The sequence below is a fragment of the Pinus tabuliformis genome, chromosome 3_1 (genome assembly GCF_031772625.1).
Source record: "Pinus tabuliformis cultivar Carrire ecotype Pingquan chromosome 3_1, CPIR1, whole genome shotgun sequence".
NCBI lineage: Eukaryota > Viridiplantae > Streptophyta > Pinopsida > Pinales > Pinaceae > Pinus > Pinus tabuliformis.
This window is the reverse complement of record NC_142301.1, coordinates 187312642-187600999: the sequence shown is the minus strand read 5'-3', so window position 1 is coordinate 187600999 and position 288358 is coordinate 187312642. Positions and strand designations below refer to the sequence as shown.

The 288358-nt window shown below is 37.6% G+C and overlaps 1 protein-coding gene across 1 annotated transcript; it reads right to left on the bottom strand.

The window, feature by feature from the left end:
- Positions 1 to 119459: 119459 nt before the first annotated feature.
- On the bottom strand, positions 119460 to 122070 carry LOC149186429 (putative receptor protein kinase ZmPK1). The gene has a single exon (XM_089412612.1). The coding sequence runs from the start codon at positions 121875 to 121877 to the stop codon at positions 119475 to 119477; it is 2403 nt and encodes an 800-aa protein (XP_089268738.1). The 5' UTR covers positions 121878 to 122070; the 3' UTR covers positions 119460 to 119474.
- Positions 122071 to 288358: the final 166288 nt, after the last annotated feature.

Below are 288358 nucleotides of genomic sequence, written 5' to 3'. Positions count from 1 at the left end.
TTTTCTCATAGATGGTCACTGATGTGGTGACCCGTTTCACACACATGCATGTTTTCCCGTTTTTTGAATCTTTCATTCGTTGTTTTCATGCATCATCATTCACTCTTTATTACACTCATTTTCTCCATGCATTCAGATCTTCATGTGTTTTCAGTTGCCCGTTGGCGGGTCTGGGCAACATTGACCCAGGCCTTGCCTTACCCGGACAACATTGCACATTTATGAGAGGGAAGGCTCTTCCTTCCTCCCAAAAAATGTGAAAATCTAGCCAGACATTGTCTTCCACGCTTGGTTTGTGAAAATCTGAGAGGCAGTTCTTTGTTGGCCCAAAAAATTGCGCAATGCAATCCCTGGGTCTCCATGCCTTGTTAACAAAAATTGCCCATTGCATAATCTCAACACCCAGCAGGTCAACTTGGATTGCAAATTTCGTAATTCTAGAAGTCAACCAAACTCCTGAAAGTCTCGACTACCTTTTGTGCAATTCCGATAGTTAGTCTCCCAGCCTCCTGGTGAAAATTGTGCAATCCTTGTCATAAGTTTCTGGGGTATGTTATAGGCCAGTCCTTAAGTTTTCTTTGGTTTCCAACTGACATATTTCTTTCCATTCATGTCACCATGTCTCTAGGTATATGAGGTGTTCATCTATCTCTCAACAGTTTAGGTTCAATGGCCTCCAAGAGATCAGGGTCAAAGGACATCAACAAAAGCACGACTGGAGATGTAGTTGATCAAGTGTCTATGATTTTATCGATTTAAGAAGACACCAAACTGATCATAGAAAAAAATCAAGCTGAAGTGGCAATACATCAGTGATACATTCTCAGGCACATTTGGGGAAGATCTTGAAGACTGTAGGGTCTATGTGAATATCCACAATTTTGGCTTGTCCCAGATTGCACGTAGGTATCACATGTTTCCATGCGTGGATATGATACATTGGATCATCTCACACACTAATCCTGAGATGATGGTGTTAAGAAGTGTCAGCGGAATAGAGATTGCTACCTTTAGGGCACATGACTATCAGTATGTGTACCACTTTCCGCAATCGACAAGCATAATGGAAACACCCTTCAGTAGACCTAGTAGCAATGCAAACTCCAGGGATATCTTGAAGAGATGAGTGAAGGAGCCAACCAAGTTCAAGATGACACCCAACCAGATTTACAAGACGAAGATACTACGGAAAGCATATTAGTACTTGATTATTGTTGCATACTGCTTATACGACCAAGAGAGTGTGGAGAGCTTCCTGCAGATTTGGGTGATCGCGTTGGACCAACTAGCCAGTGAAGGTAAACCATGCAACTGGTACGACGTGTTGGCTCACAAGCTGAAGGAACAAGTAACAAGAACTCAACAGCCGCCCAAAGTTCAACAAGAAGCAATATACATGTCCACATACATATTGGATGCAATCTGTGCCCGTCAAAAGTTCCCAAGCTTGAAGTGGCCATCGACATCAACCAAAACCTGTATACACACTTATTGCAAATTGTTTTCTGAATGCAGTTTCTATAGACTCATCACACAGTTGTCAGAACATTTTTTCACCCCGGTGTACAAGATGATATTTGAGCAGGATCCACTTTGCATGTCAAAGGTAGCAATGGAGGCACTAATCGACATAGCAGATTGGTATGACTCACCTTTTGGCACCTTTATATGGATGTACAACGTAGAGAATCCTCCACATTTTTTACCAAATTTCAGCATGGACAAGATCGTCATACAAGAAGTTTTGTACTACATCTCGGCAAGACTGTCAGTTAGACTACATCGGAAGAATAAGGCACCCTGGCCCACTCTTCCATTGTAGATCGGGTTGTACGAGATACAAAATCTCAAGCATGTTGATGCCAAGACAAAAGAGTTCAAAAGATTTACTTTCGGCACCAGAAGCTTCAATCCGTACGACCTGCATTGCTTTGTAAAGGATCACTGTGCGAGAGTGAAATTTCCTTGGATCCATGGGGCGTGTCATTGGGCTGAGGAAGATCCATGGAGATATTGTCATAGCTTCTCAAGGCTTAATGAAATGGTCAGCATAGCTTTGGAACGGTTAGCAAAGGAGCATATAGAAGAGCACCAACATCAGCAGCAGTAAAGGGAAACATACCTTTGCGTGACAAAGGCAAGAGAAAGATTATTAACATTGCAGAGGGAAATCAAAGCTACAAGTTCAAAGCAGACCCACTTTTATAGAAAGCATCTTTGGAGATAGAGGCAAAGAGGTGATAGCGCGACAAGAGGAATTCACAAAGGTAGAGAGATAAACAGAGGATGGAGAAAATAGTGAAGGATTTGCAAGAGTTGAAGCAACAACTCCGAGAAGAACAGGAGCTGTGCAGACAGGAGAAGGAAGAATAGTAGGGATAGACACAACAAGAGGCACAGTATGCACAGATTGATGAAACTGCACCCATATAGGTGGTAGACTCATCCGAGCACCTGGCACAAAGCGGACAAGGTGAGGAGTCACAGGAGAAGGACTTTGCTCAAGATATTGAATAGATACTTGAGCAGATGGATATGAAGATGGAAAAACCATAGGTTGAATAGGACATCGACCTCATGCCTTACAACCAAGAGGTGGACCCACCGGCTTCACCAGATTCGGAAGCAAAGCAAGTCCTGAGTGACCAAGGAGATACTGAGATCCTTGGAGACAACCAGAAGAAGATATGCACAGCATATCATTCAATGAGTCACAACATAGAGTTGTCCAATCACATAGAGTGGTTACTCCAGTTGTCCACACATCTCCTACATAGCTTGAAGAACGAGTGATCATATCTAATGTGTGCAAGCATCAAACAGCATTGGTCGATGCTACTAGAGCATATGCCGAAGACAATAGCTTGAGTTTTCACTTCTCGATAGCAGAGAACACGTGAATGGATAAGGAGTTATAGAAGACCAAGCAGGGAGGAGAATAGGTTACAACATCTGCCAGAGAAGAGTTGAAGAAGGTGATAGTGGATTAAGTATCACCCCTTAAGTCAGTCATGTGATGTTGTATTCCAGATTTGGAACCGTGCATAAGGTAATTGTCCATCTCAACAGTTGGTAGTAGTGATGTGCTAGGAGAGCACGTAACTTGTCAAATCTACATACTATTGTTAACTTCATGCAAACATGAACAATGAGATACAAGGGGGCCCCGTTACACTTGCCCAAGTTGATGAAGCCCAAGGAGGTTGAGTTGAAGGCACGCATCTGGAGTCAGATCAAGAACTATGAGGAACTCCCACATCTCATTACCAGTTTGCAAGCTTTTCATGTATGGGTGTTCACAAGCATGGATGTTGTTGTCCACATGCATGTGATCCCATCTATTAGGACACTCACCATGGAAAAGATAAAGAACAAAGTCTGACTACAACTAGACATGTACTTTGACAAGTTGATGCACATAGCCACCAGTGCGGACTTGGCAATTAGCACAGAAACTATGCATCAGTATGTCGCTAATCCAGCTACACTCAAGGCAATGATGCACATGCTATTAGATGAGTTGGACAGAGGAGCCAAATTAATGTACCCAGATGCAACAGAGGGAAGAGTTCATTTCCAGAAAGATGTCACCATAGAGTACACGTACACCATCACGGACTACCAATCTTGGCATCAGTTCACCACCATCGACAATCATGAGGATGTCAAAGAGTTGGTCTTCCGATAGCTGTTCGAGTCTTAGTGATGTCTTGCATGGCTTGCTCAAGCCTATTTTGTCTCACATGGGTACATGTGCAGATTGTATGTAACAACTTGTAAAGTGAAAGTCCAAGTGTCGATAGTGGAATGTCATAGTCATAGAGTAGTTGAAGAGTCATCAGGGTAGGTGAATGGTCACAAAGGGGAATGTCAAGGGTCACCCCACCATTTTCTATTTATAGAACCTCATAACTCATTGTAGATACTTTTGGGTAGCCAAGCTTCCGATAGGAGTATCTTAGAGAAAGCTTGGAGAGTATTGTAATGATCCTTGACTTCTCCACAGTGCAAAGCTAGTACATCTATTTGGAGGAACAAGCGACAATGACTGTAATGTTCATTATCAGGACTAGTGGTTGGTCATGGTTGTACTATATGATTGGAGCTTTCACTTCTTAATATAACAGAGGCAACACATTTCATGCATATGTTGCTATTGTATTTCATTTATCTTGGTTACTCTAATGATATATGTATCTATTTGCTTACTCATGTAGATATAGACTCTTTCTGTATATGTATATATGAATCTTACTGAAATGTGCTATTGGTTTAACCATCACTTTGGATTTTTGGTTCGTTTTCCTTCCATTTTGAGATGCATATTTGCTCGTGTGTCCCCTTCTAGGGGTGCACTCAATCGACCTTCCGTGTGTTAGAACCATTCATGCACCTTCCTTGGATTGTTGTGTATGTCACACCCTTGCTACCAACAAGGACATCTTACTTACCTCTGCACGCAATTACGGTCAAGGCGATACCATACGACCCACTGTTGGGACTCCTACACCAAATGGTCTGAGGTCTAGTTGGGACTTCTTACCAGGGAGATCCCCCAACATGTTGGCTAGTCTAGCACCGTCAATAGGTTCATGAAAGGGAAAGTTTTCTAGGACGTTAACATTCCAAGTTCCTCTACCACCTTGAAGAGATAACATGTGGGAAATTATGGTGTGTGGGAGGGATAAGAAGTTCCCTCTCGGCCACACCCAAGACACATATCGTCAATGATAAATAGGTGTAAAAATCTAGACAAGGGGTTAGATTTTGGATTTCTGGAGAATTTTTGTGGAAGATCCATTGCTTGGAATACCTCATGGAGAGCATTGAACCTACGTTGGACTGATACTATGCAATGATTAGTTTTCATGTGGTGTTTTTAGATTGGGAATGGAGGGATATTAAATTATAACTGTTTTTTTCTTGTCGAGACTGAGAAACCACTAGTGGTTGCTTCGGCTAAAAGGCCAATTATATCTGATTGATAAAGAACCTATACTGTAAAATAAGGTGCTTTCATCTAGCTAAGAAACCACTAGTGCTTGATACATATAAGAAACCACCATTTCTTTCTAGACTCTTGATAAAGCACCTCCAAGTGACATCACTCCCTTAGCTAAACCAGTGTATTTCCAAATGAATTTTAACTCTCAGAATTTGGACCTAGCATAAGGGTGCCGAGTTATAATACAAAACAGCATAATTGACCTATGTTTGGGAGGAAAACATGAAGCCCTTTTCGATACACAAGAAAAATTTAAGTCAAACAAATAAGTGACTTGGTTTGAGCACTGGTTGTGAATGTTGAGTTCATTTGGATATATTTCTTTGTGAAATTTCCTAGATTGTAAACTTTCTCTCTCTATGTTAATTAGATTAACTAATACAGGTTTTTATAGTATATTGATGCAAATAGATTGAATATTCAAGTTCACACATATATTTTATAATGTTTTATAGTCCTTAGTTACATCTTCCAAATTTGTGCATGATTTAAAAGTTATATGTTGAATGGATACCAAGTCGTGCTATGTATATTTCATATTTCTAGAAATTACATGCATATATATCTATATGCCATTGGATAGAGGATTATTTCACAAATCCAATGTGATCAAATCCCCCACTTAAGGATAATTTCTTCCCTAAATTTGATAGGGTACAAAATGGGGTTACAGATAAATCTATAGAAGAGGTGCTGAAATTGCAATTTTTAGGACTTCAAGAGCTTAATCGAATGTTTTAAACATTTGATCAAGCACTTAAATTCAAAATTAAAATTTCTCATTCAAGCGTTAAAGAAATCCTCAATTGAGCAACATCCGTGGTTAACCAACAACTCGATCGAGCAACTTAAGAACCAACCCGCTAGTGGCATTGCCAATTGTTTTGAATGGTATTGATGGTAGATCATATGGCTCAAGGACTCGATCGAGCCTCTGGCTCGATTGAACCTCTCATGTCAATAAATATTTTATTTTGTAAATTTCGCTGTGCAAAAAAAAACAGGAAACATTCTTTCATAAAGAAATGACAAAGCGTGGAAATTACACAAAGATTCACAACAAACATGGGAAATTAGAGATTTGGATCTAGAAAAGGAAAGAAATTGCCATAGACAGAAGAAATATGAGAGAAATCTAGAGAAATGATGAGAAAACGATGTCAAACTTTTAGAGAACAAGAAGTTCATACAAATACACATAATTCAAATAGTCTCACTTCTCATATTACTTGCTCCATATTGTATGCATTAAGAAATATGATTGAAAACCAAAAACAAATGGAGAATGAAACAATAAAATTAAGATAAAATAAGCATTTAAATTAATTTACCATGTAGTTAAAAAATCAAATGTAACAATAACTAAAGAAAACCACTTGAAACATTGCAAATTATTGAAAATCACTTGAAACAATGCAAATTATTGAAAACTACTTGAAACCAGGGTTTATTGGAATTTTTTGAAACCACTTGAATTCATGCAAATTATGAGTCATATTTGAATTATAACGGTTGAATATAACCCACAAAATCTAATTATGTGATTTAACCAAATAAAACCATTGGAACATAATTTCCATGTGTTATTTACATGAATTACAATTCATGTAAATTTATTTACAAGAGGGATTAGAAAAAGCGGTTGTCAAATAGGTGCTCCAAAACCAATAAACATTATTTTGATATATTTTTGATATCCAAAGTAGGATTTAAAAGAGATAAACTGTGGCAAGATCTACAAGGAGTAAGAATATTCCTACTTCCAATGTGCATGAACTGAGCAGACTTTCTTTGTTAAACATATGTTTAACAACATTAAACTTTCATAACATGCACCATTATATATAAAATTTAATGGTTATTTGAATCCTAAATGATGATCCCTACCTTTGAAAACATCACAAGTTTCTTCTTTCAATTCCCACATGAAGGTTATGAGAATTTTTTAAAAAGAACAAGTTTTTTAAAGACATACAAAGTGTAGTGCAGATTTGTGCTTGCACAGAAAGGAGTGTATTATTACATATAATTATAATCCTCCATGGAATACTCAAGTGATTAATCAAAATTAAATTTATAAATAATAAATACAAAATAAATAAATTATCTTGAATGTATTGATGATATGCTAGAAATGTTTACAATGTTAATCTTTTTAGACGTGGCAATCTAATGTCGATTAAGTTCATCTAGTTTTTTCTCAACATATGTAATCATGAAATATATTGCAAAATATGGTTCAAAAGTTAAAAAAAAATTATTTATTTTAAACTTTTTCAATATTTGATGAAAATGATTGAAAACATAAAAGACATTTGATATCCATTTTTCCACGTGCATAAAAACGATTCCTTGTAGAAACATATAGTCTTTTAAATCATCTTGCCCCTCCTTGTGCCCTCCTTGATTGTTGTGCTAAACTTTCCATGTACATTGTCCCAAAAAAAAGTCAATTCATTTGTGCCCCTCTTCACCACAAAGGATAAAAATGTACATTCATTGTTGATAAGACCTTGAAGCATCTTCCTTGTTCTCTAAATCCACTAAAACCTCTATCTCTTGATTTATTTTTGTGTTCTTATCAACAATTTCATTGCCCTTTTCATCTCACATTTCTTCCACTTTTTATTTGGAATTTTTAAATTCTCTATAGTTACATGATAATTTATTCCTTTAAGAAAGATATTCTTACTATTGTTTTATGGTAATTTTAGTTACACATTTTAAAATGTTAATGATATGGTGCTTCAAAAGAAGAAATTTTTTTCCCACCAATTTGATTTTGTATAGTAGGCTTTCAAATATTAACATACTTAAAAATTAGTTGAATAGGTTACTTATTGTATCATGGAGTGTGTATTTATGCATTGTATGGTTTTTTAGTCACAATTTATCTTATAGTTGATTATATTTGTATGAATTTATAGATATAGAATTTTTTTTATCTCATGAAATAAATTTGGTTGTACAATTTGGTAATCACTAGCTTGATTATTCAAGAATCTCTCATTCTCTTAAATTCAAAATATTTGCCACATCATTAAGTTCTTTAAGTAATAATTCCCTCTAAAATATGTACATTTAGAAGTTTCCTATATAGGAATTTTGAACTTAAATTCTATTAGTAGATTTAGTTCAACAACCTTGCAAATCATTATAAACATGAATAGATTTAAATAATTGAAATTGGACTTAAATAATTGAAATTTAGGGTACATATGATATATATGAACAAAAATATAATAGTTTCTTTGTTACAGTAGGGATCACTTTTAGTATGTGACTTATATCTAGTCTTTTGAAGAAATAAAAAATTATGGCTAAGAATAAGTAAATTTTAAAAAGGTCTTGCAATGATTCACTTTGTTTTAGAACTCAATTTTAGTTTAGGATTTATATAATCTCTTGAAGAAACAAAACATTATTGCTAAGAAGTAATTTTGAAAAAGGTCAAATGCTTCACTTAGTAAATGGAGACAGTATTCTTATGATCTATCAGATTAATTTTTTTAAAATGACAATATTGTATTTATTAACCACTTATAGAAATATATTTAACCACACATTATAACTATATAATACATATATTTCACACATACCTCAAATTCAAACACTTTATGTGTGCACTAGATTCACCTTGCACACGCCATCAGTACTAACCAATTTTCTATACTAACCATTACAAGTAGAGTAATTGAGACATATTATTTTACTTTGGAATTTTGCACACAAACATATGCTCACATAGTATAATTAGGAAATAAGTAAGTGGCCCATCATCCACACATCATTTCTTTTCTTGCAAGGAACAAACATCACATAGTGTAATTAGGGGAATTGTATTAAAGGATCATGAGCCACATATCCACATGCTTTTAATTCAAACAATTTGTATGTGCACTAGATTCACCTTGCACACACCATCACTATTAACCGATTTGGTTTACTAACCATTACAAGTAGAGTAATTTCTTATATTTTACTTTGAAATTTCACACACAAACATATTCTCACATAGTATAATTAGGAAAGAAATAAGTGGTCCATCATCCTCACATCATTTATTTTCTTGCAAGGAATAAACATCACATAATTTAATTAAGGGAATTGTAAAGGATCACTTCATATCCACTTCAATTCACACTTTGTACGCTCACAATTTCACTTGCACACATATTCACCACACACATTAAGCTCACCTAAACTTTGTATAAAGGGTATCCTCTTTCCAGAATATTTCTACTTAATTTATTTGAGCTTATATTTTCTTGCACACCCTAAGTGAAGAAAAGCCTTTCTAAAAACAATTTTAACCTTAACACACTAAATTCCCCATACGACACAAGATACTTTATAGTTAAGATAGGACCATGGTGATAGGCAGCACATAAGTTTTCATGGTTATTTTTCATATTGAAACATAGAAAAATTTCTTTTAGGGAGCTTAAAATCCTACATTATCCAGTGACAAATCTAATACATAGAGTGAAACTTGTGAAGGGGGTAAGCGCTAGGTGGTGGATTGTCACAAACCTTCATGTTGTCTCTCGACATGTGGTAGGGGTTCTTGGTCCTCGAAAACCAAAATATACTATTCATGCATTGCCACTAGACACAAGTAACATAATGGCCAAATATTAGGGCATCTTTCCCTATAGGTTGAGCTGTGGGAGATCTTAGACCTCAGGTGATCTTGGTCTAGCTACTAGAATTTGCATCGCCGGCTCTTTCAGGATGTAGCCCTAGTATCTTTTTCCACTATAACCCTCTCCATACCTTGGTTGGTTTTTTGGCTACACAAAGCATCGCTAGTGACATTCATGACATGGCTCGAGTAACCTATTCTAAAATATTCACAAGGCCTAGTCACTACTTGAGCGGAAGGATGTTAGGTATTTTTATGAATTTTTACCATATGCAAAACCTCAGATAAAGATTTTTTGTTGATATTTTCACACATTCTAATTAAAGGGAAAGTTAACCATTTATTTTTTACTTTGTCTTATGTATGAGATTCATTTGGTTTTCCTAAAGAAAATGTATGTGTTCAGGTGTGCTTACAAATGCAATAGTCTCAGACGTTGTTGATTTATTTCCTTTCTTGCCAATTAATTTATTTATAATAATAGAATGTTTTTCATTTGTTACATGTTTCATAGGGATTATATCATCTTCAGGTGCCTCCTCAACACAGTTCACATTATCATGAAAGTTCTTTTACCTTTCATACATGTTGAAGCTTTTACCTTTCATGATAATCTAAATCACCCTTTCGTTTGACACAATGACCGATACTTTTACTGACTTGATCTCTTCTTCGACCCATCTTTCCCTGAGCTCAAAACCCTTTTTCCTTTCATGTTTCAACTTATAACCCTTGGTCCACGTCAATTTCCGCTACCTAGTTTCTAATTGTGAACTTGTTTTTCATTTAACTTTTCCCTAGGGATTGTGACTAGAACCCTAGAGTTTCCAAATTGAATTTTATGGATTAATGATGAATGATTTTATCCTACATCATATTTTGCATCACCATTTTTGTTGACACGGGGACCAATACCTTTACTGGTGCTCTCTTCTTCGACCCATATTTCCCTAAGCTCAAAACCCTTTTATTTCCATGTTTCAACTTATAACCCTTGGTCCATGTCAATTTCTGCTACCTAGTTGACAACCATCAACTTGTTTTTCATTTAACTTTTCCCTAAGGTTTCGAAATTTATTTTCGTTGAGTGAGGAGGAATGCTTTTACCTTTCATCATATTCTAAACCATGTTTCTTGGTGACATAGGGACCGACACTTTTACTGGTGCACTCTTCTTCGACCCATATTTCCCTGAGCTTGAAACCCTTTTCTTTTCACGTTTCAATTTATAACCCTTGGTCCATAACAGTGTTTTCTACCTAGTTTCCAAATATCAACCTTTTTTTCATTTAAATTTTCCCTAGGGTTTGTGACTATAACCCTAAGGTTCCCAAATTGTTTTTTTTTAAGTGAGGAGGAATGATTTTACCTTTCATCATATTTTGAATCAACACTTTTGTTGACATAGGGACATATATATTTACTAGTGTTCTTTTCTTTTACCCATCTTTCCATGAGATCAAAACCATTTTATTTTCATGTTTCGACTTATAACCATTGGTCCATGTAAACTGTTGCTACCTAGTTGCCTTCCATGAAATCATATCATGACCTTCCACCTATGTGTTACAGGTCAATTTGGGCACATCAACCCCAGCTTCCAGATTTGTATTATTAGGGTCCATCAATCATTAATTCAGTTGTTTTCATTCCCTAATGAGGTCAACCTACATCATGCTTACCTCCGAAGAGTTTCCATGTCACCTTTCATCCAAAAAATGGCCCTAAGGAGATCATCATAGATGGCCCTTTATCAGGCTGCATTTCAATGCAAGAATTGCACTGTATGGGTGCATTGCAGCGCAGTTGGTCTTTGTTTCACCTGTGCTAAGTGAGATTCATCAAATTTTTGAAATGAATCCATTGGATTCCTCATCCAATGGATGCTTCTGGAAGTTTCCAGATGGATTGAGCTCGCTTTTGGATGAGGAAGAGGATGAATGAACCTTAATCCATTATCCCTTCCTCCATGGAACCACTTCCCAATTTTGGCAAAGCATTCATGAGGGCCATTAATGGCTTAACCTCCTCCATTCAGCTATAAATTGACCAAGCATTCAAAGGCTGGTCTAGGTTGGAATTTCTTGAGCTAAGGAAATGCTATTTGAATGAGATTAGTAAGAGTATTGTAATGATGTCGAATTGTTGCTTCATGAGGAGAGAAGGGTTTGAAGCTGGAAGGATGACACTGAATTGAGCATGAATCTTCATGGGTTGTAATCTTTCCTTCTATTAATAAAGAATTCTAAGCTTTTTCCATTCATGTGTTTATATGATGTATATCATTTTCTGGATTCTATGATTTTATTAGTTAACAGATCGTTATTGTATGCTTTGATGGGTTTCTGTCTTGGCTTGTGTGAAAGTACTTTCCAAGCAAGTTAAGTATGGAAAGGAGCAGCGAAATCGGTCAAAGGAGAGAGAGATCGAGTGAAAGTTACAGGTTGGTTTCTTTTTTTCCTTATCTTATCTGTTAATTATAGGAAAAGAAATGAATTACTTTGTCTGTTGTTTCTAGACTAGCTACTAGGTCTAGAGGGTTAGGTGTTTGTAGAAACACTAAATTTTCCCAAAACAAAATGGTGACTCTGTTGGGGAGTGATCCTATCCCTTATAGTAGCTTATTAATATCTTAAAACACTTTGACATACTGTACCTTCTGTCATTTATTGAATTCAAGTCCAATTCACTAAAAATTGAGTCAATTTTGAGCATAAAATTGTCTTACTGTAATCAGCACACCTCTGTGACTGACACAGTGTGTTGTAGTGCACCTTCTGCATAGACTTAGTGTGATTCAGCACATTATCTCTAACTGTGGCCTGCATTGATCCCTTTAGGGTTAGCTTTCCCATCTAGGAACTGAAAACTTTTGTCAATTTTTAGTAGTTTGAATTGCTTGTTGGATGTAGATGAGGTCTTGTCTCTGAAAACAATACTTGTTTCCTTATTTCGACCCGATTTAGACTGGATTGTTGGATGTTTTTTATGTATTTGTTTTATCATTTGCAGTCCATTGTCGAAAAGTAGTTTTGATCGATTGTTTTGTCAAAAACGAAGTGTCGTAAAGTCTTCCTTCATAAATAATCGATTGATCTACTTGTGCATTTGATTCATATTTCCATTTAAAGTGTCGAAAATATTTGTTTCTTTAAATTTGAAAGTGTCGTTTAGTCTTCCTTTCCCTTTAAGAGAAATTGTCATAAATCGACATTTTTTGTGAAAAGAGTTTTTGAATAGTTTGTGCATTAATTTTTCTTATTGCGTCATTCACATTAAGAGGAACTTAAAAGAAAAAGAAATACACGCAATTGCATTTTAGAGTTTGAGTTTGTGTGATCAAAAGGAATGGTTTAGGGAATTGCATTAGTTTGTGCTCTTTGTTGTTTGTTCAAAAAGTACTTGTATGCTTTATCCCTCATAGCTAGGATTTTCATTGATGAAAACAAATGGAAAGAGTGCTTCTCATTCTAGTTTCATTCTTAGGAATTACGAAAAAGATCTCATGGTGAACCCTCAAAGGAAAATTTTAAGCAAGATCAACCTAAAATTCACATCAATTAATCTAATAATGCATTGGAACTTAACGAAAACATCTAGAGGTCTAGGCTAGAGACCTGTTCCGGCGTCTTAAAACCTAGTGGCTATCGTTTTCATTGGGGTTGGGTGATTCCTTCTCTCTAATTCGATAAGTACTAGTACGGACTTGTGCTCCCTGTACCGTCGAGTATATAGTGGGAGACTCCAATAGGTTGAAATCCTTTATCCCTAGGAAGCCGAGTCTGCTGCCTTACCAATCACAATGCACCAAACACAACATTCGGGAACACTGACTACTATATGGTAAATCCTTGGTAATTTCTCTTTCATTTACCACCAAGGTGTATATTGTAATTTTGTGATTAGTTTGGTAAACCCTCTTGTCTATAATCTCCAGAGTAGTCACTTTCATTCCTTTTTGACTCCTTAAAAGAAAAGGTTCATCTGAGCACTTGTCCTTTCAGGCTCATTAAACATCAAAAGCGACTAGAGTCATCTTTTGTTTTTTCTTGACCCTTAAAAAATGAAAAAGCAAGGTTATGTTAGAGTGTCGTGAAAGTTAATTGACCATGAATAACATCCTTATTCCTTAGTTGAGTTTAGGTTGATAAGAACAATCAACAATTCTGGAGGAAGATCAACCTCCACTCCGTCGTTTGAGGAGAGTTACGAGCAAACCACCCTTGCCACCAGAAGCGACACCCATCCAGTCAAGGCAGACTCATCAAACTGAGTCTGGTACTTCAAGAGTTTCTGGTACTTCATCTGAATTACCAGAGCTGCCTATCATGGCTAGTACTGAGCCTCAAGTTACTCCAACTATTTCTAGTACATCTGTTACACAAGAAGAAGTTACTCAACTACCTGAGGCCACTATAATGGAAACAAGTGAAAAAGTAACTGAAGTTGATCCACAACTTGAAGTTAATCAACCAGAAATTACTTCAGAACTTGAACCTGTTCAATTGGAATTTGATCCAGAACCTATAGAAGTTGAAACTGAAGACATTCTTGAACCTGAAATTGTTCACAAACCTTCCCTTGAAACTAAAGTTCTTTTACCAGAACATTTGGACTTTGACCTTGAACATTCTGAAGTTGTTACTGAAATACCTCAGTCATTTGTAGTTCCTAAAACTCCATCTTTAACACCAGAAGTCTTTTTTGAACCTGACGGTGAAATCCTTCCACCTGGATTAATTGTTGTAGAGGAAGAAGCTGAGGAAGATTCTACCCCCGGGACTCCACATCATTTTGGACCTGGTTTGTATCTTTATTCTCAATCTCTTCCTTGTTCTGCTGCTGCCTCTGAGATACCACTTGATTCATTAGGTCAACTTTTGGGTCAGTTAACCATGGTAGAACAACCGCAAACATCCTAGATTGCTTCATCTGATGTAGCTGCAACAGAATCCTTTGCTGCTACTTCTTCGATGTTTACTACCACACCTGAGTCACATTTATATGGACAGCCGTCCATCCCGGCTGGTTACCAGTCTATGTCTAGAATCCACTCAGGGGTTTCTTCTTTGCCATGGTCATCACCCATGTCGTCATCAGGAATTTTACCTGGTTCTTCTTATCAAGTACAACAGTTTGATCGTGCTTACCAATACCAAACTGGGCAATTCAATGAACAAAGACCCAGATATCCTCTTAACACTGGACTGCCACCATATGGTTAGCAATATGCCTATTCACTGCATCCTCCCAATCAAGGAGGAAAAACCAATGGTTATGTCCTGCCATATTCAAGTCAACCTAAAATGAGAGTCTGTCAGTGGCAGCCAACTATGCCACAACAACCAAGGCTTGTGTATCCAACACAACCTATGCAAACTGAGTCGATTATTTCAACCCAACCTGTTGTAACTATGGAACAATAGTTACAAGCTCAACCTACTGTATCCTAACCTGTGCAAGTTAGTTCTTCTACCTCGCAACCATAAGTTTCGAGTCAGCAAACCCAAACTTCTCAGTCTGTTATGCAACAACTACTTGTTTCTGGGGTACAATTACCTCAGCTTAGTGTGCCATTATCTAGAGTGACTCAAGTTGCTACAGGTTTAGCTTATCATGAGCCTAGTCAAATTGGCGTTGGGGGGCAATATCAAACTTCACAACCGATACCCCAACAACCTTGGTAGCCATAGTATCAGCAGCCTCCCTTTCAGAATGTCCAACCTCAGTATGAGCCTGCTTTCCAAGCTCAACTTGGACAAGGACAATGTCAAGCGTATCAGGGTCCTATGTATCAAGCCCAACCCGGTTACGGACAAATGCAAGGTCAACCTAGTTTTAATCCCTATACCAGATATGTCCCACTGCCCTATCAAGGATATTTGCCTTATGTGGGTATGGAAAGGCCTATGGCACAGGCAATTCCATATTATCCCAGATATGCTCAACCTGATTTGAATCGGCAGTTGCCATTTGTGGCAACTCTAGAATTACCCAATTTAAACTGGCTTACTAATGATCCAATTTTGTATGCACCATGGTGGCCGATAATTCCTCATAAGTTGCCTTCTGATATTCAAAAGTTTAATGGAAATCCTGGAGAAGACCCATCAAATCACATCATGACTTATCATTTATGGTGTTCTTCAAATTCCTTGAATGATGATTCGGTAAGACTCCATCTTTTCCAAAGAACTCTCACGAGTTCGGCTGCTAAGTGGTATATTGAATTGTCGAGAGCCTCTTTTAATAATTTCACCCATTTAGCCACTACCTTCTTGACCCACTTCCAGTTACCAATCAGATATGAAACTGGAACGGAACTTTTGAAACAAACAACTTCTACTCACAAATAAGATCATATTCATGAGTGGCGTCACTGTCACCGAATGGTTAAAACTTATGTTCCTGATCAGCGTTTAGCTGAATGGTTCATTAAGTCCTTATTACCATCTATCACCAAGGATGTGGCTAAAAGTGGAGTTGTTACAGAAGAGCAAGTGATTGCTCGTGCCCAATACTTGGATTTAATTTACACATAATCCAGCAAGCTCTATGACAAAATTCCACATGCTCTGCACCTAAATCAATCCATTCCACCTCCATCATTGAATAGGGATTCTCATGCGGGAGACAGTGTGATCGGTTCCTTGACCACGAAAACGGCAAGTAAACCATCTGGTCAATCACTTGCCATAAATCAAACTGTAAATGCATCTGAGGTTCCTGCTTTCAAGATTAATGTAGTGTCATCTGACAAAGATAAGAATCAAAAGTAACCAGGAAGCAAGAAGAAAGGGAAAAATAAGAAGAAAACTGAAAACCCTCCTCAAGAGAAATCATCTGATTCCTCTAATCCGGGAAAGAAACATCGTTATCCATGTCTGATATGTAATGACGAGAACTTTACAAGAGTCTATCCTCACCGCTCAGAAATTTCTAAGCTGTTAAAAACTTCTACTGCATCCGCAGTGTTGACAGATCTGTTTCCGAACCTGGATACCAATATGGTTGCAACTGAAAATGCTTCCACATCCCAAGTATTAATGCTATCTATCGTGAAACCTAAAGATGAGATTTTGGTTCAGACACGTAGTAAATATTATGGTAATCTTCCATCGTTGTCAAATAATCAGGCCACTGATCAACCTGGTTCTTTGACTTCGACCACATCAGAAAACATTCCACTACCCATTGCACCAGAGTTAACAATAAATCCACCTAAGGGAGTTGTGCATAAATCAATGTTTAACCCTCGAGCTCGAGCTGCTCAAAATTATAACATAGTAGAAGATCTTACTCAGTCTCCTTCTGCTATGTTGACACTTGAGGTATTACAAAATTGGGCCTCCCAGAAGTAGGATTTACTGTCGGCAATAGGTGGAGTAGATCCAATAGATTCTAATCTTGTGTTTTTTAATCACTCAGGATATACACCACAATTACCAGCGCAATTAGCTTTTCTAATTTAGGTTAAATCTCTCAACAAAAATATTCATCGAACTATCATAGATGAGGGAGCTTCTACCTGTATTATGTCAATGAGCTACTGGAAAACATTGCATCACCTATGTTGTCAAGATCACCAACCACATTGAAGGCCTTTGATGGAAGAACTTATACTTCATGTGGGATTTTGAATAATTTGTAAGTAGAACTAGGGGGAAAAATGGTAACTGTTGAGATTGAGGTGGTTGACGGATCCCTTGACTACAACATTTTACTTGGATGACCATGGGTTTATGCTATGGCTGCTGTTGTTTCCACGTACTTTCATACGATTGCATTTCCTCATAAAGGTGGAATAACAATTATCGACCAAACCTCATTTTTTGCCTCTATTTCTCAAGTTATGGGAAGCATTCCATTTGTTAACGGACCCCTGATTTCACTTCAATCTGTTGGTGTAGGTTTTTTTTCAAAGATCCCTCACTAATGGGTACTTTTACACTTCCCCCACCATCTGGAATGTCAGAAGTTGCGAGAGTCGAGACATGTAATATGTTATCCTCTACTTCATCTGATTTAAAGAGGATCACCAGTAGTATTGAAGAAAAGATTTTTACTAAGGTTATGCTGCTAAGTCCCATTGAACTCGCATAGAAATCAATTTTTCTTTCTTGTGCGGCATTTCCAGATCCACATTCGCCGATTTTATGGGTAGATCGTTCACTTGAATACGATACTTCTTCTGATCCTTTTGCTTGTATATATTCTACAGACGAGGAAATCATCCAATCAATGATGATAGGAGAAGAACCATGGGAAGATAATCATCATCGTTCCCATCTTTCGAATTCTAGGGAAGATTATTTAGATGAACTAGTACACCCTTCAATGGTAGATTTCTTTTCGAATTCTGTTAGAATAGATTCGATAGATTCTGAGCGTAATTTGTCTAACATAAAAGAAACCATTTCTATAGAGATTTTGAGCAAGCCTAACATTGTAGAAAACATTCATGTCGGCAAACCTTGTTCTCCTTTGGAACTCGATATTTACCATGCTTTGTTTCTTGAATTTAGGGATGTATTTGCATGGTCTTATGAGGAGATGCCAGGCATTGATTCAAGCATTGTTGAACATCAAATAAAATGTACCCTGATGTCAAACCAGTACGACAACGGCTTCAACCTGTACATCCAAAGAAAGCTATTGCCATTAAGATAGAGGTTGAAAAACTTTTGCGTGCCGGCTTCATTTACCCTGTACCTCTTACCGATTGGGTATCAAATATTGTTTCAGTGATGAAAAAACAAGGAACAATCTGAGTGTGTGTTGATTACAGGGATGTAAATAAAGCATGTCCAAAAGACAATTATCCTACACCCTTCATAGACTAGATTATTGGCGAATGTGCCAAATGAAAAATCATTTCATTCATGGATGGATTTTTCGACTACAATCAAATCAATATCCGCCCAGAGGATCAGTTAAAAACTGCATTTATTTGTCCTTGGGGCACATTCGCGTATAGAAAGTTACCTTTTGGTTTGAAGAATGCGGGGGCTACATTTCAGAGGGAAATAAACTATGCCTTCCATGACATTAAGAACATTGTGCAACCATATCTTGATGATTTTCCTACTCCTTTGCGAAAGCGGACGGATCACCCACAACATATTAGAGCAATATTCTTATGGTGCCGACACTACAAAATAAGACTCAATCTACACAAGTGTGTGTTTTATGTTGGCTTTTGTCGATTGCTTGGATTCGTAGTCTCAAAAGATAGAATTCGACTCGATCCAACTAAGGTTTAGGAAATTCTTGACTTGCCTCCACCGTCGAATTTATTAGAGTTACAGAAACTTCAAGGGAAGGCAAACTTTCTGAGGAGGTTCATTCCAAACTATGCTGAAATGGCCAAACATTTTACTTGTCTGTTGAAGAAAGAGGTGCCCTTTCATTGGGATCAGGTTGCGCAAGCTTCCTTTAGTGCTCTTAAAGATTCCCTTATTAGAGCATCATTAATGTATGCCCCAAACTATCAACAAGACTATTACCTGTATCTTGCCGTTGCAGATACAACCATCGGAATGGTTTTAGTCCAAGAAGAGGATGGAATAGAACATCCTATATATTATTTGAGCCGTAATCTCAATGATACAAAAAGAAAATATTCGTATGTGGAAAATTTAGCTTTGGCAGCCATTCAAGCTGTGTAGAGGTTTCGTCACTATATTCTCCTGCGTAAAACTACAATTATCTCCAATTGCAACCCTATGACATAAATTTTGTCACATCAATTACTAGGGGGAAAGTATTCGAAGTGGATAGTTATATTGCAAGAATTTTATTTGGAATTCATTAAGTCTAAGTCAAATAAATCTCTTGTATTTGCCAAACTACTTTCCGATCTTCCCTCATCCTCCAACGATTCAACATCAGAAACATCAATCATGGATGAGTCTCTGTTTCTCATTTCGTCAAGTGATCCATGGTATGGAGATATACTGATCTATCTCCAGACCCAAGCTTTCTGGCCCAATACCTCTCGCTCTCAACAACAACGTATATGATATCAAGCCAAAAATTATCTGATCATTGGTGACATGCTTTATCGCCGTGGTATCGATACAATTTTATGTAGGTGCCTCACTCATGAGGAGGCCAAGAAGCTTTGAATGAATGTCATTCAGGTGCTTGTGGTGGACATTTTTCCGGATATGCAACAGCACAGAGAATTCTTCGTGTTGGTTACTTTTGGCCAACAATATTCAAAGATTGTATAATTGTCATTAGAAGTTGTCATGCATGTCAAATATTTGATCGGAAAGCTAGACTACCACCTGCACCTTTGCATCCAGTAGTTGTTGTTGGACCATTCACAAAATGGGGCATTGATTTCATGACATGTAACCCCACCTCAACCGGGGGGCATGGGTATATTATAGTCATTGTTGACTATTTTACCAAATGGGCCGAGGCGATGCCTACATTAAACAACAACGGCGAAACGGCTGCATTGTTTTTCTTCAACCACATGGTTGCCAGGTTTGATGTACCACAGGCCATAGTTACAGATCATGGGTCACATTTTCGCAATCACATGATGGTTGAGTTAGCTGTCAAATTAGGATTGTCACATGATAGTTCTACTCCATATTATTTGCAAGCTAATGGAAAACTTGAGGCTATAAACAAGGTCCTTAAGTGCATGTTACAATGAATGATTGGAGTTCACAAAATAAATTGGCATTTAATCCTGTACTCGGCTTTGTGGGAATATCGGACCTCGGTGAGAAATGCTACCAGATTCACACCCTTTTAGTTGGTGTATGGTTTGGAAGCAGTTTTGGCAATTCAATGTGAAATTTTGTCACTCAAACTTGCAATTGACCTGCTACCTGACACTTCTGAGGAAGAAGCACGTTTCTTGGAATTAATCCATCTGGATGAAACCCGTCGTGATGCCGCATTGGCTAACGAAGCACACAAGAAATGGGTAAAGGCGCAATATGATCAAAATGTCAAGCCTCGAGTCTTCTCAGAAGGTGACCTGGTCTTGCTTTACGATCAGGAGTTTGATAAAATTGGAGCAGGAAAATTCGAACCACTTTGGATGGGCCCTTATATTGTTAAGCGTGTTTTGACGAAAGGTGCCTATGAGTTAGTAGATTATGATGGAATTCCATTGTCTAAGCCTAGAAATGGGTTGTATTTAAAACGTTACTATGCTTAGTTAAGTATGGTAAAACTCATGTAAATATGCTTGGATTGCATGTGTGAGTGTGTTTCTTTTAGGGTTTTTATTTGGTTAAGTAATCCACTTTGCATTTGTTGCAGATGTCGAACTTTTCAGAACCATTTGTTGGTTATGCCGATGGTGCTAGTCGTAGTACGCAGAACCTATCTTCTACAGCATGGGCTATTTTCGCTCCAAGCGGCGAGTTAATGAGTTTTAGAGGGATTTGTATTGGTCGATCGACAAACAATATTGCTGAGTATAGTGCGTTGATTGAACTTCTCTCTGATTCCATTTCACTTGGCATTCGCCGAATCATCATTAGGCTAGACTCACAGCTCGTTGTGCTACAAGTTACTAGCATTTATGCTGTCTGAAACCTAGCAATTCATCGTATGTTCCTTAGAGTTTGTATTTTGGAAAGGCATTTCGAGTTTATTCAATATCAACATATTTCCATAAGTCTAAACACATTAACTGACTCTCTAGCAAATTATGTGTTAAATAGACATTTGCAACATATGTAAAGTAAATATTTTCAATTAGCATCATCAGTTGAATAGGATTTCATCACTCAACCATAATAAAACCCTGAAAGTAAATTGTAAATTTTTTTTACAAATAGTTTGTGTCCAAGACAAAAATTGGTCATCTGACCCAAAAACTAAAATGTATGCAGAAAAGGTATCTTAGTAAACTAGTGGTGCTCATGATAGCAGGTCACTGCCTATGCTATCATGCACAAGAGTCTCATCCAATGACCCGACACACCAATGGTGTGGCGTTGTAGTCACATAGGTAGCTCCTCAATCCGGATATCCAGAATGCCCAGGGTTAATCCCTCTATGTGATCTTGCAATTCAGCCAGAGTCTCGGCCAAATCCAAGTCTCGGAGAACTGCTCTCCCTACAGGTCTTTGTGCTGGTCCAACTACATCTCGTGGGTCTCCCACAGGTTGAACAGGTCTGATATCTGTATACATAAAAAAAAAATTGATTTTGTTTAGTCTTGGAGTTAATAAAAAAAAAAATGCAAAAACTTTAAAAATTCAAAAACACTTGGTTAAACAATTTACCAATAGCACCCCACATTGCTCGAGCTGGTAGTGGTAAATATGGATCGCCACGGAAATCCATTCCTAAATATGGATATTCTGTGAAAGTCATATCCTATCGATTGAACCATTCAAAGAATGTAGGGGTAAATACAATTGAAGAATGGGCACCATGCCTAGCCATAAGATCTGTCCACCTCTACATCCATGGGTCTCTTGGTCCAGATACACCCAGTGAAATAAGCTATGGCTGCAAGAGAGGTATTCTCTCCAAGGAAAAAGAAATCATGATTGATCCATAGCCGAAATTCTTGATCTTTCCTCTTTTCACCTTGGTCAGTTGCTCTTTCACAGATGAAAAGACAACCCCGCACCAGTTGAACACTTTTGGCTCTAAACATTCTAAAGCATACTGCATGTATGATTTGTTGGCCAAATGAAGCGTGGAACTGCCAGCCAATCTGGAAATGGTAAAAAGGATCATCCTTAGTGGTAAATCACTAACATCATTGATAAGTATCTTTCTATCCCTAGTAGGTTGGGCACCCAGCCTACAGAACTATCACACATAATCTTTCACCAGTCTACCTCCGTGGGCAAGACCTGTTAGGGAAATGGGGGCACCCTGCCTCGACAGTCTAGTTAGGAAGTGTATATCATCGATGGTTAAAGGGACCACTTTATCCTGAATGTGAAAATACTGATCGGTCGGATCCCATGATTGAACAAGGAACCGTAGAAGATCCATCTGCTGCCACATGTTGGATAACTAGAAATACTTGAGTAACCCACAATTTCTTAGGGCCTCGACTGTTCCCTAATTACTCAAGGCTATGATATCTTGTTCTTCATGCTCTTGTTCTCTCCATATGATTACCATTTTAAATTCCTGAATTGGAAAAAGAAACCCTAGGGACCTCAAAACCCTAAAATATTCTTGACTAAAATAGGAGATAGATAGAATAAAATGAAAGAGAACAGAGTTATTTCCTACCTGGTCCAAAGAACACAAGGAATGATCCCTTCAATCCTCTGCAATCAATTGGTGAACTTCGGGAAAAAATTGCTCCAAAGATCAGAAGGTAAAAACAAGATGGTGAAAATGAATGGTAAGAACAAGTTTTTATGTTTATTTCTTGCACATTAATTGAGTAAACATTGGTTTTCATTTATTTTATCCATGAACATGTATTGTTTAATCTTTTGGTGGTATCTTGAGTAGGATTAACAACTGGTAAGTAGTTATGACATGCTTACGTGTAAATTGAACATCTTTGACCACAAAGCAAACTTTTATCGCTTTTTCGAGCTTTGTTAAAAACGAAAAAGGAACCCCCTTGGAGTCCTCTTTAAGCTCTTTTCAGACTCTCTAAACATGAAAATATTTCTGAGCATTTGTTGTTTCTAGCTCGTTAATGGATTAGAATCGATATCTACTTAGTATAGTTTACCCCTTCTTCGGGCTGAGATAGATTAACTATGAAAAAGGTACTCGTTGGTCAAACATGATCAATAGGTTCTCTCTTGTATTGTTTTATGCTTTTTCAGGTCTGAGAGACAAATGTATGAAAAATGACTTGTGGAGTTTTCTTTTAGTCCCTTTTCAGACTCTCTAAAAGTGAAAAGGACCGAGTTATATTTATCATTAAACTCGTTAAAAAACATTAATAGCAACAAACTTGTCCATCTAAACAAGACTGAGTTTCACCTTCGCTAGACTCGTTAAAACATCAAATAGCAATGGATTCACCCAAAGGGTGGAATTATACAACAAGCATACGTTATCCACCTCAAACTTGATAAAAATAAAGAGGTACTGGTCAGAAATGATTGGGGAAAATGGGAAAAAGCCAAGAAAACTTTATGGTAGCAGGTCACTCTTGAACATGACACTTTCACCTCATCACCGTGCTAATGTGGGTTGGGTCATTTAGCTTGATGGTTATCACATCATTGGTCTATAATACCATCCATTGCTTCGTTTTGTGTCAATGCTACCAATTCACTTCAGTGTCGTCGATATGTTCAAGAGAAGCCATTCAGCTCAAAACTTCATCCTTTACAATACAGTAAACCTTCATTTTCATGCCCGCCATTCCTGAACCTTGTGTCGTCAGTCGATGTTTCATCTCCAAAATCATTTACCTCGTTTCATGTCCTTGATGTGGGATACATCAAGGCCCTCCTATGACAAGTCACTTCTTGTCGACATCAGCACATCATCCAAGAAGTCAACCTAGAAACACCCCTTCAATACCTTGGAGCTTGCATACATCAATGGCAGGTTTCTCACTTCCGGCGATAGGTTTACATCACTGGCCTTCGACCGAAAGAATTCGTATGGTGTTCGACATCAAATCATTTATTCACACCTTACGAAATGTACTGCAGTACCTTGAGGGTCATTATCATTATCAGTGATTCCTCTCGCATCTATTAATGGTTTGCATCATTGGCTGGTAATCTAACGATGTCTCTCCATGTTCGACCTCAGATCATCTATTCACATGGTTAGACTTGTACTTGAGCAAAAGATTGGACGAGATTGAAGACCCCGGATCTAGTTTCATCCATCCAAGCTGCAATATGTTTTTCAGGAGAACTATATCAAATGTACAAAATGGCCTTACATTCATGGTCATCCGTTCATGGGTCTATATCTGTAAACGACTATATTTGTACATGTAATGAAAGTTTATAAGCTAAGCATGTGTATGCCTTCCCTCAGCTAGTTCATGAGAAAAATCAAAGTATCATGATATATGTATTGTAACTGATGCAGGTCTCCTTCCGTTTCAAAACCTTCTCTCCAAGTGGTAAAGCATCTCACTTGACATGCTTATTTTCGACTTCATGCTTTAGGGGGCAACTTTTATAGGTCAATTTGGGCACATCAACCCTAGCTTCCAGATATGTATTATTAGGGTCCATCAATCCCTAATTCAGTTGTTTTCATTCCCTAATGAGGTCAACCTACATCATGCTTGCCTCCCAAGAGTTTCCATGTCACCATTCATCCCAAAAATGGCCCTAAGGAGATCAACACAGGTGGCCCTTTATCACGCTGCATTGCAATGAAGGAATTGCACTGTATGGGTGCACTGCAGTGCAGTTGGTCTTTTTTTCACTTGCGCTGAGCGAGATTCATCGAATTTTTGAAATGAATCCATTGGATTCCTCATCCAATGGATTCTTCTGGAAGTTTCCAGATGGATTGAGATCGCTTTTGGATGAGGAAGAGGATGAATGAACCTTAATCCATTATCCCTTCCTCCATGGAACCACTTCCTAATTTTGGCAAAGCATTCATGACGGCCATTAATGGCTTAACCTCCTCCATTCAGCTATAAATTGACCAAGCATTCAAAGGCTGGTCTAGGTTGGAATTTCTTGAGCTAAGGAAATGATGCTTGAATGAGATTAGTAAGAGTATTGTAATGCTGTCGAATTGTTGCTTCATGAGGAGAGAAGGGTTTGAAGCTGGAAGGATGACACTGAATCGAGCATGAATCTTCATGGGTTGTAATCTTTCCTTCTATTAATAAAGAATTCTAAGATTTTTCCATTCATGTTTTTATATGATGTATATCGTTTTCTGGATTCTATGATATGCTTAGTTAACGTATCGTTATTGTATGCTTTGATGGGTTTCTGTCTCGGCTTCTGTGCAGGTACTTTCCAAGTGAGTTAAGTACAGAAAGGAGCGACGAAATCGGTCAAAGTAGAGAGGGATTGAGTGAAAGTTACAGGTTGGTTTCTTTTCTTCCTTATCTTATCTGTTAATTATAGGAAAAGCAACGAATTACTTTTTCTGTTGTTTCTAAACTAGCTACTAGGTCTAGAGGGTTAGTCGTTTGTAGAAACACTAAATTTCCCTAAAACACTATGGTGATTTCTTAAATAAACATGGGTATATTTACTATTCACTTGTCTTATGATGATGATTCACTTTACTTACAAGTATATTTTCTATTCCAATATGTAGGGATGGAAATTGAAGAACCACATGAGGGATACGATGTGTCCCATCAACTTATTCAACCAGATGATGATCAAGATGTGCCATATGGACCTAATCAACCACTAGAGAAACATGTTCCCTATAAATATAATCAATTGTCACTAGGGGAACAACATTTTCCATGTGTTCTAGCAGCTACAACCACCCTCCAAAATTTTCCCTTAGCTTCATCTTGGAACCTCCCTACCAACCATCCTTAGCAACATGTCTTTCACTATAAAGTAAAAAAGTTTCATTGGTTTTTCAACAACTTTCCAGCCTGTGCATAATAGCTTTCTTCACTCCCCTCAAAGGCTGCTACTTCGGACTTGGTCTAGCTACTGGCTGAGAAGCTCTCTCAAGAAATTGCACAATTATGGAGGGGAACCAGTCTTCCCTCCAAAACTTATGCAAATATAACTAGAAACCTACAAGACTCAAAAACTGCGCAATCCTATCTGATAGTTTTCCGAGTGGAAACTGTGCAATCTGGCCAAGCAGGACAACTCAGCCCAGAAATTGTGTAATTCTGGGCAGCAGTTAGTTGCTCCTCTGAGAAATTGTGTAATCCCTCTGGACAACCAACCCAGCTTCCTCCCAGAAATTGCACAAAAATCTCCCTTAGTCAAGGTTAAATATATGTAATATGTGCTCCTCTTTTATGTATTCCATTTCATCCTACTTCCATATTTTTGCTAAAGTTTAAGACAAGATATTTTGCTCCAAGTAGCATGTTGTTTAAATCTTTCTTACAAAATATTTCACTCCCTATACTGCAACTTAAAGTCACATTCACCATCAAAAGGCCACTTTGCAAGAGTGTTTTTACCAAGAAATATTTAAATGCATTATCTGCAAAAGAAATATTTATGGGGTTTTGAAAAATTGTACAAAAAATTGATAATTTCACAGCCTTGAATAATGTCTTTAACAATAGCCTCTCCTCAACCATAGGTTGTATTCCAAGGTACAATAGGCTCCATGGTGAAAATGGCCATGTATCGTATGTCATAATTCACCAATGTCTTGACTTGGCACGTTCTTTACTTTCATGCTCAAAGAAGCACAGTTTTCTACATCCAATTTGTAGAGGTTCTTTATTCGAACCTCGATCCGCTTCACTTGTATTGTTTTTATGTGGTGAAGAAAATCCTTTCCTTTTCTAAATATCACATCATATCCATGGTCTTCCAACATAGCAATTGATACTAATTTATTCTTTAGACCTAGAACATACACGACATCTTTTAATATGATAGGAAAATGAGACTCCCTTTGAAAAGTAACAATACCGATACTGGTTGCACTATACCTTCCATGATATCCCATCTCGATGGGCATCTAGAGGTCCTTCTCCTCCATGTCACTGAAACATTCTTTGTTTCCTGTCATATTGAATGAGGCTCCACTATCCAGATACCACAAAATACCCATCACTGATGTCACCATGCATGCTATGAGGGTGAAATCCAGCCCGAATTGTGAAGCTAGAGCTTCACCTTCCACTCATCGTGAGGGATTCTTACCAACCTTCTTATGCAAACACTTTGTGTCATAGTGTGCTAGCTCATGATAGTAAAAACATTTAATCTTCAATAAGTCCTTCTTGCTACACTGACTGGAACCCCCTTTGGATTGGGATTTCTTCCTTTTCCCTTTCTATTCCTTTCCAACCAAGGCATAGTTATTCTCATCATCATGCAAGGATGAGTTTCCATCTCTCATGTTCCACCATATGTCTTCTTGCACCAAGTCAGACCATAACCGCTCCCACTTTGGTAGATACTCCCTCCCATTTACGGGATCCTGGTAGTTGTGCCAGCTCTTTGGAAGCATTAGAAGTGTTAGGATGTCTAGATCATCTTCAACAACTATAAATCCAATGCTACCAACCTCATCCCGACATTGGGTCAACCTTCTTAAGTACTGTGGTATTCTGTCGCCCTTCTCCATCTTGATATTTTGATGCTTATCCTTCAGTGCCAACTACCTGTGGTCACAGTTGTTCCAAAACAGCTCTATCTAGGCTCACCACATTTCATATGGTGTATCCTTCCCATGGAATTTCGAGAAAATATTATCTCGAACTCCTTCTAGTATGATCCTCCTCTCCTTTACAACATATTTCTTCCATTCTGCCATATCTTGATCATCTATTTTTGGAGGCTTAGGAATATCATTGTATATGAATTCCTTCAACTTGTTGTCTTCCAACATTGCCTCGATCTCGTCCTTCCAAGCAATGTAATTCTATCTACCCTCAAGGGCATACTCGAGTCTCAATCCATATAACAACATTTTGCTAGCTCTGAAGAATGATCCTGCAAATTTTATTTTACCTCCAAAGAAAAACTTGTATTCTTCTCTTTTATTGTGATTTAATATCTGATACCATGTATAAATTCCTTCTAGATTCAAATTGCTAATTGTAATATGATAAGACAAAAGACTTGAATCTACTCTACTCATCAACGGAAACAATTAATCGATCGAGAAATCACGAAGCATATAAGAGAAAGAATTAAATCAACACATTACACAATTATTTCATGGGGAAAGCCACAACTAAAAACCCCTTCTATCTATATATTGCAATAGTAAAAAAATATGAGAATATTACAATGCTTTTCTCAAGCCTGAGCAACCTCTGCACTATCTATATCAGTCTCACAACTTCCTAGATAAGCCTTGGCCAATACTTAACAAATTTCTACTTGCCCAAGTCCCTATTTCTTTGTGTTGTTTCCTTGGGAATATTTAAGCCCTATTAATTAGGGAAATTCATCAATTGGAATTACACAATCCATCATAGGCCTTCCTCTAACTCCATGCACCACCTACACAATTTAGATGATTATACAATTAATAGTACATTGCCTTTGAACTCCAATCTCAACTAGGTAACTCTCAGATCACACATGCATGAGTTATTTATGGCTAAATTATCAGTTAACTAGTTGAACACATGAAACAACACCCCACTATTAGACCTCCTACTAGTTCCTCCACCAGGGCTCCTGTAAAGTAGGATACACTCTACATGACTCAATTTATATCCTTAAATCGAATTAACTGAACCAACTATGTCAAATTAACTTATTTAACTCATACACGTTGTCTTGTGGTGGAATTACATTTTTTCTCCTAATTTAATTCAAGGGAAAATTAAATCAAGGATTCTTGTTTCATTTTCAACAAAAACCCCTTCAAAATAAGCTTGGAAATGTGATGCATATGACCAATATGCAATTTATGATTATCTTCATGATCGGGACATTAAGAAAATTATGGATCTCAAGACTTCAAAGTATATCTAGGAGAGGCTACACAGATTATATGGAATAAAAATCAGTACCAATGATGGAGAAAAGAAAGGGTGAACAGAAGATCAAGCCAAGCTTAGCTCAATGTTGGAAAACATATAAAATATCTCTTTAGAAAACAAAGATATGAAAAAGTTTCTTCAAATACTTGAATAAAGAGAGAAAAATTTTAAGAAAGAAATTTCTGATTTGAAAAGCCAACGTCAAGAGGAAAGGAGAATTGAAGAGGAAGTGAGAAATTAGATGAACAACATTAAGGAAATATGTGAGGAACTACGATATGAAGTAGATTCTGCTAGATAAGAATTAAAAAGGAGTAGATTTAGCAAAAAATCATGCATGGGAAATTCACGAAATAAAAATAGCAATGTGAAAAAGGAGAACCGTTAGCAAAAACAACAACCAAGAAAGGGGCAAAAGAATGTTCCAAAGACAAATTATTCTTCAAAAAGATCATTTCACCCTTGGAAGACATTAGATGTTTTAATTGTTAAAACTAAGACATATTGCAGTAGATTGTAGAGGGAAAGAAATAAAGTCCTCTCAACAAAAGGAATAGCAAAGGGAGAAGCATCCTCAAGCAAGAATCCAAGGATTATTTCCCTCATCACGAAGACCATCAATAGTCATATATAATAGTCATTTTTATGGCTATTGTTTCTCATGCAATGATTTTGGTCATAAGGTTATTAACTATGGGTCCTATGTGAAGGAGAGGATATTCGAGTCTTATCCTTTATTTCTTGATCACATAAGGTGTTATGTGTTTTACGATAGTGGGCATAAGACCAAAGATTGAAAAATGGCCATGTGTTACAGAAAATTCAATCAAAGAGAGAAGATCATGCAAGGCCATCCACATAATAATAAGAAGGGTGATCCACATGTCAAAGTTCAACCCATCAAAGTTTTGAGGATAAAGGAATGGCAAGACACTCCCACCAAAATCTGAGGTCTACATGGTCTTAGGAAGAGCATATGGCCACATCTTGAGTTGCATGTAGACCATTGAAGGTGCAGCCATATTAGAGAGATTGTATGAAGAAAAATATGCATGTTAGGAATGAGATGCATGAGCTCAAGGGGAGCTACATGAGGTTTGAAGTATTTTTTATTTATTTTAGATTTTATCCTTATTTCAATTTGTCATCAGTTGGATTAGCCACATATATTTGTTGGTAGCTTTGGAGTAGTTGCATGTTGATTCTTATGATATTGAGGACATGAAAACCATGTATTTGACCTTATGAGTATGGTCAAGGAGATGATTTAGTACAAGTGTGATGTGCCTACATGTGTTTTTTTGAAGGCAATTTATATTTCATATTTTTATTGTTTGATATATCCAGTGAGAGCTTCTGACTAGATTGTTGGAGAATGTTTTCATTTCATGTTTTATAGCAGTTTGGATTGGTGAATAAAATTCCTTTTGTTTTTGATTATATGCTACAATGATTTATGCTACTAATGGTGAATCTACTCAGAGTTTTGTGATTTGGATTTAGAGCATGAACTCTTCAAAGAGAAGGATGCAAAGGAGTGAAGGAAGGCACATGTTGAGGGGGAGCACTTTTGCTTCCAATGGACCAACATATTGTTGGCATTGTGTTCATTGTGGAGGAGCTTGTTATGCATCTATTTGACATTGGTTTATTGTAGGAAGATGTTAAAAAACGTTTTGTTGTGGCTGCCTCATGAATATTTAAATTTGCTAGTATTCTTTGTTGGCATATGTTTCTAGTGCTCACATCGCTAGATTACAAATTGTCATGTATTATCATTCTTGTGTGGATGCTATTGAGATAAATCGATGGTATATTGAACTTGGCACATCCAAAGTGCACACACTATTATTTATGCCTTATATATCTAGATGTATGATGTATATTTCTTTTTATGCATGGAGCAAGAATGATATTGATGAGTCTCATGAGAGTATGTATGTTTCCTATGATGTTTTGGTTCTAGAGATTGACATGCTTCTACTATTAGGGATTTTGATATCATTGTACAAGGAGAGAAAGTGTTGACCTTGATAGCATGAGGTCAAGGAGATGATGAGTTTATGAGTTATTGATGGTGCTATATTGAAATATATTATGTTGTTGTTATTGTTGTTGCATAGATCAATTCTTTGTTATTTCTTCTTTGATGCACTATTTTCTTGGATACTTACAAATTATGTTGGAGAGATTGTTGTTATATTGTCTTATTTTCTACTAGTTATTCTTTTGTTGCTTACTAATTTGTTGCAAAAGGCTATATTTGGTGCTATAGGAGTATGCTTCTATAATCTTGACCTTAATATATGATATACTTTTTTACTGATGAGGAGGATATATATGTTATTGTCACTATGTCAAGCTATTTGTGTTGCTACTATCAGATCATTATGTTGTAGATGTCTATGAAAAGTATGGTGGTTGCTTGTATTTTTACCATCATTTTGCTACAGAGAGTTCATTGTTTGTGTTGTTTGTTATTTGATATTTTGTTGATCAGTCATATTTTTCTTATATACTTAATGTTTTGTGAGGATCTTAGATACTGCAAGAGGTCTTCATTGAGATTGCATTTATATTTTATTAAAATCTCCACATATGTTGTTGTTGAAATCCTTGTTTATGGCTGTGGTGTTGAGAGTAGCCATGTGCTATCATATTCCATGTATTTTACTTCTATTGTTGTTTCTACACAAAGCACCTATCATTACACATGGATACGATTTATTTTCGCATATCATTGTATTGATCATGCATAGAGGAGAGCACACTTGTGTGTTGTAAAATCCATGTATGATTATTGTGTCATCATTTGGTGAATTGGTCATGTAGAGACACATGGTTTCTAGCATGTACTATAAAAGTTGTCAAATCCAGCTATGTATGGGCTATTGGGCGTCAAAGTATTTTGTTTTCATATCATTGACATAACCCTTGTTGTATTGGAAAAATTGATTGAATGATGTAAGTTTCATCCATAGATTCATTGGTCAGTGATATGAAAACATGAATATAAAACATCTAAGAGACCCAAACCTAATTAAATTTGTTGGGTGTGGAGCTTGATTATCTTCCTGATTCAAAGGTTTTATTTTAGCTATGGTTGGATCCCAATCCCTGATGAGGGAGTGTGGGAGGGCTTTCCCACCCACTATTGTTGTCGCGGGTGGAAGTGCCAGCCCTTTAGTGTCCCCTCCCCTCCCTCCCTTGGTAGGGTTGAAGGGTAGTGCCCCTAAAATAAAATTTTAGATAAAAAATTTCTTGTAAAGTATTGTAATTTCGTAGTCAATTTGGACCATTCATTAGGAAAAATACATTAGAAATTATGTTAATTTATGGTTTTTCACCCAAGAAGGAAACCCTCAGTTTATATGAGGGAATTGTATTATCGTTGTGTATTATTTTTTGTAATAAAACTGGAGGAGACTGTGTGAGAGAAAAGAAGAGGCTACAACGAATTTTTCGTCGGTTGTATCCCTTTAGTTTTATAGATAATATAAAAGGAAGGACTAATTATTTCTCTATTATTTAATTTCTAACAACATTCAGATTCAAGTATGAATGTATTGAACACAGTATATGATTTGTAAAAATATATTTGATATTTCTATATCTAACCACTAAATAAATATGTTTTCTAATTAAACTAATAAATAGACCCATTTCATAAAAATCTAGATCTACCCTCAGCTTATGAACACTAAAGAAACTACATAAAAACTCTCAAAATCAAATAGAAAATGTCTATTTCACCAATCAAACAAGAAAATTATATTAGTGTTTTGTATAGCATATGAATGGCTAGTGGGTGTAGTCATGTCGAGTAAATATCAACCTTTAAGCTTCAAACTTTAAGCTTAAGTGTGTACATTGTAGAATTGAAAGATGTGAGGTTAGAGGATGGACACGAGTTTTTTTCTAACAAGTCAAATTATGAAGTGAGTTGATGTTTATCTTGGAGTCTCAAACACTATGGGAACATTTTGTGTGTATCTTAGAGTCTCAACTAGCAAGATTTTTATTTTATTTTCTAGAATCATATTTGAAATTGCTTATATATATATATATATATATATATATATATATATATATATATATATATATATATATATATGGCATTATGGTGTGCATGGATCCAGCTAGCTGATGTTGGCATTAGGATGATTGTGTTGGCATTGATTTCAACAGCATGATGCCACTCATGATGTTAGATGACGACATTCATTTGATTGTTGATGTCACTACAGGTGATTGATGTAGATCTACATGATATGGAGATGATGGTTGGCACACTAGTTGAGTTTGGAACTAGGTCTTCATCTAGGACTTCATGTTTATGCTCATGGAGATGACTTGTTGCAGTGATAGTTTGGATTCATGATGATGATGATGTTCCAAAGGTGCTACAAAGTTCTATCGAAGGCTTTCCATATTGTACAGATGGTTGTTGGAGAGTTGACTCATCAACACTCTTTCCAACCTTGTTTATTGGCCTTTTAGGTCAATTTGGGAGTGAAAATTGGGAGACTTGTTTGATCCACCTGTATATTTTTTAGAGGCTATGACAAAGGTTTGGAGGCTTGTACAGATGTTGGAGAAGGTGATCCAACAAGTAGCAGACGTTCTAAGTTGAGGGCTCGTGGTTTTTCATTATTCTTTGTACGAGTCACTCCCACAAAGGCCTATCCATGAAACTGAAAGGTTCTAGTCGCCAGGAGACAAGATTGTGCAAGCAGCTGAGAGTTCCAGTCGGGTTTAGCCAGTGTTGTGCATGTGACTTGGGGTTTTTCACGAAAATTTCTTTGCATTCCTCATGCAAATAAGATGGAAATTGATAGGGAATTACCAGAGGCTTCTAGAATAAATTGTAAAGTCTAGGAAAGGTTTGAAAAGGTCCTCTAATGATGTGAACACCTTTAGTGCACAAGTAGTGATGTTAGTGGACTGATTTGGTACAATGTTTGCACCTTTGATCCTATACCAAAGGCCAATTTCTCCCTTCATGTTTTATATACTTGATTTTGTAGTTGAGTGATGGTTGATGGTGAGCCATAGTGAGTTAGAGAACACTGCATTTTGTTAGTATGCTTTAGATCCATAATGAGCATGATTGCTTTAGTGTGTGAGCTCTAATGGCAGTAATATGAGCAAATCTATTTCCTGAAGCATAGTATTGGTAAAACATTCCATATTTTAGATTAGAGATGCAGAGTGTTGTAGTAGAGTGTGGTATTGATGGAGAGCTTGGAATAGGTCCAAGTTTATGACTCTCACATTTGTTTTTGTGGGAGTTGCTAGTGCATTTGGCACATAGCCATTATGTTGTATGTTGCTAATTGTAGTATGTAGAAATTATATTTTGGTGTGAGGGTTTGATATTATTGTTGAATATGAGTTTTATTTCAGCTGTTGGTGATAGTATTTCATATTTGATGTGGCCACTATTTGGCTAGAGTGGAGATCATATATTTGTCGTGTTTTTTATTTATTTGATGATGGTGTCTTGTTGCTAGAGGTCATATTGCAGAGATGAATCAAGTTGATTAGAAAGACTTGGGATATATTTTGAAAATAGATGAAAGGGGGTCTACATAGAGTAGAGGAGTAGTGACTTCATCGATGTGGAGCAGTGATTCTAAAGTTTTAACAAAAGGAACACTTTCACAATCAAATGGTAGTTAGATAGTCCAATCGGAGTTGGGTGAGGATCGATTGATCCTGGTGGCTTTCAGTGGATGCTAGTATGTAGATATATGGAGAAAAATTTCTTTCAAGCTTATCAATAGAATCGAGTCTGTAGACTAATCAGAATTAGCTTATTGTACATGAGGTCAAGTTTCCTCACTGATGGGAGCCATTCATCTATGTAAAAGACACATTTTGCTTGATAGAAGATTCAAAGCAGCACAATAGTAGAAAGGGTGCCTTTTTTCCCGGTGAAGGGTTTTCCACCAAATATATTGTGTCTCTTTTGTGGATGTGTTTTGATGTGATGTTTATTGTTGCTCTCAATGTTAGCTTGTTTTAGGTACTTATATGGTTTATTTCATGATATAATCTATTGTGTTGTTGGTGAATATATGTGTGATTCAATTAAAGTTTGAATTGGTAAAATTATTAACAAGATCACACTATTGATTCACCCCCCATCGTAGTAATGCTCAAAGGTATCCAACAATATATATAAACTTATTAAATTCATAATTTTAAAAATTAAGTAAATATTATTAGATTATAAATTTTAAAATGGTTAATGTTTAACAAGTACATAAAAAATATAGCACAACCATTTAAATTAAATGGGTCGTGAATGTTCATAGCAATAAACAATATTTCAAACTACAATGTAGAAACAAGATTTACTTCACCATAAACATGGTATTGCCAAGAAAATAAAACAACTAAAATGTAACGTAAAAGAATTGAATTATTTTATTTCAATAATATTGTGGAAAAAATTATTTGAAATTACAATTTAAAATAAAGATGAAACTAAAAAGGACTTAAATATTAAAAAAAATATTATCCAAAAATATAATTACTCCTTAAATATTATAAATATAAATAAATGAAATACTTTTTTAACTACATTTTATTATTATATATTAAAAAACACCATCAAATAAACACATCACATAAAACTACAACCTATTTTAAATAGTACACCAAATAAACATAATTAACTTATATCATCCACTAAATAATACACCAAAGAAAACCCCACACACAATTAGCTTATATGAACTTCCTCTAAAATAGTAGACCACCAAAACTACAAAAATAGGTTATATGAACTTCCAATTCTCTCTCCCAATTCAAAGTGGCCAATGTGGTGCTACCCATGATCTTTCCGTTGACTCCCACTTCAAAGTGGCCAACGTGGAGCTACCCATGAGTTAGACACATGTTATGCATAAACAATTTCAAAGACATATATTTTTTAAAGTTTTTTTTGTGGGTTTTGAACTTTCTCAAATTTTTTCTTCTTAAGGACCAAAAATATCTGTGCCAGAATGACAGATGCTAAGAATAATAAAAGACCTTTAACATGTAATGGATCTTGAAGTACTATCTCTGCATCTCTTTGACCAAATCCACCCAAATTAGGGTTATTCGTTAATGGCTGATCGACCTTGATCAATTCGCCTTCTGAAATAAGAAGCTCCGGTCCTGGAGGTACAATGTTAACCACTTGCCCACCGTCTGTTGTATTATCGATAGTTATCTCATATCCACCCTTTTCTTTACGTAAAATTTTGCTCACTCTTCCTGTTGCTGAAGCACTATAGACCGTATTGTTGCTCTTACTCCCGTCGGGATAAATTTGTCCTCTTCCTCTATTACCACCCACATATATGGGATATTTCAGGAAGTGAGCTTCTTTATTAGTAGAAGGATCTGGTGAAAGGATGGGGAACACAAGTTCACTATATTTTTGACCGGGAACAGGACCTATTACAATAATGTATTTTTTATTGGGACGATAGTTCTGAAAATAAAGATTACCTGTCTTTTGTCTAATCTCAGGGGAAATACAATCCGGAGGGGCTAATTCAAAGCCCTCGAGTAAAATTAGAACAACTCCTACATTTAAAGCCCCTTTCTTGCCATTAGCAAGAACTTGTTTCATCTGCATATCATAGGGGATCTTAACAACTGCTTCAAATACGGTATTGGGAAGCACGGATCGTGGAACCTCAATATCCACAGGATTTTTTGCCAAGTGACAATTGGCACATACAATACGTCCAGTGGCTTCTCGGGGATTTTCATAACCCTGCTGTGCAAAAATGGGATATGCATTCGAAATGGATGTCCGAGTTATGATATGTATCATGACCAGGACGGAAATTAACTGAGTCATCTTTTTCGCCCATTGATAAGTATTTCTATTTTGCATGGTTCAATTATTGGTTCCAAATCATTTTTGGGGTGAGAGTAGGTAGCTATCATAGTTACCTGTCAAAAATTCTGCTACTATTACCAACAAATTTTTTTTAGTTTAGTTTTAAATTCTTATCATTAAGATTATGGGAAGTTAAGAGATTAAATACCACACAAACCAAGTCCTCTACACCTCAATATAACTAAATTATTATCAATTTTTAGATTCCATATGTAATAGTTGTCATATTCCAAAGCACATGCACAACAAACCAATAAAAGACGTCAAATCAGCAGGGAAAATTTTAAGAACCCCCTAAAATTTATATGTATAATAAATGGGTGAATCCCCATGATACATAAGAAAAATGGAAGGCAATTTTATCAATAATATAATATGTATATATAATTTTTTTGGAAAATATCTTACCAGATTATATTATCTTGTAAAATCACGACGAATCTTTCACTGAAACCATATATGATAATAGGAAAACATATTCATTAAATTGTAATATACTAACTTACATGTTTGGAAAAAAGAAACATAATTTTCTCTTCCCATAAACAATGTTGCAAGATTCAGTGGGTGTGTTTTTAAATGTTCTTATTGTACACTCTTGCATATCCCTCTATTAGTTTTGATAATATTCCACCACAAAGTTCTTGTATGTGTTGATATTGGCTGCCACTTTTGTCAAGGCAACAACGATTAATCTTTTTGCTACCACTTCTCTCAAGTTGTGAGAGATTAATGTTTGCACAAATCATGGCATAAAAACACATATTGAGTTTAAATATTTTGTTTACTAACAAGACATAGAGACTTTCTATTGCTGAGAACTTTAGATCACAGATTCATTAATTTTTTTAATCCAAAAATACAACAATTTTGGAAGCCAAAATAGAGATGTCTACCAAGATATTCAAGAAATATGAAAATATTAAACATTTAAACACCATTTATAATTATAATTTAAATATATATTTAAAGTTAGGGATGCTTCTAGTAATGGTGATAATTTGATGATCAATGAACATAGTTGTACAGGAACTGCTCTTCTTTTTGGTAAGTTTGTGATCCAGGTGGATGTTGGTGGCCACCCACCTATCCTACTTGGACCCCCACAACTGTCTTTTTAAGTTTTTCAGTTTCCTTGATTGTAGCACAATTTACTATTTTTGGCAGTTTTTCGGGTCCTAAACTTTTGGAGCCGTTTTGAGGCCCTAAACGAAGTTTTTTTGGGAAAACCAGGAGCAACATGGGTCATCAACTGATGTTGCACTTCCCAAAATTATAGTCCTCGAATAGATATTTCTAATGAGCTGTTATGCATGTCAAATGGAGATCGTATGCCAAAGTTACAACCGCAAGAAGTTGATGTACCAATTTACCCAAACGGGGCCCACAGTTTGGCGCTTCATCTCCTAGGGTTAGGTTTTTGGATGTTTATGGTTTTCCATTGTTTCTCAATAATAAATAGGCCTTCGAACCTCATTGTAACACAGTTCAGAGGCATGTATCTGCCACATCTCTTCTCAAAGATAAGCTACCATTGCCCTAGCTAGTTTATTTCCATTTCTGTTTGTAAGCATATTTCAGTATTTTACAGTAATGAAATGAAGTATTATTTCCACTGCATCTCTGTATTTATGGTTATTTCTATAATTTGTTGCATTCTTGATTAAATCCGGATCAGTTTGGAACATGAAGGAAGCATCCCTTTGTTTGGAACATTATAGGGACTTTGGAAACTTTGTGAGAGATTCTTAGAGAAATACTTGAAAATAAGTTTATAGTATAAAGAATTTAAATTAACATTGTATTTTGGATATTAAGAAGTATTAATTTTCAATACTATTAAATTAAAATGTAACGATTTTTATTTAATTATTATAAAACTTAATTTATTACAAATTAATTTATTATATTTTAAAATATTATTATAAAATAAAATTAAGGTATATATAAATATTATTTAAAAATGTTTTAAATAAAAAAAACTTAATGATATTCATTTTCTAGTTCTAGATATGAATAAGTTTTAATGATATAGATATGTTTTAATGTATGTATGTCTACTTTTATATAAATATATCATTAGTTTTTATTATATTTTCATATTCAAAAAGTAATCTTATTTAGTTTATGTAACTTTTTTCTAATAGAAACAAAATAATGATTCAAAGATTCAAATTTATACAAATATTTAAATTTTATACAAAATTATATATATATATATATATATACAAATTTCTAGTTTATATATTTAATAAAGATTAATATATTATAATACAAATACTATGTAGCAATTATAATATGAAATATAACTAAATAACATTTAAAATATATTATTATTTTTGTTTATTGTAATCTAAAATAATTTGTTATATTTTTAATATTTAATATAATAAATTTATTATTCTTTTTATATTTGTATATTATGTACAAATACTATATAGAAATTACAATATGAAATATAGCTAAATAAAATTTAAATGCATTATTATCTTTATTATATTTGTCCATGATAATTTAAGATAATTTGTTAACTTTTTAAATATTTAATATCATATATATATAAACATCTTTCCCATGTTAATAATCTATTTATTATAGAAGTTAAAGTTTATATATATATATAGATATATAGATGTTCATGATTTTGATCAGAAATTTGTATTTAACATATATTTGTTGTACTTAGAAAATGTTACCAAAGCGCTAATATTGTTGTACTTGTTATTCAAATCAATATGAAGTTGTTTTTTTGGGAAATCAACACGTGAAAAAACTTTTTGATAGGGCCATGACCATTGTAGTGACATTTGTTTAAATGACCAATTTATTATCTTATAACATGTTTTGTACTATGTTTTATTAAAATGGAAACTTCAACTTGAATTTAAGTTTGTTGAAACAAATCAATTGAATTTTCTATTTATAAAAATATATTACATATATATTTGTATACTTAATTTTATAGTATTTTTATTTATAGATTTTGGAGTAAGATTTAAAATTGTTTTTGGTTGGTTATGAATTTGTTTTCTTTATATATCTAGTTGGCCATTTTGTATAGCTTAATTTTTCTTGAATGATGATGATAAATCAACTCATATTCACGCATAAGAGTTAGTGATCGTTGTCCTCAACGGTGGTTCACAACTGATTTATTATAATTTTTCCACCTTAAAAAAAGTAATATTTTTGCATACACAAAATTACTAAAGAAAACACATATCTAGGACTGCCAAGTTTCCCTAATTATTTCTAAGCCTCTAATGATATAAATCATGTTGGGTCATTTTTGGGGGGATCTTCAGTGCATAAAATCCCAATACTCACAAGTTCAATAACAAGCCCTGCTTTTATTGATAGTTCATTTGTGTCATGACTAGGTTTTCTCAATAGACTCTTGTATACAAATTCCATTTTATTTGGAAAATTAATGGTTATCCATTTTGGAATATTCAATCCCTCCACAAATATGTTGTTGTTTGGTTTCTTCTTTGTTAAAATCTCCAACAATACTATGTTATAACTATATACATCTATTTTTGTTGAAACACTTTCACCCAATCCATATTGGGAAAAATAATTCAAACCATTTTAACAAAAAAAAAATCAAGTAAGAAATCTATAAATATGACAAAAAGTAAGACAAAAATGCATATAACTAACCGAAAAGTCATACCTAGGGCAATATAACCAATGGATCCTTTACGTTTATGCGAAAAAGTCATTGAATCTATAGTGTTTGCAAAAATTACTCTTGCCCAAAGTCTGCTATATAAATTTTCATGTCATCTCCTAAAATCACATTACTAGGTTTTAAATCACAATGTACCACTTGCACAAAACATTGGTGGTGCAGGGATGCGAAACCTTGAGCTATGTCTATAGTGATGCGTAGTCTTTGATTGAATCTCAATTGACATACATCTTCATTAGGGTATAGCCAATTTTCTAATCCACCATTTTGCAAATAAGGAAATACTAAAGCTTTAAAATCAAGGTTTGAACAACAGGTAATGATTCTGATCAAATTCTGGTGTCTAACTTTTCCCAACTCATTACATTCACTGATATAAATTCAGTGAGCCTCTTCATTTTGTAAATTGAGGACCTTGATTGCAACCAATGTGCCATCAATCAAGACTCCTTTATAGATTGATCCGAAACTACCAACTCCTAACAAGTTCGCACCACTGAGTCGATTAGTTTCAGAATTAAGTTCCTCCTGTATAATTCTTGGGGGTCCTGAATTCCACGAAATAACTTCTGTAATCTCGAGCAAAGCTCTCCTCGAACTTGTCCCTTGCCATGTTTCCAAATTAAGAATCTAATGAATAAGATGCATATTACAACAACACAAATGCCAAAAGGAATTATTAACCTTTTCACATGCGAATGATCATTGTGAATAGTGACAATAGGAGATGGACATGGTGACAACTATACCCATTTTATGCTCAGACCGAGATATCCCATGAATGCTCCGCTCCTATGTCTTCAGAAAATCCCACCTTTGGGAACTTCCCCTGTCAAATTATTGAAAGAGAAGTTCATATGGTGATGCATTTTAAGGTTTTCTAAGGACATTGGTAGTGTTCTTGATAAATTGTTGCCAAATAAATCCAAGTCCTCCTAAAATCCCATTTTCCCAAGTGAATCGGGAATTGGGACATCAAATGAGTTCAACGACAGATTAAGATATTTTAATTTTGTGCATCATTCAATTTGGCTTGGAATAGAACCCATTAACTGATTGAAAGCAACATTTATTTCCTTAACCATGGTCATTTTTCTAATTTCCAAAGGTAGGGGACCTTCTAATAAATTGTTGGATAAGTTGAAGAAGAATTGAAAACTTGTAAGACCTGCAACTGTTCATGGTATATTTCCGTGAAACCTATTGTGAGCCAGGCCCAACACCTCCAATCTTAAGCAATCTCCTATGTTGGGGGATATGTTTCCAGATAATTTGTTTTGATCAAGGTATAGGTCTCTCAATTACTTCAGTTGACCCAAAGAGTGAGGAATTTGTTCATAGAACTTGTTTTGGCTCAAAGATAAGAGTCCTAATGCTTGTATCTTGACAATTTCCATTGGGATATTTCCTTGTAACTTGTTTTTTCCCATATACAATCTTTCCAACTTTTTAAGTCTGCTAAGTGTTGAAGAAATGGATCCATTGAATATATTCCACTCTAAATTAAGGTATGTCAGATTAGCCAGTTTTCCAATCTCTGGTGGTGTTTTTCCACCTATTTCATTGTGGCTCAAATTGAACATAGACAATCGGGAAATTTGTTCAATGGAAAAAGGTAGAGTGTCAGTAAGATGATTTTCACCTAAGTGTATCTGTTCAAGTAAGGAGAAATTAGTTAGAGAAGTAAGAATAGGTAATGTTGTGTTGCTACCACTTACGAGCTTATTTCCTCCTAAAAAGAGGCATTCTAATCTGAATAGTTGACTTGACTGCACGGGAAGTTCTAGGATATACATAAAAGAAAGGAAGGCAAATAATGAATGGAGGCAAAAATTCTCAAGTAAGGTTAGCCAATTTTCGCAATATGCATTCGTTGAGCTAAGGCCGAAAAATAATATTTGTAAAGATTTTTAATTCATTCAGTGCTTCTATCTGTATTCATGCAGATGGATACAAACCTACAGAATTCCAAATGAATGCATTAATAATTGATAAATGATGTTCTTGCAATGTGCTCACCTTCAAGGTCAAACATTTCAACAGAAGTGTCAAAAGAATTAATCGATGTTGGAGTGATTCAGGCCTTGTCCTGTACACTTGAGAATCTAGATTTAGATCATCCTGAGTGTGTTAAGATTGCAAATGGCATAGTGAAGGCCTTAGATCCCTTAACTATAGAAATAGTATAAGGCCATGAAGATGCTCAACACAAAAATATCAATCCTCGAGCTTCAGGCTCCATTGTGTAACAACACTAGAATGAAAGAGAGAATGAAGAAGCATCATCAGCAGAGGCAATTGTCCATTCTCAAAAATAGAGTCTAACCAAATGGACTTATCCCATGATGCAATGGCATTTACTGTTGAAATATTTGAGAATAAATTCTGAAGGGGAGTTTAAATTTTGTGAATGAGGGTGTTAAGTAAGATGTTGGTGCAATTGCAAGCTTTAACATTGAACATGGTGGGCAATATAGTTTAGTAGATGAGGTTGAAGAAGTGGAGATGAGTGGGGATGGTGGAGAAGAAGCTACAGAAGATGAGGATGAATAGGAAGAGTACAAGGAATTACATGAGGATGATGTTCATCACTTGTCACATTTAGATGTTGACCATGTTGACCACAAATTTAATGATCTTGGGGAGGATTCAGAGGATTTAAAATATTCTATTGATAGCATTGGAAAGGGTCATATCTATCCACAAATTATCTCTAAGCAAAATTTGTTGGAAACAGAAAAATTCTTCCCTCTAATCAAGGGGAGGTACACTATACATAACATACCTCTGGTCCAATTAGGAAACTGGGTAAAGTGGTCAAAGAGATGGTGGAAATTCCATTTGGAAAAATTGCAAATTGTCGATGTTAAACAGACTAAGAATTTGTCCATAGAACTTGTTTGGGCCCAGAGATAAGAATCCTAATGTTTGTATCTTGCCAATTTCCATTGGGATATTTCCTTGTAACTTGTTGTTTTCCCAGATACAATCTTTCCAGCTTTTTAAGTCTTCCAAGTGTTGAAGGAATGGACCCATTGCATATATTCCACTCTAAATTAAGGTATGTCAAATTAGCTAGTTTTCCAATCTCTAGTGGTATTTTCCCACCTATTTCATTGTGGCTCAAATTGAACACAGACAGTCAAAAAGTTGTTCAATGGAAAAAGGTAGAGTTTCAATAAGATGATTTTCACCTGGGTTTATCTTTTCAAGGGAGGAGAAATTAGTTAGAGCAGTAAGAATAGGTAATGTTGTGTTGCTACCACTTACGAGCTAATTTACTCCTTAAAAAAGGCATTCCAATCTAAATAGCTGACCCAACTGCATAGGAAGTTTTAGGATGCACATAAAAGCAAGGAAGGCAGATAATGAATGGAGGCAAAAATTCTCAAGTATGGTTAGCCAGTATTTGCGATATGCATTCGTTGAGCTACGACCAAAAAATGATATTTGTAAATATTTTTAATTCACTCAATGCTTCTATATGTATTCAAGCAGATGGCTACAAACCTACAGAATTCCAATGAATGCATTAATAAATGATAAATGATGTTCTTGCAATGCGCTCACCCTCAAGGTCAAACATTTCAATACAAGTGTCAAAAGTATTAATCGATGTTGGAGTGATTCAAGCCTTTTTTGGTACACTTGAGAATCTAGATTTAGATCATCTTGAGTGTGTTAAGATTCCAAATGGCATAGTGAAGGCCTTAGAGCCCTTAACTATATAATTAGTATAAGGCCATGAAGATGCTCAACATGAAAATAGCAATCCTAGAGCTTCAGGTTCCATTTTGCAACAACACTAGAATGAAAGAGAGAATGAAGAAGCATCATCAACAGATGAAATTTCTCATTCTAAAAAATAGAGTCTAACCAAATCGTATTATCCCATGATGCAATGGCATCTAGTGTTGAAATATTTGAGAATAGATTCTGAAGAGGAGTTTAAACTTTATGAATGTGGGTGTTGAGTAAGATGTTCATGTAGTGGCAAGCTTTAGCATTCAACATGGTGGGAAAAATATTTTAGTAGATGAGGATGAAGAAATGGATATGAGTGGGGATGGTGGAGAGGAAGCTACAAAAGATGAGGATGAAGAGGAAGAGTAGAAAGAATTACATGAGGATGATGTTCATCATTTGTCACATTTAGATGTCGACCATGTTGACCATGATGTTAATGAGCTTGGTGAGGATTCAGAGGATTTAAAATATTCTATTGATAACATTGTCAAGGGTCCTGTCTATCCACGAATTCTCTCTGAGAAAAATTTGCTGGGAACAAAAAAGTTATTCCCTCTAATCAAGGGGAGGTATACTATACAAAACATACCTCTAGTCCAATTAGGAAATTGGGTAAAGTGGTAAAATATATAGTGGAAATGTCATCTGGAAGAAATTCAAATTTTCAATGTTAAACAGACTAACAAACTAAGTCAAACTTCTCATGATCTAGAGATGTTGAAGTAGACACACCTACTGAAAACAAGTTGATCCCCCACATTTTCTCTTTGGAGACAAGCATGGAATTAAAGTCCCAAAATGGAGAGAGGCTACCGATATTTACTTGTCATAAGGATGACCTTGGTTTGCAAAACATGTAGGAAACACTCAAACACAATGCTAGAAGGAGCACCATGATTATAGGGAAATGATAGATCTAAAGCTAAAAATCCAAATTTAGAGTAAATGTATAGCTAGGTTACTTCCAAGGAAACGGGTTCCATATTCCATATAAATGTTGTGCATATCTTTTAAAGCAATAAATACAAATTCAGAGTATATGCGTAGGTTAGTTCCAAGAAACATGTACCATATGACATGGTATTATCGTGCATATCTTTAAAAGGATGCATGTTACTATAAACCTAACAAAAAACTAATAATGAACAGTAAGGATCAACATATTTGTAATTAACTTGAGTCAAAAATAATTACTTGAGATGCAAATGTACTTCAATGATTTGATTTAAACGCATTTAGAGTTTCCACTAGCTGAAGACTCAGTAACAAGCTGGTTGAACTTCCTTTTCTCAAGCTTCTCATCCTGGTAATTTTTTTAAAGACATGAACTATTGCAACGCAACAACTTTAGTCCAATAAGTCCATTTCATATTTGTGTTTGGCATGGATACTACAAGAGGAAGAACACATTTATCATTTATTTCAATTTTTTTAGTATAAACATCAATTCAAATTAACTTGGTTTGATTCAATAAGGCCACTACAATCTATGTTAAGAATGCATATTATTTCTTATATCATCTACATCATTTTTAAGAGTATCTAATTCAAGTTGAAGTTGTGTGCTGAACGATGTTAACATGGAATCCCAAGCACAATCCAAGGCCATACAGTGAGATTAATCAATTATTTTACACATCAATCAAGATTTTGTGGTCTTCACAACTTATTATAAATCGTTTTGACCAAATTATTATTCAATGGAATTTTAGGGAAAAACTAGTTATACCAAAATTTTAAAGAAGATCCAAGCACTGATTTTTGTGGCCAATGATATTGTCACCAAGAAGTTTTCCTATAGTGAAATTATGGGCAAGAGCCATCGAGGATTTTAGTTGATAAATAAATTGAAAAATATGTGACCTATGACAGGTAAGACAGCAAAGTGCGCACTAAACCTGTTAAGAGGAACTCGAGATGACATTTGAAGTCTATTTCACAAAATGATGAGTTGCAGTAGAAGTAGCCCTTCACCCAAAAGAATGGCTCTTCTAGTAATATTATACCCACCTTCCTACCTGAAAAGCTATAACAGATAAGAAACTCCCCAAACACAGTTCTATCTTCTCCACAAAGAAATCCTTTTCCAAACACACAATCACAATCACTATTTTTAATTCCATAGTCTTCGATAGTCCTGAGAAGCAATGATTGAATATGATGGACATGCTAATGCAAGGGAAAACCACATAGATGGAACCAAAAATATTACAAAGGTTAGTGGGCCTCATTGCAATGGTGTAGTCTAGGAGTGTTGAGCCATCCACTGAGGTTCTATTATTGATGTGTTATACCCACCAAATGACATGTCTCGATAAAGAGACAAGGTCAGGTCCAACTCCAACAATTTCGATAGAAAAATTGGTGAGCACCAGTATTGCAGCAAGAATGATGCAACTCCTGAGTGGCTTTTGAGATGTGAAATGCATCATGAGGTGAATATGATAGGCATACAACCTGGAGAATCTACCTTCACAAGTGAAGAACCTCATGAAATTTTTCATTAAAGGGGCATATTTCTCCAATAAATATCTAAAAGGCAAGAGGTGAGTATGTGTATCTCTGTATGGCGTCTTTAAGAAATGCTTGTAGTTTTCAAGATCTAGGTTCATCCCTTTGAGCCAATATTCACAATTGTCCGGTAACCCAGTTGCTATTGAGATGGAGGCCACTGAGAAACTAAACTCAATACCAGCAATGCTAGCAGTCTCTCCTTTCAGGTGTGTTGCTACCCAATCTGTTACTTGCTCATGAAATCCTGTCTCGCTCACCCTTTTGCAAAATTCCAAATAGTGGACATCCTCAAATCATTGTTTAATCAAAGGATAGGAGTTGATTGTGTTGCCGTCTAATGGTTCATGTATAAGGGTCCTCCCTCGTTTTTGTTGTCTCTTTCTTTTTGGTGAAGATTCTACCTCCAAGATGACACAAAGCCCTAACAGCAAGAAATGAAAATAAGATGTGAGGTGTGAATGGAAATGAAGTGATATGTAGGTAATTTTGACAAAATGATGGAAGGGGTCTTGGGAAAGGTGAAATGACTTTGAGAGATGATGAAAATGAGTGGAGAAATAGTGGAAATATGCTTTGCTTGTAGGTGGAAACAAGAGGGTTTATGATGAAATTTGCCAAAAAACCTCTAGGAATGAGCTAGGGTTTTGCTTTTTGAGTGTTTAAACTTTGTTTTGAAGTGGGTAAAATGGTCAAAATGGCTCATTAAACATGTATGCAGGTGTAGGATATCATTTTACATGTTTTGGAAATAAAAAATTATGATGGCCATTTTTACCCTAACATTTCCCATGCAAAATTTGCTACAAACCCTAACTTGAAGAATTATTGACATGAAATGAAATTGGGAAAGAAAATGATGGAGGATGATGATGTACTTACTTGTTCCTTAGCTTAGAAGTTCGTAAAACTAAGCTTGCAAGTGAAAAATTAAAGTTTGGGAGAGTTTTGATGAATTTCGGGGTAGTCTGTCCTGCGCGCAGCATAGTCTTCCTACGCGCAGCGCCAAAGTGCAGCGCAGTGCTTCTACGCACAATGCCTATCTCCTAAGCACAACACAGTGCTTCTACGCACAATGCCTTCAAATGTTTTCTAATTTCTCTAAGGAAGACAAGTTTTTTCTTTTTTGGGTGAGAGAGCTTGATGATGAAGAGTGAATAGGATATGAATGAAGGGGTTATGGGGCTTTTTGAGTTTATATAGGGAAAATTTCCTCACTTTTTCAAAAAGAAATGGGACCCACCCTCCTTTATAAACTTATTTTCACTTTATGAAGACATATTTTACCTTTACCATTGCAAACTTGAGATGTACTTGGCTTTCCTGAGTGCTGGAGCTTATTTTTGTAGAACCTTTGATATCATGAGAGTATGAGGAGTGTGTGAAAAATCAAGATCAATTCTCCAAAAGTTTCTTTGTCATGTTTTACTCACTGCTGGTTTTATTCATGGAAATGATGGACCTTGGAAACCCTAGTGACCTAATGGGTGAGCTGAGACCTAATGGAATGATGATGATGACTGACCCATTTTCATTGTGAAACCTTCATAGAGTGTGATAGGTGACTAGCATGAGTGAATTTTTAGACAATGGCTTCATCTTTAGACTTACCATACAATGACCAAATTTGCTGTGTAAACCTAGTAACAAAAAAAAATTGATTTTGAAAGCCTGGAAAAACATAGTAAAAGCATTTTTTATCCAGGTGACAATCTAACAAGACTGACACTAACATTGGCTCCAACTGGGGATGGTATCTCCTTGGAGGTTTCAAGGACACCGTAAACCAAGTAGCGTTATTCATTGGGCAATGGAATCAATATGCATAAAAACTGACTTTTGACTTAAGACTGACTAACCTTTTGAAGTGACAGAAAAACTAAATGAGAAGAATAAAAGCAGTATTGATTTAAAGAGCCTTAGGGCCTTCACTTCGGCCTTCAAACTCTTATGACAATTATCTAACATGCTAGAAGTAAAATACACACCGGTATGTACAATGCTGATGACCTTTTAGGATTTTAGACATAGTAGTGCTTGAGAAGCCTACCATTGGTCGCCCCTCCTGAATAATCTCTTCCATCCATTTCTTCCAACAAGAAATCATTCTTTCCTCTGAAGGCAGAAATTTTGTAGGGTACCCTTTCATAAGTTTTCAAACTTACCATTTTTTACTTTGTCTTCATTTATAGCATCCCACTGAAGGACTACATCTCCCAGATTGAAATTGTCTTCCTTGGTTTTGCAGTCATAAATCTTTTTAATCTTTTCTTGGAGATTGGATGTGTTGTGAAAAACTTCTTCTCTTGTCTGTTGTAAATGAATCATCTGATTTATTCTCCTTTGTATGTCATTAGTTTCACTATCCAATTCCTGTAATATTTTCATTACTAGGACAACAAGAGATGAAGGAAATACTGTATCAACTCCATATACCAGCTGAAAAGGAGACACACCTATTGATTTTTTGGTGCTGACCCTGTCCACCCATAAGGCATTGATGAGTTTTTTATGCCAATTCTTTTTGTTTACCTCCAAGAAATTTTTGATGATGTTAACCAAAGATTTCTTGGAAGATTCAACTAGGCCATTCCCTTGCGGATGATAAGTAGTAGAATGTCCTAGCACAATATGATATTTAGCACAGAAATCCACCATTCTTTTTTATTTGAAAGCAACAGTGTTTTCTATTATTATTTTCTATGGGCAGCCAAATCTAGACAAAATATTAGACTCCAGGAATTGAATGATGACAGTATCAGTAGCTTGCTTGGTTGGGATAGCTTCAATCCATTTTGTAAAATAGTCAGTGGCTTTTAATATCCATTTATGTTGTGTTGAAGATGAAGGATGGATTTCACCAATGAATTCAAGACCCCACTGCTGGAAAGGAGCTGAAATCAAAATTGGTTGTAGTGGTAATGGCAGAAGTTTCCTCTTTCCTTGAAAAATTTGACATTTATGGTAGCTCATGACTGTTTTATATGCATCGGAAAAGAGGGTAGGCCAATAAAATCCAGCTCGTAAGATCTTGTTTGCTGTAGTTTTCCAAAAATGATGACCACCAAAATGTCCTTTATGAAAACCCCTAATTATATCTGTAGCTTCATTTTCTACTAAACAATTCAGCAACACACCTCTAGGATCTTTCCAAAATAAAACACCATCCAGAATACAATATTCTGAAGTTTGAGTTTCAGTGATCTAGCTTTACCTTTGGGGACTTCCAGAGGAGGATTCAAGTGCTGCAAGACATAGACAATGTCGGTGTACCAAGGTGAGGACATGAACATGTTGGACACCTGTAGGAAAGGGTCATCTTCTTCTGTTTCTTCTAATAGTGCAGCAATCAAATTTATATCCAGTGCATGTAGATTTTATTCCGCCATAAGTTTGGCTAACCCTTATCCTTTGATGAGCTTTGTAGGTTTTATCTCCAAGTCATACTCCAACATGGCTGCAATCCACTTTCCTCTTTTGCCTTCAGGATCTGTTTGCACAAGAATTTCTTTTACTACTACAGTAGGGACATAAGCAGTGGTATGTGAATGTAGAATATAAACTCGGAAATCTTTGAGGGCTTTTACCAACGCCAATGCTTGTTTCTCAATGATATTGTATCTCAATGCTGCATCCCTTATAGCGCGACTGAAGAATTCTATAGGATGCTCATTTTTCTGATCTTTTTTATGCATTAGGACTGCTGCTAACGTATGCTCAAAAGCAAAAGAAAAGATGATGAAATCTGAAGTATAATCTGGGCTAATAAAAACAGGAGCAGTAGATAATGCAATATTTACTACATGAAATGATTTCTTAGCCTCCAAAGACCACTTTACCTCGTTGTCTTTCTTCAACATATTTGTCATTTTTTTCAATTACTTAGTTAGATTAGGAATAAATCTCCTCAAAAAATTCATTTTCCCACTGAACGACTGAATCTCTTTCTTGTTCCTAGGGAAGTCTAGTTGCTGAATGGCCTCCACTCTAGCAGGATCAATGCGGATGCCATCTTTAGAGATGATGTATCCTATTAGCTTACCTTCTTCCATGGCAAACAAACTCTTCTTTGGGTTAAGTGAGATGCCAAATTTTCTACATTTCTGAAAAACAATCCTTAAGTGATGCAAGTGATCTTCATCGGATTTTGAAAATACTGTTACATCATCTAGATAGATAACCAGAAATACATATTTTTCATTTGCAAATGTTATGTCCATAGCCCATTGAAAGGTAGCTCCTGCATTCTTCAGCCCAAAAGGCATCTTGGCATACGCGAATGTACCCCATGGCGTTGTGAAGGTTGTCTTGAGCTGATCATCCTTGTGTACCAAGATTTGATTGTATCCAGAGTATCCATCTAGTAGTGACATCCTAGAGGATCTGACCGCCCTCTGTAGTATGTGATCCATCTTAGGCAGGGGATAGTTTTCTTTCAAGGACACCTTACTGAGATTTCTGAAATCAATACAGAGACGAATTTCCTTGGTCTTCTTTCTCATAGGTACTAGATTAGACATCCATTCAAAAAACTGAATGGAAACTATTATTCCAGACTTATAAAGTCTATTTACCTCTTTTTCAATTGATGGCAACAACTTGGGATTGATTCTTCTCAATTTCTAGTGAAATGGCTTCTGAATGGGCTTAATAGGAATGGTGTGCTGAATAATACTTTTGTCATAAACTTTCGGATCTGAGTAATCCCAAGAAAATGCATCGGAAAATTCCTTCATTAAAGACATATACTTACCCTCTGTTTCAGGAGATAAAGACTTTGATAACTTGACCAATTTAGGATTTTCAGTTGTGCCAATGTTTACATCTTCAAATCCCTTTTCTGTAGGAACCATGGTGGGATTTTTGGCAATATCATCTGTGTCAAATAACTTTTCCAAAGGCACCAGGCCTCTTAAAATGTTGTTATCCTTGAGCTGTAATACTTTAGTGTCCGCTGAATGGATGTTTGGATCATGAAAGTTGTATGCATCATCAATGTGAGAGTTATGAAATTCTCCCTCTAATTGCAGAAAACTGTTTATTTTCTTATCATCACCAAACACTTGCCAAAACCTCATATTTCTGGGAAAACTGGGCAATGTTTAACATGGATGGAGTACTTATGATTAGGATGAATAGGTATCTTCACCATACTTGCTGCAATGGTGACTGAATCAGCTATGACATTCTGAGTTCTAGGAATAAGAGATAAAGTATATTCTAAAAACATTTTGAGAATATCAAGTACAGCATTGTGATAAGCTCTCATTCTTGGGTGTTTGGCTTGGTATTCCCCTTTGACTTGCTTGATCACTAATTTGGAGACGCAATAAACAAAAATCTTTTTTGCTCCCAACTTTTTCATAATTTTGAGGCCAGCAACCAATGCCTCATACTCAGTGTTATTGCTTGAACATTCAAAAGCCAACTTGTAAGAGCTCATTCTCACATTTCAAGGGATTTTGTTTGACTGATGTAATGGACCATGTATCCAAACACCAATTCCTGCTCCTCTTCTCGATGCACCATCGAACTCCATGGTCCAAAGACCATTTTATTCATCCGAAAAAAGGATTTCTGAAGACTAAATTTTTTTATTTTTAGGATTTTAAACAACTATCTCAAAACTTTTTGTTTTATGCACTCTTCTTTGAATCTCCTCAATAGGATTTGCAGGATGCCTACATTCCTCACCAACCTCTTTACCTTCTATTGTAATAGTTTCATGTATGCTTCCCATTAGGTTGGGAACTTCTAAAATTTCCACTAAATGACTTTCATCATCAACATAATTCTTATCACTGAACAGAATGAAAGAGTCAAGATCAATATGAACAACATGTATAGGATGATTGACTGGCCTCTCCTTACTGTTGATCATAAATTTCATCTTCTTTTCTCTATAAAGTTTCTGAAGCTATCCAAAAACAGGGATAGTGGTGTATGAAAAGTCAAGCTGCAGAGTGACCTTTAATTTTGCTCCCCAAGACCTTGAAAGCACATGCCAAACCTAGGAGGAATATTGGCAACTATGACATCCATAAGTACATTTTTGGTCAGGATTTGGTCTAAGGACACTACCAAGTCTTTAATGAGGTCAAGGCATTTCACTCTTCCAGAATCAAAAGAATAAATATCATGGTAAGGTCAGGTGATGCTCAATCCTAGTTTATCCATGATGGCTTTAGGCATCAGATTATGGGAGGCGCCAGAATCTAGCATAACATTATGAAGGATAAAATCATGAAGTTTAAGACTCAGATAAAAAGGAGGAATTTCACTATCTTCGGGAGCTCCTTCTAAGGCTAGACCAAAAAGGATTGTTGGTTCATCATCGGCTACATTAACTGTATCAGAGATCTGATCAACCTTAAGCATCTTTGCAATCTGAAATTTATATTTGTCATTCCTTACCAATTCGGTGATGGGAATGGCTATTTTCAATTTAGAAATTTCATTCTCCAAGCTAAAAATATTAGATTGCTTTTCTACCTCTTTTGAAGTGATGTCTTTCCTTTCTATTTGGCCTTTAGCTTGAGGTTCCTTCCTTTGACTTTCAATCTGCAGTTCTTTATATTTCCTCACATTTCTAGTGGAGGCTTCATTTGTTCTATCCCAATTCAGTATGACAATGTCTTTGTCTTTTCTCTGGCCTGCAGGAGTGGTTTCTTTGCTTGGTGTGTCCTTTTGTATATTTTGTATTTTCTGAGTTAGAGTAACAGGTACATATTTATTCCTTAAATTGGACTGCTTTCAAAGATGACTGATGGAATTCTGATACCCTCTTTGGTATTCTTCAGTCCTATCAGCCCACAGATCTTCACTTGCGAACACAAATTGTTGATCATTTGGTATGAGAGAGTCTTCAGAAAACTGATCTTCCTCTGTTAGGAAAGTAGGCAGTTCATCTTCTTGAAAGAAGTGATTTGCTTCTACAATTTCTTCTTCATCTTCTTCCTGACCTTCAGTGTAATTTTGTTGGAATGGAGCTCTTACTTGACCTTGAGGATCTTGGTTTCGCTACACTTTTTGTCGATTTCTGAACTACTATTGTTGTTATCCATGAAAGTTAGGATTCCTCACTGAAGGTTTAGCTTGTCGATCAGTTATGGATATTCTATCCATCATCCTCTCCATAGTTTTTATCATATTGTCAGGCTTTGCATCAGAAGATGATGCAGGCTCTTTTTTCTAGACAACTTTCTTCTCTGCCCTTTCTGGCTTTGATTTTGACTTCTTAATGAGCAAATTGGCTTCAACACTAATTGCTTTCCACTACATCTCTTCAAGAGTAGTGGGGTCTCTTTCTCTAAGCTGGTAGGCCATATCTGGATCGAAAGCATTATGATAATGAAGAAGAGCCAAACTAGGAGGAGGCTTCATATCATCAAGTATAGAATTGTACACTGTATTAGATCTTGATGTGAATTCTTGAACTGTTTCATATGGGTTTCTTTTCATTGAACTATACTCGGCCAATATCTATAATGGATTTTTCTTCTCTTGCCAATGAGCTAAGTATAATTCAATCAATCTTTGAGAACTGTTAATAGAATTAGCAGGCATACTTCGAAACCATTTCTTAACATCTCCTGAGAAAATATGAGCTATAATCCTCATTTTGGCATTCTCCTCATCAATTTCTTCTAAATCAATGAAGTCTATTAACTTGTCACATGATGCTAAGCTATAATTTCTGCACTTCCATCAAACAAAGGGAGTCTTTGACCATAGTTCTGAGGCAAAGCAGCAACCTGAGCAGGCAATAGAAGAGGCACAAATCCTTCCATGACTATTGGAGATAGTGAAAGTGTTACAACAAATTGTGTAAGTAAGGGTGGAGATGCTAATGAGGATGATGGAACTACTAAAATGGGTTGTGGAGGCAAAGTTGGAATGAATGGGGGAGGTAGGAAGGATGATGAAACTGAAACTTTGGGAGATGTGGTAGATGTGCTTGGAGGTGAAACGGAGGATGAAGTTGTGGCTACATATTCAAGTTGATATTGAACAAAAGCTTTTTTAGTATTGATCTGGGGTTGGTTAGCAAGGCTTTGAAGCTTATCAAAATTTAACCACAGTTCATGATTAGTGTTAGCAGATAAAGATTCCAAAGAAATAGAGTGAGTTTCAACCTTTAAAGGTTCTAATGTTATATCCGAGATACAGGAGTCAAACTTGGACCTTGTAAGTGATAATTCTATCTGCTCTTCAAAAGGAATTTGCTCAAAGGCGAAGAGGTTTCTAGGCAGAGAATTTGTTCTTTTAATTTTACGAATTTCACTTTTAGTGATGGGTAGTCTAAGTTTTCTGAACAGTATTTCTGGATATTCAACAATAAAGGATGGATTTGGGTCAGGGTTTGACCTGGTATGCCTTTTGAAAGCCAGAATGTATACACCCTAAACTGATGAGATTTATGAATTCAGTATAACTTCGAATACTGGAAACTGAGAGGTACAAAACCAGTTCTTTGAAAGCTCTTAGATATTTACCAGGAATAATTTAATAGTCGTTCCTCGGAAATAGCGCCAAAAATGTTAGTCCTTACAATCTCCTAGGCTAAAGAGGAAATCGACAAGGGTAACCTCAAACCACTTCAGCTAGTAGCTAGCCCTACTGAGCATGAGACGGATCTCTCTAAGTCTCTTATTAGTGATATGACTTTAAAGAAAATGAATTTTATGCTAGATATTTCTATTTGTTTGATTGTTTGTGAAAATTTGGTTTTTTAAGGATTTGTTGAACTTAGGGTTTGGAGCCACAAGTAGGTCTAGGTTATGGGAATGCAGGAGCAAACATAAGAAGGAGCTAGATATCAGAAGCCATGGTGTAATTTGAGTATTTTTCAATGTAGTATAGAGGATATAGTGTGGAAGAAACTAATGAGCATAAATAAACATGATTTCATTAGCTTAGGAAGACAAAACACATAACTATGAAAACCAGATAACAGAGCTTGAAAAACAAGAATTATGAGTATTTTATCACAAGGCATTCATAGAAAGAAGAGATATAATGTATATAAAGATGTTTATACCATGAGAAAATAAAATGAATGAAGTATAAACACCATGAACTCACTGGGCTAGAGTTCCTTGAAAATAGCTGCAACCTGTCTCTGTATTAGTTGAAAGATGATTACATGCAAGCCTCCTTCACAAAAAGTTCAACCCTATTCTCTTGAAGTGAAATGATACATATATACTCTCCTATACCACTTTCCCACCTTCAGGAGTCGAATTCCTTGGTGGAGGAACTGACTCCAAGATTCTCTCAACCAATAGGTGAGAGTGAGAAGGTGAAACTCAAACACTTCATGAAGAGTTTGTTTAGGAGTTTGCTTCTTTTATGAGGCCTAATAAACATAAAAAACTACCTATGATGTAAATTTATTCATGCCTACATAAAATAGCCTCGTAAATAGTGCCATTACATAGAGATTCAAACTAGAAACTAAAAATTTACATAGTGAAATTTACAATTTGAAACACAAAAAAGTGCAGAAGCGCAACACCGACTTTGAACTGATTTTCAGGTGCCTTCTAGGGGTCAAAACAAAATATGAGAGAATGGTCAACTAGACCTTCAAGTCTAGATTCCAGAACAGTTTGAATTTCTAAATGTGGAGCACGAGAAGACCTTCAAGTATCCATTCTTCCAAGGTCACTCCAGAAGCGCAACACCTGTCAAAAATTGGTCCAGAATGCTAGTTTTTTGACACCTTTTTGCATTTTTCTCCAAAACAAAGCCACCTCTGCAAAATCTAGGCAAATGGGTTTTTAGACGATGGAAATACCTTTCCAAAAATGTATACCTTTCCTAAAATGGAGGTCTGAGGAAAAAGCACAACGCCAAGGCGCTGCGCTTCTGGAGCAACGGAATTTCTGAAATTAGGCCAAAAATTCTCAAAAACCCAAAAATGCTTAGAATTTGCTCAAAATTGGAGGGAAGGTGTAAAAATATGTTTTTTATAGCTTTATGGATGTTTTAGCAAGCATCTCCAAGTTTCCCTCATCCTTTTGGTCTTTTTTGGCCTCCTTGAGCTTGTTTTCAAGTTGTTTTATCTTGACATTGGCGATCATGTTTTGAGCTTGATAATGATGAGCCATGTGTCTGAGAAATTGATTGTCTTTGTTTGCCTTCTCAAGGAGCTTCTCTAAGTGTTCATTCACACCATTAAGCCAATATTCTTTATCTTGATGAACCTCTAGGGCGATCCTATATTCTAGGACAAGATCCTCATTAAGTAGATTTTTTTTCTTGTTCCTCTTGTAAAGCTTTCTTGAGGCCTCTTGTTCTTGGTATTTTCCTTTTTCCTCTCACCTCTGATGTTTCATGCTCGCTTGATTTCATGATCTCCTTACCTTTGCCGACTTGCTGCATTAACTTAGCTTTTTCCTTTTCTAGTATCAACTCCTTTGCTTTGAGTTGACTATTTTCCTATTCAAGGAATGATATGACATACTTTTCCCTTTCCAAATTGATCACCGGCTCCTTGATTTGGTAGTCCTTATCCCTGATAGTTTGTCTCATGTTTTTGGTCTAATCCTCAGTCTCTGGATCAATTAGTTTAAACTCATGTTCAACTATGTCTTTATCCTTTGCTGTTGATTCCTGCTTTGTCAATGAAGAAGGCTTGGCCCCTTTCTCTTTGTGAGAAGAAAACACAAGCATATGCCCTTTGTTATACACTTTAGTCACCTCAGGTTTGGATAGCTAAGTCTTCTCCATTGTTTTGCTAAATGACCCCACCTCTGTTTGTTTTTTTGGCACACTTGGAGACTGAGATGCTGCATTTTCCTCATGCCATTTCAAGGTTGCTTCCAAAAAGGCTTCCCAAGCCATACCTCTCTCTGCCAGCTGGTGAAGGATAGTAGTTTTGATGAGACTGTGATGGAACAAGCTTGGGGAGTGCTCTTTTTCCGTTAATTGTATCTTTTCAGACATTTTGGAAATGCTCCTTAACAGATAATTACACATGTTGAGTGGCTTTTGAGATATGAAATGCATCAGGAGGCAAATATGATAGGAATACAACCTGGAGAATCTACCTTCACAAGTGAAGAACCTCATGATATATTTCATTAAAGGGGCATATTTCTCCAATAAATATCTGAAAGGCAAGAGGTTAGTATATGTATCTCTGTATGGAGTCTTTATGAAAGGCTTGTAGTTTTCAAGATCTAGGTTCATTCCTTTGAACCAATATTCGCCATTGTCTGGTAACCCAGTTGCTATTAAGAGGGAGGCCACTGAGAAACTGAACTCAATACCAACAATGAAAACAGTCTCTCCTTTCAGGTGTGTTGCTACCCAATTTGTTAGTTGCTCATGAAATCCTGTCTTGCTCACCCTTTTGCAAAATTCCAAATAGTGGACATCCCCAAAGCATTGTTTAATGAAAGGATAGGAGTTGATTGTGTTGCGGTCTGATGGTTCATATCTGAGGATCCTCCCTCCTTTGTGTTGTCTCTTTCTCTCTGGCAAAGATTCTGCCTCCATGATGACACAAAGCCCTAACAGCAGGAAACGAAAATAAGATGTGAGGTGTGAATGGAAATGAAGTAATATGTAGGTAATTTTGACAAAATGATGGATATTGTCTTGGGAAAGGTGAAATGCCTTTGAGAGCTCATGAAAATCAGTGCAGAAATAGTGGAAAGATGCTTTCCTTGTAGGTGGAAACAGGAGGGTTTATGATGAAATTTTCCAAAAAACCTCTAGGAATGAGCTAGGATTTTTCTTTTTGAGTGTTTAAAATTTGTTTTGAAGTGGGTAAAATGGTCAAAATGGCTCATTAAACATGTATGCATGTGTAGGATATCATTTTACATGTCTTGGAAATAAAAAATTATGATGGCCATTTTTACCCTAACATTTCCCATGCAAAATTTGCTACAAACCCTAACTTGAAGAATTATTGACATGAAATGAAATTGGGAAAGCAAAAGATGGAGGATGATGGTGTACTTACTTGTTCCTTAGCTTAGAAGTCAGTAAAACCAAGCTTTCAAGTGAAAAATTGAAGTTTGGGAGAGTTTTGATGAATTTCAGGGCACCCTGTCCTGCGCGTAGCGCAGTGTTCCTACGCGTAGCACAGTGCTTCTACGTGCAGCACCTGTCTCCTAATCATAACACAGTGCTTCTACGCGGAGCGCCTTCAAATTTTTGCTAATTTCTCCTAGGAAGACAAGTTTTTTTCTTTTTTGGGCGAGAGAGCTAGATGATGAAGAGTGAATAGGATATGAATGAAGGAGTTATGGGGCTTTTTGAGTTTATATATTGAAAATTTCCTCACTTTTTCAAAAAGAAATGGGACCCACCCTCCTTTATAAACTATTTTTCACTTTATTAAGACAGATTTTACATTTACCATTGCAAACCTAAGATGTCCTTTGCTTTCCTGAGTGTTGGAGCTTCTTTTTCTTGAACCTTTGATATCATGAGAGTATGAGGAGTGTGTGAAAAATCAAGATCAATTCTCCAAAATTTTCTTTGTCATGTTTTACTCACTGCTAGTTTTATTCATGGAAATGATGAACCTTGGAAAACCTAGTGACCTAATGGGTGACCTGAGACCTAATGGAATGATGATGATGATTGACCCATTTTCATTGTGACACCTTCATAGAGTGTGATAGGTGACCAGCATGAGTGAATTTTCAAACAATGGCTTCATCTTTAGACTTACCATACAATGACCAAATTTGTTGTGTAAACCTAGTAACAAAAAAAATTGATTTTGAAAGCTTGAAAAAACATAGTGAAAGCATTTTTTATCCAGGTGACAGGCTAACAAGACTAACACTAACACCTTCCACTATCATCTTTCACTTGATGAGAGTTGGATGGAGGAACTAGTCCAATTCCCCTACATTAGTGCATGAACATTCAATTAATATTCAATACCCAATACCGCATTTCATACAATTTCAATCCCATGCACATATTACACGTGGAAAACAACAAAGGAGCTTCCTAGGCATCACATTACTTTTTTCTTTGACACTTTGCTACACACATGCCAACTTTCACTTTAAGCATATTGCCCACCAAAATAGAAAACAAACCACACAAGAAGTAGTGGTGATTACATTACAAGTTTCATGAACTTCACACCAAAAATCACAAAATGTGCATGAACATCAAATAAAATGTATATGTTTATTTCTATATGTGCCAATTCACACCATTATATTATAAAATTGACATTGATTTTTTTGTCACTTATTATTTAACTTTCACTAAGCTTGACACACACTTTTGGATTATATATATGCAATCTAAAAAATTAACCCAACTAATAATCATCAATATTAACAACATTTAGAACAAATAATTAGACTACCCTCACAAATTCATTTACATGTATTAAATAATATTAAATGATTAAGATAGTCTTCGGCAAAATCACATAACCAATCTTTTGTCGACGCGTTTCGAACCAACTTGTCCTGACGATGAACCACACTGGTTGGTTCGAAACGCGTTGACAAAAGATTGGTTATGTGATTTTGCCGAAGACTATCTTAACAATGTTATGGATCACAAAAGTCTAAATTCCTTAATATTAAATGATATTTAATAAAAAATACTAATGTAAATCAACTCCACATAAAATAGATCACATTCCTCTTATTGTCTTACTAACCTCATTTATGATTTATTAATTTTCAGATAGGTGTATATATATGAACTTTATGTGGAAGGAGGATCACATTCCTCGTATTGTCTTACTAACCTCATTTAAGATTTATTAATTTTCAGATAGGTATATATATATGAACTTTATGTGGAAGGAGGTTTGTCGAATTTCGAACTGATGACCAAAATTTATTCTTTAAATAATATAATTTGTCTTAACATCTATCTACGGTGAAGAGCAACCAAAGTGCCGTTGGACCCTCAGAGGGGTTTCTCCATATTTTGCGGTGTAATGCCAACACTGTGTAGTGACTCCATATTTTGCAGCATAACTCCAGCATTGTGTAGTGACTCCATATTTTGTAGCATAACTCCAACGTTGTGTTGTCAAATGTCTTTGCACTTTCGTTTCCATAAGATTATTTGCATAGTGATGATTGGTAGATTCGACAGTGGAGTGGCTCCCTCAGTGATGTTAGTTGCTGAGCTGAGATGGACATCTGACCTAAGTATAAAAGTAAAAGGAAAGGTTTGTGGGTGGTAGGTATCATTATTAAGTAGATGTATTAACGCCATACAAAATGAAGCATAAGAATCAAAAAATTTATTAACCTTATTCTTTTATAATCGTAACAGGGGATTTGACAAGTTCATAATGACAATTTAGGAAAAAATGTTTTCTTTGATGAGGGTCAACGATACAAATAGTTGACTTCACAAGATTAACCTTATATTTTATTATCTTGTGAGTGTATGTGACATTTATAATAACACTTTAAGAGTAAGTTCTTGAGGTTAACTACACAAATACATGAATCACAAGATTTGCAAGTGTAATTTATGTGAAACTTTTATTTTTATTTTATATTTCTCCAAACTCTTTTAATTTTAAGAGAAATCAAGTTACATTGATGTCTTTCGTCTTTTACAATTATAATTTTTCCAAGATATACCAAGCTTATAGTCTTTATCATACAAAGCTTTTTTTAGAAAAACATGATATTAATCTTACTGAAAGGGCAGCCAATTCTCGGCCTTCAAAGATTACATGTTAAGCCATCAAACCCATTTATGTGGAGAAGGGGAGATCACAATGAAACTCAAGGGATGTGGTGTAAAAATGGAACTTCCTACTTTCAAGAGAGTAGAAAACTCTTCATGTAATTTCAATCCCCATAGTAAAATCACAAAGTTTTCATCAGGTAACCAAAAACATTATAATATGGTTTTACTTTGAATTTTATAATGAATGTAAATGTAATAAAACAACAAATTTTCCCTTTTATACCATGTCTTCAATTTTCTTTATAATAATTCTAACTATTTTGATACACATTTTTAAGAACAATTATGTTGTGTTATGGTGAGTGGGAGTGATATTGCTACCTCTTATGTAAAGCAATTCTCAAGTAATCATCTACTTCAAAAGCACCAGAGATATCAGCCATTCTACGGGTTTTCGGTCCCCATGGATCATTGATGGTTGCTTCCTCTGTCATCCTGGGTATAGAGAGAATTAACAGGAACAATTATCGAATCACAATAATATTTTTTTCTGGATTTGGTCAAAATTAACAAAATGATTTTTTTGCAAACCCAAAAGTAACTAAACAATGAAAATATTAAAACACAAAAAATGCCATGCACCCAGTATTATCATAAACATTATTGAGATTTTGTAACAAAGAGGGAGTCTTACAATTCTGTCTGAGTGACATCAAGTAGAACTTATAGTAATTTAACTTAATTTAATTTAATTTGAAATAAATATAAATATAAATTTAAAATGTTATTATATTTATATATTTATTTTTTAAAATATAAAAAATATATATTAAAATTAAAATACTATTTTATATGAGTTTGATAAAAAAAAAAATATTATTGGTTCAAGTGATACACTTACATAATCAGCTCAATTATCCATGGTTAAATTCAATACATAGTTCTCAATGTTTTTTTCATTCATTTCACCTTTAGATCATTAATTTGATTGTTTTCATTTATATTATTTTTTTTAATTTAATATCAAAATAAATTTATATGTTTTTGATTTGTTAAAATATTTTTGATTTGGGGAACTAATTTGTGGTTTAAGAAATTGTTACTCAATGGTATTTAAGTCATTCTAGGTCACACCAACTCTTAACATGATTGACATTGTAGTGTCTCAAAATTTTATCTCCAACATAAATTCTAACTCAAAAAATCTGCATTCTAACATTTTAGGATTTTTTTAATGTGTCTCCATAATTGTCACAAGTTTATAAACTTCCAAAATAAAATCCTAGAAATCCAATAACCCAAATGAAATTTGACCTAAATTTAATTGACTATTATAATTTTCAAAATTTTCTCAAATGTTTAATTTTTTTACATAATATTGAATTCAAGAAAATAATTTAAATTACAAAACTACGATTTCATTAGAATTATATCACCTTACTCAAACTAAAACAAAGCATAAACAATAATAGTACAAACTAAAAGTAAATATTTATTAATCTAAGGGTTTAGTTATCATTGCGCATGGTCCAACTTTGCATTCTGACAAACATTGTCTCAATATGAAAATAAATCATGGTCAACCGTGTTTATTTAAGTGTTTATAATATGTATCTTAGGGTTTATATACCTTGGGTTCATATTATTCCCTTGGGTTTAATATTATTCCCTTGGGTTTTTAGTATTAATTTTTTGGGTTTATTATTAATCTCTTGGGTTTATAATATCAATCACAGTCAATTATGGTGAGATGTTTATTTTATGGTTTATAATATTTATCTTAGGGCTAATATACCTTGGGTTTATATTATTAGTCCCTTCAGTTTAATATTATTCCCTTGATTTTTGTTGAAAATGCAACAAGAAAATCTTGATTTGATTTTCCCTTGAATTAAATTAGGAGAAAAAATGTAATTCCACATCACAAGACAACTTGTACAAGTTAACTAAGTTAATTTGACTTGGTTCATTTAATTTGAGTTGAGGGTCTAACTTGACTCGTGTAAAGTGTCTCCTACTTTACAAGAGCCCTCGTTGAGTTTATTTTGAATTGTAATTAATTAATTTAGTTTAAGTGAGTTAAAGTTAGTTAAACTAGTTTTAACTAGTAGAGGAACTAGTAGGAGGTCTAACAGTGGGGTGTTGCTTCATGTGTTCAACTAGTGAACTGATAATTCAACCATAAATAACTCATGCATGTGTGATCTGAGAGTTACCCAGTTGAGATTGGAGTTCAATGGGAAGTTTACTATCAGTGGTATAATCATCCAAGTTGTACAGGTGGTGCATGTAGTCAGAGGAAGGCCTATGTTGGATTGCACAAGGAATTTCCTTAATTAATAGGGGATAATTCCCAAGGAAATAATGTAAGGAAATAGGGACTTGGGAAAGTAGAAAATTTATTAAGTATTGGCCAAGGTTTGTACAACAAGTTGTAAGACAGATAGAGACAGCGTAGAGCTTGCTTGGGCTTGAGAAAATCGTTGTAATCTTATCATATTTTCTAAGTAATGAAGTATATAGATAGAAGGGGTTTTTAGCCATGGCTTTCCCCAAAAATCATTATGTAATGTGTTGATTGAATTCTTTCTCTTCTATGCTTTTTGATTTCTCGATCTATTAATTGTTTCCAGTAATGAGTATAATATATTCAAGTATTTTGTTTTAGCATATTACAATTAGCAATTTGAACCTACAAGGAATTTCTACATGGTATCGGAGTTGAAATCACACTAGAAGAGAAGAAAATGAGTTTCTCTTTGTAGGTGAAATTGAATTTGTGGGATGATTCTTCAGAGCCAGCAGGATGTCATTCTATGGATTGAGACTTGAGTATGACCTTGAGGGTAGCTCAAATTATATTTCTTGGGAGAATAATATGGATCTGAAGGAATTCGTAGATAATGATATTCCTAAGCCTCCAACAACAAATGCTCCAAAAATAGCAGAGTGGAAGAAATGTGTTGCAAAGGTGAGGATGATCATATTAGAGGGAGTGAGAGATCATGTTGTCTCGAACCTCAATGGGAAGGAAACACCAAATGCAATGTGGAAAGGCTTGATAGACTTGTTTCAAAACAACAGTTACCACAGGAAACTAGCACCGAAGGACGAGTTTTGGAAGATCAAGATGGAGAAGGGAGACACAATACCACAATACTTGGATAAGTTCACCCAATGTATGGATGAGCTTGGAAGCATTGTCATTAGATTTTTTGAAGATGATCTGGTCATCCTGGCACTTCTAGGCCTTCCCAAGGACTGGCACAATTTCCAATATTCAGTAAATGGGAGGGAGCATCTACTAATGTGAGAGCAATTGTGGTTCGACTTGGTGCAAGAATAGATAAGGTGGAACACCAGATATGGAACCTCATCCAAGCATGGCGATGAGGAGAATAGTGCCTTGGATGGAAAGGAGGATAAAGGGAAATGGAAGAAATCCCACTCCAAAGGGGGTTTGAGTCAGGGCGAAAAGATAAGGACTTACCGAATAGTAAATGTTTTCACTATCATTAGTTGGGACACTATGCCATGAAGTGTCGGTACAAGAAGGCTAGCAAGAAGCCCTTAAGAGGAGTGGAAAGTGAAGCTCTAGCTTCATCATTTGAGTTGGATTTCACCCACATTGCATGCATGGTGAAGTCGATGAGGGGTAGTCTGTGGTATCTCGATAATGGAGCCCCATTCCATATGATGGGAAACAAATAATTTTTTAGTGACTTGGAGGATAAGTGTTGGATGTGGAGCCTAATTATTTTCTTTAGTCAGAGGTATCACCGCATTGGACCCCAGTTTGTAATGTGGTGGAAACATCACCCGTAATATTTTCACTGCAAGGGGGGTGCAGGGGGGCTACAATGATCTTTAGGAGCCCTCCCCCCTAGCGGAGGATTAGGGGTAGCTCCCCCGAAGCTAAAAATAGATGTAAAATTGCCTTGTAAAATGTCGTAATTTTGTAGTCAATATAGGTCGTTCATTACATGGAGATCTGATGGTAGAAGTTATGTTTAATTTAGGGTTTTTTCCCTAGAAGGCAACCCCTTGCTATATATGAGGGAATTGTATTACGTCTATGAAGATCTGTATTCTGAGTGACAAAGAGAGAGGATATTGTGTGAGAGCGAAGAGGGAATTACAATGAATCTACTGTAGATTGTATCTCTTTAGTTTGCTAGATAATATAAAAGGAAGGACTGGTTGTTTCCCATGGACATAGCCCAAACTGGGTGAACCATGTATATCTGTGTCTCTCTTGTTTTATTTTTTTCTGCGTTTATATTTCTACAATATATTTTATGTGTTCCATTGCTTTATAATATATAGTTTTCTAACCACTGGTATCAAAGCCAAAGGTCTATTTGGCTAATAAACTCACAGGAGAGAAGGGTTCCTAGTGCAAGTGGAAGCAATGGCAGAAGATGGTAGGTTTAGGGTCGAAAAATTTAACGGCCAAAACTACCAGCAATGGAAGATGCAAATGGAAGATTATTTGTACCAGAAAGATCTGTAACAACCATTGAGTGCAAAGTTAAAGAAGCTGACGAGTATGACAGACACAAAATGGGATATTCTCGACAGAAAGGCACTTGGAACAATACGGTTGTGCTTAGCAGCGTCAATAGCATTTAATATTTCAAAGGAAACGACAACAAAGGGTTTAATGTCGTCATTGGCTAAACTATATGAAAAACCCTGTAGGTGGAACAACTGTCAGTTGGGTTTCAAAACTGCAAAGTGTTGTTGCACTCTCAACAACGGAAGTAGAGTATGTTGTTGCTACAGGGTCTAGTAAAGAAATGATTTGGTTACAAATATTTATGGATGAATTGGGTAAGAAGCATGAGTTGAGCAGGTTATACAATGACAGCTAGAGTTCCATACATCTTGCAAAGAACTTTGCATTTCATTCCAAGACTAAACATATAAAACTCAAGTACCATTCCATATGGTCTTTGTTGGAAGATGGATAGTTGAAGCTAGAAAAGATACACACTAGCCAAAATCCTACAGATATGTTAACAAAAGTTGTAACCAGGGAGAAACTGAGATTTTGCTCAATTTCAATTGGTCTTAAAGTATGATGAATAATATGAGAAACATCTAGGTCCAAAGTGGAGTCATTGTCTAGCAAATGAAGCAGCAATGGAATTGCTATAATTAGTCTCCAAGTGGGAGATTATTGGGTGTGGAGCATGATTATCTTCTTTATTCAAAGGTATCACTGCATTGGACCCCAGTTCGTAATGTGGTGGAAATGCCGCCCGTAATATTTGTGCTACAAGGGGGGTCCAGGGGGTGGCAATGATGCTTAGGAGCCCCCCCTGCTATGGGATTGGGGGCAGTGCCCCTAAAGCTAAAAATAGATGTAAAATTACCTTGTAAAATGTCGTAATTTTGTAGTCAATCTGAGTTGTTCATTAGGCGGAGAGCTAATGGTAGAAGTTATGCTTAATTTAGGGTTTTTTTTCCCTAGAAGGCAACCCCTCGCTATATATGAGGGAATTGTATTGCATCTATGAAGATATGTATTCTGAGTGAGAAAGAGAGAGGAGATTACGTGAGAGAAAAGAGGGAATTACATCATATCTTTTGTAAGTTGTATCTCTTCAGTTTGCTAGATAATATGAAAGGAAGGACTAGTTGTTTCCTGTGGACATAGCCCAAACTGTGTGAACCATGTATATCTGTGTCTCTCTTGTTTTATGTGTTTTATGTGTTTATATTTCTGCAATATATTTTATGTGTTCCATTGCTATGTAATATATAATTTTCTAACAAGAAAGACCTCTAGATGCACATCGAGATGGTAGCTGATGGAAGGTATAATGAAATTGATATCAATACTGTTACTTTTCTGAAGGAGTTTGGTTATCCTTTCACATTAAAATATGTCATGTATGTTCCAGGTCTAAAGAAGAATTTAGTTTTAGTTGTTATGCTAGAAGATCATGGCTACAATGTGATATTTAGAAAAGGAGAGGCTTCCCTTCATCACATATCCATAGTACAAGTGAAACAGATCAAGATTCGAGTGAAGAACCACTACAAATTGGATGTAGAATATTGTGCAACATTGACCACGAATGCAAAGAAACTGTAGAGCCAAGATATCGGTGAATGATGGCATAGAAAATTGGGCCATTTGCACCATGGAGCCTTGAAGATCATGCACCAAATTTCTATAGGACTTCCCAAATGTGCACTACAACAGCGAGATACATGAAAAGGTTGTACGATGGGGTAGTACACCAAATCCACCTTTCATGATAAGGACACTCGAGCGCAAGTGATCCTTGAAAATGTTCACTCAGATGTGTGTGGACCATTCTTGATAGCCTCCATGGCCAAGCACATGTATTATGTGATATTTGTATGTGATTTCTCATGTAAGTGTTGGATATTCTTCATGTAGAAGAAAGACCAAACATTCTCTAAATTTTGTGAATTTAAAGCACTTGTTGAGAAAGACACTGGCAGGAAAGTGAAGGCTCTCAAGAGCGATAATGGTGGTGAATATGTGTCAAATGAATTCAAGAAATTTCATGCATCATAATGAATTCATCGGGAGTCAATAGAACCCCATAACCCACAGTAGAATGGGGTTACTAAGAGGAAGAACAAAATTATTGTAGGAGCTACACAAGTGGTGTTACATGATCAGGGCCTACTGTTGCACTTATGGGGTCAAGCATGCAACACATATGTATATGTGCAGAATAGGAGTCCTCATCAGATGCTCAAGATGAGTACAACAGAAGAAGATTTTACGTGTAAGAAACCAGATGTGGCACACTTTAGAATCTTTGGCTCATCAGTTTATTGTCATGTTACCAAGGATGCAAGGAAAAAGCTAGAACCCACAACTAAGTTAGTCATATTTATGGTGTACACTAATACACGTCACAACTATCAAGTGTACCTTCCATCTCACAGGATGAAAATTGTTCATAGAGATGTGAAGTTTGATGAAGAGAATCTCATGAGATGTTCCCTTGAGAGGAAGCTTCATTGACATGAGATGAGGAGATTTTAGATCCAAAGGAAGAACCTCTGGATGATGTGGAGCATCCATATGCAGAGGAGCAAAGAGTGGAAGCACCCACTCATGTAGAGATATCCATAGATGTAAGGAAGTGTACTAGAGAAGCTGGCATATTGATGCATGATGCTAAAGAGAATGTCGGAGCACCCACATCACAATGCAAATAGAGGAGGTCACCAAATCAATACATTGGCTACATGGCTCTAATGAGCGACAGTGTAGAGACTGAGCCATCCTCATTCGAGGAAGCAGTGGAACAACTAGTATGGGTTGATGCCATGGTAGAGGAGTATGACTCCATTATCAAGAACAATGCTTGGGAATTTGTCCTTAAGCTAGAGGAAAAGTCAGTGGTAGGTTTCAGGTGGATCTATAAGGTGGAGAAAGCAATATATTGGAGTGTTAAGAAACACAAGGCCATATTGGTGGCTAAGGGGTTCTCTCAAATGGAGGGAATTTATTAGGAAGAGACTTTTACTCTAGTAGAAAGGTACTCTTCAATCAAATCTATTCTAGCACTTTCAACGCAGATGGGATGGAAGATACATAACATGGATGTGAAGACAACCTTCCTCAACAGAGTGATTGAGGAAGAAATGTACATAGAGAAATCAGAAGGATTTGAGACCTTCATTAGAGATTCACATATGTGTATACTCAAGAAAGCGATGTATGGATTTAAATAACCACCATGTCCTTGGTAAAATAGGATTGACATCTATTTCACCAGGTTGGGATTCATCAAAAGTGAAGCAGATACAAACCTTTACCATATTATGGTTGAAGGTAAATTATTGATTATAGTACTATATGTCGATGATTTAATTTTAACTGGAGATGAGAGGCTGGTCAAATCTTGCAAAGAGGATCTTGCAAGAGAACTCAAGATGAAGGACCTAGGGCTCATGCATTATTTGCTTGGTATGGAAGTATGCAAGGATATGAAGAGATGTTTGTCTCTCAGTGAAAGTATTCCAACAAGATACTGAATAATTTCCACATGGAGAATAGCAAACCCATGAGACTCCTCTAGTAGGAAATTTGAGGAAGGAAGACTCTTCTTCAGGAGAAGTGGTAGAGGCTACCATTTATAGGAAGCTTATGGGTTCACTTATGTGCTTGGTGAACACACGAAGAGACACATCTTTTGCAGTTGACCAGTTTAGCCAAAAAATGGTTAAGCCAACCAAATTGTATTAGAAAGAATCTAAACATCTGTTGAGATACCTAGAAGAACTGCTAAGTTTGGTATTTGGTACATATGGACAGAGGGAGAGAAGATTCAATGCTTCATACATGCAGATTGGATAGGGAGTCCATGAGACAAGAGCAGTAAATCATGTGGAATCTTGAATATTAGGTTAGCAACAATTTTCTAGTGTGGAAGGAAGAAAATATCAATTCCATTCAGCTCAGCAGAAACATAGTACATGGTTGCTAGTCAAGCAGCTTGTGAGGCTATCTATATGACGAAGGTCCTTGTTGGGTTATTTGTTCAGCAGATGGATCCTACATTGATTTATTGTTGCAATAAGAGTTGTATCAAACTCTCTGAGAATCCAGTTATTCATGATCAGTCCAAGAATATCGACATCTGGTATCACCATCTATGAGATTGTGTGTAGAGGAGAATCATGTTGCTAGAGTACATTCATACAGAGGAACAAGCTGCAAATATCTTGACAAAGGCGTTGTCAAGAGGAAAAATCGAGTTGAATAGACGCAAAATGGGGTATCTGATAACCCATTTCTTGTTGAGAGGGAGTGTTGAAAATGCAATAAGAAAATCCTGATTTAATTTTGCATTGAATTAAATTAGGAGAAAATTTGTAATTCCACATCACAAGACAACTTGTATGAGATAAATAAGTTAATTTGATTAATTTGGTTCAGTTAATTTGATTTGAGAGTCTAACTTGAGTCATGTAGAGTTTGTCCTACTTTATAGGAGCTGTAGTTGAGTTTATTTTGAGTTTTAATTAATTAATTCTATAACAGAGTTAAAGTGATTTAAACAAGTTCCAACTATGCAGGAACTGGTAGGAGGTCTAACAATGGGGTGTTGCTTCATGTGTTCAACCAGTTAACTAATAATTCAGTCATAAATTACTCATGCAAGTGTTATCTGAGAGTTACCCAATTGATATTGGATTTCAAGGGTAGTGTACTATCACTTGTATAATCATCCAAATTGTACAGGTGGTGCATGCAGTCAGAGGAAGGCCTATGATGGATTGCACAATTCAAATTGAGGAATTTCCCTAATTAATAGGGGGTAATTCTTAAGGAAACAACACAAGGAAATAGGGACTTTGGAAAGCATAAATTTGGTTAAGTATTGGCTAAAGAGTGTTTAAGAAGCTATGAGACATATAGAGATAGTGCAAAGGTTTCTCAAGCTTGAGCAAAGCATTGCAATATTCTCATATTTTTTGAGTAATGGAATACATATATAGCAGGGGATTTTAGCTATGGATTTCCCTAGGAAATCATTGTGTAATGTGTTAATTGAATTATTTATCCTTTATGCTTCAAGATTTCTCGATCGATTAACTTTTTATGCTGATGAGTAGAGTAGATTCAAGTCTTTTGTTTTAGCATATTATAATTAACAGTCTGAATCTATAAGGAATTTCTACATATTCATGATCCCTTGTGGTTTTAGTATTAATATATTGGGTTTATTACTCCCTTATGTTCATAATATCAATCCCTTGGGTTTATTAATCTAAGGGCTCATATTCCTAGGATTTAATATTATGCCCTTGGGATTTTAGTATTAATCTCTTGGCTTTATTATTCCCTTGGTTTTATAATACCAATGATGGTCAACCATGGTTTAACATCACATTATGACAAAGATTATCTCGATATGAAATTGAGTCATGGTCAAGAATTTTCAACCATGGTCCAACATCATATTCTGACAAGGATTGTCTCAATATCAAAATCAACCATGGGTCAACCATGTTTATTTTAGAGTTTATAATATTTATCTGGGGGTTTTTACCTTGGGTTTATAATCTTAATCCCTTGGGTTTAATATTATTCCCTTTAGTTCATAATCTCTTAGGGTTTTAATATTAATCCCTTGGGTTTATTACTCCCTAGGGTTTATAATCTGAATCCCTTTGGTTTATTTATTTAAGGGTTCAACCATGGTCAAGCATGGTCCAATGTCACATTGTGACAGACATTGTCTCAATATGAAAATCAACCATGGTCAACCATGGTCAACCATGTTTATTTAAGTGTTTAATCTAAGGGTTCATATTCATAGGGTTTAATATTATTTCCTTATGTTTATTATTCCCTTCGGCTTATAATATCAATCCTTGGGGTTTATTAATCTAAGGGTCCTTATTCATAGGGATTTGGTCAACCATGGTCAAATGTCGCATTGTGACAAAGATTGTCTCAATATGAAAATAAATCATGGTGAAGCATGGTCAACCATGGTTGAATGTCACATTGTGACAAGGATTATCTCAATATGAAAATCAACCATGGTCAACCATGTTTATTTTAGGGACTATAATATTTATCTTAGTGTTTATATACCTTGCATTTATAATATTAGTTACTGGGGTTTAATATTATTCCCTGAGGTTCATAATCCATTGTGGTTTTAGTATTAATCCCTTGAGTTTATAATATCAAACCCTTGGGCTTATTAATCTAAGGGTTCAACCATGGTCGAGCATGGTCCAATGTCACATTGTGACAAAAATTGTCCCGATATGAAAATCAAACATGGTCAAACATGTTTATTTAAGGGTTTATATACCTTATGTCTATATTATTTCCTTGGGTTTAATATTATTCCCTTGGGTTTTTACTATTGATCCCTTGGGTTTATTATTCCCTTGGTTTTATAATATCAATCATGGTAAACCATTGCCAATCATGGTCAACCATGGCAGCCATGGTCAACGATATTTTATAAAATCAATCATGGTCAGCCATGTTCAACCATGTTTATTTAAGGGTTTATAATATTTTTCTTAGGGTTTATATACCTTGGATCTATATTATTTCCTTGGGTTTATAATATCTTTCATGGTCAACTATGGTCAATCATTGTTAATCACAGTCAACTATGGTCAATCATTGTCAATCATAATCAATCATCATCAATCATGCTCAACCATGGCCAACCATGGTCAACCATATTTAGTAAAATCAATCATGGTCAACCATGTGTATTTTAGTGTTTATAATATTTATCTTAGGCTTTTTATACCTTGGGTTTATAATATTGGTCCCTTGGCTTTTATATTATTCCCTTGGGTTCATAATCCCTTGGGGTTTTAGTTTAATCCCTTGGGTTTATAATATCAATCTAAGGGTTCAACCATGGTCGAGCATGGTTTATAATTCCTTTACTTTATAATATTAATCCCTTTGGTTTAATATTATTCCCTTGGGTTTATAATATTAATCCTTGATATGTATAATAATATATTAGAGTTTATAATCTTAGAGTTTTTTATATTAATGTTAAGTTTGATATATTAATCTTAGGGCTTGCAATATTAATATTAGGGTTTAATATTAATTTCTTAGGTTTATAATCCCTTGGATTTATAATATTAACCTTAGGATTTATATTTTTAGGGTTTAATATTAATCCTAGGGTTTATATTCCTTTGGGTTTAATTAATTAATTAATTATTTAATATAAGTGTATTACTTAATTGTTATTTTATTTTCAATTAATTAATTATTTTATATTATTAATTGGTTATTGTTAATCTTTAAGTATATGAATGGTTATCAACAATAATTAATATAGATGTAAAAAAACAATATCTATATTTTTGAATAAATGATAGTAATGATTAATTAATTATTGTGAATTAAATAATTAATTAATTGAATGTTTAATATAAACAATATATATATTTTTTACAGCAAGGCTCTCAAGAGGAGGGATAAGAAAAGGAGGAAGGTCAGAACAAACAAGCATCGCATCCAAATAACTCAGTGGTTGTTTTAATCCTTGAGAACCAATTAGAAGGAAAAAGAAACAATCAAGGCACAGGTGGAACCAAGCGATCTCTCATATCTGAAATCTCTCACTTAGATAAAGAAGTCCCAAACATTACAAGAAATAACGAGTTAGAAATTGTCACTACTACTTCATCACTTAGGATCTCGCAAAAAGTCCAAAGAAAAAGAGGCAAAAAAGAAAAGTCAAGTTTATCTGGAAATTTGTAAATTTATTTTTAGTTTTTGGTAGCTTTGCTACTATGTGTGTGTCATGCACATGGGTCCCCTTTCGACATCTCCTCAATGCCTTATGCATCTACTCAATGTAACTTTTCATTTTTATTAACAGAAAGTTACTCATTTTTCCTTGAAAAAAAATTATCTATATTTTTTAATAAATAATAATAATGAATAAAAAAAATTGTAATCTTGCTAGGACTATATCTTCATCATCTCTAATTTCTCACCCCAAGGTAGCATTAGGACAAGATCTAATAAATTAATTGATTGTTTAATATAAATGTATTAATTAATTGTTATTTTATTTTCAATTAATTAATTAACTCACAATAATTAATTAATTAATTAATTAATTGAAAATAAAATACAATTAATTATTAATTGAAAATAAAATAACAATTAAAACTATCTAATATTATTAATTGATTATGGTTAATATTTAATTATATGAATGAATTATTAATTATTATTAATAATTAATAATTATTATTATTAATTATTCAATCACATTTATTAATGTGGATGTAAATCTCATTGATATACAGATGCATATCAACCACATTTATTAATGTGGTCGTGCTAGTTTATATAACCAAAATCACATACCCTATTTCACATTGTACCACTCACCTTGATATATTAATTTATGTCATGAATAATCATTAATATTTAACGATTAAGGTTATTATTATTTATTAATTTATACAACCACCTCACATCACCTGCATAACGTTACCCTACTCATTATTATTTATTAATTTTTTAGTTGCTAATACTACATAATCTTAAATTATTCTCATAACTTTACTTATTTTATTATATTTATTAAATTACGAAATTAGCAATAATCAATATTAATATTAATACATATAATTTTTAATTTGAAAATAAATACCAAAAATGTCCCAGAATGTAAACATAAATACCAAAAAATAGATAGAGCATAGAGGTCTTGTAAGCAGTGATGAAAATCACAAGTACAAGCTAGAAACACACTGATAAAGTCAAGGTCAGCTAAGCTTAAACATAAAAGTCTCCAAAAAAGATAGACCCATTGTCTGAGGTACTGTTATGGATGACTCGAGGAATAAAAGATGGACATCTCCTAGATAGGGAATCCACCATACCATTATGTTCTATGTATATATGGCTGAAGGAAATGTGATGAAACGAGGATTTAAATGCCCAGATTTGTTGTAGCTAATGATGGAAGGAAGGAACATTCAATGAGTTACTCCCCTAAATGTATTCAATAACAGAGCGAGAGTCACCAACAATGTGAATGACATAAATGAAAAGTTAGGATACACATTTCGCTTCCCCCTAAAGTGCAACCACCTTTGCTCTGCAGTTCCTGCCAGGACCTCCATACTAGTAAAAATGATAAGCGAGGGAGGGATTAATGAAAAAGTATACACCACATCCTCAATGCCGCTTGGAGGAAACACCATCAAATAAATCCACAACACAAGATAAATTGATCTTCCTTCGAGTAACTTTGTGAGTGTGAGAAGATGGTCTCCACAAGCCTTTCTTTAGAAAAAATTCCACAATCCACAAGACAGTGGATCTCATGTCTGGGAATATTTTCTCAAAAATAAACTTTTTCCTGATACACTAGATACCCCAAAAGATATAAATAGGAATGGCCTTGTATTCTCTTTTCCTGGAAACCCAACTGGTCAAACATATTTCAATGGAGGATCTCTCCACCTCAGAGTTGAGGTGAAATGTTACTAAGACCTCATCCCAGACCACTTTTGCAAATTGATAGTGCAAAAAAAGATGTATCAGCTCCTCACCTACAACACCAAATAGGGGGAAATGACTAGGGCCTTGAAAACCTCTCTTCAAGAGATTGCCCCATGTTAGAATTCGATTTTGGACAACAAGTCAATAGAAACACTTTATCATTGAAGGAATATCCCACTTCCACATAAATGGTAACCAATCGACAAAAGGCTCAATTTGAACCTGTGAGAAAACAAAAATGTAAGCATGTTCGCCTAAGATGTTGTCATCTACAAAATTATTTTCCCATGATAATTTTGCCAACTTGTTTCAGAGAGAGATTCCAACATGGATAATTTTTAATCGGTATGTATCCTACAGTTCCTCATAAATCCTTGGTAGTCCAAGATCCATAGAGTGGGGCCAATTATTATATGAGAATATGGAGTTGCAAAGGCCTCCAATATGTGCCAACATGAAGATACCAATCTCATCGAGGAGATTGACAAGGGGTGAATGGAGATTATGAAAATGAGACAAACCTTTAATATTATATAGTCTAATACAAACTTTGACACCAATGCCCACCTCCCAGCAGAGGTTATTATTGAATCAGCTTTTAACTTTCAAAAGGCTTTGCCAAATGAGAGAGGCATTACACTTGACAGGAGCACTAATTGAGATCTAGTGTTCAATGGAAATATTCTGAAAATATTTTATGAAATGATGTTATGCCACATACTTGGAGCAACAAAATCCCTCCACAATATTTTAATAAGGAGCGCTTGGTTGAAACATTTGGTATCTCGAATACCCCAACCACCCTGACACAGTGGTTTTGATATAGGTTCAAGACAACATAAGTGATACTTCTTTTGTGTACCAACATCGTTCGAGATAAATCTTGAAATAATCGCTTCCATTCTTCGAACAGTGGTCATAGGGAGATGAAAAATGTGCATCCATTACACAACCATACCCTGCAATACTGGCTTGGTCATAATCAACCTGTCGCCAAGATATAGCAATTTGTTCTCCCATTGTGCCAGTTTCTTAGAAAAATTATCCATAATACAAGTCCAATCCTGCAATTCATATTTATTGGGTTTCAGGTGAAAACCGAAATACTTGAAACTAGTGGATATACTTTTGACCTTGACACCAAACAATGTAGCGATATGTTAGACATCCATATTGTCTTCTTATATCACTATGAGTTCATATTTGGAAGAATTCATAGTAACCATAAAGGCATTTCCAAATTTTGTGATAGCACAGTGAATATGTTCCCATTCATCAAAATTTTATTCCCCCATAGTAAGGATGTCATCAACAAATTTTGATCAGTGGTAGTGATATTCTTAGTGACCCTGCAACCTTTGATGGAGCCAAATTCTTTAAACTATCTTACATACCTACTGAAACCATCAATGGCCAATATGAAAAGGAGTGGTGAGAGAGTACACCCTTTCCAGAGACCTCTTGTTATTTTAAAGAAAGTTGTAGGTTGTCCATTCATAATAACTTCCAAGTTGGCAGAGGATATACATGCCATAATCTAACTTATATGTCTAGTATGGAAACCAATTTTGTGGAAAATCAGTCTATTGTAGTCCCATTCGACCCTATGATATGCCTGATTAAGGTCTATTTTCATGAGACCTGCATTAATTCTTTCTTTAGTAACTACATTTTGTTTGCTAATAGCTTAGAGATCATCTTGTAAACAACATTACATAATGAGATAGGCATGTAATAAAAAAACATTTCACGTTTAGGTTTTTAGAAATAAGAGTTAAAAGACTAGATTTTATAAAACCTGAGATGAAACCCACCCGATGTGATTCCTCCGCCATGTTTAATGTGTGAGGACCCATGAAGTCATAAAAATGCAGAAATAATTTCGGGGGTCATTCATCCAACTCTGGGCTTTTATCTTTTTCCAACTCTTTTATTGTTTAATGAAGTTTTTCCAATTTAATTTCCTTTTCCATCATCTCCATATCCTCTTCCTTAGATATTCTTGGAAATAAATTGACCAGATAAATTTGATCATCAATGTTGGTGTTACCTAATTCCCTGTATTAAGAGTTGAAATATCTGACTGCCCCCATTTATATGTCCTTATGAGTTGTAAGGGCCCTATTGTATATGTCCTTAATAGAACATATCAAATTAACAAGCTTTCTTTTCATGGCTTCCCTATGGAAAAATATTGTGTTTTTATCACATTACACCTATGGATTGGAAATAAAGTAATCATTTATGTCTGACTAAGGAATGGTTAGCCGAAAATTACAATAGGAGGTAGATTGCAGGTTGCATAAATAGATAGGTATCAACATAGCACAAGAGACTAGCTCATAGAAGTTATTGGTTTTTTCAAACATGATTACAACTTAGTGAATAGGGGTCTAATAGTTAGGTTGCAGGGAGAGAGAAGGTCACAAGTATCCAAATGGGGAGAGGTCACAAGGTTGCAAAAGAGACAAGGTCATAGAAGTTACTTTCTTTTCTAGTCATGAATTTGCGACTATGTGAGTAAGGGATCTAAGAAAATCACAAGTCACACAATGGGTTAATGTTACTATTGGTCGATTTATGCCTTTAAAGAGACTGAGATCAGTGACTAGGAAAAGGACTTATATCTTTCAACTTTTAGGTAGAATTTTATAAGGAGACCCTAAATAAGTAAACAACGAATGAAACTCTATGAGGCCATTGGTAAAGGATGTCAGAGAGAGTCTAGTATAGGGGGGGATTAAAATTTGTTATTTCATGTGGACTTAGCTATAGATGAAGCTTGATTTACCCCTATGATAGTATGCCAACATCGAACTATAGATGGCTTGTGTTGCATCTTATAAAACTTGACATAATGATATTTGCTTCTTGCTATGAGTTTCATCTTGATGGTGATCAATCTTTTGATCTAGTTGCAGCCTTATCCAAACCCTGGAACATACAAAAACACACATAAATACCAAAAAAATATACTCTCTACATAAATAAATAGGAATGGAAGAACAATGTTGCAAGATCCAAGGAAAAATGAATGAATGAAAATGCCCTAAACCCTAGTGTCAAGGATGAAGCAGGATGGGAAAGCTTAGATAGTGTGCCTATACAACAATTGTAGCTTCGATGGTGACTGTGTTATTAAATGGTTTTTACAATTATGATAAATAGGGATCGCCATAAAGAACTTGAAAAGCACAGGGGGCCAAATTGCAGATACACAATCTAAAAACTTTGGGTGTTGTAGCGGTTATAGAAATTGGTGAGCCACTAGTAAAATACAACATTTTTGTGTACCTCTCTACAATAGATTGAGTCTTGTAAATAGTTCAAGGTAGTATTAAACAGACACTATGGGTGCTCCTAGGGTTACTTGAACTTTAATGGATATGCCCTTCCCTTATGTCCTAGCTAGGTCATGTTAGTCATTAAAGACTACATCAGAAGTTAATACATGCCAGTAGTTAATGATGATGCATAAAACACAAAACAGGGCTTCACGGGGGCTTCAATAGGGGATAAATACCATATCACGTGGGTTTATATTGGGGGATATATATTGATGAAAAAATGACATAATATATTGCGGGATATATATGGGGTAAAGGATTTTTATATTGGCAAGTATAAAAAATGGAGCTCAAAGTTAATGGAAAAATATAATGGGGTATTAAAACTGTTAATGAATATCTAGTGAAAGTAGGGGTTTTTTAAATGGGGAAGGTGTATTGGGTTTTTATTGGTAGGGGGTTAAATAATGTGATTATTAGAGGTATTTTCCAATATTTAGTCAAATTAAGGGTATTTTTTAATATGCCATGAATGCATGTGATATGTCAGAGGTTCATTGAGTGAAACCCCTATAGAGGGCTTATTGTATTCAAAAATTTAACATGAGTTTATTGTGTTTCTTATTTACCAGCGACCCTATTCAGTAACCCTACGGAGTTACTCTAAGAAATAACAGATGTTGCACCGCTGCTAATGAGCTTGGTCAGTACCCTGCTCGATTTGTTGCATCACCTCTCTGAGTAGGAAGCCTTTCTCAATCCTTTACCGTTTATTCAATTTTATTTTATGTATTTGCACATTGGCATCATTTATTAGGCATTTATTTCACTAGGACGAATGAGGGATCCTAACTTATTTTACATGCAAGAGAGGTTATTCCTTGGTAATGGAAACTTAAATATTTTATGGTTTAGGTTACCTTCATGCCCCGCTTCCACATCATATCTTTAATTGATGGGTGCACAGTGAAAACACACCAGGAAATATTTAGGACCATACTATATACAAGGTTCGGGTTATAGATAAAATTCATTTGAACTAATTAGGGTTCACCACAAGCACCTATTCATAATTTACTTGCTAATGAATGAGACTCATAGGAAAGTTGTTCTAGACACAAATTTCATGACCAGTTCTAAGAGAAGCTACCTCTTGGAGTAACCAACACAACCACGCGAAATCATTAGGGTTAGGGTTTTAGTATTAGGGCAAGGTGACCAAGGAATCTCTTCTAAGGTTTGATCATGTGCGAAGAGGTCAAAGAAATCTTCCTTTAGGGTTTGAGCATGTAAAAATATGCATAAGAAATCTAGTCACAACCCTGAAGGTTCGAAGAGATCCATGCTTTTGAAATCTCATGCAGTGGCATAAAACAAAGAGAAAATGCAAAGTTAGGTCAATAGTGAGTGTGTGTTATGCAAGAAGATGAATGCACAAGATAATGTAGTAGGTAGGGCTACAATGCAATGCAATGCTATGTAAATGAAAGGAAGAAATCATACAATTTCAATTAAAAGATCCATGCAATGCATATGAAAATTCATGAATTCCATGCAATAATGAGCAATGTAGAAATATGAATGCAAGATAGAAGCATAATATGATGCAGCAAACTAAAATTCCTACAATAAAGAAAAAAAATTAAAGCACATCTAAACCATAAAGAAAATCTTAAGAAGCAAACCTTAATTTGGAAATTGGACAAGTAAACCTTAATTATCAAACCCTAAGTAGCCTAAACCTAAAAGCCTAATTTGACCAGAGAGGAGGTCGGGTCATGTGAAATCAAAATGTCAATGTAGCCACCAAAGCAATTCCCGACCTACAAGAACCAAAATGTCTGTCATGAGAACCACCGTAAAGAATTTTGAAAGAACAACAATGCTTACATGTAAAACTTGCACACGAGCAACAAGGTCATGCCTGCCAGTAGGGAAATGTGTGAGGAAAGATTGTTCCAATGAAGTTGCAATTCTATCCTGGTAAACAGAATGATAAACTTGAAAACTATAATCATCTAGCCATGATACACATCAAATTTTGTTTAAGCCTAAATCCAGTGCAAGTGAGGAAAGATGTCACCTACTTGGAAAGACATTTTCTAGATACAATGTTTCAAGCCTGTTGAAAATGCAACATGAAAATATAAGTTTGACTTTGCCTTGGTCAAACTAGATTAAAATTCAAATTTCCATTTTAGTAAAATATTTGGAGGTAGTTAACTGAGGTTATATGGAACTTTTCACTCAGTCGCCTCAGTTAATTCGAGTAGGAGACACTTGATTTCAGTTAGTATGATTAATTGCTAATTTCTAGCAATCCTTTTCAGTTAATTTGAGTTATTGTGAGTTTAACTAGTTCTAATTGTTAGAGAACTAGTGGAGGCTCTAGTAGTGGGATGTGTACCTAAATGATCAACTAGTTAAATCATCAATTAGCCAGGAATAATTGATGCATGTAGGAAACTCGAGTTAACCTAGTTAGATTGGAGTTCAAGGATAGTGTACTATCAATTGTAGACAATTCCAAATTGTACAAGTGGTGCATGTAGTCAGAGAAAGGGCCTATAGGGATTGTGTAGTTCTTGATGTGTAATTTCCCTAATTAATAGGGATAATTACTATTGAATAGTGGAAGGAAATAGGGACTTGGCCAAGAAGGAATTTGGTTAAGTATTTCCCAAAGCAAGTTTGTGAGGCAATGAGATAGATTATACCAGTACAAAGGTTGTTTAGTCTTGAGAAAGCACTATCTTTCTTCTATTTTTCTAATTAATGCAATACAAATAGGAAGGTTTTTGAGAAGTTTATTTCTCCTGGATAATTCTCTGTGTTTGTATATTGATTCATGTCACGTGTTAATGATTTTCTTTCTCAATCATGAATTTCTTTATGTAGATGAGTAAAGTAGATTCAAGTTTTTTTTTTTTTTGTTAATTACATGAGCCGTTTTAATATACATAGGAATTTGTACATGGTATCAGAGAAGGATTCACAGTAGAGAAGAGAATTTGAATTTATATTTACAGGTAGATCATATTTGTAGGATCAATTCTCAAGAGCTAGCAATATGTCTTTCTGTGGAAAGACGCTTGAGTATGCCCTTAAAGATAGTTCACATTTTATTGCTTGGAAGGATAGGATGGAGGCGGTGTTGGAGGATAATGGGTTGAAATAATTCATAGATTTTGAGATCCTGAAACCACTAGCAGTTGATGTTAAATATCTAGAAGAATGGAACAAGTGTGTATCCAAGGTGAAGAGGATCAGATTGGAAGGTGTGAAGGATCACATAGTCTCCAATCTCCATTGGAGAGAAACTTCGTATGCATTGTGGCAAGCATTTATAGATTTGTTCCAGAAAAATAATGACGACAAGAGGTTGGCGCTCAAGTAAACCTTCGGAATATCAAGATGCAAAAGATTGAATCAATTCAACAATACCTAAGTTAGTTCAAACAATGTCATGATGAAATTGGAGGATTTGGGGTAACTATTGTGGAGGATGATCTCGTAAGCCGACTCTTTTAGGCCTTCCCAAGAGCTAGCACAACTAATAGGATTCAGTAATGGGAGGGAGAAGCTACCAAATTGGGAATTCCTTTGGTCGTATATGGTACATGAGGATATAAGGTGAAATACTTGAGATGGGACCTCATCCAAGGTTATGGATGATGAGAAATATGCCTTAGCTAGAAAATAAATCAAAGGGAAAGGGAAGAAATCAAAATCCCAAGGAGAATATGTTCAAGGGGAAAATAAGAAATACATGTCCAAAATCAATTGCTTTCATTGTCATGCACTGGGAAACTATGCCACGAAGTTTCCACACAAGAAGGCAGGGAAGAATCCCCCAGGAGGAGCGGCAGGTGAAGGTTTGGCTTCATGGTTCAAGCTTGATTTCACCCTCATAGCTTGAATGGTGAGTATGGCGATGGGTAGTGTGTGTCATCTAGATAGTGGAGCCTCATTCCATATGACAGGAAACCGAGAAATTTTCAGTGACTTGGAGGAGAAGGACATCTAGATGCACATTGAGATAGGAGATGATGGAACGTATAGTGCGACTGGTATTGGTATAGTTAATTTTCAAAGGGAGTATAGGTCCCCTCTCAAACTCAAGGATGTCATGTATGTTTTGGGTTTGAAGAAGAATCTCATTTCAGTTGCTACGATGAAAGACCATGGCTATGATGTGATATTTAGAAAAGGAAAGGATTTCCTGAGACACATCACCACAGGGAAAGTGAAGAGGATTGGGGTTCGTGTGAAGAACCTCTAAAAATTAGATGTGGAAGATTGTGCAACATTGAGCACAAAATCAGAGAAGGTGCAGAGCTGAGATATTAGTGAATTGTGGTAGAGAAGAGTTGGCCATTTGCATCATGGCGCTTTGAAGATCACGTAAGAGATTTCTATAGGACTTCCCAAAGGAGCATTAGAGAAGCGAGATACATGTAAAGGGTGTACTTTGGGGAAGTACATAAAATAAACCTTCAATGATTGGGACAGTAAAGCACAAGAAGTCCTCGAAAGAGTTCACTCTAATGTGGGTGGACCTTTCTCGATAGGCTCCACTACCAAGCATAGGTATTATGTAATATTTGTAGATGATTTCTCACAGAAGACCTAGATCTTCTTCATGTATAAGAAAGACCAAGCATTATCCAATTTTGTTGAATTTAAAGAACTTGTTGAGAAAGAGATGGGCAAGAAAGTGAAGGCTCTTATGATAGATAATGGAGATGAGTATGTGTCGAATGAGTTTAACACTTTTTGTGCAGAGGAATCCATTCAACGGGAGTAGACAACACCCACAACCCACAACATAATGGGGTGGATGAGAGGACGAACATAAGTATTTTGGGATTAGCAAGGGAAATTTTGCATGACCAATGCCTACCACTACACTTGTGGGTTGAAGCATACAACACAATGGTCTATTTGTAGAACATGAGTCCTCATCAGATTCTTGACATGAGTACACCAAAGAAAGCTTTTTTAGGGAAGAAACCAGATGCGTCACACTTCAAGATCTTTGGATCATCAATTTATTGTCATGTTTCCATGGACTCATGGAAAAGGCTAGAGCCAACAACAAGGTTTGGCATATTTATGGGGTACATTGAAACACCTCATAACTATCGTGTCTACTTTCCATTTCTCAAAATGACAGTTTTTTGTAGAGATGTGAATTTTGATGAGGAGAAGGCAATGAGGTGTTCTCTTGAGAGGGAAATTTAGTTTCATTCATTTTAGGAGATTTTAGCTCCAAAATAAGAACCTTAGGAAGTTGTGGAGAAGCCACAAGAAAAGGAGTAGAGAGTGGAGACATCCACTCAAGTAGGGACACCTGTATATGGAAGGAAATGAACTAGGGCAGATGAAAAATTATTGCATGATGCTAGAATGAATGTGGGAGCATCCACATCACAGCAGGCAGAGGAGGTCACTAGATCGATACACTAGCTACATGGCTATGATGAGTGAGCCTGTAGAGATTGAGCCATCCTCATTTGAGGAAGTTGTAGAGAACCCAATATGGGTTGATGTTATAGTAGAGGAATATGATTCCATTATTAGAAAAAGTGTTTGGGAAGTTGTCCCAAGATGAGAGGAAAAATCACTGGTGGGTTCAAGATGGATCTACAAGGTGAAGCAAGTAGTAGAAGGAAGAATGGAGAAACACAAGGCTAAATTTATGGCCAAGGGGTTCTCTCAGGTGGAGGGAATTTACTATGAGGAGACATTTTCTCCAGTAGCAAGGTACTCTTCCATTAGATCAATTCTAGAACTTGTAGCACAGATGGGATGGAAGATACATCAGATGGATGTCAAGACAACATTCATTAATGGAGTTGTTGAGGAAGAGGTGTACATTGAACAACCAGAAGGTTTTGAGACCTTAGACAAAGATTCATATGTGTGCATACTCAAGCAAGCGTTGTATGGATTGAAGCAATAACCTTCTGCTTAATACACCACGATCGAAAACTATCTTACTGGGTTGGGCTTCACCAAAAGTGAAGCAGATACAAACATTTACCATATTGTTGTTGAAGTTAAATTATTGATTATAGTATTATATGTCAATGATTTAATTTTAACCAGTGATGAGAAGTTGATTAGATCTTACAGAGAGGATGTTGCAACAAAATTCGAGATGAAGGACATGGGGCTCATGCATTATTTCCTCGTTTTTGAAATATGGAAAGGAGATGGGGAACTATTTGTCTCTGAGGGAAAGTATGCCAATGAGATATTGAAGAAGTTCTGAAGGGAGAGAAGCAAACCCATGGACACTCTTGTAGTAAGAAGTTGGAGGAAATAGGATGCCACTTAAGGTGAGGAAGTGGAGGCTACCATTTACAAGAAGCTTGTGTGTTCACTTATGTATTTGGTGAAAACATGACTAGACGTGTGTTGTGCAGTTAACAACTTAGTCAAGAAATGGTTAAGCCAACCAAACTGTATTGGAAGGCGACAAAGCATGCATTGAGATACCTAAAAGGAACCACTTAGCTTGGTCTTTGGTATAGACAAACAGAGGGAGTGAAGCTGTAAGACTTCAAAGATGAAGATTTGGAAGGGAGTCCATTAGATAGGAAGAGCCCATCAGGAAGAATTTTCAATGTTGTGTCAGCAATGGTTTCTTAGTACAATAGAAAGTAGAAATTTATTTCACTCAGCTCAAGAGAAGCATAATACATGGCTACAAGTCAAGAAGCATGTGAGGTGATCTGGATGAGAAAGATTCTTGTTAGGTTATTTGGTCAGATGATGATGGATCCTACTGTGATTTACTGTGATAATTAGAGTTGAATCAAACTCTCTAAGAATATTGTATTGCATGATCAAATCTAAGCATATCGACATCTGGTATCATCATCTATGAGATTGTGTGCAGAGGCGGATCATGTTGTTGGAGTACATTCCTATAGTCAAACAAGATGCATATATTTTGACAAAGTCTTTGTGTTCGATGATAAAAGGTGCCTTCTAAAACTCCTAAATACCCCACATTAATCATCAACCTGGGCAAGTCCTTTTATTCCAAGAGTGTACACAATGTGTGCATGCTACAAATCAAAGAGTAATGTTTCTTAACATGAAGTATAGGCTTTTAATACAAAAGTAAACGGATGCATCTAATAAACTCAAATTGCAATCATTAAAGGAAATATAACATCTAAACTTCAAGAATCAATCCTCTACTGAAATTGTAATCAATTCTCACATAAGCAATTCAACTAACAATATCATCAACTGAGAGTACAGTAGTAATAACTCATCTCTTCTTAGCTGATTTAATCTAAATCAAACTCAATCTCCAGTAAACAATCCAAATATCAATGATATCAATCTGAGAGTTCAATAGCGATAACCAAACTCTTACAGTTGATTAAATCAATCTGAATAATTATCTAAGTAACTTAATCTGCATAAAGGTAAACTGAATCAAACGACAGTGCTATAAATCATATAAAGCAAAGATATTCCTTCAATACAGGAAAACAATAAATAGCGAATAAGATAAAATCACAGAAAGCAGGAAAATTATCAAACCAATCACACTTGTAAGAATCAAAAATGTATAACACAAAGAAGCAGTTTAATCTACTAGAGGTTGGGCCCTTAGCCACCATGGAACACTGTTGAGCTAATTCAGATAATACGAGTGAACAACAACTCAATTACATATTAATCATTGAACTTAAGTAACATTACAATATGATCACGTTCTCTCGACAACCGAGTCTGTAAATTAAAATTACAATATGAAATATCAGAGATCCCCCTTTCTTCTTACAATTGTCTTCTTTTATAATCAGAAAGGGTAAAAGATAAATGTGATCCCTCAGGATCTCCCGATTCTGAGGGATTCGCAACTGATTGCTAACTTTAGACACCTTTCCTTTTTTGCGCTGATCCTCCTGATTCGCCCTCAGCCTTGTCCGCAACTAACGTGTTCCTTCCTTTGTTTGTTGTTTTTTGTTGTTCCGTCATTAGGGAACAATAATTGTTCCTTTTGTCGCTTTCTTAAATAAAGAAGGGTAAAAGTTAGCTAAATTGTAACTACAAATAATTCATCTGTTTCCTACCATAATTCCTTAATAAATTAGTGCATTACGATATGGAAAAGATAAGAAACAAGGAAAAATATGATGAAATTAATAGTAAATACATACCCATTTCGTAACTCAACATACTCCCCTACTTACCCTGTTTCATGGCCTCATGAAAAGTAAGTAATTTGTATGCAATACATTTAAAGAGTCGGTTGGAGGAGTGTCAAAAAGAGGTCTACAACCACAATTCTAGGCAAAGAGCTCAAAGGCGGGTCCTTCCTTCCCTTCAGGTAATTTGTATATAGCCTGATAACCTTCAGGAGGATACCAAATGATGGGGCTATGAAACCGACATCCTAACCAATAAGGTCCTTCTCTCAAAATAAGATTACTATAAGTGACAAAATGGTCTGTAGTTGCTTAAAAATTTCTGTAATTAAATGGCTCTCTATCCTGTACACTACTAGTGGAGACTGTCCACTTGAGCTTGGATGCAGCCAGAGAACTTTCTTGAATAGAGAATAAGTATCCTACTCCTGTCTATACAATCTCCTTCTAAATAGGCCCTAAAATTTTAATCACCCCTTCTTGTGTCATCAGACTCTTATGGTTAGCAAGCATTTGTAAAGGGTGCTTGGGTTCACTCCTTACCCAAACATCCAATCCATGCTCCTGTCGTTGAAATGTGTTATGAGCTTTAAACCATTTAAGTTGGTTAACTGCAAATGAGATAAAGGCCTAGAATTGAACATCTCCTACAAAAGGGTTAGGGTGATTTTCCACCTTGTTCTCTAATACAAAATTGTGCAGGTAAAATTTGCACAGAAGTCTTTGAACCTTTACACCGTGTTGTTTGCAGAAATTTATAAAATCTTCAATTGTTTTTAATTCAATTGGTTTTCCAGCTCTCATGGCTTTAATTTTCAACAGCAAGTATCATTCTAACAAAAACAAGGCATAATTATTAGCAGGAGACCTACATGCCAAGACATCTGTATATAGTGAGTAGATGGTGTCTGTCTGACCTATGACCCTGTCTAGCCTGAGCTTGATTCTCTCTATTTTCTCTTCTGCTTTTCTGTATCTATCGAAGGTCTTGCTCTCTGTTGCATTCATTTCCCGAAGCTGTCTCTACAGCTCTTGATATCTCTGCTGGGAAACAGTTTCTTTTTCAAGCCATTCTAATGCGAGCCGAGCCTGTGCTAATTCTTCTTGAAGATTCAATATAATGGGGTCATTGTGTGTCATGACATCTTTGGCTTGAATGCTTGTCTGAGTACTTCTGCTATGAGAAGGGATGCCTTCTATCTGTATTTCTTTATTATGGGAGGTCCAAACCTCCCTCTGAGTAGCCATGTTGTAGGAGGGTACATCCTCTGTCTAAGAGGTTATGTTCTAAGAGGGTACATCCTCTGTCTGAGTAGTTATGTTGTAAGACGGTACATCCTCTCTCTAAGTAGCTACATCTACTAGAATTGCATGCTGTTCTTTTTGAGTGATAACTGGTTGAGTGGTTATGGGCTCAGTTTGGGTCCCTATAGACCTACCTTCATATAATTCTGTCTGTACAGCTACGTTTATTGTCTCTGGGATTTTGTCTAGAACATTTCTCGCTGATATTTCTTTTATTTTTCTTCTGAGACTTTTTACTATTTTGCGAAGCCTCTGCTATTCTTTCCTAAGCTTTTTCAATTTGGCTCTATACTTTTTCGGTAGAGCAACTGTTCTCTTGATAGTCTCATTCATAGTTTCTACTTCTAAAGAGCCTAGTTTCTCACCCTAGCTTTGTTCTAAAAGGACCGTGGCTCCTGATTGATTATCGGCTTCCCGAATTATCTCCATCTTTACTTCTTCTTCTTGGCCTATTTTCTCTGCACATAGGCTTACTTGGCTGTTTTCCACTAGGAGCGTGTCACCAGATTGGTTCTCTGCTTCCCAAATGGCATCTGCATCTATCTTTGCTTCACAGCTTGCATCTTTTGAGGGAGATAGAATTATGGTATCGCTAGAATTCTCAGGATATTGGGTTGCTCCTAAATTAAGATTGAGCGGGCTTTCAGGCTGCATGTAATCATTCATGTTGGCCAGGACCTGGGCCAATTCAAAATCATGCAACAAATCGCCTTGGGGACTCATGTTTGGTGTTGAGGGAAGTCCCAATTCGTTTCTTTGTTCATCTCCAGAATGCCCTGTTCCTTTCTCATGGTCTGATTCAGGGTTATTCTGTCCTTCTAACTCTAGTTGCAAGTATTGTTCACTTCCTGGGCTAGATAATTCTATGGGTTGATTGACATTGCCTTAAGGATTTTTAGGCGCTCCCAGTTTTTACCTCAACCTTGAGGGTCGTCTACACTTGTGAGGTATGTTCCTTAAAAGGGTAGTCATCTTTGTTTTTGGAACAGGGTTAGGTGCTAGAAGGGCTATACCTCCTTCGAGAGCTAATATTAGACCATCCCGCTTGATTGTTGTTGGGCGAGGTTATAGCTAACTATTAGCCTTATCAGACAGTGGTGGCTTACTACAGTTTCTATGTGTTGGGACCGTCTTAGCCTCTCGATAGTGTCATGCAGTAAAGAATTGAACAATGCAGGTAAATTAACAAAGCACTTTCATTTTAGAACTGATAAAAGTTTGAGTTAACGCGACCTTACCACGTCCTTACGCCCGTCACAGGTAACGTAGTTCTGGACGATTCGTGCTAATTCTCCCCATGGTTCTCCAAGAGAAGATGGTCGAACGCCTTTGCCCTTCTTGATTAGCTCCTGTCCTTCGTCCCTAAAAGCCTCGATAGCGTCATGCAACTTCAACCGCTTACCAGCCCATACCGGTCCTTCTGCCGGTAACCTGGATACTTCTGCTATCACAACGTCTAATATAATGATTTTCCTGCCTCTTACCATGGATTATCCATTCTGTAGATTCTGTAAGAACTCAATGGCAATTTCCTCATTGGGTGGTTGACATCTTGTAAAGTATGCTATCCATCCTGCTCGAGCTAAAATTTCCTTGGCTTCATCGGAAAAAGCTAGTATTAGAGGTTCTCGACGCATTGTTCTTCCTCCCATGGTGCTTGAATTCTGCAAACGATTAGTGTAGCAAAGATAGCACAGCAACATACAAAGTCGAGTAATGGAACAACAAATGGTTGTAATGGCTATATCAGGTGATACTTTAGAAGCATAAATACTGTTATCAAGGATTGTTATAATGCCACATGCTCTGTGATCATGGGACGTTGTATTGCCCTGCAAAATCAAATAAAAAGATAACAGCACATGCATAAGTACACTGGAGGTCCTCGCCCCCCTTTGAAATAATAGGTTGCCTGCGACCGAATGAGTGAAAGGATAACGCGCTGGCGGCGAAGTATAGGGGTGATGAAAGTGGCATGGTACGCATATTAATGAAAGGATCATAAAGGATATCAGAGTGATGAAATAAATTCATATAATCAGAATTATCAATAAGTGATAAGATGTCGTGAGGTGATACGAAAAAGAAAAAGGACAACTTACGAAGGGAATAATACTTTACCGCCGTTATTCCACTTAAAATTGTTGTAATTGATTTTTAAAAGATAACACATGCATAAAGGTTCAAGGTAATTTAGGAACATAATCTCTTTGTAGTAAAGATAAAACATAAGAAGATGGCATTATAATAACTATTGATGTAGAAAATACAACTTCAATACCATCACTAGAGCTTCTATTGCCTGCAGGCGTCCATAGCCTCGACAAAGTTGCTTTCTAACCCTTGGGAACCATGGTCCTCTATGTATAATTGGGGAAGTGTCTTATGATGTCCATAGTAGAGACCAATGTGCTGGCTTGGTAACCAGGTGAACACAATGCCATTCACTGGGAAGTAGAGAAAGTGGTCAGGTTGGCTTGTGATGAAACCTCCTGTTTCCAAGGACTTTATCTGTTTATGCATCCATTGGATCATATCCTTGTTGTGGTGGGCATAGTGGGAATGCCACTTTGTTCCTTCCTTATGATCATGGTAGGCTGGCTCGTGATGAGACCCCCTATTCTCCATCTGTGGAAAAAAATCATGCAATTGTTAGTGAATATATATATAGAGGGTGGCTCAACACTCCTTAAGAGTAGGGATGGTGGAAGAAATTTTAACATATCAATAGAGAAAAAAGTATGCCCATAATCTTATTGATAATAAACAGAGAGAGTTATGGGGGACAAGGGATAACCAGCATGGTACAGATAATCAATCAGTTTGGTTTATAGTGGAAATGAGGACAGTGAAGTGATATAGATAGTTGTATCCTTTCTTTTTCGATCAATACAAATCAATCTTGTTAAAGATGATAATATTCAAGATATTTGCCTGTTCCAGTAAACTCCATACTTGTTATCCCTTAAATATGTATTTGTACTTTGGTGCCATAAAGAGGATCATAAAGAGTGAACTGGGATGGTCTAGGGATGATCATGCAAAGGAAAGAAAGGGTGTTCTCAAAAAAATACTCACAAGGTATTATTTCCTTAAGGGAACAACAAAAGAAAACTCACACAAACAGTGTTGTTCCCTATAGGGAACAACAAAGAAAAACACGTAAAAAGATTGTTGTTACTTAGAGGGAACGGCATATGTTCCCTAAAGGAACAGCAAAGGAAAAATACACGCAAAAGGTGTTGTTCCCTATAGCGAATGGCAGTTGTTCCATGTAGGGAACAACCAAGAAATACATACACAAAAATGTTGTTCCTTATAGGGAATAGCAGTTGTTCCATATAAGGAATAGCAGTTGTTCCCTGTAAGGAACAGAAAAGGAAATGCACATGAAAATTGTTGTTCCCAATAGGGAATAACAAATGTTCCCTGTAGGGAACAGCAAAGAAAAATGCATGCAGAAAGTGATCTTCCCTATAGGGAACAACAATTGTTCCCTGTACGGAATAGCAAGGCAAAATACACATGGAAATTGTTGTTCCCTCAAGTTGTTCCCTGTAGGGAACAGCAAGGTAAATACACGCTAAAAATTGTTGTTCCCTGTAGGGAACAACAAGAAAAAAATGCATGCCAAAATTGTTGTTCCTTAGAGGTAACAACAGTTGTTCCCTGTAGGGAACAGAAAAGAAAAATTTCACATCAAAATTGTTGTTCCCTGTAGGGAACAACAACTATTCCCTGTAGGGAACAGGAAAGCGAAATATACATGAAAATTGTTTTTCCCTTGTAGGGAACAACAGTTGTTCCTTGTAGGCAACAACAAAGAAAAATGCACGCAAAAAATTTTGTTCCCTGTAGGGAACAGCAAGGGAAAATACACACAAAAATTGTCGTTCCCTAGAGGGAACAGAAGTTGTTCCCTATAGGGAACAACAAAGGAAAAATAGAGAAAAAACTAATGTACAATCTATTATCCAAGCAAATCCAATCAAATAGAAAGAAAACAGAAAGGCAAATTTATGTACATGTTTCAAAAGAATAAATTCTTCACTAGATTGGTGATGTGGAAGGGTTGCCCTCCTCAACAAGAACTTGTATTGTGGAATCTTCCCGTAACTGTTGGCAAAAGGATTCACTTGTAAGCAGTTTGTGATAGAGGCATACTCGATGTCCATTCACTTTAAAGGAGTATCTAGGCCCATCAATGGTGGCTAATGTAAGGGTACCATTGTCATGCACCTCTTGTATCTCGTAGGGACCTAACCATCTGGTCTGGAGGTTTCCCGGGAAATACTAGAACCTAGAATCGTACAGAAGTGCCCAATCACCTTCATGAAATATCTTTTTCTTGATGAGGGAATCATGCCTTTTTGCTCTTTGTTATTGAATCAATGCAATTTGCTGAAGAGCTTATAGCTGGATTTCATCCAATTCATTAATTTGATGTAGTCTATTAAGTTGTGCTTCATTCAGATCCAAGCCTACTTCTTGGGCTATCCTCAATGTCTGAATTTCAAATTCTATTGGGAAGATAGGTTCTTTTCCAAACACTAGCTGATATGGGGAGTATCCTATGGTATTACTCCAAGTCGTGCGATATGCCCACAGGGCTTCTGGAAATCGGGTAGCCCAGGCACGTCTACGTGAGGCGACTGTCTTTGTTAGTATGGCCTCAATTACTTTATTATTACTTTCTACTTGGTCGTTTGCCTGCGGGTGGTATGGAGATGTGATTCTGTGTAAGATGTGATGAATTTTTATTGTTGCAGCCATCTTATGGCCTACACATTGTGGCCCTCCATCCGTGATTATTTCTCTAGGCAAGCCATACAGCACCAAAATTTGGAAAATAAATTGGATTATTGTATCCTCCATTGCCCTTGGTAATGCTTCTGCCTCCACCTATTTAGTCACATATTCTGTTGCAACCAGTATATATGTCTTTTGATTAGATGATGGGTTTATTGGGCAAATGAAATCTAACACCCAGCGTTCAAAAGGTTCAATGACTAACTGTGGATGCAGGGACATCTCGTCAGACTGGCCAAGGTGACCCATTCTTTGGCAGTTATCGTATGCCTGGGCAAAATTCTTGGCGTCCTTAAAACTGGTGGGCCAATAATAGCCCATTTGTAAGACTTTATGCCCAGTCCTGTAGTCTACAAAATGTCCACCGCAAGGTCCATCATGGAAAGCTTTTAGGATGTTGAATATTTCATCTTCCCTGACACATCTTCGAATATGCATATTGGCTCCTATGTGAAAGAGGTATCATTCGATCCAAGAGAACCGAGTGCTACATTGTACTATTAGTTTTCTTTCACTGGACGTCAGGTGCTTGGGTAATTTTCCCACTGCTAGGTAGTTTGCGACATCTGCGTACCACGATGTTTCCACGGTTACAACAAATAGGTTCTCATCAAAGAACTTGTCTTCTACTGTTGCCGAGTTGTCTGTCTTTGTCACACGTGAGAGGACGTTTGCCACCAAATTTTCCTTTCCTGGTCGATCCTTGATTGTTATGTTGAATTCCTGCAAAAGGATTAACCATCGTGTCACTCTTCCATTTGTAACAGGCTTATTAGCTAAATATTTGATAGCAGAGTGATCAATATATGAAACCACAGGGTATCCTGTTATATAGTGTCTGATTTTCTTAATAGCATAGATTACAGCCAGAAACTCTTTCTCGGTCACGGTGTAATTCAACTCAATAGGAGTTAAATTTTTGTTAATGTAGTATATCGCATAAGGTTTCTTATCTTCCTCTTGACTGAGAGATACTCCAATGGCCGTATCTGATGCATCGGATGAAATCTGAAATGGTAAATCCCAGTTCGGGCCCTGTAATACTAGGGCTGTTGATACAAGTTGTTTTAACTCTTCAAAGGCAATGTCACATTTGTCAATCCATAAAAAATCGATATTTCCTGTCAAAGCATATAATGGTGCAGCAATTTTGGAGAATTTCTTTATAAATCTTCTATAATATCTAGAAAATCCCAAAAAACTACGTACCTTAGTTTGTGTGCAAGGGGTAGGTATTAAGAGGATTATCTGAATTTTTGCTAGATCTACCTGAATTCCAGCTTCTGAGATGTAGTGACCCAAGATGAGGCCCTCAATCATCATCATGTGGCATTTCTCGTGGCTTAAGCAGATCCTGGTAGCAATGCATCTTTGCAGGACTTTCTCTAGCGTTTGTAATGCCGGCTCGAAGTCATCTCCATAGGGTGTAAAATCGTCCATGTACACCTCGAGTCCCTCATTTATCAAGTCTGAAAAAATGCTAAGTATGGCTCTCTGGAATGTGGCAGGTGCATTGCACAGTCCGAAAGGTAATACCTTGTAAGAAAACATCCCCCAGGGGCAGGTGAAGGTAGTCTTATCTTGGTCTTCAGGGGCAATTTGGATTTGGTTGTAGCCACTGAAGTCGTCTAGGAAAGAGAAGAATTTTTTGCCTGCCAATGTGTCCAAAACCTAGTCGATGAACAGGAGGGGAAAATGATCTTTTTGGGTTGCTTTATTAAGCTCTCTATAATTGACACATATATGCCACTTCCCATTCTTTTTTGGGACCACAGCTAATGGAGAAACCCGTTTTCTATCAGATATAGGATAGATGAAATTTACATCTAACAATTTTTGTAGTTCATCTTTAACAACATCTTTTAGGTGAGATTTTAACCTTCATTTAGGTTGTCGAATGGGTCTCACATCTTTCTCAGTATAGATGTGGTGCATACATAATTGGGGATCAATCCCTTTCATATCTGGGTAATCCCAAGCGAAAGCCTCTTTATATTTTCTAAGGAGTTGAACAAGTCTCTATTGCTGGTCATCAATCAGGTTTTTATTAATGTTTAGGAATTTCCCTGGCTCAATTTCAATGGGTTTGCTATTATAAATAATTTTTGTTGGTATTATTTAGTCATTGATATCTTTTAAGGGATCTTCTTCAGTTTCGTTATCCAGGGCTGCTTCAATCATGTGACATTTTAGATTAGATATGGCATCTCGATGATTAATGTAAGTGTTGATAATATCATCTTCTGTTTGATTCTTAAATTCAAGAGCATCTGCTACAATTAGTGGTGATCGAATGTTTTTAGTTAAATATATTACAGGTTGTTTCCTAGTTTGTATTATTGTTAGGCTCGGCTGAGCTGGAGGATATAAAGCTAGATTCATCACATTACTTCCTCTTGCTATAGTCATACTGCCTGTTCGACAACTTATATAAGCATCTGCGGTCACTAGCCAAGGTCTTCCTAGAATTAGGGGATGTCCATCTAACCAGTTTCTAGGATTAATAATCAAGAAATCTGCTGGGTATTCTCAAGAATCTACAGACACCATTACATCCTGTAATGTCCCTTCTGGTTTGACAACCGATCGGTTAGCAAGTTCCAGCAAGGTCGTAGTTGGATCTAAGGCTGTAATGCTAAGTTTTTGACAAGTTGTTATTGTGAGAACATTAATGGCTGCTCCTAGATCAACTAATGCATTGGGAAAGGAACATCGATTTATTTGTAATGTGACTCTAGGGTTTCTTGGGTCCTCATATTTCACCGATGTTTCTCTGCCTGATAATAAATCAGACAAAATTTCGACTATGTCGACAGTTGGGGTTGCTTCTATTTTCCTCTTAGGATTTTTAATACACAATTCCTTAATAGTTTTTGCATAAATTGGAATGTCCTGAATAGCCTGGAGGAGGGGTATTTTTACACAAAGATTTTTTAATTCTCCCAGAAGATGGAAATTAGGATATTCTATTAAGGAAGGTATAATCAACCTTTCTGGGAATGGTGGAGAAGAGGTAATAGTTTGATCATGGCTCTTATGTTTAACCATATTCTTCATTTGGGGTGTTTGTTCTATAGGTAAAGGTTCTTCTAATTGTATATTTTTATCCCCCTCTGACTCAATTATCCATCCAAACCTCAATTTGAGTTCATTACACTCTCTCAACTGAGTTTTTGACTCCAGCCCTTCAATAATTTGTACCGATTGGATTGTTCTATTCTTGGGATTCGAGTTGAGTTGGGCTGGGAGTTGTGGTCATAAATTGGTTTGAGGATTCTTTTGCAATGTGTAAGGTGCTGGTAGTGTAGGTTGAGGCAGAGGGATTGTTCCTGCTGGCTGGTTTGTGGGTATTTTCCAGCTTGACTGCCAGTTTTGGTTTTGTGAAGTGGAGGGTGGTCATTGCGATGGATATCGATTGTTCTGCCAAAATGGTGGAAAGTAAGAGGAATTTGGCCAACTATTGTCCTGATTTGATTGATTAGACCAAGATGGCATAGAGAATGGTTGTTGTGACCAATTAGGAAAAGGTGGCTAGTTCTGCCATGTAGCTCTTGTGTATTGTTGAGAATTATATTGCGAGGGTTGAAAAAATGAATATGGGTCGTTAGGCATAGCTGTTTGTCATGTTTTCCATTGGTGACGCTGATTTAAGAGGTAGACTGGTTCTATTTCTTCCTCTACCTCCTTGAAGACCACTTTTAATCCTGGGAGAGATGGGCAACTTTATGTGGCATTATCTTTAGTGCATGTGGCACAGGTCTGTACCATATCCCGTGGGCATTCTTTATGACTATGCTTCTTCCTGCATCGAGGGCAAAAGATCACGAGGTTCTGTTTTGGTTCAGCCTACTTCTACTTGGCTTGCATGATGTCTAACTATGTTTTCAAAGTTCCCAGGATATCTGTTTTGAAATCCTCCATTAGGTTTTTGATTTCTGCATGAGTAATGCTTTCGCCAGAGATTTTGTTGTCCTTGGTGGTCATATCACATTCTGCTGGTTTCAATCTCATACTGCCTCTTGAGCACCTGATACACAAATTAATAATGTTAGCATAGTCTTCTTGATATTTGTCACCTTTACCCATAATATTTAATGTCTCTATCCATTGGTCTTTCATCCCTTTAATCAGTGTAATTTTTAGCACATTATCAGGCAAAGGCAGAGTTGCATAGGGAGTTCTCTGGAGGTTATATTGAAAACGCTCCACATACTCTTTCAACGTTTCACTAGGTCTTGCTACCATTCGGAATATTTCATCTTTTAGTTCTCTAGATCTACAATAATCTTGATATTTTTTAAGGAAAGCAATTTTCATTTGATCCAATCATTTATAGTGCCCCCACCCAATCCCATAAACCAACGCGGGGCTTCTCCTTCTGAAATGGAGGGAAATAGCTTCAATTTCTAGGGATCGGTGGTGTAATCATAACCATGACATAGGACGTCAAATTCAAATAAGAATGCATCCAGATCTTCTGAAGTGAGTCCATGAAAGGTGGGAATATTTTGTAGAGGGATAGCTTTCATGGGGGCGTTGACAGTTGTGTCAGCAATAGGATACTGTAATGTAGAAGTCTGGGGTGCTTGTGGATTATTGGCCATTTGGTCAAAGATATGCCAGTACCCTTCTGGGATTTCTAGAGCTAGAGAGTTATCCCTGGGTTGTCTAGAAGAGGTGGGAATGATCCTAACAGCACTCGCTTGATCTGGGACATTGGGTGTCCTCTGTTCAATTACTACCTGAGGGGATCTTGGTTCCTCTATTTCCCCTGTTTCTCCTCCTCCTTCATGAATGTTACAAGAATTCCCTTCTTGTGAGGGAATTGGTCGCGAATTTTCAATGTCTTGAAAACTCTACTCAGTCCCTTCAGTTTTACTATGAACCTCAGCGTAGGATACAGATGGTGAGCTTGTGGCTCGAAGGGAGATAGTAGGTTGTCGGGAAGCAATGGTTTGGGGTCCTACTGATGGCTGAGATTCATCTTTTCTTAAGATATCGTCGATAAAAGTTGATCATCCAAGGGTCACCAGTCCCTTAGATTTTTTAGGTTTGGGATGTGGAATTGTATTGTTTTCTGGTCTTTTCTTCTTAGTAATTCATGAAAAAAAAATTCAAATGTTTACTTCTACCTTAAGTTCCTAGCAATTCTGTTGGAAAGCAGGCAGGGGAGCAGGCATTTTACTACTCCTTACATAGGTTCTTACCTTCCGTTTTTAATACCCAGTTCTCTATCAATAGACAAACATCAAACACCTACTTCACTTTTTTGTAATTGTGCTGAAAAGCGGGTGGAGGAGAAAGCACTTTACTTGCTCGTTACATAGGTTCTTACCTTCCGTTTTCAATACCCAATTCTTTCCCAACAGGAATTATCAGATATACATCAGTCTTTGATAAATGGCGACACTCTCCCTGGCAGCGGTGCCAAAATGTTGGTTGATAAAAGGTGCCTTCTAAAAATCCTATTTACCCCACATTAATCATTAACCCGACCAAGTCCTTTTATTCTAAGAGTGTACATAATGTGTGCATGCTACAAATCAGAGAGTAATGTTTCTTAAAATGAAGTATAGGCTTTTAATACAAGAGTAAACGGATGCATCTAATAAACTAAAATTGAAATATTTAAAGGAAATATAACATCTAAACTTCAAGACTCAATCCTCTACTAAAATTGTAATCAATTCTCACACAAGCAATTCAACTAACAATAGCATCAGTTGAGAGTACAGTAGCAATAACTCATCTCTTCTTAGATGATTTAATCTAAATCAAACTCAATCTCTAGTAAACAATCCAAATATCAATGATATCAATTTGAGAGTTCAATAGCGATAACCAAACTCTTAGAGTTGATTAAATAGATCCGAATAATTATCTAAGTAACTTAATATGCAATTAAGGTAAACTGAATCAAACGACAGTGCTGTAAATCATATAAAGCAAAGATATTCCTTCAATACAGGGAAACAGTAAATAGCGAATAAGATAAAATCACAGAAAGCAGGAAAATTATCAAACCTATCACACTTGCGAGAATCGGTAATGTATAACACAAAGAAGAAGTATAATCCACCAAAGGTCGGGCCCTTAGCCACCAACGAACACTGCTGAGCTAATTCAGATAATATGAGTGAAAAACAACTCAATTATATATTAATCATTGAACTTAAGTAACATTACAATATGATCATATTCTCTCGATAGCCAAGTCTGTAAATTAAAATTACAATATGAAATAACAGAGATCCCCCTTTCTTCTTACAATCATCTTCTTTTATAAAAACAAAGGGTAAAAGATAAATGCAATCCCTCGGGATCTCCTGATCCTGAGGGATTCATAACTGATTGTTAACTTCAGACACCTTTCCTTTTTCGTGCTTATCCTCCTGATTCACCCTCAGCCTTGTCCGCAATCGACGCGTTCCTTCCTTTGTTTGTTGGTTTTTGTTGTTCCATCGTTAGGGAACAACAATTGTTCCTTTTGTCGCTTTCCTGCATAAAGAAGGGTAAAAGTTAGCTAAATCGTAACTGCAAATAATTCATCTGTTTCTTACCATAATTCCTCAATATATTAGCACATTAAGATATGGAAAAGATAAGAATCAAGGAAAAATATGATGAAATTAATAGTAAATACATACCCATTTTGTAACTCAACACTTTGTCAAAGGGAAAACTTGAGTTCCATAGAGGAAAGACAGGGGTATCAGATAATCCCTTTCTTTTTTAGAGGAATTGTTGAAAATGCAACAAGAAAATCTAGTTTTGACTTTGCCTTGGCCAAACTAGATTAAAATTTGAATTTCAATTTCAGTGAAATGCTTGGAGGTAGTTAACTGAGGTGATATGACACTTATCATTCATTTAACTCAGATAATTCAAGTAGGAGACACTTGAGTTCAATTTATTATTATTGATTTCTAATTTCTAGTAATTTGTTTTAGTTAATTTGAGTTATTGTGAGTTTCACTATTTCTAACTATTAGAGAACTAGTGGAGGGTTCCGTAGAGGGGTGTGTGTGTCATTGATCAACCAGTTAACTCATCAATCAACCCATAATAATTGATTCATGGAGGAAACTTGAGATACCCAGTTGAGATTGGAGTTCAAGGGAAGTGTACTATCAGTTGTAGATAATTCTAAATTGTATTGGTGGTGCTTGCAGTCAGAGAAGGGCCTACAGGGATTGTGCAGTTTCCCTAATTAATAGGGGATAATTCCTTTTTTAACAGCACAATAAAATAGGGACTTGGGTAAGTAGGAATTTGGTTAAGTATTGACTAGAGCTAGTCTGTGAAGCAGTGAGATAGATTATAATAGTGTGGGGGTTGCTCAGGCTTGAGCAAGCATTGTTTTCCTCTCTATTTTCTGATTAATGCCATACATATAGGAAGGGGTTTTGAGAAGTTTATTTCCCCTAGATAATTCTTTGTTTTTGTGTATTGATTCATGTTGCATGTTTATGATTTCATTTCTCAATCGTTAATTGCTTTCCATATATGAGTAGAGTATATTCAAGTTTTATGTTTTAGTAAAATACATGAGCAGTTTGAATCTACATAGGAATTTATACAAATAAATTCAACAATCCTATCATGATATTGAAGATGATAAACTTGATGACTTTGAAAATATGGGCCTTTTTCAAGTGCAATTGATATAATAAAGAACTGAAGCACAAAAACACTAATTTCATAAACCCTAGTTTGAGGTTGTTTAGACCGACATAACCATCAACGAGAGTTGAAGTGCCTCACCATCCTGAAAAACGCTTGAATCCTCAAATGATATATCATCATATAGTGGTGGTTTTGTAAGATCAACATATGGATGCATATGTTCATTATATTTTTTGATAAGAAAATCAGTAGTGAATATATTTCTAGTTTGATCAGATGTTTGATTATTGATAGATTGGTTGTCTGAAAGCTCAGATAGAGTCAAATCCACATAATGAGACTCAAAAAAATACTAAGTAATGTGGTTTCCTAACTCGCTTATAGTGAAATGCATGATAGCACCATATTACACCTATTGACAATCTACACAAGCTAACCAAGAATCAAAAGGATTTGAAATAATGGTTGTCCACTTTCTTTAGCAAACAATTCAGGGTGAAAAGTGTATGGTATCAAAATATTTTGAAGATGATATTTCATCGGATGGGATGGTGTTGAGGTAAGAATCATATAAGGAAATCCTAATTTTAGAAACCCTAATTTGACCTCGTTCGGGGATCTCATCAAGATCGTGAGAATCTGGCATAACCATTAGTAGAAGCTGAAGTGCCTTGATGAGTACTTGAGCGGTCAAAAGGTTTATCATAAAATTTCGGTGGCTTAGTGAGGTCAACAAGTGAACATGAGAAATCATCATCAGAAATTTCATAGAATACATTGTTTATAGCACGACAGTTTTTGAAGCCACCAATTTGGTCAAATTGGGCATCTAGTACATGAGACTCTTCAAAAGTTAAGAATCGTGATGAATCAATCAGAAGACCATCTTGAATTTTCCGAGAAGTAGGGTATTATTCTTCACCTGTTAGAGAATGTTGATTGAAAAAATCATGAGCCAGTGATCCGGATTTAAGCAGGAACGCAATAGATTACAGAGATAACCATAAATACAGAGATGCGATAACCATAAAAACAGAGATGCCGCGGAAATAATACTTCATTTCATTAATGGAGAATACTGAAATATGCTTACAAATAGAAATAACCCAGCTAGGGCGATGGTAGCTTATCTCTAAGAAGAGGTGTGTCGGCTACATGCCTCTGAACTCTTTCGAACTGTGTTTACAATGAGGCTCGAAGGCCTATTTATTATTGAGAAACAATGGAAAACCCTTCACATTCCAAAACCTAACCCTAGAAGATGAAACGCCAAATTGTGGGCCCCGTTTTGGGGTGAGTTGGACAACCAACTTCCCGGGGTCACGAATTGGTCGTATTATCTCCGTTTGACGTGCATGATAGCCCGTTGGAAAGATCTCTCCGAGGACTACGACAGGAAAAGACGATTTTTATCAAAAAAATCGCTGGCGGTGGATTTCCCAAAAAACGTCGTTTAGGGCCTCAAAACGGCTCCGGAAGTTTAGGACCCGAAAACTGCTAAAAATAGTAAACTATGCTATAATTAAGGAAACAGAAAAAACTGAAAGAGACATTTGTGGGGGTCCAAATGGGATAGGTGGGTGGCCACCAACATCCACCTGGATCAAGGTGGGTGGCCACCAACATCCACCTGGATCAGCCAGGGATTCAATATCGTCATCCTTTGATTGTCAAACATCCCCCTCAGGTAGGTGCTTTTAATAAAACCTAAAAATATTAAAATAATTTGGTGAAACCATTGTTGTATCATATTCATGGAACAAATTAGGGTATAACAGATGAAAAGGTTTAGGTGAAGAGGCCTCAGTTTCATCTAGATTTAGTTCAAAACTCAAACCCTGGACATTGATGTCAGCTTGAGAAAGAAATGAATCAAGACACATACCATGTTATGTGGAATTGATTAAGTACCCATTGTCATCTAGTACAAATACTTTTGTTGGGGTTGTGAATGAAGGAGAGTGTAAAGGATCACTGGAACAAGCATCACTATGAACTAAATCTAATCCAAGATTTCGATTCACCAACAAAGAATTGACTCATGTATCGTACTCCATGGGAAGGATTGCCACTTTAGAATAATGGTCAACAAATGAAGGAGGGATCATAATATGAGGAGATCTAGGGAAAAATTCAGGACTATGAGTAACAGGCTCATGTTGAATCTCGCCAGCAAGGAGAGATTCCATTTCAACTTGATCCTCGGGCTTCCCAATTCAACAAGATGTATGAGAGGTTTGGGATCCTTACCACTTTATTCATTTCTTTGCAAACACTCTTCATCATATAATTTTTTTATGAATTAAATTTCATTAGGTAATGAATCAGAAGGAGGATGAGAAATTTCACATGAAATAATTTCCTCCTTGGAGGCTTGAGTATTTTCCTGACTCACAGAAATAGGAAATACCATATTAGGGATAAGGTTTGGTGAATTTGTAACTTGTATATTATCATGATGATTATTGGAATCAAGATTTGTTTCAGATTGAAGTTGTTGCGGAGAAATGAGAACCAACCGCTATAATCTTTCATTCAAATACATCCAATCGAAATCTCTCTTCATAAATTCACAAAAACATGAACAAACCTAGCAGGAAAATTCTCTAATGATTATTCAGGTTTCATTCTAAGCTTATTTATCCTTTTAAGCACATCTTGAATAGAGTAAATGTCAATGGCTTATCGAAGCTTACTGATGAGTTGCTTGAACGAATGGATGGAAGTTGTTGGCAACGTGTGGCACCATTTCTTGATGATACCTTCAAGAATGAGGGTAAACAACCTCCCAATAAAATCCTTACGATGTATTCTGTTAGAGTGACAGAAATGGATAAATTGAAGCATGTGTCAAAATATAGTTGCCTGACCCTCAGAATCAAACTTCAACTTTGACAAGTGATAGGCTATTTCCACGGAAACTAAAAGATTAACATTTTTAGAAAATAAACCTGGGATAGATATTTAGGATGGAGCAACTTATAGATATGAAACTAAATTGTAGGCTCCAAGGGCTTAACATGTCATCTGTCCCTCCTTCTAGTGACAAAATCTGTTAACGATTTTTGATGTCGCCAACAGCTAGGGGTTCTTCTCGGTGTGAAGTGTCAATTAGACCTCGCACCATTTGGGATAAGTGCCACATCTCATATGCGGTCTTGACTGCCACCATGAATGTTTCACTCTTCATTTTCAAACAAAAAGATGTCAAAGTGAGGGAAAGAATGAAATTCCAAGATAATGGGACAAGGTGCCAGAAGATTGACAGACTGCAAAAAAAGGTACAAGAATTTCACAACAACTTTAAGAAGAAATATGCCATGAGAAGGATCAATGAGAAAAAATTGCTTCAGACATACATAAAAAAGAACATGCTAGAAGATAATTACAAATTATTTAACAATAGGTCATCGAAATGGTGTGGAATATGTATGCACATATTCAAAATCAAATATACATGCAATAGTTACAAACTAGTCCATAACATATTTTCGGTTTGAAAGCACACATACAAATACAGTGAAAACACTAGACATTAGATGCAACCACTATGAGTAAGCATGGGAATCAATGCTAGAAATGAAGAAATTCTTATTATTGTTGTTGCAAATACAAGTACACATCTTGTAATTCACCAAAGCCCAAAAATGGAACATGGGATTCTTATACCATTATCCAATGCAAAACCCTAGCCTCACTACAACTCACCCTACTAGCTACCAAGAGCTAAGTGCCTCTAGCTCTCAAGCACAAATAAACTATATACTACTAGTCCTAGCTCAAGTGCTAAAGTCCTCAAAAATTAGGCATGAGGGTATATTTATAGAAATGAGGAGGGTGAACTCTCCTCTTCTCCTACAACCTTTCATCTACCCTCACAACTCTTGAACTTTTTTATTCCTTGTGGTTGCAGTCACACTTCCTAGTCATAGTCACCCTTGTCGTCATAATCACAATTTATAATGACAGCCACAATTTCAAAGTGTGACTTGGTTTGGTTGCATGCGATGAGAATAATATTAGTCACAAGTCGCATTTGTAGATGGTTGTGAGTAAGTCGCAAATCAAATTAGTATAGGCTAGTCACAAGTTGCATCAATAGAGGCTAGTTGCATGTCACATCAGTAGAGGCTAGTCATAAGTTGCATCATTAGAGGCTATTCACATCTTCAAATCACTATGTTGGTTGCAAATCTTCTTCATAGTGATGGTCGCATCTTGAAGTCACAATGTTGGTCGCATCTTCAAGTCATAGTGTTGGTTACAAATCCTCTTCATAGTGTTGGTCACATTTCCTCTTCACAGTGTTGGTTGCATATTCAAGTGACAGTGCTAGTCGCATCTTCAAGTCACAGTGTTGGTGACTAAAAATGTGACTTATGGCCTAAGGGAGGAAGATGGTCAAGTCTAGTCACAAGTTGCAATGATAGAGGGCGGGTAATGGCTATTGGTGATGGAAAGAATGATTAAGGTCCAGAGAGTATTTTTCATGCTCAAAGTCTAAGTTTTTATCTCACCTGGTAGTGGAAAAGGGTGAATTTTCAAGCCTAAGAAGAAATTGCATCATTTTCTATAGGTGTAGTGATTGTGAGGAAAGGGATCTTGGAGAATGAGGGTATAGGAGAGATATGCAAATGAATAAGGGTAGATAGTCTAGGTGTAAAATAAGAAGGGGAAATATGTATTTAAAGATAAAGTTCAGGGGATATGAAGGGTCATTGAAGCTGAAGAGGCGGGGATATGAAGAGACACATGAACAAATAACAATCACAAAACATAAGGATAGGGAGGTTGCAAATCACAAAACCAATGGCTAGTCACAAGTGAGAAATCTAGTGACTAGTCACAAATTTCATTTGCAAGGCCATGTCACATGTAGTAATTGAGACTTCAAGGGACTCACGGGGTGAGAGTGGGTCACAAGTTGCATAGAGAGGACATGTCGCAAGAGAGGATGGATTGTGAGGTCATGCAGAAAAACAGGTCACAAGTGAGAGTAGGTCACATAGACCACTTACCTTCTTGGATGCGATCTTGCAGTTACATGACTAAGGAATGTTCAATCACAAATTGCAACAAGAGGTAGATTGTAGGTCACATAAATAGATTGGTCGCAAGGTATCACAAGAGACTAAGTCACAGGAGCTGTTAATCTATGCAACTGCGAGTGCAACCTAGAGACTAGGGGTATGATAGATATGTTGCAAGGAGAGTTAAAGTCACAAGTTGCTAAAAGGGTAGATGTCGCAAAAGGAGAGTTCGCAAGGTCGCAAACGAAACCAAGTCCTAGAGGTTACTATCTTTTCTAGTTGTAATTTTGTGACTAAGAAATCTAAGAAAATAGCAAATCGCACAATGGGTTAATGTTATTATTGGTGGATATGCAACTTGATAGAGACTGAGATCAATGACTAGGCAAAGGACTTAGATCTTTCAGATTTTAGGGTACAATTTTCTAAGTTCTAACTAAACCAAAAATAAGTAAATAGGGAGTGAAACTCTAAGAGGACATTGGTAAAGGATGGTAGAGAGAGTCTAATGTAGGGGGTTCAAATTCATTATTGCATGTGGACACAAGTGTGGATGAAGCCCGATTGACCCCTGCGATAGTATGCGAACATCGAACTATAGATGGCTTGTTTTGCATCTTATAAACCTTGAGATAATGATGTATGCTTCTTGCTATGAGTTGCATCTTGATGGTGATGAATCTTCTGATCTAGTTGCAACCTTGTCTAAACCCTGAGACATACAAAAACACACATAAATACACAAAAAAGATACTTTGTACATAAATAAATAGGCATGGAATAACATCATTGCAAGATCCAAGGAAAAATGAATAAATGCAACTTCCCTAAACCCTAGTGTCGAGGACGAAGCACGACAGGAAAGCTTAGATAATGTGCTTATACAAAAATTGTAGCTTCGATGACGTCTATGTTATTAAAGGGATTTGACCATTATGAGAAAAAGAGATAACCATTAAGACCTTAAAAAATATAGGGGGACCCAAAACTCAGATATACGAAGAATAAATTTTGGGTGTTGTTGTGGCAACTACAATAATTGGTGAACCACGAGTAGAATTTTTGGATGCATTCACAATATTTATGCCATGGTTTTTAGATACTTTTAGATTTTTCATTGTTAAACTTGATAAGAAACCACCAAAAATTAAAATCCTTGAAAATAACTCATATTGAGGTGAATAACATATTTACCATCAATTACTACCCACCATAGTTTAACAAAATGTTTACATAAAAATGAATAAGAGTAATATGTAAATAAATACACTTGTATCTATCTATACATTACACACAAAAAATGTAAAACCTTCTACATAAACTCCTCAATAAAAACATTATCACTACAATAAGAAATTATTATTCTAGCTAGGTAGAATTGGATTTTCCATTACCATAATGCACAGTTACAATTAACAAAATACCTCAATTTACCAATCAGTAAAACCTAAATTGGTTGGATTCTAAATCTCAACACTAACTTGAATTCAATGTTTTTACTTTAATTTAGCTATGTTTAAACTAAATGGCAGGTACTAGGTATTATGTAGCACTTGTTAATTTACACATTGGCACCTCAATTAATTTTTCCATATAACCAACTTGAAGTTTTGTATAAATATGGATGCATAGAAAAAGTAGTTTCATAGAGTACTTTTATTACCTAAAGTTGTCAATTGCCACAACTCAATTGTAATTGATATTTATTGAAAGTAGGAAATGCCCCTGTTCTAATAGGGAAACTCCCCGTTATAGTGCTGGAAACTCCTCTATTTTCTGTGACAGTTGAGGCAACTCCCCTATAGTGGTGGAAACTCGCCTCTACCTTGTAGTTGAAATATGGTATTGTATTTTTATTGAAACATGTGTTTTAAATGCTACGAATATTATTTCCATATTGAATTAATCTAATGATAAAAATATATTTTTCATTTTTGAAAGTTATTTGTCTAAAATGAGATTGGTACTTATTGATTTACATATTGGCAAACTGAAAATGATGAATTTAAGTGTATGTGAGTGAGAGAGGATGGAGGTATTGAGAAATATTTTTAAAAATTATGAAAATCTCCCCAACCTTACTCTACTTCTCATATATAGGATTAAAATTAAGAGAATTATATATTAAAACATAAAATAAAAATCTTATATCATTTAAAAAAAAAAAAAAAAATCCATGTAATTGTATAAATATGGATGCACAGACATAGTAGCCTCATATTGTGTTTTATTAGGTGAAGTTGTCAATTGGGGCAACTCAGTGGTAGCTTATCCTTGTTGAAACTAGGAAACTCCCTTGTTTTAATGGATGCAACACTCGTATTTTTCTATTATATTTCTAGCAACTCCCGATAGTGGTGGAAATTTTATTGTAGTTTGTTGGTGAAACATAGTTTTATTTTTTAATTGAAATATGTGTTTTACACACTACAAATTTTATTGTCACTTTGTGTAGTTTTTTATATTTGTTTATAAGATTGGCATCCATAGATGCCTATTTCTTCTTTTCTCTATTTCTTTCATAATTGAGACAAGGCCATTAATAACCACAAACAACACCCTCTTGTTAGTGTGTACATCCCCAATTAGGTAGTTGTTTTATATATTAACCATTTTCTGTTATATTTATTATTATTGTATGGCTATAGTGTATGATTTTAACATGAGACTACATAAGGAAAAAATGAATAAAAATGACAAAATAGTGTCTATATATCCCTACGAGTCATGTGCCAATAAGTAGTAACAAACCATTTCAAAAGATACATAAGTCAGGGACACAAAAAATATAACAAAAATATGTAGTGGATACCAATTATATGAAAAGACGACTAACAAAACAAAAAGAGATTGTTTAAGACAACTATGCATTCAGACTATAAAATCTCGAGTAATCACCATTCCAGCCTTAATATAATATTGATTATCAAAAGATAACAATATGCAAATTGGTTAAGGTCTTAGAACAAATATATAAAAATGTTATGTTTTATAGATTGGGAACTTCAAGCAAGCCTAATAACGAAATTAACAAGATGGCTGCACCGCAGCTAGTCCCTGCATTGAGCAGGAAGCATCTAAAAGAATATTATATGCTGCAACAGTTCCAGGCTTGGTTTCCACCCCACAACTTACGAGAGCTAAACCGCTTTATGGATAAGGCAGTTTGTATTGAAACCATTCACCTATGAAGATTCAAGCAGGATAAGGCAGTTTGTATTGAAACCATAAATCGAAGACGATTCACCTATGAAGATTCAGTCATGATATGAAATCAAGCTTGTAGGCATATGACTAAGCGTTACCCTCATCTTTGGGTTGGCCCCTTTTTAGTTTAGTCGAAAGATTTGGTGAAAAGAATTCATACATTCACCAGTCATGGCAGTCAAAAGTCTTTGACAGAAGGGCCATTGCCAGCCAATTGCCTCATTACCAGCCGGGTCATTGCCAGACAGTCATTGAAGGGCACTGCTAGCCAAGTCTTACCGGGAAGTCCTATGGTTCACTTACACTAAGTAGCTTGTAACTATTATGGAAAGTTCTGTTACACCCAATGTGATAAGCTAACAGAACTAGTTATGTTTTACATGCTATGATTACCATTACAGTGGAATAGCAATATCCAGTGATTACAGTAACATAACCTTTGCATAACTATGGTAATCTTAACCTTATGAAGCTAATTTGAATACAGTTAAATCGTGCTTAAGCTATAATAATATCAGTACTCATTTGATTAGGGAACAAATACGATCCTCTAGTAATGCCAAACTACTTCTCCCGTCAACCACTTTATTTACATAACTAACAACTTTATTCTTGCGTTCGTATAACTTGTTAAGATAGAGTTGGTTGTACGCTATGATAGCAGTGGTTTCAATAACTATAGTATTTTCCCCAGTATGTATCCATCGGTCTCTACAAACATGAATTTCCGCAACATACTTTTAAGAAGTCCTCGGTCTTACGAACAGATGTTATTCAGATCTTATACGTTTCAGAAGCAGCTCTCCATGCTAGCACGAAGATGAAAGCATGGTGAGCGTTACATTCATTTGGGCATACATAGCGCACTTCTTTGATGGTGCTGGATCAACAGATGAAACAACCGCCTCTGCTCGCGCTGGGGATTACGTATTAGTAACTGCTTCTTTCGTTGCGAGGCGATGAACCACCGGTAGTAAAGGCGGAACCGGAGCCATTTGACTTTGATCCCATTTCCACTCTCCCATAGAGTGCAGACCTTAGATTTGATTCCGCAACTTTGCCAGCTCAAAATCAAAATCATTGTCATAGAATGATTTCAGACTGCAAGATATAATCATTCATTCGGCCATTTTAGCGATTCGAACGACCTGGAGATAAAGATTTGCATATTAGTATCCATTCTTCGCAGAGATGCGCATAACGGGTACCTTGTATGAAATGCATTGTTGCAAAGTAAGACCAAAAAGAATTTAATGATATTAAGATGCTCGGATTTTCTTATTCTCCGTATTTTTATTTTTAGTTTGAGTTTTACATTATAGAATGATCGACCACAGAAAATCTTAATATAGGGACTGTTGTGTTCTTGTAAAAGAATTAAATGCTACTGTTAAAACCACTGCGAAATTCAGATCTTGGAAAATCAATGAAGACATGAAGCTTGAATAAGAATTAAGGACTTCAAGACTTCTAAACGCAAGAATATGCCTATTCTTGGAAAATTTCAATCTCTGTAAATACCTTGTGTTCATCAATCTCATTTAAAACGCGGCATTGTTATAAAGCGCGGCATTACACAATCTCATTTAAAACGCGGCATTGTTATAAAACGCGGCATTCTTAACAATGGGGAAAATGAAAATGCAAACGGAAAATAAAGGCAGAATCATGTAATTGTATTATCATTGGCATGTAAAGGCGCATGGAATAAAAAAAAAGGAAAAAAAGTTAGTGGACTATGTGGGCCTTCGCATGAGAGCCACATGCCTTGCCACTCTATCCTCTATCACCATTACATAGCATGCAATCCGTAACAGCGCCACTTAAATGTTGCATCAAGCTAACATATGTAACTCATTCAAAAAGCCAGCGTTTAACACAGAGCACTCACTAATTGTTCCCATGTAGACCAATTAATTCCTCCCATGGCCTTCGATTCACCTGCTGTCTGGCTGTTCTGGTCTCTGTAATCTCCAACGTCTTCAATGCTCGTTAACCCAACTTACTCAACAGACTGCACATTGGAGGGTGAAGAAAATAAAAAGGCTATTCTTCGGCTGTACGTTGTGTTAGAATCGAAAGATGGCGCGACAGTGCAGAAGATTTTGGCCCCCGATACAGAGTGGTCGTTCCACGGCCCGCCACGGTATCGATACTTAGCGCGTTTGCTCACAGGCAAACCCAACTGTGAATTACACTGTGTCAAGTTCAAATCCTACTCCATTACCGCTCTCGACAATAAGGTGTTAGTTGAAAGTCGAGGCGACGAAACTCCGTATTGGATGCACGTCTGGACGGTAGAGAAAGGAATAGTCATACAAGTTCGAGAGTATTTCGATACGACAGTCACTGTTACGGACTTTGAAACTCTGGCTGGGAAAGTGCATTATATAGGAGTGAGGGAAAAATTTTGGGGACGTTATGGTGCAGAAATCAGAAACCATTTGAAGAAAAGTTGTACCTGGTTGGGTACCTATGATACCGCCGAAGAAGCTACTAAAGCGTACGATGCTGCAGCTAGATATCTTAGGGGTCCTTTCGCAAAAACGAATTTTCCGGCACCAACCCTTGACTCGGCCTTTGAAATGGGTTGTCAGGGCCCGAGAAGCATCCAAGACAACAGCGCGGCGCTATAAGCTCACCTATCCAAGTGGTACATCAACAGCGACTCTCATAAATTGATTCCTCACTCAGGGAGACAAGCAGGCAAGGTAATTCTACTGTAATGTCAGAATATATAACTATTGAAACTTCACAAATTTCTCAAGTTGATCAAATGAATATAAACAGAGTGTAGTTTATCCTCACCTTTACATATCAATGGTTTTTTCACCTTACAGTGTATTGCAGGAAACAAGTCGGAGCTCTCAGAGAAGAGAGGCCCTTTCCACTCATCTTCCAGCTCTTCTTGATAAGCTGACCCCCCTTGCCGTCTCCACTGATCTTCACGCTAGTAGTAGGCCCGCTAACAAAGATAAAGTGAAGGTGGATATGGGTAAACAAGCGTTGCCCTGGACGCTTGCGGGCTTCGCCTCTTCTTTTGGATTGCGCTGCTATTGTGCAGATGCCGCTGCTGCCAGAGAATCTGGTATTCTGCAATACGTTTCTGCAATCTGGTATTATGCAGGGAATGCTCCTTCAAATGATAGGGAGGCTTATGGGGCTGGTCATAGTGCCGCTCCAACTGCTACTGGTGGGGAGACTTTTGCTTATGGAAATAGTGCTTCTTCACAAAATGTTTATTGAAATTCTCCTGGAACTTAGGAATGAGGCGGTGAAGGCCACCGAACACACGAAATCTGCATGGCATGCAAGCGGCAGTGGGATGGGTGTGTAGGTGGCAATCAGAATAACAAGTATAACCGTTGCTGTATTATAACATTTGACATTTTAGCATTTAATACTATGGATTAATGTTAGCATTAAGGGCAAACCGTTGACGGTCACGCATAACGAACTAGGCCTAAATAGCAATTTAGGCTATGGTCGGGCCTCTTCCGCCTCGGGAAGAGGCCAAATAAGATGGCGAAGGATGGCGAATTCCAAACTTTATAGTGAGTGCAAATGAAACTTAGGCATATCCCCGCTCTAACCGCCGTATAACAGAGAAGGAAAGGGGTGAACTAATGCTAAGTCGGGTCATATCGATTACTATAGTCCCTACCGGATGCCAGATGGCAGGGACTAATAATTTAATAATGTAATGAGAAAAGATCCCCTACTCTTAAAAAGCTAATAAATTTCATACACATACATGTGAATTTTTAAAGCTACACATTATAATTTTTTTATGTTTAGTAAATTTTATGGGAATATTTGAACGTTTTTTAAAACCATAAACCAAAAATTTATGTAAGACACTAAAATTTAGTAAATTTGATGGATATTTTTTGAATTTTTTAAAAGTTGGTAAAACTTAGTAAATTTCATGGAACATTTATAACTCATCTTAAATCATAGCTAAGTTATTTAAGTAAAAACCAAAAATTCAAAATGGACACATGTTTGTATATATGAAAATGAAAATAATACCATGATTGATACAAAACTAAAAAAAGAATATCATGATTGATTCCTAAAAAAAATTGTGGTTTCAACATGGATGATATTAAGCTATGATCAGTAGTAGTGTCCATAATCAATGAAGCATTTAGGGATGGTAACTCTCTTCCCGATATCATTTTGTTGCAAAAAATTTAGGCCTAAGTTTGGCGTAATTTTGAAATTTTTACCATGGAGGTGTAGAATATGAAATGGCTTTTTAAGCCAGCTGATAATACAACATAATTATGAAGAAAAATACATAAAAAAAAATAAAATAAAAAAATTAATAATTAAAACACACTCACTGTGTGAGCTCAAAACTGTTGTAAACAAATCTACTGACACTACCAATCTTCTGTAAACTAATTTTGAGCACTGACCTCCCTAATAATTTGCTGCCCTAATTTTGCACGGAGAACACAAAATCTGCTGACTAATTTGTCAACAATTTACATAACAAAATTGAGCATTATTCCTAACACTCCCTCTTAATGATTAATGAGGATTTACTGAATTATCTTGTAGTGCCAAAAACTGAGCTTTTACAACTACTTTGGTGAAGATATCTGTTAGCCGATCCTGAGTATTTATATGCTTCAATTCAATATCCTTCTTCTACACCAAATCTCGAATGAAGTGATATTTCATGTCAAAATTCTTTGTCCTACTGTGACGAACCAAATTCTTTGCTAACTTGATGGCACTTACATTATCACAATAAATCACTGTAGGCTGAACTTGTTTCTCTCCAATTTCTTCCAAAATTTTTATGAGTCAAAGAGCTTGTGTACCTGCTAAGGTAATTGCAACATACCCGCTTCTATGGATGAGAGGGCAACAATGCTTCATTTTTTTGAGCTCCATGTAATCAAACTAGAACCAAAAGAGAAACAATTTCCATATGTGGACTTATGGTCATCAATACCACCTCCCCAGTCTGAATCACTAAATACAACAAGGTTGAACTTTTCAGAAGAGTAGTAATGAATACCAAAATTTAGAGTTCCTTTCACATACCTTAAAATCCTCTTGGCTGCTTTCGTATGTATTTCGAATGGATTTGTCATATACCTTGAAACAAGTAAAACTGAATACGTAATATCAGGCCTTGTGTGGGTTAGAAATATCAAGCTCCCCACAATACTTCTGTAAGTTTTCTCATCAACTAAATCAAAACCATCATCTCTACATAACACATCCCCATGAGCACTTGGAGTAGGGGATGGATTAAAATCAATCATATCAAATTTATTTAACATATCGTGTGCATACTTTGTCTAACAAATGAAAATCTCATCCTTACTTTGATAAACCTCCATTCCTAGAAAATATTTCATGATGCCTAGATCTTTCATCTCAAATTCATTCATCATAGCAACTTTGAATTTATCATTCATCTTAGAACTACTACCCATATACAATAGATCATCAGCATACAAACTTATGATTATAATATTAATACCTTCTTGTTTGTAGTAAAGGGTAGCATCACACTTACTTCTCTGGAAGCCATTTTCCTGAAAGTATCCATCAATCCTAGCATACCACACTCTTGGTGCTTGCTTGAGACCATACAAAGCATTCTTCAACTTGTAGACATTATTCTCTTTTCCTTTCACTTCAAAACCTTGTGGCTACTCCACATATACTTCCTCTTCTAAGTACCCATTCAAGAAGGCACTTTTCACGTCCATATGATGTATGCTCCACTTTTTCTGAGCTGCTAACGAAATCAACATTCTAATGGTCTCTTGTCTTGCTACTGGTGCAAATGTCTCTTCATAAACAATTCCATACTTCGATGTGAATCATTTAGCAACTAATCTTGCTTTGTGTCTTTCAACTCTCCCATAACTGTTAAATTTAGTATTATAGACCCATTTGGTGCCAATATTTTTCTTGTCATGTGGAAGCTCTGTCAACTTCCAAGTGACATTCCTTTGAATGGAATCCATCTCTTCTTGCATGGCTTGCATCCAAATCTCATCAATAAAGGCATCTTCAAAACATGATGGTTCAAAATCAACCTTGGCTAATAAAGCGAAATTGACTATGTCACCTATTGGAATTTCTTCATGTTCTTGATTTGCACTCCTCTAATAAATATCACTCAATCTTATTACCTTCCTTGTATAACTTGGAGAAGAAGTTGGACTTGAACTTGATATTGAATAAATTGATAAAGGGCTGTTTGGTGGAGTTAACCCACTAGTTACAGAAACATTGGCTTGCATCCAACCTTCATCAATAAAGGCATCTTCAAAACATGATGGTTCAAAATCAACCTTGGCTAATAAAGCGAAATTGACTATGTCACCTATTGGAATTTCTTCATGTTCTTGATTTGCACTCCTCTGATAAATATCACTCAATCTTCTTACCTTCCTTGTAGAACTTGGAGAAGAAGTTGGACTTGAACTTGATATTGAATAAATTGATAAAGGGCTGCTTGGTGGAGTTAACCCACTAGTTACAGAAACATTAGTTGGCTCCTCATGATCAATATCAACAATTATATCATCATTCAAAATAGATTTTATCTTCTCAACATGGCCTTTTTGATGATCATAAACTCTCCCTTCATTAAAAATTACATCTCTTGAGACAATAAGCTTGTTTGTTAGAGGATTATACAATTTATAAGCCTTTCTTGTCTCACTATACCCAATAAAAATAGATAACTCACTCTTTGCATTTAACTTTTTTCTATTCTGATCAGGTACATGCACATAAGCCAAACAACCAAAAGCTTTTAAATGATTAACATTAGGTCTTTTTCCATACCAAAGCTTCCTAAGGAGTCATATTTTTTAGTGCACTGGTGAGGCTACGGTTGAGGATGTACACTGTTGTAGCAACTGCATCTCCCCAATAAGAATTGCTCAATCCCTTAGTTTGTAACATGCACCTTGTCATTTCAACAATGGTACAATTCTTCATTTCATCTATGCCATTCTGTTGGGGTGTGTATGTCGTAGTATGCTACCTCCTGATGCCATTCATATCACAATAACTCTGGAAAGCTTTTGAGCAGAATTCTCCTCCACAGTAAGTCTGCAAAAATTTAATCTTGCACCCTTTCTCATTTTCTACAAGGGATTTGAACTTCTTGAATGTATCCAGGCCCTCACTTTTGGCCCTCAAAAAATATACCCAACAATTTCGTGAGTAGTCATCAATAAAACTAATGAAATATGATGACTTACCCAAACTCTTAGTCTGCATAGGACCACATATGTTTGAATGAACAAGCTGAAGTGGGAGATGAGCCCTCCATGCAGTGCCCTTTGGCAACCTTTCCCTTGCATGCTTTCCTTTAGCACATCCTTCGCAAACCTCCTTATTCTCTTCTACCTTGGGAAAACTAGAAACTAATGCATGTGAGGTTAGAAACTTCAAACTATAAAAATTTAAATGCCCATACCTGAGATGCCATAACCAACTTGAATCCTCATAAGCCATATTTGCAAGATTGTTGTTATTTTCATCAAACCTCAAGGGAAACATCCTATTTCTTGTCATAGGCACAACAGTGATCACCCTATTTCCCTTATTCTTATCATAGAATTGTGTAGTATAATAAATGTCATGAATACTCTTTATACTTTCTCTTGTTTGGACCTCCATAACTCTGTTGGCAGCAACCTCCAATGGTTTATCATCACCAAGCTCCTTGGATTTGAAACTTCCATCCGTTGCTGAAATCAACTTCCCATTCCCTGTCACATCGTTAGAGCATCCAGAATCTAGGTACCAAACGTCTTTACTAGTATTTTCACCTTTGGCATAAGATAAAAAAAAAAAAAAAAAAAAGTGATCTAGAGGATACTCACCACTTTCTTGAGCATAGCTAGCATTTTTACCTTCTTTCAATCTGCGTTCTCTTTCAAAGTGTCCATACCTGTTACAATAGTAACATTGAACATTTCTCTTATCAAATCTACCTCTATCTCTTCCTCTAAAACTACCTCTTCCTCTTGAGCAACTTCTTCCTCTACCTCTTGAAGAATTTTTGCTTTGCCATTTACCTTGACCTTGATTTCTTTTGGTACTAGTGTTGTTTGCATTTTCATTCTTTGTAATTTGTAATTTAGAGGAAAGAGCTTTCTCTACATCTTCAAAATGTTCCTTCAATCATTTTTGATGAGACATCAAGGATCCAACCAATTGATCACACTGTAGTTTTGTCAAATCCTTACTTTATTCCATAATTATGGAAACATGATTCCATCTATGTGTTAAAGATCTCAATACCTTTTTAATTAAAACTTCATTACTTACAGTTTCTCCAAGTGTAACCATTTTATTGACCACATCTTTGACTCTCACACAATAGTCACTAACACTTTCAGCTTGCATCTTCAAATTCTCAAACTCTAACTTCAATGTTTGAAGCTTGACCACCTTAACTTGATCACTACCTTGGTAAGCTTCTTGTAGAGTCTCTGAGGCATCTTTGGGAGTTTTCGCTCCTGATATTCTTGGAAATAAGCTCTTATCAAGAGCTATCTGAATGTGAAACAAAGATTGAGCATTCTTCTTCCTTGCTTACTTCCTCGTTGTTCTTTCATTGGCTGTAAGGGCATTCCAATAAGCTGGCTCCTCATACCCTGATTCAACAATCTCTCACAAATCTTTTCCAATAAAAAAAGTAAACATCTTAATGCACCAATAATCATAATAGTTCCCATCAAATTCTAGAAAGAGCATTTGGTTAGAATTCGACATGATTAACTTGGGCGAAATTCCAACAATAAAACTTTAAGCCAAAACAATTTTACCTGCACTGATACCACTTGTAGAAAAGAAATTTGGCTTTTTAAGCTAGCTGATAATCCAACATAATTATGAAGAAAAACACATAAAAAAAAATAACAAATGAAACACAGTCACTGTGTCTCATATTAAATTAAACCATTAACTACATTGTTATATAGTAAAATTGTTACTAATATAAGTATCAATCAAATCTGATGACACTACCAATCTTCTGAAAGCTAATAGTGAACTGATCTCCCTAATAATTTGCTACCCTAATTTTACACAAAGTACACAAAATCTACTTACTAATTTGCCACTAATTTAGTTTGCTAATTAATTTGTCACTAATTTTCAGTAACAAAATTAAGCATTATTCCCCACATAAAATAACATTAAATGCGTGATCTAAAAAATAACACTAAGTGAAATAAGAAACAGGTGCCACACTGAGCAGGGAGTAACAGAGATTGAGTTGGGATGGGCCAATCAAAATACTCGAGATGGAAAAAGCGCCGAGAGAGGATCACCGGCAAAGAAAGACTAAAAAAACAAAGTCGAAATCGTGGATTCGATAGACTCCGCCAGTTATTTGGTCCGCACAGTATAAGTTTTTTTTCTTATCCTCTGCCATTTACGTTCACCATTTTCATTGTATAAATAATTTTTCATAAAGCAATGTCTGAGTAGCGAGATGTGAATTTTTACGCGAAGCGTTATTATTTTATATTTTTTCTTGTAAACGAAGCAAATTGTGAAGTCACGTCAAAGCTGTACAGTAGAAGAAGCAATAATAATAATAAGCATTGTCATATTCGAGATACAATTCTTCTAATTAACAGCTCTAACCTCGCATGTGATGAAGTCGGTGTCGTATTCTAAATACAATGTCAAAAATTAAGCGTAGCAATTTGATAAGTTAATTTTCTAAGAAACAGATTCCATTTTGAGATTAAAAAAGAGTTGAATTTCAAATATTTGAGGTAACTTGAGTTTTGTCTGATATAGACTATCGGTCGCAAAACCTTGTTATATGTTCCGTGACATATTTTAAATATAATTTTAAATTTTTTAACATAGAAAGACGAGCAGGAATATTTGCGTCGCAAACATGTAGAATTTGGAAGAGTTTAATCTTGCGGAAAATGGATTTCATTCTCAGCTAAATGGTAAAGTTCAATAATAATAAAATAGGGGAGTAACTTAAATTTTGTATGAGCTGTACGCACGCAATGCAAAAAGACGTTGAACAATTCAACCTTGCATTTAATGACCATTCCAACTGAGCATTAATATATATATATTTTATGAAGGATGATAAGTACCTTTTCTTATTTTTGCGAAGTTAAGAACATTACGCTGGTCGAAAACTGGTTGGTACAGCTTCAGCATTAAGAAAAAAATCTGAAATTGGATTTTTGTTTTCTTACCCCAGGAATGGAGTGGTGCTTCAACGGAAAAGAAGACCGTTAACTCTATACTGCAGAAGACGACGAAGAGGATGTTCCGGTAAAGAAGTCCGGTTGAGAAAGCATCTCGATGGCCACACTCATGGAAGGTCTCACATCCTTTTCTTGCTGCACGCACAGCAGAGCCGTTTTTAGGACTCTCTCCACCTCTTCCGAATCAAAATTTCCATGCAATTTGGGATCCACTACTTCCTCAATCCCTCTGCCTTCCCCCATCATTGCAGACATCCATTGCACCAAATGTCCACAGTCTGACAACGAGCTTCGTCCAGTCACTATCTCTAACAAAACAATCCCGAAGCTATAAACATCCACCTTGGCCGTGATTGGCAGATTCATCGCCCACTCCGGTGCTAAGTAGCCCCGCGTGCCTCTAATTGTGGAGAAGGAGAATGCTCGATCTCTGTCTACCAGCTTTGCTAACCCAAAGTCAGAAACCTTGGGACAGAATTTCTTGTCCAGAAGTATGTTTTGGGGTTTGATGTCACAGTGCAGAATCCATTCCAAACATTCTTCGTGGAGGTAGGCTAAACCCTTGCCCGTGCCTACTGCAATCCCAAATCTTTCTTTCCAGCCCAAAACTCTATCATTGTTTTCTGTGAACAGATACTTGTCGAGAGACCCATTTTCAACATACTCATAAACGAGCAACCTGTGTTTTCTTTCCGCACAGAAGCCAAACATACGAACAAGATTCATGTGATGGACTCTCCCAATCATACTCACTTCTGCCCAGAACTGATCATGACCTTGGGATAGCCCTTCTAGTTGCTTCACCGCTATCACCTCACCATCGGGAAGCACGCCTTTGTACACCGTCCCAAAACCTCCTTCCCCCAGTTTTATTTTGAAGTTATCAGTCGCCTTCTTCAACTCTGAAAAGCTGAACTTCTTGAATCCCCCGGGAATCACTGAGTAACCTAGACTATCATAGCCATGATCTCTAAATACTCTAAGCATATACCGCCATCCAAATATTGCGCAAACCAGCTCTGCGACACCAAAGGCAATCGCAAATCCTAGCGTATATTTGACAACGCTTCCTGCCTTATGCTTGTTGTATTGGCCCGTCTGAGACACAATGGGAGTCAACGCCTGACAGTTTAATGGCAAAGGCTGAGACGCACCAGTGATATTAGAAACAGAAGAATCATTGTTAGAAACTTTGATATACATGTGGTTTTGCTGATTCGGAGATCGATATCCATTGACAAGTAAACCCTTAGGATAACAAGCTCCTTTGCCATCCATTCTATATGCAAAGCCTTCACATTTGCTGTCATTCATGCACAAATCTTTGCACTCTTTAAACGTTATCTTATTTTTAGTGTAACTTTGATCGTTGCCATGATAATCTGTATGTGGAAGATAAATAAGCTTTGTACTGGACGCACTCAGTGGTTTATTGCGCTCGCAACCTTGGAACCAATCGGTGGAATCTTTCCTGTAAAAACCAGGGGGGCAGGTACAGCTGGGCTTCGGAGTGTATATGCAGAGACCGTTGATTCCACAGAAGCCATGAACGTAACATTGTTGAAGAATAGCCATCCATGTTATATTCCATAGACCTGTGCTTTCCACCAAGCTGTATAGTCTGACGTTTCCATCAACGTCCAAAGTTAATCTTCTCTTGGGGCCTTTTCCATAATCTGACACGTTAAAGGTTAACCCATCGCTTGAGACCAAACTACCGAAGTCGTCCAGCACCACTTGGCGGCTGCTATTGTATGGGTTTCTGCCGTTATCAAACATTTTTTTGTCAGGATTAGGCCAGTAGTTGGTCAATATGCCTGATCCCTGGTAAGTCAGTTGAAGAACGTTTTCACTATTGAAAGAGAGATGATAGTATCCTCGCTTAAACGTGGAGTTCCCTAATCTGGATACTAACTCCGCATTATTATCAAGGGGTTGAGATGGAAGAAGAGTATCGGTTGGAGACTGGAAGCTTTCCCACAGAAACTGATCACCTGAAGAGTTGCGTAACACCAGATTTCCCGTTTCTAAAAGAACCGCATCTTTTACATTCGTGTTCCCGGTGTTGGTACTCCACACAACGCTACCATCTGCATCCCACAGAACGAGGTTTCCATCATTCTCCAGAGAAAGACTTGAATCTCTTCCGTTGACAGCTTGCTCTCTGTTGGCCACCCAGGCCACTGTTCGGGTCTGAGTATACCATATGGCAAAAGCATAAGCATTTTGACCCACTTCATAAAATCCAGCGGAAAATGTTTTATTGGGGGAAACCAAGCAAGTCCTCTTCTGTTGACGAGTCAGTGAAGAACCGAGGGTAAGCCGATTGGTGGCCGAATTGGGAATTCCAGAAACAAGCCCGCAAGTGAAGAAAAACAAGAAACATATGAGCTGAGTAGAGAAAAAACGCCTGCAGATTCCCTCAGGCGCTTCCATTATGGCCAGGCCAACTTTGATATTAATCCAATTCAGCCGTTGTTCTCTTCCAAGAACCCTGAACACCAATCCCAAGTAGAGACGCCCACTTTGAGATACACAAGTTTTTTGTTTCCCACTTCAGCCGATTGACCATTTATCTTCTCATCCACCAGAAACGCAGTTCAAGCTGTGGATAGAAACGATCGAGGGCATCTGTTACCGTCTCTGCCACAGAATATGCAAACAAATTGCAGGAGAGAAAAGTATGAAACTACTGACTTACACTTATATCGCCCCTCGTTTAATTAAATCTAACTAGTCAGCCCCGCCCCTCAGAGTTACAGTATCGAATCATTTGAACAGCAAACCGATGTCAATCATCTGAATCTCAAGAAGGTGGCAACATCTTTGAAGCCATTCAGAGCAGAAGATTTCTTCACTATCATATTAGCTAGACATAAACTTTTATGTTCACAATTATCATTGTATACTGGTTCTTCTTATATAACACTGTGAGTACCAATATGTGAATTTTTAAGGCTAGCGGCTATTATTCAACAGCGGCACTTTTAATCGAGAGAGAAACGAAACAAATTGTGAAGTCAGGTCAACCTGTACAGAAGAAGCAACCTATGCAGATTTTTGGAATATCTCATAATCTAAATGTCAGGACAAGGTAGGTCAAACAATTAACCCCAAAATTTACAATAGATATAAGAATTCGACTGCTGAATCAACCTATGCAGATTTCTGTAATATCTCATAATCTAAATGTCAGGACAAGTAGGTCAAATAATTGACCCCAAAATTTACAATAAATAAATATAAGAATTGGGCTGCTGAAACAACCCAATATTGAAAATAATAAGCATTGCAGTGGACAAAAGAATAGGACGGACTTCTGAATCAACCCAATATTGAAAATAATACGCCCTGTCATATTCGAGATACAAATTTTTTAATTAGCTGGCCTAACTAGCATGCGCATCTGATGGACTGTACCATTCTAAATACAATGTTAAAATTTAAAAATAATAAAAAGTTAATTCTAAATACAATGTTAAAATTTAAAATAATAAAAAGTTAAAGGGGATATAGGATGGGTAAGCAATTAAATGTGTGTTTAATTAATAATAAAACATTAAGTTTAATAAGCAAAAAATTAAAAGTAATATAAATTTCAGTATAGGGAATGAGTCTAAACATCTAAAAGTATGTTTAATTAATAAAAAAAGTTAAAGTAATAAAAATAATAAAATTTAGTTTGTTATTTTTTGATTTTGTTATTAATTTGTGAATAGGTTTTGTTATAATACTATAGGCCAATACTATGGGTTATCATTACCACATGCCCAAAAACTATAATATATTTCACAATCAAAATATTTTATAACAATATGATCAGATTCTTAACCATGGATATTCATCCCCACTTTACCATGGATATTATTAACTTGTAAATAGGTTTTGTTACAATACTATATGCCAATACCATGACTTATATTAGATATCATTTTTGGGATTCAACTGCGTTAAGTAAGTCATTCAAACGTATGACCATTTCCATGAGAGGTAGTCGTAACTGACTAATTTCTCATGATTTTTGAATAGTTCACTTAGCACTCATTGCATCGGGTGATGCTCACATGAAGAAGTGGGATTGAAACTAGTGAAATGTGGAGAACGAATCACATAGCATCAAATCACTATTTTTTCACAATAACAATATGACAAGATTCTTAACCATGGATATTCACCCCACTTTACCATGGATATTATTCCCTTGTAAATAGGCTTTGTTACAATACCATGACTTATCAATACCTTATGCAAAAAAAAAACTTATTTCACAATCAAAAAATTTCATAACAATATGACAATATTCTTAACCATGGCTATTCACTTCCTCTTTGCCATTGATATTATGAAGTTGTGAATATGCTTCATTACAATACCCTGGGCCAATACCATGGCTTATCAATACCACATGCCCAAAAATCATAACTTATTTCACAATCAAAATATTTTATAACAATATGACAAGATTCTTAACCATGGATATTCACCCCAACTTTACCATGGATATTATTAACTTGTAAATAGACTTTGTTACAATACCATGGGCCAATACCATGGCTTATCAATACCACATGCCCAAAAATCATAACTTATTTCACAATCAAAATATTTTATAAATATTTTATTTTAATTTAATTTTATAACATTTTTTTAATTAAATCTAAGAGGTAAAAGGTTATAATTACTTTTGAGATATATTTAAACCCTCTATCGTCAAGACTACTAAAAAATATTCCGGTAAAATATTCCACTAGAGGTTTTAATAATATTAAAAATTAAAATACTTTTATATATAAAGATGTGAAATTTATTGAGTCTATCTAGTATATAAGAGATGTTTTAATGTTCTGTGTTGTCCTCTAAACATTTTGAGTCAATCAAAATATATCAAAATAACAATAAAATTAAAATTAAATAAGAAACTAATGTAATGTAAACATTTTAACTCAAAATAAAATAAAAATAACCCTATGTTAAAATAAAAATTCTATTTTATTATTATTTTTTAATCAACTTTTGTTGGGTAGTTAAAATAAACTTAAAATTCCCAGATGGGGATGATGGACATAGTGCATGGGGCACCTCATGGCCCATCATGACCAACAGCGAGCACCCCGGTCGAGGGCGACCCCCCCGCCCTCTCACTTCACCTCGCGTACATGGAGGAGTAATGGTATGCATGTGGAATTCAGTAGCGCCTTGACGAGCGCAGGAGATGTCGTTCGAAGATTGAGGGTGGTTGACAGGAACTTCATTCATGTTTTTTTCATCTTCATGTTCTTGCCTGGTTCTCTTCTCGCCGGAGAAGGAAGTGATGCCGCTTTCGTTGGGTAGGGTGGTACCCCTGGGAACACGGTTCACCCCCCGATTGTTGGCTTTGTAAATTGGTAACTTTCTAGTTGTAACGTTGTTTTTTGAGTGGTTGGCAACTGTGGTTCTTGGTGGAATTGGCCTTTGAAAGCTTCTCGCCTATTTTTGTATTGTTTTTCTGTTATTACGGTTTTTTCGGTGGTTGGAGTGGACCATATAGGTAGCATTGTTCCTGGGAGGGGTGGTGGTTCTGTAGATGGATTTTTTCATTTGGCTTCTCAGCCCATAATTTGGTTGTTTGGATTCTTCGCGTGAGGTTTTTTTGTGTCTTTTGGGGGGAAGGGAGCAAGAATCTTGGAGGTAGAAGTGATCTTTTGTTGCTGGTGTGGTTGGGGGGGGAGGTCCTCAGAATGTGGTTGGAAATTATGTGCTTCTTTCGGTCCTTGTGCATTCAAATTATTCAAATTTCAGTACCTTTGTGTGTTCGAGACTAGGGTGGCACGACTGGTGGGGTGGAAGATCTCTTGAGTTCGTGTGGTGTTGTGTGCTTTTGGTTGGTGCAAGTCTGCAACCCTGTCTAGGAGGTTGTTGGTTTCTGCATTGGATGCTGCGGGCTTGGTGGACGTGGGTCGGGCGTGCCTAGAGGGTCTTCTGGATTGCACGTGAAGCTGCTAGTCCAACGTCGGTGCTTCTAACCCCGAGAAGAGGGTGGTTCTCCCTCCCTCCAAAGCGCTGCTTGCCGAGACATGGGAACCAAGCTTCTCAATTGAAGAACACGGAGTAGGGGGTGGAGGTGTTTGTGGGTCGTCGGGGTGGCAAGTCGGCAGGAATCTCTTGAAGGATGGTGGCTGGTGTGTGGGGTGGTCGAGGGCGTGGCGGCTCGGTGAAGGGCCATGGGGGTTGATCGTCGTGAACATCAACAAGGGGTGGGGCTTGGGGGCATAGAGGCTCACGTCAGTAAGGGGATGCAGAGTCTTTGGATCTTGGTTTGAGGGTCATTCAACATTGTTGCCTGGAAAATTGTAGAGATTTGTTTCAATACCTACTAGAGTGATTGGAAACTGTTGAAAGGATCTGACGGGAGGAACATGCGGAACTCGGAGCTACCTTGGATAAATTACACTACTTTTAGTGCCACATCCGAGAGCGTATTTTGGTGGTCTGGCAAGGATAGAACTTGCTATCAGAGAAGGTGGAGAAGCTAGAGTCTTGGATGACTCATTTCAAGGAGCACGTCACATGCTCGTTTTGACCTCCACCTCCTCTAGGATAGCTCTAGACAACCCAACCTCCATCATGTCAGATGACTAGCATGACTATAGGTGTTTTCTACGTTTTACTTGTCTTTTGGTGCCTTTGACCTTCTCGGTTTCGACGATGTCCTTAGTTTCCTTTTTGTACTTTTGTCATATGTTGTATGCAATGGTCAACAAACTTGGGCGGGGTGAGACCACTTGTTTTTGCTGCTACTCTAGATGTACATATTTTTGAAGAATGAATAGAATTTGACTTACAAAAAAATAAAAAATAAACTTAAAATAAAAATAAAATAACCCTATGTTAAAATAACAATTCTACATTAACTTTTTTTAATCAAATTTTGTTGGGTAGTTAAAATAAACTTGAAACAGAAATATATTTTAACAAATGAGTGGAATTTGGACTTACAAAAAAATAAAAAATAAACTTAAAATAAAAATAAAACTAGTCAAAATAAAAATAAATTAACCCTACGTTAAAATAACAATTCTACATTAGTTTTATTTTAAACAATTTTTGTTGGGTAGTTAAAGTAGACTTGAAATATAATTAAAAATAAAAATAACCCTATGTTAAAATAAAAACCCCACGTTATTATTTTTTTTTTTATTTTTTGTTGAGTAATTAAGGCAAACTTAACTTGTTCAAGTTAACCATGGTTTTTGAGCTCGATGTTTATGAGAACACATGGTATTACCAACGGTATTCATGTGGAGTATAGTCTATTTAAATGAGAGAGAGAAAGAGGTGGGGGAAGATGGAGAGGAAGAGGAAGGGATAGATAGATAGATTTGAAGATAATGTGTATTTTGGGGGTCTGAGATAGAGAGAGGGAATAAGAAAGAGACACATAGATAAAACTATATTATATAACCATGCTAGATCCATCTTAAAGCCGGATCTATTAAGATCAAATGTCTCGAGATTCAAACTTTTCCTCACGTTCTTTATTCAAAAAAGAGATTTGCACCTCGAGAAATTTTGATCCCTCTCTGAACTTAATAGATTTGGGATTAAGATGAATTTAAACTAGTATATAGACTCTATTAGTTGCAAAAAAGAGATTTGCACCTCGAGAAATCTGATCCCCTCTGACCTTAATAGATTTGGGATTAAGATGAATTTAAACTAGTATATAGACTCTATTAGTTGCAAAAATTTGTTATATTTCATATTTTAAATATAATTTTAAATTTTTTTAACATATGAAAACGAACATGTGAATTTGCATGCAAACATGCAGAATTTGGAAGGGGTCAAACATGCAGAATTTGGAAGGGGTTAGTTTTGGGTAAAATGGATTTTATTTTAACATTATTAAATTATAAAAAGTAACATAAATTTTGTATGATTCTAACTCTATATATCTAATAAAATATTAAAATATAATTATTAAAAAAATTAATACGTTAAATTTCTAAATTCAAAAAAATCACTGGAATCTTCGTAGAAATTTCTTAATTAAAAAAAATCAATGCAAATCTTCGTAGAAATTTCTTTAGTTCTAGCCACAAAAATATATTTAATATAATAGAAAATGCGTGGCCTCCTACGTAAAATTTCACTTTCACATGAATTGTTAATTTACAATGACGTAATATAAGGATCTCCATTCCTTACGGAACAATCCAAAACATGTCGAACAAATATCGAATATACTTTATGTAAGTTTAATTATATAAATTAATAAATGACATTGTGGTCACTTTCACTTGAATTGTTATATTACAATGACGTAGTCTCCATTAGGTAGAGAAGAATCCAAGACATGTCGAGTAAATAGCGAAATATCTTTTGTGTAAGTTTAGTTATATAAATTAATAAATGACATTGTTGGGTTATATGGGATTCACTATATCATTTAATAAAAAACAGCAAGCTGAGTCGAGCACGTAGGTTGTATATATGTTTATATTAGTTTTATCATGTGAGGTTAATTATTTATTAATAAAAGATAAAAGGGTTATGAAGTTAATTCAATTATTTGTAGTTAATATCTTTAATAATATAAATCACTGTATTTATATAAATTAACGGTTGGTAAATATTTATAGGTATTTATTTAAAACTTTATGATACATCTGGTTAAAATTATTAAAAATAAATAAATTGTATTTTATTTTAAATTATAAAAAATAATTAATACATAAGTTTAAGTTATAAATATTTAAAAATATATAGCAAGATTTAAAAACATATAACAAGATCGAGCGAGTGTAGATTTTTACAGTTGTTGATATTGAGAGAATCTTTTGGATCAATTTATGTGGTGAATTTTTGATCCTGTCTCGCATTTTAGGTTAACTCTTCACCCATCATCAGGGACCATGGATTTTTTTATGATCGCAAATGAGTGTTATGAAGCCTTTAATAAAGGGTGATAACCCATTAGCCGTTAAGGAAAAATATTAAAATATTGAAATTAGTTGTTAAGGAAAATAATAAAATATTGAAAGTAGTCGTTTAGGAAAATATTAAATAATGAAAGTTTCCTTTGGTAGCATGGTAGGCTTTCCCTTTATGCTTTCCTCGCCTATCTTAATAGCATTTCCCCTCATATTCAATTCACCATAGAAATTGAATTTAATAAATCTCTGCCTTTTCTAGATGTCCTTGTTAGTCAACTTTGTGATGGCTTTCTAATCCATCAAGTCTTTAGGAAAAAAACCCACACTGATCGTTATCATCATGCTCATTCTTACTACCACCCCTCCCAAAAATATGATGTTCTTAATACTCTTAATTTCGAGCCCTTAAAATATCTGCTTCCCAATTTCTACCCTTTGAAAAGCCCACCTTTTTTAAGCTTTCAAAGAAAATGGCTATACCTCTTCATAGATCTCAAAAGCTTTCAACAATGCCTCCAATCCCAAATCCATTCACCCAATTTCCTCTTCTCCTTAGGTCCAATTCTTTCTCCCTTACATAAAAGGGACAACCGACCTCATTGCAAAAATCCTATTAAAGAAAATGTATTAAGACCATCTTTAAACCCCACAAAACTTTGAAGCAAATGTTCCAGTTAGCTAAAGATAAGTCTAACCCCATGCTAAGTTCATGAGCCTACCAGATTCCTTGTTCATGTGGGAAATCATATATTGACTAGACTGGTTTCACCTTCAAAGCACACCTTAAAAGTCATATTGTTGATACTAACCATCTCTGCCTTTCAAAATCTGTCATCGCTAAACACTCTTTTAATTCTAAGCATTTGATCTGCTTCGATCAATCTAGGATCCTTGCCTCTATTCCATTTCATAACTTTAAGGTCATTCGGTGATGGCAATGAGAAGGCCGAAAGGAAAATTGGATGCCAAAATGTAGTGCAGAGAAATTTGGCTGTAGGTGTTATGAAATGATTTCGTAGTGCTCTTTAAAAACCTATAGGTGCTACAAAATGATTTTGTAGTTCTCCAAAAACTCTATTTTCAACCTTTAGGGAAGGTGAAGCGACTCACCCTATGGAAACTCAATTCTCCATAGTCTAACTTGCCTCCAACTTAGGGAACATTCTCCTCTAGCCTATCCTTGTCAATGATTACAATCTCGCTCAACTAATCGTCCACATTCCAATCAAAAGCGCGTACCATTGCCTGCAAAAAACATAGAGGCGCTGCAAAATAGTTTGAAGGGTCACTGTAAGTGGAATATGTACAATTAATCACAACTCCAAGTTGAGTTTGACAACATAAGACATTTCACAAATGGTCACAATGAATTAATTTGAAACTTAATTAAACGCACAGACAGTTCGATTGGAAACCCGAGAAGAACAACATGGATTTTACGAATACACATACATGCAAAACTTCCTTATCATTCACTTTGAAATTACATAGTTGGAGGTAGGAGAAGAGTTTCTCCTCCTCCCATTCGATGCCTCTTTTATTTACTAACTTCATTAGATGGTTCGTTTCCCCTTCCCTCTGAAATGAGGGAAGTCAAATAGACAACTAGGTGAGTTGAAAAATAACTCCTAAACTCTAACTCTTTGACTTCCTTGAATCTTATATTTACATTAAAAATTTAGAATTATGACAAAACAAAAAATTCAATTTGCTAGCATTAACATTTGTTCAGTTCACCACATTGTTAAGATCTACTGCATTTCTTCATCTCGAGCATGGTTTAATGCACCTACATCAAACTCCCCAGGAAGGAAAATTCATGAGCTCCTGCTCATAAGGTCCTCTATGGAGAAACCTACCTTCTATAGAACTGAAACATTCATCCATATTGAATCCTCCATTGGACGATCCTTCCAATTCACCAAAAATTCTAGATACCCTTTTTCCCTGGTGTGCTTTGCAACTCTGGCGTCCAAGATTCTCTCAACCTCCAGACCCTCTCTCATAGGCATATTCTTCATCCAACACTATTCATTGAATTCTCCATTGCTCTCATTTGTTGTAGATACGCCTTCATCACCAACTCAATAGGCATACAAATCAACCACATTCAAAATAGGTGAGATACCTATGCACATAGGTAACTCCAATTCACAAGCATTTGCAGAAAATTTTCTAAGTATTTTGCAAGGTCCTATTTTCTTCATTTTGAGTTTTTTATGTTCTCCTCTTGAAAATCTCTCCTTTCTCAGGTGGGCTAAGACCATGTCCCGTACCTCAAAGTTTAACTCTCTTCTCATTAATTCTGCGCTATGTTTGTACTTGTAGTTGTTGTCGTGTAGATTTTTTTTATCTCCTCATGTAAGTCACTCATTGCTACTGCAAAATCTCCCCCATTGACACTTTTCTGCTCAAGTTTTCCCAAATCTCTAAGTTCACAAAACCTTTTGGATGCATTCCTTACCAGATTTGAAACAGACTCTTCCCTATGCTCCTATTTGTGAATCATTGTATGCAAACTCAGCTTGAGCTAACACATGATCCAAGTCCTTGTGATTCTCACCCACAAGGATCCTCAATATGTTTCTGACACTCTTATTCACAACTTCATTTTTCCCATCAGGCTGTGGATAATAAGTTGAATTGAAGTTTAATTTTGTTCCAAGATTCTCCCAAAAGGTCCTCCAATTTTTTTTGTGAATTTGGTGTCCCTGTCAGAGATTATACTCTTTGGCAAGCCATGCAATTAGAAAATCTCATTGAAAACAAATTGAGCAACATGTGTAGCATCACTAGTCTTGCAACACGAGATAAAATGAGCCATATTTGTAAATTTGTCCATAACGTATAGAGTCTTTACCTCATTGCATCCTTGGTAAACCTAATAAAAATTCCATACTCACTGAGTCACGTGGTCTGCTGGGAAGGGGAAAAGGAGTATATAGTCCAACATTTCGATTCTCCCTTTTCCATGCTGACACACTCTACATTTACTCACATATTTCTGCACATCTTCCCTCATCTTTGACCAAAAACAAAAAAAAATCTAGTCGTCCAAGTGTCTTGTCCACAACAAAATGTGTTACCAATCATACATTATGTTTTTCTTGCCTCAGATTCTCTCTCATTGAAAAATGAGGAATACATAATTGAATTTTCTTTAACAAGAAATGATCCTGCAACATAAAGTCCTTCCATGGATTTTTATCTCTGCTCACGAGGTTCTTGCATGCTTCAAAGTCCTCTCGAAAATCAACATCATCCTTAGACAAGTCCTTCAAATAATCAAAGCCTAAAATTTGAATATGGCACTCCTGCATGATCAAACTCCTCTTGCTCAAAGTATCTACTACCTTGTTCTCTTTTCCACTCACATGTTTTAGAATAAAGGTGAAATTTCGTAGGAATTCCACCCACTTGACATGCTCATGGTTCAACTTGTGTTGTTGCATTATATATTGTAATGCAAAATTGTTAGAGAACAAAAAAAACTCCCTAGGCATAAAACAATGTCTCCAATGCTTCAAACCTTGAACCGCTACATAAATTCCTTGTCATAAGAGGAGATTCGTGTTTTGAATCATTCAACTTCTCACTGAAATATGAAACAGGTTTACCTTCTTGACACAATAATGCTCCAATGGCTATTCCGCTAGCATCACATCTAACTTGGAAAAATTGATTGAAGTCAAGTAGTTTCAACACTAGTTTCTCAGTGATCTTCCTCTTCAAGAGCTGGAAAGATTTATCTGTTGTTGTTGTCCAACAAAGTGGTTGTCTATCTTTCTTGATTGTTTCAACAATGGGTGCACAAATACCATTGAAGTTATTGATGAACTTCTAATAGAAGCTTACTAAGCCATGACAATTGCTAACTTTGAAAATGTTCTTGTGTGAAGGCAAACTTACAATAGCCTTTATTTTCTCCGGATCCATTTTCATTCCATCCTTTGAAATGACAAAGCCTAAATATACTAACTAAAACCTCATGAAAGTACATTTCTTCAGGCTAATCAACAGTTTCTCTTGCTGCAACCCCTCTAGAACATACCTTACTTGCCTATGGTGTTCTTCCTTTGTTTGGATCAAAATCAAAATATCATCCAAATAAAAAATAACAAACTTACTGATGAACTCCTTCAAGACCTTGTTCATCAACCACATGAAGGTACTTCATGCATTTATCATTCCAAATGGAATGACCAACCATTCATATAGTATTATATTGGTGTAATGTTCCTAAACAAGAATTTAAGTGATTAAACAAACAATGCAACAGTGGAAAATTAAAAACTTTTAGCAAACACCCATGAAACAATGTAATAATGGAATTGTTGAGACATATATTATGAAATATGAGAGCATGAGTAAAATATATAAATGGAGTAGTGCACCTAGGCTTGTCTCAAGGACAAGCTGGACCAAACCCAGGTGGTAGAATAGCTGGAAAGATGGTTGTTCAGCTCCTGCTCTACTATGCTCTGCGTTGTCCCAGTAAACTACTGATTTGCTGACTTCGGCCTGCTCGAAAGTGCCCAAACACTACCCAGAAAATTTTTCCCCTTTTAGCCTTCGACTCCTTGGACAAAACCTAGAAAAATCTAAAAGGGAATTTCTCTAATTTTGACTTTGGATTTTCGGTCTCTTGGGAGTTGCTCTCCAACTACATTTGCTAACTTCCGGCCTGCTGGGAAGTCCCCAAAATCTGCCTTTTTAGCCTTAGACTCCTTGGACAAAACCCAAAAAAACCTAGAAGGGAATTTCCCTGATTTTGACTTTGGATTTTCGGCCACTTGGGAGTTGCTCTCCAGCTACATGTGCTGACTTTCAACTTGCTGGAAAGTGCCCAAAAACTGCCTAGAAAATTTTTCCCTTTTAGCCTTTGACTCCTTGGACAAAACCCAGAACAACACAGAAGAGAATTTCTCTGATTTTGGCTTTGGATTTTCAGCCTCTTGGGAGTTGCTCTCTAGCTACATCTGTTGACTTTCAGCCTCTTGGAAAGTGCCCTAAAACTGCCCAGAAAATGCTTCCCTTTTACCCTTAGACTCCTTGGACAAACCCAAAAAAACCCAGAAGGGGATTTCTCTGATTTTGACTTTGGATTTTCGGACAACATATGACTACAGGTGTTTTCTACGTTTTACTTGTCTTTTGGTGCCTTTGACCTTCTCGGTTTGGACGATGTCCTTAGTTTCCTTTTTGTACTTTTGTCATATGTTGTATGCAGTGGTCAACAAACTTGGGCGGGGTGAGACCACTTGTTTTTGCTGCTACTCTAGATGTACATATTTTTGAAGAATGAATAGAATTTCGACTTACAAAAAAATAAAAAATAAACTTAAAATAAAAATAAAAATAAAAATAAAATAACCCTATGTTAAAATAACAATTCTACATTAGTTTTTTTAAATCAAATTTTGTTGGGTAGTTAAAATAAACTTGAAACAGAAATATATTTTAAGAAATGAGTAGAATTTGGACTTACAAAAAAATAAAAAAATAAACTTAAAATAAAAATAAAACTAGTCAAAATAAAAATAAATTAACCCTATGTTAAAATAACAATTCTACATTAGTTTTATTTTAAACAATTTTTGTTGGGTAGTTAAAGTAGACTTGAAATATAAATAAAAATAAAAATAACCCTATGTTAAAATAAAAACCCCACGTTATTATTTTTTTTTTAATTTTTTGTTGAGTAATTAAGGAAAACTTAACTTGTTCAAGTTAAGCATGGTTTTTGAGCTCCATGTTTATGAGAACACATGGTATTACCAACGGTATTCATGTGGAGTATAGTCTATTTAAATGAGAGAGAGAAAGAGGTGAGGGAAGATGGAGAGGAAGAGGAAGGGATAAATAGATAGATTTGAAGATAATGTGTATTTTGGGGGTCTGAGATAGAGAGAGGGAATAAGAAAGAGACACATAGATAAAACTATATTATATAACAATGCTAGATCCATCTTAAAGCCGGATCTATTAAGATCAAATGTCTCGAGATTCAAACTTTTCCTCACGTTTTTTATTCAAAAAAGAGATTTGCACCTCGAGAAATTTTGATCCCTCTGTGAACTTAATAGATTTGGGATTAAGATGAATTTAAACTAGTATATAGACTCTATTAGTTGCAAAAAAGAGATTTGCACCTCGAGAAATCTGATCCCTCTCTGACCTTAATAGATTTGGGATTAAGATGAATTTAAACTAGTATATAGATTCTATTAGTTGCAGAAATTTATTATATTTCATCTTTTAAATATAATTTTAAATTTTTTTAACATATAAAAACGAACATGTGAATTTGCATGCAAACCTGCAGAATTTGGAAGGGGTTAATTTTGGGTAAAATGGATTTTATTTTAACATTATTAAATTATAAAAAGTAACATAAATTTTATATGATTCTAACTCTATATATCTAATAAAATATAATTATTAAAAAAAGTAAGACGTTAAATTTCTAAATTCAAAAAAATCGTTCATCTTCGTAGAAATTTCTTAATTCAAAAAAATCAATGCAAATCTTCGTAGAAATTTCTTTAGTTCTAGCCACAAAAATATATTTAATATAATAGAAAATGCGTGGCCTCCTACGTAAAATTTCACTTTCACATGAATTGTTAATTTACAATGACGTAATATAAGAATCTCCAATCCTTACACAACAATCCAAAACATGTCGAGCAAATATCGAAATATACTTTATGTAAGTTTAATTATATGAATTAATAAATGACATTGTGGTCACTTTCACTTGAATTGTTATATTACAATGACGTAGTCTCCATTAGGTAGAGAAGAATCCAGGACATGTCGAGTAAATAGCGAAATATATTTTGTGTAAGTTTAGTTATATAAATTAATAAATGACATTGTTGGGTTATATGGGATTCACTATATCATTTAATAAAAAACAGCAAGCTGAGTCGAGCACGTAGGTTATATATATGTTTATATTAGTTTTATTATGTGAGGTTAATTATTTATTAATAAAAGATAAAAGGGTTATGAAGTTAATTCAATTATTTGTAGTTAATATTTTTAATAATATAAATCACTGTATTTATATAAATTAATGATTGGTAAATGTTTAAAGGTATTTATTTAAAACTTTATGATACATCTGGTTAAAATTATTAAAAATAAATAAATTGTATTTTATTTTAAATTATTATTATTATTAATTATAAAAAATAATTAATACATAAGTTTAAGTTATAAATATTTAAAAATATATAACAAGATTTAAAAACATATAACAAGATCGAGTCGAGTGTAGATTTTTACAGTTGTTGATATTGAGAGAATCTTTTGGATCAATTTATGTGGTGAATTTTTGATCTTGTCTCGCATTTAAGGTGAACTCTTCACCCATCATCAGGGACCATGGATTTTTTTATGATCGCAAATGAGTGTTATGAAGCCTTTAATAAAGGGTGATAACCCACTAGCCGTTAAGGAAAAATATTAAAATATTGAAATTTGCTGTTAAGGAAAATAATAAAATATTGAAAGTAGTCATTTAGGAAAATATTAAATAATGAAAGTTTCCTTTGGTAGCATGGTAGGCTTTCCCTTTATGCTTTCCTCGCCTATCTTAATAGCATTTCCCCTCATATTCAATTCACCATGGAAATTGAATTTAATAAATCTCTGCCTTTTCTAGATGTCCTTGTTAGTCAACTTTGTGATGGCTTTCTAATCCATCAAGTCTTTAGGAAAAAAACCCACACTGATCGTTATCATCATGCTCATTCTTACTACCACCCCTCCCAAAAATATGATGTTCTTAATACTCTTAATTTCGAGCCCTTAAAATATCTGCTTCCCAATTTCTGCCCTTTGAAAAGCCCACCTTTTTTAAGCTTTCAAAGAAAATGGCTATACCTCTTCATAGATCTCAAAAGCTTTCAACAATGCCTCCAATCCCAAATCCAGTCACCCAATTTCCTCTTCTCCTAAGGTCCAATTCTTTCTCCCTTACATAAAAGGGACAACCGACCTCATTGCAAAAATCCTATTAAAGAAAATATATTAAGACCATCTTTAAACCCCACAAAACTTTGAAGCAAATGTTCCAGTTAGCTAAAGATAAGTCTGACCCCATGCTAAGTTCATGAGCCTACCAGATTCCTTGTTCATGTGGGAAATCATATATTGACTAGATTGGTTTCACCTTCAAAGCACACCTTAAAAGTCATATTGTTGATACTAACCATCTCTGCCTTTCAAAATCTGTCATTGCTAAACACTCTTTTAATTCTAAGCATTTGATCTGCTTCGATCAATCTAGGATCCTTGCCTCTATTCCATTTCATAACTTTAAGGTCATTCGACGATGGCAATGAGAAGGCCGAAAGGAAAATTGGATGCCAAAATGTAGTGCAGAGAAATTTGGCTGTAGGTGTTATGAAATGATTTCGTAGTGCTCTTTAAAAACCTATAGGTGCTACAAAATGATTTTGTAGTTCTCCAAAAACTCTATTTTCAACCTTTAGGGAAGGTGAAGCAACTCACCCTATGGAAACTCAATTCTCCATAGTCTAACTCGTCTCCCAACTTAGGGAACATTCTCCTCTAGCCTATCCTTGTCAATGATTACAATCTTGCTCAACTAATCGTCCACGTTCCAATCAAAAGCGTGTACCATTGCCTGCAAAAAACATAGAGGCACTGCAAAATAGTTTGAAGGGTCACTGTAAGTGGAATATGTACAATTAATCACAACTCCAAGTTGATTTTGACAACATAAGACATTTCACAAATGGTCACAATGAATTAATTTGAAACTTAATTAAATGCATAGACAGTTCGATTGGAAACCCGAGAAGAACAACATGGATTTTACGAATACACATACATGCAAAACTTCCTTATCGTTCACTTTGAACTTACATAGTTGGAGGCAGGAGAAGAGTTTCTCCTCCTCCCATTCGATGCCTCTTTTATTTACTAACTCCATTAGATGGTTCATTTCCCCTTCCCTCCAAAATGAGGGAAGTCAAATAGACAACTAGGTGAGCTGAAAAATAACTCCTAAACTCTAACTCTTCGACTTACTTGAATCTTATATTTACATTAAATATTTAGAATTATGACAAAACAACAAATTCAATTTGCTAGCATTAACATTTGTTCAGTTCACCACATTGTTAAGATCTACTACATTTCTTCATCTCAAGCATGGTTTAATGCACCTACATCAAAACTCCCCAAGAAGGAAAATTCATGAGCTCCTGCTCATAAGGTCCTCTATGGAGAAACCTACCTTCTATAGAACTGAAACATTCATCCATATTGAATCCTCCATCGGATGATCCTTCCAATTCACCAAAAATTCTAGATACCCTTTTTCCTTGGTGTGCTTTGCAACTCTGGTGTCCAAGATTCTCTCAACCTCCAGACCCTCTCTCATAGGCATATTCTTCATCCAACACTATTCATTGAATTCTCCATTGCTCTCATTTGTTGTAGATACGCCTTCATCACCAACTCGATAGGCATACAAATCAACCACATTCAAAATAGGTGAGATACCTATGCACATAGGTAACTCCAATTCATAAGCATTTGCAGAAAATTTTCTGAGTATTTGCAAGGTCCTATTTTCTTCATTTTGAGTTTGTTATGTTCTCCTCTTGAAAATCTCTCCTTTCTCAAGTGGGCTAAGACCATGTCCCCTACCTCAAAGTTTAACTCTCTTCTCATTAATTCTGCGCTTTGTTTGTACTTGTAGTTGTTATTGTGTAGCTTTTTTTTATCTCCTCATGTAAGTCACTCATTGCTACTACAAAATCTCCCCCATTGACACTTTTCTGCTCAAGTTTTCCCAAATCTCTAAGTTCACAAAACCTTTTGGATGCATTTCTTACCAAATTTGAAATGGACTCTTCCCTATGCTCCTATTTGCGAATCATTGTATGCAAACTCAACTTGAGCTAACACACGATCCAAGTCCTTGTGATTCTCACCCACAAGGATCCTCAATATGTTTCTGACACTCTTATTCACAACTTCATTTTTCCCATCAGGCTGTGGATAATAAGTTGAATTGAAGTTTAATTTTGTTCCAAGCTTCTTCCAAAAGGTCCTCCAATTTTTTTTGTGAATTTGGTGTCCCTGTCAGAGATTATACTCTTTGGCAAGCCATGCAATTAGACAATCTCATTGAAAACAAATTGAGCAACATGTGTAGCATCACTAGTCTTGCAACACAAGATAAAATGAGCCATATTGTAAATTTGTCCATAACGTATAGAGTCTTTACCTCGTTGCATCCTTGGTAAACCCAATAAAAATTCCATACTCACCGAGTCGCATGGTCTGTTGGGAAGGGGAAAAGGAGTATATAGTCCAACATTTCGATTCTCCCTTTTCCATGCTGACACACTCTACATTTACTCACATATTTCTGCACATCTTCCCTCATCTTTGGCCAAAAATAAAAAAAAATTCTAGTTGTCCAAGTGTCTTGTCCACAACAAAATGTGCTACCAATCATACATTATGCTTTTCTTGCCTCAGATTCTCTCTCATTGAAAAATGAGGAATACATAATTGAATTTTCTTTAACAAGAAATGATCCTGCAACATAAAGTCCTTCCATGGATTTTTATCTCTGCTCACGGGGTTCTTGCATGCTTCAAAGTCCTCTTGAAAATCAACATCATCCTTAGACAAGTCCTTCAAGTAATCAAAGCCCAAAATTTGAATATGGCACTCCTGCATGATCAAACTCCTCTTGCTCAAAGTATCGACTACTTTGTTCTCTTTTCCACTCACATGTTTTAGAATAAAGGTGAAATTTTGTAGGAATTCCACCCACTTGACATGCTTATGGTTCAACTTGTGTTGTTGCATTATATATTGTAATGAAAAATTGTTAGAGAACCAAAAAAACTCCCTAGGCATAAAACAATGTCTCCAATGCTTCAAACCTTGAACCGCTGCATAAAATTCCTTGTCATAAGAGGAGATTCGTGTTTTGAATCATTCAACTTCTCACTGAAATATGAAACATGTTTACCTTCTTGACACAATAATGCTCCAATGGCTATTTCGCTAGCATCACATCTAACTTGGAAAAATTGACTGAAGTCAAGTAGTTTCAACACTAGTTTCTCAGTGATCTTCCTCTTCAAGAGCTGGAAAGATTTATCTGTTGTTGTTGTCCAACAAAGTGGTTGTCTATCTTTCTTGATTGTTTCAACAATGGGTGCACAAATACCATTGAAGTTATTGATGAACTTCTAATAGAAGCTTACTAAGCCATGACAACTGCTAACTTCGAAAATGTTCTTGTGTGAAGGCAAACTTACAATAGCCTTTATTTTCTCCGGATCCATTTTCATTCCATCCTTTGAAATGACAAAGCCTAAATATACTAACTCAAACCTCATGAAAGTACATTTCTTCAGGCTAATCAACAATTTCTCTTGCTGCAACCCCTCTAGAACATACCTTACTTGCCTATGGTGTTCTTCCTTTGTTTGGATCAAAATCAAAATATCATCCAAATAAAAAATAACAAACTTACTGATGAACTCCTTCGAGACCTTGTTCATCAACCACATGAAGGTACTTCATGCATTTATCATTCCAAATGGAATGACCAACCATTCATATAGTATTCTATTGGTGTAATGTTCCTAAACAAGAATTTAAGTGATTAAACAAACATTACAACAGTGGAAAATTAAAAACTTTTAGCAAACACCCATGAAACACTGTAATAATGGAATTGTTGAGACATATATTATGAAATATGAGAGCATGAGTAAAATATATAAATGGAGTAGTGCACCTAGGCTTGTCTCAAGGACAAGCTGGACCAAACCCAGGTGGTAGAATAGCTGGAAAGATGGTTGTTCAGCTCCTGCTCTACTATGCTCTGCGTTGTCCCAGTAAACTACTGATTTGTTGACTTCGGCTTGCTCGAAAGTGCCCAAACACTACCCAGAAACTTTTTCCCCTTTTAGCCTTCAACTCCTTGGACAAAACCTAGAAAAATCTAAAAGGGAATTTCTCTAATTTTGACTTTGGATTTTTGGTCTCTTGGGAGTTGCTCTCCAACTACATTTGCTAACTTTTGGCCTGCTGGGAAGTCCCCAAAATCCGCCTATAAAATTCTGCCTTTTTAGCCTTAGACTCCTTGGACAAAACCCAGGAAAACCCAGAAGGGAATTTCCCTGATTTTGACTTTGGATTTTCGACCACTTGGGAGCTGCTCTCCGGCTACATGTGCTGACTTTCAACTTGCTGGAAAGTGCCCAAAAACTACCTAGAAATTTTTTCCCTTTTAGCCTTTGAATCCTTGGACAAAACCCAGAACAACAAAAAAGAGAATTTCTCTGATTTTGGCTTTGGATTTTCAGCCTCTTGGGAGTTGCTCTCTAGCTACATCTGTTGACTTTCGGCCTCTTGGAAAGTGCCCTAAAACTGCCCAGAAAATTCTTTCCTTTTACCCTTAGACTCCTTGGACAAACCCAAAAAAACCCAGAAGGGGATTTCTCTGATTTTGACTTTGGATTTTCGGCCTTTTGGGTGGCTAAATCAACCTTTGCGTATTTCTGCCTCCCCATAAAACACGTGCTCCCTTCCTCTGCGTGGCTGGCTCAGCTGTGAATCGTTGCTTGAAACTCATGTAATCTCTGTGGAACAACCTCCCTAGGGCAGGCATGGATGGTCCCCCGAAGTAGAGGTTGCATCTTCCTTGCAGAAGACTCGTGGCTAAATAGTCAGTAGACTCGCTAAGCAGTAGAATGTACAAGAGTTAGTTTGTTTGTCAAATATTCAGAATGAAGACAAAATGGGAGCTGATCTCTCTTTATAACTCCTTGGGCCCCCTTAGCCTCATGTGGACCCCTCCATCCACCCATTCGATTTCCCTCCAAGCATATCGAATGGCTAATTCGAACTCCTATGTGGGTGGCCCCTACATTCCACTAGCAGCTAAATAAAGTCGATTTGGCCCCTAAGTCCGTAAGTCAAAAGTGTGGGGCCCTCTTCATTAGTAAAAAATGTACAAACATTATGTAGCAACACCTTGTTACTAATGTGTTTGAGAAGGGGCATGACAATCCTCCCCTCCCAAATGTTTCTTTCCCTCAAGCAACCTCAAAGCTGAGTGCTCCAAAATATGCTCACCCTCCCATGTGGCATCGTCATCTGGAAAGTTCTTCCAATGCACCAAACACCGCTTTTCCTCAAGCAATGCCTGAACAAACACCCTCTCTGACTGTGGACTCCCACTATCACTGCAAACTTCACCAGGGTCCCAAATGTGCCATTGGATCGCCACTGATCGTTGTACTATCCTATAGTGAAGGAGCCCCTCGATACTAGAATCCCAAGCCAACCTGATCAACTTGAAGCCCCCCTTGCTCCACTCACTATCCTACCAGATATGGGCATTAGAACCCCTATGTCTATCACCAATAAGTAGAGCATCTTGACGATGTAAAACTCTGCCCAAATCCTCATGAAGCTGCTCTACTGAATAGTCCATCTCATGCACTACAAGAGTAAACTCTTGAAGATGCAATCCAATCCTGGTGAAATTGAACCCTCGTCTACCCAAGCCTCCCCTGATCTCCTCCTGTCGATCACCCTACCACACCGGTGAAGTTCCCCACACCATCAATGAATCACTAAAACCAAATGGAAGATCTACATGACCCTCCCCTGTAGAAACCATCTCACCTCTACGGGTAGTTGAACTGCTCAGCCCTGTTATGAAAGAATCCCCTGCCCATCGCAGAAGGAACCTATCTTGCTGACATTATGAAACTCTGGTCTTGAATGACTACTTAGCATGCCCATACCAGAACCTCCTTTCCCATAACTCTTGGCCATAATCTATGCGATGATCGAGGCTAGGCCAATCTTGCCAAAGTGACTCAATAGTGCCAACACCTATCACTCGATGGCTAGCCCAAATCCTGAGCAAAAATCTACCTTGTCCTATAGTGAGGACTTTGTTGATCGCCCATGTGTCTATCTGTGAATGAATCAATCCACTTGTTATCCCAACCATGCTCACTGAAGAGCGGAGTATCCCACCAATCCATTGGATCCTTGGATCCCATAACCATAATGGAGGTCCACAAACCCCAATCCTCTCTGTCTATCACTGTGATATGCTATTAGTTTTTGGGACCCCTTTGTGCCCTGTCTCTCCCTCCTGTAGGTATCCAATAGGTAGGCACTGAGCATCAAGAACCCGTGCCGCAAATATCCAGCCATTTTGTTCCTGCCAAATCACACAGTGAGATTTTCTATCCCAGCTCCTGATGATGTGCTCAAGTACTGCCAGAAGCCTAGGAATCATCCTACCAACAAGGACTACTGTCCTCTGCACCTCATGCTCCTATAACGCCCCAAGTTTTCCAACTGAAAAAGCACCATGTAACTCCCTCTCGGTCACCTCCCGAAGTGTGAACCTAGGGTGGAACATATGCTACCTCGACAATCAACCATGACATCCCTAAGTCTGTAACCGTCAACTCGTGCACCTACCAAGTGTCTCAACTAGAGAGTCTCCTCTCGGCCCATGACACGTGGTGTCTCATCCAAGTGCCTAGGGTGAGTCCCCCATGCCCTGTTGCCTGAATGGAGAGTGTCAAAGTGAAACAACCAAACTCTCTGTGATTGTAAGCAACACTGGAGGATGATGGGTGGGTATGTCCCAAAGAGTATGATCAAGAGTTTGCTGGAATGCTCAAGAGTAATCCTACAGATGACCCTCTCTCCGCCTCAGATCTGCTGATAACTCCCTCGAGGCCTTTCCTCCACTAAACATGGTGTCCCTAAATGCATGACAATGTCCTCATCGATCCTAGGTGAATTGCGTCCAATTGTACACCTACTATCCCTATCCATAAGTCTCCCTGGAGGCAAAGCTCCAAGAGCCTGTTGCACCGCATCATGTGTCACTGCATACCACCAAGTACCACCGCACTCCATGAAATGCCACTGTATGCCACAACCTATCCCTATACACCACTGGATACCCCTAACTATGACTATACCATCCTGTACCCTCCTATGTCCTGTCAGTGTCATTGCACCTGTCATTCCCCGCACGTCCTCAATGTGATGCAAGTCACTCACCCTACCCCATAGTGTAAACCAACTTGGTATGGTATACCACCATGTATCTCTATGCTCCTCTGTAGACCACTGCTCCTCGTTACATAGCCCTGCACACCACTGGGTGCTATGGCCTAGAATTGGGTTTGTATGCATCAGGCCACATCCCTCTATATAACACTGAATGCTACAACCAGACTTTGTGTAGTCTTGTGTACCACTGCCTATTATCATACCACCTTGTAACATATGGTATCTTGCATGTGCCAAAGTGTCCGCCACTCTAATAGTGACCCCAACATGACATGCGTCATGTCCCCTCATCTATCCTTGTAGACGTGAGCACCTTAACTCCACTCCTGCTAGAGGCGATATCTCTATTGTGCCAATCGTCTATGACCCCTGAGTCCTAAACCTCAATGGGAGAACATCGTCTCCATACAATATCTGTTCTGGTGGCCTACCCATGCCACCTCCTCGAACTAGCTCCTACGAGAGAATGTTAATCATCCTACGCCCCCATGAGCAACCAACATGCCAAAACTACCAATGGATTCTGCTCACAAACCACCTAGCCACTAGCATCAACTAGAGCTCCCCTAAGGAATGTGTTATCACTCAGGTTGTTCCCCAGGAAAACTCTAAGGAGGGAATATAGCCGAGGTAACCACTAACCAGTCTTTTAGCTGTAGATTCTAGCCAATCTGCAACCAGAGAGGGCTCTCTCTTTATGATTTAGATTTGTTTTACTATATGTTAGGCTAGTTATGAAGCACAAGTATTTGTTTGGTGTTTGGAAGGTGACATTCAATAGAACAGGGCTGCAAAATAAGAGAAGTTCAGACCATTGGGTTAATGGAGTCAGTGAGAATGAATTTCTGGATATGGTTTCTTAGGCAATAGGAGGGACTACAGAGCAAGATAATTAAACATAGAACAATTTTCAAGCTGTAATGAGATGAAATGAAGTCAGGGAATGAAAGGCAATCAAGAATCTTTCATTATGCTAACATAGGGCAAATGAATAAATATTACCAAGGAGTAGTTAAGAATTCCTTAATTATATTTAGAGTGTAAGAACCAGGGAGACAGAAGCAGTTAAGAATTCTTGCCTATGCTAGTCCTGAAGAAAACACAAAAATTGATAGGAATTGAACACAGAGTACAACAAAGCAAATTCTGGGCTATTCTTTTTTCCTGCAATTCAGAATATGATATATAGATGATATATAAAACGTAGGAACAATAAACAAGAGTTAAAAGACTTATTGATCCATGAGGTAACACGAGAATTCTGCAACATATTCTTCAGCCATTAATTCCACAACCAGCAAGTCCATCCGCAAAACATTCCAGCAATCTTTATTTAGAAGAGTTCTCAAAATTTACAGCGCAGGTCCAGAATGATATTCACCAACCAACCCTCAATACATCTCTAAGGGAGGTATTTATACAAAAACAGTTACAAAATATCTCATAGGGAAAATATCAAGCAATAAATTTATCCATCTACTTCTTCAAAGGCAATAAATGACATTGAAAACAGAGCGTAATTAATGTAAGAGTAACTCTGCTGTACTGGCTGCCTTAGGTGGTCTGATATATTTGACTTTTTAAACCCAACAAGTTGGCTGGTAGCTGTCTCTTTAATCCGCGTTCCTGCATTGCTGTCTTGGCCTTTTTATCTGCGCCTGATTCCGCTTTAATGCATTTTGGCGTGAATTTCTTGCTCTGTTATTTTCATTTTTCTGATATGTGACTGTGCAGTTGAATATCATTAAATGTAGATGATCAAAAAGAATTAAAACTACCTTGGTAAAACCTCTAACATGCTTTTCCACCATTGGTTTATTGGCAACTGGTGTCTTTGTAGTTTTATTAATGTTTCATCAGCTTCAGTATACCTGTAGTAATTGGGCTGGACTTCAAAAAGATGTGTTATTTCATGCTCAATGTAGAACAGATTTTCCAATTTGTCATATAAGCTCTGTCCAGAGGGAGGCACTGTGTCTTCTGAAGTGCTTGATGATGCTGTAATCTGATTGGTAACATATGTATTTACCCTATGAGCATATTGTTCATGTGTCAACAGCCTCTGATTGCTGGTTAATAAGCTGGGTAAACCTTTGCTCTGCAAGACTGTGAACTTCTCTGTAAAGGCATTTATTTCTGTCTGCATTTCTTGGCACTTTCTTTCCAGATTTTGTACAAAATTCCTCATGGTCAACACCTTTTTCACTGTCAAAATGGTGCCCGTTCTGTCCTTGATATCCAGAGTTGCTAGTTGCTCCCTGATATGAGTATTCAAAAAATGAATTAGTCTATTGGCATGCTCGGGCTTGTTTGCTAATAATGCTCTGGCCCTTTGAATCTCAACTTGAGCTATTTCTATCAATTCAATTTGCTCATGGATTGTTTGAATTGATCTCCATTGATCAGTGATGGACTAGCCAATTTTAGTCCATAAAATTGTTTTGATTTCAGCTAGAGTTTTATGAAGAGTAAGGTCTTTCTCCAAGGATTTTACCTTATTTTCCAAGGCATTTACTTCTCTTGTTTTTTCAGCCACAGTTATTTTTGATTTATCATAATTTACCTCTAACTTGGCTAGTTTCTCTTTGGCTTCCTTTAGCTCTGCCATTTGGAGTTCTAAAGCCTTTATTTCCTTCATCATCTCTTCCATGCTCAAGCTGGTATCTGGTACTGCTGTTGTTGCTGCTGTAGTTGTTGTTGAAGCTGAGGTATCTGCTGTTGATGCTGGGACAGTGGGAGGGACTGTTGCTGTAGTTGTTGGAGGAGCTGTTGTAACAATTGGAGCTATTTGAGATGGCTGAGAGGCCAACTCTCCCTGTTTTCCTTGTAGTGCTTCCTCCAATGCCTTCTCTGTTTCTGCCAGTCTCTCATTCATACTCATTAGCAAACTCACCATGTCCTCCTCCTCTTTCTGCTGTGCAACTTTTGTGGTTTGAGGGTGCATTGTAATTGGCAGCTTCAATTGCTTTCTGAGGGCTGCAATATCTTCTTCTTTCTTCTTTATTAATGCATGGATACCCTTGGGATCCTTGGGATCATGTCCCAGCTCAATAATAATTTCCTCCAAGGATTTGATCCTGTTATCCTTGGCTAATGAGGAGGCCTTCTCCAACTCTAATTGGGCAGAGGTATTGTGCAATAATTCTGCAATTTGTGAGATAATAATGCCTTGTCTGCCAAGGTGGAGTACACCATTTCTCCAGTTTGTTTATGTAATTCAATCTAGTCCATTGGGTGGATGTCTTTAGAGAGAACTTCCAGATTGGTCCTGATATAATCAGCAGCTGATTGTGGCTACTGCATTGTGGGCCTGAAGTGACTAAGAGTCATTTTCCCTTCTTGAATATCATAGGCTACCATTAGCCTTTGTTGATTTGTAGGAGCTGTTCTCAGCAATTGATTATAAAGTTGGATCCTTATTGGGTCATTTCTAGCCTTTATTTCAGTAAATGCTTTCTTGATATCCGAGCCTTGCTTGCTCTGTGGCCTGGTGGATGTAACCTCCACACCATGCTGCCTCTCTTGCTCTTGCTGATATGAGCTAGTTGATGTTTCCAAAATTGGAGGAATCTGCTGTTCAGTTGTTCCCTCACCCCTTAGGTTGCCTGCTGTCTCTTCCGCCAGTTCCTCTTCAGAGTAAGGGTTTAACCTTTGCCTCTTTTCCCCTTGCTGTTCTGCTGATCCACTTAAAGGTGTGTCTTCCTGCCTGTCTCTTTTCTTGGCTCTTTCCTCATTGAGAGGAGTTTGTAACACTGGGATTTCAGGTACCTTTGTTTGTGTTGAAGGACCTTGCCATTGGCTTTGCTCCTTTGCTATATCTGGCCGGTCTGCCATTACTTGCTGTTCTCCACCTATTACCTCCTTGCCTTTAGCTGATGTTGTGCTGGCCTTTTGTGATGGTTGTTGAGAAGTCCCGGCAAAAGATGTGTCACCTCCTAAATGCTGGGGCAGCTTGAAGGATGCCTGTCCAAAAGAGTCCAGGTCAAGCGTTTTTTCAAGCCCTTTCATAGCCTTTTCCAGTTTTTCTTCTTCAGTAATCTCCTCAACTAATGTGCCCTCTAACCATTTTTGTTGGTTAGCATACTATTGGATTTCAGGGATCTTGCAATGAACGTATGGTTCCATGTTGTATTTGACCTTTCTATAACTTATAAAATGACCAGGGTCATATGGTGACCAATGAAAGCTTTGTTTTAGCTTAAGTTGCTCCCCTAGAATCTTATCTGCCTCCTCCCAGGCTTCCCTTTTATTAAAGATAAAAGGACCCAATTGATTTCTTATTTTGAGCTGTGCCTTTTTCTTAGCGTTACAAAAGTGGATTAAGTCTGCATGGATAAACTGCCTGAAGTACTCTAGTGCAAACAACCTCATGGGCACAAATTTGGGTAGCTTGTAGGGGCATAATTCAGAGCCATATATTCTTATTTCAGTGTGATTCTGGTAAAAGTACCAGTCACTTATGCTGTAGTTTTTAGAGAGCTGTAAAATTATCTGCATTTCACCAAAAATTCTATCTGGAGGACTTGTCATCAGTAAAGAGGAGGCTGGATGTATGAATAGGTCAATGAACTCACAATAAGTATAAGGAGAGTTATAGACTATATGGAAGACTGGGGTCCAAAATATGACAGATCTCCTTTCTCCTTTTGCATCCAATTTCTTGACAGGGAACTGAAAACTATCTGTTTGATAGTATAAGAAGAGATGATATATATATGTTGTATACTTGAAAACCCCTTCTCTATCCAGGCTCATGAATTGCTCATGGATTTTATTAGCTATGAAGGTAGCAAAATCATACTTGACAGCAGGGGGCTGTCCTGGAGCAAAAATGGACATCAGAACTAAGGTAGTCTCATCAACAAACTCACTGGTTTTGAATCCTAAAATGTAGGATATCATGTCTACAATGAATCTCCCTACCTCATTGAACCAAGAATGCAGATAAGGAGGAGGCTGCTGGGGCTGGAAATTTGGTTTCATAAATAATTGAGCAATTCTGGTTATCTCTGAACTGGGCAGTTTGGCACCTTGGTCAAGCAAGAATCCCATGGAGAGAGGGGCCAGAGGCTGAGTTGGCTTAAAGTGCAGCATCTCATTTATGGATTGAGGAGTAATATAGAAGAGGACAGTCCCAGATGGGGACATGACTGCTCTTTGAGAAGGCTCATAATTGGCATGACATTGGTGAATGAGGTCAGGGAATACATTCACTGAAGGGAGGTAATACATGGGCATATTAGACTCCCAGATTCCAAATACATCAGCTTTGTTCCTGTAGCTGTTTCTGATCTCACAGAAGGCTTGGAGATGAGGCTTATCACCCACTAAATCATTAATTTGGAAATCCCTGTCAGCTAGGGGTAGCCATTCAAGTTCTTTATGTGGAGCATTCAAGGGGGCAACATTCAGGGCCACTGGAGCCTCCATTGCTCAACTGTCTGTGTTTTTAATTGGAATTTGGGGTCTGTGCAGCAACAGGAAACAGAATACTGGCTCTGGGGTTTTTCTCAGGAAATTGCAGACTGAGCTTTTAATTAAAAATTGCTTCACTGGGTAAAATTTATAGTAAAAAACAAAGTTTGCAGAGTTTAGTCGGAAAGCTGGACAAAAACAGTGGAAATGGTGCTCCTTTTGCAGGTGTTTTGACAAATTTAACTCAATATTTGGGCATTTTTAGGAGATTTTGCAGAGGGAAGTTTAAAAACAGGGGGCTTGGAAAGAAAACTTTGGTAAATTCCTGTTTTTATCAGCTCACTGTGTTTCTAGCCGCGGCAGTCGAGTTTTTTGTGGAAAAATTGGACAAAACAGGTATGGTTGGGGCGTATTTTTCAAGGGTTATGGACCGAATTTGTTGGATTTATTGGTTCTTTGAGTGGAATGCAGAGAAAATAAGCTTAAATTCAGCTCGATGGGCGAATTTGCAGAGGGAAACACAGCTCACAGATTTTCTTTGAAAAATGGGTAAAACAGTGATGTTAATGCAGAGGTGTAGAGGCAACACTGTGATTCTTATTGGAATTTTGGTTCTGTGGGAAATTTTTATAGAAAAACTTGGAAAAACAGGGTTTATAAGCGAGTTTTGGGTAAATACCTGCTTTATAGACACCTGGTACGAAATGTAGGTTGAAGACTGAGCTGAGGGGCCCTGCTGTGGAGTGAATTTCACTAGGTGGTGGACTGTGCAGCGAAAATGGCGTTTTGGACGTCGAAAAGCATGCAGAGCTTGCGCAAAAAGAACAAAAAGAAATGGACAAACAACGATGATTAACGGCTTTTTGACAAAAATTTTGATTTGGCGTGTTTTTGGCGCGCTTTGGTTGGGTGACGTCAGCATGATGTCATCTTTATCGGGTAGCGGGGGTACGAAAGGTGACTTGGCGTTGACGTGGCAGGCAAGGTGGACGAAATAGTGATGAGGTGGCAGCTGACGTGGGCGTTGACGTGGAGGTGACGTCATCGGATGACGTCATCGGGGTTCCGTGGGGCGGTATATGGTATTCCCCGCACCGCTTTTGAACAAAGGTGGTTTCGGGCGGGGGGGATGCGATGGTAGCGGGTGAACGACACGCGTCCTGGAGTACGGCGGAAATACCGCTTTTCATCGGGCGCTATCTTTCGGACATCGGAGGGGTTCCGATATGGATGTGAGTCGTCCGATCTGGGGGATCAGATCTGACGGTTGACGGGACGAGGAGTTGGCGGGGAGGTATGGCATGGGAACCCACCGTATTATTTCATTGTTTTGTAAGGTTTTGCGGAGTATTACAGTGTATTGCAACTTTGGGTTTTCGGGTCGGTTATTTAATTAACCAAGTGTTAATTAAATCCCAAGTTTATACGTGCGTGGGGGGGTTTATATGGTTCCAGGTGAACCTGTAATTCCCGAAATGCCATGTTTTATGGCTATAATCGTCGGGGCGGGATATTATAAAGTTTGGGGTTTTTTGTATGTATTTTATGTATAATAGGGGCGGGGAAACATTATATGGGAGCTATACAATATAGTTAGGATGTTAATATGGTTTTGTGAATAGAAAACGCTAAGTTTATAAGGTAAAAACTTAGGTTCTTAGGGAAATGAAAGTGAAATGGAATGATTATTTTTACACAAGAAATGTGGTTTGTTTTGGCTAAGCAAACACAGAGTTCCACTTAGTATTTCTCATAAAATGAAATGAAGTAGGACCACTGGGTAGATCCCAATGTCCTTGAGGGGATGTTAGTAAGTGTTCCTGGGAAAATGAGAGGGGAAATTAGTCATGCTCCACCTGAACTGTAACCAAACAACTGCCATTGCACTTATGATGTTCATGAGAGATGAATTCCCTCCTATAGACAGCACTGCTCATCAACTTGCTTCTGTGACACCAAAATTACCTACCCACTCTGCTACACCTAACATTTTTTCTTCATTTTATTTGGGTGCCTTTGAACTAGCAAACCCTGATTCTCTTCTGTTTTCTTTTGACTGCCCTCCTATCTAAGTCTGCCCTTATCTCTTCCAGGGGCTTAGAATTAGCTGTTGAGCACCCTTTGCTTCTCTACCTAACTATTTGTCTTCCAATCTTGAACTGTTTGAACAGACCTTATTCTCTAATGCTAAAACAAGAAATTTAAACATGGATTGGCCAAGATTGAGCTGTTGGGCCATCCATCAAGTGTGACAGAAGTCACTGATTGCATAACTTGAACTTGTTTGCAAAAAATAGGATAGAAGTGGCATTTTGGCTAGCCACTTTCCTGGTCTTTTCTTTGGGGTTCATTTTCTTTGTCTTCTTGACCAATTCATTCTTTTTGCCCTTTGATTTTTCTTTTAGGGCATACCCTCTTTACATTTTTTAAATTTTTGGTTTTTTTGAAAATATGGAACCTTTGCAGCATGGAAAGGATGATCATATTTGGAATTTCCACAGTCAATCATGAAATATGACACCTATTGGTATAGGATCCTAACAGAATGCATGAGGTCATGCATGGGGTGACTACCTCATCAATGTGATAGTCATCCCACATGTCTGATATTGGATAGGAAGCCCCACCTAGATCCCAATGCCAACTTGGGCCTACAACATCCTCAATGTTTAAGAGCTCCCACTGAGCTTTACTTTGAACTATGACAATCTCCATCAGTCTAGCCCACTCCACCGGGTACCAACTCAGAATCTCTCACCATCCAACCCTAAGAGAGGGATCGAATGCACAAACTCTAGCACATAGAACAAGCCCGACATGCGGATGTTGCATCTTGTGCAACTCTGATCGTCTCATCCCATTGCCCAGGTCAACACATGAGATCTGACTAGGTAGCTCTATATTTCTCTCTCCAATGGGCAAAGGTGACTCAACAATGCTGCTAACCTGGTCATCCCCTTTGGTATGTCTAGAGAACTCCGCCTCTCTCAATCCAATGCGTAAGGATGGGCTAATAACGATGTAGATCCTGTCAGTGTGCCTCTAAAGTGAACTGTGCTGAAATTCTAACCTGTGGTCTCTATACTGCCCCTCATCACTGGCTAGCCCAAAGGATGATTGCACATCCTCCTCCATCATGGGCTTGACATGAGCCTCCAACTGCTCCTCCCTAGACAACCCAACATGCAAGACATGCTCATCAGTCAGATTGTCATTTGGCAACTGTGTCATAGATCTGGATGCCTCTGTATCTATTGGATCCTCATCAAAAGTGGGGATGTTTCATCACACCTCATCAATAGATGGTCCTATGGGTGTATGCTCTACTTTATCCCCCAAGGTGTCGACTAGCACTATCAAAGAGGCCTCCAACAATGGCAACTCTTGTGCCACACTGGGTATACCAATGTGATCCTCACACTCCCGCGTGTCTTCTACCTCATGTTCAATATCCTCCTCAAGCCCCTGATGTCTAAGCCCAGGTCTCCACCAGCAAAATTCTCTCCTTGACTCATCCTCTAACTGTCTCTGGCCTGCCTGCTCCTTTCCAAGAGACCCGGTGCCCTGATTTTGTTGGCTTTCCCTACATAGTGTATACGGGCGTACTCCCATGACTTGTGCACCTCTAGTGTCTATGTTGTAAGGACAAGGATGGATTTGTTCTGACACCTTCCTTAATTGAGCCAACCTCTCATCACTCCAGCAGATTCCACCCTAGAATCCCTACATATTGAATCTCCCTTGAGCCATGGGTAGTGTACAGTGTAACTTGTCACTGTGCATACATGCCCAAATCTCCCATGATCTTATTGGTTACCCACAACTAGGCCAAGATCATGCTCTGATATTAATGTAATGTTCCTAAACAAGAATTTAAGTGATAAACCAATTAAACAAACAGTGCAACAATGGAAAATTAAAAACTTGTCGCAAACACCCATGAAACACTGTAATACTAGAACTGTTGAGAAATATATTATGAGATATAAGAGCATGAGTACAATATATAAATGGATTAGTGCACCTAGGTTTGTCTTAAGGAGAAGCTGGACCAAACCCAGGTGGCAGAATAGCTGGAAAGGTGGTTGTTCAGCTGCTACTCTACTATGTTCTGCATTGTCCCAGTAAACTACTAATCTGCTCACTTCAGCCTGTTGGAAAGTGCCAAAAAAAATCCTAGAAAATTACACCCCTTTTAGCCTTGGACTCCTTGGACAAAACCTAAAAAAACCCAGAAGGGAATTTCTCTGATTTTGACTTTAGATTTTCAGCTTCTTGGGAGTTGCTCTCCGGCTACATCTGCTAACTTTCGGCCTCCTGGAAAGTGCCCAGAAAATTCTGCCCTTTTATCCTTAGACTCCTTGGACAAAACATAGAAAACCTAGAAGAGAATTTATTTGATTTTGAATTTGGATTTTCGACCTCTTGGGAGCTACTCTCCGGCTACATGTGCTGACTTTCGGCCTACTGGAGAGTGCCCAAAAACTGCCTAGAAAATTCTGCCCCTTTAGCCTTAGACACCTTGGACAAAACCTTGAAAAACCCAAAAGGGAATTTCACTGATTTTGACTTTTGATTTCGGCCTCTTGGGAGCTTCTCTACGACTATATCTGTTGACTTTCGTCTTGCTAGAAAGTGCCCAAAAACTGTCCAGAAAATTCTTCCTTTTTAGCTTTAGACACCTTGGACAAAACCTAGAAACACCCAATGGGTAATTATATGGGCTCATTTTACCTCCTAACCTAGTCAAATCAACCATTCTCTTAGCTTATTGTATGATTTTCTAATTATATTTATGTTTATAGGGTGAGTTGAGTTAGTTATTATGCCATGTGGTCTAACATGTATTTAATGCAGATTAATGATGGATTTCGAGGTCAAAGTCAAGGATCTAGTGGTCAAACTACAGCGATAACTCGAAGTAGATAGAGGAGAGGACTTATAGGAGGGAATCCCCCTCATTTATTGCTCCTCAATTAGAATTTCCCTTCATTTAGCTTGGAGTACAAGCAGCCGAATCATGCACTAGAAGGCAGCTGAGCAAGTGGAAAATGATTGATAATTATCTCAAGTTTTGGGAGCCAAGCCTCCCTAATTTTAAGGAAGTTGTTGGTAGCTTCAGATGTATAAGTAGAGAGGCCTAGGGCCTCACTAGGGTCGACTTTTTTTGCTTGTGTAAAATCTGCTGAAATTTCAAGCTTACTATTTTATGACAGTTTTATGTAATCTTGCTATTTTTTGATAATGAAGATGGAATCCTTTTTGAGCTAGCACTGAGTTACCTCAGAGGGATGAAGCTCCTGGGTTAGGGCCCAATCCAAGCAGTCAAGCTTCTCTTTACTTGTATTTGTATTCTTTACTTTAGTTTGTAGATTAGTTTGCTATTAGATGTATTTCTCTTATGGTTAAGAATAGGTTGCTTTTGATGAGTTAGTAGCTTGCTTCCATTTGTTCTTTCTGTAGTAGGTTAAGTAGTGATCAGAGAAGATTCAAAAGGCTAGAAACAGTGCCTTGGCCTCTCTTCATCTCTCTGGGACCATGATTTGAGGCAAAGACTCTCTCGCTGCCCCAAAAACACAGATTTTCTCATTCCTAGGACTTCTAGTTTTTGCAGCTCTCTAGTAGGTTGATAGTCCAATTTTGCTTTGCTTTAGATCTTCTTTATCATGTTCACTTCTTGATTTGCAATAGTCCTTTTTCATGCTTTCATTTCTTACAGCATTTACCAACATTTCCTTCTATACATCATAGTTTAGGCCATTTTAATGCAAAACTTTGTTTTTCCTAGGATGCACTCATTTCATTGGTTGCTTGATTTTCTTGGTTGACTGTCAGTTTCTATGCAACAGATCTCTTCCCATAGTAGGCCAGCTTACCAGAAGTCACACCCTCCAGCTGATCCATGCCCTATAAGTCTCCCAAACCTCACCTCAATTTTGCCCTAGTTTCCTTCATTTTTCATAGAACTTCTTCCTCTCTCCTTGAGCAAACCCAATCATATTTCTCTCTCCTGGTGATTCATGGTAGACCTTAGGCACCCTAACACCTCATTCCAACCTTCATCCACCTTTTCCACCCACTCTCACACCCTCAAAATAGCGAAAATTGCTCTCGGCCTCCTCCTGTAGGCTTCCTGTAGTTTTCCTGTTTTCCTCCTGTAGTTTTCCTGTGTCCTCCTGTAGTTTTTTTTGTAGGCTTTATTTTGAAGGCCGAGTATGGGAAAAGCCTCCAGAAGGCCACCTAAGACCTCCTAGGACCCATCCACACCATCCTACATCCTCCCAAGCTCCAAAACCACCCTCTAACGCCACTTGTTCGCTGCCACACTCACACACAATAAATTAGATGCATGTTAAATTCACATAAAAACACATAAAAATCCAAAAAGATGTTTTTTGATTATTTACTTCCAGAAATAGCATGGTTAGATGTTGTTTAATTCCTTGAGTAGGTAATGGCATTTCTTTCATGGTTTTCATAGTGTTTTTGGCAAAAGTAGAATTAGCTTGTTAATTAGGGTTTACTAGGTTTTGCTTTACATTCCAGTCTTTCTCCTTTCTGTAGTTAGAATAGCATCTATAGAGTAATCTTTCTTTCCTTTCATCACACATAGAGCTTCTTCTAAAATCTATAGAAGTTGGCTTGAGCTCCTAGTGATCTCGCACCGGTTGACCAAGTGACAACCTACAGTGAGAACTAGTACTTGTGCATATAGCACCGACGCTTCCAAGTTTGTTACAAACTACCGGGTTGATAAAAGTAAAGTTGGTAGCCCAGGAGTTGCAGCATTCTTGCTGCAATATTGATGCTCACCACTTTTTGGCGCCGTTGCCAGGAAAGAGTCAGAGTATTCTGTGATTACTTCTTTCTTCTATTTCCTATTGCAACATTCTGCTAATAGTTTATTTCAGCAAAAGTAGACTAGTCATTTCTTTTCTTTCAGTTCTGCATTTCCTTGCTTTCCTTTTCAATTCTGTAAATTTCCATTTAGCAAGTTCATTTCAACTAGTTTCAATTTGTTTTGTTCAATCGCAATTTCAGTTTCTACAGGTACTTTCAATGTGTGGAAAAAGAAACAAAAAACCAACCAAAAATATTTCCTTTCATGCCTCGTCGGAGTAGAAATAACTTAGGAAAATTTTTGCCCAACACCCCCACTGCTTCACACAGCCAACCTTCTCTCTTCTTCGGTGGTTGCAATCAAGAATAAATTTTAAGTTAACATCCAGACATATTTGAATAAACTATAGGGGAAGAAGAAGAAGAAAACATTCCTCTGGAGCCAATGGCTGAAAACAGAAATGCTAGGGGAAATGGAGAGAGAATAGAGGGTACCTTGCCCATTCGGGAGACCAATGGGTTCACACCCTATGAACTAGTCTATGGGAAGAAGGCTTTGCTGTCAATAGAGTTTGAATTCAATACCCTAAGGATGGCAGCTTAGCTGGACCTAGACCTTAGCCATGCACAGAAGGAGAGATTACTTCAGCTCAATGGATTGGATGAATATAGATTGCAAGCCTTTCTAAATATAGAGGTAGTTCAACTTTATAGAAAGATATGGCATGACAGAAATATCAGGGAGAAGCAATTCCAAGAGGGATATTGGGCACTACTCTATGATTCAAGATAAAAGGATTTCAAAGGCAAACTGAGGACAAGATGGCTGGGACCCTACACTATGGAGAAATGCAATGACAATGGTTCAGTTCTGATCAGAACCATTGATGATGAAGCCATCCCCATGCTTGTCAATGGACATTGGTTAAAAGTCCACAAGAAACCCCTCTCCAAGTGAGAGTTTATTGAAGATTTGAATAAAACAGTGATGGTAGTGGATCATGTCTTAGCTTCCACTTCACCCACTCACTGAAGAAAAAGAGAAAAAATAAGGACTCAAGTGAAAACCTCCATGAGGCACTTGAGTCCCATCATTGGGTTGAAAACCTCTTTTGAGGCAGCCCAGTGATGTCAAAAAAAAAGGGAAAAGAATAAGATCCCTGGGTGAAAACCTCCCTTGGAGGTGCCCAAGGCAGGCAATTAAGGTGAAAACCTCTCTGAGGCACCCTAGTTGTTTTCAAAAAAAAAAAAAAGAGAAAGAAAAAATGAATTTTTATTGCATTGCAAGTTTGCAGGAGGACTACAGGGAGCAGAAGAAGGTGCCAAAGGGACCTTGACATTCACACCAGCATCCATCTCATCTTCTCCACACCTTCCTCCATCATTTTTGGCATCTCTTTCACCCTACTGTACCTCTTTTTCCAAAACTATGTTTTCTACAGGAGACTCCTGTAGGAATTACAGAGAGCCAAAAGTGTCTACAGGAGGCAGTTTGAGGGATAAGAAAAGCTTCATGAGGAACCTATAATCCCTATTACCATCTTCAAACCTCCTTGCCATCATTTCCAAGCCTGCATCACACTCCAAGCATCATTATTTTTTTTTTTTTCTTTCATTTCCAAGAAAAAACACAGAAAAACAGTTTTTCAGTTTAAAAAAAAAAAAAAAAAACAAAAATAAAAGGAGGAAAAGGCACCATTAACTTTACCTAAAGCTTACCTACTATCCCTCCATCATTCATCTCCACCTCTGGCATCATTCTCGAGCTCCAAGCACAGGGAAATAGCTGAAGTTTCAAGGGGAGAAGCAGCTACAGGAGCTCCTGTAGGAATTCTTGTAGCAGTTGATCCCATAGAAGTCCAGCACCAGCAGCAAGGGACAACACATCTGAAGGTTGAAAAGGCACATGCAGCTCAACTCCAGCAAAAGAAGAACTTGCAAAAACACACAACAACACATCAGCAAGCAGAGATAGCATGCATGAAGGAAAATGAAGGCATGCAACAGAGAAAGCCACAACACCTCACAGTAGATTGCAACAAATACACTTGGATTACAGGTAAGTAGCTAAGTCACTCTATCTGCATTTGTGTAATTAGGAATCATACGAAGGCAACGAGATGGTTGAAATCAAAAGAGGGAAAGGTGGCTAGTTAACTTTGCCATCTTCATTTAGTTGACTCCACTTAATCGAGATATCACCCACACGTGCGCATAGTCAACTCAAGCAAAAGATGCGAAGGACAGGTAGTGGGAGGAAGAGTTAACTCCGATGCAGTAATGAGGGGATGATTATGAGGGGGGTCATGATGACCAAGTAGGTGGGGACCAATGGTCCTAATCTGGGCAATGTACACCTTGCCAGCTCAGCACTCATAACCGAAAACAGCCATAAAAGGTAATGAGCACTCCTCCCTGCGCATTCTCACCACCTTTTCTTCAGTTTCTCCTCATAACTCAGCCACACAGTAGTCTTCTTTCGACCCCACAACCTCGTATCCACCATCCTCCATCGATTTCCTCCATATTTTTGCTCTTGGCATCTTCTATAGGAGCCCTACAGGTTTTCTACAGGAGCACCTACAAGAAATCTATAGGAGGGACAATGGGCTTCTACAGGAGGGGCAGTGGGCTTCTACAAGAGGGGCAGTGAGTCATTTTGAAGAGAGGAGACATGATTTTTGGCACAAATTTTAGTCTGAAGAGGTATGTTTCATGAATGCCCTCTGCTGAATATCAAAATGTGAAAGAGTTGGTCTCAAATTGAGGATAAAATGAGTCTTCAAGAGGGTAGAAATACATAAAAAAAATTGTTTAAAAAAAGAAAAACACAGTCCCCTCTATTTTTCTATTTCACACAAAATTCTTTGTCTCCACCTCCATATCTGGTTTTTCAAAAGAAGTTCAGGCAGTATGACAGGGGGGTTTATGAGAAAAGAGCCCACTAGCTCCACTAGACTCCATGCACATCCTCAAGTGGTGGAAATATTTACAAGGGCAAACTGGATGAATTTCTTTGAGAAGTTTAGAGGGTTTGATGATGAAATTGCACATGAATTTGCTCTCTCTTTAGTCCCTCACACAAGAACTCATGCTACTGTAACCATTAGAGGTCTCTCCATTGAAATAACCTCTGAATTCATCAGTAGGGTCATTACCCTTCCTCTTGGGCTGCCTTGGAGTAAAGATGAGAAAATAATTGGCCAAGCTACTAAGAGGAAATTATTCCAAGATAATGAAACCTCTGTTGAAGACAAAAATGGAATTAGGAGGGCTAGTGTACCATATCCCTAGGATGAGGTTAGCTACCAAGTGATCAAATACATTTCTTGTGAGGGGAGGCACATCATTGTTTATGGATATCATTTCAGAATCCTCTAAGAATTGAGATATGGCATGGATACCCCAACACATCAAAAGCTCAGTATCCCTTACTTTCTCCTTCAGTCCCTCATTGACTCCAGCACTAAGGTACAAGAAGGAAATTCACAACAGCTAGCTCACCATGGCCTAATCAAGATCCTAGTAGAATAAGCCCTCCGTACCCTTACAATCCCTATAGCATGGGAAGTTTTCAGAAATATGACAGCTGAGGATGACATCAAGGCATTAACCTATGATGTCAGTCTTACTATCAGTGAGGAGGGATAACAACAAGGAGGAGAAGATGAAGCCAGTGGTGACATAGTAGAGCAAGAGAGGAAGGAGGAAAGAAAAGAAATAAAGGAGGGAAGAGAAAAAGAGACAGAGCAGGAGGAGAAAAAAGAGACAGAAGAGGGAGAAAATGAGGCAGAGAGGGCAGAGCAAAGAGAAAAGTCCCCCAAAACTTTGGAAAGAGAAGCAGCAGTTGCCCTCACTGCTCTCAGTACACTAGTCAAGCAGAAGTAGAAGAGGAAAAGAAAAACGTCCATGTATTTTAGGGCAAGGAAGAGTACCAGAATTAAAACAGGCAAAATTCAGCCTTCATCAAAGACTCCCAGTAACATTGAAGATTCACCATCTACCAAGGTGAAAGAATCTCGTTCCAAGACACCCATAACCTATGAAAGGAGGACTACAAGATATTCTACATGGAAGGGAAAGACAATTCTACAGGACCCCAAACCAGACCTATAGGAGGCTAAAACAGTCCTACAGGAGACACTGTCCAAACTACAGGAGACACAAAAACTTGAGGAAAAGATAGGAGGACAGCTAAAGGTGAAAGAGGAGGCACAAGAGCTATAAGAACCTGACCCCCAGCCTAATCTTGACTCCTATTATAGACTACTTGAGGGAGGCAAGATAATCCCATAGAAATTTGCAATTCCACTGTTTTTCAAATTGGAAAAAGAGAGAGTGAGAACGCATAGGTGGATGCAGATAGCCAAGTCCAAAGGAGTTGAGGATATTGGCCACATGGAAAAGAAACATAGGGAAATTGGTAGGGAATTGAGTGCTCTCAGAGACAGAGAAGCCATTACAAGAAGCCAACTTAAGAATGAGAATGAATTACTAAGGAGGCAGCTGCAGGAGAAAGAGACTCATTTGGCATACATGGCTAGCTTATCCATAGAAGCATTACAATGCAGAACACTAGCCAAATCTTATGGCCTCTATCTAAAGGATCAATGGCTTCAATTCCAAATAAAAGCTTTGGCACAAAGAGGCAGAATGCCTTTCCAAGACTATAGGCAGTTCATGGATTTGTGTGATCAAAGCACCTCTGAGGACAAAGCAAAGATGGCAGATTTCTATCTACAAAACATGGCCCTCACAGACCTGAATGTGTGGGACCCCAATGCCAAGCTAGGGGATCTGCAATTAATGGCCATGGCGTCATGGATGAACCATGAAGAATTGAGGGTAACAGAAATGAAAATATTGTTAATAAAAGAGCAGAATGAACCATTGATGATAAGAGTTGATCCATCAAATCCTATGGCACTCATCAGCACACACAACCTGCTTTCCAATGACCCTTAGATTGCCCCTAAATATCTAGCCAATCAGGAACAAGCCATTGCACACTTTGAAGATATTCTTAGGCTACTTGGGGATGATTGTGTGCATGCATGCATGAGAAGATGGAACACCCCACCCCACAGCTTGCAGATCAGAGAATACCATTCCCCCATGAGGCTGAAGGAGGCATTGAAAAGAGTGCCAATGTAAAAGCGCTCCATGCAAAGGCTAAAGGTCAATTGGATTGGCCTCAAAATGAGTCCTCCACTCATATTAGGCATGCTGGAAGGCAGAAGAGAAGAAGAAGAGAAGGAGTAGTGGAAGGACATAGATAGAAAGGTAGGATTTTATGGAGAACATGAGCAGACCACATTGAAAGCCTGGAATGCTAGGGAGGCCACCAGGGCCATGAAAGAGCAAGAGATTGACTAGGTTGCTGAGAGGATGAGCAACACCTTCAGTAGGGGGTGATGATGAGCCTCATAAATGGGTAATTATATGGGCTCATTTTACCTCCTAACCTAGACAAATCAACCATTCTTTTAGCTTATTGTATGATTTTCTGATTATATTTATGCTTATAGGGTGAGTTGAGTTAGTTATTATGCAATGTGGTATAACATGTATTTAATGCAGACAATTGATGGATTTCGAGGTCAAAGTCAAGGATCTAGTGGTCAAAATGCAGCAATAACTCGAAGTAGATAGAGGAGAGGACTTATAGGAGGGAATCCCCCTCATTTATTGCTCCTCACTTTGAATTCCCCTTCATTCAGCTCGAAGTACAAGCAGCCGAATCATGCACTAGAAGGAAGCCGAGCAAGTGGAAGATGATTGATAGTTATCTCAAGTTTTGGGAGCCAAGCCTACCTGATTTTAAGGAAGCTGTTGGTAGCTTCATATGTATAAGTAGAGAGGCCTAGGGCCTCACTAGGGTTGACTTTTTTTGCTTGTGTAAACTCTGCTCAAATTTCGAGCTTACTATTTTATGACAGTTTTATGTAATCTTGCTATTTTTTGATAATGAAGATGGAATCCTTTTTGAGCTAGCACTGAGTTACCTCAGAGGGCTGAAGTTCTTGGGTTAGGTCCCAATCCAAGCAGCCAAGCTTCTCTTTACTTGTATTTGAATGCTTTACTTCAGTTTGTAGATTAGTTTGTTGTTAGATGTATTTCTCTTATGGTTAAGAGTAGGTTTCTTTTGATGATTTAGTAGCTTGCTTCCATTTTTGCCTTTTGTAGCAGGTTAAGCAGTGATCAGAGAAGATTCAAAAGGCTAGCAATAGTGCCTTGGCCTCTCTTCCTCCCTCTGGGGCCATGATTTGAGGCAAAGACTCTCTTGTTGCCCCAAAGACACAGATTTTCCTCATTCCTAGGACTTCTAGTGTTTGCAGCTCTCTAGTAGGTTGATAGTCCAGTTTTGCTTTGCTTTAGATCTTCTTTATCATGTTCACTTCCTGATTTGCAATAGTCCTTTTGCATGCTTTCCTTTCTTATAGGATTTCCGAGCATTTCCTTCTATACATCATAGTTTAGGCCAATTTAATGCAAAACTCTATTTTCCCTAGGATGCACTCATTTCATTGGTTGCTTGATTTTCTTGCTTGACTGTCAGTTTCTATGCAGCAGATATCTTCCAAAAGTAGGCCAACTTACCAGCAATCACACCCTCCATTTGATCCATGCCCTATAATTCTCCCAAACCTCACCTCAATTCTGCCCCAGTTTCCTTCATTTTTCATAGAACTTCTTCCTCTCTCCTTGAGCAAACCCAATCATCTTTCTCTCTCCTGGTGATTCATGGTATACCTTAGGCACCCTAACACCTCATTCCAACCTTCATCCACCTTTTCCACCCACTCTCACACCCTCAAAACAATGAAAATTGCTCTCGGCCTCCTCTTGTAGTTTCCCTGTTTTCCTCCTGTAGTTTTCCTGTGTCCTCCTGTAGTTTTTCCTGTAGGCTTTCTTTTGAAGGTCGAGTGTGGAAAAAGCCTCTAGAAGTCCACCTAAAACCTCCTAGGACCCATCCACACCATCCTACATCCTCCCAAGCTCCAAAACCACCCTCTAACGCCACCTGTTCGCTGCCACACTCACACACAATAAATTAGATGCATGTTAAATTCACATAAAAACACATAAAAATCCAAAAATATGTTTTTTGCTTATTTACTTCCAGAAATAGCATGGTTAGATGTTGTTTACTTCCTTGAGTAGGTAATGGCATTTCTTTCATGGTTTTCATAGTGTTTTTGGCAAAAGTAGAATTAGCTTGTTAATTAGGGTTTACTAGGTTTTGCTTTACATTCCAGTCTTTCTCCTTTCTGCAGTTAGAATAGCATCTGTAGAGTCATATTTATTTCTTTTCATCATGCATAGAGATTTTTATGAGATCTATAGAAGTTGGCTTGAGCTCCTAGTGATCTCGCACCAGCTGACCAAGTGACAACCTGCAATGAGAACTAGTACTTGTGCATATAGCATCGACGTTTCCAAGTTTGTTACGAACTACCGGGTTGATACAAGTAAAGTTGGTAGCCTGGGAGTTACAACATTCTTGCTCCAATACTGGCACTCACCACCCAAAAGGGAATTTCTCTTATTTTGACTTTGGATTTTCGGCCTCTTGGGTGGCTAAATCAACCTCTGCCTATTTCTCACTGCACATAAAACATGTAGTCCCTTCCTCTGCGTGGGTGGCTGAGATGTGAATCGCTGCTAGAAACTCCAATCTTTGTGGAACAGCTTCACTAGGGTGGGCACGGATGGTCCCCCAAAGTAGAGGTTGAATCTTCCCTGCAAAAGACTCGTGGCTAAACAACCGGTAGACTCGCTAAGCAGCAGAGCATACAAGAGTGAGTTTGTTTGTCAAATATTCAGAATGAAGACAAAACGGGAGTTGATCTCTCTTTATAACTCCTTGGGCCCCCTTAGCCTCATGTGGGCCCCTCTGTCCACCCATTTGATTTTCCCTCCAATCATATCGAATGGCTAATTCAAAATCCTATGTGGGTGGCCCCCACATTCCACTAGTAGCTAAATAAAGTTGATTTGGCCCCTAAGTCCCTAAGTTGAAAGTGTGGGGCCCTCTTCCTTAGTAAAAAATGTGCAAAAAATTGTGTAGCAACACCCTGTTACTAATGTGTTTGAGAAGAGACATGACAATTGGTCTTGAAAGTTGTCTTCAACTCATCCCCTTCTACGATCTGAATCCGTTGGTAACCACTCTTCATATCAACCTTTGAAAATTAGGCTACACCACTCAAACAATCCATCACGCCATCCATCCATGGCAAAGGAAATATGTACCTAATTACAATCTTGTTTATTTCACTAGAATATGTGTACATCCCCCATTCTCCATCTTTCCTTGGACTAAGTATCACAGGGATAGTGCATGGACTCAAGCTCTCCCTTATCAACCCTTTGTCTAGTAGTCCTTGAACCTATTTCCTTATTTCCTCATTCTCCTTGGCTATCATTCGATAAACAAATTTATCCAGAAGGCTTGATCCTAGTATTAGGTCTATGTGATGATTGATACTTCTCTTAGGTGGCAGGTCACTTGGAAAATCATCTACTATGATATCACTAAGCTCATGCAAAATCTCTTGAAACTCAACAGGTAAATATATAATTTCATTTTTCATAGTATTACCTTTGGTTTACATACTACTGCATAGTTGACCTCTTCTTTCTCCATTTTTTGTAGAACTTATTTTCCTCCTAACAATAGTTCTTTTCAGCAACTCGTCCTAGTTGTACTCTCCTCCTTTAATGGTACAAGAGTATGCTTGATAACATCCTTTTCAAATATGTAAGCGTTTCCTCTCCATCATGTACCACTTTCCTATCAAACTGCCAAGGTCGACCCAAAAGAAGGTGGTAGAAATCCATTGGCATGACCTCACAAACTACCTTATCCTTATATCTACATGTTATAGGCCATCCTTTGACCTCCTTTTCATCATCCTTGCACAAATCCCTAAGCATGACATATTCTAAACCCTGAGTTTTTTCCTGAAATCACCTTGTTTCAATCATTTTAAGGACCAATGCTCCCTGGCCTCTTACTGGACAACGTTGGCTAACAAGTCGCCCTACTCTGCAGTTGCACTGATCACCAGTAGGTTGCTCAGTGTTGGGGGTGCGTTGATTCTAGAAATTTGGGGAAAATAGAGAGAATCTTGAATCCTCGTCTTCCAAAAGCTTCTAGGATATGTTATAACCATTTACCTCAGATAAAAGTATTGAATCCTATCCTATCCTACATTGGCATTTTCATCCCTTATCCCTTGAGCTCATTCTCCCATCAAGAGTGGATATCAAGCTCAGATTGGTAGAAGGATAAGAATTCATGAACTACCTCCTTCACCTACATATTCACTGCCATCCATAGGCAAGGGGTTTCCTTTTGCAAAGTGATTCTACCCTTATGCTGCTAATGTGAGAGATATATTTCCATGCATTAGGGTGATTAGAGGTGCACTTTGTGACAAGGAAATGACAAGTCAACTTGGAGGAGCTCTTTTACAGGATAAACACTTATTTTTGGTTGTAACTCACTCCATTTCTATTAATGCAAAGAGTTCTTTGTTTTCCTATATATGATGTTATGGTTTCATATATTTCAATACCATGTTGATCTATTGAATAAAGTGATTAGATGATGCTACATAGATTATGTGGATCGTTGGCTTATGTTATCTCACTGTGAAAATTATAACAATAATGATTGGAGCTAGGATTGGAGCATTCAAGCCAAAGAAGGAGTGAAGCATACGATATATCCCAGGTAGGATTCATCCTATTATATATTTACTTTAAGGAAAATATTAGCCCATTTGTCTTTATGTTACTCTAGGTTGGTCCACTAGGCCTAGGGAAGATACTTCTGTCCATAGTCGTAGATTCTCCATAAAAAATTGGTGACTCCGGTGGGGAATGGTGTATTCCATTTATGTTTTCTTTGTCCATTGTGCTTTTCTTACCTCATCTCCGGACATTTACTGTCTTAATCAGTCAAGAACAAACCTATGAACACCTTTCATTGAGTCTTAATAGAAATCCTTGTGTCGTAACTTTTCATCCCTAGAACAATGCACCCTCTGCTCTTATTACAAAGCATTACACCCCAGTTGAGCCTTCTCTGTGCCTATGTTGCATAGCACTAGTGCCTTCATTGCACCTTCATTGGCCCCTGTTCATGCACAAGTTTGTTTTTGCCTTGATTTTCTTTCTGATCAGCCTTATTCCAGTTGCTCTTCCTTGAGTCTTTGAGTGCCTTGTAGTCCCTTTAAAGCCTCCATTTCATTTTCTTTTGTTTTAATACCTTTGGTAAGGAATTTTTAAAAGGTTTTCCTTTGTTCTTATTGCTTTCTTTTTGCAAACTGATTTTGTCTGATCATTGAGTTCTTAGATGAATTGGTGTTCTAGTCATCATTCTGAAAAGCTTGTTTGAATCAGTGATTAGACTTTGCATCTTAGTTTTCTTCATTTTCAAAAATTAAGTGACTTGAAAAAAAGAATGCATCAACATTTAGGGTTTTTTGTATGCATCAAAATTGGAAAATATGCATTGAAAAGGGAATTGCATTTTGCACATTGTTAGCTACATACTCTTTGTATCTTCCATTCCTTAGATATATTTTCATTGAATGAGAGATTTTATTTCTGAATGCTAGTTTGCATTTTAGGATATTCAGGTGACATTCCCGGTGAGCCCCAAAGCTGAAGCTTAATTGAATATAAACAGTAAAATTTATTCAATCAACCTAAGGATCATTTGTAACATTAACACAAACATTTAGAGGTCTAGGCTAGAGACATGTTCCAACGTTGTTAAACGTAGGAGTTTTCGTTGTTTTCCAACGTTGTATGCTGGGGGTGAAATCCCATTCCATGTATGTGAGTGTATAAGATTGTTCTCCACGTACCTTTGGGTATATTGGACGATGCTCTACTCACGAAAGTATATGGGAACACTCTCATCGAACGATCATAGATTAGACAACATTACTATGGACTGCACTTCCATATACCATCGAGTATAATTTGGGAGTCCCCTATAGGTTGCTATCCTCCCCATAGGTAACTAAGTCTGCCACCTTGTGTATCGCAATACACTGAACACAATATTCGGGGATATTTCCTGTATGTACGTTAATTCCTTAGTTCACCAAGGTGTATATTGCAGTTAACAATTGCTTGGTAATCCTTTTTGCCTAGATTACCCTCTTTTTTATTTATTTTTGTTTTAATTTCTAAAATTAATTATCCAACATGGAAGAACAAAATCCCCCACTCCGTTTTTTGCGTAGAATGAAAAATAAGCCTCCTCTTCCACCATAGGCTACTCCTAGTCGTCATCAGAAGCATAAGAAGACGCAAACTATCGAATCAGGAAATTTGGGAACTACTTCTAGTCCTCCTGAATCTGAACCAGAATCATCTTTCCTTCTAAGTATTGATCTTGAGATTACCTCTACTCTTGTTGGTGAATCTGACAACAGAAATCCCTGAAACCTAATTGCCTAAGGTTATTAAACCTAACCTTCCCGAGTTAGATACTTTACTTCTTGAGGTTGTTGAACGCGAGGAACCTCATATACCTTCACCTATTATTTCACGTCCTTCCGCTTCTCTTCCTTTGTCTTATACATAACCTTCTACTGTATATCTTGGACTTGATGGTGAACCTCTTCCATATGGACTTGTGAGTATTGAAGAGATCCTGGAAGAGGAGCCTTGTCCCTCTACTCCTATTCATTGGAGTGGAATCCACTTTTATTAAACTAATCCTCTTCCTCCTATTCAGACTCTAGCACAAATTCCTTTACCTGATTCTTTAGACTCACCCTCGTATTTTTCGTGGCAATATTCATTGGGATTGTTAACCATGACTAGATTCGATTTTACCTCCCAACCCATTTCCACCACTATGGTTGAGACATCAAATGTTTCTTCCTCATCTATGTTTGCAACATCACCAGAGGCACATCTCTATGGTGGCCCATCCATCCCACCTAGTTATCAGTCTTTATCTAGTACTAGGGAAAATTTGAAGGATGGAAATTTATCTTAAAGTTTAGAAATCTTGGCGAATCCCACTAGTCCATCATATGAAAGCTATAAAATGTTTGGAGATATTTTTGTAAAAATATTCAAATTTATAATATTTTTTTATAGTCTACATATAATTTTTTGGCTATTTTTAGGGTAAAATAATTTCATTCTATAAAATTTGGGTGAATCATTTTTACAAAAAAATGGAAATTAATGATCTTTTTTTTGGAGAAAGTATAGAAAATTAGCCCATGGGCGAATATTAGCCCCTAAAATTTTCCCTGTCTGGTACCTTCTCTAGTGCATCTTCTAGTCCTTGAACCTGTCCCATGTCATCCATTCTGGGAATTCCATCTGGTACTTCTCTTATGAACACCACTCAACCTTGTCCTTTTCCTCCGCCTATACCTACAATTGAAAAATACTGACCCTTATGTTGGTGGGAAAGGTTATCTTCAACAACCTAACTCTCCTTATGTTGGGTGCCCTCCATCTAGATTGTAGTTGCCTCCATCATCCCCTCCTCCTATGTCAGGGGGACAACCTATTGTTGGTATACCTAAAATTGGTAATCAACCTTATTATAATCCTCCTTATCCTGAGATGGTTGCCAGTGTTTGGAAACCTACTTTTCCCATCCAACCTAGTTCATTTTGGGACTGATTGTTGAATCCTCAACCTGTGTCATCTTCATCTCAAATTCCTACCCATCCATCTATACCTCAACAAGTTCAAAGAGATGTAAGTCAACCTTTACAGAATGTTGTTGCATCTCAACCTATTCCATTAGTATATGTTACCCCTCAAGTTCCACTTACCCAACCTTTACAAGGTACCTTACAGTCTCAACCAATTCGGCAAGGTACTCCTCAAATGCTGATAGGACATAATGTGTAGAGTATGGCACAACACAAATTGAACCCACCTTATGTTGGGATGATGCAAAATTCCGCAGGGCAACAATATAAACGTTATCAGGGTGTTCCTCAAGTGCCTTTTCAAGGCCAACATATCCAAACCAAACCAGTCCAACCTTTGTAGGGTCATCCTAGAGTTGGTCAACTGATACGAATTAGATCCATGAAGAAAAATCAAAGTACCATGACTGTATCAAAATGGGACAAAGCTTCGAATTCAAAGAGCATAGAGCGATCAGAAAAACCTCTGAACAGTGGTAGTTGGTAGCCATCGTGGAACGACGAGGACCTCGGTCAAAGCGTGCTGACCGAGGCCCATGGAGACTGCATAGGAGGCGAAAGTAGCACCAGGGAAGCCTGGATCGGGAAAAGGAGGTAGTTTCTAATGCACGATTCACGCTACGCTAGGAAAAACCCCTCGAGAAGGAAAGCCTCAAAGTGCTTGGTCGCATGGAAGCCAGGAGAACCATGGGGAAAATGCTAAAGGCTAAAGGCGGGACCCATGCTCCAAAACCAGCAGTATTTATTGGGGGCACCCTTGGGTGGTAAGCGGATTTGGAAAAAAACGAGCGATTCCACTCAATGCTCAACACGTGACAGGCAGAGGAGAGAGAAAACTGCCACTCATCACGCGCTAATGGTCGAGTAAGTCAACCGCACAAAATGAGCGAATGGCATCGGATCTGGAGGCTCCAGATCTAACGGCTGAGAACGCAGCCGATGAAAGAACCAGAGTCGACAGGGGATTAAGCGGCAATATATAAGGATTTGAGGTCTGATTTGATCACTGAGGTGGCGGACGAGTCATTTCCCGATGTAACTGAAGAACCAAACCGATGAGGAAAAGCTGGTGCAGTTCATTGGAAGACAAGTGGCCACTCCCTGTGAGCCGATGACCATGATGCAGAGACAGGGGATTCCAAGCGAATAGCAGCAGGTGATCCGACGGGAGGTAGAAGGGGAATTGAACAGTCGTGAGATTGATTGGCTTTAAAGCCATGAACAGACAAAGTAGAAGACATCGAGAGAAGGAGGAGAAGAGAAGAAAAGGAAGAAGATAGAGAAGGCAAGACAGTGAAGAAAAGAGCAGAAAGACAGAGGGTTGAGTTGATCATAGGTAGCATCGAGCACCAGAGAGCTTGAGAGGTTCAAGCCATCCATGAGAAGATCCGTCAGGATTGAGCACCACATTGGGCTCCTTCCATTGAAGACCAGAAAGGTTAAGAGTTGGTAAGGAAAAGAGTCTGTGTACTCTAATGGCTTGGGGAATCCAAGAACCACCCTGCCAAGCAATTCTGTTTAAGGAGACTCAAATTGAGCTCCTCATTGTAATTCTCTACTTTAAAGACACAGTAAAAGAAAGCCACCACTGAAATTTGGGCTGGAGATGTAGCCCTGGAAGATAGGGTGAACTCCTTATTAATTTGTTGTGTTCTTGTATTTGCTTACTGTGTTTATCTGTTGTTTTCCATTTCCAGTGTCTGTGTATTTTGCAATCTGATTGATCTGTTGCCTAAAATAACATAGACACACGCCAACACATGAGTCTGTAATACCTTCATTCATTAATTAACTAACTGAGGTCACTGAAAGGGTGATTTTCAGATCAAGTGGTATCAGAGCTTTAGGCTGTAAGGTTAGACAAGCTTGTGTTGGTTTAGCTGTGAATGCTCACTAGATCAAAGCTCAAATTAGGAGAAGGAGAGTTGGTCAAAACTAATCATGAAATTGGGAGAGTCTATCCTCAGAAGACAATGTCAGAGGAAGGTTCTGTGGGGCTAGACCCTCAATTCATAGAAAGTTTCCTAGCCATAAAGTCCATGGTGGAAGAAATGTATAGGGACTTTAGAAAAAATAAGGATGAAGATTCATCAGGCTCTAAACAAGACAAAGGAGAAGATGAATCACCTTTCCATGACCACTCAAAAGGAAAAGGGAAAGAAGAAAGCTTTCTCACACCTCCTAATAGCCCTATGCATAACAAGAAAGCATCTTTGATCAAACTAAATGTTAAATTTGATTTGCCTATATATGATGGAGAGCTAAATGCAGAAAAGTTGGACAATTGGATTAGACAAATCGATGTGTATTGCAGGGTACAGAACATCGACTTGGACAAGAGCAAGATTCAGCTGGCAAGCCTACGCCTAGGAGGCACTGCCTTGGTTTGGTGGGAAGGTAGAACCCAAGCTGACATGAAAAGACATGGTAAGACTATCTTTGTCTGGAGTGAATTTGTTTCTACAATCAAAAAGTAGTTCTATCCATTGGCCTACATGAAACAAGCCATGATGAGTTGGCAAACTCTTCAGCAGTTGAAAGGGAAAAGTGTGCAAGGGTACACTCAAGAATTTAGAAAGAGAGCATTGATTCTAGGAATCTCATTAGACTCACCAGAGACTCTTTTGAAGTACATTGGTGGTCTACACAGCTACATGAGGCATACCATCCTCATGTTTAATCCCACTAGTATAGATGAGGTACCTGTACAAGCTATTCATCTAGAAGCTAGAGGAACGAATGGAAATCCAGAAGTTGGGGGACCATCCCAACCCACTGCAAGCAAGAGAAAGGAGAAAAGAAAGCATAAGTGGAAAGCAAGGAAGGCTAACACTGCTCAAAACAGTAAAGCTTCATGCGCTCACTGTAAAAAGGATGGGTATGATGATGAGAATTGTTGGATTCTACATCCAGAGCTAAGACCTAAGAAGTTCGAGGGCAAGAAGAAGAAGACTGCTGGAGCTATTCAGAAAGATTTGGGGTCAGACTTGGGAGATGAAACAACCATTGCAGCCATAGGTATAAAAGGTAAGAATTTTGAAGTATCTACTAGTAATTCTTCTCAATCTATTATTGATGAAGAGAATGAGAGAAAAAGACATGAGCTTTTCCATGTTCCAGTTGTTTCCAAATATCAAAAGATTGATACTTTGTTTGATAGTGGCTCACAAGTAAATTTGATTTCTGAAGCAATTGTAAAGAAATTGGGATTAGCAATTACACCTCACAAGAAACCATACCCATTAGGATGGTTGAATGATAAAGCACAACTACAAGTTACTAGACAGTGCAAACCCAAGTTTTCTTTTGGGTCAGCATTTGTAGATGAGGTTGAGCTAGACGTAATTCCTTTGGATATATGTGGAATTGTTTTAGGAAGTCCCTACTTGTACGATAGAAAGCTATTTTCTATAGAGCTGAGAACAAGTATCTACTTGTTAAAGATGGAATCGAATACTTTGTAAGAGCTAATAAGCTCAAGAATAATTATACTCTCATAAACTCAGGGCAGATGAAAAGAATGATAAATTCATGCAAACAATTCTTACTGATGGTTGTAAAGGAAAAGAAACCTAATAAAACCAATATATTTGAGGGCTATAATGCTAAACAACAAGTTGATATAGAAAAGGTTGTTTCAGAGTATGATAGCTTGTTTCAAGAACCTAAAGGTCTGGTACCCAAAAAGGAAATAGTACATGAAATTATTTTGCAGTAAGATGCTCGATTGCCTAACATTGGAATGTACAGGTTGTCTGCTTTAGAGAATGCTGAAATCAAGAAGTAGGTGCAGGAGTTGCTCAAGAAAGGGTTCATCATGCCTAGCACATTACCATGTGGGTCACCAATCGTTTTGGTGAGAAAGAAAGATGGCTCGTGGAGAACGTGCATTGACTACCGAGCACTGAACAAGATAACAATAAAAAATCATTATCCCCTTCCTCGCATAGATGATCTTTTAGATCAATTGAAAGAAGCTGTTTATTTCACCAAGCTAGACTTGCACAGTGGATACCATTAGGTCAGAGTGGCAGAACAAGATGCATGGAAGATTTCTTTCAAAACAAAGCAGGGATTGTATGAGTGGCTGGTTATGCCTTTTGGCTTGACCAATGCTCCTACTACTTTCATGAGATTAATGAATTATGTACTCAGACCTTTTCTTGATGATTTTGTTATTGTGTATCTGGATGACATTCTGATTTTTAGTAAAACGTGGGAAGAACACTTAAAGCATGTTAAGCAGACATTAGATGTTTTGAAAAGAGAAAAACTTCATGTTAAACTCTCAAAATGTGAATTTTGCTAAACATCTCTAAATTATTTGGGTCATATAGTAGGGGGTGGTGAATTGAAAATATATCCCTCTAAAGTGGCAGTCATTGTGAACTGGCCTAAACCCAAGTCTGCTACAGAAGTGAGAAGCTTCTTAGGGGCAGCATAATATTGGAGGAAGTTCGTTTCTAACTTTTCCTCAATTGCATCTCCCTTACATGCTTTAACAAGATTGAACAAGGTGTTCAGTGGGGAGGCAAACATTAGAAAGCCTTCGACACCTTGAAAGAAAAGATTAGTATAGCACTTATACTAGCATTGCCTGATCTACAAAGACCATTTGAGATCCAAACAGATGCCAGTGACTATGCCATGGGAGCAGTGTTGACACATCACGACAAACCCATATGTTATCATTCTGAGACTTTTAATCCTGCAGTAGTTAACTATCCTACATATGACAAGGAATTGTATGCATTAGTTCAGAGTGTGAAAAAGTGGAAACATTACTTAATGGGCAAAGAGACAGTAATACATACTGATCATCAACCACTTCAATATCTACACTCCCAAACTAAGTTGCAGCATTCAAGACACTATAGATGGATGGGTTTTCTACAACAGTTTCATCTAGTCATCAGATATAAAATGGGCATACATAATAAAGCTGCAGACATGCTATCCAGGCCTATTATAAATGCATCTACTATACTTAAGCATAATTTTGTGCTACATGAAAGCTACATTGAACAATATGCTCAAGATATAGACTTTAAAGATGTATATGCAACTTTAAGTCAAGGCAAACGAGTAGAAGAATTGGATTATCATGTGAAGGACCGACTCTTATATCATTGTGGGAAACTCTGCATTCCACAAACTGAGAGAGCAAAGATAATTAGAGAAGCCCACACTTCTCTAATATTAGGTCACTTTGGGGTAAGTAAAATAGTTGCACAGCTGCAAAGATTTTGTTATTGGCCAAAAATGAATGAGACAGTTTCTAGATATGTAAGAGGGTGTACTATGTGTGCTAAAAGCAAGCCCGGCAATAGAAAACTAGGCTTGTACACTCCATTACCAGTTCCTTCTCACCCTTGGGAAAGTTTTTCCATGGATTTTGTTGGAGGACTACCTAAATCTAGGAAAGGTCATGATTATCTGTATGTTGTTGTGGACAGGTTTAGCAAAATGTGTATTTTGATACCTTGTAACAAACATATTACAGCTGAACAAACTACAAAACTGTTCTTTGAACATGTATGGGTTCATTTTGGATCACCCACTTCTATTGTATCTAATCGAGACACCCGATTTGTGGGAAAGTTTTGGTCAAGTCTGTGGGAACTGATGGACACCAAAACTGAAGAAAAACACAACTTTTCATCCACAAACTGATGGCCTGACAGAAGTAGTTAACAGGATAGTGATCCAGTTACTCAGAGGATATTGTAGCAAACATCCTAAGCTTTGGGATGAACATTTGTGTTATGTGCACAATGCTTACAACAGAGCAAAACATTCTTCTACATAGAGATCTCCTTTTGAGACCTGTTTTGGTTTCACATCAAGGTCTCCTTTGGATTTTGTCTTTGGTAAATATATCACAGTTGAGGGACACAGTGATGTGGACAGGACAACTAGATTCATTGAACAAATCCAGGAGATCCACTAGGCAGTACAAGAACAGCTAGAAAAGAGCCAAGCCAAATAGAAGGCTAGGCATGACAAGCATCAGATGGAGCATAGCTTCCAAGTTGGTGACCAAGTATGGCTGTATATCAGCAAGGATAGGATGCAAGGTGAAGGTAAAAAGCTAAAGCCTATCAGGTATGGACCCTTCAAGATACTTGAGAAGATTGGTGAAAATACTTTTCACCTTGATCTACTAGCTTACATGCACATCTGCTCAGTTGTAAATGCAGATTGCTTGAGATTGTTTGAACCTTCTCTAATCGAGGATCCCGAAGAGCAGAGCCAATTGCCTTCTATTGAAGACCTACAACCTGAATATCTTAATGAATTGTAGGAAGACATAGTTAGGGACAGGAAGGTGAGGACGACGTGTAGAGGAGATGTTGAGTACCTCAAAGTAGGACTCAAGGGTTCAAAGCCGAGCAGTGCAAAGTGGATTGAGATTGGACAAGTCATACAATAGTACCCTCACTTAGTCAATGCTTGAAAACCAACTTTTGGTGGTCCAAAATCTTTTTAGTGGGAAGGTCGTGATCCGAATTAGATCCATGAAGAAAAATCAAAGTACCATGACTGTATCAAAATGGGACAAAGCTTCGAATTCAAAGAGCATAGAGTGATCAGAAAAACCTCTAAACAGTGGCAGTTGGCAGCCAGCGTGGAATGACGAGGAACTCAGTCAAAGCGCGCAGATTGAGGCCCATGGAGACTGTGCAGGAGGTGAAACTAGCACCTAGGAAGCCTGGATCGGGAAAATGAGGTAGTTTCTGATGCGCACATCGCTGGGCAAAACCCCTCGAGAAGGAAAGCCCCAAAGCGCTCGATCACATGGAAGCTGGGAGAACCATGGGGAAAATGCTAAAGGCTAAAGGCAGGATCCGCACTCCAAAACCAGTGGTAATTATTGGGTGCACCCTTGGGTAGTAAGTGGATTTGGAAAAAAACGATCAATTCCACTCAGCACCTGATGCGTGGCAGGCAAAGGAGAGAGAAAACCACTGCTCATCGTGCGCTAATGATCGAGCAAGTCAACTGTGCGAAATGAGCGAATGTCATCAGATTTGGAGGCTCCAGATCTAACGGCTGAGAATGCGCCCGATGAAAGAATCGGAGTCGACAGGGGATTAAGCCGCGATATATAAGGATTTGAGGTCCGATTTGACCACTGAGGTGGCGGACGAGTCATTTCCCGATGTAACGAAAGAACCGATCAGATGAGGAAAAACTGGCACAGTTTGTTGGAAGATAAGTGGCCACTCCTTGTGAGCTAATGACCATGACACAGAGACAGGGGATTCCAAGGGAACAACAGCAGGCAATTTGACGGGAGGCAGAAGGGGAATTGAACAGTGGTGAGATCGATTGGATTTAAAGCCATGAACAGAAAAAGTAGAAGACACCGAGAGAAGGAGGAAAAGAGAAGAAAAGGAAGAAGACAGAGAAGACAAGACAGTGAAGCAAAAAGTAGAAAGACAGAGGGCCGAGCTAATCATAGGCAGCGTCGAGTACTAGAGAGATTGAGAGGTTCAAGCCATCCCTGAGAAGATCTATCAGGACTGAGCACCACATTGGGCTCCTTCCATTGAATACCAGAAAGGTCAAGAGCTGGTAAGGCAAAGAGTCTATGTACTCTAGTGGCTTGGGGAATCCAAGAACCACCCTACCAAGCAATTCTGTTTAAGGAGATTCAAATTGAGATCCTCATTGTAATTCTCTACTTTAAAGACACAATGAAAGAAGGCCACCACTGAAAGCTGGACCGAAGGCATAGCCCTGGAGGATAGGGTGAGCTCCTTATTAATTTGTTGTGTTCTTGTATTTTCTTACTGTGTTTCTCTGTTGTTTTCCATTTCCAGTGTCTGTGTATTTTGCAATCTGATCGATCCATTGCCTAAAATAACATAGACACACACCAGCACATGAGTCTATAATACTTTCATTCATTAATTAACTAACTGAGGTCACTCAAAGGAATATTTTCAGATTATCAACAAGGTTATACGTATGATGGTTACCAGAATCCTCCTTATTCTCATGCCTAGGTTCCTCTTGATCAGAAACTTTCTTATCTGGGAACACAAGTACCTATTGCTCAGGCTATTCCTTCTTATCTAGGCTATCCTCCACTAGATTTTAACTAACAGTTACTTTTTGTGGCGACTCTTGAATTTCCAAATTTGACTCGGCTTACCAATGATCCCATCATTCATTCACCTTGGTGGTTGATAATTCCCACCAAATTTCCTTCCAATATCCCAAAATTCAATGGGAATCTTGGAGAAGGGTTGTCAACCCATGTCATGACGTATCATCTGTGGTGTTCTTTAAACTCCCTTAATTATGATTCCATACGATTACATATTTTCCAACGTACTCTTACATGTAGCACAACTAAATGGTACAATGAGTTACCTAGACCTTCGTTTCATGATTTTAGTTCCTTGGCTACCACCTTCCTTACACATTCCCATTTACCCATCTGGTATGAAAGTGGAACGAAAATTTTGACCAACATTACTTGAGGGGTTGGAAAGAAGACTCGTAGGGCTATCACAGGCCGAAATGTCAGAACTTGGAGATCTGAAATTACAGAGTTACAGGAATTTCATGCTCGATCTCATACAACATGGAAAAAAAATGTGTGTAGTTTGTTTTTAAATTTGCATAAGCCTTGTTTGAGAAAGTAGTTTGAAGTGATTTAAAGGGCATTGTGAAGCATAATTATCATCCATTGATGAACCGAAGAAATAAAATGGAAACACCTAGTAAGCAACCTGAAATCTCTACTATGACACATGAAGAAGAGGAAGAAATGCAACATGATATATCAAAATTACAAGACCAAGTGCAACAAATTTCCCTCTCACAAAAAGTAATTGAAGCTAAGATGGATGATTTAAAGAATGGAATGGAATCTAATATGGATGGCATGGAAGCTAAGATGGATGGTATAGAAGCAAAACTTAAAGGAAACATGGAAGATTTGAAGATAGATTTGACAAAGTTGCTATAAGAAATGCTTACTAATGGCGAAAGGGTAGTAAAGGAAACTTGTGATGAGAACAAAATAAATTTTAGTCATGATTTCATAGACTCTAACTTTGGATTGAAGAGCCACCATGTTCCAAAGATCGATATGAGGAAGTTTGATGGAAAGGATCTCATAACATGGATATTACTGATGGAGCAATATTTCGATCTCCATAATGTGCAAAGCACACAAAAGGTACGCATTGAAACTTTAGATTTGGAGCCCAATCAGTTTGTATAGTATCGATGGCTTTGATCTCGTAAAAAAAATGTCACTTGGGATTTTTTTATGGAAGAAATGGTAGCACATTATAACGATACAAAAAGCAACACCCTTTTTAGCCAATTGATCAATCTCAAACAAAAGGGTTCAATGGTGGAGCACATTGAGGAATTCCAAAAATTGAATATAAGGGTAAAAGATATTCCAGAGGAGCATAGGATTGATGTGTTCGTAGGGACTTTAAAGAATAACATCCAACATGAGGTTCACCTTTGGGAACCTGATTCATTGGAGTGGGCATTTAGGTTGGAAAGAAAAAATTAAAGCAAAATTATGACAACAAGGAAGCCTACCACTCACAACTATAAATATGGAAGTGTTGTTGCTCCTAGCCTTCCACAACCTACAAGGTTGACACCATAATAATTGGAAAAAAAGAGAGCAAATGGGCTTTATTACAGTTGTGATAGCAAATACACTAAAGGTCATATGTGTGTTGAGAATAAATTATTTTACATAGATTGTGAAGAGGAGGAAGAAAAGGAACAAGAAATGTCAAAAGCAGAGAATACACACTAGGAACAAACCCTAGAGAAAGAAGAAATGAATCCAACCATATCTTGTAATGCAATGGCTAGAATTACCACTCCTCAAACTATCAAGATAGAAGGACATATCAAGAAGAAAAAGGTAATAGTGTTGATTGATTTGGGTAGTACCCATAATTTTATTCATTGTAAGATAGCCAAGGAATTGAATTTCTTCCTATATCCAGCACCAGAGTGTCAAGTGATGGTCGCAAATGGAGGAACCATAAATTTCTCTGGAAAGTGCCATAATATCAAGCTATCCATGGGAGAATATGTGTTGAAGAGTCCAATGCTTTCCATTCCAATGGGTGGTGTTGATTTTGTACTAGGAGTCCAATGGATACAATCTTTGGGTACAGTCACTTTTAATTTTCAATAACTTTTCTTGAATTTTTTTTTAGAAGCAAAGGAAATTGAATAAAGGGGTATCACAGGTAAATCAGGAAATATAATCAGATCTAACAACATGACAAATCTTATAAAGAAAGAACAACGAGGCGTAATTGAAAAATTATGTTCGCTAGAGGTTCCCACATCGGAATCATCTATTTCTCCATATCTCCAAGAAGTCTTGGACAATCATTTTAGGGTATTTGAGACTCCCAAAGGTATCCCACCTATTTGTGATCATAATCATGTTATTCATTTGATTCAGGAAGTTTTCATCCAAACATCAAGCCTTACAAATATCCCCATGCCCAAAAGAGTGAAATTGAACATATGGTTGCAGAAATGCTAGAGGCTGGTATAGTTCAAACTAGTCAAAGTTCCTCTCTCTACTCCAGTAGTATTGGTGCACAAGAAGGATGGATCACGGCACATGTGTCCAGATTATAGGGAGCTCAACAAGCTCACTATTAAAGATAAATTCCCCATTCCTGTCATTGATGAAATATTGGATGAACTGCATGGAGCAATTTACTTCACCAAGTTAGACCTTCATTCAGGATATCATCAAATTAGAATCAAGACTGAAGACATTCCGAAAATAGCATTTAGAACTCATGAGGGTCATTATGAATTTTTGGTCATGCCTTTTGGCCTTGCCAATGCGCCTTCTACATTTCAAGTTTTAATGAATTCCATTTTTAAACCCTTCCTTAGAAAATTTGTGTTAGTATTTTTTGATGATATACTAATCTACAACAAGTCTTGGAAGGATCATGTTCAACCTGTTGACAGAGTGCTCAAAATATTGGAGGAGAAACAATTATATGCAAAAACCTCCAAATGTTTCTTTGGTGTACAAGAGATGGAATATTTGGGTCATATTGTATCTCATGAAGGTGTTAAGGTAGACCCTAGAAAAATTAAAGCCATTAAGGAATGGAAAATACCCACATCCATAAAACATCTACGAGGATTTTTCGGGTTGATAGGGTATTATCACAAGTTTTTTAGGAATTATGGGAGAATATCGACACCTCTAACAACATTACTGAAGAAATATTCATTTCTTGGAGTCCAGAAGCAACTAAGGCCTTTGAATATCTTAAAGAGGCAATGTGCCAAGCACCAGTCTTAGCTACGCCAGACTTCACAAAAACCTTTATTGTGGAATGTGATGCCTTACGAAATGGAATTGGTGTTGTTTTAATGCATGAAGAAAGACTCATTTCTTTTGAAAGTCATCCAATCAAAGGAAAATATTTACACAAATCTATTTATGAGAAGGAAATGTTGGCAATACTACATGCACTTAAGAAATGGTGAAGTTACCTAATAGGAAGACACTTCAAGGTAAAAACATATCATGATAGTCTTAAATACTTTTTAGAACAAAAATTATCTTCAGAAGAGCAGCAAAAATGGGTCACAAAGATTTTGGGTTATGACTTTGAAATCATCACCAAAAAAGGGAAGAAAAATGTTCTTGCAGATGCACTCTCAAGAAAGGATGAGGATGTGGAAGCATTGCTTTGTGGCACTTCTATTATCCAACTAGATTGTATATATGAAGCAAGGGATGAATGGAAGAATGACGAAGAAGTGTGGGCACTCATTCAAAAGTTGCAACAAGATCCTATTACATCTGATACATTTAGGTGGAAAAATGATTTGTTATTGTACAAAGATCACTTATACCTCTGTAGGAATTCCCAACTCAAACAAATTATTCTTAGGGAATTGCACACATCTCCCTTAGGACGACATTCAGGATTTTTAAAAGCTTAACACAGGGTTAAGAAGGAATTTTTTTGGGATGGCCTTAAATATGATATTCAAAGTTTGTGGCAGAATGTTTGGTTTGCCAAAAAAATAAAGTTGAGACAATTAAGACCATGGGTCTATTACAACCTTTATCCTTTCCAAGTCAACGTTGGGAGAAGGTTTCAATGGATTTTATCATAGGTTTACCCAAGTCCGAAGGAAAGAGTGTCATCATGGTGGTAGTTGATAGACTTACCAATTATGCACACTTTTGTGCATTACCTCATCCATTTAAAGCCATTACAGTTGCTACTATATTTATGGAAACAATTCAAAAGCTACATGGAAACCCAAAGATTATTGTAAGTGATAGAGATCCTATTTTCACTATAAATTTTTGGAGAAAATTATTTTCATGTCTAGGTACTCAGTTAGCTCATAGCTCATCTTATCATCCTCAATCTGAAGGGAAAAATGAGATAGTGAAGAAATGTTTGGAATGATATCTCCATAGCTTTGTATTTGATAAACAGACACAATGGGTCAAATGATTGCCTCTCGCTGAATGGTGGTATAATGCTTCCTTCCATACTACAACAAAAACGACCCCGTTTATGATGCTTTATGGATATCATCCATCGTCCATCACATCATATTTAAGAGAAAATTCCAAGGTTCAAGCAGTGGAAGATCACATCGAGAATCAACAAAATGTTCTCCAACTCTCAAAGGCTAACCTCACTTTGGCGCCGAATAGAATGAAACAACAGGCAGATCAACATTACAACGAAAGAAGTTTTGATGTAGGTGTCTGGGTATTTCTACAGCTACAACCATACAAACAAATGTCCCCCAAGCAAGCTAAGAAGGATAATAAATTATCACCAAAGTATTATGGTTCATACAAGGTGTTGCAAAAATATTGGTACTATGGCATACAAATTGGAACTTCCTATATATTCCTGAGTGCACCCAGTTTTCAATGTTTCATGCTTAAAGAAGGTTATAAGTGACAATATCCCAGTTCTAGAGCTTGACAAGGAAGGAAAAATCATATTGGAACCTGAAGTAGTCATAGAAACAAGAACTCGATAGCTGCGTAATCGATCAATTTCAGAGTATCTCATCAAGTGGAAGAACTTACCCACTGAAGATTCTACATGGGAGGATGAGAATTTTATACAGAAGCATCCAGAACTACTCAAGCGTTGAGAACAACACTTTTTTGAAGGAGAGGGGCATGTCAGATCCCTATAATGCTAGTGTATCCCCTTATTATTATTGTCATTGTACCCTTGATTGTTATTGTTGTGCCCATGTTGTCCCCATATTGTTATTATTGTGCCCCATAGAAGCCCACTATTGTTATTGTTGTGCCCTTACAGTATTATTATTATGTTGGCTCTGATTATATTATGACTGCTTAGACTCCTATATATAGAAATGAGGTCTTGTCATTTGTATCATCCAAGAATTGTTAACTGGTGCAATGTAAACGAGGTTTCCCCCTCGAAGAGGCTATGTTTTAAGTCGTTGATATATCTCTCTCTTCTATTTTGTGAGTTGGTTGCATAACACAATTACAAATTCTTGTTCTTGCCTAGAATTAATTTATTTTCAAAGTAACATCTACATTTCTACAATTACTTTAGGATTTGATTTAACGACATTCACTCCATTACATAAGATCAATGAAATAAGGACACATTGTATTTTGCACATATATTACTGACACCTCTCAAGTTTGTACGAACCTCCGGTTGATAATTTAAGTTGGTAGCCTTGGGAGTTGCAACATTCTTGTTCCAATACTGGGGCTCATCAATTTTTGGCATCGTTGTTGCGGAGGTGTCAAAGTATGCATTGTTTTATTCCCTATTTGATTCATTTGTTTTAATTTTTGTAAAAACAAAAAATTTGCATTAGGCATATTTCATTTCAAAAATAGAAAAATTGTATTGCATTAGCATTCTTATGCAATAAAAAAAAAAAAAAAATTACTTCTCCAACACCAACAACCCCCCCCCCCCCCAATTTGATCATGTGGTGTAGTAAGAACCACATTACCTTCAAATTTTGCAGGTAGAGGAAGAAGAGGTGGAAAAGAAGGTAGAAGAAATGTATGGAGATGATGACAGCCTTATTGGATTTCCCATTCAGGATACTAATATCAGTGTTCATATGAATAACATCCATCCATCTTTCCTACCAAAATTCCATGGTATGAGCTCAAAGGATCTGAAAACCTTTCTCTTTGAATTTGAAATCCTTTTTAGATATTATGGTTACTTACTAAACACACAAAAATTAAGACTGTTTCTGGCAACATCAGAGGATATCTCTCTCAAATGGTTCATGGGTTTAGGGACTAATTCAATAATATTAGGGAAAGATATGCAAAATATAATTCTAGGAAAATATAAATATCATGATATTAAAGAAGAAATATTTATAATGAATAAAAAAGAATATGAGAGCCTCGAGGATCTAATATAGAGGTTCATGTATAATGTTGAGAGGGAAAAATTACATCATTTAGGATCTGACACACTAAAAACCCTCTTACTTAGAACAATTAGGAATGAGTGGATTGATCTCCTTGATATTCTTAGTAGAGGTGATGTATACTAATTATCATTTGAATAAATTTGTGAAACATGCAAACACATATCAAGAGGAAGGGAAAGAGTAAGTAAATCAACATCAAGATCAGTAATTCAAGCTAAACTTGGAAATTTGTTTAATGACTTTAAGACAAAAATTATTAGCAATCTAAGTGAACAAGTAGAAATGTTAAGAATGCAATATGAGGAAAAAGAATATGTTGATATTTGTGTTTTCCATGCAGAATCACATTTTGTTAAATATTGTCCAACATTACCAAGGTTGAAGGAAGTTTACCAACAGGACCATGGAGCAAGTCAATCACCAAAGCAGCTATGTTATGTAGTTCCAAGAGGACCATGGAGCAAGTCAATCACCAAAGAAGCTATGTTATGTAGTTCCAAGAGGACCATGGCAGCCTACTCAACCTAATATGATGCAAGAACCTAATTCATAATTTCAATTTTATGCGCATCCATGTCAAAGTAATTGGAACACACCCTTTCCTTGCCAACCTTGGCCATCTCAACCCCAAAACTAATCTTGGAAACAAGGTTGGAAAGAAACTTATGGGATAAATCCACAATATCCTCAATATTTTCCACAATATTCTTCAAATATAACTCCATGTTATCCCTACCATCCACCTCCACCACAACCACAACCTCGACCACATCCATCTCAAAGATCCACTCTTACTCAACTATCTGTACCACCATTTCCAAACCCACATAAGTAAGTAGCTCAACCCACTTACAACATTGAGATACAGTAATTCTAAACAACTCCTCTTGATTTAAATGATATCCATCTTAACCCAGGAAGAGTATTGCAAAAAAGAGATTATTTTGATTTCATTGAAGGACAACATTCAGAAAAAGAATATTGAAATGAGGAGACCAAAGAATCATGGGTTGTGCTTTATGAAGAGTAGACATTAGAATCATAGATTGAGAAATTTCCCTCATGATTACCATAAGATCCTCCACGTGTTCAAGAGAATAATCAACAAAATGAGGAAGATTTGAATTTCATGGTAGAAGAAGACATGAAGAATATGAGAAAGAAAACCAAGGGCATCAAAGCTATATTGAGGTTTGGTTCCAAAAAATCAGCAAGATGGAGCATCACTCTCTTCTTCAATAGTACTTGATATTGTCAACATCAAAGCATTTGGTTTCTAAAATTCAGGTACATGTCAAATCATACATTTCAAGCCTACACATGAGTTTATCTATGATCTTGATGTGCTCATGGCTCCATTGGAAGTATGCTTATACATGAAAGAGATTTTGTTTCTCAAGCAGAGTAAAATAGAAAAAGAAATGAAAATGAAAAATAAGAATAAAAAATAAAATCTCAAGTGAAAACCTCCTTTGAGGTGCCTAAGATTTCCTCATTGATTGAAAACCTCAATGTGGCAATCAATGGGTTGAAAAAAGAAGATGAAAGAAATAATATCCTAGGTGAAAACCTCTTATGAGGTGCCTAGGTAGACCTACTAGTTGAAAACCACATTGAAGCAACTAGTAGGCCTAAAGAAAAAAAAGAAAAAGGATGAATAAAAAAAATATTTTTTTTCCAGTTGCATATAAGTACTTGCATGTAGGTACTCCTCCACCTGCATAAGGAAAAGAAACAGGTTAGCGCCACATCATTCTCAATCCTTTCTCATGCATTTTCCCTTGTCCTAAAATTCTACAGGAGAGCTTTGTTTTGCTACAGGAGACCAAAATACACAGAGCAAAAAATTGTTTTTATCATATCTTGAAATCCATGCATCCATTTTCCAGTATGTTTTATGGGTATATGCATATGGATGATGGTAACATGCTCAAGCAATTTAAGAAAATTCAAGTGCACACTTTTTTATAAATTGGCCCCATCACCTACAACCACTTTTAATTTTTATCGATATTTATAGACTCGTTGGAAAAGAATTTTTATGGGAAGGTTCATAAGGATGACGGTAACAGGCTCAAAAATTTTCAGGTCAATCCATTCTATCTTTTGGGAGATATGGATAAAACAATTATGCTATGGGAGACTATTGTGAAATGCTATATGAGCAGCCTAAAATGCTACAACAGGAGTCTGAAATACTACAGGAGCCATATTCGATTGGAGGAAAGGGTCAAAAGGCCATGTATTATTTAGGGAAGGTTGAGAGAGGACTCCCAACACCACTTTCATCACTCATCCACTCAATCTATCCAAGATTCATCTTCAAATTCCACTCTGCCTTACATGAAAAAAATAAAAATAAAAAACTTTTTCATCAGCTTTTCCACTGCCTACACCACCTTTTGATGATTTTAAACCTGTTTTTATACCTCCTATGAATTTCCATCAATCCCCCATGCAATAATGAGGTATTGAAGATGAATTAAATGACTGCTACAGGAAGAGGATTCCTCCTGTAGCAGTCTGTACAGTTACAACATAACTCAACATCAATTTTTTCCAACCATAGAGGAGAAGATTCAGCCATATTCAACATAATGAAGCAATTTCTGAAGTTGAGAAGGGACACATCCTCCTTAGCAAGCAGTCCATCCACTCCACCGGAAACAGATAAGACATTGGGAAGAAACCTACACACACAACAATTTTATCATTGAAAAGATCATCAAGCTAAGAAGACCTATGCAGAAGAAAATAAGAGAAATCAACACCTTCAAGATCATCATATTATGAATTACAACTCTAGCATGCAAACATCTCTAACAAATTGACATCACACGTAGGTATAGGTATCCAATATTCTTCACCTCTTTTGTTAAGTGTGTTATGGTTAGAAATTTGTTTCCAATGCAGAAGAGATGAGGTTTTATAAACTAAGGATGGGTCAACAATCTTGGTCACCCTCAACCAGTTAAGTAGCATCCTCCCTCCTCACTTTCCATACAATTGCATAGTACATGCATCATGTAGAAAAAACTTGAAGAAGTAAATTCCTTTCGAAAAAATGTTCTATCATATAAGAGGGGCAAGGCAATAGTAGAGGAAGTATTTCACTGAGATAGGGCGTATCATTATTCTCTTTCTTTGAGAAAAAATCAACCACCCTATCTCTATCTCTACACCCTATATTATTCAAAAAAAAATCTTGGAATTTCCTTTCAAATACGTTACGGAGATAGCAATAGGAGCCATGGGGGAGGGTTGGGGGGTGGGGTTCAACCAAAGGGGAAGAATTTTCTTACATCTAGGAGAAGGACAACCACTAGAGCCACCCTAGCTAAGCAGTGCAAAGCATAAATTGCCATGCTATAAGAGAAAATGGGGTTTCTACAGGAGAAGATAGTGTGCTACAAGAAAGTCCAAAGAGCTACTAAAAGCTTTATTTTGAGAAACTTTACCCTATATTTGAAGAGTTACATCTAAGATAAGGGTAAGTACACATTTTTCTCTTCCATCTATGGACAATAAACCTACAAAACCTCTCAATCCTTCAACCAAAATTTTGATAGCAGTTTGAGAATAAAAAATTTGAATGAGAATGTTTCTTTTGAGTTAAGAAAGATAAGAAAGGAAATGAAATTGTTTTTGAGTTGAGTTAGAATTTTTCCTTCCTCTAACCAGTATGGATAATCTTAGAGCCTAGATTGACCTCAGGCTGAAGGAAGGCAGGTCTAGGGTAACATCAAACCACGCTTAACCTAGTAGCTAGCCCTACCAGGTCGGGAGAGGGCTCTCTCCTTGTGAATTTCAGTCAAGATGACTGAATCAAATATGGATTTTAGGCTAGGTATAGTAGCTCAAAGGATTTGATTGGATTTTTTTTGGGTTGAAACAGAAAGAGAAAGGATGATTTGGACTATGGAATCGATGTCAGTTTCTGCCGGCAAACCTGGGGCAAATTAAGTGCCATGTTCAGCCAAGTGAATATTGTAAATGTGAGAAGTATAGGGAAGAAAGCCCACTATCCTATAGGCATTAGAAAAAGGATGAATCTTAAACAGCAACTTTAGATGAAAGAGAATCACGAGGTTGCTCAATAGAGCATCTAGCCAAGAATGAATTCTGCTAAGACAACCATTACAACTAACAATAAAATCATCATGAAAGGAGCATCATTACGGATGAATTCCTAACATATCATTTAGATAATGCTGTAACAAGGTAGAAAAAACATAATGTGTAAATGAATTATAGGAAAACATACTAAACATCAGCACCATGATGAATCCCAGATCCAAAGGGAAAAATATTGCTTTATTAAAATGATATTCAGGAAAAAGTTTTACACAAATCCAAGATAGCCTCTGTACTGCAAATATCGAACCTCTACACTATGAAATTCATAAAATGTATACATTTAGCTCATCCATGTATTAAGTGAATTGAGCTCAACCATCTTCTTCAAAATAGAATCAGTTACATTAAACTTGGACAGAATTTCTGAAAATAGCTGTTGAAGATGAACTCGTATCTCCTAAACCATAGAACCGGTTACAAAACTGAAAGAGGGTTTTGTAGATAAGGTCATTTTGGAGAAAAATCTCTCTCAAATTTGGGAAATTCATTTCCAGTTTCTCGGAATCTGTGCCACAAAGTCATCTCTAAAACAAAAAATCATTAAAAATTTAAATTTGTGAAAATGAGCTGTAACGATCTAGTCACATATTCAAATTCACGACACCTGTGAATAAAATGAAAGAGGTTTTTGTTATATAGCTCTTGGTTAACAAAAACATCCTTGGGTTTTTCAAAATTACTTTCCATGTGTTGTAAAATGGCACCGCACTAAAATGACTAAAACAGTAAAAAATATGAAAAATTTGCTTTGTTTTAGTGTAGGCTCCAAATATCACTGCATATCTCCCACATAGTAGGACCTGTGCATAAAATGAAGGAGGTTTTTGTTATCTGGTATGTGATGGACCAAAACCTCTTTCACTTTTGAAAACTTCCTTACCATTATTTCAGAAATTGATCTTGTACTAAACTTGTCATTGTGTGTAGCAACTGACCTCAAAACATGCATAACCAAGAATCACTCATTCATTTCGATCATATCTTCTGATCCAGAAACCAGTTACGGGAGTGTGATATACTATTGGAAATATTTTTCCGAGCTTCTTCTGATGGAAATACTTAGGATATGATTTGCACTAAAGATCATGTGCAAAAAATCTCTGAAAACCAGACATAGTAAGAGCCCATTTTGATCCCTGGTGACAGGCTGCGAAGATTGGAACTAACATTGGCCTTATTGGGGATGGAAGCTCTTTGTAGGTGTCAAGAACACTGTAGACCAAGTGTCTCATCTATTGTGAAATACGGTCAAACAACTGCAAACTCAAAACAACTCATACCAATCCAAACTGAAATGTTGCCTTTGGCAACTTATTTATTTACACAAACCTACCCTACTTTGCTGCAAAATCAATGGATCAAGTGATGTTGTAATTCCATATCAACCATTCAAGTAACTGTGAAAAAGATGCTGCTTGAAAGTGCTTCAACCAGGACACAAATGTAAATGCTGACAACCATCCATGCACAAACTGAATTTGGCTGTGTGAAAGACAATCTGACTTATCATTCAAACTGAAAAAATACTCCATATATGCGACAATAGGATCAAAGAAACCAGACTCTGTTTGCTGCCCTAACTCCTCAACACAGACCTCCAACTACAAACTGTCAATGCAAGCATCCACGGGCAACTCTATTGTTTCTTGTTTTGAAGGAGGGAGAGTTTCCAAGAACTTTTTGGGATCTCAGAATTCATATGATTGGATCTGATCATTTAAATATTGAATCTCCTTCTCAAATTTTTCAACAACTAACTCAAAGAAATCAGTTTTAGCTTTAGGAGGAAACTTTAGAGATCTCAAACATTGAAGCATGGTAATGAAAAATACTTCATCAATTTCAATATCCACTAACTGATCTCTAACTTCTTTTAAAACTTCACAAAACACAGGGTTTTCCACATACCCTACCATTTTATTTTAGTGCATGAACAGATCAGTGAGCGTTGGAATCTCTGGATTGAGTTGGAGTCGCCAAGTGAATGTTTCAGCCTTCATATGTGTCTGACTGTTGTCCACCATCAACAATCAGATCTGCAACTTGAATGATCTTTCCTGGAGAAGATCTGTCACCTCTTCCCCAGTATGGTCGCCACTATGTTATAGCCTAGATTGACCTCAGGCTGAAGGAAGGCAGGTCCAGGGTAACATCAAACCACGCTTAACATGGTAGCTAGCCCTACCAGGTCGGGAGAGGGCTCTCTCCTTGTGAATTTCAGTCAAGATGATTGGATTAAATATGGATTTTCGGCTAGGTATAGTATCTCAAAGGATTTGATTGGATTTGTTTTGGGTCGAAACAACAAGAGAAAGGATGATTTGGACTATGGAATCGATGTCAGTTTCTACCGACAAACCTGGGGCAAATTAAGTGCCATGTTCAGCCAAGTGAAGATTGTAAATGTGAGAAGTATAGGGGAGAAAGCCCGCTTTTCCTGCAGGCATCAAACAAAGGATGAATCTGCAACAACAACTTTAGATGAAAGAGAGTCACGAGGTTGCTCAACAGAGCATCTAGCCAAGGATGAATTCTGCTAAGACAACCATTACAACTAACAACAAAATCATCATGAAAGGAGCATAATTACAGATGAATTCCTAACATATCACTTAGATAATGCTGTAGCAAGGCAGAAAAAACATAATGTTTAAATGAATTACAGGAAAAACATACTAAACATCAGCACCGTGATGAATCCCAAATCCAAAGGGCAAAAGACTGCTTTATTAAAATGATATTTAGGAAAACATTTTACACAAATCCAAGACAGCCTCTCTACTGCAAAAATGGAACCTCTACACTATGAAATTTATAAAATTTATACATTTAGCTCATCCATGTATTAAGGGAATTGAGCTCAACCATCTTCTGCAAAATAGAATCAGTTACATTAAACTTGGACCGAATTTCTGAAAAATAGGTGTTGAAGATGAACTCGTATCTCCTAAACCGTAGAACCTGTTACAAAAATGAAAGAGGTTTTTGTAGAGAAGGTCAGTTTAGAGAAAAACCTCTCTCAAATTTTGGAAATTTGTTTCCAGTTTCTCAGAATCGGTGCCACAAAATAATCTCTAAAACAGAAAATCATTAAAAATTTAAATCTGTGAAAATGAGCCGTAAAGATCTAGTCACATATTCAAATTCACGACACCTAGGAATAAACTGAAAGAGGTTTTTGCTATATGGCTCTTTTTTAACAAAACTTTCCTTGGGTTTTTCAAAATTACTTTCCATGTGTTGTAAAATGACACCGCACTAAAATGACTAAAACAGTAAAAAGTATGAAAATTTTTCTTTGTTTTAATGTATGCTCCAAATATCACTACATATCTCCCACATAGTAGCACCTGTGCATAAAATGAAGGAGGTTTTTGTTATTTGGTATGTGATGGACAAAAACCTTTTCAACTTTTGAAAAATTCCTTTCCATTATTTCAGAAACTGATCTTGTACTAAACTTGTCATTGTGTGCAGCGACTGACCTCAAAACATGCATAACCAAGAATCACTCATTCATTTCGATCATATCTTCTGATCCAGAAACCGGTAACGGGAGTGTGATATACCGTTGGAAATATTTTTCTGAGCTTCTTCTGATGGAAATAATTAAGATATGATTTGCACTGAAGATCATGTGCAAAACATCTCTAAAAACCAGACATAGTAAGAGCACATTTTGATCCCTGGTGACAGGCTGCGAAGACTGGAACTAACAGATAAAATTTCTCTTTTGCCCCTGTACAAGATTAATAGTATTGGTTTTCCAAACTTTGGAAAATCACAGTGAAAATCATGGGCACTGGTTCCAATTAAAGAGAGTCCACAGACTCATCAAGGATGCTAATTATGACATATGTTGTGGAGGATGTTCAAAAAATTGTATCATGGGAAAAAATTGTGAACATTAACAAGTAGACTTTTGTAGGTTTTAACCCTATACAAAAATTACCTGCAAAAAAATTCTTAAGAAAACATAAAATATACAATGGTGAGAAAAATAAAACAAATAGACAGAGATTTTCCCCTGGATCCCAAAACCGGACTACTAGATTAATTTTTCATTATGTTACTTTCAATGTTACAACACACATATATATATACATGTCGAAGCATTCATAACCATGGATTAGAACCTAAATGTAGTTCCCTTGACCGATCTACAAGATGCCATGGGAAGAAAACCATCATGCCCAAAACCGTAGGTAGGTTCGCCCACATGAGAGCTTAGTCATTGGTCTAGCCCTACAATTCCCATTGTTTCTCTACACCAATAAAACTTCTCAATTTTTAAAAACTTCATCTATGCATCTGCAACATTCTTCAAAGTGTCCATCTTTACTAGCAACACTTTTTTGTCCTCAACCATATCCCTCACAAAGTGATATTGAACATCACTGTGCTTTGTCTTTGAATGATAAGAAGGGTTCTTTGCCAAGAAAATTTCACTTTGGCTCTCACAGTATATCCTTATAGCTCACTTTACTAACGCCATACTTGAACACAATCTCTGCAACCAAAATGTTTCCTTGCTTGCATGACTAGCTACCATGTATTTTTCCTCTGTAGTTGAAAGTGACACTACAAACTGTCTCTTACTCATCCAACTAACTGCACCTCCAAATAGGTTAAACACATACCCACTTTTAGATCTTCTATGATCCAGATCTCCAGCCCAATCTGCATCAACAAAGCCACGAATGTCCAAAACTCTGTCCAATCTAGGTCTCCCTTGGCAGCACAGACCATAATCACTAGTGCCACCAAATACCTGAAAACCCACTTCACTACCTATTCTCCTTCCCTGGTTTAGACATAAACCTGCTCAATACTCCCATTACATATGCAATATCTGGTCTAGTACACACAATTTCATACATCATTCTACCACCTGCTCTTGTGCATGGAACGTGGGACATGTCCTCTTCCTCTTCTTGTGTCTTGGGACATTGTTCAACATATAACTTTACACCTACAGGAATAGGAACTTTTGCCAGTTTACTATCCTGCATATTAAACCTCTATAGTAATGTCTCAACATACTTCTTCTGGTTTAACTAGAGCTTTCTCTTTTCTTGATCTTGTTTAATTTCCATGCCCAAAATATAGTTTGCAGCACCAATATCCTTCATGTCAAATTTGGAGGACAATTGGGTCTTCAAATCTTGGATAATTTCTTTGTTATTTACAATCAGCAATATATCATCCACATATAAGATCAAATAAATAACATGGTCCCCACTTAATTTAAAATACACACAATGATTTGCTTTTCTTCTGGTGAAGCCAAGTCCCCATATATATGTATCAAATTTTTGATACCACCTCCTTGGTGACTGTTTTAACCCATACAAAGACTTTTTTACCCTACATACTAGTTATTTCTTACCCTTCACTGCAAAGCCTTCAGGTTTCTTCATGTAGATCTCTTCCTCCAAATACCCATGAAGAAATGTTTCCTTCACATCCATATGTTCTACCTCAAAATCAAAAGCAACATCAACATATAAAAGTAATCTAATAGAAGCTACCTTGAACGAGGAGAAAAAATATCACCAAAATAAACTCCTGGCACTTGGGAATAACCTTTTTCTACCAACCGAGCTTTGTATTTCTCTACCTCGCCTTTTGCATTCATCTTCTTCTTAAACACCCATTTTCTTCTAATGTGTTTCCTTCCATCCAGCAAGTCCTCGAGATCCCAAGCCTCAATTTTGTCCAAAGATTCCATTTCATCAACCATGACCTCTTTCTAGATTTTACCATCTTCTAAATCTACTGTCTCCCTGACATTTTTGGGATCATCATCAGTAATAGATAAAGAAAATTTTGAATAGAAAGTAGATGGACTACACCTTTCTTGCTGCCTTCTTTCTCAAATTGATCTTCTCACGACTATAGTTTGTGGCTCTTCATCTTATAATTCATGTTCTACTGCAGAGTTTGATTCTTCATCCTTTAGATCAAACTTTATCTTGTCAGGTTCCTTTGGTAGGACTTCATGTTTAATAACATCTTTCACCTCTCCAAACACCACATCTCGGTTGTACACAACCTTCCTTGTTTTTGGGTTCCAAAGCTTATAACCTTTTAAACCATCGTTATACCCAATAAAGATGCACCTTTCAGATTTACTATCCAACTTGGTTCTTTTATTCTTTGGAACATGTACATATGCATCACATCCAAATACCCTCATATGTGAAAGAGAGGGTTTCTTACTAGTCCATACCTCATGTCATGGAAAGAATATAACACACACCCAACATCTTTTCTTAATACACATGCGCAAGCCTAATTAGAAATTGGCGGAAAGGATGGATCTATAGAAGGAGGAGTTGGATGAAGAGAATGGAGCAAGAGAATATGTGCCAAAATTCCTTCTGAGGTATCTTGGGATGTTAAGGAGACCACTAGGGCCATGAGTGTGGCACAATTAGGTCACTAAGTTTCTCAGAGGATGATCAACACTTTCAGTAGTGGGTATGATGGGCCTCCAAATTAGACATAAATTAAGGCCCATCTAACCACGGTTCAGTACATTAATCCTCTCATTTTGAATTATATGACATATTTTTAGCTTTAATATGTTCATTAGGAAGGTTTTGAAATAATTACATACTTGTGCCTAATATTATTTATTTTTGTAGAATATTGTGAGAATATTTGGCAAACTATGAAGATTTGGAGGAGGAGATAAACTAGGGACTTTCTCCCTATTATAGGAGGATCAAGATTGGATAATAAATCAACAAGATATTATGAAATTATTGCACAAATTATAGAGGTCCAATTATTGTTAAAATCTAGGAATGTGTTCCCTGTCATTTAATGTAGATTGCTAGTGTTCGGAACCAGATCCATTATTTGAGGGATTTGGAGGGTAAATCTTCCTCCTTTCAAGGAGAATTCTTCCTCGTCATTTTTTATAAGTACCAATTTGAACTTTCCTCTAGAGGCATTTATTTCTTAGTCTTCCCATGGAGAAAACTTGTATTTTTGTAGCTCCGCTTTCATTTCTAGCAGGGATGTACTTGGATTGATTCAAATAATGAAGTTTGGTGTCATTTTTACCTTCTAAAGTTTGGTCTCCTTCATAGGACTCTGTGTATCCTTGGGCTTGGCCATCCCAGGAGTGTCAGAGCCCTTTTTATAATTTTATTTTATTTTTTTCACTTCTTATTCACATGCATCTCTTAGTCTTGTTTTTCTTATTTATGCATTTAGTATTGATGCTTCTTTTGCTGTAGGATTGGGTTAAATGATTGAAATAAGTTGTTTTTCATGTTATTTCAGACTCAAAAGCATGATTCATCTTTATAATATCTTTTAAAATTCATATTCATCATTGAGCTACTTGGATTGATTTACTAGTTCACAAATCTAGAATATTTGGAAGTCCCTTGTAGCAAAAAGTAGTAATTTTATGCTATTTTTTAGAACATTTTAATGAGATTGAATTGAGTTGATTCCACTTGTATTAGGCCATAATTTCTTTTTAAGTTAATACAAAATTTACCTCAATGCATTTTCAGTTTATTAGGTTAGGCATTTGATAGGTTAACTAGCTCACTAGTTCTTGAATTTCTAGTTTTTAGAGTAGTAATATTCTACTATTTTTTAGCACGTATTAAGAGGGGTATTCTGGAGTGATTCCACTTGGAATGGAGTCCTAAGACATCATAATTAATAAAAAAAATTGTCCCATCCCATTTTCATTTTATTTACTTGGTCATTCGGTGAATTATCTACTCATGTAGAAAGTATGTTTTGCCTGTAGAAATTATGTTTCGCCTATAGCAACCTCTTGTAGCACGTGTAAAGTTGACTAGATTTTCTCCAAAAGCTTGGTTTTTGTCTCTTAGTCTTGAATCATGACCCCTAGGCTCGAAATACATGATTGAGGAAGAATAAACACCAATTACGACATGCCTTTTTACAAAGTAAATTAGGCTTATTTATTTGAATTCATGCTCTTAGGATTCTAATTATAAATTGTTGTTCTTGCCTAGGATTAATTTTATTTCAAAGTAAAATTTCAATTTCTGCAATTAAATTATAATTTTATTTCATGACATTCACTCCATTACATCAGAGAAATGAAATAGGGACACCTTGTATGCTTCATATATAGTGTTAACACCTCTCAAGTTTGTACAAACCTTGGGTTGATAATTTAAGTTGGTAGCCTTGGGAGTTGCAACATTCTTGTTGCAATAATAGGGCTCATGAGAGTTTCCAATTTGTTATAGGGATTTTTCATTATTACGAACAAAGGTGAATTTCCTAGATCTAGTGTTCTAATATAGAACAAAAAACGACAAAAATGTTTGAGTTTCCCTTAGAGAGATTAGAAAATGGGAAAGAAGCCTACCTGGAATCTATAGCAAGCCTCCCTTTCATCCTTGCTTGTAGGATCCAACTCTAGCACCAAGTTCTATAGTTAGAACATGCACATTATCACGACTAAAACAAGTGAAGGAACCACAATCCACGTAGCATAATCTAAAATATCTATTCAATGAGTTACCATGGAATTGAAATATATGAGTGCAAACATAACACAAGAAATATAAGAAAATAATATTCTCTTTGTATTAACAAATATATGAGAGAGTTACAACCATAAATAGAAGTCTGACTTTGTAGATGTCTCCCTAAATTGACTTGTCCTTCTTTTTGTTATAGCATTATTTAGCACTCTTGTAGACTTGATGCTCTTTTATGATCCTAGGAAGTCCATTTTTCCATACAGACTTGATCTTATATTAAAAAAAAAATTATTTCAAATTCCATATGCAAATCTTCCCACACTAAATCACGTACATACGTGGGTCTTATAACACTTCACCCATGTATACCTTTTAAAATATGAAAAAATGAAATAAAATGCTCTCTTTTGGGCGGGATTTACGGGTTGTACTGAGAGCTCACCTATAGGAGCCTGTGGCACATCTAAATTAACTAATTTTAGGTGGTATATATACACCCCTTGGGTGGGCCTAATTTAAATAAGAGAAGATCTATCAAAATCATACCTAGTTTTCTCTCAGATCAAGTTTGTTTTTCCTGTTCCTCCACTCCCAGTCTCTAGGAAACCCTAATTTCCTTTGTAGAGATGTTCACCATCCTTATAAAATCTCCTTTTGCTTGTTATAGAGGTTTTATTCATGGCTCAAGATGGATGGATCCGGAGGAATGCTTCGTCGGTGCCTTTGGCCTAGATCAGGTTGTACCTTTCCTATACCTATTGCTGTTAATCAATAAAGAAGCTCATGTCTTGTTCCTTATATGTTATTGTCTCATGAATAGTAATTTATATTCTTATATATCATGATATAACATATCTTTTATATATGGACATTTAATTATCTATTATGTATATGCTTATGTGAATTGACTTGCAGGCCTGCTCATTTTGGAGGAAGTAGAGGGTTTTGACCCTACAAGAACATCATAAAATGTAGGACCTCTTCCATGTTTAGTAATTCATATGCTTGGAATGCTTGTTCGAATGCTCTTTGTTGATTATTCTATTGTGGTCTGTTGAGGTTTTCAACCCTTGCCTTAGGGAAATTTTCCTACCAATAGAATTGGCAACTCCACTGGGGCATACCACCAAGTATTTCCTACAAGGGTTGTTGTTCTTTGATCTACGTTTAGTTTTTTATTTCTTGACTTTTTATAGCCTTCTTGAATCTTAAGCGATTTGTTCATTTAGCCTGATCTCTTGGATCAGGGTTGTCTTTTTATTTTTCTCTAGTTTTCCATTTATACGTGTTTTTTATTCTAGACAGTAGTGTATATACATGGTTTCTTCCAAAGAAACCTATGTATATGAAATTTTCTTCAAACATAGTCATGTAAATATGTGGATATGTTGTCAAACAGTCACGATCATATCTAAAAAACTAAGTTTTTCATTTCTGCCTTTTACTGGGGGCTTGACCAAGTTTGTTTATGATTTTCTGATATGAATGAAGGGTGGATTATCTTGTTGTCATTTGTTGTCGATGTTCTTCATCTTGTTTTTGAAAAGGATATGTCAAACTAGGGTTTATAGTTTTTGAAGTTTTTGGTGTTTGAAGTTGGGTTCTGTTGAAGCCTCGAAATTCGTTGCGACAACATGGGGGATAACCACCTGGTCTAGACCTTGAAAGCAGCTCCTTTTCCGTTTGGTATAGTGGCTCCAACTAGGGATAATGGGATCAGTTTCCCAAAGAGAATTGATTTGATAATGTTGATGGGATGATATAGGAAGTAATGGGAAATGATTCAACTAAGTCTAATCTAATCTAACTACTAAACACATGGATATATCTTAATCTAACATTATCTAAATATAAATATACACGAGAATAAAATAAGATATGTGATCTACAATGATGTCTTACAACAATTGGTAATAAAGATCATTCAATTCCCAAAAGAAATGAAATCATTTAACGATAATTATTTTGGATAAATAGTTAGACAAAACAATTGAGAGAAATATATCGCACATAAAATTCATTAATGTATTCAAAACGGAATTAGAGCTAACATCATATAGAAGTGCAATAATGAAGAACTATAATCCTAACTTTCATATATAAAACAATCGAGAGAAAGAGCATTGCTTAATACATAAATAAAACATAATCATATGATAAAAGTACCATATATGATAAGTCCTGCTCATGTGCTTTAGCAATATTGATCAAAATTCATTCAATCCAACACATTCTAAGAGTACAAGAGTGCATTTTAGTAGAGCATGCTAGGTATTCAAAGAAAAATAGATCATCTTCCATTCATTTCATCAAAACCTCCTCAAAAGTACAGAAGTGTAATGTATTGAAAAGTGTTTTTGATAAAATTTCTGGACCCCTCTCTAAATGCATGAGAGAGGTTTAAATACTAAAATACTTGACTCAAAATAGATTATTACAAAAATAGCTAAGGAGGTTTCAAACAACCTTCCTCAAAATGGGCAAAAATAAAACTAAAAATAAAATAAACTAATGACTAGCTCCTTTGAACTTGAACTAAGTTAATCTGCTAACTTGATCTCTAAGGTCACAAATATTGATCATTGGCTTGAGCTGAGGCACCTGGCTAATTGTAGATTTTAACTGCCCAACAAATATAACATCTACCAATGTTGGCACAATCTTTTGCATAGAGGTTGTTAAACAACTCAGAGTCATCCACTGGCTATGTGGTTTTACTAGAAACTGCCAGTATGTCTCCCAATTCAGCCTGGTTAACTATTTAATTAACTCTTCCTTTTCCTCTGTTGTCTGCTTCCACTACTACTCTAACTATTTGAAATTTGGTAGAATCCCTGGTACAAACTCCTTAACAAGATTGGCACCATGGAGGTTTTAATTTATGACTTCTATTATGCTACTTGCTGCTCCTGTTGCTATCACTGTCGCCCTTTCTACTTGTTTTAACCAAGAATCCCAGTCTCTGAACAAAATATGTTTGTGGGACTCTTCCAATTCTGGTAGGTCAGCCTCTCTTCCATCCTTCGATTCTTTCCAGGTGATAAATTAAGAAACCTTTTTGTGGATTTCTTCGTACTCAAACCTCATATAAATTACTTGGTTCGTCAATTTATCACTCATCTCACAGTAAGGATTTATTGGTGATATTTTCTGGCAAAATATTTCCTCTTGTTGCATTAATAGGGAATTGAGGCTGACTGCTTCTTTGATGAATTCGTCAATTTGTGGGTTATCTCTGAATTTATCCACCATAGCTTGCATTTGATGAATTTGTGAATCCTTTTCTGATAAGTTGGCCTGGTGCTACACTCTCATCTGCTCGAATTCCCTTTGAAGCTGGGCTACTTGTTGCTCTGCTTGCTAATTAGTTTTTTCTTGTGCTAATTGTTGTTCGAGCAGTAGAATTTTTTGTTCCTTCTCCTTCAGCAACATTCAAACTTTCGTCACCTTATCTATGGTTGTTGTGGCATAAGCTCCTGCAAATTGCGACAACTTTGTGATATTCTTTGAAGGGTCAACAGGTGTGTCCTTCCAGACAACATCCATTGGTTCATTTTCTAGAGTCGTAACAACAATAGTGTTCAGTTTCCTTTTATTCCTTTGTCTTTTAACTACAGCCTTAGAGTAGGCCTGTAGAATATATCTAATGGAGGTATCTCCTATATTCTCAAGACAATTTCGGAAGTAGGAACAACTGGAATAATCTCAATATCGTGAGTACTAGTAGCTCCTTCTTTTGTTGTTTCTGTATTTTCTTTATGATGGGTTTGCTTGGGGGTTTGCAATTCAGATGCTTGCTCAAAATTTGAGTCTATATGGAGATTTTTATTGAATTTCTCCCATTATTGTTCTAGGTCAATGACTGGAGTTTTACCTAACTGAGCTGAAGTAGAAGCAACCTCTAGCTGCTTCTTTGCCAAGTGCTACTCGGCCGTCTCCTCTGTACTTCCAGCTGTGTCTTTCTCAAACTCTTTATTTGTGTTTCCTCCTCCATTTTGGGATTTTTGTTCTGAGTGCTTTGAATCATGAGTCGAATTCTCTTGGGTGTCTTCTTCAAAATTTTCTTTGTAACTCCCCGCTAAGCTTATGCTAGGAGTTGGCTCTCTTATTGCTTCAATCTGCAATAGCTCCAATGGGACCTTTAACAGTCTCTTATTTCTAGACACATGGAAAGCATTAATATCTTCTAGGGTCAGCAGTACTGATGCCATATGTATAACTTGTGAAAATGTTTATACTTGTTGGAAGAGGTCGTCAGAAGAATCTTCTTCATGGGTGAATTGTTTGACTTTTACCATAGTAGTAAATTCCTTAGCAACGTGATTAGGGTCGTATTTCCTTCCCAGAACTATAGCCAATTTCAGAGACATAATAATCTCTGCTTCGTTTATCGCATGTCCATAATCATGTAGTGCAAAAGCACCACATTGTAATGGGAAGGTTGGCCAAATGGCTTTCTTATTTTCTTTAAGTCCCTTGGTTAAACTGCCTTCCCCTACTGTCTGGTAGGCTATTTATTTGGCCAATAGTTTATCGGGGACATAATATGGGAGGACATGCGGAGAAGAAATTCTCTCAAAAACTCTAATGTAGGTGAATGTCTCTTCCCCGAACCATCTTCCTACTAGAAAGATATCTACTTTGGCCTCTTTAGAAAACCTTGGGGTTGTTCTATCAAAAACTGCTTTATGAATAGGCAGCATAATGCCCTGACAGATTTTATAAAAATCGGGGTGGAATTGAGATTCCCACAAAATTTTATGATATATATGGATGGGGAGCAGGTTCTGTATAGTCCACTTCCATCCCATATTTGAAAACTTAGAACAAAAACAAATTGCGTCCATAACAAAAGAACCCATAAAGAAAGGGGGAAAAATCCTTGAAGAAACACTTCCCTTCTTTCTATATTCCATAATGGCCTCTGCTAAATTGCCTGATAAAATATGACCCCCGTTCATAATTATTGCATTAACTATTGCATCTATTAACGGGAGCCACTCAATAGAAAATTTGGCGCTATCGGGTCTACCGAATAACCTACATATCATTGCTGCTGCGAAACTATGAGGGGGAGAGATGGATGCTATTGAGTACATACCAATTTTATCTCATTTGAGTTTGCCTCTGCTTGACCTCCAGGTCTGTGTAACGTCTAACGGGTCCTCATTCTCTTTGGTGAAATGCTCAAGGAACTCTTTGTTGTACAGATTTTGAGGCTCTGGTAGCTGGTACATTAGTTTTAGGTTGTCTGGTGAGAAAGACCCCATGACTTGTTGCCTTTTATTCTTGAAAGTTATGTCTAAGATGTCTACCTCATCAATTACCCATTTTACCATATCCGTGTATGGTATTATCTTTGGCCTCGCAGTTGTTCAGTGTAAGAATGAACATGCTCTCTCAAAATAGGAGGCATTAGATGACTCCTGAGCATCAGCCATGGCCTTTGTTACCAGTGGCCTGGGCTTCTTGTATTCTAACATGTTATACATGGCTTCCCATGTCATGGTTCCTTTGTCCTTGCTGCATGTCGTATCGGAGAAAAGTGGTATCACGCCTGATTTCTCAGATGCAGTCGCCTTTCCCTTCTTCACCATTCTTTCTAACAATGTTCTTTGCAGAGGTTTCCTGAAATGGAGCAATAGAAGTTATTGGATAAACACAAAGCAAGAATGATAGTGAGAATTAAATGATACAGTTAACCTCGAAAGGTGACAAGAAAAGAGCTTTTATTCAAAACGCAGATGAAAATATATCAAATCACGTCAAGATGCTCTTAACATAAATTCCATTAAACTTATTAAATATGCACTAAGATATTTTATCATTGACTTTGTTACTCATTTAAGCCATTGCATCGCAAATGGGAAGGGGAAAAATTTAAGGTGGGGAGTTTAAATTGCGAAATTTCGATTATGCGATTGCGATAAGATTATCGCAATATCACAAATCACACTATCGCATTTTGGTTGTGTTTTTCGAGGTTTTTTAGAATAAAGCGAAATGCGAGGTGAGCGCCGGGTTTATTTTCAATGTTTTAGAGCGTACTTTGCCTCAATGAATAATTACTTTGTAAATTTCCTTTTTACTAAGCGTCAGACTTAACTTATAGTTTATAACATTTGTTATTATCGGGTCCGGGTTCTATCGCACTTCGCAAACTTTTGTAGTTCAAAAGATTGTCTTTTAAGTAAAGTGTTGAGATGCGATAAGTATTGGCTTTCTGTAACGCAATATTGTATTTCGCATATTACGATAGGCTTTTTGAGATGTGTCTTTTATGAAAGTCGATATGCGATTGTGATAGGCGCTTCATTTTACAAGAAATGCCTTAAGTATTAGCTTAAAATGGAAAGTTTAATGATATCCTAAGTTTATTTCGATGATCCCTTCCATCACAATTCATGGATCCTGGTTGTTAATTAACCTTTGACACACTTGGTCCAACGATATATGATAAAAGTGAGATTTGCTAGTCTTAAACGGATTTGACTTGATATCTTAATTTATTTCTAAAAATTTAAAAGGAAAGCACTTAAGTGCTAAGTTTTTCTTGGAGGATTCTTAATAAAGGGTCCCCATTTATTTCTTGGAGGATTCTTAATAAAGGGTCCCCATTTATTAATAGAATATTAACTATTAAATCAAAAAATGGGGGAGTTGTTAAACAACACAACAATTAGCGATTCACTAGAAGAACCAGTTATCTCTGAGAGTCTTTTGAAACTTCTAAAAGTTCCAAAATAAAGATAGTTCAGAAAATAGGAATTACATGAAATCTAAGATAAGTAACATTTCTCTGAATAAGAAAAAAAATCCACCTAATTACCATCCACTTGATATAATATTTAAAATGAAAATTACTTTGTCTACATCAGTCTTTACTTGGTTTTAAAGATAAAGCAGGGGGCTCTTGCAGATTAGCTTTTCGATGTACTCATTTCTCACAGGTAGAGCCTCTACTTCCAGTAGGCGTCCATAGCCTTGACATGGTTACCTATTAACAATCAATAATTCAGTATCACATCCAGATAAGAGTGCAATTTTTAGAGGTAAATCTAGATTCATATACTTACTCTTTTTTCTTTCTTTTCTAAATAGTTTATTTTTTCTTAAAAATTTAATTTTTTCCTACTTAAAGGTCATTGTCTTGGTTTGGTGGCCAAAATTGACAATTCCATTCACTGGTTGTAACTCACTGAACAAACTGGCTCGTGATGAGACCCCTTGTCTTTTGATTAAATTAATCTCAAGCCATTACCCTGTTTTGATATGAAGTATTGGTAATGTCAGTTTATTATTTCCCTATGAACATGGTAAGTTGGCTCTTGATGAGACCTCTTATCCTTTAATTTTAGGTATATTTTAGAATTACACTCTAAAAAGAGAAAAGTTAACTAGATCGGGAGAATCATTGACTCCTTAAGAGTTTCTGGATGACAATTAAAGATGCTCATCTGCAGAGAGTCTTTGCTTTGTAAAATATGATTTTCTTGACTGATGGTAGAACAAAGGTCTCTTTATAAAGTTGAGGTTTTACAAAGGACAAATGATTTTGGTGGAAAACAAGAAAGTTTAAGAGAAATAGAACTTACCTTATGCCTCGAATGCGAAAATTATATTCTCAACAATCTCTACTTATACAAGCGAAAAATGAAAATATAAAAGAGATTTTTATTGAAAGGCCAAAAGTAAATACTATATCACTTTTATTTTCTTAGAAAAAGTAAAGGAAATAGTCTACACAAGATAGAAGAGGTTATCTTCTATGAAAAATATTTCTTCAAAATATGCCCATTAATAGGTAGAGAATCTCTCTTTCCTGATAAATCTTGCAATAAAATGGTTTATGGGTTGATTTGTTCTGCAATCTAAAATGGACCAAGGCACATTCTTTGGAATTTGGTATGCTTACCTTTTTCCTCGTGTGCTTTATCGCACTTCAATACAAGTTCTTCGAGCTGAAATTATTTAGGACTTACAAAATTTTTATCAAATGAAGACTTGACTAATTGTTGATGATGTGCATGTATGATTTTGGCTTTGTCTCTTTCTTCTTTGATCTTGAGGATTTGTGACTGCCTTAATTGCATAGAAGAGGAAGGAGTTTCTTCAATAAATTGAACAAGAGCTAAAGAGGGGACAACTAAATTTGTAGGAAGAACAACCTCTTTCCCATAGACCAAATTAAAAGGAGAAGTGCCTATTGAGGCCTTCTATGTTATTCGATCTACGCATAGAAAAAATGTTAAAGATTTATGCCAGTTTTTTTTAATTTGATCAATATTTTGTTTGATAATCCTTATGAGATTTTTATTTGTAGATTCGGCCAAACCATTTCCCTGAGCATAATAGTTAGCAGGATATTTAAGTTTGAAACCTCTTTTAAGAGCAAATTTTGTCATAGCATTGTCTGTGAAATAAGATGCATTTTCAATCATGAGGGCAGTTGGTAGATGAAATCTGGTAATAATAAACTGGTCAATAAATTCAATGATGTTTTCAAAATTGGCTACCTTAAGTGGAATTGTTTCCACGCATTTAGTGAAGTAATTAGTTACTGTAAGGATATATCTATGCTGCTTTGAAGAGTGAGGAACAATGTCACCTATTATGTCTAGTCTCCATTGTTCAATGTTGACCAGCTGTAATGGTAATGCAGGTTTCCTTTGTCTTCCAACAGTTGTTTGATAAATTTTATATTTCCTTACATATTCGTGTGTATCTTTGAATAAGGTTGGCCAATAATAGCCACCATGCAGGATTTTGTGTGTTGTTGTGTCTCATCCAAAATGTCCACTAGCTGGTCCATCATGGAGTTCCTGCAAAACCTTTTCTGCCTCAGATTTTTCAAGCCATCTAAGTAAAATAGAATCATAATTCTTCCTATACAAAACATCATTGATGGTTTCATATTGCTTAGCTTTTATCCTCAAATCCATCTTTCTTTTGTAACTAAGTTGCATAGGGGCATATCCATTTTTCAAATAAAAGGTGATATCGCCATATTTAGATTTATTATTGTTGAGGCTTACCTCACATTTTTGTATATCATCACCTGAATCTTGTAGTGCTAGTAAGTTTGATGCTCCTGCTAAAATTTGGCAAAAACCTTGACCTTTAATAATTTTAGTTGGTTTGATATCAATGTCATATTCTTGCAGTGTTGTTACCCAATTTTCTCTTTTCTCACCCACTTCTCTTTGCATTAGTAAATTTCTCACTACTGAGAATAGAACTACTACCTTAGTGTGAGTTTTGAGAAGAAAGGGTTTGAAATGTTTTATTGATTTGAAAACAACAAAAGCTTGTATTTCAACATCTGAATAATTTAATTTAGCTCCCTGCAAATTGGAACTAAAGAAAGAAATTGGTGCTTCTATTTTTTCATTATTGACCTATGTCAATATAGTTGCATATGATGTCTCGGAAGCAAAGGTATATAAAATGAAATGATTAGAAAAATTCGGAGTTGCTAAAGAGGGAGCATTTATGATTGCTTGTTTAATCAGATTAAAAGCTTCATGCTTGGTATGTCTCCATTTAAAAACATATTTTTTCTTAATCATAGATTGAAGGGGTAAAACAATTCGTTAAAAGTCAGGGACAAATCGCTTGACAAAATTTATTTGACCTAGGAAAGATTGCATGGATTTTTTATTATGAGGCAAAGAGATTTTAGAAATTTCTTTTATCCTATCAGGATCAATGTGAATGTCATATTTAGATACAATAAATCCAAGAAGTTTTCCTTCACTCAAGAAAACAAAGATTTTTTGGGATTTAGAGATATTCCATATCTCTGACAACGTTCAATGATTTGTTTTAAATCCTTTAAATGATTACTGTGTTTTTTTTAATACACAGTTATGTCATCTAAATAAATTACCACTGATTTATTCACCAAACCTTTGAAAGCTATATCCATGGCTCTCTAAAATGTTGCACCAACATTAATTAATCCAAATGGCATCTTTTGGTAAGCATATGTTCCCCATTTGGTTCGAAATGTGGTCTTTAGCCGATCATCTGGATGTACGAGAATCTAATTATAACCTAAAAATCCATCTAGAAAAGACATTAGTTCTGAGCCTGCAACTGATTGCAGTATCTGTTCCATAGGAGGCAATGGAAATTTGTCCTTCTGACAAGCTTTGTTGAGATTACGAAAGTCTATACATATTCTAATATCACCATTCTTTTTCTTAACTGGAGCAAGGCTAGAAACCCACCTTGAATGCTTGACAGGAAAAATTATTTTGGCTTTGAGAAGCTTATTCAATTCAGATTTGATCTAATTTTCTAAATTCGGGTGAATCTTTCTCAACTTATGTTGTACAAGCCTTTCATTGGATATCACAGGAATGGTATGTTGAATGATGGAAGTATCATATGTCTTAATATCTTCATAATTCCAAGCAAAAACATTTTTGTATTTCTTTAACAAATGAATAAAGGTTAGTCTTTCATCAAATGTAAGACCAAGTCCCAGATTTATATTTTGAGGTTTAAGGTCAGTTCCAAGATTAACTAATTCAAAACTCAAAGTTGAACTTTGAAGCTTTGAGTTAGTAGGTTTCTTTAATATGTCCTTAAGATCATATGAATCTTCAAGCTTAGCCACATATTTAGGTATGGAATTTGTTATTGTTTCTAGCTTAAGCTTGTTGTCATGCTGATTTTCAACTATTATCTGGTCATCATAAGAGCCATCAGATGTTAGAAAATTTATGATATCTGGATCATTATTACAAACTCGCCAATTCGTGATGTTGTTGAGAATAGAAGACCTAAAAATTAATTCTATAGAAAAGCGATCAAGACTATAATCTCCTGGTGGAATGAGCTTGGATGCAACATTAGCCAAAAGACCGATGCTTGCAGTTTGAATTCTTGGAATTAGGGAAATGTTGAATGTTTTAAAATGAGAGGTGAAGTCCTGGACTAATGATTGATAATGCTTCAGATGTATGGAAAGACAGTGTATAGTATTCCTCACCTGTTTAATTACAATTTTTGAAACTCCAAATACTTGAAGATATTTGATTTCAAGGTGTTAGAGCCTAGATTTGTCTTAGGCTGAAAAGACAAGGTTCTAGGTCCACATCAAACCATGCTCAGCCTCGTAGCTAGCCCTACGAGGACAGGAGAGGGCTCTCTCCAGGTCAATCTCGGCAAAAGGTGATCAATGAGGCTCGAGATGACTAAATTGGTAATTGATCTTAGGCTAGGTATGAAGTACAATAAGTTTGAGGTTGATTTTTGAGGTTTTTGTTGAATCAAAGGAAAAGGCAATTTTGGGTGCGGGGATGAGACACAGTTTTTGCAGAGGTCTACTTGGGGCAAGGTAGGCGATTGTCTTGATGCTTTTAAAGAAAATGAATGGCTAGATCTGACTGGTGAGAAGCTAAGGAGAGCAAGAAGCTTTCAAGGATTCTCCTTAAACAGATGAAAACATGAAAAATCAAACAAATTTAAAGGCAGAGCATAACAATCTATGGATTCTACCTTAACACTTCATTTGTTCAATTGCAGAAGATGAGAGAAGGAAGATGATACACATAAAAACTTACAAATATTGAAAGAAGCACACCATCAACACATAAAGCCACAAGGATCCCAAACAGTGCTACAAAACCCTGGTCTTTCCTTTGCCAAAAATGCAGAAGTGAATGTACAATAGAGTGTCAAGCTTTTCCCAAGAGTCCAACCCTGAAAATGACTTAGAAATTACATAATATAGGCAAGACAACCTATTCCCTTGCCTCTAGGGGTCGAGCTCATCATTCTAGGAGCTGTTTCAACCAATTCTAAACAAAGCACTACAATCTAGGCAGTCAAAACAACTTGCCTCTATAAGGTAGGAAACTGATTCATTCATTAAATTTTCACTCTTTGGTGAATGAATCTTCTAGAAAAAGTAACTAAGTGTCAAAAATTACATCATGTTCAATCAATTACATCAAGAGAAGTCAAAAATTACATCAGAAAGCAAAACTAGTCAAACTGGCCGAATTCCTGAGCTGAAAGATGAAAAATTGGGCAAAAAATCTATATGCGCCACGCTGCCTGTTATATCCACCACGCTACTTTGCTGCTGATTTTGAGGCACTTGCTGAAGTCCAAATCGAGCTCAAGTTGGCTTGTTCGAAAGCCCTGCTTGTCTACTTTCCAGCCCAAGTGGAATTTTCCAATTTGGTGTCCATTTGCCTCTCCAAAAATGCATTCTCCCAAGACTGCTTCCTGTGTGTCAAAATAGGGGTAGTGAGGTCATTTTTGCATGTTTTTCGACCTTTTGGGGACCCATAACTCACCCAAATTTCTTGTCCAAGTACCAAAATTCATGATTTCTCATGACAAATCGAAAACTGCAAGCCATTTGTAATTTGGAGTTCCCAATCCTATGCGTCGTGCAAGGTGCGCGGCGCATACAAAAATTTCCAAAATGACCAAAAATGCCCCAAATCTCTTGAAATTTGGGCTGGAGTTTCCTTATCAAGTGTGATGATGGGCTAAAGAGGCCTCGGCCAAAATCTGAAGACGATCGAGCTCCCTTTGCTTCTTTTGCTTCTTGATTGCCTTCTTCAAATTCACCTTTAGATTCCTTATCTGAGCCTTGCAAACTTGGTTCCGTGCCCTGTAGTGGACGGCCATGTGTCTCAAAAATGCATTATCTCTATTGGCCTTGTTCAGCTGCTTCTCCAAGTAAATGTTGACTCTCTCGAGATTAGACTCTCGATCCTCATTGATCTGTCGCTCTAGAGAAGTGAACTCAATCCTCCTATGTCGGGTAGCTTGGTGATTCTCACGGATGTTCTGCAGCTCCATGATCGCATGCTGGTCTTCAAGCTATTTATTTCTTTGCTCCAGATACCTGATGTTCCATTTGGCCATCTCCAACTGGATTTCCAAGGCTTGAATGTCTGTTTCTTGCTCCTTGATAATCTATATTTGGCCTTCTCTGAATTTGTAGCTGTCTCATCATCATGAACGAAAACGAAACCTGATGGCTCACCTGAAGGCCCCTTCTTATGCTTGGGCTTCTTGCCCTTGTCCTGTACCTGTGGTGCTGATGTCGGAAGCGAGGCCCCTTCCACGCTAGGTGGAGATAACACTCGCTTTGCTGCTGCAAACAAAGGTCTGGTGCCTTTCAGATAGCTTCTCTGATATGTAATGAAAATAGGCCTGGTCTCATGACGCTCATACTGCTGAGAAGGTTCACCCTCGTGTTTCACCTCTGATACTCTTCGTGAAGATTTGAAGAAATCACGAGAGATGAAGTCATCCCAAGTGATGCCCTGCAATCCAAGCTGATGAACCACCAAAATCTTTATAAGAGCAAAATGATAGACACTGTTAAGTTGCTGCTGAGGGGTTCTATGCTGTATAAAGGTGGTCATCCTCTCTATATTCCGGCAGATGAAATACGGAATGTCCATCATCCGCACCCTGGTGAAATGCATAAGCAACCTGATGTGATAAGCATAAAGATGAGAGAATCGTCCCTCACAGCTGAAATATTTCAGGTTCAGTCTCATGAGTGGAGCATATTCATCTTTCAGGTATCGGAATGGGAACACTCTCTTGAGCTGCCTCAAGAAATTGGTTTTGATGTATGGCTCATAATGCTGCCGATCAATCTATTGTTTTTTGTGCCATAGTTCACCAATATTTGGTATACCTATTGCTAAAGAAATAGTTTTTGGTGTAAGTGTAAAGGTGACACCAGCCAAGATAGCTTGGTCTCCGTGCAAGTGCAAGACAAAAAGACGAGCCAACTCATGATGAAATTGGACCTCAGCCACCTTTTGACAAAACTCATAGCAAGACTGATGCTCAAAACACTACATAGCAAGAGGATAGGCATGCAGTTCTGTAAGGGTGATTGGTTCTTCCCTGACATGTTTGCCACTTTTACGAGGCCTCCGGGGTTCCTGTTCTCCCAAGGGGGAATCACTTTGGGTTTCTGCCTCATATTTAGATGAATGGCCAGACGACATCACTGCTGATACAAAAACTGCCTTGAATGAATGCTGATATGTGAAACTGCTGTATACAACTGAATGTGGACTGCTCTTTTTGATCTGAACAATGCTGTGACCAAGGGGAAAACAAATGTAACAAGGGAATATTAGGAAGGGGAAAATATCAGGGAATTAGGGAATTTTGAAATAAAATGTATTTAGGGAGGGGAAGGGAAATGTATATATGGAAATAGGGTTTTAGGGTTTGGGATATTGAATAGGGTTAAGGAGTTTTTTATAGGGGTAAGGGATTAGGAGTTTAAGGATTGTAGTGTAGGATTGATGAGGGGATTTGGAAATGAGGAACAAAGGGAAATGGGGAAAGGAAAAAACCTTGGTGACAAAACAGTGTTCAAAACCTACAACAATTTTCCTTATTTGCAAAGGGAGGTTTTCAAAGTCTTGTTTCAACAGCCATCATGCATAAACCAATCACATTTCACCGTCAAATACAAAGCAACATCAGTGGATGAGAGCCTACCTGGCAAATCAAGGCAAATTTTGGGTGATTTGATGAGTTTGCAAACAAATTTCGGGCTCAAATCTATAAGCGCCATGCTCATTACCCAGTGCGCCGAGCACACTATATGCGTCGCGCTGGTTCAATTTAACACTGGCCGGAAGTCCTGTGTGTGCCGCACACACTATATGCGCCGCGCTGCCTGTTATATGCGCCGCGCAGGTGAACTGTGAGCCAATCTCCTCCAAAACGCACACACTCAACTTGAAACGACTTTCTCCACCCTTGGCATGTACAATGGCTTGAACATTCATTGAAAAATCTTTATATAGACACCAATTTGATTTTTGCCTCTTCAATAACCCAATTTGTTATGTTTTGCAATTGACACTTTTTCAAAATTAATAGAATTTTGACCTTTTTGTTTCCTCCTTAAATTCGGTTGAAATAATGAATTTCTTTGACAATTTTTTGCAGGGATAGCTGAGATATGATCTGGCAAAGGAGACCAGGGCTGTGCCTGGACAATTCAAGAACTGAAATTTTTGAAAAATTATTACAAAAACGAAATGTCGACTTATCTTCAAAACAGAGTTTTGAAGAGAAGTCATAATCTATCCATATGACGATAAAAATCTTTGAGATAACAACTTATCAAGGACCTCCCTCTGGCCTGCTGGCTTTATTAGACTTTTTCAAAGACCAAATTGACTAACCCTAGACCTAATGACTGAAAAGCTGTTATGACCTAGAAACTGAAACAGGACTGCAAATGACTTTTCAAGACTTGATTGTTATGAACAGACCTGAGCCAGTAGTGCCAAGCATGAGGGGAATGAGTGACACAAGTCCTTCCATTAGATTTATGGCATGCTCCTAACGAAATGCAACTGATCGAAAATGATGGGACACCTAAACATGAAATGAAAAAAAGAGTTTTGATCTTTGACGGAGGGATGACCAGACCGACTCTAACACAAGGCAGATGGCTTTGTACAGCCCTTGAACTAATGCTTCATATTCGGCAGTGTTATTTGTGCATTCAAATTCAAGTCTTCATGCTAACAAAGTTTTTTCCTCTTTGGGGCTAACCAATATGCAACCTACTCCATCTCCATCATTAGACTTAGATCCATCAAAATATAATTTCCAAAATAAAGGCTCAACTACATGTTTATCTACAAAACTGATACATTTAGAAGAATTTGTTTAAGAATAGTTTTCGACTTGTGATGTAACAGAGTTTTCCGAAAAGGGTGAAGTATTTGCATTAAAATTGCCTACGAATGACTTGACTGAATAATTTCCAATGATATTGTTACTGTATGTAACAGACACATTTTCTCCCTCCAAATCTGTGACAATATACTTTTGATGTTTCTCATGGTCGACCCTAATTTGATTTGGCTTATCATTATAAGGGAGACACATATTGGACCAGTCTGTTGTGAAATAGACGTGAGGCATTTCAGACCAGTCTCTACAAAGGATTAAACCATAGAATTTTGGGATGTCCACCACAAGGACGTCAATCACTTGACATTATTTTGGGTTAGATGAGAGTCTAATAGTGACATGATTGAGTTCTCCTATGACTTCGAATTGAGATCGATCTAACTGCACATTACAAACACATGATTTTTGGGGTTCCACATTCAATTTTTCACAAACAGGTTTTGGTAGAATGTTGGATGAAGCTCCAGAATCTACTAAACAATTGTGAAAATTCTTATTGAAAACTCCAAAGGTCAAAAGAAATGGATGTGTGTGAGATTTATATCTTCCACCTATTAAAGTGATATCAATTGAACTTATTTTGTATGATGAAGGTTTGGGAGGCCTACCCATTTCTTAAGCAGCCTAAGAGAATACAGCAGCAGGAAGAGGAGAAGTGGGGACTGCTTTTAGCTCTTTCAGCAATAGCTTCCGTTAATAACTTGCTAAGCTCGTTGAATGTAATATTATCTCTAGTCTTTTTCATATCTTCGACGATGTTGTATTCCATATCATTAGATAGTAGTAGGGTTTTGGCTGAGGCTAAAGATTTTGATTGAGGAGGATTTGTTTGAGTGGATTTGGGAGACGATTTTTTACCTATTGCTTTGTCTTTGAGAGCTGAAGTTGATGATTTCTATTTTTTATTTGTTTGTGGAAAGTCAACAGTGCTCCTGCTCCTTGTTGCGACACGTAATGCCTCTTGTGATTCTTCATTAGGAATAATGAAATCCCACATTCCTTGTAATTCAACTACCTCTTCATCATCAATTTGTTCTTCAATTGTTGATACTTCCTCTTCTTCCACATCTGATTAAACATTTGATATTGTATTTGAAGATTTAGGATTATAGGAAGGATTTATTTTGTAAGGTCTGTAAGATTTCCTTGAAGAAGTCTCAACTACATGCTTTTTAATGTCGACCATTTCATTGGACGTGGTTTTAAGGACTTTTTGTACACCTTCAAGATCAAAAGGATCTTTAGGTGCTTTATTCTTGTAGTCATCCCTGAAAGTGACCTTCTTGGATTTTATTTCTTCTAATGCATTCTTCTTATCTAAAGCTAAAATGTATTTTTCTATAGCTATGGATGCTTTCATGTTTTCTGCCAAGGTTGGTTTGGCAGCCCTATAGAAAAAAATAACTACATTTGAGGGAAGAGCATAAATCTACCATTCATTTTGAACTTCATCACTAGTTTAGATATTGTTGGGATCTTATTCAATAACTTATTAAAATGTGAATTGAAGTCCTTAATTGGTTCTCTAGGTTTGGCTTTCAAGTTGGAGAGATCATTGAGAAGAGTAGTTGTTGATTGGTCATCTCCAAACTTGGTTAGGAACTACTCTTGAAAGGCATCCCAACTATTAATGGAACCAGATGATAATGAAAAATACCATGATCCAGCTGATCCTTGTAAGGTATATGGGAATAATCTTACAACTGCATCTTCTTCTACCACTTCATTCAGATTTATGGACACCATGAAGTTATTTATGTGTTCTTCAACAGGTAGACCATCATCAATATTTTAATTTTGGAAACCATTTTTATGGGTGTGCGGGTAGTGGATGCAATGGTCCAGCGTTTCGAACAACTCCTTGATTTGTCCATGGTATTTGATACATCATGGGTATTTGTGTATAGGAAGATGTACCAGTAGTTGAAGGTGATTGGGTAGAGGAGGCTTGTGCTCCAGTACCAGTGTAAATCACGATTTGGAATTCTGAGGTGAATGATTGATCTTGTGAGGAAGATGATGGAATGAATGAGGGTGTTTCAGGAGATGATGAGAGAATCTCCTTCAAGAGTGAGGTAGAGTAAATTCAAATGGGGGAATCCCAAATTTTTCTCTCTACGATCTAGTTAACCTTTGAGAGGAAGGAAACTAAGAAGAAACACTAGCTTGAGATAATTCAGATTCTTCTTCAGACACAAAAATCCCTTGCAATTTATGGATTAAACACTAAACTTCGGGAGTTTCTATAGAAGAATATTGATCTAATTTCTTTGGAAAAACAATAGTGGATTATAAGGATTTCTTTACAACTTCATGCCTAAGATTTAGGGATTTGGAATGTGGCCAAGAAGTTGGAGGTGATGGTGAGGGAGTTTTGCTCTTAGAATGGCTTTTTGACTTATATTTTCTTTCCATTGATAGTCAGGCCCTCCTAGCGCCAAAATGTTGAAGCCTAAAAATTCGTTGCGACAACATGGGGGATAACCACCCGGTCCAGACCTTGAAAGCAACTCCTTTTCCTTTTGGTATAGTCGCTCTGACTGGGGATAATGGGACTAGTTTCCCAAAGAGAATTGATTTGATAATGTTGATGGGATGATATAGGAAGTAATGGGAAATGATTCAACTAAGTGTAATATAATCTAACTAATAAACACATGCATATATATTAATCTAACATTATCTAACTATAAATATTCCTAGGAATAAAATAAGATATGCGATATACAACAACAATTGGTAATAAAGATAATTCAACTGCCAAAAGAAATGAAATCGTTTAACGATAATTATTTTGGATAAATAGTTATACAAAACAATTGAGAGAAATATATCGCATCTAAAAATCGTTCATGTATTCAAAAAGAAATCAGAGCTAACATCATACAGAAGTGCAATAATGCATAACTATAATCCTGACTTTCATACATAAAACAATTGAGAGAAAGAGTATTGCTTAATACATAAATAAACCTAATAATACGATAAAAGTACCATATATGTTAAGTCCTGCTCATGTGCTTCAGCAATATTGACCCAATTTCATTCAATCTAACACATTCTAAGAGTACAAAAGTTCATTTTAGTAGAGCATGCTAGATATTCAAAGAAAAATAGATCCTGTTCCATTCATTTCATCAAAACCTCCTCAAGAGTACAAAAGTGTAATGTCTTGAAAATTATTTTTGATAAAATTTCTGGACCCCTCTCTAAATGCATGAGAGGGGTTTAAATAATAAAATACTTGCCTCAAAATAGATTATTACAAAAATAGTTGAGGAGGTTTCAAACAACCTTCCTCGGAATGGGCAAAAATAAAGCTAAAAATAAAATTAACTAATGACTAGCTCTTTTGAACTTGAACTAACTTAATCTGCTAACTTGATCTCTAAGGTCATAAATATCGATCATTGGCTTGAGCTGAGGCGACCGGATGATTGTAGGTTCTAACTTCTCAGCAAATATGGCATCTATCAATGCTGGCACCATATTTTGCATAGATTTTGTTAAACACCTCAGATTCATCCACTGGTTGTGTGGTTTTGCTGAAAACTACCAGTATGTCTCCCAATTCAGCCTCATTAACTATTTAATTTCCTCTTCCTTTTCCTGCACTGTTTGCTTCCATTGTTACTCTAGTTGTTTGAAATTTAGAAGAAACCCCGGTACACACTCCTTAACAAGGTTGGAACCATGAAGGTTTTAATTTATGACTTTTATTATGCTTCTTGTTGCCCCTACTGTTATCGTTGTTGCCCTTTCTACCTATTTTAACCGAGAATCCTAGTCTGTGAATATAATATCTCTGTGGGAATCTTCCAATTTTGGTAGGTCAGCCTTTCTTCCATCCTCTGATTCTTTTCAGGTGATAAATTTAGAAACCTTTTTGTAGATTTATTCGTACTCAAACCTCATATCAATTACTTAGATCATCAATTTATCACTAGTCTCGTAGTAAGGATTTATTTACAGTATTTTCTGGCAGAATATTTCCTCTTGTTGCATTAATAGGGAATTGAGGCTAACTGCTTCTTTGATGAATTCATCAATTTGTAGGTTATATCTTAATTTATCCACCATAGCTTACATTTTATGAATTTGCGAATCATTTTCTGATAAGTTGACCTGATGCTGCACTCTCATCCACTCAAATTCCCTTTGAAGCTGGGCTACTTGTTGCTCCGCCTGTTGATTAGTTTTTTCTTGTGCTAACTATTGTTTGAGTAGTAGAATTTTATGTTCCTTTTCTTTCAGCAGCATTCAAACTTCCATCACCTTATCGATGGTTGTTGTGGCATAAGATCCTGTGAACTGCGACAACTTTGTGATATTCTCTGAAGGGTTGACAGGTGTGTCCTTCTAGACAACATCCATTGGTTCATTTTCTAGCGTCGTAACAACAGTAGTGTCCAATTTCCTTTTCTTCCTTTGTCTTTTAACTACAGCCTTATGAGTAGGCATGTAGAATATATCTAATGGAGGTATCTCCTCTATTCTTAAGACAATTTTTGAAGTAGGAACAACATGAATAATCTCAATATCTTGAGTACCTGTAGCTCCTTCTTCTGTTGTTTTTGTATTTTCTTTGTATAAGGTTTGCTTGGGGATTTGCATTTGAGATGTTTGCTCAATATTTGTGTCAATATGGAGCCTTTTATTGAATTTCTCCCATTCTTGTTCCAGGTCAATGACTGGAGTTTTACATGACTAAGTTGAAGTAGAAGCAACCTCTGTCTGCTTCTTTGCCAAGGCCTACTCGGCCATCTCCTCCATACTTCCAGTTGTGTCTTTCTCAGACTCTTTATTTGTGTTTCCATTTTGAGATTTTCGTTCTGAGAGCTTTGAATCATGGGTTGAATTCTCTTGGGTTTCTTCTTCAAAATTTTCTTTGGAAGTTCCCTCTAAGCTTACACTAGGAGTTGGTTCTCTTATTAGTTCACTCTGCAATAGGTCTAATGGGACATTTAACAGTCTCTTATTTCTTGACACATGGAAAGCATTAATATCTTCTGGGTTCAACAATAATGATGCCATATGTGAAAATGTTTATGCTTGTTGGAAGAGGTCATCAAAGGCATCTTCATGGGTAAATTGTTTGACTTTTACCATAGGAGTAAATTCCTTAGCAATGTGATTTGGGTCATATTGCCTTCCTGGAATTGTAGCCAATTTTAGAGACATAATAATCTCTACTTCGTTTATCGCACGTCCATAATCATGTAGTGCGAAAGAACAACATTGTAATGGGAAGATTGGACAAATGGCTTTCTTCTATTCTTTCAGTCCTCTGGTTAAAACGCCTTCCCATATGTTATAGACATATTTGGGCACTGCAACCCCAATCACATATGTCCATAAACCAAGGGCTTCTAAGTCCCTAAAAGTGTTGTTTCATACCCTAAAGGAACAAGGTTAGCTGATTACATCATCTCCCAGAGGTTCTCCATGAAAAACTACTCAGAACTGGTCAAAGCAGGACCATACAGACTGCCCAGTACTAAGGGTGTGATGCATCTCACCTGCCACATGCAAAAAGTGCGATGCATACTAGAAAGCCCTTCTGTAGGGTGCTATGAGCGAGAGTAGACAAATGGCACAAGCTGTTTGCTTGGTGGAGACCCTGAGAATCTTCTAGAAGCTACTCATTTGACACTTGCCTCTCTGAATTCACCCAAGGATGAGTAACAGATCATGAAATCTCCAAGTGGAACCAAGAACTATTAGAGAGATGACACTAATCAAAATCCTAGAAGCTGACTCACCCCCCTGCAAACATCTATATATGGATCCCTCATCCCAGAGATCCAAAGGCTAGAATTTTGTAATTTGCAAGGAAGTGTTGTTGGTTTCTCTTTGAAGACATTGTTGGGTGATCTTGATTTGTATGAGGTGAAGAGGGATTTCATGCTGGGAGGATGGCACTAGGTTAGACCAAGTGGTTGTAATCCTCTCTTCTACTACTTCTATCAATAAAGCTATTTGATTTTTCCTCCATATTCTTGTATATCTCTAAATATTGTGTTGATATATGCATTTGTATGGTCAATATATATCTGATCCTATGTTGTTTACGGTGATAGATCTCTATGCTTTGATGGTATTATGCTACTTTGACTCTACAGGTGCTCTTTGAAGCAGGACAAGTAAGGAAGGAGTGGCGAGATTCTGTCAAAGGGGAAAGGAAACAAGCAAGGAGCCAAGCGAAAGACTGAGGATTGTACTCTCTGCTTCTTTCTCATTTAGCTCTCGTAAAGGAAAACACAAGTGACTTTAGTTTGTTTTTTTCTAAGATAGCTACTTGTCTTAGTGGGACTAGCAGTTCTGAATAGACACTGGGACTAGCAGTTCCGAATAGACACTAGTTTTCCCGATAACAAAATGGCGACTCCACTGGAGAGTGAATAGTTTGATTGCGTGTCTCTATTTGTTTGATTCATAAAGCACAGATGGAGCCTGAAGTTAAGCCAACTAGCCTTCGAACTGCATTTGCTATGCAAGTGCAAAGTAGATCAACGTTGCTTCAGTCAATCTCCAGGTTTGTTTATGAACTGAACAATTGACTTGTAAACATTCTAAGTGCCCTAGAGGTAGCTCAAGTAACCTCATTATATCAGCCCCTATACTTTGTAGTTACTGACTACCATTAGCTTAGCTTAAATCCCTGAACTAAGCTGCAAACTATGACCAAAAACCAAGTTAAAGTCTCGTTCCTGGACCATCGCACTGTCTCCTTTTGGTAGATTGGATGCATTGCACCTCCCGTGTGCAATAGGTGGGATGCATCCTTGTTTCCCTGTGTTATAGGTGTGATGATCAGGTAAGACTATTTCTTCCTCCAAATTTTGGTTTTTTCTTCACTGTCTTCAGCTTTATTAAGGAGTTTTGCTGTCTGTGATCAGTAGACCACTGTTGAAACCCCCTTCCTTTGCATCATTCAACCTCCATTGTACAAAGAATTGTGAATGTTTTTATGTATTTTTCGCCATTTATAGTTCTCCTTTACAAAATAGTAGCTTAATCGAACTGTCGTCTTTTGATTTGAAAGTGTCGCAAGTGTTGTTTTCAGTCAAAGAAAAGAATCCTACTCTTTTTGATAGTCGATTACACTATTATTCTTGTTTTTGATCTGAATTAATAGTATTTCAAGTGTCAAAAGCAGTTTTCAATTTAAAATCGCAAAGTGTCATCTTGTCTTCCTTTCGTTTTTCGAAAAGAAAATCGTTAGTACTGTCACTTTGAAAGAAGAGAAAATTCAAATTTGTACTTAGCATTCTTTTTGTCATTCACACATTAAGAAAGCAAAAAACAAATACATGCATGTGCATTTGCATTTAGACTGCTTGTTGATTTTGATTTAGGACAGTGCATCTAGTGTGTGCTCTTTGCTCTATGTTGAAAGGATTTCGCTTTTCTTTCCTTAGTAGCTAGGATTTTCATTGCAAAAAGAAGAGTAAACGAATGTTTATCATCTTAGATTGCATATTTAGGATTTGTATATCTACATCACACGGTGAACCTTAAAGAAAAACTTCTTAAGAAAGATCAACTGTAAAATAAATCCAATGAACATAAAAATGCTTTGGAACCTAATGCACAACATCTAGAAGTCTAGGCTAGAGACGTATTCCGGCGTCGTAAAGCCTGGTAACTATCGCTTTCATTGTAGGTTGGGTGATTCCTCCTCTTTGAGACGACAAGTGCCAGTACGGACTTGTGCTCCCACGTACCATCGAGTATATATTGGGAGACCACAGTAGGCTATATCCTTTATCCTTAGGAAGCCATGTCTACCGCCCTATTGATCGCAATGCACTGAACACAACATTCAGGAAGATTGACTGTCGTACCGTAAAAAATATTTTGCAGTTTTGTGATTGGTTTGGTAATCCCTCTGTCTAGATTTCCAGAGTAGTCTCTTTCGTTCCTTTTCAGACTCCTTAAAGGAAAAGGTCCATCTGAGCACTTGTCACTTCAGGCTCATTAAAAATCGAAGGCGACTAGTCATCTTTAGCTTTTTCTCGACTCTTAAAAATTGAAAAAGCAAGTTGTGTCAAAGCGTCTAAAATTTATTTTAATCGGAATAACGTCACTGTTACCTCGTTGATCTTAGGTTGAGAAAATGGAGTCCACCAACCAAGGATTTCCCCTTGGGGGAAATCCTAGTCCTTTCTCCTCTTAGGGAGATGTTGGTGCACCTCATATGGCCACATTGTCCCTTCTAGGACTGACAATTGGCCTGCCAGTATGGCTTTTCTTGACCTCTGTCATTTGAAGCACCGTGATTTCTAAGAAATCAAATTAGCAACTAGATGAGACTAGAGTTACCCCCCAACCTTGTAATTCGTTTGTTTCTCCCTCTCCTTCTTCCCCTTCACTTGGTGAAGCTAGTAAGACTAAAAACCAAGTAACTGAGAAGAAGAAGAAAGGGAAGGAGAAGAAGAAGAAGGAGCCAATGACAAAAAGGGGCAACCGTACATCGTCTAGTGGAAATCCACACACTGCACCATCCAAACCTAAATCTCCATGTGTCATCCGCAAAGGGGACCATTATCATCGAGATTGTCCTTACATCCCACGGATCTTAAGGGACTGGTCTCCCCGCTTGCACAATCCGGTGTCGTCAACCTCTGACGATCATGTTGAGAGTACACTGTCAACTAGTGAAAACGAAATCACCGGATAGAAAAGAAAATCTAAATTTCCTTGCAGACTGTGTGAAAGCAATCATGTCCTCCACCGTTGTCCCTTCCTGGACAAAGCTAAAAGAGTCTTGGATAACCATCCTGCATCATCGTAGCGATTTCCTCCTGGGTACAAGAAACTCTCGCCAAGTCCATTGCTAGTTGAAAATCAGACTGACACACCTTTGTTGTCAGTCGAAGCTCCTATCATTGAAGATGAACCCTCTGAGTCCACGCCAAAGTCAACAGGTCGAGACGGCAGTTGACCTCGTCTTGTCTTCAGAAGATTTACCTTCAGATGATACAGTCACTGAAGAGAATGAGAACGACACCGTTCAAATTCTTTTCATAAACACAGACTCCGATGAACATGGGGGAAATATACCCGTTCCTTTACCGCAGGAAGGAAGTTCATCAGAGATATATCTGGCCATTTATTCGGTCCCACCTCAAAGCAACCTAGTCATCTCCTTCGATTGGAATCTACTAGGCAGACCCCGTCTACCATCTAATGTACCATTCCGAATCATAGTGCAAACTAACAGAATGGTCATGGTTGGTACCATCATAGATGAAGGGGCTTTTGTGAGTATCCTTTCCTCAACTGCTTGGAAAGCGCCTGGTTCACCATTGCTTTTGCCTGAGATACGAAATCTGATAGGCTTCGACAAAGGAACCAGTCGACCGTTAGGGATCCTTCCAAATTTTCCTATAACTTTGAGAAGGAGAACCGTTTATCTGAACGTAATGGTAGTCCAAGGACCCTTATATTACAATCTACTCCTTGGGTGTGACTACATTTATAGCATGGGAGCTATTGTTTCCTCACTCTTCCAAGTGATGTGTTTTCTGCATGAAGGCAGAGTGGTCCAGCTCATAGACCAGCTTTCATTCCCCGGTTCACACCTAGCTAATAGTCAAATGCCATCCCTAACAGGTCTTTTTGCACAAGGAATATCTCATCAATCTCCAGTCCATCCACCTGATGAGCGCGAGTGATTCAGTGGTTGTGACTGAAACCCAGGGGGCATGCACCCTGGTCTGCTTCGGCAGGAAAACTTCAGGTATAGGGTAGGTTTCTGCGAAGGATATATGACTAGTCTGACACACCCGTCCATTTAGGAAAATGGGATTAGACCAAAATAAGATACCTCTCTCAGAAGGTATGCCTTCCCGAAAGAACAAATGTTTTGTCTACAAATTGAAGGGTAACCTGGAAACTCTACTTCACTATACCTGGGGGCATGCAAACCTTTTTGCATGAAAGTGAAAAGCGACCATTTATTTTCCTAGTTTGTAGATTCTTAACCCTTTAAACTCGTAGGATTGGTCATTCCTAGCTTACACAATAAAAGGAGTCAGAGAAAAATTTCGAATCGTGCAAGCTCCCTAAAAAATGAACCTATCGATGAGACATCCTTATTATACGACTGGCACGAGCAGTTTTACGCAAAGTTCAAGCTCGTTAAAAATTAAACCTAGTAATGAGCATATGTTCCACCAGAGTTTAAACTCATTAAAAAATGAACCCACCTCCGGTAAATAACCATTGCAAATGCATTATCATCAACTTTTGAGCCTTGGTCGTGTTCTTACTATCACCTCCATTTTAGCCGATCATACGCCTCCATTTGATTGTTTACCCCCTTTTTTGAGGAACAGCTGCGAAGAGTGATTTTCTTAGCCATCTTCTTAACACTGCCATGATTAGAAAGTTCCAACCCTTACCTGGAACCAGCTGCTACCTGAATATATCACTTGTTCCTCAAAAAATGAGTCTCCTTTAAGCTCTTTTCATTTGACTCATAAAATATGAAAATATTGTCGAGCAATTGGCCTCTCCAGCTCGTTAAAGTGATTGGAAGTGCCATCCCTCCTCTATATTTTAATCTTTTTGGACTTGAGGGATTATTACACAAAAAGATCGAGCGTTTGTCTTGTTCGACTTGCTAAAACTATCAAAAAGTCATCCCTTTCACATTGTTTTATACTTTTTCGGACTTAAAGGATTATACTACGAAAAAGGAATATTGGAGTTTCCTTTCCATCTCTTTTCAGACTCTCTAAAAATGAAAAGGACCGAGTTATCCTTGTCGTTAAACTCGTTAAAAGAATAGCGACAAACTTGTCCATCCAGACAAGAGCGAGTTTCACTGTCGCTAGGTTCGTTAAAACATAGCGACGGGTTTGCCTGAAGGGAAAATTATAGAACAAGCATATGATATCCTCCTCAAGCTTGACAAAAATAAAGAGGTACTGGTCAGAAATGACTGGGGAAAATTGGGAATAAAACTTGAAGAAACTTTGTTGGTAGCAAGTCACTCTTGAACATGACACTTTCACTCCATCACCATGATTGAGTCGGGTTGGGTTATTCCGTTCGCCGGTCATATCGCCATTGGTCCACCGTACCATCCACTTTTGGGGTTAATGCTACCAATCCATTTCAGTGTCACCGATATGTTCAAGAGAAGTCACTCAGAGAATTCACCTACCCAGCTTGTGTCTCATCCGCTGCAATACCTTCATGCTTCATTCTTTCATGACCGCCACCCTGAACCTTGTATCATTAGATCATTTTCACCTCTACAAAATCATTTGCTCCGTTCCATGTCATAGATATGGGATTCATTAATGCCCTCCTACAATGGGTCACTTCTTGTCGACATCAGCTCATTATCCAAGAATCCAACCTAGGAACAACCCTTTTAGTACTTTGAAGCTTGCATGCCTCAATGGCAAGTTTCTCACTTCCGGCGACAGGTTCACATTAATGGCCTTCGACCGAAAGATTTTGCGCGGTGTTCGACATCGACTCATGTATTCACACCACGTGAATTGTACTACAGTACCTTGAGGGTCATCATCATCATCGGTGATTCCTCTCACGCCTGTTAACAGCTTACATCATTGGCTGGTAATCAGGCGATGTCTTTCCATGTTCGACATCAAAACATCTTTTCACATGGACCGACTTGTACTTTCGGGCGAAGATTGAATGAGTTTTGAAGACCCTGGATCTAGTTTCATCCATCCGAGCTGCGATATATTCAGGAAAATAAAGACATCAAATATACATCATTGCTGCATAGATAATCATCCAAACTAAGGGATGATGGCTTACCAGAATCATCAGTCTGCACATAGATGGTTGTCTGTCCTATGTACATGAAAATGAATTTATCAAAGCTGAGCATGGGAATGCCTGCCTCAGCTAGATCATGAAAATATTATGAAGATAATGTATTGTATTGTATCTTATTATAGGTCACCTTCTAGTTCGAAAAACCTTGGATCCTCATTATAAAGCATTTCACCTGACATCAAAAAGATTTACAACCTCATGCTTTAGGGGGCAACTATTATAGACATATTTGGGCACTGCAACCCCAATCACATATGTCCATAAACCAAGGGCTTCTAAGTCCCTAAAAGTGTTGTTTCATACCCTAAAGGAGCAAGGTTAGCTGATTACATCATCTCCCAGAAGTTCTCCATGAAAAACTACTCAGAACTGGTTAAAGCAAGACCATATAGACTGCCCAGTACTAAGGGTGCGATGCATCTCACCTACCACATGCAAAAAGTGCGATGCATACTAGAAAGCCCTTCTGTAGGGTGCTATGAGCGAGAGCAGACAAATGGCATAAGTAGTTTGCTTGGTGGAGACCCTGAGAATCTTCTAGAAGCTGCTCATTTGACACTTGCCTCTCTGAATTCGCCCAAGGATGAGTAAGAGATCATGAAATCTCCAAGTGGAATCAAGAACTATCAAAGAGATGACACTAATCAAAATCCCAGAAGCTAACTCACCCCCCTACAAACATCTATATATGGATCCCTCATCCCAGAGATCCAAAGGCTAGAATTTTGTAATTTGCAAGGAAGTGTTGTTGGTTTCTCTTTGAAGACATTGTTGGGTGATCTTGCTTTGTATGACGTGAAGAGGGCTTTCATGCTGGGAGGATGGCACTGGGTTAGACCAAGTGGTTGTAATCCTCTCTTCTGCTACTTCTATCAATAAAGCTATTTGAGTTTTCCTCCATATTCTTGTATATCTCTGAATATTGTGTTGATATATGCATTTGTATGGTCAATATATATCTGATCCTATGTTGTTTACGATGATAGATCTCTATGCTTTGATGGTATTATGCTACTTTGACTCTACAGGTGCTCTTTGAAGCGGGACAAGTAAGGAAGGAGTGGCGAGATTCTGTCAAAGGGGAAAGGAAACAAGCAAGGAGCCAAGCGAAAGACTGAGGTTGGTACTCTTTTCTTCTTTCTCATCTATCTCTCGTAAAGGAAAACACAAGTGACTTTAGTTTGTTTGTTTCTAAGATAGCTACTCGTCTTAGTGGGACTAGCAGTTCTAAATAGACACTAGTTTTCTCGATAACACCCTACTGTCTGGTAGGCTATTTCTCTGGCTAATAGTTTATCGGGGACATAATATGGGAGGACATGTGGAGAAGAAATGCTCCCAAAAACTCTAATGTAGGTGAATGCCTCTTCCCCGAACCATCTAACTACTGGAAAGATATCTACTTTGGCCACTTTAGAAAACCTAGGGTTGTTCTATCAAAAACTGCTTTATGAATAGGCAACATAATGCCCTAACATATTTTTATAGAAATGGGGGTAGAATTGAGATTCCCACAAAATTTTATGATTTATATGGATGGGGAGCAGGTTCTGTATAGTCCACTTCTATCCCATATTCAGAAACTTAGAACGAAAACAAATTGTGTCCATAAAAAAAGCACTCGTAAAGAAAGGGGGAAAAACCCTTGAAGAAACACTTCTCTTCTTTCTATATTCCATAATGGCCATTGCTAATTTGTCTGATAAAATTTGACCCCACTTCACAATTGTTGCATTAACTGTTGCATCTATTAATTGGAGCCACTCCATAGAAAATTTGGTGGTATTGTGTCTACCGAATAACCTACATATCATTGTTTCTATGAAGCTATGAGGGGGAGAGATGGATGCTATTGAGTACATACCTATTTTATCTCATTTGAGTTTGCCTCCACTTGACCTCTGATTCTATGTAAATCTAATGGGTCCTTGTTATCTTTGGAGAAATGCTCAAGGAACTCTTTGTTGTAGAGATTTTGAGGCTCTGGTATCTGGTACATTAGTTTTAGGTTGCATGGTGAGAAAGACTCCATGATTTGTTTCCTTTTATTCTTGAAAGCTCTGTCTGAGATGTTTGCCTCATAAATTACCCAGTTTACCATATCCTTGTATGGTATTATCTTTGGCCCCATAGCTATTCGGTATAAGAATGAACATGTTGTCTCAAAATAGGAGGCATCAAATGACTCCTGAGCATTAGTCGTGGCCTTTGTTACTAGTGGCTTCAGATTCTTTTCTTCTAACAGGTTATACATGGCTTCCCATGTCATGGTTCCTCCGTCCTTGTTACATGTGGTATCGGAGAAAAGCGGTACCATGTCTGATTTCTCAGATGCAGTCACCTTTCCCTTCTTCGCCATTATTTATAACAATGTTCTCTACAGAGGTTTCCTGAAATGGAGTAATAGAATTTATTAGATAAACAAAAAGTGAGAATGATAGTGAGAATTAATGGTACAGTTAACCTCAAAAAGTGACAAGAAAGGAGATTTTATTCAAAATGCAGATGAAAAGATATCATATCACGTTGAATTGCTCTTAACATAAATTCCATTAAACTTATTAAATACTCACTAAGGTCTTTTATCATTGTCTTTATTATTCATTTAAACTACCACATCGCAAACGGGAAGGGGAAAACTTTAAGGTGGTGAGTTTAAAGTGCAAAATTTCGATTATGTGATTGTGATAAGATTATCACAATATCGCAAATCACACTATCGCATTTTGGTTGTGCATTTTCCGGAGTTGTTTATAATTTTGCAAGATGCTAGGTGAGCGGGTTACTTTTCATTGTTTTAGAACATACTTTGCCTAAATGAATAATTACTTCATAAAGTGCCTTTTTACTAAGCGCTAGACTTAACTTATAGTTTATAACATTTATTTTTATCGGGTTCGAGTTCTATCGCACTTCACAAACTTTTGTAGGTCAAAAGATTTTCTTTTAAGTAAAGTGTCAAGATGCGATAAGTATTGGCTTTCTCTACCACAATATCGCAGTTCGCATATTACGATAAGCTTTATGAGATGTTTGTTTTATGAAAGCTGATATGTGATTGCGATAGGTAATTCATTTTACAAGAAATGCCTTAAGTCTTAGCTTAAAATGGAAAGTTTAATGATATCCTAATTTTATTTCGATGATCCCTTCCATTGCAACTCACGAATCCTGGTTGTTAATTAACCTTTGACACACTTGGTATAGGGATATGCAATAAAAGTGATATTTTATAGTCTTAAAGGGATTTTACTTAATATCTTAATATATTTCTAAAAATTTAAAAAGAAAGTACTTAAGTGTTAAGTTTTTCTTGGAGGATTCTTAATAAAGGATCCCCATTTATTAATAGAATATTAACTACTAAATCAATAAATGGGGGGGTTGTTGAATAGAACAACAGGTTCTATATCTTCTTTAGGAAGTCGCTAGTTGTTCTATGCTTTTGGAACATGTTTGGTTGATCATGAACTTGTTTATAACCAAGTCTTTGGATTTTTCTTGTGCAACATTGAAGTTAGCTTAGTTTTTTATTTTCTTTGTTTGTTTGTGAAATGTGGTTATAATTCTTGGATGAATGAGAGATTCCAGTCCTATAAAATCTTTCTGATTTGTAGAATCTTTAGATCTTGTTGATCAAATTATTTTGGGTGATTATGTCTCTTATTTCACTTTAGTATTTTATCCTTGAGATCATTGGTGACTGGAGGGATTTCAGTGTTTTTCTTGTTGTTGGTCTTGAAATAGATACTTGTTTTCCCTTTTTCAACTTCTTGGTCTTTTAAAATCTTTTAAAGAAAAATAAAACATTTGCTTTGTAATTCTTTTCTCTTGTTTTTGTCTTTTGAGTTTTGGCAAAGGTGTGAATTCTTTTTTTCAAGGTAAGAGTCTTTTTTCTTTGAGGAATGTTTCTTCTTTGAGATATGTTGATTTTTGCTTCATAAATTGGCTTTTGCTTTTGGGATCACATTTGTTTTCTTTTGAGCATTACTTTGAATCTTTCATTTTCATTCTAGTGTGTATTAGGGTAGATGCCTTTTAGACACCTTTTAGTATTTTTTTGTTAGGTGCTGAATGCGTGAGTGCTTAAAAGAAAAAGAAAAATATGTTTTTCTTTATTAGCTTTCTCATAGAACTCGTGTAGAAATAACTTTCATTGAAGAAAAAGAAGTGTTCCATTTATATGTAGCCTAGGTTTTATATTGATTTATTTTGCATTAGAACATCATGAGTCAGACTTTTGCTTCCCTTGTCTTAAATAAAAAATTAACTAAAATAAGCGCTTCAAATTAAATTGAACTAAACTTTTTGGTTTTTTCATAGCAACATCAACTAGTCTAGCAAATTTAGGCCCTTGGAATAGGTGTGTGGAGAGTAAAATATCCAAGGTCATGTAAACTGAAATTATAGTAGTTTACTAAAGAGTGAAAATACAATATCGTTAAGTTGTCCAGGAAAGATCCTATAACACACGAGTTAAGCATGAGGACGTGTGAAGATAAGGAAGGAGAGATACCCCGTCTCTTACTTGTTGGATCGTGTGCCCACGACTGGTCTGCCTAACTTTTGCCATGAGATGGTAACCTTAATTGCCTTTCCTAGGGACCACATAGGTGATTATAGGGGGGAACGCCCACAATATCTGAGGCATATGTTGCGTCACTTTGATAGTACTTCTAGAGGGTGCCCTTGCGAAGCTTAGGTACTTGCACTCGAAAAGGTTATTATCTGGAGGTCAGTGTAACTTCTTCTGATATCTTTTCTAGTAGGCTTGGACCTTCATCATCCCAAACTACCCTCAAGAGATACTTATCTTCACTTTCTTTTATTTTGGCATCCAGTCCTAATCACCCGGAGAGGAAATACCTGGAAGTTGTTCGCTTGGTTGTATATTTAGGATATTTTTAGTGATTTCTCTATGTTTCTAGCTTGCCATAACTGATTTGAATCTTTAATTTGTCTTTATATATAAAAGTGGTTGACCAACTAGTTTGTCGTCTAGAAGGCTTCATGGGCTTTCACATGCGAGTATCGAGATTTCACCTAGAAGGCGCAGGAGTAATTCAGCTGGTTCTTTTGAACCAGTGTTAGCTAACAAAACAGAGATAAATCCTTCTCTAAGGGATCCTATTTCACAGGGTGAACCTAGTCTAGTCCTTAATTTGGATGGAAATGATCTGGTGCTTGCTAGAGTACTATTCCAATTAGAAGACGAAGTAGAAATTAAAGACGTTTTGGAGCCTCCTGAAATGCCTATGCCTTGGTAGACCCTCAGGTCTCACTAGTCCATGTTAGAAAATTATATATTATAGAGCAATGGAACACATAAAATATATATTGCAGAAATATCAACACAAAAAAAACATAAAAAGAGAGAGACACAGATATACGTGGTTCACCAAATTTGGGCTACGTCCACGGAGAAACAGCTAGTCCTTCCTTTTATATTATCCAACAAACTGAAGAGATACAACCTATAACAAATCTGGTGTAATTCCCTCTTCGCTGTCACACAATCTCCTCTCTCTTTGTCACTCAGAATACAGATCTACATAAACACAATACAATTCCCTCATATATTTTGAGGGGTTTCCTTCTAGGGAAAAAAACCCTAAATTAAACATAACTTCTACCATTAGATCTCCGCCTAATGAACGGCCTAGATTGACTACAAAATTACAACATTTTACAAGGCAATTTTACATCCATTTTTAGCTTTGGGGGTGCTGCCCCTGATACCCCACCAAGGGGGGGCTCCAAAAGATCGCAGCCACTCCCCTGAACCCCCCTTGTAGCGTACATTTTACGGGTGGCGTTATCGCCACATTACGATTTAGGGTCCAATGTGGCGATACCTATAAATAAAGAAGATAATCAGGCTCCACACCCAACAGTCCAATATTTGTATCATAATTTAATCTTGTAATATTTTTGTTTCACGGAAAAAATATTTTAAGTTTCTTGATATTATATTCAAAAATAAAAAAATCAAATATGTTAAAAAATCAAAACTTACCAATGTTTCCCCATGCAGCTCCTCTTCAAAGTACTAACTTCGGGTCCAATCAGAAGTGTAATCCTGCATAAGGGTAATCCTCTATGGTCATGACTTATTGCTCCCACTAGTGGAATAAATCATCGTCAAAGGCTGCATGAGTGACTTCGCCTCCACCAGCTCGCTTGATCAGATATGCCCATATGGCCATCCCATAATCTCTAGGACTGCTCATGGTAGTAGCTACTTTGGTTCGAAGCGTCGAAACCCACTCAAAGAAAAATGAGCAGAGGATGGTACCATAGCCGAAATTATTCATCTTTCCCTGTCTTACTAATGTTAACTATTTTTTCATATTAGTTAAGAGCGTTGTGCACAAGTCATATACTACGGGTTTCAGACATTCCACTACTAGAAACACATATGGTCGAGAAGCATGATGTAATGAAGAAGATCCTGCTATCCTGGAAATAGTAAAAAAAATTATATTGATAGGAAGGCTTGTGATTTCTTTGATGAGGACCTATGATTCGACCTTTCTAGCATCTGATGTGTAGTACACAACAATGTAGTTAGCAACATTGAGGTCTCCATGGGCCTTCCCTTTCAGATCTACTACTTCTCCCCTCTGGGAAAGTCCGGTTATGAAGTAGATATACTATACTTTTATTTGTAAGGGAATATCATTTATGATGAATCGTTCCTGCTCTAGATCCCAGTAATGAATCAACATTTCCAAAAATCAAGTCCGAGTTAACATGTTGGGTATCATGAATAATTTGAGAAATCCACAAATTTTTAATCCATCCAATGACTCTTAATCATTTAATACTTGATTGTCAACTTGATTGTTCTCTCTCTCTCTCTCTCCAAACGCTTGACATCCTAGAAAATAAAATGTTTTCATCTGCTAGAAATCATGTTTTTCGTCTTTACTTTGCACGTACATGACTTTTATAAGAGACATTCGTGTACATACACGACTTTCCCTTAATGAAATTACATATAAGTAATTTTATACGCGGCTTTCAAAACACCCAATTCGTGTACATGAAAAATTGATTTTTAAAATAAAAATTCTCTTCATAATTTGAGATCGATCTATCATTTTTTTTTATCAAATGGACAAGATTAAGGTTTTGGATTCCTTGGTCAATTTGACCGGACCAATTTGCTCAAATTTTCTCAAAGAGGCCTCTCCTCAACACTTGAATGGTAAAAATGAAATGGGGTGACTTCAGAAACTCTTTTTATCGCCAAAATTTAAAACCCACTTTCCTAAAGTTTATTTTTTTTAAACTTTATTATTTTAATTCATGATCTTTTGACCTTTTTCTTGAAGTGTTTGGAAAGGATCTTTTCAGGTTGTCGAAGATGTTTTATGACTTAGTCCTATATTTTCCACTGCTTCGACTCCATGATCGTTGACCTATTGTGGCAGGTATCATTTTCTAAATTGGCATACATGTTAAGACATATCGCTTTTCAATTGCAATATGCATTTTGACCTCATACTGAGATATTTAGCCATAGGTTCGACCCCATTATCTTCCGATTTTTTAACTCCTCTCACTTGCCTATTTCTAAAATAGTAACATAGTGGTAGAATCTTTCCTTCCATGGGATTCCTAGTTAGATCATCGCTAGCATATGTCGCCCATGATGCAAGTATTGTGTAGGCTAGGGGTCCTCTTTAGTCCTACCATGACTTTGTGTTGAAGCTTCATTCTTCTTCTTCTTCACTATTTTATAGCCTTATACCCTAGAGGCTCCCATGTGTTAAGTTGTACTATTGCATTGAAGTTTGACCATTTATCCCTCCTTTGGCCTTAAGTTGGCTTCATTTGGAATCATGTATAAGCCACTTTTGACCATGATGTTTTATAAGTTCAAACCATGCATTCATTAGCCTTTGAAACTTAACACCCATTTCTCCATGGAGAGAATATTTCATGAGTATCGATGACCAACATCTTCCGCCTAGCATTGTGCATAGGATTGTTCTAATCCAAAGAACTAGTGCACTTTGCCTTGACGCTCATTCTCTCCACTATACTATAGGTATTATTTTATTCTTTTTTAGGCCTGAAATATGAAAAAGAAAACAACAGAAAACAAATATTCCAAAAAGAGCCAGAATGGAACAATTTCTTGATCATTTGATGGCAGCAAGATTCAGTCATGTCGCCCTTGAATAAAGCACTTAAAATGAGTCTTTCCTCCATGATGATGGGACTTAGTTTGACTTTAGGGAAGCCATAACCTTTTTTTTAGTCAATCCTCCTCTTGTTGGTTATCTCTTCCAATCATATGGAGAGTTTGTTAATGCCCCTACATTGCAAACTTATACAAAGTTATTTCAATCTTGCCATAAAGTCACATCAAGTCATGTTTGCGTTCAAGGGAAGTAAACCTGTTGCCAGCCATTCTGCGATGTCTCTTCACTCATTTATGTTGGCCATACCTATTCTATCAATTTATTCTCAGTATCACATCAGCTACATGGTCGTTCACTCATGCTACTTAAGAAGGTCTCCATTGGCTTCTTCCTAGCGGGTCTTCTCTTATCAACTACGACAAATTTATCCGAGAGTAGACCTACAGTTGCACCCTAGCCCTATTTACATCTTTCATAGGTGACCTTGTGCTCAACATCGATCAATATTATGGGTATTTGACTGAGTGGTTTCACTTATGTTCGACATCATTTTACATTACCACACATTGGGATTCATGTAGTACCTTGGATTCATTTGACGCTATTGGTGGATTTCTCACCTCTATGTTATCTTTCATTATTGATTGGTTTAGAGGATTTCTATCATGCACTAGCCACATCTTGTGTACACTAGAAATGTACTTTGGAATGGTTACTTCATCTCTCTTCATCCTAGTTCTTCCAAACTATTGGCCTGTGGGTTAAACTCACGTTGGTTGATATGGGATGCCTTAATTCGTTCCTTCTAGTGGATAGTTTCCCATCAAATTCAACTCATTGCTCTGGGAACAAGGTCTAGAGTCTTTTTTTTAGTACCTTAGGGTTTGCAGTTATCAATGGCAAAATTTGTCGCTATCGACAATGAGAATACATCAATGTCTCCTAATTGGTATATTCTTTCAAGTGTTCTAATTCAACGCATTTATTCTCACTTGTTAGATTATACTAGGGTACCTTGACACTCATTATTATTATGGGTGAGTTGTCCCACATTTGTTGACAGTATACATCAATGACTGGAAATCAAAAAAATTCTCACATGGTCAACTTCATCTCATTTATTCCCATGGTGTGGAAATGTACCATCTGTAGTTGGGGAAGACCTCGAGTTGTGTCAACATCTTGGTTCACTTGACAACTCCTTCAGTTCTTTTCCAGTTACACCTCCCACCTTTATATGTTGTAGTCCTTCATAGCAACATATTATATGTTGGCACCTAAGTTTCTGTAGTACCATTATTCCACCTATATGACTTGGTACTTTTATGAGGATCCGTTATGCAACATCATTTATAAGACAATATTCTAGAATAATTTATTGGATATTCTTCTATATGTGATATTGAGACATAGCTTCATTGTGTTCCTTTGCGGCTATGATATGATGATCCATTACGTATTCTAAAACACCTTGTCTTCATTTATGTATACATTCTGGATCACTTTATACTTGGTCAATGGACATGCTTCATTATTTCTAAGCATGGGTATGCCCGCCTCAAACATGAGTTTTATTTCTGACTCCTTCCACATGTATTCGATGGGCTGGAATCTAGTTATCTCCTTCCGAGTGCTTGGATGATGCCTCTCTCTATACTTAATATATTTTGTTCATCATGTACCCCTTCTGACCTCATATATTAGGGGGCATCTATTATAGCATAATTTAGCACTCCTATAGACTTGATGCTCTTTTATGGTCCTAGGCAGTCCCTTTTTCCACACATACATGATCTTATATTAAAAAATAATAATTCAAATTCCATATGTGACTCTTGCCGTACTAAATCGCATACATAAGTGGTTCCTATAACACTGCACCCACATATACCTTTTAAAATATGAAAAAATAAAATAAAATGCTATTTTTCACGTGAGGTTTACGTGTTTTACCGAGAGCCCACCTACAGGAGCCTGTGGCACAAATGAATTAACTAATTTCACGTGGTATATATACATTCCTTGGGTATTCCTAATTAACACAAGAGAATGGTTTTCAACATTATACCCATTTTTCTCACAGATCAAGTTTATTTTTCCCATGCCTCTTGCACTCCCAGTCTTTAGGAACACCTGGTTTCTTTTGTAGAGATGTTTAACATCCTTATAGCATCCCCTTGCGCTTGTTAGAGAGGTTTGTCTTCATTGCTCAAGCTAGACGTATCTGGAGGAAGGCTTCATCGGTGCCTTTGGTCTAGATATGGTTGTACCTTTCCTGTACCTATTGATGCTAACCAATAAAGAAGCTTATGTCTTGTTCCTGATATGTTATTGTATCATGAATATTAATTTATATGCTTATATATGATGATCTAACAGTTATTTTATGTATGCACATTGAATTATCTATTATTTATATTCTTCTGTGAATTGACTTGTAGGTTTGTGGGTTATGGAGTAAGCAGAGAGTTTCGAAGCTATGGGAAAACCATCAAATGTAGGACGTCAGGATATGCTTCCAAATACATGTTTAGTAAATTATATGTTTGGCATGCTTGTTTGATTGCTCTTTGTTGATTATCTTGTTCTGCTCTGTTGAGGTTTTCAACCCTTACCTTAGGGAATTTTTCCTGCCAATAGCTTGCCACAAATAACACCTCAACATCAACCCTAATGCATGAATGTGATGACTCCTTAGGCTCAAATCAACAACATGAGGGAAATATCAATCTCCAAAAGCCAACCACGATTCTAGGGAAGGAAATAAATATATAGGGTAAGAGAGGTAGTTTAGGATTTACCATTATAGGCTTCAGATCCACATATGAGGGGAGGATGAGCTCAAGGGATAAGATATAACGTTTCCAAGATAGGATCAGAGTGGAATTTGAGATCTCTATCCAAGGTAAATGGTTAAAACCACCTTAGAAGATTCATAATTTATTTTTAATTTTCTCGAAATTCTAGAGTCTAAGCACCTACAGAATAGACAAACCTGCGTTTATCAGCGCAGATCCTCAATTATGAACATGCAAATAGCGTAGGTGGATGTTGGGCGTGGGATCCCCCAAGGAAAGTTTTGGTGCTTAAAGCCCAGGTTTTGACTAAATCCGATGTAAAGACTCCACGTTTTATGGGCTTAGAGTATGAACTTGTAAATGAGTCATAGGGTTGTCCGCCCTGATTTTTTTAATGTAATGTCGACTTTAGAGATCTACCCATGGTCCAAGGACCATGGGATTGTAAAAATAGAGTGAGGATCTAAGTTGTATGTAGACATCTAAGAAGAATAGATCGAAGATGAACAATTGAGTCTTATCTAAGTGTAGAGTTGAGTCTTTGGGTCGTAGAGTAGGAGAAGGCTCTGCAGCTGAGTGCGCAGAGGCCTAGTAGTTCGTAGCTGAGTGTGCAGTGTGAGTCGTGTCTGTAACCGACTGGAGAAATAATAAAGAAGCAGTTTCATATCATTTCTGTGTATCTTTTTCCTGTTTTGTACATTGAATGTGTTGGGTATAAATTGAATTTCTACTGTTTATATAATGCGCGAACTTATATGATTGTGTTGATTAAGTGAATATAAGATAAATTATCTGTTTACACGAAGTTAACTAACAGTTATAAGAAGATAAGTAAGATCTGCGGTGTAACTTGGGGAAAGAGTGTAGATCGCTGCCTTAGCAGTGCGAAAGCACCTTAGCCCCTAGTTAGGGCTGCGCAAAGGCAATTGTAACGGATCGTGAAGGTCTCACAGGTCAGGACAATGCGTGAAGTGAGTTGTGTGAAGCTATTCAAAGTTTGACTAAATCGACCCCTCAAACATCTCAAGGGTGCGGAAACTTGGTTCCAGCATCCCCATCCCCCCATACTGCTTCAGGTGAGACCTCAATCCGCGCTCTGTGGGCTATTGCCAAAAGGGCTAGTAGTGTAGGGATTTGTTTGGCTAATTAACTTCAAACCTAGGTTAGGCCCCATCAAGCCAACAAATGGTTCCGTTGCTAGGACCGAAATCTGTATAGAGATGTTTGATGTCGTATCATTGGAATCCAACTAAGAAGATAATTGAAGGTTGGTTGGACAAGAGAATTCACGAATTTGTGGCGCATGAGAACATGAATCCATGACTATCAAAGGAAGAGTGGTTATACTACTACCTATACATAGATATCCACGAAATATTCTTCGCATATTTCCCTACTGAGTTTTAGGAGTGGATCATGAAGCTAGCAGATAGCCAAGGAAGGTGGAAACTTGACAGTCTTATTGTATGGACCCCAGAGTTGGTGTGTAGATTGGAAGCATCGGAGGATAATATCATGCGCGTTGTTGATCACTGGCTCGATCAGATTATAGGAGGATTCATTATTGAGTTCGTGGTAGATATTTTAGTTAGTTATAGTGAGGCAGAGTGATGCTTTCTCAAAGGACCACAAGGTAAGTACGCAAAGTCTCTGAACACTTGGATTAAAATGCTATTGTGAAAAAAGTAGATTATTCAGTTACATTGATGTTTAGGGCTACGCGAAGTGGAAAAACTTACAAAAACAAAGGAAGTAAGGGACCAGAGAATAACCCTTTGATTTCACCTCCACGAGGGGATGAGGAATAGCTCACGAAGGTCTCTCCACAAAGTGCGATCCATTTGATGAGGCAGAGAATTTGGCGCATACCACCCCCACCCACACTGCCACCAACTTGACCACCACCACCTCCATCTTCGCCCATACCACCTCCGCCACCACGGTGTTTCATTATGGCTAGCATGATAAAGTTTTCTGTGTTCAAGGGATTGGGAAATGAAGATCCTGACCAGTTTTGGTTCACTGTAAAAGATGTATGGGAAGCGCAAGGAGTTACAAATGATAATATCAATAAAGTGACGCTGGTTAGCGCTCTACAGGACCACATGCTAACTTGGTACATTAAGCATTTGATAGATAATCCGAATGTGGGAATCGTAGAGATTCAAACTGGGCTAAATAAGGAATTTAGCCAACCAAAGTTAGGAGCACAGTCGATCATTGGATTCAAAGAAATCACAATGCTACCAGGCGAGACCCCTTGGGAGCTAGATCAGAGGCTAAAGTGTACGATTCATGAAGCTAATATGAATCTGATGGATGGACAGCACCACAAATGGTTTGTAGCATCATTAATGCCACATTTGAGGAGTGCATTATCACAACAGAAGTTAACAACTCAGGAAGAGGCTTTAGAGATCGTGATGAGGCTGTATGAGACTCCAATGCAGGATCCTAACTTGGGAGTTCAGCAGATCCACACACATTGAAAAACTTATGCCCGGAAATGCAGAGTTTGAAATAGGACAGGACATCTCGGCTAGAAGTATGCAAAGAGGTGTGGTGCGTAAAATGTAAGGGTCAGGGTCATGACAAGGACCACTGTCCGGTGTTCACAAATTACATCATGGGAGGAGGACCAATGCCATTTAGGCCGGAAGTGAAAGAAGGACCGAGCGTGGCACCTGCTCTGTGGTGCGCGATTTTTCAAATAGGTGGAATGCATGCTACGAATAACTACCATTTGCTACAGAACTATACACAAATTTCCCAATAGTTGTTCTGTAATTTCTGTAGGTCGGTGGGACACAATGAGCACAATTGTAGGAGTTATGAGTTAATGATGGATAGAACTCCCACCTACATGGTTCAGGCCGAAACGAGGCCCCTAGATCAGAGTTCAGGGATGGCGCAAACTGGATTTTAGGGGCCCGGACGAGGCTGAGGTGGAGGAGGACCTGGAAGTGGTCACAGACAACTAATATGCTACAATTGCAGAGGGCCAGGACATTATGCCCATGATTGTATGAACCCAATGCATCCATCATGTCTGCATTGTACCTTTTTTGATCATGAGATGGAAGATTTTCCTACGCTAATAGCTAGGATATGCGACAAGGGAGCGCTACCACCTCCCCCGACTCAGAACCTACAGATGATGAGGTCTAAGCCGCGCCAGGAAGACCCTAATGTGAACATTGTGCTCCGAAGTGGAATTACGATGAGAGATAATAAAGGCAAACAGCCAGAAGATAGTACATGGGTTTGCAAATCTCTTGCGAAAGAAGCGAAGTTTGATTTGGAGCGTGCTCGAGAAACCTTTATGGAATCTAAGAAAAGCTTCGCCGATGCCTCCACTTCAGGAAGCAAAGATAGACCGGAGCCGGAGATGGACCCATCTATGCTCATGATGTTCTTGGAAACATGTATGAAGCTACTGCATGATAGTAAGGATATAAAGGGATTACAGGAACTCATTAACAAATGTGCTGAGACCGCACCAAGAGAACCTCGCGTAGTCCGGAAGATTGGAAAGCATAAGACTAGGACAGGGAGGGAAATGAGTTTAACTGCGCAGATTGGAGAATATGAGATGGACCAAGTAATTTTGGATTTAGGATTAGATGTGAACGTTTTACTGAGGTAGACATGGGAGCGCATGGGGAGGCCTACATTTCAGTGGTCTCCTATTCACTTGTGAATGGCAAACCAACAGAAGATAATACCCCTAGGGCGATTGTAGGGAATCACAATCGATATTGAAGGAGCAAGCATGCTAGCCAACTTTGAAGTGATAGAGATTGTTGATGACAACAATCCCCACCCCGCGATCTTAGGAAATGATTGGGCCACTGACATGAACGGGGTGATTAATCTGAAGAAGTGCAAGATGATTTTTGAGAAGAAGTCTTTGTGCATAGTTATACCCTCGGACCTTGCTGAAGGATCGCACTACACAGAGCTAGTGCGCAACTATGAAAGTGATGACGATTTGGATTGCATCTACAAGATAACCGCATGAGAGAAAGATTGGGTAAATCCCACCATGGATGGACGAATTTCATGGGAGCGTGACAGCTCCTATACTTTGGATCCGGATGAGGAAATAGAGCGATGGTAGAACCGGTTACATGAGGTAACCACACTGAATTGTAATAGATGACAAGGTCACTGCACTGTGTATCAAAAAAAGTGAGAGATATACCTACTTATGATGGATTAGGTGAGGTAGATGTCTTCTTGGACAAATTTTAAAGGGAGGTGTTGGAAAAGCAATGTTTCTAGGCCTTGAATTGGGTACTATGTGCTACGCCCGCGAGGTGGTGGATTATGCACAAAGGAAGCCTTTAAGATTGGTGTGCATGTAGGAGGATGATGCGCACATGGTTTGGGAAGCCTAGAGTATGATTGACAAATACATACAATGGGTAGGATGATCCGCGTGCGCATCTAGCCAAGTGGACAGAGGCCTATGGGGAAAAGCCACAACCTGAGTGGGTGCACCTATTCTGCCACACCCTGGATGTTATACCAATGAACTGGTATATAGAGACAAAGCTCCACCACGGGACAAGTGAATGGGATGTCCTACGCGAAGGGTTCGTAATGACCTTAAACTTTGAGGATGGATGGGATAGTATTGATGAAGTGCTACAAGAAGTAAAAGCAACCATCTTTAGGATGCTATAGGAGTCAGTAGAGATGATTCAGACTGACTGGGTTGCTCAGTTAAGTTGAACGCTGGAGTGTTATAATGTAATTGCTGAGGAAGAGGATGAAGATCTGAGGAACATTGATATTCCCGAGACAAAAGGCCAGTGCAAGGTTCAAGGACCACAAATTGAGAACCCTGACATAACCATGTCGGTAAAGACTAAGCAGGTAGATATTGGTACAAAGGCGGAACCTAAATTTACGAATATAGGGGACTACTAGGATGATGTGACAGTGGACAAGGTCGCTGAACTACTCTGTGAATATCAAGACTTATTCCCAACAAAGTTTATGTACTTAAAGGGAATAATCAGATATTTAGGGGTAATGAGGATCACATTGAAACCTGATGCGAAGCCAATTAAGCAGAGGCCATATCATTTAAATCTGAAATACAAGGAAAAGGTCCACGTAGAATTAGACAAGATGCTTGTAGAAGGCATCATTGAGCCTGTGGAGGAATCTGACTGGGTAAGTTTGATGGTAGTACAAGAGAAGAAGTAGAAGGATGAAATAAGAATATGCGTGGATCTCAGAAAATTGAACGACGCGTGCGTACATGATCCATTCCCAGCTCCATTCACAGATGAGGTGCTAGACAATGTAGGTGGTCAGGAAGCATATTCTTTTACTGATGGGTTCTCAAGGTAGCATCAGATTAGGATCGCGCCAGAGGATAGGAGAAAAATAACCTTCGAGATGGAGTGGGGTTGCTTTCAATACACTATCATGCCATTTGGATTGAAGAATGCACCGACTATCTTCTCACACATAGTTGTTGCAGCATTCATGGAATATATTCATAAGTTCTTAGAGGTCTATCTTGATGACTAGACCGTGTTTGGGCTAGTTAGGTGCCATGTAGCAAACTTGCGCTTGATGTTGGATACATTCCAAAGATACCAAATCGCGCTTAACCTCAAGAAGTGTATGTTCCTTGTTCCTTTCGGGAACCTTTTGGGACATTTGGTTTGTAAACAAGGGATGATGGTAGACCCCATGAAAATCATGGTGATTCTGAATCTAGAAGCATCGCGTAGTGTGAAACAGTTGCGCACTACCTTGGGACATACGAGGTACTACAGAAAGTTTATCAAAAGTTACGCCCAAATCACCACACCAATGGAAAAACTATTGAAGAGGGATGTCATGTTCTGCTGGGACAATGACTGTAAAAGAAGATTGGATATCTTAAAGGAGAAGATGGTGATTGCACTGATTCTTGTCTTCCTAAACTGGAAGAAAGAATTCCATGTTCATGTTGATGTGTCGTGTATAGCGCTGGGGGCAGTTCTCACACAGGATGGCAGAGAGGGCTTGGATCACCCTATCGCATTCGTGAGTCACAGATTATCTAAATCAGAAAAGAACTATTCGACCACTGAACATGAAGGACTGGCTATGGTGTATGTGCTCCAGAAATATCGGCACTATTTGCTAGGGGGAACTTCAAGATGTATACAAATCATTCCGCGTTGAAATACTTGGTCAATAAGCTTGTGTTGGGGGGACGCATATGCAGGTGTCTTTTATTGTTCCAAGAATATTATTTTGAAGTTGTTGTGAAGCTTGGACGATTGAACGTGGGACCTGATCACCTGTCACGCATCAAGACAGGGAAGGATCCTACCAGCTTGGAGGAAGGACTACCTGACGCGTAGCTTTTTGCTGTGCGTGTAGCGGATGGAAATTTTGAAGATATAATTCACTTCCTAACAACTGGAACTGAGTCGGAAGGGTACTCTATCAAGCAGAAGAAGGAACTAGTGGTGCACGTAGCAGATTTTTCTGTCATTGTAGGGCACCTATACAAGATGGGGAATGATGAGATACTGCGAAGGTATGTACTAGAGTTTGAACGAAGTAGAATCCGCATGGACGCTCATGGGGGCCCTGCGGGAGGTCATTATGCAGGAAGAGCAACCGCGCAAGGTTGTGGTGGCCAACCCTTCATCATGATTCAAAAGCACATTGCAAGGCATGTGGTGTATGTCAAAGAATGGGTAATCCATCATGGAGGGACAATATGCCCTTGAATCCGCAGGTGACATTGCAGCCCTTTGAAAAGTGGGCAATCAACTTTGTAGGACCTATCAAACTATAAGGAAAGACAGGTGCGAGATATATTATTACAGTGACAAAATACCTGATGCAGTGGGCAGAAGCACAGCCAGTAAAAGATTTCACGACCGAGATGACCACAAAGTTTATGTTTGAACATGTACTGACACGATTCGGTTGTCCAAAGATCTTGATGAGTGATCACGGTACACATTTACTGAACGAAACGATCAATGCGTTGATGGAAGAGTTTCAGGTGTATCATCAGAAAAGCACATCGTATCACCCACAGGCTAACGGGACCATAGAAGTGTTTAACAAAGAATTGGAGACCGCGCTAACGAAAGTATGCAATGCACTACAAAGTGATTGGGACCTACACGTACTTGCAGTATTATGGGCTTATAGGATAACATGCAAGAAACTGACGGGACAAACGCCTTTTAGGCTAGTATATGGAGTGGAAGTTATAATGCCGATGGAGTATATCGTGCCTAGTCTACCCATAGCAGCGCTCATAGGTATGAAGGACCATGGAGCCCCAGAGGAGAGGCTCGCGCAACTGGAGGAACTCAAAGAAGAAAGGTTTTTGGCATGATTCCATCAGCAGGTACAAAAGTAGCGCGAAAAGGCCTGGCACGATCGACATATCAAATTGTGCACTTTTAAGGTGAATGATTTGGTGTTGTTATACAAAAGAAAGTTTCATAAATTCCCAGGGAAGCTCCAAATGCATTGGATGGGACTGTATGATATTAAGGAAATCACATATGGTGGCACGGTATAGCTGGTAAAACTAAATGGCGAACCCTTCCCAGGAAAAGTAAATGGTAGTCAGTTGAAGCCATATACAGGTGGCCTGACCATCTAACTAGCACGTCCAGGAAGTGTTGGCTTGTGTGGGACTGACCCAGGTTCAAAGGTGATTTAGCCATACAAATTCCATTATTACTGGCCCTTTCGGCAACAGTCCACGGAGCACGGACTGAGGTCTCACCTGAAGTAGTATGGGATAGTGCTAGAACCAGGTTTCTGTACCCTGGGGATGTCTGATGAGCTCTGGCAGTTCGCGCACCTTGCTACGCGCATCTATTAGTCCCTCATAACCTGTGATGCTACCTTCGCGCAGCCCTACTCGGGGCACGATCCATATTATTACCCAAGTCTCTTACTATTAACCTATTATTACCTGATTACTTAACTTATCTGTGTAAGTCTAGTTATAATTAACAGTATATCTAGCATTCATATAAGTGCGCATGATAAAAGAAAACAATATAAATGCATAGAAAATCATACAAAAACAGATACACAGTATTTAGAATCAAACTTATCCTTATTACTCTTCTTCTTGGGTTATAGACTTAACTCCACCCTATGCACTCAATTGCAGGGGTCGGCGCACTCAGTTGCGGACTCTACTAGGCCTTTGCGCAGTCAACTATAGAGCCTCTTTGTACTACTATGACCCAATGCACTTAGACTCTTACTCTATGCTCGAACCATTCATATTCATCTATCTCCTTCTTCGCTCTCTTTACAACTTAGATCCTCGCTCTATCTATACAATCCCATGGTCTGCAAACCATGGGTAGGCCGACATGACATTACATTACATTACAAAACTTAGGGTGTACAACCCTATGACTCAACCTATACTTCGCGCTCCATGCCCACAATTCGCGGAGTCTTACAATACATTTGACCAAAACTTGGGCTTTGAGCCCCAAAACATGTTGTGGGGGGATTTGATGCCCAATAGGCCCCCAACACAAACATCATGACTCGCCCTCGAGTCACTCTGTCAGTGCGGTGACCTTGGTGTGGAGTCCCTCCAGCTGGTCCCGCGCTGCTCGGAGGTCCGCATCGCACAGTTCTACGGTTTGCTGGACCTGCTGCATGCGCTCTTCCGATGCTTCTTTGTGAGGATCAAATCCCTGCCTTAGTGCATAGAGCCTCTGCATCTGTGTGAGCTTGGCCTCAATATCTGCCATAATGGTGAAGGCCTCGTCTATCCATGTTTGGACGTGCACTTTGAGAAGTGTCTCTTTCTATCTTGCGACATCCACCTGCTCTTTTAGTGCCCTTGCTTGCTGCATCTTTGTAAGCGGTTGAGTGAGGAAGACTGTCTGCGTAGTTCCTTGGACACTATCATACTGCTCCTGAAGTTTGCACCCCTCTGTTTCTAGGTGCTGTATGTTGGGGTCCTCTTGCAAGGATGTGAGGATGCCAAAGGCTTGGTCCAACATACCAGTATAGTCCTGCACTTTGTCGAGAAGTAAAAATGGTCTTTTTCACCTCTATATACCCTAAATTAATTATCAATCCAGGTACGATTTGTTATCTCAAAGAGTGTACTTAGTTTGAGATGGTCATTTGTCAGAGTAATGCTAGTAGTATAGTGCTTTTGCGAAAGTAACTAAATGCTGAAAACAACCTCTAAATGTAATGACAAGAACTGGAAATGCTTGTAACTAAATCATTCACTATCAATCAAGCGTGCAGTAATAATAACTCCTCCCTTTGTAAACTGATGTAATTGACGATCAATTAAGGAAAAGATCATCAACCTGGGAATTGGACAACAACTATCAATGTTCACTACAGTTTCAGATCATTTTGTGCACACCAAAGCAATGGTAATTCAAATAACAAGAAAAGGAACAACAACGAATCTATTTAACAAGATTGAACAGCAAAGCCTTAACCTACATAAATAAATGAAGCAGTAATTGTAATCTACAAGAATCAAGCAACAATCTTTACTTCAGAAATGATTCGAACAACAAATGGAAATGGAACAACAAACTAAAGGAAGTTAAGAAATATTGAACAAAAACCTGAATCAAATGTAAATGCACAACAAACCAAGTTGAATACTGCACACAACACATCTATATTGAAAGAAATAGTAATCTGAGTTTCGACATAACAATTATTAATCACGGTTATGAAGAAATAGCAGTTGCGATCATGGTGGAACAACAATCCCAAATGAACAGAAATCACGTTTGGAAGTAAATCGTAGATAAATACATAGGAGTACTGACTTATGAATACACAACACTGTTACTCTGTAAGCGAAAAGTAATGGTAATCTGTAAGGAACAAAAATGTTATACGATAATATCAATTTGTTAAAGGAACGACAATACGATATAACTTTAGAACGAATAGCATAACATTCCAGTTATAGAGAATAACCTTACTATTCAAATAAGAATGAGATATAGCAGAGCCAATATATGAAATAATAAGGAACAACAGATTATTGAACAAAGTGAATAAGAGAAATCAAACCACACACGAATCAAAAAATAATGGTACAGGAGTAAGTGATCCACCAGGGCCAGGCCCTTAGCCTCCAGGGACGCACTGCTGTGATTACTCCAAAATCAAAGACACAACAACAACAGAGTTTATATATTAAGCATGAAAATGGAGTTACAGTAATCACTCTTTTAAAGAGAGTCAATGATCAAAGTTTAAGTTACAATAGTGAATTTCATAAAAACAACAATAGTCTGCCCCTTGGGCTAGCAATGTTGTCCCTTCTTATAGCAGCCAAGAGGAAATATCAACGATACAAATAATCTTTGAGGTAGCAATCCCTCAGGATCAAAAGATCCTAAGGGATTCGCCAGATCATTATTTCTCAGTTATCTCTTCGTTCTCTTGCGCCGATTTGGTATCTCCTCTTCCTTTTCCTGGCTTGTACGCTTCAACCTGGATTGCCTTGTTTGGATGCGATTCCCTGTCAAAGGGACAGCAATTGATTTCATCTTGTCTTTTCCTTTGGAGTGGCGATTTTTCATTTTCCTCTTTTTCTGCATAGGAAAAGGTAATTATTAGTCATTTTACATTGCTCACAAATCTTCTATACTTTATCATAATTTTTCACCACATGCTCATTTCATAATGCAAGGAAGTTATGAATTTAAGGAAAAGATGACAAAATAAGTGGTAATTACATACCTTCTCTAATGCTCAACACACCCCCTGCTTACCCTTTTTCATGCCCTCATGAAAACATTGTAATTGACATGCAAGGCAGTTAGGGAATAGGCTGGAGAAGGGATCTCATTAGGTGGTCTATAACCATGATGCCTAGCTAGGAATTCAAAAAGATGTCCTATCTAACCTTCAGGCATTTCATATAAGGCTTGATATCCTGGTGCAGGGTGCCAAATGACTGGACTTTGGAACCTACAACCTAACCAAGATGGGCCTTCTCTCAAAATGAGGTCACCATATATACCCAAGCAGTCAGCAGCTAGCTTGATGTTCTCATAATTGAATGGTTCCCTGATTTTGATATTCCGATTAGAAGTCTAGTATCGGAATTTGGCTGCTCCTATGGCGAGGTCTTTGATAGTAAAGAAGTATTCTACCCCTTGCCAGATGACTACTGTGTGAATAGGTCCCAATGCCTCGATCAATCCTTGAGTTCTCATTAGGCTTCTATGTTTATTCCATAGCCGGAGTGGGTCTCTAGGTTCACCGCTCACCCATAAATCTAATCCATTCTCCTGTCTTTGAAAGACATTGTACGCTTTAAGCCACTTTATTTGATTAACACCAAAAGAAATAAATGCCTGTAGTTGGACATCACCCACAAAAGGGCTAGGGTTCTGCTCTGTTTCTCCATCTAATACAAGATTGTGAAAATAAAATTCACATAATAATCGCTAGTCTTTCACCCCGTAATGCTTACAATAGTTTATGAAGTCATCAATGGTTTTTATTTCTATAGGTACTCTTACCTTGACAACTTTAATTTTCAATTGTAAATATCTTTCCATTAAGAAAAAATCATAGTTTCTAGCAGGTGCCCTACACGTTAGAACGTCAGTATACAGAGAACATAAGGTATCCATTTGTTTGATGACTATGTCTAGTCTATGAGTTACCTTTTTGACTCTTTCTTTTGCCTTTCGCCATCCTTCAAAGGCCTGGCTTTCTGATGCATTAACGTTCTTCAGTTACTGTTGCAACTTTTGGTATTTCTCTTGAGGGACAGTCTGCTCTGTAAGTTTCTCTATTGTTTGTTGGGCTTGTGCCAAATCTTTTCGCAGCGTTATTGTCCTCGGGTCATTATCCAACATAATAGTTGTAGGTGGGAGATCTACTTGGATCTTCTTATCACAGGCCGATACGTTATTCGTTTGTACTTCGACATGGGTAACAGTCAGATGCTATTCCTTTCGGTTTTGAATGGCAGGTTGGACTTGAGTCCTCTTGATATTTTTCTTATGGGGTTTTGCCTGGGCAGTTGCATTCTTTGCCACAATGGTTCCTTTTGATTTCTTCCCCATTTTCAAAAATCTTATCTATTGTCGAAGTTTCTTGATCATGTAAGGCAATCTCTGTTGTTCCTTTCACAATCTTTTAATTTCCTTTATTTTCTTGAAAGGAATAGCCATTCGTTTACCAGGCCTGGGCTTTGTACCTCAAGTATTGTACCTTCGTCTTGGCCAATTTCCTTATTTTCTTCTTGGGGTGCTTCTTCAGTGTTCTACTGATCGGTTTTTTCAGGGGTAGAAACCCTAGTTTGCTCTGCTGTTTCCTGGGTAACTTCTTCTTCTACCCCTTCTTCATCGTGGAATTCTTCTGGTGTATTCTGACTAGGAACAGATTGTTCCTCTTCTTCATTCTTGTCACTCTTCTCCCCAGATACGCTCTCGTTATGAGCGGAGTGGTCCTCTTCTCCCTCCTCCTCATCACATAGTTCCTCGGATGCACTTTTGTCATGAGCAGAGTGCTCAGGCGGTCCTTCTTCCTCATCACACAGTTCCTCGGATGCAATTTTATCATGAGCAGAGTGCTCTTGCAGTCCTTCTTTGGTGTGAGGGTCAAGTGGGTTGTGAGGTTGGACATATTCACCCATAGTGGCCAGAATTTGGGCCAATTAATCTTCTTGTAGTGGGTTTTGTAGTGGACTTTTACTGCATTGCTCTGCTTCCTCTTCCTCCTAACCAGATTGCTCAATCTCCTCTTCCGGTTCTCCTTCATTGTTTTCCTCCAATTCTTTTTCATTCTCCCCTCCTTCCAATTGTGGGGGTTGTTCGTCTCCTAAATCATGTATCTCCATAGGTTGACTATTATTTTCCTAGCAATTTCTCAGCATTCCTCTAATCCTCGCCAATCTAACAGATTTTCTTCATTTCAGTGGTCTGCTCGATGTACTGGCAACATGTTTTCATTTTGCCAGTCCCCTGTCTATTGTGAAAATCAGTTCTTCGCAATTGCTCTATTATTGGGCAAGACTGTGGCTGACTATCAGTCATATTAACCCATGGTGGCTTACTACTAACTCTAGATGGCAAGATTTCTTCATACTTCAGGAAATATCGTGTAATAAATAATTTACAAATGCAGGAAAATTCACAACACTATTTTGCTTTAACATAGATAAAAGTTTAAGATGGCGTGGTCTTACCACGTCATTCCTACTGTCACAAGTGATGTAGCTCTAGATAATTCTCACTAATTCTACCCACAGCTCTCCCAAGGTTGCTGGTAGAACTCCCTTCCCTTTTACAGTTAGGTTCTGCCCTTCATCCTGGAAGATTTTCATGGCATCTCGCAGTCTCACCTTTTTCAGAGTCCACACAGGTCCAGTGGCTAGCAATCCCGAAACTTCTACAATTATGTCATCAGTGACTACTATTTGTCTTCCTCTCACCATGGAATGATGTTCTTGCAAGTTTTGCAGAAACTCAATTGCTACTGTCTCATTGGATTGCTGCAGATGGTTAAGGTAAGTTATCCATCCTACCCTTGCTAGGATTTCTCATGCAGCATCAGAGACCATCAACACCTGTGGCTCACTGCGAATTGATCTTCCTCCCATCTTATTTCATGCTTAGCACACTATAAAAAAACATAGAGACGATAATGGAACAACAGGCTGTTCAAATTTCACTGTTAGGAAAGCACAGAGAAGATGATGGAACAACAAACTATTCAAATTTCTAACTTACTGCTAATTTTTGCAGAGAAAAACACGGAAATAACTTCAGAATAGCAAGCCATGCATATTGGGAAACAAAATACTTTTAAGCTTTGCTATTCCTGAGTCATTAATTCTTTTGAATGATGAGTTGACACATATGCCAGTGAATTATGGGGATCACCTGTGGCCCCCCTGCAATGTGATAGGCCGTTCTCAGCCATCAAATGAAGGAGCAGCGTGTTGAACTGCCATAGTACAGAGTCATAAAGGAACAGCGTATAAAGATATGCCATGTTTACAAAAATGAGCAGATTGCCGAAATCGAGGTGTATAATAGAATCGCTAATAAATAAGGAAATTTCGTGATATGATGCGAGAATTGGAGGATAGGACAGCTGACGTGAATAAAAGGTCTCATGCGATCATTATCGACTTTTACCGTCATAATTGATTTGTAAATGATTTTCATGTATCAAAGGTTCGTAAGGGTTATATACATAATCTCGTTTGAACCATTTATAAAGATATAAGAAGAAGGGTTTCATAATTGCTATTGCTGTATAAGAAATATGACTTCAATACCATCAACAGAGCTATGTTGCCCATAGGTGTCCATAACCTTGACAGAGTTGTTTATTTCACCCTTGGAACCATAATCCTTTGTGTATGCCTAGGAAAGTGCTGTACAAAGTCACAATGGAGGCCATTATGCTAGCTTGGTAACCAGATAAATCATAATGCCATTCACCAGGAAGGAGTGAAAGGTGGGCAGGCCGGCTCGTGATGAGACCTTCTGTTCCAAGGACTTTTTATTTTTCTGATGTGCCTCTTGGATCATATCCCTAGTGTGGTGGCCATAGTGGGAATGCCACTTCACTTTCTTCCTTATGATCATGGTAGGCTGGCTCTTGATGAGACCCCTTATCCTTCATCTGACAAATCATGTTAGCAATCATATAAACATTTTTTATTTTTCTTCTTTTTTCTTTTATATAGCACTTTTCCTATTTATATACAGAGGGTGGTTCAACACTCCTTAAGAGTAGGGATGGTGGAAGAAGTCTTAACATCTCAATAGAGAAAAATATACCCTTATTCTTATTTAATAATAGTGATCAAAGAGAATTATGGGGATTTAGGAAGAACCATCATGATAAAAATAATCAAATAATGACAACAAGGTGATCAATAGTTGTGTCCTCTCCTCTTTTCTCTTATCAATTCAAAGCAATTTCTTTTAAAGATAACGATTTTTATGTAATTTGTTGATTTCAGTATCCTCTAGTTTTTGTATTCGTTGCATAAATGTATAGCTATGCTTTAAATGACCATGACTCACAAAGATGATCTAAATGGTAAAACATACAAAAAAAAAAGAAAATGCACTCTAAAAATTTTGTTCTCAAGATAGAACAGCTACTGTACACAAAAACCGCAAGCAAAAGGAAAAACTTGCTCGAAACTGTTGTTCCTTGAGAGGAACAATAGCTATCCTTAATCAGAACAGCAAAGAAAGCAAGCACAAACAAAAAATTGAAAATTCTGTTCCTTGAAAAATGAAAGTGTTGTTCCTTCGGAAAGGAACATGAGAAAAATGAAAGTGTTGTTCCTTCGGAAAGGAACAGCAGAAAAATGAAAGTGTTGTTCCTTCGAAAAGGAACAACAGAAAAATGAAAGTGTTGTTCTTTTGGAAAGGAACAAGATAAAATGAAAGTGTTGTTCCTTTGGAAAGGAACAGAAAAAATGCAGAAGTGTTCTTCCTTCGGAAAGGAATAGCAAAACGTAAAAGTGTTGTTCCTTCGGAAAGGAACAGCAGAAAGATGGAAATGCTGTTCCTTCAGAAAGGAACAACAAAAATGCAGAAATTCTATTCCTTCAGAAAAGAACAGCAAAACATGAAAGTGTTGTTCCTTCGGAAAGGAATAGCAAAATGATGGAAATGATATTCCTTCGAAAAGGAACAACAGAATGCAAAAATGTTGTTCCTTTGGAAAGGAACAAAAAAATGGTGGAAATGTTGTTCCTTTGAAAAGGAAGAACAAAATGAAAAAGCGTTGTTCCTTCAAAAAAGAATAGCAAAGCGGTGAAAATGTTGTTCCTTTTGAAAGGAACAACAAAATGCAGAAGTGTTGTTCCTTCGAAAAGGAATAGCAGAACGGTGAAAACATTGTTCCATCTGAAAGGAATAGCAAAATGCAAAAGTTACAGAAATGAAGAAATCTGTACAGAAAGTAATTTACACAGAAAACAAAATAATTTTGTACAAAATTTAAAAGAAATCAAATCACTTAATGAATCAAAGGTGAGGAAGAGTTCTCTTCCTCAACTAGAATCTGCATGTCGGAGTCTTCCCAGAGTTGTTGGTAGAAGGATTCTCGAGTAAGTGGTTTGCAGTACAATCGAACTTGGTGGCCATTTGCCTTAAAGGTATGTCCCGATCCATCAATGGTGGTTAAAGTAATGGTGCCATTATCATGTACCTTCTGGATTTCGTATGGTCCCAGCCAGCGAGTCTGAAGTTTCCCCAGAAAATCCTGAAACCTGGAATCGTATAGGAGCGCCCAATCTCCTTCATGGAAGACTTTATTTTTGATGAGGGCGTCGTGCCATTTGGCTCTCTATTGTTGGATTAATGTGGTGTGTTGAAGAGTGGAGAGATTGATTTCATCTAGCTCATTGATCTGCTGTAGTCTATTAATCTGGGCCTTGTTTAAATCTAGATCGACTTGTTATGCTATTCTCAAGGTTTGTATTTCAAATTCTATAGGAAAGATGGGTTCCTTTCCAAATACTAGCTGATATGGTGAATAACCAATAGTGCTTCTCCATGTTGTTTTGTATTCCCACAAGGCTTTTATCAATCTTGTAGCCCAATCGTGTCTGTGTGATGCAATGGTTTTTGTCAGTATTGCTCCTATTACTTTATTCGTGCTCTCTACTTGGCCATTTGCCTATCGGTGGTATGGAGTAGAAATTTTATGCTGAATATGATAGTTTTTTAGTGTTGCAGCAGTTTTATTACCAGCAAACTATGGTCCTCCATCCATGATTATGTCTCTTCGGAGGCCATATCGCACAAATATCTGGAACAGGAAATGAATGACGGAATCCTCTGTAGCTCTTGGCAGTGCCTCTACTTCAACCCATTTGGTCACATATTCCGTTGCTACGAAATATATTTTTTCTAGTTTGATGATGGGTTGATTGGGCCAACAAAGTCGAGTGGCCAATGCTTAAATGGTTCAATGACTAGCTGAGGGTTCAGAGGCATTTCATCGGACTGTCCAGGGTGTCTTGGTCTTTGGCAACTGTCACAAGCTTGAACAAATTTCTTTGTATCTTTGGAGATTGTGGGACAATAATACCTTATTTGCAGAACTTTGTGACCAATTCTTTGATCTGAAAAATGTTCGCCACATGGTCCGTCATGACAGGCTTTCAGAATGTCAAAATTTTCATCCTCACGGACACATCTTCTAATGTGCATATCTTCTCCTGTGTGAAATAGGTAGCCCCCAATCCAAGAAAAGCAGGCACTACGCTGGACAATCTGCTTTCGTTCATTGGGAGTCAGATGTTTTGGTAATTTGCCTACTGCTAAATAATTCACAACAATAGCATACCAGGGTGTTTTGACAGTAATAGCGTACAAATGTTCATCTGCAAATTGGTCTTCGACTGTTGCTGCGTCCACTGGCTTTGGCATTCGTGAGAGAAAGTCAGCTACAGGATTTTCTTTCCCAGATCGGTCTTTTATTGTGATGTCAAATTCCTACAATAAAATCAGTCATCTTGTTACTCTACCATTTGTGATTGGTTTATTTGCTAAATATTTTATGACAGAGTGATCTGTATATAAAACAATAGGATATCCAGTGATGTAATGCCTAAATTTATTTACAACATGTATTACAGCTAAAAACTCTTTTTCAGTAACTGTATAGTTCAACTCAGCAGGAGACAAATTCTTGCTAATATAATAGATTGCATATGGTTTTTTGTCTTCTTCCTGTTGTTGGGAAAAGTATCCAATACGGAATGACCATATCCCACTCTAAGGGTGATAGTACCTCAGCAACAACTGAATACAAAGCTATTCAAGATTACTTCTTTATGAGATGTAAGAGAGAGGAGGAAGAGATCCACTAACCGTTATCTTCCGCTAATGATTGATCCAATCTTTCCTCTTTGCTGCTTGCTCCCAGCTCCTTGCTCTTTCACTGGCCCAGCTACACAAAGATCCTGCAAAAGCACAAGAAAGGGAAACTACAAGAAGCATACATCCATAACTGATTCAAGGATTAGAATAAATCAAATATACAAGCATCAATTCGCCATAGAGCACATGCATATAGAAGAACCTCAAATGCTTTATTAATGGAAGAAGTAAAGTTCTGAGAGTGTTACAACCATAAGAGGCCCAATCCAGCAACACCTCCCAGCAGAAAGAAATCTCCTCTTCACCTCCTTCAAAGCAATCACCCAATAGTTCTATACACAAACCAACAACACTTCCTTACATTCACAAGATTCCAGCCCCCCTAGACCTCATGAGAGAGCTCTATATATAGGAGATTTGGAGAAAGGATGAGTCAGCTTGAGTTTGGCATGAAGCTTACTAGTGTCCTCTCCCACTTTAGTTATACTTCAGTTCTTGAGTCCACTTGGAGTTTCTTGCTTCCACTTGGAGATCTAGATCCTCTTACTCATCACAAGGCGAATTCCCTGATCCAAGTGTCATTTTGGAAGCTTCCTGGGCATTTGACACCTTGCAGAATGACTGTGCCACTTGGCCAATCTCACCCAGCGCAGGTAGCCTTCATTGCTTTTGACATTCAGCGCAGGTACAGAGTGGAGCAGTTGACATTCAGCGCAGATGCTCAGTGGAGCAGCTGACATGATCCAGAAATAGCTTGTTTTTGAGTGCTTTCAGGTGGAGAACTGATTTTTAGTGCTGTGGTTTGCTGACCTTGTTCCTCTAGGGGTAGGAACAACATGTTTAGGGACTTTGGATCCCTTAGATTATTGACATTTCATTCTTCATGCTGTAAGGCACAAAAATGTCTATAACAGTTGCCCCCTAAAGTATGAGGTCGTTTATCGGGTGAAATGCTTTATCAGGAGGATCCGAAGTTCATTCAATCGCTGAGAGGTGCCCTGTAATAAAATACAATACAATACATTATTTTTCATTCTGCTTTCATGATCTAGCTGAGGCGGGCATTCCCATGCTCAGCTTTATAAATTCATTTTGGTACATAGAACAGACGATCGTCTGGTGGTAGACTGATAATTCTCTGCTGAAATTATCATCCTTTGAGTAGGATGATCATCTGCTGCAATGATGTACATAATAAATGTCTTTATATCCTGAATATATATATTGCAGCCCGGATGGATGAAACTAGATCCGGGGTCTTCAAACTCGTTCGATCTTCACTCTAAGTACAAGTCGATCCATGTGAGAATTGCGCTGAAGTCGAACATGGAAAGACATCGCTTGATTACCGGTCAATAATGTAAACCGTTAACAAGCGCGAGAGGAATCACCAATAATGACAATGACCCTCAAGGTATTGCAGTACAATCCACGTGGTGTGAATAAAGGACTTGGCGTCGAACACCACGCAAAATCTTCTGGTCGAAGGTCATTGATGTATACCTGTCGCCGGAAGTGAGAAACTTGCCATTGAGGCATGCAAGCTTCAAAGTACTGGGGGGTTTGTTCCTAGATCAACTTCTTGGATAATGAGCTGAAGTCGACAAGAAGCGATCTATCAAAGGAGGGCCTTAATGAATCCCACATCAGTGACACGGAACGGAGCTAATGATTTTAGTGGAGATGAAAACAATCTGTGAAATATGATTCAGGGTGGCGATCATGGGTGGATGAAGGATAATGTATGGCAGTGGATGGGACACAGTTGACTCTTTCTGAACACATCTCTTGAACATATAACGACACTGATGTGATGGATCGGTAGCATTACCCCAAATGTGGATGGTTTGGCAAGGACCATGGTGATGAGACCGGTGAATGAAACAACCCAACCCAATGTGATACGGAGGACAAAGTGTCATGTTCAAGAGCGACTTGCTACCATTAAAGCTTTGAGGTTCTCCCAATTTTTCCCCAGTCATTTCTGACCAGTACCTCTTTATTTTTGTCAAGCTTGAGGAGGATAACATATGCTTGTTCTATAACCTGCCCTTCGGGCAAGCCCATCGCTATGTTTTAACGAGCTTAGCGATAGGGAAACTCGTTCTCGTCTAAAGACAAGTTTTCGCTATTTAATCATTTTAACGAGTCTAACGACAAGGAAAACTCGGTCCTTTTCAATTTTAGAGAGTCTGAAAAGGTACAAAAAGCTAACTCCAAAATTCCTTTTTCGTCATCTAATCCCTTAAGTTCGAAAAAGTATAAAACAATACAGAAGGGATGAGTTTTCGATTACTTTAACGAGCCGAATAAAACAAGCGCTCGACCTTTTTGTGCAATAATCCCTCAGGTCCAAAAAGATTAAAATCTAGAGGAGGGATAGCTCTTCCAGTCCTTTTAACGAGCTGGAAGGCCAAAACTCGGCAAACTTTTCATATTTTACGAGTCAGATGAAAAGAGCTCAAAGAAGACTCGTCTTTTGAGGAACGAGTGATAAACAGGGATAGCAGCAGATTCTAGGTACAGGTTGGAATTTTCCAATCACGGCAGTGTCACAAGGATGGCTAAGTGAAATCACTCTTCGCAGCTGTTCCTCAAAAAGGGATAAACAATCATATGGGGGTGAACGATCGGCCAAATGGAATGGAGGTGGCGGGTGCAAACACGACCAAGGCTTTTCATGGCTAATAAATTTACGATCACAATGGTTATTTACCAGAATAGGTTCATTTTTTATTTAAAAATGAGCTTGAACTCTGGGGGAAACATTGCTCACTGCTTTTATTTATTTTTTAACGAGCATGAAGACCGCGTTAAAACTGCTCGGATCTTGCGTTTATTTTTTAAAGAGCATGAACTTTATCCTAAAACTGCTCGATGATAAGTTTGCATGCCCCCAGCATAATAATGCAAATCGAGGTGCACGCCCCCCAAGCTTCATTGCATTCAACTCGGTGGTTGGAATGAAGGTTTTCCTCGGGGATTTGTTTCATTTTTTAATGAGGTTGACACAAGATTAGAACCGTCCTCAGAGTCCAAATCCATCAGACATAGAAGGTTTCATATTCCACTGTGGCCACTTCCACCAGATTACTTGGGGGCGGTAGGGCAAAAGTACCCATTAAGGCAGGGTCTTTTAGGAGACCTACTCCGATATTTTGGAGCGAATGATTCCTTCCATGGATCATTGGAATGCTTCCCGTAACTTGTGAACTGTTGTGGAGAAAAGTTTGTTGGTCGACGATTGTAATTCCTCCTTGGAAGGGAAATGTAATCTTCCTGAAGTAGGTCGACACAACTGCGGCCATGGCATAGATCCATGGTCTTCCGAGTAGGATGTTGTAATCGAGGTTTCCATCAATTACTTCAACATCAATTCCTACTGTTTTGCCCCCCAGTTCAACTTGCAAGTTACTTAAAATCCCATATGGAGTGTATGATCGTCCATCAAATGCTTTTAACGTCGTTGACGATTTCGACAGGGGTGGTGAGCCTAAATCTTTCCAGCAACTCATCGACATAAGACATGTAGATGCCCCCTCATCAATAATTGTTCGATGAACAGTTTTGTTGAGGGCTTTCACTTGAATAAGGAAAGCTAGTTGAGCTGGTAACTGAGGGTCATATCCTTTATGATCAAAGGCGACAAGATTGGAATCCATTGGGTCAATTCCACCTATTGCTGATAATAAAGCTTGTTCTTGGGAGAAGCAATTTTGCGGTACCTCAAGTGTCGACATAACGGACGGCGATTGGGCCAGGTCCTCTATCTGTGCTATTTTCACACAAGGATTAAATGCCGATTTGTGTACTGCTCCCTTTTGCGACTTTATTACTGGCTCAGGGACGATGGGTGGCACAACTTCGGTCAAAGTTGTTGTCGAACTACTAGGTTGTTCATTAGCCTTGTTGTTCAACAGCTTTGGATTCCTGTAATCCTTATTCTTCGTCAAAGCATTATTTTGCTGCTTTGAGGTAGACAACATAAGCACTTGGGATCGGGAAGCATTTTGATTAGCAACCAGATTTTGACCTGGATTAGGAAACGGATTAATCAATACTGCTGGGGTTTTTGAACTCTTAAAGAGTTTCTTAACTTCAGCTATATGTGGACAATCTTTCGTCCAATGATCCTCATCGCATATATGACACCCTGCTGGGGGTTTCCTTTTTCTCCCTTTCTTTTTCTTCTTGCCCCCTGGTTGCTTTAGTTGTTTGCCCTTGTCGGTCGACATGGCATTTACTTCTGAGGCAAGAAGTTCTTCATTTGCATTTTGATTATAAATTTTGTGCTTGCCAATCACGCCATTTCCGGCGTGAGAGTCATTGTTTGATTTAGGAGGAGGAGGAATTGAAAATTCCGGTCTAGGAGCGTCGGGTATTTTGTCGTAGAGCGTGCCGGACTGAGTATAAACTAAGTCCAAATACTGTGCACGAGCGATAACTTGCTCCTCTGTTACGACTCCCCCCTTGGCCACATCTTCTGTTATAGCAGGAAGTAACGACTTTATAAACCATTCAGCTAACAGCTGATCGGGAACATATGTTTTCACCATCCTACGACGACGACGCCACTCATGTATATGATCAGATATGTGGGTGGCAGTTGTCTGTTTGAAGTTGGTAAGGAGTTATGTTCCCGTTTCATACCTTATCGGTAATTGAAAATGGGTTAAAAAGGTTGTGGCTAAGGTACTGAAGTTGTCGAACGAAGCTCTAGGCAATTCAATGTACCATTTTGCCGCTGGACCCATTAACGTCCTCTGAAAGAGGCAAAGTCTTATCGAATCATCATTCAGAGTGTTCGATGAACACCATAGATGGAATGTCATCACATGATTCGACGGATCTTCACCCGGATTTCCATTAAATTTAGGAATATCTGACGGAAGTTTATGCGGAATCGCTGGCCACCAAGGGGCATAAGCAATTGGATCATTCGTCAGCCGGTTTAGATCTGGTAATTCTAGAGTTGCTACAAAGGGCAACTGTTGGTTCAGGTTAGGCGAAGCATATCCAGGATAAGATGGTATCGCCTGAGCAATGGGTCTTTGCAGACCAGCATAATGCTGGCAACTTTGACAAGTTTGATGGGCATAACCGTTATTATACGGTTGCCCATTACTTACAAAGACTTGTTGCTCGGGTCCTTGATATGATTGCTGGAATTGTGGTTGTTGAGTTTGAACCAGCTCCGGTTGTTGGACCGTTTGCTGTTGTCCAATACTGGATGATTGACCAAGATGAGGAGTCATAGTACTTGTTTGAGCCTGAGTCGCTCCAGATAAGGAGGCACTAACCGGAGGTTGTGATTGAGTTGTCGAGACAAGAGGCTGTTGTATGGCAACCTGAGAAACTTGGGGTTGACATACAACATGTAGCGCTTATACTTGCGACGCAATCAACATACCAGGTATAGTGGCAACATTCGACACAGGGTGGACTGGTTGCATTGAATATGCAACCTTTGGTTGCTGAGGCAGTATTGGTACCCATCCGCTGGATGTAATTCCAGTTTGACCTGAACTTTGTTGTAAACTCCCATATGGTTATTCTCCGGGGGGAAACAATGAAAAGGCATACTGCCCTCCATATGGTGGCAATCCAGTGCTTAAAGGGTAGATTGGCCTTTGAAGACACATTGGATCAAGTTGTTGAGTTTCAACATAAGAAATACCAGATGATAATCCGGATGAAGAAATAGGAACTAACCATGTCGTCAAAACAGTCTCTGATTGGACTCTAGCTTGTTGTTGAAAATTTGCCGGGACAGATGGTATACCAGCGAACATCGTTGGAGTAGCAGCAGGAGGCTCTGCCGCTGCTGTGTCGGATGACACAGTCTTGGATGTGGATGGTTGTTCAGACATATTTAGTCTATCCAAAAGATTTCTTAGCGATTCTACAAGAACTTTGTGATGAAAGTAGACTAACTTCGAAGATCAACGCAGGAATAAAGGGTGATTATGTTCCGTTTAAAATAAATTTTTATAACGACGCTTTAGACACAACTTGCTTTTTCACTTTTTAAGAGTCGAGAAAAAGCTAAAGATGACTCTAGTCTCCTTTGATGTTTTAACGAGCCCGAAGTGACAAATGCTCGGATGGACTTTTTCAGTTATAGAGTTTGAAAAAGGCCAAAAGAAACTGCTCTGGAGTTCTAGGCAGACGGTGTGCCAAACTTTTCGCAAAACCACAGAATACATTTTACGGTACGAGTGGTCGATCTTCGTGAATGCTGTGTTCACTGCATTGCGATCAGTAGGGCGGCCGACACGGTTTCCTATTGGATAAAGGCTTTGTTCCTATAGGGGTCTCCCAATATATACGCGACGGTACGTGGGAGTACAAGTCCGTATTGATACTTATCGCTTCACCGTGGAGGAATCACCCAACCACTCAACGCTAAGATATCACGTTTAACGACGCCGGAACACGTCTCTAGCTTAGACCTCTATGTGTTTGTGTTATGTTTCAATGCGTTGTTATGTAAATTCAATTTATTTTAAGGTTGATCTTGTTTAGCAGTTTGCCTTTATGGATCACCACGAGATGTTTTGATACAAATTCCTAAATGCAGTCTAAGATGAGAAGCAAGCTTTTTCAATCTTTTCGACTTATGAAAATCTTAACTACTGAGGGAAAAGAAAGACAACATCTTTTCACATAGATCAAAGAGCACACACTAATGCACTTTTTCCCTAAATCAACATACAAACTTATATGCAAAATGCAAAATGCAGGTATTTCTTTTCTCTTTCTTAATGTTGATGTAATACAAAAAGAAAGCTGTTGTATAATTTCGAATTCAATTTCAAGTGAAAGCAAACAAGCTTGTCCAAAATCAAAAGACACCTTAAGATTCACTTGTTTCGACACTAGAAATATATAAATTCAAACCATATGACGAAAGCAAAAGCTCAACCAGCTATGAACAGCAAACAAACTAACTCTTAAGATCAGAACGACACTTTATCACAGGTCTAGATCTAAGAGGCCACAGCAAGACTAGTTCACTTTCGTTATGGGAAACTGTAAATGATACAAGAAATACACAAAGAACAAACACAGTTTCTTTATACAACCGAGGCGAAATAGTGGCAAGGAAAGTTGGTTTCAGATAGGTACATTGACTGGTAACAGGCTGCAAAAACAAGGGTGAAAACAGGGCAAGAAACAGCAGGAAACCCCAGTAGCACAAGGCAAGACTGGTTCAGCGCAGGTGGTACACTGTCAGTTTGACATTCAGCGCAGGTAGCCCCTTCGGGAATTGCACTGAAATCCAGACTGCCTTCACAGCACCTGCACTGAAGATTCAAACTTTCGTTTTTCTCAGTTTCCGGGTCACAGATTGCTCAAAAATTCACGGTTTTTGGCCAAATCAGAAGCTATCAGTCAAGGAAACACTAAGGGATGAAAAGGAGGATGAAAAGCTATCACTAAGAGCTATTTAGAGTCCTTGTGGATCAGCTCTTCAAATCATAAACTTTGCCCAGAAACTGAGCTAGAGTAGCTGCCCTCTACTTTGCATTTGAAAGATCCAAATGCAGTTCGATTCGGTACTCCCTGTGTTTATGAAATGAATAGCAAAAACACAAACAACCAACAAGATACGATCCCCAGCGGAGTCGCCAATTTGTTGTAGGGAAAAGTATCCAATACGGAATGACCCTATCCCACTCTAAGGGTGATAGTACCTCAGCAACAACTGAATACAAAGCTATTCAAGATTACTTCTTTATGAGATGTAAGAGAGAGGAGGAAGAGATCCACTAACTGTTATCTTCCGCTAATGATTGATCCAATCTTTCCTCTTTGCTGCTTGCTCCCAGCTCCTTGCTCTTTCACTGGCCCAGCTACACAAAGATCCTGCAAAAGCACAAGAAAGGGAAACTACAAGAAGCATACATCCATAATTGATTCAAGGATTAGAATAAATCAAATATACAAGCATCAATTCGCCATAGAGACACATGCATATAGAAGAACCTCAAATGCTTTATTAATGGAAGAAGTAAAGTTCTGAGAGTGTTACAACCATAAGAGGCCCAATCCAGCAACACCTCCCAGCAGAAAGAAATCTCCTCTTCACCTCCTTCAAAGCAATCACCCAATAGTTCTATACACAAACCAACAGCACTTCCTTACATTCACAAGATTCCAGCCCCCCTAGACCTCATGAGAGAGCTCTATATATAGGAGATTTGGAGAAAGGATGAGTCAGCTTGAGTTTGGCATGAAGCTGACTAGTGTCCTCTCCCACTTTAGTTATACTTCAGTTCTTGAGTCCACTTGGAGTTTCTTGCTTCCACTTGGAGATCTAGATCCTCTTACTCATCACAAGGTGAATTCCCTGATCCAAGTGTCATTTTGGAAGCTTCCTGGGAATTTGACACCTTGCAGAATGACTGTGCCACTTGGCCAATCTCGCCCAGCGCAGGTAGCCTTCATTGCTTTTGACATTCAGCGCAGGTACAGAGTGGAGCAGTTGACATTCAGCGCAGATGCTCAGTGGAGCAGCTGACATGATCCAGAAATAGCTTGTTTTTGAGTGCTTTCAGGTGGAGAACTGATTTTTAGTGCTGTGGTTTGCTGACCTTGTTCCTCTAGGGGTAGGAACAACATGTTTAGGGACTTTGGATCCCTTAGATTATTGACATTTCATTCTTCATGCTGTAAGGCACAAAAATGTCTATAACACTTCCTGCCCAAGGACTACTCCAATAGTTGTGTCTGAAGCATCTGAAGAAATTTGAAATGGCAAGTCCCAATTTGGACCTCTGAGTATTGGGGCTGTTGACACAAGATTTTTCAGATCCTCAAAAGCACGGTCACATTTATCTGTCCAAACAAAGTCAACATTCCCTGTTAGTGCATATAGAGGTGTAGCAATGTGAGAAAAATGTTCTATAAATCTCCTATAGTAACCAGAAAATCCAAAAAAACTGCATACCTCTATTTGTGTGGTAGGAGTAGGTATTAACAAAATTATTTGAATTTTGGCTGGATCTACCTGTATTCCAGCTGCTGAGATATAATGACCTAGGATGAGGCCTTCGGTAATCATCATATAGCATTTTTCATGGCTCAGGAAGAGCCTAGCAATGATACATCGTTGCAGCACCTTTTCCAATGTGTCTAATGCTGGGTTGAAATCATCTCCGTATGGTGTGAAATCATCCATGTATACTTTGAGCCCTTCATTTATTAAATTTGAAAAGATGCTGAGGATAGCCCTTTGAAATGTGGTAGGGGCATTGCATAGGCCAAAGGGTAAAAATTTGTAGGCAAACGTTCCCCAAGGACAGGTGAAAGTAGTTTTGTCTTTGTCTTCAGGGGAAATCTGAATCTGATTGTATCCACTGAAGCCATCCAGGAAAGAAAAGAATTTCTTTCCTGCTAGTGTATCTAATACCTGGTCAATGAAATGGAACGGGAAAGTGGTATTTCTGGGTTGCTTTATGTAATTCACTGTAATCTACACAAATCCTCCACTTTCCATTCTTTTTCGGCACCACTACAAGTGGAGAGACCCATTTTCTATCGGAGATAGGATAAATAAAGTTTACATCTAAAATTTTTTGTAGTTCAGCTTTCACAATGTCTTTTAGATGAGGGTTAAGTCTTCTTTGGGGTTGGCGAATAGGTCTTGCATCCTTTTCTGTATAAATGTGGTGTGTACATAACTGGGGATCGATTCCCTTCATGTCCGGATAATCCCATGCAAATGCTTCCTTGTATTTTCTCAGTAGTTGGATCAGCTTCTCTTCTTGTTCAGGAGTCAGGTTACTATTAATGTTTAAAGTTTTTCCTGGCTCAATCTCTACAATTTTGCTATTTGAAACAGAGGTAGTAGGTATTGTTTGATCATGAGTGTCTTTGAGAGGATCTTCTTCTAATTCATTATCAAATGCTGCCTCTATCATGTGACATTGTACGTGGGATCTGGATTCAGCTTGGTTAATAAAGTTGTTAATAACATCATCCTCTGTTTGATCTTTGAAATCGAGGGCATCTTCTATAGTTAATGGGGATCTAATGTTTTCGGTAAGGTATGATACAAGATGTTTGTTAGTTTTTATTATCGTTACACTTGGCTGGGTTGGAGGGTATAGGGCTAGATTCTTGATATTACTCCCTCTAGTTATGGTCATAATACCTTGTCGGCAGCCAATGTAAGCATCAGTGGTTGAAAGCCAAGGTCTGCCTAAAATTAACGGATGTCCATCAAGTCGGGTTTTGGGTTTATTATCAAAAAGTTAGCAAGATATTCCCAGGAATCAATGGATACCATGACATCATGTAATGTGCCTTTCGGCCTAACCACTGACCAGTCAGCTAGTTCTAATAAAGTGGAAGTCGGTTCTACTGATGTAATTCCCAGTTTTTGACAAGTGGTGGTTGTTAAGATATTAATTGTAGCCCCTAAATCAACTAAGGCATTTGAAAAGGTTTGTCCATTGATTTGTACTGTCACTATTGGATTTCCTGGGTCTTCATATTTGATGGGTGCTTCTCTTCCTGATAACAAGTTAGATAAGGTGCCAACTACTTGGACTGTTGGGTTATTTGTTATTCTCCTTCTTGGTTTTTTTATACATAGCTCTTTGATGGTCTTTTCATATATTGGGATATCTTGGATGGCTTGGAGGAGTGGGATTTTTATGTACAAATTCTTAAGTTCTCCCAGAATATCAAAATAAAGCTGTTCTATAGGTCGTGGTATAATTAATCGTTCTGGGAATGGGGGAGAAGATGTGGTTGCTTGGTCATGGGTCTGTTTTCTGACCACATCTTCTTCTTGTAATGGTTGTTCTACAGGTAACTGATTTTCAACTTGAACATTTTTATCTCCCTCGGTCTCTATAATGCACCTAGATCTTAATTAAAGATCGTTGCACTCCCTTAGATCGATTTCTAGGTCTGATGTTTCAATTATTTGAACAGATTGGACCGGTCTATTATTTGGGTTTGGGTTGGGTTGGGATGGGAGTTGCAGTCTTAAATTGGACTGGGGATTTTGTTGTAGTGCTGGCAGTGTAGGTTGAGGGAGTGGAATGGTTCCTACTGCCTGATTCATCAGTCTTTCCCAGTTTGTCTGCCAGGCTTGATTCTGCGAGGTAGGAGGGACCATTGTGCTGGATACGCATTGTTTTGCCATTATGGTGGGGCGTAGGGAAAATTTGGCCAATTAGATTGGCTTGCTTGATTCGGCCATGGTGATGATGAAGGAAATGGTTGTTGTGACCAATTTGAGAAGGGAGGTTGATTTTTCCACATTGTATTATATTGCTGAGCATGACATTGTGGAGGCTAGAAAGAAGAAGCTGGATCGGGGAACATGCCTGATTGTCGCGGCTGTCATTGATGGCGATGATAAAGTAGGTACACCGGTTTTGTTTCTTCTTCCACTTCTTTGTATACTGCTTTTAAACTAGGAAGTGAGGGATAGCTTTCTGTAGAGTGGTCTTTTGTACAAATGGTGCAAACTTGAACTGCATCTAATGGGCACTCTTTGTGGCTGTGTTTCTTTCTGCATCTGGGACAGAATATTGCCAGATTTTGCTCTGCCTTTGCCCGTTTCTGTTTGGCTTGCATAATATCGAGCTGCATTGTTAGAGTTCCCAATATATCAATTTTGAAATTTTCTAATAGATTTCCAATTTCCGCACAAGTTACTCCTTCTCCAGTGATCTTGTTGTCCCTTGTAAACCTGTCATATTCCACTGGTTTTAGCCTTGTACTTCCTCGTGAGCTCCTGATACATAAATCAATAATATTAGCAAAATCTTCTTGATAAATGTCTCATTTTCCCATAATATTCAATGTTTCAATCCATTGTTCCTTCATACCTTTAATTAATGTTGTTTTTAATACATTGTTACGTAAGGGTAATGATGCATAAGGATATCTTTGAAGATTATACTGAAAACGTTCAACATATTCCTCTAGTGTTTCATTAGGTCTAGCTACCATCTGAAATATTTCATCTTTTAACTCTCTGGATCTACAATAATCCTGATATTCTTTTAGGAAAGCACCTTTCATTTGATCCCAGTCATTTATAACACCTCCACCCAACCCCATAAACCATCGTAAAGAATCTCATTTTAATGTAGAGGGAAATAGTTTCAGCTTTTGGGGGTTGGTGGTATAGTCATATCCTCTACACAGCACATCGAATTCAAACAAAAATGCATCTGGGTCTTCCAATGTTAGGCCATGAAATGTAGGGATATGCTGGAGAGGAATTGCCTTCATAGGTGCATTGGCTGCAGTATCTACAATGGGATATTGCAGTGTGGAGGTTTGGGTGTTTGGCTGGTTTTGGGCCATTTGGTCAAATATGTGCCAATAGCCTTCCAAGATTTCTAGGAGAGTATTCCTAGGTTGGTTAGATGGAGCGGGGATGGCCTTAACAGGAATGGCCTTAACAACACTTTCTTTGTCTGGGATGATGAAAGTTCCTAATGTCTGGGGAGATTTTGGCTCTTGAGGTTCTTCAACTTCATTCTGGATGATTTTTGCAGCACTTCCCTTATTCGAGCTACTTAATGGCTAAATTATTCCAAGTGGAGATCTTGGTTCTTCAGTTTCCCCTGTTTCTCCTCTCCCTTCGTAGAGATTACTAAGGTTCCCTTCTTGCAATGATTTTGGGCTAGAATTCTCAATTTCTTGAAAATCTTGCTCCTCAATTTGGTTGTGCACCTCAGCAAAGGCTACAGATGGTGATCCTATGGCCTGAAGGGAACTAGTAGTTTGTCTAGAAGCAACTTTTCTAGGTCCTACTAAAGGCTGAGATTCTTCTTTTTTAAGGATTTCATCTATAAAGGTCAATCGGCCAAGGGTCACTGGCCCCTTAGCTTTATCAGGCTTGGGTAGTGGTTTAGGATTCTTTTCAGGCTTTTTCTGTTTAGTCATGCACACAGATCAAATACTGATTTCTACCGAAAACAACAACAAATCTGCAGGAAAGCAGGTAGGGGCACAGGTCTATTACATGCTCTGTATGCAGGTTCTTACCTTCCGTTTTCAAAACCCAATTCTCTCCTAGTAGGTACTTACACTACTCTAAAAAGAAACAAATGGCTACACTCTTCCCCGGCAACGGCACCAAAATGTTGAGCAGTAGAAAGGGTCTTTTTCACCTCTATTTACCCTACATTAATTATCAATCCAGGTACAATTTGTTATCTCAAAGAGTGTACTCAGTTTGAGATGGTCATTTGTCAAATTAATGCTAGTAGTATAGTGCTTTTGCGAAAGTAACTAAATGCTGAAAACAACCTCTAAATGTAATGACAAGAACTGGAAATGCTTGTAACTAAATCATTCACTATCAGTCATGGGTGCAGTAATAATAACTCCTCCCTTTGTAAACTGATGTAATTAAGAAACAATTAAGGAAAAGATCATCAACCTGGGAACTGGACAACAACTATCGATGTTCACTACAGTTTTAGATCGTTCTGTGCACACCAAAGCAATGGTAATTCAAATAATAAGAAAAGGAACAAAAACGAATCTATTTAACAAGATTGAACAACAAAGCCTTAACCTACATAAATAAATGAAGCAGTAATTGTAATCTACATGAATCAAGCAAAAATATTTACTTCAGAAATGATTCGAACAACAAATGGAAATGGAACAACAAACTAAAGGAAGTTAAGAAATATTGAATAACAACCTGAATCAAATGTAAATGCACAACAAACCAAATCGAATATTGCACACAGCACATCTATATTGAAAGAAATAGTAATCTGAGTTTCGACATAACAATTATTAATCATGGTTATGAAGAAACAACGATTGCAATCACAGTGGAACAGCAATCCCAAATGAACAGCAATCACGTTTGGAAGTAAACCGTAGATAAATACACAGGAGTACTGACTTATGAATACACAAAAGTGTTACTATGTAAATGAACAGTAATGGTAATCTGTAAGGAACATAAATGTTATATGATAATATCAATTTGTTAAAGGAACGACAATACAATATAACTTTAGAATGAATAGCATAACATTCCAGTTACAAAGAATAACCTTACTATTCAAATAGGAACGAGATATAATAGAGCCAATATATGAAATAATAAGGAACAACAGATTACTGAACAAAGTGAATAAGAGAAATCAAACCACACACGAATCAGAAAATAATGGTACAGGAGCAAGTGATCCACCAGGGCCAGGCCCTTAGCCTCCAGGGACACACTGCTGTGATTACTCCAGAATCAAAGACGGAATAGCAACATAGTTTATATATTAAGAATCAAAACGGAGTTATAGTAATCTCTCTTTTAAAGAGATTCAATGATCAAAGTTTAAGTTACAATAGTGAATTTCATAAAAACAACAATAGTCCGCCCCTTGGGCTAGCAATGTTGTCCCTTCTTATAGCAGCCAAGTAGAAATATCAATGATACAGATAATCTTTGAGGTAGCAATCCCTTAGGATCAAAATATCTTGAGGGATTCGCTAGATCGTTATTTCTCAGTTATCTTTTCGTTCTCTTTCGCCAATTTGGTATCTCTTCTTCCTTTTCCTGGCTTGTACGCTCCAACCTGGATTACCTCGTTTGGATGTGGTTCCCTGTCAAAGGGACAACAATTGATTTCATCTTGTCTTTAGCTTTGGAGTGGCGATTTTCTGTTTTCCTCTTTTTCTGCATAGGAAAAGGTAATTATTAGTCATTTTATGTTGCTCACAAATCTTCTATACTTTATCATAATTTTTCACCACATGCTCATTTCACAATGCAAGTAAGTTATGAATTTAAGGAAAAGATGAAAAAATAAGTGGTAATTACATACCTTCTCTAATGCTCAACACACTGCCCATCCAATTTCTTCCAACCCTATTTGGATAGTGCTAACACATTACTCTCTAACTTCCGGGGGAGTGGAAGGCTGCACCTTCAGCCGCAGCTCAACAATCTGGAGATTCAAATCTAGCTGCACTCGCGTTGTTTCCTCGAGCGCCTTTCGGACTCCACTTGCCAAATAGTGGATCCGCACTTTTGTTGGCAGGTTCATGGTGACGAAAAACTCTAGGACGCACTGGAATGCTTCATCAACTATCTGTACTAATTGCTGGTTTTGTGACACCATTTCATCAAGCTGCAGGCTGAGCTGTTCGATGTTGATCTTTTGCTCACTTAGCAGCTGTATTGCGCGGCCCTCCCTGGTGCAAAGTTCTGCGGTTACTCCATCTTGTAGTTAGTATAGTGTGTCTCGCGGAAGGGCAGCCAAGTTAAGGCCAAGTCCCTTGATCTTGCCAACCGTGGCCTTGTTGATCTCATTCTCTGCTGCTAGCACCCCTTTTGGTAGCATTATGGTATTGACCATCCTTGCGTGTAGCATCTGTTCTGCTGCTGACGTGCCTGCTACGACATAGGTGACTATGGTTCCTTCCTATGGGGGCCGCACCTGTAATTCCTAAAGCTGCGCCCTTAGGGCCCTCAACACAGTCTGCTACTCCGACATGACTTCTTGGAGCACTTCCTTGGTGACATCATGAACCATCTTGCCGATGTCGTAGAGGTCACCTTCCGTTAACGTGATTGGGTCAATGGCCAATTTGGAGGCCTTGATCTTTTTCTGTAGACCCGATCTCTCTGTGACACGCGGCATTTTGAGTTGGGTGGAGGTTGTGCCTAGGTCTGCGCCCTCTTCTGTAAGGTTTGTCTCGTCTACCTCGTGTCCTATAGACAATTCCTGGCCCTCCTCCTCCTGTGTTGTTGTGGCCCCTATTGTCTGCGCTGCTGCTGCTACTTCGGTAGCCTTTGTCTGTTCCACGGCTACCTGTGCTACCTCGCGGACTGCCCTTACCTCTGCTACCGCTTTTTCATTGTGCCTCTTCTCGGCCAACTGTGTGATGCGCAACTTGGCCTCCTCCTTTCTTTTCTGTGCTACAACCCTTTCCAATTCTACTAAATCCGGGGCGCACCACTCGAGAGGCCATGTCTCCAACACTGTAAAAATTGCATCATCAGTGGCAATGAATGGGTGCTTGGTCCACTGCTGTGTCAGATATTTCTGCGCCCTGATGTAGATATTGTGCATATCTGCTTTGAAGGCTACGAAACTTTGCAGACTGTTGTGCACTGTGGGGGACAGGCGCGGCTGCCTATTGATCCACATGCAGATGCTCGCCTCAATGAGCACCCAAAAGATCTTTGTATCACGAATCCTCTTTGCATCCTTGGTAGCCCAGAGCGACATGTACTTTATGGCCTCTGGTATGTCACGCTCAATGCTCGGGAATTGATTGTCCTCCGGTAGTTCTCTTGCTACCAACAAAATGGACAAGAGTAGCCATGCGTAGTGGAAGGTATTACCCTGCTCCTGGGTTTCCTTGCAATTCCTTGCAGAGAAACTCGACCCAATTGAATTGGACCCCCTCTACGCATTGTTTGGCCAACGCAACTACTGGTGCTGGTACTTCATCACCGCGGCATTTTCTCATTGCCTTCCCAGCCAGGAGTTGGGTGTCTACGCACACCCCTTTATCCTTGATACTGTTGATGGTGTAACCCCTCTTTTTCTTCTCGAGCTTATATTTTTTCTTCATTTCTTCCATGAGAGCCGAATTTCCACTTTTTCCTGCTATCATCGCAGGGTCCTTTCCCTTATAGGGAAGTAGAGAAATTCTATGGATGAGAGTCGCCGTGATGGGAATAGGCTCCTCCAGCCATAAGTACCCATCATGCACCAGGCAAAGTAGCTACTTGATGATGAAAATGGTGATGGGCACGTGATGAAAGTGTGGTATCCACAACAGATGAAGCAATTTGGCCTTCTCCACACTGCGCAACCATTTTCGCGGCTCTAATGTCAATACTGGCCCCTCCGTGCTCTACTTCATGAGGCTCTCCATCTCTAAGTGTGGGAACTTCTCGTTGTCCACGAGGTCCCAATGTTCGAACTTCATTGTGGGCATGTGTCCTAGGTGCAAGCCCTCAAACACAATTCCATTAGGGAGGAGCTGGGTTTGGAGTGTGCTCTTTGTGGCATCCAGTTCATTAGGTATCTTAGTTTTCCCTTTTCACGGAGGGACGTACTTGGGCATTTTCGCTGCAGAGCGTACCAGCTAGATATCCTCTTCCATGTCCTCTGCTTCCTCTACCTCAGCAACCAGAGCCTCTAGATCCTCCTCCTCTTCATCTGTCTCAATGGTGATAGCCTTGCCCTTTTCTTCCATTGAGAGCTTATCGAACCGCAGATTCCTCAGGGACATGTGGACTGGTCTCGCTCCCTGCTTATATTTTTTTAGTCTTAGCGTTCGAGGTGATTTCTAAATTTCTGGTGCAACCCCCATACCTTTGAGAACATCAGGTACCATGGGGTTCTATGCGGCCTCGCTGGAGGTTCCTTCTTCAAATCCGAAACATCTCCTGGTAGCCGCCATCTCTTTTGAACTGTATGTGACTTTTCGTGAACTTAGGGGTTCGTATATCGCTTGGCGCTTAACACTCTGTGCTCTATTCAGCCGCTCAAGTCTCAAGTGAACAAGTGTTGTCTCGTGGCTAACCCCTAGAGTTTTATAGCACCTTTTGAATTCAAATTCGACCATTCCCCCCAATTTCGGGCCATGAATGCTTTCTTGGCAGTAGATTTTCCAAAATCTTTCCCATAACTATTGTCTTAAATGTCCGCCGCCTGCTCCATTTGGCCTCAAACCGGACATCCCGTCATGAACAGTGACACCAACAGTCACTTCCTAGCCTACCTGTGCAGTAGCGCAGCCCTCCGTGCACGGGTGCGAACCTTGTGACATGCTGATTTTGTGCGCACCTCCCTTATCGCGCAACTCCCAAATAGACTCTTTTATAGTCTCGTGCTCTCTTTCAACTGCCTGGAGCGTTGAGACTGTGCTTCCTATGGCTAGTCAGGTGGTCACACCACCTGTGCGAGGCTTCATCTCGCCTTCCAGTATAGTCCACGGAAAATCCTCAATTTCCCTCGCAACAACCGACACTGCACATTCTATCATACGTAGTGCGTTCCCCTGGTTACTACATTTAGTGAGATGCGGTTGTAGCCATGGCAACAGAGTCATAAATTCTCGGCGATAGTCTTCTAATTCAGTGTTATGATCATCTGTACCTTGCCTTGCCATCATTGATTTATCGACGAGATATGCTTGCTTGATCTCGTTTTCCAGCCTCTTGACCTCTACGTCCATCAAAATGCTTTTCTTCCTCAGTCGTACCCAATCTTTTTTGAGTTCGCGAAGTCTAAGGTTCCATCATCGAATGGCTTCCTGAAGCCTTATTTGTTTGACCTCGTGTAGCTATGTGATTTCTTCATCCTGGGCTTCGCACACTGTCACATCTGCAGGCACAATTTCATGTGGATTCCCTTTTGCATTCTTTTCAGAAATTACAGTCCCTACTCTGTTCTGCACCTTTGGAATCGTTTCCACGGTCAGGGTTTTACACATGGTCCTATAGGCCCATCGAACTACTGGTACGAACAGGTCCCAATCAGTGCATCTCGCCTGGTGAACCTTGTTCAATAATTTTCACACTTTATCGAATGCTTCTTCATGGATAATTGGTATCGCACGTCGCCTTTCCTATTGCTATGTTTTCTTTTGATTCTCTATTCTGGGAGTGGTGTGTGCTGGTGTGGGTTTTATGACATATGTCCGTACCCATCAGGAAAGGTGGGCGCGCAAGTTTTTCCATCCCTAGTGACTTGCTCTCATCTTGAGCTAGGGTTTTCCAAATCGTAGGGGCATCATCCTTCTGCATTCGCGCCAGTCCTCAAAACTTCCTTGATGCGTACCCCACCATCGTGCAGGCGTTGCATGTAGTGCCCACTTCAGAGCATCGAACCACTGTTGTTCTGGTATTGTGCTTTCAAATTTGTTCAAGAATTCATCAACCCCTACTAACCCATCATATGCAGGCAGATCCCTTGACTCTGTTTTCATGCAACGTAGTGATCTAACCATCATGTTGCAATTAAGCCTTGTTACTTCGTGCAACCAATTCTGCCATCGCTTTATCTCTTCGTTTGAATCTGAAGTACAAGAGCTTTCGCGCTCCCACGAAATCCTTCCATCTGTAGTTGGATTCACCCAATCCTCTTCTCGCGCGGTTATCTTGTAAATACAATTGAGATCATCATCACTATCATCGTCGCGCACCGGTTTAGTGTATCACACTCCTTTGGCTGGATCTAGCGGTACTACTACGCGTAGTGACTTTTTTCAAAGATCATTTTGCACTTCTTCAGATTTGTGACTCCATTCATATCGGTGGTCCAGTCTATTCCTAGTAGCATGGGATAGGGATTACTATCATTGACAATCTCTATGACTTCAAAATTCACCTGTGCACTTGCACCTTCAATATCTATTGTTACCCCTTGTGATCTTCCCATGGGCAAGATCTTCTGTTGGTTCGCCATTTGTAACTGAATAGGAGACCACTGTAGCGCAGGTTTGCCCATGCGTTCCCATGTTTGTTTTGGCAATACATTCGCATCCAATCTGTGATCCAGGATTACTTGATCCATTTCATACTCGTCGATTTGCGCAGTCAACCTCATTTCCCTTCTTGTGCACAATGCATGCTTTCCAAGTTTCCAGACCACGCGTGGTTCTCCTGACCCCGCGAACCTAGTGATAAGTTCCTGTAGTCCTTTTACTGCCTTGCTATCGTGTAGCAGTTTCATGCATGTCTCCAGAAAGGTAGTAAGTGTTGAAGGATCTATCCCTGGTTCTAGTTGATCCTTACTACCTAAAGTGGAGGCCTCCATGAAGCTCTTCTTAGCTTCCATGAATGTCTCCTTCGTGCATTCTAAATCACATTCGGGCTCCTTTGTAGGAGCCTTGCGAACCCACAAAATTTTGTCTGATTTCTTACCTTTATCATCGCCAATGGTCATACCGCTCTTGAGCATCATGTTTACATTCGGGTCTTCTTCGCGCGGCTCAAACCTCATCATATGCAAATTCTGAGTCGGAGGGGGCTGAAGTACCCATTTTTCGCGAAGTCTCACTATCAATGTAGGGCAGTCTTCTAGCTCATGATCAAATTGATTACAGTACAAACATTATGTCCTCGTCAGGTTTGTACAACAGGTAGCTGCTCAGTGTGCTTCCGATCTTGCGGCAATCCGAGTAGAGTTGGCAGGTCTCCGCGTGAATATCTTCACACCGATAGAGTGACTCGAGGGCGAGTCATGATGTTTGTGTTGGGGGCCTGTTGGGCACGGGATACCCCAAGGCAAGTTTTGGGCCTTAAAGCCCAGGTTTTGACTAAATCCGATGTAAAGACTCCGCGTTTTGTGGGTGCAGCACGCGAACTTGTAAATGAGTCATAGGGTTGTCCGCCCTCATTTTTGTAGTGTAATGTCAGCTTTAGAGATCTACCCATGGCCCGAAGACCATGGGATTGTATAAATAGAACGAGGCTCTAAGTTGTATGTAGACATCTAAAGAGAATAGATCGAATATGAAGAATTGAGTGTTATCTAAGTGTAGAGTCGAGTCTTTGGGTTGTAGAGTAGGAGAAGGCTCTGCAGCTAAGTGCGCAGAGACCTAGTAGTCTGTAGCTGAGTGCGCGGACCCCTACAACTGAGTGCACAGGGTGAGTCAAGTATGTAACCAATTGGAGAAATAATAAAGAAGTAGTTTCATATCATTTCTGAGTATCTTTTTCCTGTTTTCTACATTGAATGTGTTGGGTATAAATTGCATTTTTTCTGTTTATATAATGCGCGAACTTATATGATTGTATTGATTAAGTGAATATAAGATAAAGTATCTGTTTACATGAAGTTAACTAACAGTTATAAGAAGATAAGTAAGATCCGCGGTGTAACTTGGGGAAATAACATAGATCGCTACCTTAGAAGCGTGAAATCACCTCAGCCTCTGGTTAGGGCTGCGTGAGGGCAATTGTAATGGATCGCGAAGGTCTCACAGGTCAGGACAGTGTGCGAAGTGACCTGTGTGAAGCTATTCATAGTTGGACTAAATCGACCCATCAAACATCTCAAGGGTGTGGAAAATTGGTTCCAACATCCCCCCATACTGCTTCGGGTGAGACCTCAGTCTGTGCTCCGCAGACTGTTGCCGAAAGGGCCAGTAGTCTAGGGATTTGTTTGGCTAATTAACTCCAAACCTGGGTCAGGCCCCATCAAGCCAACAATTGACTAAAGGTCAGGGTGTGTTGGAGCCAAAAACATGTTTTTGAGATAATTAATCCATAAACTTGGATGTTTTGGACAGGTGATGCCTCGATCTTTACAAAGGGATAATGAAAAATTGTTTAAGGATGTTGATTGATCTGGTTTTCAAACCTTTTGAGTGGATGTGACAAAATGACCTGTAACACACTATTACACTAGTGTTGTCACTGTCATCACAAAGTACATCCTAAGTGTCGCACTTGGAGGAGGTTGTGTACTCAATGTTCAATGTTGTGTCATCAATTGTTTTGAGTGTGTGTGATTGCTCATAAATAAATTCCTGGTCTCACATCTATATCACTAATCCCACACTTAGTCAAATTCTAGAAAGTTCCATCCCGATGAAATTGACTTCACTTAACCTCTTGGAATTGTGCATTGCGTAATGGCAACCCTCAATCTCGTCACTTGCCTCTTGTAACTATGCAATGCATAGTTCCTCCCTCCAAGGACTGTGCATTGTGCAATATCATTGCTCAACCTTTCCCTTTTAACCTCCACAACTATGAAATATACCTTTCCATTCAGTCTCCTACTACACATTGCATAGTGGAAAGCCTCAAGCTATCTCCTTAACTCCCTGAGCTATGCAATTCTATAATCCATAAGCCTCTCTTTCTCCTATACTACGCATTAGGAAACTTCGAGGCTCAAGACTACTTGATTGAGCTCCTCAACTGCATAGTCATATTTCCCAAGGCTCCATAACTATGGATTATGCATTATTAAGCTTCAATCCATCATGCATGGCCCCTGGAAATATGCACTGTGAAATCCCTAATTCTTCCTCCTTATGCAATGCCCAATCCTAGCTCAATCAGTCATTTTCATGAAGCAAGCTAGATTAGGAGATCTCAAGACCGATGTCATCTTGTCATGAGTGGGTTCCACTTGCAGGTACTACATATTGACATGACAAGATGATGATCAGAGAGGAATATAAGGAGATAATATAAGAAGACACTTTTGAATCTGGAACCATGAATAAGTCATCCACCAAGAAGATGAAGGGACATTATCTTACCACAAAAGCTCAAAGATCTAGATTCCATGCAGACTCCCATTAGGGGATTTTTGAGATCTAAAATGGGCCTCCTAAGGAAATTATAAAGTAATAGTGGAAATAATAAAATAAGATTAGATGACATCATCAAATTTTAGAGGGAGAAAAGGAAAAACTATTTTTTCAACTCGTATTTTCAACTTATCTCCCTATGGATTTACTCAAATTTCGAGCGAAAACACTCGTTGGATGCATAATTTTATTTCTAATCTAAGGAGTACCCATTTTTCATACTTACAATGGACCTTGCTACACAAAAACTGAGAAATACATGAAAAACGTGATTGCAATCACGTTTTTTCATGTATTTCTCATTTTTCGAGTAGCAGGGTCCATCGAAAGTATGCAACATGGATACTCGTTGGATGAGGAATTGAATTTTGCATCCAATGAGTACTCCCACTCAAAATTTGAGTAAAAACGTAGGGATATAAGCTGCAAATACGAGTTGAAAAAGTAGTTTTATTATTTTATTATTTTTTAATCTTTTTACTTTTTACTCCAAAAATGGTGAATCATCCCCCATGGTTGACATCATCATCTTGAATCCTATTGGCTCTTATAAAGTTTATTTTGGTTGTACATTTTTCTTAGGAGAACCATTTTAGACCTCAAAAGTACCCTAATGATATCAATCATCCCCTTGGAGGATGAAGATGAAACACATGCAAGATCCATTATGAAGATGTAAAGAAATTAGCAAAAGGAGGAGCTTGGAAATGCCACATCATCATGAAGTTCCAAGTCATAATTTTCACAAGTCATCTCAAGATTCACATGTGTCATAGTGTCTTGCCACATCATTTTTGGAATGTAATTGTGTAATTTCCTAAAATGAGAAAATGTAAATATATGGAAGAACAAGGGCCCTAGATGAAATATGAAGAGTAATTATTGAGTTATAATGTTGTAAGAATTTGAAAATTCATTGTAGAACCTCAAGAGTCATGAGAGTGATGAAGAGTCACATGGGAGGTGGAGAGTCACCACATTTGTTATAAATAGACCCTGATAACTCAAGAAAAGGGACTTTTTGGACTTGAGCTTTCACCTTGGCTTCTCTTGCTTGGCATAGGAGAGAAGATATTTCTTTGGAGGAGAAAGTTGTGACTTAATGTTCCACTATTGGGGCTAGTGTGGCAGTATTTTACTTGTATATCTTGGAACTTCCACTTAATATATAAAGCTCGATGAGCCAACACATTTTCTTGCATGTATTGTGAATATAGTAAGTCTATTCTTTATATGTTTACGGTATGTGTTTTGTTCACATGTACTAAGGAAGTTGAACTATTTCGGTGGCTTTGGTACTTATCTTGTTAAAGATGTATTGTATTTGGTTTTATGTTCGTCTTTGTCTTCTGAACTACTTTATAGGTTAACTAACAATCATATTATTCTCTTGTGTGTCTCTTTTAAGATAGTACTATTACTTTTTTTCTAGAAGTTTACTCTCTTTCTCCTTGTCATGAAAGTACCTTATATACATCACAATTGTATGCCTCATAGTGTGATGGCAGTCTGGGTACAGGCAGGAGTGTTAATCTCCCAAACTGTGAGATTATATCTTCTACTTCTGTTTCTGGGTGTGATTGCTGGTTCAATGGGATTTCTGTCATACACATATAACCTTAGAGCTTCCACTAAGTTGGCAGACTCCTCCGAAAACCATAGAGTTCCGATAAACTTCCACTAGTCCAGACCCGACGACAATATAAACCATAGCTTAATAAAAATTTTAAATCCACCTTCTAAAACCCATCAACACCTCTTCATCATTGATTTATTCAAGATCTAACGGGCACACCTTTCCCCGACTATGAACCTGCTCCATGTCTGTCAACCATCGATCTCGCTCCATCAGATCTAACGGCTCATACGCATATCGGCCAGCTAAGTTGCGCACTCCAAATCCACCTGAAAATGTGGTTTCTCTCTCTCTCCTTGCTGCTACGTGTCATCATCTATATGGAATTGGATCCAATGAGGGAAATACCACTTACTTCTTTGGCTCGTTAACAGTCGGTTAACTTTTGCGCTTGAAGACCGCTGATCTGTCTCAACCGAGATCTAACAATCCAAATTAAATCTTCACATGCTGCATCCTTGGTCTCCCTCCGCTGATCTCGACCGTCTGTTCCACACACTTAGGGTTCACGAGAAACACAGTTAAAAAACACAGAATTTAACACATTCAACATCATTTCCTTCCATCTCACAGAATACCAATTAACCCTTGAACTTTACAATAAACACAGAGGTTTCAAAGGAGACTATCCTTCGGGATTTGACAGGGAATTTATCATTCACATACACAGAAACTAAATTTTCCCAATCTACTAGATTCGCTCTAGGAAAGCTAGATTTCTTTAACAGTCAAAATCCCTTTATAATAGTGTGAAAATTACATAAGTACTAGTTCATCCTAACAACCAGATCCTAATTCAAAGGCTAAAATTTATTAACCCTATCTGTCCTGTGAGGCATTCTCCTTGAGAATCTCCACTACAGCTAACTAACTAAAACTTATTACATCATGATAAAATCCTATATTCTAGCTCTATGCTTAACTAGAAAAACATGGAAATTGATGGCTAAAGGATCCCACTCCTTTGCTTGTAATATTTTTTTGTATTTTTGGAATAATTCTTCGAATTTTCCTTCAAGCCTTATGCTACTGCATCAGACTCCTAAGGACAAAATTCTTCATGGGCTCCTGTCTATGAACTCTTCTATAGAACTACCCAATTTCTGTAGCATGTTTTGTGTTACCCAAGTAGCTTCAGCAATTGGTTGATCCTTCCATTTGACCAAATACTGAAAGTACTCCTATCCTTTAGTTTTCTTGAACACTTCCTTGTCCAAAATCCTTTCTGGCTGTAATTCCTCTGCTGTAGGTAACTGTTTTACCCAATCAATTTCCTGTGTCTCTTGGTTTTCTTTTGTGTCATTTGCAATTTCACCTTCATACTTGTACAAATCAGCAACATTGAAAATTGGAGATATTCCAACATCAGGAGGTAATTCAATTTCATATGCATTTGCAGAAAATTTCCTTAATACTCTGCATGGTCCAATTTTCTCGAACTTCAATTTGTTATACTCCCTCTTTGGAAATATTTCCTTCCTTAGGTGTGCTAAAACCAAATCCCCAACTTAAAAGTTCACTTCTCTTCTTCTCATGTCTACTTTGTTTTTGTACTTGATGTTACTATCCTGCAGCTGTTGTTTCACCTGTTCATGTATTGCTTGTATTTCTGAAGAAAAATCTTCTCCCTCTGCACTTCTCATCTCATCTTTTCCCAAGTTTCTTAACTCAGGAACTCCTCTTGGATGCATTCCATAAACTATATGGAATGGACTCTACCCTGTACACCTGTTAGGTGAGTCATTATATGCATATTCAGCCTGTGCTAGTATTTGATCCCACTACTTTGGATTTTCTGCAGTAAGACTCCTTAAAAGATTACCCAAACTCCTGTTCACAACTTTAGTGTGTCCATCAGTCTGTGCATGAAAAGCAGAACTGAAACTTAGTTTAGTTCCAAACTTTTTCCATAGTGTCCTCCAAAAATGTCCAATAAATTTGGAATCCCTGTCTAAGACAATACTCGTAGGCTACCCATGCAATCTTACAATCTCCTTGAAAAACAAATTAGCAATTTGAGTAGTATCACTAGTTTTATAACATGGAATAAAATGTTCCATTTTTGAAACTCTGTCCACTACAATAAAAATTGAATCATTTCCTCTTTGAGTCTTTGGTAAGCCTAAAACAAAATCCATACTTACCATATCCCAAGGCCTATCTGAAATTGGTAATGGAACATACAAACCTGTGTTTTGGCTTCTTCCCTTTGCATATTGACAGACTTTGCAAGTTTTCACATACTTTTCCACTTCAGATCTCATTTTCGGCCAGAAATAAAATCTGTTCAACTGTTCATAAGTCTTATCTATACCAAAATGTCCTGCAAGTCCACCACTATGTTTCTCTTTGATTAAATTCTCCCTCATAGAACAATTTGGTATGCACAACTGATTTCTCTTAAACAACAATCCATATTGTAAGAAATAATCCAACCATTTATTCCTATCCATCAAAACAGGATTCTTACAAGCTTCAAATGCCTCTTTAAAATATAAATCTGTCTCATACAATTCTTTAAGAAAATCAAAACCCAACACTTGAATTTGACTCTCTTGAAATAATGTATTTCTCCTACTTAAAGCATCTGCAATTTTGTTTGATTGTCCATTTATATGCTTCAAGACAAAATGGAAACCCTGAAGATACTCTATCCATTTGGCATGTTTCTAGTTAAGCTTTGGCTATTGCATAATATACTGCAATGCGTTGTTATCTAAATAAAGTATGAACTCTTTTGACATTAGATAATGTCTCCACTTCTTCAATGACTGCACAACTGCATAAAACTCTTTATCATAAGAAGAATACTTCTTCTTTGAATCATTCAACTTTTCACTAAAATAAGCTATAGGTCTATCTTCCTGACTTAAAAAACCTCCAATAGCTTCTCCACTGGCATCACATTTCACTTGGAAAGGTTTACTAAAATCAGGTAGAACCAAAATAGGTTTTTCAATGATTTTCTTCTTCAATAGCTGAAAATTCATTTCTGCTTCAGCAGTCCATCTAAATGGTTGTTTATCCTTCTTTATAGTCTCAACAATAGGAGCATTGATCTTACTAAAATTCTTTATGAATTTCCTATAAAAACTAGAAAGACCATGAAAACTTCTTACCTCAAAGATACTTTTAGGTGAAGGCCACTCCATAATTGCCTTGATCTTCTTTGGATCCATCTTCAATCCTTCAACGGAAATAACAAAACCCAAATACACTAATTCCTCTTTAATGAATGAACATTTCTTAAAATTCAGCAATAATTTCTCTTGCTGTAACCTTTGTAAGACATAGTTTAGATGTCTCATGTGCTCCTCCTTAGGCTTGTTGTAAACTAATATATCGTCCAGATATACTATTACAAATTTTCCAATAAACTCCTTAATAACTTCATTCATGAGTCTCATAAACGTACTTGGTGCATTTAACAACCCAAAAGGCATTACTCTCCATTCATACAATCCTTCATTTGTATTAAAAGCAATTTTCCACTCATCCCCTTCTCTTATCCTTATCTGATGATACCCACTCTTAAGATCTAGTTTTGTAAAATACTTTGCTCCACTCAAACAATCCATCAAATCTTCAATTCTAGGTAAAGCAAATCTGTACCTGATTGTGATTTTATTGATGGCTCTTGAATCAATGCACATTCTCCAGCCTCCATCTTTCTTTGGACTCAACACTGTTGGTACTCCACAAGGACACAAGCTTTCTCTGATCATTCTTTTATCAAGTAGTTCCTGAACCTGCTTTCTAACCTCTTCATTTTCTGTGGGAGTCATTCTATAAGCTGCTTTGTTTGGTATATTTGCTCCACGAATCAAATATATATGATGGCTAATTCTTCTAATGGGTGGTAACTCATTAGGAAAATCATCAACAATGATATCACAATAGTTGTCCAACATTTCTTGAATTTCAATGGGTAAATTAGAAACTTTAGCAAAAGTCATTATTACCTTGGGCTTGCAAATTACGTCAAAATTTACCTCATTTTCTTCAAGCTGCTGTAAGTATTCCTTTCCTCCTAGTAATAGAGTTTTTGGATCAGTCTTCTTTCCTGATGCATCCTCTTCTTCCATAGGTAGCAATGTATGATTGACACCATCTTTACCAAACTTGTAGGTGTTTCTTTTCCCATCATGCATAGATCCTCTATCATATTGCCAAGGTCTCCCAAGCAATATGTGACACACATCCATGGGCATCACATCACATACAATTTTATCTTTATATTTGCCCAACTGCAACTCCACTTCACACTGTTCATTCAATAACAACTGATGTCCTTTTTGTAACCATGACACCTTGTAAGGTTTTGGATGCCTCATTGTCTTCAACTTCAATTTCTCCACCACTTTTGTAGAGACCAAATTATCAGTGTTGCCACTATCAATAATCATCTGACAGCATTTCCCTTGAACCTTACACACTATTCTGAACAAAGTCTTTCTTTGTGATGGTTCAACTATCTCCTTTGTTGACTTGAGCAAAACTTTATTGACTACCAAAGATTCTCCTCTCTCTGGTACTTCTTCTTCTGCCACTGTTGCTGCTTCTTCCTCAACTTGAGCAACAATTGAATTCCTATGACTTGTTCCTGCATTCCTTGGGCACTCAAAAGCTCTGTGTCCCAGTTTATTACATCTGTAACATCTTACTTCTCTTTCTTTGCCTCCTCTTCCTCTAGAAAAACTCCATCTGCCACCTACATCACCTCTTGTGGTTTCATGCTGGGTTGAGCTGTTGCTAGCTCCATCTCTAGGTGTTGTAGATCTTCCTCTACCACCTTGACTTCCTTTTCCTTGGAAACTACCTCTTTCTCTGGCAGACTGCTTCCTCATGAGTTTTTCTTTAGCCTTCAGTACCACCTGATAAGCTTCTTCTATTGTTTTAGGAGACAATATACTTATCTCATCTTGAATGTCCATCCTAAGACCATTCACATATCTAGCCACCTTCTCATCTGTATCTTGAGTTTTTCCAGCTCTTATACTTACCTTATAGAATTCCTCTATATATTCTCTCACTGTCATAGACCTTTGTCTAAGATTCTGCATCTGTCTGAACAAGGTTTGCTGATAATTACTTGGTAGAAACTTACCTCTTAGCTTTGCTACCATCCTATTCCAATTTCTGATTGGTTGCTTGCCAAGACTCTTTCTTTCTGCCTACACTCCATCCCACCAAAGTGCTGCATGTCCTTTTAGCTTGGTGACAACAAACTTTACTTTCTTCTCATCTTCTATTTCTTCATAATCAAATAATTTCTCCATGCCATTAATCTAGTCTATCAATTCTTCTGGATTCAATCCTCCTGCATATATTGAAACCTCAGTTTTTGGCCTAGCTGTGGATCTCAACACTAATTGGAAGAATCTCATCTTAGGAGTAACTACTATAGTTTCCTCCTCTTCTTCAGTTTCAACCTCAGGCTCACTAACATCTCCATCATCTATATTTCTCCCTGTTGTTAATGCTTCTAATCTAGCCTACATCTGTTGCATAGCTTCCATCACCTTAGTGTTTACAATTGGTCATCCTCTTCTACCATGTCCTCTTCCTCTTCCAACTCTGAAATCCATATTGGATTTCCTTCTCTTGCTTCTGAGATTCAATTCAGTGTAAACAGGTTGCTCTGATACCACTAATGATGGCAGTCTGGGTACAGGCAGGGGTGTTAATCTCCCAAACTATGATATTATTTCTTCTACTTCTATTTCTGGGTGTGATTGCTGATTCAATGGGCTCTCTGTCATCCATAGATAACCTTAGAGTTTTCACTAAGTTAGCAGACTCCTCCAAAAACCACAGAGTTCCAATAAACTTCCACTAGTTTGAACTCGACGGTAATATAAACCATAGCTTAATAAAATTTTAAATCTTCCTTCTAAAACCCATCGAAACCTCTTCACCGTTGATATATTCAAGATCCAACGAGCACACCTTTCCCCGACTTCGAACGTGCTCCACGTCTATCAACCGTCGATCTCACTCCACCAGATCTAACGGCTCATACACATATCGGTCGGCTAACTGGCGCACTCCAAATCCACTCAAAAAAGTGGTTTCCCTCTCTCTCCTCGCTGCTACGTGTCACCGTATGTATGGAATTTGAGCCAACGGGGGAATTACCACTTACTGCCTTTCTTCCGCCTGATATCCACTTGTGGGTTTCTCCAACCCGCTTCGGCTCATTAACTGTTGGTTAACTTCTGCGCCTGAACACTGTTGATCTGTCTCGATTAAGATCTAATAGTCCAAATTAAATCTTCATGCGCTACATCCTTGGTCTCCCTCCTCTAATCTCGACTGTCCGTTCCACACACTCAGGGTTCACGAGAAACACAGTTAAAAACACATAATTTAACACAGTCAACATCATTTCCTTCCATCTCACAAAATACCAATTAACCCTCGAATTTCACAATAAACACAGAGGTTTCGAAGGAGATTATCCTTCGGGATTTGACAAGGAATTTATCATTCACATACACAGAAACTAAATTTTCCCAATCTATTGGATTCGCTCCAAGAAAGCCAGATTTCTTTAACAGTCAAAATCCCTTTACAGTAGTGTGAAAATTACATAAGTACTGGTTCATCCTAATAACCAGATCCTAATTCAAAGGCTAAAATTTATTAACCCTATCTTTCCTGCGAGGCATTCTCCTCGAGAATCTCCACTACAGCTAACTAACTAAAATTTATTACATCGTGATCAAATCCTATATTCTAGCTCTATGCTTAACTAGAAAAACATGGAAATTGATGGCTAAAGGATCCCACTCCTTCTCTTGTAATATTTTTTTGTATTTTTGGAATAATTCTTAGAATTTGTCTTCAAACCTTATGCTCCTGCATCATAGTGTCAGCTTACTTTCTTGTTTCAAAGAATGTTTGTATGACCTCTTATGTTAATAATGGTAGCCCAGGAAAATTTGAAAATTAAAATGGAAACTAGACATATTTTCGGTTGGGGCTCCTACTCCAAATGGTGTGAGGTCTAATTGGTAATGCACATCACAGATACCCCCTTGGTTGAGGGATCTCTAGCACCATCAACAGGGTCTTTATACAGGCCCAAAAGCTTTTTTTTTTTCCAAGCTAAATTTGCAAAATTAGAATTGATTTTACAAAATTACAATATATTGTCTTTGACCTCTCGGTCATATCCTAACTACAGGAAAGAAATAGACATAAAATGACTAACAAGTCATCTTTCTTAAATTGTAGCAAGAAAGGTGTCATTTGACTTGTGCCTTAGCTAAATGGATAAATTTTAGTTTTGACATCAACAAGATGACTTGAGTTGCAGTTAGCAGGAGTGACATGGCTAATTCACTTAGTTAAATAAGTTAATTCAAGTTTGTGGGCAAGAAATAGAGTTGTGCATGGTTTGATTTCTAAGATCTAGCAATATAGTGGAGTTATAGTTAGTGAAACTTAGTTATATGAGCTCTAGTCATGAATATCATCATTAGGAGTTTAGTTGAGTATTTATAACTATTGTTATCCCACTAATCTCTCAGTTAGATAGTCAATTTACTAAAAATATACCTAGTCATGCATGCAATTCGAATTTATTAGTTGAGTGGAGGGAAAAGGCATAATTGAATTTATTATTGTATATTAGTGAGTGTACAGTGTTTTCATGTAGCAAGTGAACTCATTCTCTTTGGATTTGTGCAAGAAAGTAGGATATTTCCCTATTATTTAGGATCTAATTCCCTTGGGAATTGTGCAAGGAAATAGGAGAGTAGGAGGCATATATTTAGAAAAGTATTTACGAGAGCATATTCAAGAGAAAGAGAACAATATTTCAATGAATGTTAAGCTTCAGGGATTGAATTTGTCATTGTAATAGATCAATTTTATCATCTGATATAATACAAACAGAGGAGGGATTTTTGCCAATTAGGTTCCCTAGTAGGAATATTGTGTTCATGGTGATTGAATGATTCCACGTTTTTCTAATGTATGTTTTCCCTTACATAGATTGAGTAGAAGAAATTTGTGTCTATTGTTTTCAATATGAATTCATTAGAGAATGAAAATTTTGAGTTATTTTTACATCGTATTAGGGATTCTAAAAACTACATATAAACCAGGTTCTTGATCTTCTCTTAGAGAAATTTCAAATAACAGAGTTTTGTGGTGCAGATTTTCGTCAGTGCAAGAACAATCCCTTTCTATGGATTGAGGCTTGAGTATGGATTGGAGGGTGTTAGACTCAGTCTTGTCAGTCCTCTGTCAGAGTCAAATTCACCAAGGTTCATTTCTCGTCATTTGCAGTCATCAAATGCCATTTTGGTAAAAAAGAGTGATTTTAATTCTTGAGTCCAGGGTTTTGTCTCTAGAAGTGTGAAATAATGCTTGCAGGCCAGAGGGAGGTTCAGTAAGTTTTTATTTCAGGAATGTCATCGTCAATAATGCGAGATTGATTCTTCTTCAAAACCCTGTTTTGAAGAAGAAATCATCAAATGTGTTTTTGTAATAAATATGTAATTTGTCAAAGTGTTTCAAAGTTGTACAACTCTTCAATGGCAACAGCTTTAGCTGCTCCTATCCCTGCAAAAGCACAAACAGAAAGAACATCATTAGCACAAAGAGACAAAGCAAAATCAAACAAAATAGAGTTTGCATTCAAATGCCAGAATGCCAAAATTATACAACTTGGTTTGCCGAATCAGAAGAAATCAAAGTCATGTCTTTGTGAAAACATTTCTATGTGTATCAATGTCAGTTTGGCATTCAAAGGGTCAATTAACGTCGAGGTTTAGTGAAGAGAAGGCAAAGCTTGCAAATTTTCAAGCCATGACTGTGTGAAATCCTGGCGCGGCGCATTGAAGTTGAGCGTGGCGCACTGGGTGCGCGCGGCGCATAGAGCCGATTTTCTCAATGCAAATTTGCACTGACGCGGCGCACATGGCTCGCACAGCGCACTGGGCTTGTGCGCGGCGCACAGAGCCTCCAAAGATATTTTTCACCATTTCTTCCTCAAATTTCCGAAATGACTCAAATTTTTTGCTACAAGCCGGTTTTATGAGAGATCAGGTCACTACCTATTTCTCACGGACAATGTGAGGGGAAATTACCATTGCTTCGTCACATGGTGAATGACTGAGGCGATCTTCGTTTCATGTCTGCTTTGCAAGCATTCAAATGCCGAGTTGCCTATGCAGATGTGGTCCATGACAAAAGAGTAGATTGGAGAACAGTTTAAACATTTGCGTATGATGTCGAAAGAAGCATCTGGTTCTCTACTTGCTGCAGAGAAGTCCAATGATGAAATGGTTTCTGGGCCTAAGAAAGTTGAGTTGCCCAAGCTGCCCAGATACATCGATACTCGTGTTGCTGATATTTATCCTGTTACAAAGCCTGGTGATAGGCTTAAAATACTTAGCTCTAAAGACAAGTTTAAGGATGCTCCTTTGTTTCAGAAACAGATAAAAGAGACTTCTGATCAGTGCAGCAAAATGAAAGACACGGAGATGATTGAACAGTCAAATTTTCCAGAGGAATTTTTGGGTACTGGTAAAATTGCCTCTGAAGCTGAGACATCACAGGGAGATGAGTAAGGCACCTTTTCTTTGAACTCGGAAGGAAGCATGAAAGCTTCAGCTATCAGAAAGATGGGACATGTTGGTCAAAATGATACTGAGGGGTTGTCAAGTGTCTGGTCAGATGTAGATAGTCACCATTCTAATACACTATTGTTTGCAAACAACTGTGAAACCTCAGAAACAGGTGTCAACCATGATGAAAATTTGGTGGATCAAACAACAGGTAGTTTTGCCTTCATTCTATCCAAAGGCTCAACCTACGAAATTGAAGAGTGGCAGAAGGCATCATCATCTGCAGATTGCTCAGGTGCTTTCCTTCAGCAAGGATTAAAAGACATAGTGAATCACTCTGACAGGGCTTGTAGAGAAAGCGATCTTGATAGTACTCCACAACTGATGTATGACTCTTTCCTGGACACAAATTCAGCTGGTGATCCCAATGTGAAGTTGGACAGTGAACAAAAATGCGTAGTGGAACAACAGACCTCTTTTGGATGCAAGCTTGGCAATCAATCACAACGTGGCATACGCAGGCGCTGCCTAGATTTTGAGGCCTCAGAAGCTCAAAGGAAAACCATGAGTAACAGTTCCTGGAAGTCTACAAGTCTAATGCCTGAAACCGATCCATTGTTAAATTCAACTCATGATTCAGAGACAAATACTTCATCATCAGTCGCTTGTGAAAAAGGTGCGACTTCTGACTGCAAAGCAAATTGTTCCGTTAAAGAGAGAAACAGGTGCAGGCATTGGAAGAATTTCTCAGTCTACATCTAACGTACGGTTCTCCTCTTTCTCATCCAAAATTACTGAACTTACGTCAGATAAATCTGATAGTAATGTTCGAAATAATGGAAATACTCCTATATCAGTTAATATTCCCTCTGGCATTGGTTTACATTTAAATAGCCTTGCCACTACCATGTCACATAATTCTCGAGTTAATACATTAACGTCAACAAAGGTATCTGTTAACACACAGGGGATGTCGCCTTCATCTGGTGGAAAGGGGGTCTCATCTGATGTTGTAGGAAGCTCCCTACCTTCTGCAAGCTCAGGAGGAAATATCTCAGTAGGATCAAACTCAAACATTGCTCCTGGGATGGTTGTGTCAATGGTGGAAAAGACTAGAATAGACCAGCAAGAATTGCAGTCATCTGGAATGACGCAGATTGGAGTGACAAGATCGACTACCTGTTTTCGATCTGTAACTGTTGGAATAAAGCCATTGCAAAGTAGGTTACCTTTCAAATCTGAAGAGAGAAACTTAAGTCCTCTTGGCAAGAAGAGGCCGCCGCTACTAGACATTTCTCAACAATCTTCATTTGGTATGGGGGAGGAGTTCAGTCAAAGTAGTCCCAGGAAGAAGAGAAAGTCTACCACAACTGGGGATAAAGAAGGCTGCAAGCGTTGCAATTGTAAAAAATCAAAATGTTTGAAATTATACTGTGAGTGTTTTGCAGCTGGAGTATACTGCGTTGAGCCTTGCACGTGCCAAGAATGCTTTAACAAACCTGAATATGAGGACATGGTTCTTGGTACCCGCCAGCAGATAGAATCTCGCAACCCCCTTGTTTTTGCTCCTAAGATTGTTCGTGGTGCTGATTCTCCACCAGCAAATGGGGATGAGTGTAGTGAGACTCCATCATCTGCAAGGCATAAAAGATATGCCTTCTATGTTGGGCAAAACTAAGGCGCAACAACGTTTCATTGAGAATCTGGAGGAAGAGTTTGCGAAGGTGCAAAAGGAGTACCACTTGCTAGTTGGTGATTTTCCGAATATTCAACATTACAAGGAAGTTTTAAGTGGATATCAGATTGATAAATTTGAGAAGCTCAAACCAAAGATGATTCGAGTAGTGGATGACATGCTGGGCATTAAAAGGCAAAATCTTCAGTCAAAGTTATTTTTATTAAGAATTAGTGTCTATGCAAACAACAAAAGGAAAGCGAGCAGTCACAGATTGAACGCCTACATTTAAAACAAAGACACCTATCATAACAGAGGAATAGAAATAGATGGTCTATTCTGTCTTCAGCCATGATTTCATGGGACCCATGCTGCAGTTTTTTCATTTTAATTGGTCATCAGAGAAATCAAAATGTAACGCTGCTTCAGTTACTGATTGTTGGCTGTTCATTTCTGTCAATAATGATTAAATAATCCCCACTTTGGGTCGATCCATTTCCTAATGGCAGAGATTATTTATTGTATAAAAGATCATTTGTAAAGAGAGAGTTCTAAAAAACTGTGGGAGAGGTGTGAAGGAAGACTTCACTGTACAGTTTTTGACAGGGATTTAATGAAAAGATACAGCTCTGACTCCTTAGATTCTTGTGGTGTGAATTTAGCATTTGTCTTTTCTTTTGTTTCATATGTAGCTTGTTATGTTTCACATTTCATTTCATAATCATTTCTAAAATGAATACTTTTAAGGGGGAAGGGCAGAATATAGTTTACTGCTCTGCCTTGGGAAGGTATTCATGTTCTGTGTTTTCTTCTGTTTGATAAGGATTCATCTATTGCCCTTGTCAACCTCTCAACAGTCTTTTCATTCCATATAATTTCAAAATTGAATGCTAAATTTATTGCCTGTCTTGCCTCCTGAGATAATCTATGTCTCGGATTTAATCTCTCTGCTCATGCTGTTCTTGATCCCACGCCACCCAGAAAACCCAATCATTTATCAAATACCCTCTCTTATATATTTACTAGCCTAAAATCAGTTCCCATTTTAAGTCATCTCGCACCCTATTGCTCATTTTATCGAGATTGACTGGAGAGAGCCCTCACCTGTCCTCGTAGGGCTAGCTATGAGGCTGAGCTTGGTTTGATGTTGCCTCGAGTTTTGCCTTATTCAGCCTGAGGCAGATTCGAGTGCTAACATGATGGCAACTCCACTGGGGACAAAATGGTTTGCTTGAAG

Excerpts from the sequence above, each read along its gene's own strand:
- LOC149186429 (XM_089412612.1), bottom strand. The coding sequence starts at position 121,877 with ATGGAAGCGCCTGAGGGAATCTGCAGGCGTTTTTTCTCTACTCAGCTC.